This window comes from Molothrus ater, chromosome 1 (genome assembly GCF_012460135.2).
Source record: "Molothrus ater isolate BHLD 08-10-18 breed brown headed cowbird chromosome 1, BPBGC_Mater_1.1, whole genome shotgun sequence".
In the NCBI taxonomy this organism is placed as follows: Eukaryota; Metazoa; Chordata; class Aves; order Passeriformes; family Icteridae; genus Molothrus; species Molothrus ater.
The window spans coordinates 38518593-38800276 of NC_050478.2; the positions used below are offsets into that span (position 1 = coordinate 38518593).

The 281684-nt window shown below is 39.0% G+C and overlaps 1 protein-coding gene across 2 annotated transcripts; it reads left to right on the forward strand.

Annotated features, from left to right (window-relative positions):
- Window positions 1–26582: 26582 nt before the first annotated feature.
- On the forward strand, window positions 26583–228010 carry LOC118684176 (ubiquitin-conjugating enzyme E2 E2). 2 transcript variants are annotated; one of them, XM_036378918.2, is made up of 6 exons: window positions 26583–26840; window positions 31439–31622; window positions 39620–39670; window positions 191160–191292; window positions 205000–205147; window positions 227199–228010. In XM_036378918.2, exons 2-6 carry the CDS (start codon window positions 31447–31449, stop codon window positions 227294–227296), a joined length of 606 nt encoding a protein of 201 aa, XP_036234811.1. In that variant the 5' UTR covers window positions 26583–26840; window positions 31439–31446; the 3' UTR covers window positions 227297–228010. The 2 variants fall into 2 exon arrangements, with proteins under 2 accessions (XP_036234811.1, XP_036234810.1); XM_036378917.2 differs by having other exon boundaries at window positions 26584–26840; window positions 31434–31622.
- The last annotated feature ends 53674 nt before the right edge of the window (window positions 228011–281684 follow it).

Here is a 281684-nt window from a genome sequence, read left to right on the forward strand (position 1 = left end):
CTCCACTTAACAGTGACATCAGTCTTGATGTCCCACTTACCTACCTCTCCAGCAAGCTTTTCTGTCTCATGCTGCCTGGTTTGTGAGATGCAATGCTGATTCTGGTTCACTGAATTTGAACTTTTCATTCAAATCCCTCCTTTTGAGTTCATTTCAGTGGTGCCTACAATTAGTGGCTCACTGATCATAATTATTTTAAATAAACCATTTAGTTAAGCAATTGAGGTGTTTACAAGCACCAACAGCTTAACAGCTTGATCTTACTGCTGTAACGTGTGAGGTAGTTTCTCACTACATCTCCTCCTGCTGTTTATTACTCCTTTTTTAATCTAAAGTCAGATAGTAAATTCTTCAGGGAAGTGATTATATCATTCTTTTGTTCAGTGCAATGTCTGTCATGTTTTAGGGCACAATAAAGTGCAACACAGAAAATGCACAATCTGGTACCTGAAATCCAACATAGATTCAAACCCATTGATACAATTAAGAAAAAGTAAGTCTTAAAACCCAAATGTCACGGTGGGTTTTCAGTGACCAATAAAAACAGCAGAAATCCTTAACAGAATAACCATCTGAGGTGAAAGGCTTCATTTACAAGGCTCCTTAAAGAAGCAGTGCCACACTTCAGGAAAATGGGGAAAACATTAAAACAAATAGTTCTACAGAGGTGCTTAAAACTCAGTAGACTGAATGAATGAGAATGGCCTATTTCAGTCTATGTAAGCAGGCAAGAATGTCTGTCTAGAAACAGTTTTCCAGGACATAGCTGTCACATGCTTCAGATGAATGTTGTACTTGCTTCTAGTACAGCTGAAGTCTATGACTTAATCTTATCTGTTTAACATCCAAGATTCCAGTTTTAGATTTTGGCAGCAAGCATATGCTCCCCCTGTGGCAACAGCATAATAACATTATAGAGTTAAAAAAAACAGATCCTTTAAGGCTCAATTACCTCATGAAACTATTTTAAAATTCAGGGTGAGCAAAACTGCAGTATTTCAGTTTACAAGCATCATTTTAGTTTACAGCTGTTTTAAAGGACCCATTCTAATGTTTTATGTCTTTCACCACCTGCAGAACTGAATGAAAATACTTATTCTATTTTGCAGAGGGCTACCAGGACCAAAAGAGCAGAGCTAAGTGAGAAAGAATAAAGTATTTTAAATCAAAGATAAGATCCAGGATAGCTGACTTTTATTACCTCTCTGCAACCCTGAAGATAGGTTAAAAATCTTGCAAGGCCAGAATAAAAACAACCCACAGGCAAGCAAGAATCTTTAAATTGGTCTATTCCCTAAATTAGTATTTATATTAATACCTAAAATCCTGATACAACCAAATCAGGTTTTTAATAATTTTAATTACTGTTTTTTAACATCGTATGTTTATAAAAGGATGGGTCTCTTTAACCCGTGGAATTAATTCATCTGCATTCTAAATTCTTTGAGTAGGAACTCTCAGTGATTATTAATACCAGCTGGAGGCTCCATGGTAATATAAAATAAAGAAAAAATGGGATATATTATAAAGAATAAGCCAAATCTTGAAAGAGCACTAACTGGGGCCAGGAAAGACATTCCCCCCTCAAAATAGCAAAGATTAAAGAGAAAAGCTATGAATCACAAAATGAAAAAAGAAGTAAGTGAAGCAGGTAAAAGAACAAGGTAAGGGCTGCAAGGAGGGAATAGCGGAGAGTGAAGGGAGGAAAGGTGATGGAGTTAAAAGGAATCACTCTCTTTGGTTTGAGGTTAACCAAAGGGTTAACCAAAGAAATTATGTTACCACTGGAGGAAAGAGAGTTGAAGGTTTAAGTAAATGTCCTGGTCTAGGACTCCAAGCAGAAACCCCAAGCAGTGCTAGCTTTTCTGCAGAACAGCTGAAGGATTCAGTGAGCAATGCCCCAATGAGCTTTGCCCATATGCAGGAGAGAATTAGGATTGGAAAGAGCAGGTCTCCCTCCTCATCTTTCTCTTTGTGAGCAGTTAAGGGATGCTAAAAGGTACAGCATGCTAGCTTTGTTCTGACAGCACAGCAGGTACAGGTGTTGCCCTTCACACCAGAAAGTTCATGCTGCTATACTAATGTTTATTAACTGCAGCTCATACCAGAGGGGCCAATTCTATTACAAAGTGGGCAGGCAAGTGTCCATGTCCTTTTGTCCTCTGCAAAGATGGCCCCAAGGTAGCACGTGTGGTTTCACACCAGTGTACCTATTTACTAGGCACCAATATGAGGCCATATATACACTTCACTCAGAGCAGCTGTCTGGCTGCAAGGCTTTCAGCAGAGCTGGGAAAATGATGGGCAAGGGGGAGGGAAATTCTCTATGAATTACGGAGTTGGTCAAATGCCAGAAAAACTGGTCTGTCAAATAAATGATTTGAGAAAAACCAGCCACATTCACTGAACAGTGAAGAGTTTCTTCACGTTAGAGCATATCCATCTACATTTTCAAGCTGATTCTGAACCAGACATAATTTCCATTCCTTCATGTCTCTTCATGGCAGGCACTGATAATCTTTTCATAAATAGTTTTAGACCAAGAATTATTATGTGAAGAAATGTATGAATAACTTTGAATTACAAGTAAGTTAAAGAGTTTCACAGTCTGTCCATGAACTATGTACTAGTGAGGAAAAGCAGCTATCTTCACTGAATAAATAATTTGTTCAAAATTACTTGCTTAGTTCAGACTTACAGACTTACCAATTTGGCCTAGATTCAAGCCAGTCATTAAGTGAAAAATTGTTTCCTGAAACTCATCCAACAAGAAAGGTCAGTTTTCACAAACCTTACATGTATTTAGTCATTCTAGGTAAAACATGATTTTTTGTAACTAGCTCATCAGCATCACAGGTCTGAGCAGTGATGTCTGCCTGCATCTGCAGACAGTCCGGATCATTAACTTTGGGAAACGTGAAGTGCACCATGAATGTCAATAGTGTGGGAACAAAGTACTCTGGGATCCTGTCAACAGCCCCTTGGGATGAGCATGGATGTGACAAGCACAGCAGCAGGTCCCAGACAGTCACTCCAGAGAGTTTAAGGACTGAAAAGCTTATCTACAACCTCCCCTCTTTCCAGGTGCTTTTCTCCAGGGAAAAGCCTGCTGCCACAGCAGAGAGCTGTGCAAGTAGCTTCTTGCTACTCCTGCTCTACAAAAGTGATGAGGGTCCCCCTTGCCCTCGTCATGCCAATTTGGAGCAAGGCCGTGGTATAGCTGTCCATAGTAAGGATGCTATTTTGTTCCTGAAGTTCACTTCTTTTGGCAGCTTAGGTAATTCCTGCTTCTTGTTCCTTTAGCAATGTCTCAGTTGGGTATGCAAAGGTCTCTCTGGCTGTATGGTGAATTAGATCATGAACTGACCAGGAGCAAATATAACATGTAAATAAAAGTTATTTTTAACCAAGATGGGAGGAATGGGGAAAACCAGCTTTCAGTTACCAATAGCCCACTGCCTGGCTTCTGGAGTAAGCAAGAATTCAGTGCCTACAAACTTCCTCAGTGCCCAATGAAACATACTTGGCAAAGCTATCCTCAAAAGCCCAAAGACAGGGACAGAGGCCCTTCAGTCTCTCATTATCCACCTCCTCAACTCACTTTGGAACCTTGTATCTATGCTGGAGATATAGTTCTTTGGCTGGGTTTTGTAAAAGTATGTTTGACTGGGTTTTCTTTTTATTTATTTATTGTTCTCCATTTAGTGATGTGTCTGCTCCACAATTTAAGATGGTTACTTAAAGTATGTTTTTATTTACATATGATCTGTAAAATATTTGAGACAGCTATGCTGAAATAATTTGAGATAAAGTGATAAGAAAATCAAGTATGTGGTTGACAGCTGGGGAAAAGGAACAATGTTAGAGGCACATTTTAGCAAAAACAGTATTAATGTATTATACATTTATTGTACCCTGTAAACACTTAAACACTTGATTAAGCCTACTTCTATTTAAATCAAGGAAGCTACACCCACACAGAAAGCAAAAGGATAAATAGGAATGTGGTGAATTAGGTCTAAACTGATGTGTAGTAACACATAACACTTTAATAGATTTACCCAAACAGGTGCTATGAGTGGAAAAATAATATTAACATCAGAATAAACGTTGCACTAATTAACTCCAGTTTTAGATTATCCCTAGATATATCTCATAAAGAGACAGCAGGATTTCCCAAGTCTCAGAAACATAAAATGGCCTTTGCAGCATTTAAAAAGGAGATTACATTCTTCAGCTTTTTTGGTTTTTGTTTTTTTTTTTTTTAAGGTTGTACAGCTAGCAAAGAGACCTGCTAATAATTATGTAAATTATTTGAGTCAGTATGAACTTCTTTGTTTAATATGTACCATGCTGTTATGCATATGATAATGTTTAATATTAAGGTATTGAGGCCATAGGGGAAAATCTTATTCTTAATGAATTTGAATACTGCCATTCATTACATTTTTTAAAAAGAAAAACAATTAAGGACACCCTTCCCTAGACCAGGCTGCTCAAAGTCCCATCCAGCCTGGCCTTGAACACCTCCAGAGATGGTTCACCCATAACCAGGCAACCTGCTCCAGTGCCTCACCAGCCTCACAGTACAGAATTTCTTCCTAATATCCAATCTAAATCTATCTTATATGCCTTTTTCCCTAAATGACCGCCATCCAGATGTCATCAAAAGACATTTGGGAGAAGAGCTTGTTGCCCTGATCACCTGCACGAAGCCTACATGCAACTTCTCATCCCCTGCCCATACGCCAACCACAAATGTGGCTCTGGAGGCTGAGCGGTAGGACAGTAGAAGAAGGCACCCATGTATAAACCACTTACAGGATAAAAAACCCAAGAAATATCAGAGAATAGGAAGATTTGCCACTTTCAATTCTAATATAATTTCACTATGCACCAAGTGTTCCTGCTAGTGCCAGAGAGCACAATCAATTAACAGGATATTTTAAAGACTGCTCCACTGTTTCTACAAAACATCACTTGTAGGATGCTGGTACCTTTGCTCCAAGACTCATCTCCCCTACACATGTGAGTCATTTCTGCACAAGTTAGTTTCATTCCAGATGTAATAGTAGCATAGAACTATCCTCTGCCAGGCCTCTTTCCATAGTCTGTAACTATGTTACCAGCTATTGACTTATGTCATCTCTGAGCTATGTCATAAATTTATAGGCAGGAAATAAAAATCACTCAACTGAAAGCAGTCCTTTGTGTGACTCTACCTTTCTCATGTAAGAAATATGTGCATTTTTTAAATAATTGGAATAAAGATATCATGGTTCCTCAGGTATGTAGTTTTTGACAGCATGGAAGAAGCATTATTGCAAAGCTTCTGGGTCTTTCTGGAAGAACTAGTAGACATCTGAAGGTAGGGACAGTGAAAACCTCTGAACCAGCCAGTTGAAAACCTACAGTGATTCCTGAGAACTCAAAAGATACTCTGAACTCCTGGCTGGAATGAGTTCCAAATTTTTAGATTTTTTTTGGTGAACCACTGTGCTGGAATAGCAACCTCTTCAAATCAAAGTCATGGATATCAACTGAACTCCAGCAAAGGTAGGTTTTTCCAAACCCTAAGATAGGATTATGTCAATGAAACCCTGACCTCTTTCCAGCACTTCTCTCTGTCATGTAAAACAGCCTTTAGTGAGGATTCACCCTAAATCACCTCAGCAATAAGGGGTTTCCTTAAACAGATGAGAACCAGAGCTAAGTGAAAGACACCACAAAGGAAGAAACAGATTTTTGCCTACAAACTTTGATTTAACCTCAAACTTTGATTTAACCTTAAACCCAAATCCTCCTAAACAGGCCTAGGGCAGCAGCAGTAGTGACGCAACTTGCTACCCACAAGCATTCAAAAATAGTGAGGCAAAAATCACTACTTTGGCTTGAAAAGCCCAACATGGAGGGGTGAGAGCTTTTGCTGAGAATTTTGAAACCATAGGATTCATTTTTTCAAAAATTTTTACATGGTTTATACAAACCTGAGATTCTTCTCATGGTCTCAGAACATCTGAATATGATGATTTCAGGAGAGCATTCCACTTCACTAAAAATATTAATATGCAGATTGCCAGCTTGCCTCTGCAATATTACCAGCAGAAATCTTCTTTTGGGGCGGCAGGGAACTCAGTTCAGCAACAGAACAGCATGGTAGGAATTCCTGTAGGCAGGAGAGGAAAAGAAGAAGTGATGAGAGTTGGAGTTCCTGTTAGCACCTCCTAGAAAAGGACACACATAATTTTATCATTGCCTGTGGGACAAAGGATGGTTATGCTACTGCATGTCCTCACTTTGTGCATTTTCCATCAATTTGTGGTTCTGGCTTGAAAAGCTTCAATGTGTCAAATCTGGATTAACTGAGCGCCCTGTAAAATTCAGGCGGCAAAAATATTTATTTTCTGATTTGCAACTCAAACAGATATCACTAGACTAAGGTAACTTGAAGGCTGAGACAGCTGACATAAAGATGGGCTGGGTACAGGTTTATAGTGGTAACTGAAATGGATATTAAGAGGTTTACACATGCAAATACAGTGCTGATGTGCTGAATCACATTTGGTCACATTTTCTGTCCCAGTCCTCATGACTGATTCCTATTGTGAGTCAGCATCTGCAACAAGAGACTCCTGAAAAAGGTTTGGCAACAGCCACCGTCACATTTGTACCACTTTTAAAATAAAAGTTTCTGACAAAATCATTGCCTGTTCTTCGGTTTCTATTAGCATTTTAAAATTTACTTCCTCAATACAGATTTCTTGGCTATTGCAGGTTAAAAATGACATGGCACTTGTTCAGTGTAAAAAACTCCCTCAAATCTAGATATTTCAGTCCGTAAAACTCCAGTGGAGTTGGCTCAGACTCACTCATTCCTGTAGGAAATGCCATGCGCCTGAAGAGCAGCTTTCTCTGAAAGTAGAGAAAGATGGGAAGGGACAAAAGCAAGAAGTGGGTGCACACTGGTTTCCCACTGACCTCTTAGGATGTATTTCAACTTTCTGCTTTTTTCCATATGTTTCTCCTTCCCTCCAGCCCTAGAGAGCATGGGAAAGTAAGAGCCAAGGCACAGCTTTTGGGTGAGAGGATTCTGGTATGGATTAGGAAACCTAGACAAACTGCTGAGCACTGTGCCTTCCACAGGTCAGCTGAATGCCCTTACCATCTAAGAGAAGCCAACAGGAGAACAAATCTCTGTATTATGTCCTAAAATAACCCAGAGTGGTGCTTTCCAGGGGGGTTTAGGACAAGGCAATCAGTCCTATTATTATTTTACTGCCATGAGGGAGCTCTCTTCAAATGCATGGTGATAGAGCAATAATCTACAATGTACATCCTTATCATCACTTGTGAGTCATATAAAACTCCTCCATTATCCTACGCCATAAAAAGATTAAGCCACATGCACATTTTAAAAGGTAATTATTACATTTAAAGAAATGAAACAACATTATGAATTGTATCAGTACATTATTTAGCACAAGAGGCGGCACCAATTTTTTTTTTTCCTATTAAAGCAGTTTTTCATAATTCCTACTTTCTTAGAAAATAAAAGCCTAAAGTCAAGCACAGCTGCTGAAAAGCATTAAAGAAGCCTGTGTCTGCACTGCAGAACCAAAGCAGTAGGAGAGGTGTCAGCTAGCCACAGAAAAGGGCAGATGAGATAGGGAAAGCAGTAACAAGTGAGACATGAAATAGTAGGAGACAGCAAAGATTTACAAATTAGTTACTTGTTGCCATTCATTCCATCTATATCTACATAAGAGCAAAATGAAGTTTAGAAGAATCACAGTTTTGAAAATGTCGGAACGTTATGATAATATCAAAGCTGATCACCAAAATCTCCAGTTTGATTTACACACACATTACTTACAGGATCTGGTTACATCTAAATAAATGTGCATTTGGAAACAGTCATTCATGTGGTTGGGTGCTTCCTCAAAGGCATATGTACAGTCTGTTATTAATCTTTGGAAATCAACTTTGTTCCTTACAAACACAAATTCATGTAGTACTTTTTATATTTCCAAGTTCTTATATAATAAAATGCATCCTTTCAATCAAGGCAATGCAAGCTGACGTGCTTCTCCTTTGTGAAGCAGATGTTTTAATTGTTAGATAAGCTCCTAATGGTTTGCTTTCTTTTAAAGGAAAGCGAAAGTATATGAATGACCTCTCCCTCCCCACGGCTTTCAGAGCAGCTACTTTTCTTGAAGATTAGGAGTCTCTTGGACTCCAGCCCCAGCTTCTCTTGTATCTGCAAACTAGAGTCTGAATTAGTTTTCTCCTTTAACAAAAACTCCTGCTGTGTTGAGAATCTCTTAATTACTTTTCAAGCTTCTCCTGTTATTGTGAAACTCTGAAAATCTGATTACTGTGCTAATAAAGTGTGTGAATGCAATTTTTTTTCTATTTCATTTGAAGACTTCAAAATGCAAAGATACACAAAGTCACACAGCAAGATTGCATTAATATAAATATATGACTAGTGTCAAATGAGAACCTTATGTGAGTAAAATGTAACTGTGGGAACTATTCAGTCCACATCTGATAACGAGAAGTACTAAGGAATAAAAGTTGACAATTTAGGTGTTCAGAATTCTTTATCAAGATAGTTTATAAGACAGAATTTTTGTTCCCTCTGAGAGCTAAGAAGAAACTGCATTTAGAATCATAGAATCATTAAGGTTGGAATAGACCTGCAAGATCATCAAGTCCAACCTTTGACTGAACTCCACCCTGCCACCTAAACCTTATCACTAAGAGCCACATCCAGTCATTCCCTGAGCACTTTCAGGGATGGTGACTCCACCAACTCCCTGGACAGCTCATTCCAATGCTTAACAACCCTTTCAGTGAAAAAATTCTTCCTAATATCCAGATTGAACCTCCCCTGGCACAGTTTAAGGTCATTTCCTCTTGTTCTGTCCCTAGCTGCCTGGAAGAAGAGATCAATCTCCATCTCACTACACCTTCCTTTCAGACAGTTGGAGAGAGTGATAAGGTCACCCTGAGCCCCTTTTTCTCCAGGCTAAACATCTCCAGCTTCCTCAGCTGTTCCCCACAGGACTTGTGTTCCAGACCCTTCACCAGTCTCATTGCCCTCCTCTGGACACCCTCCAGCCCCTCAGGGTCTTTCTTGAAGTGAAAAGCCCAGAACTGAGCACAGGATTTGAGGTGTGCCCTCACCAGCACCAAGCGCAGGGGGAAAATCACTGCCCTGGTCCTGATGGCCACACTACTGCTGATACAGGCCAGGGTGCCATGGGCCTACTTGTCCACCAGGAACGTGTTGGATCTTGTTCAGTTGCTGTCCACCAGCACCCCCAGGTCCTTTTCCACCAGGCAGGTTTCCAGCCACTCTGCCCCAAGCCTATAGCACTGCAGGGTGTTGTTGTGACGCAAGTGCAGGACTCAGCACTTGGCCTTGTTGAGCCTCTCACAAAAGGCCTCAGCCCACCATCCCAGACTGTCCAGATTCCTCTGTAAAGCCTTCTTACCCTCCAGCAGATCAACACTCTGGCCAGCTTAGTGTCTTACTGAAGGTGCACTCAACCCCATCATTCAAATCATTGATAAAGATATTAAACAGTGCTGGTCTTAATCAATTTCCTACAACCTTTATCAAAAAAAAAAAACCCCAAATAACCCAAGCCAACAACAGGGTGGAAAACCTCAAGTCCAAGAACCCCAAAACAGTGTGAACTTTTGCAGGTGATAGTGGTGCTTCAAAGGCCACCAGACAAAAGATTCTGAACACACGGTCAGAGTGGTTTCAGTGGAAATTCCTATTTTTTTATTAGCAATAAAGATTTAAAAATCTGCACAGTCAAAATTATATAATACAAGGCCAAAAAGGAAAACAGAGCTCTACAACAGGGAATTGCAAATGTGTTATGGTTTAGCAGATGGTCATCTCTTCTGTATTAGATGTCTTTATCCTGGGCTAACTGTATCCCATACAAATGGCAAAGAAATTCACAAATCTCCAAACCACAGCTGAGCTAACCTGATTTGAACACAGTGGGCCAGGATAGAAGTGTTTTCTCTTTTTTAAGATACTGATGCATCTGGAGGAGAATTAAAGAAATCTCCTGCGGGAACGGCCCCAGATGATGAGACCCTTCATCACCTCATTGGTTTTGTTTGTGAAGAAGTTTCTTCTCCATTACTGTCTTTTTAAACTCTGTCTCCTCAAGTTGATTTGGGATGTACATTCCTTCAACAATTCTTTCTTCCTTGGTAATTTATCCTTTGAGATGAGTAGCTGGACATACAAGAAGACTTAAGCTAGCCAATATTGGAAATCATAGGGGAGACAACAGAGAGCCTCACCTTAAAAATACACGTGCTTAATCATCACAAAAAACATAACAGTGAAAGGGCAGTGTGCCAGACTTTGGAATTGGTGATGCTGACATAAAACTAGAGAAACATGGCTGAATTCTATGAGGTTTTTATTTTACTTTTAGAGAAAGTAAAGTGAAGGGGAGGTGCTTCAATAAGGACAACGGTGCTGGACCTTCATGGTATCTGTCAAAGCAGGCTGCTCCACGCTGCCTACAGAAATTTAGCAGGAACATAAGCCATTGCCCTGCTGAAAGCAGCTGATCAGCTGCATCCTGCCTCAGGCTGAGCTCCTGCAGGCAGTCTTTTAGAAACCAGACATCTGCCTTCAAAAATGGCACTCAGTGTTATTAAAAAAAAAGGAATGGAGGCAAGGCATATCACTCTCTTCAAGCACCAGGCATCTGCATATTTATGGTGCTCAAACTCTCACACCAGTCCCATGAGTTTTATGCCACTGTTCAGCCACTGATCCTCTGCTCCTGAGAGATATCTAGGTGCATGGGCTATTACATGCTAATTATTACTGCTTGGAAAAGCAGAGGCCTCCTGAGCCTCCCCATGGAGAGCTGGGGAGATTTTCACTGGCATTATACTGCCTTTGGCTCCTTGCATTTCTGCACTGTCCACACAGCCCTTCTTCCCTACCTGCAAGCCCTGGTACGAGGAACCATTGTCACACATGTAAAAACACATCAGTGTTTTGTTAACATTTTATCTGTCTGCTAAAGCTATTGTGCCAGAAGAGGAGGGAGGGGGGAAAGAACAAAGGCTGGTTGCTTGCTGGCTGTTTGTCCTCAAGAGGCTGATGTCCTGACGTCACCCAGCAGCGATTTCCTGACATCACCCACCAGCATGGGCAGAGCTGAGCATTCCTCTTTTGGTTCTTCTGCTGCTGTTCAGAGTGACAGTTCACTGCTGATTATGCTGCTGTAACAAATGGGAGGCAGAACACTTCTGTATTTTTTTCTCCTGTAAACTCAGAGTAAATTAGATTTGGTGCTCTGCCAAGAACAAAATACAGTCCACTATTGTAAGAATTGTTATGGGCCAGATCTTCAAATCTTTACTACTGGCAAAGTGTGTTTGTCCAAATGTTGAGTTAGTAAAGATATCTGATTTGACCCAGTATCTTTTACATCTCTGCCTTTAATTCTCTTCCTCCCAGAACACACAAGTGAATACAGCCTTTAGAATAGAAAAAAATTATCTGCTTAAATAAGCAGTTCTGGATTTCCAGCTGTAACTATACCTGATCTGGCTGATTGAAGATCTTTGTTTTAAAACAGTGCAATTAATGTTTATATTATACAAATGTGAGATCAAATATGATCCAACTCTATTTGCTTGGGTGGAATAAAATAAATCCAATGCACCAGGAGGAGAAGGAATGTCTAAATAATGTAATATATAGGAGCCACAATAATAACTGCCTTACACAAAGTTGGAAATTACTTCTGTTTTCCTTGCTGCTTTTTTCTAATACTTGTTATTTTTTTTCTCCAAAGCCTCTCAGAGTCTGAATAAAAGAATACTTGTGACATTTGCTAAAATTTTAAAGTGGATCTGTCCACAATTCATACATGTTGACTTTTCCTAAACTGCTAATTTCTAGCCAAAGTCTTCTCTTTTGCACTTCACAAGGGGGGCAGAGCAGACAGCTTAATCCAATCCCAAAAGGGCAAATGTCAGACTAATTTATTTTTTGATGAGTCCCACAAAAGATTTTAAATAATTCCAAAATAGCTTATACATGCATGTTATATGTCCAGACATTAAAATCCAACAAGAAGAATCCAGTAAACAAAAGTTTCATTATAATTGATTTGCCTATCTCTGTCTCACAAAATTTTCCCAGCATTGTCTGGATGCAGTGATGCCTGCTGTCGTGAATACAAATTACATGGTTTAGTATCTCTTCTTTGCTGTGAAAAAATGATTAAAATAGAATTTTAAATGGAATCATTTTATAAAAGGTTACAAGTTTTTAGAGAAAATGCATTTTCACTGTAAATTTATTTTTAAAGGACAGGATATGGGATGGCGAGGCATTCTAGAAGGACCAGAGAGTAGTAGAGGAATTCCAGTGTTTCCATGTGAAAAACGTGGTGCTTTAGTAATAATCTTTTTTGATAATGAAATTTGTTTTAATTAATAGTCTGTTTAACATGTGCATTCCATTATCAGGAATTATTGTGCTTCAGAGGCCTCTCAGTGGAAGTAAAGACACAGTGGAGGATGCTGTAAAGATGTTTGATGTAGAGGAAGCCACACTGGCTCCACAGCTGTGAGGAACAGATTCATACTATCATGGTGCTGTGAATGGTGACTTCTGCCAAGGAGTGCTTTAGCTTGGAGACTCAGTCTCTACACCAATGGGATCACCCATGCCAGGCAAACACTACCTCCATAAAAAGAGATTCTTTCTCCATAAAGAAATGGACAAATGCATTTTTCACCAGGGTAGAAAATCATGTGGAATCACACTGCACAGTAATACAGATTACTAAATCTATAATGGCCATGTTGAACAGGTAGAGTAAAAAGTTGTTTAATTTTTGTTTGCATATAAGGGATAGAAAATTAAAAATATTACCTTCTTCTTTTTCATATACTTTCTACTCTTTTTGCTTCCACAACTCACCTCACAAAATAGTGAGACTAGACACTCTAGTGTGCATCTATTTCTGCTGTCATAATACATTCTCAAGAGGTTTGCAGTAAGATAGGGATAAAAAAGCTAAGGCTTAACCTGCATGAAGGAATAAATATTGGTAACTGATACCCACTGAGAGCAAAGCTGAGTGCTTCACTCTGGCAGAGGAGATGTGAAAATCACTCTGCTATTTTCTTTACTGAGAGTACTATACCTATGATAACATGTACCTCAAAGATTTACACTGGTGTAATTGATAATTATACTTGCTAGCCTTCCAGATGTTGAGATGCATGTTATTTTCCTAGGCCCAGACCCCTCCCTTAACAATGTTTAGGAATATAGCTGCTTTGTACTACTGTTAATTACAGAGGTATGAACTGTCCCTGAAGTGATCACACTTATTCCCTTCAGTAAGTGGATGTAGAAGAGTGCTCAGCCTACTGAAGGTAATGTCAATCCCATCTGAGTTTACTGAGTTTATGTGTTAAACCACTTAGTGACTGCAGAGTATTGCATATAGAAAGATTGAGATTCTTCTGGGTGATCGCCATCTGGGATTGCCGATCTGAGGCAAGGGTGTGAAAGCATGCAGTCTGTGTGAATTGTCTGTATCCTCCCAGTTGCTGCTGCTCTGCGTCATTCTTTGAAGTATTCCCTAAGGAATGGCACACTACCCAGCTGAATCAAGCATGGTTAAGTCCTGCTATAATGTCACATTTCCAAAGCTGATCTATTTCAGCTTGAAATAAGTTGTGCTCTTTGTTTACGTATATAATTTTTAAACCTAAAAATACTTCTTTTACAGAACAGAGAGAATTCCCCCTTGAAAGTATGTTGGAGGAGTAATGATAAATCAATAGCAGTAAGATACTTGGGGCTAGCTTTTTCAAACTATTCTCTTGGTCTATGCTTACTCTGTGAATCTCACTGAAATTTAATTAAAGAATATTCCAAGACATTGATTCTGGAAATAGGGTTGGCATTTTGTGTTCAGTCAGATTGGTTTTGTTCTGCATGTGAAATGACTCCAAGAAATCATTTTTTTTTATGGCCTGAAAGTTAAGGGAAACTCTTTCTCACTATTTAAGTGACTCCCTCCATACGAAGACTGACTTATCAAAGCATTCCTTTTTATCACTTAAACAGCACCTTGGACCACAGCATTTGTGCTAAACTGTAAAATGATAGCCTGGTCAGAACACACAGGTATTGTTCAGAGAGCAGTAGAAGAAAGGCCCCAAAGAGACAAGTGTCCTTGTTAATGTCATTGTTTTAATACTGCTGACCTGACCAGTTTGCTGATCAGTACATTGAAGGAAGTAGAGTCTCCTAGGAGCTGAGGCCCTTCTTTTCTCGGCCAGAAAGCATTAAAAAGCTAAGGCAGTTACTTTAGTTTTGGCCCTTCAGATCCACATAGCTCAGATCTAATGTACAGTTTATGTCTGGCCCATTACCCATATAACCCTGTAATATCACAGCTAGTTAAAGAAGACTCTCTTCTGACAGTACTATTCCTATTTTAATCAAAATATCCCCCTTACAGTACTTCTACTATCTTTGGGAGTTGCTGCTAATCCGGAAATATTTTCTACTTCTGAAATATGTCATTAATGAGACAGCTACTACTGTGCATTTGAATTCCATTTAGAGTTCTCCAGGTATGCTAAAAATATGAAACAAAGCCACTATAAGGTGCTCAAACTAAAAAGGAAGATCATCTAGTAATAAATGCTATCTTGTAGGAGGTTAGGGGGCATTACCAGAATAATGTATGTCCCAGTATAGAGAAGGCTGCAATTTCAATGATTGCTTCAGATTTTTAGCAATTCTGACTTTTAGTGTAGATGGCATCTTTGTGGATTTCATGTAGGGAGCATAAATAGCTGCTTTTACTTACAACTGCAGAGACCTGTACCCTCATGATGTTATAACAACATCTACAGTTATGCAGGAAATAATACTAGATAGGTATCTGACTGGCTTTGTCTTTGAAGGTGGCTCAGATACTCAGTATCTGGAAGACAGCAGCTCTCTGATTAACAGCCTCCCAATTTGTCATCAACCAACAGTCTGTGGGTTACAGTTTGTGAAGTGAGGGACTAAGGCACAAGTTCACACATCTGAAAGGAAAAATATTCACAACAGATTGGATTGGGGGAGAGAAGATTATCCAGGGACAAAGTCAAGAAAAAGAATGTGTCTAAAGAGACAACAGGAAAAAATAGAGCTGTTGAAAAAGGAAAGGGAAGAAGGAAGACAAAATAGCAACCTGTTCAGGTATGAAAGGTTTATTTGAAGAAAAAAAGAGAAAAAGTAGAAGGTAAGTGACAAAAATGGCAAAAAGCAAATACAAAGGCAGAGAAAGGACAATGGGAGGCTTACTTAAACAGAATTAAATGTGAGATGCTCACCACAGTTTTTTCTCCCTAGTTCACCTCTTCTCCACTTGCTGTAGGGGCCTTGTTCTTACTTGGTTTTGTGTATTTTTAAAGCTTAAAATACTCAGCTCCATCTTCATTATCTCAAGGTAGTTAATGAAAGTGGACTTCATTCCAGATGCCAAAAACCTGTTTCCTACTAAATAAATTAATGAATAAGGCCATAAGCTGACAGACAAGTCAAATTTATAACACATTATCATCTGTTCCCTGAAGGGATAGGAGGGATAAAACAACTTATTCATGGGAAGACACATTTTGCCTTGGATCACAACCTTTTAGGGCAACATCCTGTGGAAAGCTGGCATTATACAGAGTTGTCCTAACAGCCACAGTGGCTGCCAAAGGTGAGCTATGAAAGTAATCCCTGGCCTCAGACAATGAAGGATGAAGCATCACAAGAAAGCATAGGGGAATGAGAGGGGCTGTGGTTTTTCACTTTCACATAGGGCATGTGTGTTAAGAATCCTCTGAAGAAGACAGAAGGCTACCTGGTAGTTTGTGTACATGGAAAATCTGAAAAAGCCTGTAAACAAAAGAAGAAGAAGGTTTTGCTGAGGCACATACCCTCCCACGGTGCTTTTGGTTCCATGATTCTTTGCAAGAATATGTGGCTTTAGAACATAAACTGTGACAGAAGTGTGGTTTGGAGAAAAAAGTTTCAAAACCTACTGTATTTATATGAAAAACTGTTAATAAAAAGAAATCAGAAATAGGCTTCATCTGAAAAACTGAGGTATCCACTACGGACAAAGACGACGAGTATTCATGCAGAAGGGAAACACATGGCAAATGAAATGTGTTGTTGACTGATTTATTTTGAATGTTTTAAAGTAAACATTTTCAGTGATATTTTTCTTTGCAATAAAGTTAGTTGGTTGATTTCTTCATGTCCCTGAGATACAAGGCTAGATGAGGATCTAAACTGAGATTCTTGGGATAGCACACTGAGGCATACAGCCTTAAATCTTTGCTACAAGTAGTGAGTTAAGTGGGTCCCAATCTTGATCTCACCTAAAAGAATGACAGGTAGAGGTCTACAGCAGTAAATAGTGACAAACTAAACAGAAGGTGTGGAAGTGTTGGCTGCTCTTCTCACAGGAATCCTTACAGAGGTTACCAGACTTCTCCCTGAGGTTGCTGCTAACAGTGGGGAGCTGAACAGCTCTCACAAATCAGCTCTAAACCACCACAGCCTATTGGCCTGTTAAGGTAAACCAACATTGATTTTGGTTTATGCTGAACTGCAAGGTTCAGAAGCCAATTTGCAAGCCATTCAGTCTCCCCTGCTGCAAGGTAGATGCCTATGGAAGCCAGCAGAGATGGGGATGCTTTTTTTTTGCTTCAGCCACTGCACTTTCACCTGCCACTAGCTATGCACCAATACCTTTATGGGAAGCTCACTGTGGAGAAGACCACAAAACAAACAACCTATAAGAATCTTCCAGCTTAGTCTGAAACTCTGATAATAATCACTTGTAGTTTGCTTAGGATCTCTGTCTTCCCATATCATTGGTAAAACTGTAAATTACTGTTGCTTCCAAGAATGCAGCTGCAACCTGAGATGTCAAAAGTATATTTTTTCTGTTCCCAGAGTGAAAAATGGTATTCAAACCACCTTTACAGCTATGCTGTGGAACATTAAAGCTCTTGTAGCATTCACTGATTCTTCCAAGAGTTTTATCAATATTTGGCATCTCAACTTGAAGGATTCATAAATCTATACAAATTTAAGGGGGGGGGGGGCGGGCTGCATTTTTATCATCCATGTGACTATTATGCACATTTTGTCAGAGGAACTGAGAAAAGTTACTCATTTGTGTAGTTACACAAGTTTGCTTAGCTCTTCTTACTTTATATTTTACGTTTTAACAGAAAAGACTGTTCTTACTCCATGACACTTATAACAAAATCTGATGCCACATAAAACTACACAAGTTTGGAGTTTCATTGTAAGTTTAAAACTCAGGTAATTTTTAGAAAAAGCCTTACTATGACATTCATTAACTTTTCATTTAATCTAGATACTGTTTTGAGCAAACTTGCCCATAGATATGTTTTGGTGATCAAACTACATGAAGTAAAAAAACCCACATCACCCAAGCTTTGATGCTTCTAAGTCAGTTTTGGTTTGCATTTTGAGTTCCAGACCAAAGCCACAGTTGAGGGAAAAACTGTTATGAATCAAGAAATAAACCAGAATAAAGAAAATGCGCATGTGAGGTTCTTCTTAAAAAAAAAAACCAAAAAAAAAAAAAAAACCCCAAAAAAACCCACAAACTTTTGCACAGTTTTCTGTTTTCCCTATAAAATTAAAGAGTACTTTAAGCCTTCCTTCAGAAATGAGTAAAGCTGAAGTCTCCTGTCGGAGAGCTTGCCCTTGTTAGAGTTTGAAACAGAGACAGATTTTAAGGAGCACATTCCCTGTGGTACATTCAGGACTGTTTTATTAAAACACATACATGACAAATAATGTATGGCAACATTAAAAAGGGTTTTATAGAGGCAATTAGGATTTTGTCCAAAGTCCATTAATGCCAATGGAAACATTTCCATTTATTTCCAAGGAGTTTGCAGTAGGTCCACATGAAAAAAGAAGTACACTGGTCTCTAAGTCTATCCTAGTCCACCCAGGTGAGAGGAAACCTGTGTCTGATTCAGATGCCTCCCTTACCTTCTGGGCTGCTACCAATGGATTTTTAATTACCAATAATGGACAGACCATTATATTTAAATTACCATCCAATTTCTGGCCCATTGTTTCAGATCTGTGGGCTCTGTGAGCAGATGCTGAGGCAGCTGTGCAACTCCCAGCTTCCATGGCATTTCACCTCAAGAGAGATGTAGCACAGCAAGCCATTTAGCTGGCATCCCCGCCACCGGGAACTTTGGTCCGGTAACACAGCGCAATCCAAGCTGCCGGCATGCAGGAGGGAAAAGCTATTGCTGAATCTCTTCCAAAACCAAATTATATCTCCCATTGTCTCAAAGGAATAATAAACCCTGGCTGGCTGATTGTGGAATATAATAATAATCTAGCTGAATTAGTGGGCATTCCTGGGAGTGACCGATTTCTGCTTTTTCCCGAGAGCGTTTTTTTTTTTTTTTAAAGATAATAATTCTTCTCTGGAAAATGGGATTTATGTATACATAACTATATGGAAACTAAATTTAAGAAATTTAGAAATGTTATACTCAGAATCATACTCCTTGTGTGTCCATAAAAAATAAAATCCTCTTAGCAAAAGTACATGGCTGTTGAAAGTGGTTTTAATGACATAGTGTCAGGGCCCTGAGGGCACCTGCCAGCCCAGTTCTCCTTGCCCAGCCTCCCCTGGGGATTCCACACCCTGCCCAGGGTGAGGAATCTCTCTCCGTGTGAGATCCCCAGGACTGTCAGCTTCATCCCAAGGGAGGTTCCCAAGGTCCAGGGCAGAGCATAGTGCACTGTATTGGAAGGAATTTCAAACAAAAATGTCCTCATTGAGACTGACCATTCACCCATCTGTTTGTCCCACTTTGTCTGAACTGGATGTTTGAAAACCTCACTAGTGCATCAGCACACAGTTGCAGGGTGTGTTTGAATGGTAACACACAATTAGTTATTTTAATGTATTTTTCCAGTTAGTGGTGGATTGTGGTGATTTCTTGGTTTAAATAAGTCATACCTTTGATCCCAAGAGTAGGAACCCAGCCTTGATGCCATCAAGCAATTTAACACCTATTTGTGACCCCGACAACCATGACTCACAAGCTTAAGATCCTGTAATCTTGCCTGCAGATGTTGTCCTAGCAAAGCAAGCATTCCCAATTGCACCAAAGCAGGGGCAGAAACATCTCTTCAAAATGTGAAGTGGTTAGAGCTTTGACTGAGGGTATCAGAGACACAGGCAAAAGCCACCAGTTTTCCCGGAGAGACTCTTAATCTCTCATTGCTACCTTGAAAACATGCAGTGGTGTTGCAAGGGGACAGGGGACTTCCTAATCTCTCTTGCTAATGCTGTTCCATTTTGAACGGGATCATTAAATATTAAAAGAGTGAAAGATCAAAAGATAGAGAATGACTTTTAGCCTGTTTGCTAGGCATTTCACGTTTTCAGTTCCAACCCAGTGAAGATGTAGGTACATTTTAGAAAGAATAGACACAATGAGAGAGAACAAATAAGCCAAACACCAAAATGCTGTAGTGTTTGGGACATAATTCTGAGAGTTATAAACTGTGGGGGTTTTGTCCTTTCAGGCAGCAGACAGAATTAAATTTCTACTTCCCACATTATCAGTGATGCCTCTGTCAGCAGATTGGACAGGCTAGAAACAGGAGATCATGAACTCATTGGTGACACTGGCACCATGATCCAACCAACTCAGCTAAGGTACCTGTAGTTAAAGCCCCAATGAGAGGTGTGTACCCACAGTTGTGGAACACTCTGAGCCACTGACATCTCTCCCTGCCACTTCCTGATGACTAGGTTAAGTGGATAACTACTCAGCCAAATATTTGTGGACCTCCACTGTCTAAATATCTAGCTCTGGTTATCTATCTCCCCTGAAATGTGTGGCCTCCCCTGAGAACTGTGTACTTCACTAGCTTTTACAGCATCAATAGCTAGAAATTGCAACAGATATCAAATTGCCTTTGTGGGCCTAGTCCTCAGCTATGCTCTGGGTTCCAGTTCCAAAAATTTGTCAAACACAGGAACCAGAGACAAAGAGAAACTGTGTGCTGGATTCTTTAATTGCTTTCTACTTTTCCAAATTAACTGTAAAATGCAAGAAGCATGGACTTTGCAGAGGTAGAAATGCCTATGTAAGAAGCAAAGTTGGTCTAAATAAGAGTTCACTTGGATTAAAATACAGGAATTAATACAGCTATGGAGGCTCTCAAATGAGTTATGGGGCTAAGCAAAATTCCTTCAAATACCTATTATGAAAAAGTAAAGATGTCCGAGAGTCCACTTTTGTGTGGCTCAGGGCTCTGAACTGTGGTTAGGATACAGGAAAAAAGTCTGCTTCCTTGGGAAGTAGATATGTGTTCCTGTCTTGGGCTTTCCAGCTTCCTCAAATAAATGTTTGCTTGATCTGTGTCCTCCCCACTGCCTCTCCATGACTTTGCAGTCATGGGAACAGTTCGAAGGTGATTAAGAGAATACCCTGAAGTTTCTGCACCCACTGCTTGCTTTGTTTGATGCAGTTGAGGAAAATGAGCACTTGCTGTTTTGATTCCTGCTCCCTGAAGTTCTACAGATGTAGCTTATGGAAGAGCAGAGAGAAGCTTGCCAGGTTTTGCCTAGACCTGTAGGCAAGAGATTCCATTTATTCCCTGCCATAGCTACCACCAAGGATGAGACAAAAGATGTTTGATTTTTTCTCCCTTTGTTTGTCCTTGGACCTAGCCACTGGCAGCTGCTGTATTGGCACCAGTTGTGTATAAGATTCCATAAAGCAGAAGGAGGAATTTAGGTTTATAAAACTACAGACATTCCCCTTCATCCCTTCCAATTGCAGCCCAAATCAGGCTCTTTGGCTGGGATGGTCAGGAAACAAGTGCAAAAATGTGACTAGACTGACTTATTACTGCAGGGAACTTCCACTTCCCTGGGGGAATCCCCGGTAGAGAATGCGGGTATTTTCCACCGTGCACGAGGCAGTCTGCTTTAGATTGATTGTGGTCCACTGGGTTCCTGAAATGCATTTGGTCACTCCTACTGAAGGGACTGAATGAGCCTGCTTATGGGGTTTGGTTTGCTGTGGAGGATGCAGAGCCTACACTCTAAGCATGCATTAATCATGCATTAAACATAGAGAACATTAGCCCACATTTTTCTGGAACCTTAACTTTATTAAAAGGGAACATGAGTGCCCACGGCTTCTTTTTCACTGTAAAGATGTAACTTTCCCAACAGAACCACAGAGATCCTCAGAATTTTACCCATCTTTTATCAGAAAACCAAGCTCTGATCCTGTGAATTAAGATGTTATGAAACCAACAGAAAATAATAGGAATGCGGAGGTGCTGAAGAGTGTGGAAGTAACACCTAAAACACCCCAATTTTCTTTTCTAACCTATCTTCACTTTTCAACATTTTCTCCCACATATGGTGATGAATTAAGACAGGCAATGCAGGGAATTCTTCCAGTTACAGGTCAACGCATTACAATAGCTCTGGAGATAAAGATTTTTCCCTTCAGTACATGCAATACGAGATTTTTTTAAAGCAGCGGCTTAGTCTAGGATTCAGTTGTCAACAATTTCTGTTGTTTCCGTGAAACTATCATGGAATTATCCTGTGCAATTATCTTGCAGTTAGGCTCTAAGTAAGGCTCTAAACCAGCACACAGAAACAAACCTCTGTTCCGGACACTATGCAGTTAATTTATTCCCTATCTTAAACAAAAATAGAGGCTTTCATTAAGGACACCGAAGCAAGTTACTACCTTCCTCCTACCCACTCCTAATATGTTTTATCTTTATTCTTTACAATCCTAGATAGCAAAGCAGCAGAGAGCCACCAGGATTTCTGATGCCACATGGTTATTGTCCCAGTTGTTTGTTCTGGTTCCAGCTGAGTGATAGTGGGAGCAGTTCTGCTTCTGAGCAAAGGGGAGGAGGAGCTGCAAATTCTTCGTTTTTTAGGCTAGAATTAAAGAGACCTTAAAAGCTGTTTGCCACACAACTTACAACTCCTTTTGTATTTAATGGCCTGAAAATATTAGAGTGAATAAATGCTAATGATTTGGGGGTTTGCAGCATTGTAGAGCAAATAAAGAAGTCAGGCTAGCAGTAACTTGCCTCTGTGTTCACACAATCATTTTACTTCAGAATGGCATGAAAATACCTTAAACAGACTTATGTCAAGGCATTATTTGAATAACAGGCTTACCTAGTGTTCAGGACTCAATCAATGTTTTTCTTGATATAGGATGTCATTTTTTAAGTGATGAGGACATAGACAATTAACTGAAAACTCAAATTTCTGCTGCAGATATCTGCTTTGCTATGCCACTTTATTCCACACGCTGAGAGAAGAGAAACAGAAAGAAGAATCCTGATCCCTGAATCACTCAGATACTGCATTTTCAAACACAGATGGCACTTCAGAGATCAGGGTACCTTTGAATTTCAGTTTACATTTGCCAACGTACAGAGCGGGATTCATCCACATGGCAACAAAAGCAAAGCAAGATTGTAGAAAAAAAAATAGATGCAGTGTGAGAAAAAACTATCTACAAACAGGAGAAAGAACTACCAAAGAGGGAAAAAAACAGACAACAGGCTAGATCCTCTGGATGGTCCTTACAGCTTTGTGCTGTCATAGTAGCATAAAGAAAACCAGCTATGGGAGAAGAATCCTGGAACAGCATAAAGCTACTACAGAAACTCCTCACTCTGTGCCCCCAGCACAGCTCAGGATGGAGGACCAGACTAGGGCCTGCTGCTGAGAGCTGCCTGCTGTCCACTATCCAAACAGCCCCACGGGGCCCAACTCCCAGCAGGGCAGAGATGGGGGGAACAACACAGGCTTTGACAGCTCCTGTGGAGCTGGAAAGTGGAATCAGGTAAAAAATGAATAAAGGCACCTTTGTCCCCATTCCTCCAAACTTTGCTGATAATAGTTCAGATGGATGAAACAAACTAGCTCATTAGGACTTGGCTGGAAAAGATTGATGTAATAATCAGGCACATCATGGACGAATGAATATTATCATCTCACTTTTCAATATAAAATAATAAAATTTTGAAAGAGACATATGCTATCACAAGATAGTTATGTCTTCACCTATACCACAGTTGAGATTTCTCATCTTTTCTCTACCTAAGAAAACCAAATCCCTTTTACCAGTTACAATTTGACAATGGTGCTCATTCAATGACTTTAACAGTGATACATAAATGACATGTTCTTTTAAATGGGAATGAACAGTAGTGCATAAACAGAAATGCAGAAAAAAAATAAAAGTTGAATTTTCCTATTTCTTTTCTGACATGGAACAATATTTCCCTGTTTTTTTAACTAAAAAGAAATGGATAAAATTCACTATAATTGATTACAGATCTCACTATAGCTAAAAATGTAAAAATACCTGAAAAATCTAAATAGATCTATTACTTCTTTAAATAAAACACTTCTAAATGGAAACTTTGCTCAGGTTTCTCCAACTTCATAGATTTTGACTGACATATCTGCCCTTATAACAGACACTCAAATCAAGAGCCCTTAACAAAAGTGTCCTTAACCATAATAGTTTTAAAGCATGACTGCCTGTGCCAGGTGAAATGAACTCCGGCATGTCTCCACAAAGAAGCTCAAGTCTCTGTGAGAGTAAAGAACTCACGTTGCTTGCTTTGGATGTGTCTGGTGGTGTAAATAGTGCCAGCTTTTAGAAACCACACTAAACTAAGCATGGGGGGGGGGGGAAGTGTAACTGTGTGCCTTAGCACTCCAGCATGGGTGAAATCTAACAGTGAAGCATTGCCACTCACTTCGAAAGGGTCAGGATTCAACCTATATAATCCAAATTTAGAAAAGTCTTCCAAAGGATTTTTGAGCAATATTATGCCACCTTTAACATCTGAGGGCCAAACACATTATTTTGAAAGGTCAAAAGGATAAAAATGGGAGCAGCTGACTACCCTGCCCTACTCTCTTTACACTGCACAGGCAGGGCTCATTCAAAACCTCTGCTTTTAAAACAGGGCACACCTCAGTGTGTATGTTCTATTCATAAGGCAGTACAAACCTTCTGCCTAGTTTAGTTGTCCTTAATTTAAGCCCTGCCATTTAGGGCTCTGGGCCAGAGGTTACACACCAAAAGAAAAAATCAGGGCCTGACTCGCGATGACTCAAACCTCTCACTTGGTGCTGAAACACTTCAGTGCTCCCTTGATTATTTTAGCACTGGGAAATTATGACCCAGATTCTGGGACACTGTATGGCCCCATCCTGCCCCTGTCTCAATTAGGCTATTCACTCAGCTTCTTTCTCTGTGCTTCCTGCAAATCCTAGCAGGAAAGATCTGTAATGAAGCACCATGAACTGCCACCAAAGAGACATCCTGAGATGGGCCGAGGAGTTAACACAGATCAATGTGTGCCTCCTTTTAAGGCACCCTTATGCTGTCAGAGCAACACTAAGGAAATATGGTTAGAAGAATCATTTAGAATTTAATTTTATCACTTCCTGGATGGTTTTCAGGAGGTCTGTTTTCAAATGACTGAAAGGAAAAAGCATGGTTTAAGTGATTTTAGAAAAGGCAGCCATGATGTCAAGAGTGTGCAGTGCACCTTTCAGCACAACGAGTAGCATTACTTGCAGGAGGTTTGCATTTTTTGAAGGACTTTCACACCTCATATTCTATTAATTACTTCATTATTAGTTCTTCCAAGAAAGTTAATGTACGCTTAGCAGATAGAAACCCACCTAGCTGACATTAGGAGCTTTTCTCCATCACAAGCAAGAAAATATCTTGTAAATGCACACAGAATAGGAAGAACTAGCTGACTGTGGTATTTTTAGGTTTAGGTGAAAATATTACTGGGATTATTAAGCAAAGAAATAGGAAGAGGAAATAAACCAAGTAATTTAAAAACAATTTCTCAACAAAGAAAATTACTAATTTTACATACACGTAAACTGCAAAAAACACTTATGCTATCTGGATATAATACAAGAGCAGGTATCAATGATGTTTCTAATCCATATATACCTCAGTAACGCTTCAAGTTCTCAACTTCTGTGTGTTTGGTGGCATAAGCTCCACCTACACCTCAACCATAAGTCAGAAAAAATACAATACTTCACAGCTCAAGCAGGGAGAAACTTTTCCTCCTACATGTGGAATGGTAAGAACACGTTTTATTTTTTAAACTCTTTATACTTGTTAAAAGAGGGAAAACATTTTGACTAGGCATTACCCCTTTAGCCCTTAGCTGGTATATTTCTCTGTTAGAGGAAGAAAGGTTTGAGGTGATAGTTTACATAACATAGCTAAGCACATTATGTAAAGATTAAAGCAGCAGGGTCGGCACAGGGACAGACGTGTCTCATCGCCCAGCGCAGCCGGGGTTACCTGACAGCCAGTTCTGCTGGAGGTTTGTTTTCTTCCCGGTTAATATTCCCACTAAACAACTAACATTTAAGTGCGGCTCTGCCTTGGCCTCTCCCACTCCTGACTGCGATGCTTTCCACAGAGGCAATGCCTGCCTGCGTGGGAGGTGAGGTTCATTTACCTGGCCACAATCAGGCGACTGCGCCTATCTCCAGCCGGGATGCTGCACGTCACCGGGGCCGCCAGCGGCCGGGGGCGGTTTGTGCCACCCAGCCGTGCTGATGCCACGCAGCGGTCGAAACTACCACGGTGACACAAAGTGTGGCCACCGAGTGCCAAGGGCCTGGGCCCTGGCTGCAGGCCGGCCGAGGCACCGCGTACCCTCGCACCGCCCCTCCCCAGGTACCGCGTCCCTGCCCGCCCGGGGCATCGGCCGCGTCCCCTCCGGCTGCTCCCGCGGAGACAAAGGCGCTGGGGAGCTGCGGGCCGCCGGGACTGGGGAGGGGGCGGAGGAGGGGGCGACTGCCGAGGGGAACAAAGGAGCCGAAAAAGACGGGAAGAGCCAAGAAAGTTGATACCGGCCTCCGCCACCCCCTGCCCTGTCCTGGCCCGCCCCTTGCACCTCCCGGACTTTCGTGTGGGGGCCCGCGGCAGCCCGGCGGCGGGGAGAAAGGCCAAGTACCCTCACCTCCATTTCCCCCCCCGCCCCGAATCCCCGGCCGAAGGTCCCACCTCGCCCCATCCCCTCCTCCTTCTTCTTCTGCCCCGCTGACCCCGCCCAGCCCCCGGTGCTTCCCTTTAACGCGCGCTCCCGCCGCCGCTTCTTGCCCCTCCCCCGTGCCCGGCGGCGCGCGGCCTCCGCCAGCCCCCGCGGACGCGCGCGCCCCCATCCCGTCACTTCCCCCCCCCCCCCCCCACCGTTCCCTTGCCGAAGCCGCGCGCGCGCCCCCGCCCTCCCGCCCCTCCCTCGGGCCCGCGAACGCCCGGGATAATTGGCTGGTGGGCGCGCGCGCGCGCGGCGCCGGGCGGACGGGTGGGGGCGCGCGCGCGCGGAGGCGGCGGCGGGGGTGCGCGCGCGCGCGCGGCAGCGGCTTCACTTCTCTCCGGGCAGCGGGGGCAGGAGCGGCGGCGGCGGGAGAAGCGGCGGCGGCTGTCGCTGCTGCTCGGGAGAGACGGGAAAGGGGAGAGGAAGCCGACAGCGAGGAGCGCGGGGCAGCGGGCTCATGACTCAGTGAGCGGCTGTAGCCCCTTTCCAGCCCCGCGCCCGGCCGGAGTCGGGGCGACCGCGACGGATTGTCCCGCAGTTTGTGCCCGGCGCCAGCGAGAGAGAGACCTGCGCTCGCCTGCAGGTAGCGGCGGCTTTCCCTCCGTCTCTGCCGGGGTACACCTACCTCTGCCCCGGCTGAGCTCCCCGTCTGCCTCCCCTCCCCCCGCCGGGCTCCTACCCCCGCCGTCGCTCGCCATCCCTCCCCCACGGCAGCACCCTCTCTCTTCCCCACGTTTATCTGCCACCCTCTGTCTCTATCTTTATCCTTCATCTTCCCTGCCCTCTCCGCATCCCCCTGGTGCTGCCTGGTACCCCCTTGCCCCCCTTGTCATCCTCGGCCGTGCCCTTTCATAGCAACCGTCCCGGCCGCCCCCCCCACCGCCCCCGGCCACCTCGGCATCTCTGGCGGCGCTCCCCGCTCCCCCAGGCTCCATCCAGCCTCCATTGCTCCTCAGCACCCCCACACCCTTTCAGCAACTCTTCCGTGTCCATTTGTCCTGCTCGCCCTGCTGCGGGCGGGAGCAGCGACCACCCCCGCTCCCCACCCCCGCTCCGCATGGTCCCCGCGGCACTCTCTGCGCCCCTGGGTCGCTGGGGCGCCGGGGTACCCCCTGCCCCCCACGACGACCGAGCCTCCTGGGATGCGCTATCCCCACAGCCCCTGCCGCAGCGGTGGGCACCCCGGGCTGGAACCCCTCGGGAAAGGCACTAAGCCCCCACCCCCGCGCCCCAAGGAGCCCCGCAGCCCAACCCTCTCCCTTCCCGCATGTGCCCCCGACGTCTTCCTCTCTCAGTCTCAGTCTCCTCCTCCTCCTCCTCTCCTCGGTTGTCTTCTACTTCTCACCCCGGCCCGGCGCCGCCCGCCCGGCCGTGGGAGTGCGGGGGGTGTGTGGTTCTGGGGATGCTCGTGGCCCCCAGCCCCTCCCGTGCGGCGGGGGCTTCCCGATGGGAGAGTGCCCACGCGGGGCCGTGGGAGCCCGGGGCTGCCGTCCTGTCCCGTCCGGTCCCGTCCCATCCTTCCGGGTGCCTCTCTCAGTGGCGGAGCCTCCTCTTGCACAGACTGGGCTCTTTCTGCCTCCCGTCCCGCGATGCTGTGGTCTTTTAGCCCTTTATGGTTCCTAATGAAGATGAAGTAAGGCGGCTGCTGCCATTGCTGCTCGTGGTGGACCCTGCAGAAATACTCAATTTATCTTGGCTTATAGGAAATTACGAGCACTTTAGAAAGACATCATCACTAGCTCTGCCGCCCTTGGGACCCATCTGCACATTGCCAGAATCTTGCTGTCCCCGACTGGTGGATTTTTTTTTTTTTTTTTTTTTTTGGTCGTGTGTGATATCTGATGATGACTGGTGGTTTGGGGTATTCTTGTCTTATTTGTTTTTATTGTTGGTTTGTTTGTTTTTGTTGTTGGTTTGTTTGTTTTTATTGTTGTTGTTTTGGCTTTGTTTTTAGTTTGAGGAGGAAAGGGAAGGTGCCGGTGGATATATTTGACAAAAGCAAAATATTTTGGACACCCTTCACTTCAAATTGATAGTTGTAGCTACACTTGTAATCTCTCTCGGTGCTGATTCATCTCACGTTAAGGCAGAGACTTTTAAGTCCCCCTTCATTCCTTCCTCTGCCCCCTCTGCTCATTTTTCTCTGCACAACAGCAGGGAGGTTAGCAACCCCCGTCTGAATGTAGAATAGCCTGGCAGCCGGGAACCTGGACATCGTGTGTCTTCCTCTCGCCCTGTCTGACAGTTTCAAACACACTTACAGCTCAAGGAGTATCTTGTGTTTCTGTCTGTGTTAGTGGCAGCAAAATGTTTTCTTCGCGGTGTCATCCTCTCAGTTGACTTTTTTCCCCCATTCTCTTACTTGTTCATATGTTTGTGTGTCTTCTAAGTTTGACCCCATTAGAAGTGTCTTAATTTCAGGCCCCTTAAAACACACTTTTACCGCAATATTGAGCATCCTAAAATTGCAGGTATTGTGAGGAGAGGGAATAGAAAGAGTTGCCTGGATGTTAGAAAGAGGAACAGGGACAGAAGGAGAAAAGAAAAAAACACCCAAAAGCCAGCAACACCCCCTTCCCCCAGAAAATAGCCAGACATCAAATGACAGATTTAAACATTTTCCTCTTGTACATGCTGGCATTACATATTACAGTAATTATATGCTCTGGGCTACTGTTACAGTGTTTGTCTGCTGGATAGTAACCTGAACTTATGAAGTGAATACAGTTGTTTTTTGGATAATAGTAATATTTATAGCCAAGATTATTCATAGCAGATGTCCTATGCATATAAGCATTATTAAATATGCTTTTAACTTTCTGGCCTGCAGTGTTAAAGCCTATGTACATTGTGAAGAGAGAACTTTTCTCTTTAAAATTAGATGTATTAAGCAAAGGTCAGAAGTAAAATCTAGGGCAAATAAAGGCCAACATTAAGTGTTATAAAAAGAGATGAGGTTGTATTTTAGCTTTATATGGAAGCAAGGAAAGTGGGTACTTACTACCAAAATTGCATTATAGTTGCATATTTTGACTTTTCAGAATGTGATACTTTTGTTGTTTATTACCTCTAAGTGTTCTGCTGCTTTACCTTGAAATCTCACAACCAGGATTTAAATATCTGAACATCAGCCTGTGTAAATTTATGAACTATGTTAAATGTATTGTTGTAGCTGTACTATAGGAGAAATTGTTCTCTAGGAGTGGACATTTTTTGTATTTTAATTTTAGGACAGAAACTCTGCATTATTTCAGTTACCTTAATGAGCAGGTTTGGTGTTGTGTATTTATATGTATTTTGATTCGAAAATACTGTTTTCTGTTATAAAATAAAAAATGCAGCTTAAGCTGATGAAGGGAAACTTTAGTCACATATCTATCGCTTGGTATTGATGGCTGTTTCTTTTAATGCCTAAACATTTTGAAGGGGTGCCATACTTCTAGAATTCTTTTTCAGTATAGCTTCACAAGATAGACAAAAGAGACCTAATTCCTCCTGAAGTTAGTTGGATGTGTCAATAATGCATAAAGAGATTATTTCTTCTACTCCATAGTGTGTATTATTTGATAGAATTAGATCTTGGCAAGGGTTTTTCAGTATAGGAGTACATTTATTTCTATTCTGTAACAAGAACACTTAGGCCTTTTTAAAAAGCGTCCTTTTCAACGTAACCCTGTTGGCATTGATATTAATTTACTTTTCCTTTGCTGTCTCTTTCCATAAATATGTACAGGGAGATGAACTTTGTTTAATCCATAGAACAAGCATGGTTGTATCTGAGCCTGAAATCTCATTATTCTCCCTTGAGCAAGCCTTAAAACATATAATAGTCTAGGTGAATAGTTTTGTTCTTAATTGTGATGATGTCTGTACATAGGTAAGAGGAAAAGACAGTTGAAGTTCACAGCAATTTGAAACTCTTTGTGTATGAAAGAGCAAATTCTTCATTCAGACAGATTTGATCAGAAAACCACCCAGATATATGGGGATTGTGTGGGTGTAAGCAAGTAACATTTGGGCCTGTGTGCTTTTTACTAAAAATCTGTAGAGAAGGATATGTAACATAGGTATCTAAAGTACAGATTTGGAGTTAAGGAAATACCTGGATACTTTGGTTTTAATTTGGTTTTGGTTTTGTTGGTTCGGGTTTTCTGTTTGGTTTTGGGTTTTTGTTTGTTTTTTTTTTTAATCAGTTAGTGCCACCAGATATGCAAATTCAGGAAGGGTTTTTCATGGACATATGCCCTTCATTAGAGCAGTTTGAGAGTTTGAGAAGTCATGGCAGCTGTAACAGTGGGCTTGTAATCCCTCATCTGTCAGCATATTGTTATACTATTTAAAATGAAGGAAGACATTGAAATAGCTAACTAGTATCAGAAGTGTGTGAATAAAGCATTAACTTGACTTCTGAAATATGCTGAGGTTTCTTGCTGCTCATGTTCTCTGACAAGTTTGTTGCTTCATGTTGCCTGAATGAAACGTCAGGAAAAAACTTGGTTATATCCTCTACCAACGTGCTCACCGCTTTAGTAAATACAAACAGTCCTGTGTTAGAGCATTTTAGTTCTGTGTTTCCATCAAGCATGCCAAGATGTGGATTTTGTAATGTGGAAACCCACATTGTACACTTGGAATGAGCCCACAGATTTATTTCATATGGGATAACAGAGAGTGCTAAGATAGTAGTAACTCTCAGTTTTTAACTGGCTGTGGTAGATTTGAACTGGTGGCATAGTTGATGGGACAGCTAACTGATAGTATTGCTGAGTGGTTGAAAAGCATAATTCACAGTGAATGGCTTTACACTTGCAGGATTATGTTTCCCACTTAACTTCAGTAACTTCTGGTTTTCATACATATATATATGTGTGCATGTGTGAAGAGTTTGGCAGGGGGATTGGTTTGTGTGTTTGTTTTGTATTTTTTGTTTGTGGGTTGGTTGGGGTTGTTTGGGGGTGGCAGTGGTATAGGGTTTAAAATTGCCAGCTCCTGAAATATTGTTAGGATGCTTGTGGCAAAACTCTTCAGTACAAGGATTACTGAACTACTGTGACACAAGCATTATTTTATTAGGACAAAGACATATATCCCATGTGTTCTTTCCTTAAGCATGTAAGAAATACAATTAGGCAGTTTCTTCTCAAAAAACTAACTTCAGTTTTTTGTCTTTGTTCAGTGCAGCATCTGCCATGTCTACAGAGGGGCAGAGAGTGGATGATAGTCCAAGCACCAGTGGAGGCAGCTCTGATGGAGATCAGCGTGAAGGTGTTCAGCAAGAACAAGAAAGGGAGCAAGTTCAGCCCAAGAAAAAAGAGGGAAAAATATCGAGCAAAACAGCTGCTAAATTGTCAACTAGTGCTAAAAGGTACAGTGTTCTTCCTGGTTGTTTCTTCCTTTCTCTTCTTTCAGCTGGCCATCAGATCCATGTATTGACTCAGTATATTAATTTTTCTGATTGTTTTATTACAACATTACTGTATCAGTGTAATAACCTTTTGAGACTGGTCACAATAATGAGACCTGTATACTTTTCCCTTTCTTTGTCAGTTTGCCTCTTTCACATGGTTTTAATAGTTGCTTGCATGATAAAAGCTGACATTTTTTTATTGCTAATAAAACTCAGACAGTTTTGTAGCCTTATAAAATATATCTCTGTATATGTATGTATGACTGATGTTGAAACTTGTCAGTATAACTTACAGTTAATTAGCCATAAACATTTCAGACAGTTCAGTAACTCAGCATGTTAGGACTACCTATTGCCATGAAGTACTGCCTTTTCTTTTCCCAGATGGTCAGGTCAGAAATACTTGAGTGAACAACAAATGTATGTTGGTTCTTACTTTGAACTGTGATCTGTTTTAATACCCATTTATTTTCCCTCCCTTTTCTGATTGAGATGAAAGGTTGGTTTGTAGAATAGCTATTTAAATTATTCTATGCTATCATGTCCATCTCCAGATACGATTGTCTTGCTGGGACCAGACAGAAGGAATTTACAGCTTAGTGTTGCTTCGTTAGTACACGTATGGTTGTAAGTCTGGGCAAGTGGGATTATAGCGATTGAAGTTAAAAAGCACTCATAAAATAGTCTGACAAGAGACCAATTCTGCAGACTGTCCTAATGCAGAATTCCCAGATCTCGTTTCTTTGCTAGTCCAAGGCAGTGTAAACTACCAGACAAAACACTGGAGTTGTACCACTGTGGTGCTGTGGTAAAGGAGGAGCATCGAGCCCCTGCTGCCATAATTTATAACATATGCATGCAGTCAGAGTCTGTAAATAATACTATATAAATATGCGTACATCTAGTCAGGATTCGAGTCTTTGTTTTGCCCTAATCTGTCCCTTACCAATTAAATCCATTTCTAAAGTATCTTTAGATACTTTAGTGAGGATACTAAAGTATCTTCTGTCTTTCCAGCGAGGTACTGTCATGTCATGCTTTTCTTCTGCTATAGATTCCTCTCTTACAGCTAGTTTTCTTAATTTTTAATTCTCTGGAGAAATACTTTCTGGACACACATTCCTGCTGTGACACTATTAGGAGATTACCTGGTCATATCTCTTACAGAATGGCCAGCAAAACTTGCCTGTGTTTCCTTCTATGACAAGAAGGGAAAAAAAAAACCCACCCAGCTTTCACTACAAATCATGATGTTATTAATGTAGTTAATCCTCACAGCCGTTATGGTTTCTGCTCTTCTCTTTCATCTGCTTCCTGCTATTATTATTTTTTTAATATTAGGAATATTGGATTAGTCATGACTTTTAAGGTCATAAAAACAGTTTCCAGCATCTTTAGAAAGCAGTCTGTGTATTCTGAACTTTGTACAATGCCTGGTGTAATGATGCTAGGATTCTGACAAGGGCCTGTGGACACTATCCTATTAAAAAATTAATAATGATATGTCAGAAATTGGTCTATTAATCTGAGCTTTGTATCTTCAAAGCTTAGAGCTTTTATCAACAAGCATTTTACAGTGATAAAATTACTTAAACCTTTTAAAGTTTAATCATATCTGCTTATGGTTCTGCTGAACCTAATTATGCCATCAGTTGCTGACTTCAGTACATTTGCCAGTTAGACTCTAAAGCTAGTTTCACATGTGTAATAATATTGATTATACATTTTAGAAATATACATTTGATTATATATTTTAAAAGCTGACATGACTTACAATAGTTCCGTAGATATGTGTACATTTTTGAAGAGAAATATAATTTAGGAGTGCGGATTCTTGGAACACTTTCTGGAAGGATTACAGAAACAGTTGTTGTACTAATGGTTTTTTTTTTTTTGTATAATTTTTTCCCCTTTTTTTGTTTTTGAATATTCAGTAGTTTGTCATTGTGTTAGAATTGGAATTGCACCTTCTCTAATCCGGACAGGTTTTCATATCACAGGTTTTGTTTCTGTGCTTTTTAATTAAAATCAGTTATGTCTCGAGAAAACCAAGTCAGAAATTAGAGGCTAAAAAGGAGGGGAGTTGCATAAAGGAAGGAAAAATGTCTTAAAGTCCTCAATATGTAATAAGTATTCCAAAAACAGTCTGTATGAAAAATCTTCATAGTAATATTGTTATTTTAGTTCATTATGAATGAGAAATAGTGCAGGTTTAATAAGGCCTTACTCTGGTACCTTTATTATGGTGAAAGGAGTAAACTGCTAAACAATCAGTAAAACACTCAAACAACAGAGTGTAGCACAATTGTGGCTTTTGTCAAGATTCCTTAATTTCTTTAAAAGCTTTGAAGCAGATTCAAAAAAACAGCACCAGCAAGTTCACTGTAGCTAAAGTCACAGACTACAGGCTTGATTCTAACCTGAGTTTGGAAATCAGATTTTCTCACTTGGAAAGCTTTTTTGTCCGTATGGAATTCTAGCCACAGCTTTTTTGGATTGCATTATGATACCCTCTGTATATGGAGGAAGGTTTGTGCATCTCTATTTGGAAGACTCCTGTTTTGCTTTTCATTTGTGTTTTATGGAGTCAGTAAAAGAATTTTCAGTAGCATGAGGTTTTATAATAATCAAGATTTATCAGTGTGCTGACTTTTGCTTATGTAGTTGTAAACTGCTCCCTGTCTTATGTATGAATATAAGCATGCAGCTTAACTGCTTTCCAAAGTGATCTGATTACAGAGGCTGTGTGAAACCACTCATATTTCTATTTCAGTAAGATTTTTGGTACTGAGATATGGAATTTCTTCTGTTAGCATTGCTGTGGATGGCATCAAGAAGGCAGAATGCCATCACATGCTGTCCTTCTCTGTTAATACTTCAGGACTAGCTGCTATACAGGTGTAATAGCTTACAGCATATGTCGTGCAGTGTACCGGTCCTTCAATTTTCCTCACCCAGAGGGCATCACCTTAAATAGCAACCTTTCTTACCCAACATGTCAAGATTGAGAAACTTGCTGCATATCACAATTACAGTTCAGACATGGAATTGAATTGCTGTCCTTGAAAACAGCAGGCATCTTGTTACCTCTTAAGTAGCAAATCTTGGCATGACCTTTGGATTGAGAGAAGTGTAACCATTCTTGGCTGACATGGTAGCTCAACAAATAAATGTATTGTTTTGCTTGGCTCCTGAAGTTGCCAGTTGAAAATCTGTAAACCTTTATGTCCAGTCCTGACATTTTTAAATAAATATCTGTGCCTACAACAAATTGTGAACTGTACAACTTTAGTTGTAATCTTTTAATTATTCAAAGAAGTTGCAGTCTTAAGGAGTAGCAAATAAGTGATAGATTAAATTGGTTCAAAATTCAACAAAACTGAGTATTTCCTGCCCCCCCTTATCTTTTTTTTCCTGAGGTTTATCATAGAATCTGGAAATGATATTTAGCATGTTGAATATGATGGCAAAATATGGAGTGCTTTTTGTTACAAGAAATATCCTTGTAATTTATCCATCTTTTAATAAGTAGGTGAGAATATTTCCTTTCCTCAGTATGAAACTAACCATCTTTAGATCAATTTCCTGCTCAGTCACAATTTGTTTAGTATTGAAATACATACCAGTGACTGCATTTTTAACTATGTTCTAAGTAGTATATTCTTTGATATAAGCTATTGATTCATCTGGCTTTTATGGGTAGATAGACATGTAGTTTAGAAAAGCAGATGTGGTAGAAAGAGTTTATTGTCATGTGGTCCTTTATTTCATTTCCTATTAATAAGGTTGGGAGATTCTCTAACATGTTCACATCTTTCTTAGCTTTAGGGAATTGTGTCATGAAGGAAACAACTCAGTCCCTCTTGGCTTGGTACAGTAGTAAATATGTGTCTGTGAGAATTAATAATATTTGAAATCCACAATGTACTTTCATGCTTCTGAATTTACGAGTAGATTAACCATTGCACCGTTACTGGAAGGCAACTGTGTTTGTTCTTTTCTGTTAGTTAAATGGAGGGATTTTTTTTTTTATATGTGTGTGTATATACATGAGAGGGAAGAGTCAGATGACTTCTCTAAGACCAAACAAAGTATCAGATCTGACATTGCAAATTAAATGTCTTATGTGTGCAGCCCAGGGCTTTGATTACCAGCAAGGGCCTCACCCCCTGCCCTCGTCTCCATTGTCCAATATGTAATAAACCATAGTGTCATTAGTTTAAATATAAACTGGATATATGTAATTATTTCAATATAGAAGGTTTTTCCTCTCTGACATTTTTAAACATAACTGTTATTGAGGCAGAATATCCAAATAAACAGATGCCAGAAAGGACCCTGAAAAAAAATTTTTTGTTGCCGGAGGCCGCATTTAATCGCGGTGAGTCCTCTGTGGTCAGCGAAGGAAATGAGGCACGTCCTCTCCCATGGCAGATTCTGAGGGCAGCTCAATGGGGATAGAGGCGAGTGCCAGGGCATGTGCAGACAAAGGGCAGCTTGCACACTGGAGGTCTCTATCAGTGCAAGGCTCTCTGGGATGCTGTCCGATGATTTAATTGTAACTTTGAGTGCTGTGACATGTGAACAAGCTACGTGTCAGCTGTTCTACAGAAACTGTTTATGAATGAGCTCTCAGCATGAATGCAAGGTAAATTAAGGTTGCAACAAAAGAAATGTAAGGTGTATAAATTAATTTTAGTTTGGGACACCACAGAGCAGGAGAATAAACATGGACAGCTTGCTGAGGAGCAATTGATGGACAGTATTGTACGAATATGTTTATCCTGTTTGTATAAAAATGATCATGAATTAAACATCTTTGTCTTAGGTATTTGCAAGAGCAATGATGTCTTTTGAACATTAATAGACAGTACGATCTGATCAATTTATACATCTTGAGGCAGAAAGGTGGTTTGTCTGTGTCTGCTCAATCACAGAATAGCTTGATAAAGGGCCATTTTAGTGCTCTTGGCATTAGAAGTTTTGGGTTGAACTAGAACAGGTGGAGAAAATGAGACTGTTTTGTTTTCAGAATGTAGGGAACGTGGGTTAGGATTTAGGAGGAAGAATGTAAAGATTTTGATCTAGGACTGAAGTTGTTGAAGTTGTCAATCCATTCTTGATGCGCCTCGTACTCACTCTAATGCCATGAAATATTAACAATTTTTACAACTATATGTAAAACAAAGGAATGATCTCTGACTCCAAAAACAAGTGCAATGCCATCATTCTGTAACTTTAAAAAAGGCTGAGAAAGCAAAACAACTCATAAACCACAAAATTTAAGTTTCCATGCAGCCTAGGTTTTCTATAGTTTGAATTTGTGGTAGTATAAATTTCAAAATCATGGCAGAATTTTGTAATATACAGAAGAAATATTTTAAGCATTCCCATAGTTATAAGATCTCCCTTCTAAAAGTTGTTATTTGTTAGGATTGTTTCAAATGGGCTAACTTTTAAAACAACATTTTTGTTGGCCTTAAAATTCACTAATTAAAAAATGGGATGACTTTCAGTGTTACTACAATGATTTTGTGTTTGATTAAGCAGACTGTGCCTGTGTTTTTATAAAAAAAATTATGATATTTATTGGAGGAATTCTATACGCTGGAGCTGCAAACATCTCAATGAGTAGAAAAAGCAAGTAAAGATCAAATTGCTTCCCCTCTACAGAAATAAGCTTGTGTGTTTGTGTGTATGTAGGGTATATACACTCAGCTATTCAAGGGCTTGACTTGGAAGCATCAGCTTGGGAATGTCCAGAAATCCTTAACAACAAAGTTGCCCTCCCTGGAGTTAAAACTCTGGCAGGATGCCTGTCATGTCTTTATGGGGTGACCTGGAGGATATGGCAGAATCCACACTAAAGTTTTCAGATGGCAGCAAGCTGGATGTGAGCATTTGGTACATGCAGGGGCATTTTATATTATATATGCCAATATACCTGAATGCTTATTTTGGTAAGCCATTTACTTTGCCTGTATTTATATGCATAGAAGTTAAAGAAAATCTAAGCATCTGGAAGAGTATTTTTATCTTTTCAATGCTGTCATCAGGTCTTAATAAATGATTATTACCTCTGCCTACAAATCTTACGTATGTCCTGATTATTTCAGAATGTGAATGATAAAGGCTTGAGTTCCTGGTTCAGGCAGTTCTTCTACTGCTGTTGGTCCATTTATTCATTAGAGCCATAAAATCAATTCTTAGTGGCATAAGGGGAATTTTGATAGTGGCTGTGAGACTCCTAAACATGCAAGATTGTGTTTGGATTGTAGCAATATATAAAGAATTAAACTGCTCTTTTTTGCTTTATATATGCCAATATACCTGAATGCTTATTTTGATAAGTCATTTTCTTTACCTATATTTATATGCAAAATGGATAGCAGTCGTTTTTAACAAGATATGTGTAGGTCAGGCCTGAACCTTTGGCTTGTGGCTTGAGCACCTATCTCATGAATTTGAGTGGTATTACTGTGTTATTATTTCTTTTTTAGTGTAGGGAGTAATAGAAATAGCAATCTGCTCTGTACATGAAATCTTGTGAAGGAAGGCAAGAAGAAACTACTAAAGATGTATTGAATTGTTTTTCTTTTCCTTCCTCCTTCTACATGTTTATGTTTTTGCACTGAAGTAGCCTATGAAAAAAGCCTTGGATACAGTTTATAGGGAAGGTGGCATTCGCAGTCCTGCTTATGGCATCATAGTCTGGCAAGTCTTTGGGAACTGTAAACTCCTACAAGTTCCTTTGGGAGCTCTGTATCATATTCTGCATACTTAAATTTCTTCAGAGGTCAAGATGCTGGCTCTGATGCAGATGCTGGTGTAAGGGAAAAGAGCCCCCATTGCCAGCTGTGGCAGAGATAAGCTATTCAAGGACTTGGCTGGGAAGCATCAGCCTGGGAATATCCAGAAATTCTTAACAACGAAGTTGCTCTCCCTGGAGGAAGAGCTCTGGCAGGATGCCTGTAATGTCTTTATTGGTGATCTGGAGGACATGGCAGAGTGCACTGAGAAGTTTTCAGATGACAAGCAGCTTGTACACACCAGGGCAAGGCTACGGCTCAGAGGGATCAGGCCGGGCTGCAGGAGAGGGTTGACAGAGAACTCATGAAATTCAACAAGGACAAATGAACACCATGGATGCGGGGAGGACTTAGCCCTTGCTCAGATACACACTGGGGATCATCTCTGCTCAGAAGGATATGGGAGCCTTGGCAAACAGCAGGCTCAGTGTGAGGCAGCGACAAAGGCTGGGCTGCCTCCTGGGAGGTATTAACAGAAGCATAGTCCACAGGCAAATGAAAGAGATTTATCTGCCTTTACACAGCTCTCATTAGACTGTATCTGGAATAGCATTTACCAGTTTTATCCCCTCAGTAAAAAGAAGGCAGGTATCAGAGCAAGCCCAGCAGCAGGTCCCCAGGCTGACCAGGGAGCTGGAGCACTTCCCTTTGGGGGAAGCTGATATCAGCCCCCAGTATATGTAGGAGGTTGTGAAGTCCTGGGTGGGCTTATTCTGGGCAATTTTCCTTTGAGCTGGGTTTTTTTTTCCCTGCCAATACAATATACATTATTAAGAAGCTAAATATTCTGGAGGGCAAGAACTGCAAGACATATAGTCGGAGGGGAAATAGAGAAAGAGGGTATATGCGATATTTAGTAATTGTGTAAGTGAGCCAAGGAGCTGAGATTCCTGACCTATGGAAAAAGTGTGATTTTCTAGGTGGCTGCTCATGGCATTTGTTCCATACTGGATGTTCATTTTTCAGAAAATATTTAGTTTTTATTCTACGTGTTCTTGCACATTTTCATGAAACAATATAGATCAACTTTCAGTCAGAAATTCTAAGAATTATATTTTGTTACTATTGATTGATGTAAAAATGTTCATAAAGTTGAAAAAAACAGATGGAAAAAAAGTCCTGATAGTATCTTTTTTTTCTTTCAAGAATTCAGAAAGAACTTGCAGAAATTACATTAGACCCTCCTCCGAACTGTAGGTAAGTTCACCTGGATTTTATTAATTTGGAATATGGAAATTAAATGTATGGATCTGTGGAAATGGCATAGGGGACTGAAGTAAATTTTAGTTATTTTTTTGTGCTGATCATTTAGTAATTTTGGAATAAGATCTGAGAGATAATATGTTGCCTACATATAAAGAATTGATATGACACACTTTCTGGTAACAAAAGTAGTGGCATAAATGGATGAACTCTGTGATGCATTAATAGATACAGGACAAATACCAAATCATCCTTCATTTCAGATATTAAATCAATAATGGTTTTTTTGGTTCTGTGAAATGTAATCTTGGTGGCAGTTGCTGGGTATATTTGGCTCCTTTCTTTGCAACTTGTTAATACACTGCGAATATAATGGAGAAAGGAGAGTGTTACAGGCACAAACTGTTAGTAATTTTCTGACTGTGGTTGTTGCAATCAATTGTGATATTCAATGGACACTTTCTGAGTTAGAGTATAGCATCATATAGACTTTCTGATAATGACTGTGTGCTTGCTTGGTTTCGGTGTTTCATTTTGTTGTGGTTTGATTTGGTTTGGTTTGAGAGGTGGGGGGGCAGCTTGTGTTTTTCTTGTCAAGTATATTTCCTTCTGGTATGTTTAAAATTGGCTTTGAAATGAATGATGAGGTAGACCTTGAAACCCTCACTGTCTGGTGGCTGGGGCTGTGTACAGTTGTTTTCAGATGGCTGTCTCGGGCTTCTTATCTGTCAGCTTGTGACATATGGTCAGTGTTGGAGCTGGGCCAGGGCTGTGCGTTGCTGTTTAAAGAAGTCCCTGCTACTGCACCTCTCATGGTGAGGGGTTTGGCTCAGTGCAGAAGAATAGCTTCCACCCAGTCCTGTCAACCCATCTCAACTGATGTGGTTAGTAGGTTTCATTCTGTTACTGAACTAAAAAGAAAGATTGATAGAAATGGCTGATTGCATGCAGCGTTTATAATGAATCCCAGTATGTTTCGGTATCGAATTAACTAAGCAACTGGTTGTAAAAATGACAGTCAGCTTTATTGTTTTGGTCTCTTGACAAAAGTGTGTGTAAGAAAATACTCTAACAAGATTTGATGTGGTTGTGCTGGATCTCAAGATATAAGTCAAGTGGCTATGTGCCAAGGCGCTGCTTAGTGAAGTAGCCTTGCAATAATAGCATTCAAAGAGTATTTCAGTCAATTAGGATGAACAGTTTTTTGCTGGATAAAACATTTTAATAGCTAAGCTGTTCTGTCATACTTACGACTATGTGTGAGTCTTCAATCACATCAAAGCTGTTTCATGTGGCAGATTTTACTTCGGTGTTGATGACTGATGCCTATTAGCGGATTGATTTGCTGAGATGAATATGAAACTTCAGTCTGTTGTAGAAGAATGGTTAAGTCTTTGAACTGAGAGTAAAAGGCTTACAGGTTTTTACAGCAGTGTCATTTTTTTCTGGTTTTCTGAAGCCTTCTCTTTATAACAAAGCACTTGTTTCAGTATACAAGATACTATTATATTTGATTTTTTTTTTGCTAGCAAGTGTAAAGTAAGCATTGACTGTCTGAGTGGAAAGCCCTTTAGTGACTTGCAATTTACAAAAAAAAAACAAGTAATCAGGAGGTTTCATGGGTTTGTTGAATTATTTACACTAATGATAAAACAGCAATAAAGTGCACTCCATGATGCTGTTTTGCAAAATCACATCTAACTTCATGTGTCTGCTGCTTTAACGCAGTTCTTAAGATGCAGAATTACTTCATGTTGTAATAGATTGATAGAGAACCATTAGTAACTTTAATATTAGCAAATATGTTTTTATAGTCAATGCAGAATCACTTCATTTAGTTTATGCTTTGTTGACATAGTCTAAACAGTGTTTTCATTTGAACTTCATCTATTTTCTGTTATAGTTAAATGTTACAAAATAAATACATCAGCCAGGCATGATTCTTTAGAATAATGAGGAAAGCTGAGCTATTGTACAGTATATCTTAAAGTACTGATAGATCCTTTCTTAGTTTTAGTGAAATTTAGGTCATTCTTAAAAGACGTGTTAGCTTTTTCTATTAAAAAGCCTAACCATATTTCATAAAGGTAAGTTCATTCCAGATGTAGGTTGCTTGAAATGGTTGTGATTCCATCTTACTTTCACTGTATGTACTCCTTCATACATAAAATAAATAATGACTGGGCAATAGGAATGTGATAATTCTGAAAACTAAATGTCATAGGAGGTGTGAAGAAAGTATTATTCAAGAATACAGCTATCTTAAATAGCTACTTAGGAAGATCTGATAGAAAAGCTGTTGAGCTGAATTGGAACTTAGGTGGAGTATTGCAAAATAATTTGCAAGACTTTTCACTAACTACAGCAGGCCAAAGCTTCAGGTTTCTTCCATTCATGAAAAAAGCCCCAAATGGAACAGTATCTGTAGCACAGTAGCATCCCTCAATTGCATGGCAGGCTACACAGTCGCTACAAGCTCCAAGGCAGCTGCAGCTTCCACTGCTGCAGCAGCTGTGATCTTAACATTTCCCCTGCCTCATCCTTGTGAAGAGAATAGACTGTATAATCTTTGTGTTTGTTTGGAAGACAAAAAAGTCTTGCTCACAAATGTGCCTTGGAATCGGCGTATTATCACTGCTGGGACTTGCAGCATCTTTCCAAAACTGTGGAAAGCTGTGGGTTTCAGAGTTCCTACAAAATCTGTCACTTTGGCTTTAAAAGATTTAATACTATAAGAAATTAGAGTCGCCTGCCTCCCTACTTCCTTTTCTGTAGTTTGGGTACTGGGCAATGGAGTGAGTCCTCTTGGCTCCACAAACTTTGGCTCCTTCCTCAGGACTGAGACTGTATAATGTTCTACATGTAAAAAAGCCAAGCTGGGGAGGGGGGTGTGGGTGTGGGTGTGGGAGGTGAGCAGTGTAATCATTGCTATTTTTGGAGGAAGGCATGTCATAAAAAAGCCTGTTATACTTCACATTTAACAGAAAGAACTGGATGGTTTTCAGTATGAGTTGTCCCATCCCTTCCCCTATTTTACTTTTGTAATAAGCTGAATTTACTGGCAAGGACAGTCCTGAATTCAAAGCAGTGCCATTTATGTTTTAAATCTGCAGCATTGTGAAATTTCAGTTTGTCAGGAGATGGTATACCTAAATTGTAGACATTTGCCACTCCTGTCTTTTTTTTTCCTCTCATTGAAATATCAAAGCTTGATTGCTAGAAATGGCACACACATTATGCTCCTGAGTAGTGCAGAGTATAGCTTTTCTCACAGGTGATAAGATCCTCATATTTAAGTGTCATTTTCCTATATTGCCTTACTGAAAGGGGGGAACAGTTGGAAATACTTGTAGCTAAAATAATGCCTTTTCAATCCTCCCCATATTTTCGGCTGCATTGTGCATGAGACAAATGATTTCATAGAATGCAACTTCTTGTGTAGTATTTCCCTTCTCACTGGCAAGAGGACAACTTCTCTGTGACAACTTACACCAATTGCTTACATGGGAAAATAATATTTGGAAAGTATTTCATGTATTTTTAGCTTCTTTCAATGTGAACTTAGCAGCTGGAAACAAGGAGAGCCAGCATGAAGTGAATAGCAGCTCTCTGTGGACGCCACTTGGAGCAACTGCTCAAAATTTTCTATTAAGTAACCGATCTTACCTATCTTCCCCTTCATGTTTTCTTTTGTTGTTCTCTGGTGTGCTTTTTATCATTCTTCTCTTTTCTGTGTATTTACTGCAATTCCTATTATGTTCTTTACATTTCATTTCTTTTACCCTCTAGCAATGTAGGTGATGCTTGGGGCTCAGAAATACACTGTTAAGGACTGTGCAGCTTAGTGGGCAGAATGACTCTCATTCTAAAACAATAAGTTTAAAATCCTGTGTGTAGTCTTATCTCTTCCATTTGTTTGGAATCATTACATTAATTCCTTGCTTTTTATACTGTCTGTAAAATTGATAAGCAACTAGCATATGTGATTCTAGTATTTTGCTTTTGAAAACAAATCACACTGATAATACTTAAAACAGTTCTCTTTGGGATGATGTTGAGAAGAGCCAAGTGGAAGGGCAACATTTTCAGTTTGACTTAGGGAGAGAGGTCAGTGTGCCTCGTGGATATCTCTTGTACTATTAGTGACTGTATGGAGTCCAACATTTCTGTTTAATACTGCTTTGACTCTGTTTTTGCTGAAATGTTGAGCCACGCATCTTCACAACTCCATGGGATTATGTGAATTCCAACAATTTGAGTTACTGTTCTTGGGGCCATGTTTATACTCCTACCTAGCGCTACTTTAAAGCTAAAGGGATGGCACAAGTGTCAGGAGCAGAAAACAAAAGGGAGCACAATATCAGGGAAGGACTGGGAGAGAGAAGGTGGTCAGCCTTGCTCTAAAATGCAGAGGGAGAGGAGTGGAGGGACCTGGAGCAGCAGGTACAGCAAGTATCTACCCTGCAATTGTGCTCAGTGATTTTGATTGTTTGACTTGGGGAGGCATCGGTCTGTTGCCACAGGCACACGGCTGTGACTCATGTGATGCTAATGTGTGAGCAGGATGAAAAAGTGGAGTAAGAAATGCTTTCTCTGAACGTTTTTCTTTGCAAACATTTCCAGCCTGAATTCAGGCTCCCTTCCCGTTGTGTTACTCATGGAGTTTACGGTCTGCCTGTATAGACTTATTTTCATCTGCTGCTAGTCACCTTTGTGAGAACATATGACACAGAACTTCGTATATACCTTAGTCTGGTCTCTTTAGAATTTACAGCAAATAGCAAAACTTAGTCAAAAAGATAAGCATGGAAGTGGTTTATACTAGAGTGCAGGATCCTGTTGGTTTTGAATCCATGATGTATCAACAACCGAGGCTAAGGATGGGTGGAAGATTTCAGTACTCATTGCAACAGCTTTATGTTTTACTTTTGAGTCCCTTTCTGCTTCAAAAGCAGCAAGAAACATGTCCCAAAGATATGAAAGTTAACAGTCACACTGAGATTATATTTTATAATAGAAATCATACTGTATTTTGTCACTTGAATTAGCTTGCTGGGTTTTTTAACTGGTGAGGTTTTTATATTGTATTACCTTGGTACCTTGAAGTAGCTTGGGTGAGGTTCCTTTTTAATATGTAATTATACTTTTCATTGCTTTACTTATTTTCTTTTAGACAGCGCAGAACCATAGCTCATGCTTTAAGCTCTGAAGTATGTAACTATATTAAAACATTTCTTTAAAAATATCTGTTTATTTTCACTGTAAAAATGACCTTTCGATGTCATATTGTTTACAAAGCATCTGTTTTTTAAAAATAACACAGATGTTTCTTTTCATGGGTCTTCCATGTGTCAAGATGCAGGGTATTTGGAAGGCCATCAAAAATATAGCTGGTTTTTTTAGTGATCTGATATCTTTGAAAATCTATGATATGAAAAATTATTAGAGGGCACTGAACTTTTTTTTCTTGTTGAATAAACTAAGTTTTCAATATCTGCTTGATTGCATTGTTGCTTGTGGTTGTGGGGTGATTTTTAGGATTGGTTACATGCAACACTCAAAAGCTTCAGGATGTGTTGTCGCCATTGGTGGCTTGAAATGTTAGCAACCTTCATGAAGGCAGGAGAGGAAATAAAAGAAAGAAAGGCAGTAAAGGGAACCTGCCTCTGGCTGCCTGCCAGGTCTGGCAACTTCACTCAGCGATGAGGATGTAAGGAACTGTCTGACAACACCCATTAATACCTCCCAGCTTAACAATACCTCCACATGATTTCTGCCAGTTCTCCCAGTTTTTGAATGATGACAACTTCTCTCCCAGGAGGAGAAGAAAAGAGAAACTAGTGTTAGAGAAGAATAAGAGTACTTCAGCCAGCACCGTGTGAGTGCAGATCTGGAAGGTCAGGGAGATGCCAGAGCACATCCCATGGCACAGCTGAAGCAGGAAAATGAGGCTGGGGCATAAGGAGGGGTCAGGAAGATCACTCAGTTCCTTGAAGCAGGAAAGGGCAGAAAAATGCTCAAAAAGCAGCCTGTGATGGATATGGGAGGGTTCCTTGATATTTGCAATGTGCTCTGTGTAGAAGATAACTAAATCTCTGGTTTCAATTGTAACTTGGGGAAGGTGGTGTGAAGAACTGTAACAAGTGTAAAACGAAACACTTTGATGCTTTTAGTGTGGGGAATTCTGAACAGAGGAATTCTTTTCCAGCAGTTTCATATTGAGTTACAGCTGGTCTTTGTAAGTCAGTCTCCTAGGGTGTACAAGAGCAGTCTCCAATGCTTTCAGCTCCAGAATTTTTCAGAACACCTTTCATAGACATTTCTTTTGCCTTCTCCTAAATAGCTAAACAAAGGTGTTGGTTTAGGGTGGGAGATTTTTTGGTTTGTTTTTTTGTTTTTCCTATGAGCCAGAATTTGATTTCATTATAAAACTGGTATTTTATATGCATGTTTTTGTAATCTCACTAAAGCCATCATAAAATGCACACACACACACACACAAAAACCCTTCCCCCCAACCCCTAAAAGAAGTGCATTAAATAAACAATCATTGCTTGCCAGCAAGGGAAGCAAAACCACCTTGACTGAGACATCATTGCTAGAAGACTTTGCAAAGAAATACCTGAATGTGTAGATTTTATATATAGTTAGTTATTTTTGTGGGGTTTTTCTTTTTTTCCCCTGCTACATGTAAACTAATTTCTAGTATGAAAACTATGTAAGGGTCAATTTCTTTACAGAAATTTGATAGAGAGAATTATTTGAAAGTCTGACTGTATTAGGTACTACTGCACTGAACAAGCAGGCACTGCCATTTCATGATAATCATGTAAAAAACATGCTTTTATCAGCAGCTCATTACCCTTTAGTAATTTACTCATTATTGAATAAATGAGGGAAATGGAAGATATTTTGTCTGTTGGTTGGGACTGACAGCATAATGAAGTATTTGTTTCCTTCAGCAAATGGCACAATCTCTTAACTGCCTAATACTGTTGTCTTCAGTAAACCACATTTGAGGAGAATTTGAATTCTTCCTTTCCTTGTAGTACTTAAATCTGCTCCCCTTGGAAATCTATTTAAAAAAAAAATCAGTTCCAATTCCACAATTGTACAGCTTTTTAGCAGCTATTAACTTTGGGGGGGGGGTATTGTTTGTTTGTTTGTTTTGGCTTTTTGTTGTTGCTGATTTTGTTTTGGGTTTTGCATAGTCATGACAATTTAAGGCAATGCTGTAATATTTCTTTTGCTCTTGATATATATGGAAAGTGTAGAGAATAACAATTAAGAGATTGAATTTAATGAAATTGTTTTCCAAAATCTCCTGGCAGAAAAGCTGCAGTTTAGGACTGAGAAGTCATGAGCTAGTAACAGAGCATGCTTTGCAATACTTTGGAAACAAACTATGAAATTGATCTGGATGCTGTTTTCTTGGTGAGCAATAAAACTTATTTATGCTGTACTTACACATTTGCAGCTTTGTTACAAGCTTTTTGGGGTATCTAATTGGCTGCAGCTTTGAATCATATAAACATGCCAAATGTTACTAATTACAATTAAGATATCTACTTGAAATAATCTTTGTTTTCATTTCTCTGACAATTTTTTTTCACTTATTTACATGCCTTTAATTTTTCATTTTAACAGTTCTTGCAACACTTTAATTTATTTTTGTTTCAAGGCTGTGGAATTGGATTAAACAGGGTTTTTAAATACTTCCATGTTGCTTGGAAAGAAGCCAGTTACTGTGTATTGGCTTAATAGAAACCATGCTTAGCAGTGCCTCACATATGGCAGCTCGTGTTTGTGTGGTAAGGCATTATGTATTTTAAATATTACCTTTTATGTGATAGTCAAATTTATGCCAGAATCTGAAGTTTCCTCTGATTAATGTTAACATTCTGGGGTTTTTTAGGGAGAAATGTGTAGTCAAATACCTAATTTACTGTCTGCTTGGCACAAAAGCCATATTTATGTGGCCTTTGTTAACTGGAGATGCATACTGTGCCTAGAGAAGGATATAGGTGAGTGATAATATGCTTTCATGACACGTGTAGCCTTTTAATGTTGTAAATATTGGGGAGGCCAAGATGGTGATTCTGTAAGTAAGACTGAAATACAAGGGTTTGTGTTCAGTTTAGTAGATTGAGTTACATTTGAAGAATAAGCTGTACACAGTTACAGCAATTACTCTTAGAGTAACAACATAGCTGACAACTTAAATCTTAAATTTATAAAGGTCTTTTCTGATTTGGGTGTTGTTGTATTGGGTTTTTAATTTATTTATGTCTTACTGTAACTTTTATAGAATTTGGAGTTTAGCATAGCCTCTAAGAATTTTAAAGCTTTTAAAGGTATTTGTTCTGGATTATCTTGCTGTAGGCAGTCTTTTTGTATAAAATTCAGCAGTGACTTCATAGTAAAATTTCTTTATCAGAAAACAGTGTTATTGTGCAAGGAAAAAATAGTGAATAATTCCATTCTTTCAAAATGATTGCCTCATTTTTAGTACACATTGGTTTTTGGGGTAGGAGGACTTTTTATTTCTGCTAGATTAGCTGATGTTTGATTTAACTTTCGTTTAGGAGGTACTGACAGTAAGCACCACTGAATACTCACATCATAAATCTAATAGAGATTTTTATCCTTTTTATTATAATTTTAAAATTGTCAAAGTAAATTCTATTCTTTCTATGACAGAAGTGCAGTATCTTCTGCATATATCATAATTCTATGGGTAATGTACAAAATCTATGGTAACAAACTGGATTTTACTCTTTAAGTTGTTTTAATTCTAAAGTGGCTTTTATTTTTAAGTGTGTTATTACACTAGTTTATGATTGGTCTGTTTATACATAAGAAAGCAGTATTTAGAATTTTATGCTTCTGAGCTAAATAGATACATATTTTTTAAAGATAATTAAAGTATGCTTGGGATAACTATATGGTGTCAACTGCATGGTCGTTTTACCATAGATGGAATCCAGAGAATTCTAAAATTCTGTACAGTCTCATTATTTGCTATCTTAGGTAGCCTAAATGGGATAAATATATGTATTGAGTACAAAATTAGGCGTGTTAGAACCCTTCCAGAGAAGATAGATGGAATGTAATGCATTTAATTTTCAGAGAAGTTTAAGACTGAAAAATTAGATGTCTGCCTAGTATGCAGTTTCAGATTTGTTGATATAAATAATTGATTACTAAGCTCATAGCTGTGGCGTTTAGGGTTGCAAACTGGGGATTTTAAAAAACATTCCAAATTTGGGGCTTGCAGCCAGGGTGGATTTGTAGGAATATTGGTTTAAGAGTCACTGCAGTAAGCTCAGTGCCAGGTTTTGCTGCAGCATGAAGTAACCATGGATGGGATTCATTAAGCATTCTAGGTTAAACTGTTGGCTGGAGTTAACTGGACTTGAGCGTTCCACAGGAATTTTGAGAAAGACTCTAGTGTGAAAATGGACCTTCCCATTATTTCAGATTTTATTGGATAGCTTAAAAGGCAGGGCATTCATGACTGAAACCTTTCTTGGAAGAGTGTCTGGCTTTTGATTACAGGAGAAAAGTTAGCCTTGCTCCATGTTACAGTGGAGCATGTTCCTTTTTCTGCAGCAGGGATCATGGGACACACTTGGGTTTGCTCATTCAAAATGCTTAATGGGAGTGCACTTCTTGGCACTGCGCCTCTCAGAGAACTCATACTGCTGGCTGGGTCAGAAACAGAGCCATGGCTTCTTGTATCTCCTGCATACAATCTGCCACATTGCCTGCCAAAAACAATCCCTGGAGTCACTTTGTGCCTCAGGTACAAAGAGCAGGTTCTTTGTCTCCTTTCCTGAGGTACTTGTATGAGATCTGCTGTAGTTTGGCTCAGAGAAATACTTGGCTGTAGTGGGGGTGAAAACCCAACATCCAAGGTGCCCTTCCTCATAATTGGCTGTTTGTTTATTTGTGTTCTCTTACACATAAAATAAGACCTGTCAGTCTATAAAACTTTCTAAAAGAGGGCTGCTTCACTGCCATGTCTTATTCACAGCAATGTCCTGTTGGTAGCAGCAAGAACAGTAAAACACTTTGACACACAGTGTGCACATTACAAAAATGAAGTGTCATATCAAAAATGGCTGTAAACATTTTCACAGTCGCTTGTCATTACATGTTTGAAGGTGGGAAATTTTTAGAGAAGACAACTCAATCTTCTTCCTTCCCTGCATGTCCAGGCTGCCTAGAAGGGAAGATGTATTTACTTAGTATGGGATTTCAATGGGCTGTTGTGGACGTGACTTCTACAATTCTAGCTGTCTGAGTACATTCCTCAACAATCTATCAACACAGTGATTAAGTATCAGTGCAAGAGGTCTATTCTGAATTTTGATCCAGCATTAAGAAAGTTAATTTTGGTGGTTTTTTGTTGGTTTTTCTTTTTTATTGTTGTTTGTAAGCTGCAGACTTTGAAGAATAAGGTCAGGTGATAACAAGTATCATTGCTATGTAATACTGTCTAGCTGATAGGCATCACATAATCAACTCAAAAATCTCATTTGTGTCTGGAATTACTGTGGTGTAAATCAGATTTAAATTCATGATTTAAGTGTAATGGCCTTCTGCATCACAAACCTTCCTAAGTGATATTTAATTGATAATGTATATTAACCATGACTCTTTTGGCATACATCTGGGGCTGGCATTTTCAGGTAGCTACAAATGCGGCCTCGAAAGCCCACAATGTGGTGGCTGTAGGATGATGCATTCTGAAGATGTTCTACAACAACCTACTTGCTCCTTACTGAATGCAAATAGCTGAGGGATGACAGCTATCTCAGTTTCAGTAGAATCTTTATGATTTATATGATAATGATAATTTTATTCTGCTGCCAGTACAGAGCACTTTGCAGACTGATATCAAGGTTAATTGTCACTTTGAGAAGAAGTGAAGCACAGTCTGCCAACCTGATGCTGTGCTCAGCTGAGAAAGATAATTATTATTCAAGTAGTATTTAAATGAGCCCAAATGCTGATAAATACACAACCAAAATACTTTATTTTTTTGCCTCTCATGTTTATTCACTGTGCTAAAGAATGAGGTCATCGCTATGTAGAAATACCACTAATGGACGTGGTAGTAAAGACATGCTGAGTATTTACAGGACTTACAAGGAGTGGGTTCCTCCTCCCCCTATGTGTGGGCTGAAGGGAAATACTTTTAACTTGAGTTCCTCTTGTCAACACATCCTAATTCTTCTATGTGGCTGGTTGCTTGTAGCAGTTGTACTGTTACCATATATATGACTGCCTATGCACTGTGACCTGGCCTGACTGGAGCACCTGAGGCGTTTACAGTCTGTACCAGGACTTGTGACTTCTAGGGGTTATTCTGTGCTCCACGTATCTCATGGTGGTTTTAAAGGTAACTTCAGTTTTTTTCCCTCTGGGCTTGGGGAATTGCAAGCAGCTCAGCACCCAAAGGAACAGTGCAGAAATATGCAAATATTGCTATAAATTAGAAAGTTGGATTTTTTGGTATTCCTGGTAGCTTCACAGCTTTTTTAAGGAGATGATCAGCTGTATGCAACAATGCAGTTCTATATCCCAGAAAGCAGTGGGGCTGTCCCAAAAACTGGGACTGACTTTATTCGATTTACATAACCCCTTTCATCCTAGGGTCTTCAAGATTAAGGTTTTACTGTGAATTTCAAAAGATTTCTGTTGAGTAGAATGCATGCACTTCACTCCACCTGCTACCCCTTGGGAGGATTTGTTTTTTCATCCTGTGCTGTTTGAAAATTATTGACTGTAGGAGTTTCTTAGCCTTGAGAACTCTTAGTTAATTTTGATACAGCTGTATATATCTTTATACTTGCATTGATGTTCTTTTCTGCACTGTCAAACTGACTTTTTCCGAATTCACATGAAAACTTGCAATTTATGGTTAGCAATTTTTTTGTTGCTAATATTCCAGTGAAGTAGGTGGGTTCTGCTTGCTTGGGTTTTTTTTAGTTATTTAGGATGTTAATTTGATGGAATTTCTGGACTAAATTAATAACTGATGTATCTCTACTAGACAGACTATATTATAAATATGCCAAGAATTTGCACAAAACACAGTAAAATTATAGAATTGTTACTTTCAAGGCTTTAAGAAGTAAAAAAAACTTGCCTTAGTGATTTATTTCAAAGGAATGATTTTTTTAATGACAATTCATAAATTCAAGGCTAAGATGGTTGCATATCACTACTTTGTAGGAGGACAGTTTATTACTTAACTGGCAAGAGACCACTTGTTTGTTAATTCTGTTATTTCATATGCGTTATAGTCCTGTGGCTAAGAAACATAAGTGCTTAAATGGCTTGTTTTCAGTCCTAAACACTTCCATACGTTCCTGTAGCATTTTTAGAGTCTGTATGGCTTAGTAGCTTTCCACATGACTAATGCAGATTTTAACAAGCAAAATGGAAAAGGGCCAACTCATAATTGTTAGTGCAGTGGCATAATCACCCATACATGGTTTGTTTATTATAGCTCAGCAACAGAAGAATGTTTCAAAGAGAAAACACGCGGGCATGATTAGTAAGCAGCACAGTGATGCGAGACTGTCCAACTACAGAAGCTGTCTAGCTGGGTTATTAATTTACTTCAGGATATGCTTTCATTTTTCTTATCATAAGGGGCACTGATAATGTCAGATTTTAGTAGCCATTTACTCTGAGTTATTAAGAAAAAAAATACATGAAAGGGTTTTTTTCCTGGGATAAATGGATGTGTTGAAGAAGTGTGGTGAATGCTGCATGTTGTACAAACTACCAAACTGATTAGAGCTTGCTTAATGCAAATATGAAAAGAGGAAAAAATATCTGGCAGAAAGACAATTGTTTTTGAACAATAAAATGTTTAATCAGATGATTATCAAAGATATAGGTAAGTAACTTCAGCATTTATATTGTAGCAATTACAAAGGCTACAAAATAGGCATTCTTTCTGGCTGTGTATCGATTGACACAAAATGGAATTGGAAATAGCAGTGCGGTGTGATAAGTAATGGGGTGAAGACTCAATTGCATAAGATTTGCTGTTACTGCTCTTCAGTCTTACTTTGCTGAATTTATTGGAGGCAAGCTTTAAAACAAAAAATAAAACCAAAAAGAAACAAAAAATGCTTGTCCATTAAATAGAAAAAGATACATTTTCTCCTTATATGTGGAGAGACAGTGGTTTAGTATCTGTTTTTCAAGAGTAAATACCATTCAGTCCTAAAATTTCCACTGAGTTTGCAGATTAATTTTGCCCACCATTTCACTCACCCTTTAGCAAAACAGTTGGCTTGCAAGCCTTACACTCTTCCAGCTTCTGCTGTGTGTTCTTTCATACCCCTGAGACAGTGATTTGAATCATCAACTTTTTCTAAATATGCAGGCTGCTAAAGTTGATTAATTGGTTGAATTAGTTTTAAACTGATTTTAATTAAAATGTGTCCAGATTTTAATTCTTTAGTTTCTGTCTTAGGGTTATATTAAGTCTATTGATGTTTAAACTGAATCAATGGAAACCTTGTTTCTAAATGTTCTTTCAACTTTTTGACCATTTCAGCCAAAAATAGTCTTAAATTATGTGTTTTTCTTGACCAGTGAAAGTTTATACATAGGCAAGCCTTCAGCTAGGTGTCCATTTTGCTTCTTTATTCCTTAGTTCTTCCTGAAGAAAAAAACCCCAGAAAGTCCAAAAATGAAGTAGTGTGTTGGGGAAATATCAAATAATTGTAGCTAACTTCTTCACCTCTTCAAATTTTATTGGTTTCAGTGATTTTGTTGGACAGGAAATCTACTTTAACCCAAAAGATATTTTTGGAGGCAGGATAAACATATGTTGTACAACATCATTTTTGATGGCATCTGCTGTACAGCTTCTATAAAATGAAATTCTCTAGAGAAGAGAATATTCAGGGAGATCTTAGGCAAGTGAAGTAGAAATAGCAAGACGGTGTAAAGAAGGTGAAGCCAGGCTCTTTTCAGATGTGCCCAGTGACAGGGCAAGAAGCGACAAGCACCAAGTGAAACACAGGAGGCTCTGTCTGAACATCAGACAACACTTTTTTTTACTGTGAGGTGGACCAAGCATTGCCATAGCTCATGCAGGGCGGTTGTGGAGTCTCCATCCTCGGAGATATTCAAAAAAAGTCTGGACACAGTGCTGGGCAACTGGCTGGAGGTGGCCCTACTTAAGGTGGGAGTTTGGGCCATAGGACCTTGTGAACCTCTGCTGTTTCTGGAATTCTATGATAATTAAATTGTAACTTGTTCGTTGTTTTTGGGGTTGGGTTGCTTGTTTCCTTTTTCTTGTTGAAAAGCGTAAATAGTCCAGCATTTTTTTGAGCTGATCATTAATAGAACCTAAGTTTCAGTTTTTATCCTTTTTTGTGGGCTGAAGCAATGAAGGTGAGATGCAGTTTAAAAACAGACAATGTGTGATGGTTGCTTCACATTCTGTGAGTTTACCTCTATATAACATATAAACATGTTCATTGTGAACTTTGCTTTTGTTGAAGCTTAATAAACCAGATGCAATGTTTCTTTTTGGATTAGAATATGGCTTGTGTTTGCAGATGACTGATTGAAACTAAAGGTTGAACTTAAGAGAAGCCATGAAAGGGATGTGCACAACTTTTGCCCTTTTTGAAATGAGTTAATTTTTGGCCTGACATTTAAATTCACTAATTAAATCTTTGATTAAAAATTTACAGAACCACTTCATTTGAGCAGCATGCAACTACTTTTATCAACTGGATTGAACTGTTTTATATTTAGACTTCTTATAAATAAAATTGGCTGACTGTTGTCTTTTAATAACAGCAAAGTTTAATACTGTTAAGTGCTTCCACTTGCTTGTTTTACTGAAGTGTATATACAGTCTTGAAGAACTCTTCTTTACACTGAACAATTCAGTTGGGGGTTTTTTTACACATTTGAAAGTTACTGGACTCCTTTGGATTTATTCCACGTCCTTTTGAATGAAAAACAAGAGCCAGCCAGCACCTTAAGACTTTCTAAATAGATGCAGCTGAAATCCCTCCTAAACTTATAACCCGTTTCACATACTCAGACACATCCAACCCCAAATACAGGAAGAGATCGATCAGCACTTAACCTCAGAGCCATCCTGCAGAGTTGCCAAGCCTCTGTTATTAGCAGTGGTGTGGCTCCTGCTCTGCATGAAGGAGGATCCCTGTCTGCACTAGCACTCTCTCCCTGGAATGCCAGGATGGGAGTAAATAGTTTAAATAACCCCTACACTTATTACTCAAAAATATTCTTTTATATCAGAGCAGTAAACATTTTGGTTCTTTCATTTTCTTCTAAAAGCAGGAACTAAATATATCAACCAAAAAAAGAAGCAAATTATACGCTTAAACTTTAATTGCCTTACAGTGGCATTCAGTCCTCAAAAAAAGGCCTTGCTGATGGCACACTGAGCACTGAGTAGGTTACATAAAGAACGAGCATTGAATACACTAATAAAAAGTCTGGACCTGTATTGGCTCGTTGCACTCATGTCACATGCACTAAGTTTCAAATTTACTAAGTTTCAGAAGATGACTCTTGAAAGGCAAAAGTGGCTTTCCTGAGATGGAAAATAGAAGCATCTTTCACAAAAGAAGAATTTATCTGAGGGATGTATAGCAAAAAGGTTGGGAGACATTATTTCAGCATATAGACCGCATTAAAAAAAATTTATATGATGATTTGTTGCTTGACAAATAATCTGGAACTCTGTCAAATAAGAGCATATGGGTCAATATCATATACATGTAATTTGGTGTTGAAATTTCAAGTTTATGAAGTTTAGGAATAAAATTTAAAAATTTATGAGCATGTGGGGTTTTTTTTTAGCAATGTTTCTTCTGTTTCAGAACTTTTTGTTTTAAAAAACCCCAAACCAAAACCTAACCTCAAATCTCAAAGAGACTCTTTGAAGATTTTTGCCTTAAGCCTAAGTATATTGATCAAACTGGAATACAGTTTTTGCACCATTTTGGTGGGTTTTGTTTTTCTTGCTTCAATTTGATCAAATATATATATGTAAAAAAAGCCCCTAGTTGTTCCTTGCAGTCCATTAACTTTATAAACCATTTTAATTTCATTTGTGGACAATTTGGTCCATTCCATACTGTGAAGCTTTGCTTCTCTTAAATTGAAGCCTTAGGAGTTAATGCTTCTGACTTTGAGTGGTTTGCTCCAATAATTTTATTATTACAGTTGGAATTTTATTATTTAATTACAGTTTAGAAATTAAAGAGCAGGCAGAGAAACTTTAACATTGTTTTAGGTAAGGGGAACAGTAGGAGAGGGATGTCCTGCTGCTGAAGATCCAAGTTGTGTTTAAAAGAGATGCTTTCCTTCCTAAACAGCCACATGATTCCTCATGTAAGAAATAAATATTGCTGAAAGCCCTTTTGAAAATAGTTTCTAAATTGTTATCCAATTTTAAGTAACCAATCCAGAGGATAAATTTAACAAGAGCACCTCTGCAGCCAGTTTGTTCTTCTATAAACACTCATGTTGTAAATAGTCATATGTTTAAGCAAAAAACTTTATTTACACCTTGTGGTTAGTGAACCTGTTCATCATTAAAAATGCCAGTAATAGAGCATGTGACATAGCAGTGGCCTTTTCATACCACAGAAACTAAAAGAGATTATGCTAACCATGTAATCTTGTTGACAATAAATGTTGAAAATTAGGGAGAAAGCTGAGTGTATTCATGGGGACTTAACTGGGTTATAAGTGGCAAGAATTTGGGAAAAATACTCCTTGTAATGGTAATTACCTAAAATAGCAATAGTATTAAGACAAACAAAAATATTTTGAGTACTTGAAGCTGAGAGCATCTTTCTTGCTATGATAGCTTCTGTTCTTTATTCCTAAGTACTAGGAAAACTAACTATTTCATATTTTTGGTAACAAGGTGTCCATCCCTTGTGGTGCTTCATGGTTTGTTCTAGACACTTTAGTTACCTCTCTTTGTTTATTTGTTCATGTTCTTCCCTTTCTTGTTACAAGGGGAAGATGGGCCCTCTGGATGTGTCACTTGGGTTTATATGGATAAAATGATCAACTCCTGAATGCATTTTTGGACTGTTGTTAATTAATACTACTAACTTATTGGAGCCATCTGGCAAGGGTTTGCACATCATCCACCAGTGTTCTCCTGAACAAATTCTGAGCATGCCTTGGGAGAAGGGAGACTGAAGGAGATTCCTGTCCAACAGTTGTATACTTTGAAGGATGAGGGAGTATGGACAGGCTGTTCTGAGCCAGCTGGCCTTAGTGCCAGCAGACAGTGCTGGCATGTTTAATTTACTGTTATAGGTGCAGTCTTTGTCTTATAAACCGTCCCAAACAGAAACTGCATGAATCTAGGCACCTTTCCATGCTGGGCATATGTATGAGGGGATATATATAATTTTTCTATTAGATTGCTTCCAGGTTTCCCCATTGCTGCTGGGTGCTATTGAAAGAGTGACTTTCATAGCTGTGTTTGGGCTGTATTTACTCAGAGCAAGGGCCACCAAGTTATGCTGGGAAATACCTCAGTGTGGGCCATGGTTTTGCATAATTGTCTAGACAGGATGTTTTGGGAATGTAACCCACTCTTCTGAATACAGTGTTGTGTTAGTATTTTGGAATTTCTGCTCAGCAGTATTCACATCTCTTAAAACATGAACTTAATAACACTGATGTTAAAAGGTGGTAGAGATGTCATTAAAATCATGTATAAATTGAAAGGGGCTTCATGTGCTGAAATGGAAAAAGGCAACTGCATGCCTTGCTTGTACCAAAGCAAGGCATGTGGTTTGGTGTATGAGTCAGAAGTTTGGTGTATGAGTCCTGCTGGTTGCCAAAGTATAGCACCTGTACCCCATTTATTTTTCTGGGGCTTTTGGCATTGATGATGGTCACTGTTGCTGGCCTTCCAATGTGGAAACACTATTCCAAGGCTGTTGCTTTAGGTATGCCTCTGTAAGCTTGTCAGATTCTCTCAAAAGGTGATATGGGGGAAGGGAGGAAAAAAAAGGAAAAGGAATTATTGGAGGATTTTGTTGGCCAGAAATACAAGACTTCACTTTGTACTGGCAGAAAGTGATGCTTTTTCAAATTTAACTTCCCAGGCATAAAACACATAAGAGCTTCCAACCCAGTCCCAAACCATAGTGGTTGTTAACCTGGTCAAAAGTTACCAAAATATACACTCTACTTCTTTAAATGGCTGCTTGGTCACTTTTTCTATGGGATCGTAATTGATGGTGTCAGTTTTAATAAATAATTAAGCAGTTCTCTCTCTTTGATTGTATAGCAGGATTTGTGGATAATAGAAGTCTGAGGACTAAGTGTGACTGATGAGAATGGATGGCACATTACTATCAATCTTGTCACTTTTTTTACCACAGGTTAAAATTGAATTTGAGCTATTGACCATCACTCAGCATATTTGTCCTCTCACTGTGTGTGGACCAAAAACTCACTCAGGCAATTATTAAACTTTGTGTGCCTGAAATAACCAGTGCTAGTTACATAGCCCCAGTGTCAGTGTTCCTGATTTTATTTCTTTAATTATTTACTCCATGTAGAGTGTGTGAATCTCTTGTTAATTTCTTAATTTCATTGAGCCTAATTTTCTTGTAGTTGAGCTTTGAAAGAAATTTACACTTGTATTTACTATTGCAAAATCAAACTCTTTATTCATTTCATGTGGTGAGAAAGGGCTTATTTGACTCTGATAATTATGATAAATGCTCTGTAGTTAAAAGCCATGGTCAATAAATTAAAGTATTCTAATAACATTTGTTCTTCTCTGTGTCTGTGCTTGACGTAAGGACAAGTGTCTTTGGCTGATTCTGCCTGCCTGTTTTGATTTTTTTTTTCTTTATTGCCTCAGTTATAGGCATGTCTCTTTTTTTTTGAGTTGTCTCGTTTTTACCTGAGTTGCAGTTCATGATTCATCATCTTGGAGTCTTTTCCACTCTTCAGTCACCTTCAGTCCTAAGTGGAATTCTGATTGATTGTACTTGATTCCTAACATACCTTTCTGTATCATGATGTCCAATAATCAAGATGTTGTTGGATGTTTCTTTATTTAAATGTGTCTAGGGAGAGAAATAGACCATTTCTATCCACTGTATTTCTTACTTGTTTTTCTTCGCAGATTTCTGGTTTTCTTTGTCACTTTTGTTTCAGGGTTCACCAAGCCCTTGAATATGGTTGGAAGACGGTAAATATTATGTCTGCCGTACCAGCCTTTCCCCTAACCTAAACCAGATCAGTCAGTGATAATATAATGTAGTATAAGAAGAAATATTTATAAAGAAATAAACCTTCTTTTCTTTGAGAGAGACTATATTATTACTACTTTCAGGAACTGATTTGATCACAGTCTATGGAAGAATCCTAACATTCTTTTAGGGTTATTTTCACATAAATTTAAAGAGAAGTGCTGCATGTACACATGGCAAGTTTGGCTTCTTCCATATCCCAAAAGGTTGCGTATGGATTGATTATTCCCCCTGAGTCCTTTGCCCCATGACTTCTGTACCAGTATCAACTCTATTCAGTCCAGAAATTATCCCTCTCAAAATAAATTTGAGCTCTTCTGTACACCAGTTTCTTCACACCAGTTTCTTCACTATGCTCTGATCAATACACTCCAGAGCATACAAATTGAGCCCAAAGCTTCAGCCTAACTCATAAAACTTGCTTCCTGATTTCTCCCAACCCTTCCTCCACTGTCAGCACTCTTAGGAACCGTGGGCACCTGTTTCCCTCAAAGCCTCTCTGGGATACCACACAGATAGCAAGTCAGGTCTGCTGCTTTGGTGCTTACAAGTCTGGACATGATATGGTCTTCCCTGGTATAATTAAACTACATGTGTGTTTGATGTTAAATCACTGTCCATTTTCCTTCCCACTGTATGACATTTTTTTCTCCTGAGCATCTCCCAACAATCAATAATAGGCAATGATATAATGAATGTCAATTGATCTGTGCTGTCCCTCATGTGGATGTATGCCTCTATTTATGTGTGTTTATTTTCAGGATAGTTTCATTTTCTTTGAGGTTTTTTTTTTTTTTTTCCCTTTGTTAGGTTTGTGGGGTTTTTTTTTCTTTGTTTTGTGGTTGGTGTTGTGGTTGGGTTTTTTTTTGTTTGGTTTTTTTTTTGGCCAAACTCTGTTCAAAGGAGAGTATTCTTTATGCCTGGCATCTATAAGCTGCCTACAACAAGTACATACATGCTGCACATCCTACATTAATCAAGGAATCTTCAGTTGCCAAGTTGGTCTTAAACAATTGTATAAGGCCATAGCATGCTCCAGAAATTATTCATGTTCATAGCTGTAAAGTTGTGCCTGTGTGTGTTCCAGTAGAGGCCAGAATGTCGGTGTCCAGCCAGTACACGCCTTTTGTACTCTGAATGAATTGATGGTTTGACTATCTCCCTTCACCATGGGGGATGCAGAGAACTAGGGAATATTGCAAGAACCCTGTTAAAGCCAAAACAAGCTTGATTCTAAGGTCTGTGGAGTTGAACTTCACCTTTTGATTGGGGTGGGAAGATATTTTGGTAGACAATTGAAGGTCCATTAAAATAATTCAGAGCACTAGTACAGATGAATAGATAACTTTGTTAAGCTGAGTGCTACATGAAACTTTTTCAATTGAAATGAACTGTCAAGCCTGTGCTGCTGGCATCAGTGGATGAGGAACTGTGCCATGTTTAATGCCCCCACCTCCACACCAGACTCTGCTCAATCCCTAAATTTGGATTGGTCTACAATCCCAATTTACAATTTATATCCTCTCCAGACTGAGTATCAATAAAACATGAACATATTGAGTAGATATAGTCATTATACATTTAAAATAAATTCATTTCTGGTATGACTGTCTGGAGGCTAGAAGCCTTTTATCAGGTATAGACCTCAATACTGTATTATTTCACTTGATATATTGTTTCATTCACAAAACACCATTTGTAATATTTGCAGACATCCTAACATAATATTTGGTTTCTAGAAATAGCTAAATAGCAAATAAGATTATGTTTTTGTATGACAGTCATATGTACTCTGTACCATTCTCTGGAAGGATAATGGAGTACTACTATGTATTTAAACTGGCTTAGCTTCTGAACTCTGTTTTAAACCTTCATAGCAGTAAGCTTGAATGCTGTAATATATACTCATTTCTGTAATGCTAAGCTCACATTTATCAAAGCTACAGCTTCCAATAAATGTCCTAGTTTGTGAAAGCACCTCCTATAGCTACTACTTCTTCTTTCCTTTATGATGAGCAGATATCTAGTTTTTATATTATTTTTATGTAATTTTTAATCTGGTTTTTCAATGGCAAAAAATTATACAATCGCCGTGTCGTTTCCAAAGTCTTCAGAGAGGAAGCTCAGTGGCTAATTTCAACCAGTTTGACAGGAAAGTAGGAGTCTAAGAAATGCTAAATTCCTACAATAAGCCTACACACCATATGGCCCAAAGCCCACTTGTAATCCTTGTAGCTATTCCTTTCGTGTGCCAGTGGCCAGGGGGCAACATGTTCCCTTTCATCACATATTCAACGGATCGTCTGGAAAACAGGAGAGCCAATTTCTTCCAACAGTTTCTCTTGTGAATAAGCTCACAAGCAGCACAAAGGGTCAAAACCCACTTTTTGACTTCCTTTGTATAGGCAGAAGTCCCTGTTTAGTAATAAGTTTAATATTAAGAAGGATCTGAGTTTCGGAAGTACCTCCGATATTAAGGGATCTGCTGTTTTGGCAAGAGCTAGAGCAGACAATTTTCATGATACTTTCTCTCCTGCTCTGTGCCTCAGACTGACAAATACCAGGTGCTGTGGGAGGACAGTGAGCTGACTGCCGTTCTTTAAGTGATATGGAGTTTGTCTTTGAACTTCAGCCTTCAGACATCTGATAGAGCTGTTGTTTTGCAGGCAGTAATTTTAATAAAAGGTGTGAGGGGCTGTAGTCTCAGGGCTGGTTCCTGGTAAAGTTGTTGACTGTCAGTGAAGTGCCTGACAAGATTCAGGCAAGATTCAAGATTTCTTTGGTCAAAGGATGGGAGGATATTAATTCCTGCAGAACTGTGATTACTCCCCAGGTTCTTCAGCTATCTTTTTGACAAGAAGACAGTGCAGTATCTTTCTGGATCAACAGTAAATGACATACCTTTTAGTATGCTGTAGCCAAGGAGATAAAAGTGCCCTCTGTCACAATTCTCATACTTTCCTAAAAGCTTGTCTGGGATTAAGAGCATGCTTCCACTGTGTCTGAGCATATGTGCAAACCTACAGTTGTTGATAGTTTAGCTGTCAGGTATATTGAATTAATATTCACCTTCCAAGTCATACAGTGATATGATGTTAGCATAGACCACATTTAAAGATAGAACAAGAATCAAAACAAAACTGTGTTATATTGTGGGGGCTGGTACATTCTGGAGAAGGAAGATGAGAGAGCAAGGTGTTTATTATTATTATTAAGGAAATTGGAATTTCAGTTTATGCTTGCTATTTAAGTCTCTTTATTGTGAGTGGGACAGTTTTACTGGTGTTAAACTTAGTAGTTTTCTCAATTCCAGATTTCTGTACCTACTTTTAGTCTGTGTAGAGGTGTGAATTTTTATTGTCTTCCTCAGATGACGTGCTTTTAGGTAAGTGTTCTTGTGACATGCAGTTTGCCTGTGTATGTGTATCAATCCCTTCTGCTACTTCTTCCTTCTCAGTACTGTCCCCTACCCTCAGTGGCCAGATTTCAGCCAATGCTGACAGAAGGAAAGAGGTTTCAGAGACACTGAATTCATATGAAGTTCCTGAAAATCAAATGACTAATAAAGAAGATTCTTTTGCCCTGTGGGAATATTAATATGCAAATACAACCCATATTAGACATTAGTGAATCCCCGTGGGAACTCAGCCCTGAAGCACAAACCCATAATAAGCTGTTGCTTACTGGCACTGTCTGTTTCCTGTTTTTACCAATTGATCTCCAGTTTGGAGCTTTTGCAGGTTGTGAGGGCAGGAGAGAAAGAGAAGAATAGGATTCTCTATAAAACTAAAAAACTGGTTCACTTCTGTTTCTTTTTAAATTGTAGCAAGTTTTGAAAATTTTGTTACTATTCTTCAAAGAAGTAACTTCGGCTAAATCTGCCTTTTCTTTTAAAAGACAGTGTGCAAAGGGTTAGATGTCCTTGACTGAACGTAAGTTGCAGTCTTTCAATAATCTCATGCTTTAGCCTTTATCTGACAGTTGTAACTGGAAATATCTGTTTCATCTCAGTTCTTGAACTAGAGTTAATCCATCAATTAAGCAGCAATTTGGTTTATTTCTCTTTAATTCTTAAATGGGAGGAAAATACTTTAATTAAAGTCCTGCTAAATATTAGGAAACAAACGTGGGGCACAAAAACCTTGTAAAAGAAAAAGTAGTGGAAAAAGAAATATTATGCTGTTCAATTCTATTTTTTTTTTATTTCCAGTTATGAGAAGTGCCTCATATTCATAAACATATGGGTATATTCCAGTGTGGTCTGTAGAGACTATGTCACCCTGGATCAAACTGAGCTCTTCTTCCTAGACAAGCTATGGATTTAAATTGCAGGGAACTTGGATCCACCAAATACACATACTACTGCACATACATTACACAACAGTTTAAAGAATTTCTTCTTTTAGAGGGGTAGAAAGATACTATGTAGAATTTTTACCAAACTGCATATTCAGGTCTTCAGGTTTGTGGTGTAGGAATTTGTGGTGTAGGAATTTGTGTCCGTCCATCCCCTGCCCCCCCCCCCAAAAAAAAAAACCAAAACCTAAAATCAAAAAACAACCAGAAAAAAAACTGACCATAACAAATAGCAACTTAGGCAGTCTGTTTCTTGGCTAGAAGATGTAGGTCTGGCTTACATTTATGATTCTCATGTGTAGGCTACTGATTTTTTCATTCTGGAATGAACATCAGCTTGATAGGGGTTGTCAATAAAAGAGATAGCAGCATGTAGTGGATAACTGATGTTACAGTGCTGCACCAAGTCAGGACCAGTAAAATGGATTTCGTAACACATAGTTATCTGGGACTCTAGCACTGGGTTCCTAGGAAATCATCTGTAGGTAGAATTTGGATCACCCTCCAACTTTTCTTGGATCCTAAGCCACTGTAGAAATTGCTTTTCCACCAGTCCTTGGAGAGGAGTTTGTCTCAGCCCGTCTTTTATGCTGACTATAGTTACTGATCCCTTAGAGTTGCGACTTGTGTTTCATTGGCCACATTTCTTTTGCCCCTATTTTCCTCCGTGTCCCCTGCACGTGTGCTGCGTGTTGTTCTGAAACAACACGAGGCGTCCTTCTGTCCTCTGCAGTGTTTGACGTGCTTTGCACAGACACTTTGCTGGGTCAGGTGTTACACCTTCATCTGTTGAGGAGCTGATTAGCATTAGAGCTAATGATAGATACTTCTGCTGATAGCGCTGAAATCCAGAGCCCTAATGCCGCTCAATGTAAATAGATACGGCTTTGCGTTTCAATGCAATGTAAACAGAAAAGAAGCAGCTCCCTTTGAAACGCAAATGATTTCAGCATTAGGGTGTAATGACAGTATTGAAGTAATGTCTGCTGACTTCTGAGTAGGTCAAGTAGCATGTAGTGTTTGGAAGACCTGTGTTTTTTGTGAATAAATATAGCTCAAACTGAGACAACAGCTTCTGTAAAATGAATTTATTCTAATACAAAAAGACTGACTTACACAGAAATGTGTTTGCATTGTTCAGAATGATGGAAAGTGTTCTTAAGCTGCACTTCATTGCTCTAAAATTTTCAGGTTTTTGGTTATTCCCCAAACCCAAACCCATAAAATAAATAAAGGTATCTTGTATTAAATAGCTGTATTTTACGAGGGATTAGCATACAAATGCTTGAGACTGAAAGTTTATAATGCCTTTTATCCTTTTTATCCTTATCTGTTTTAAATAGCTTCAGTGCTCTGTGAAGACAAAGGCACTGGTGTACATGCCACTGATAATAGACAGTGGGACCATATCATGTATGCTTCCTTAATAATGTCTGACATTATCAGATTGATTAACTCAGCAGGGGGCTTTAATCAGATTTAACTACTGTTGGCAGCTGTACACTGACAGAATAGTAATACATCAGGGAGTAATATTGAACTTCTTTTATAAGCAGTATTAATCTTGAAACTAAAAAATGTACCATAAAAATTATCATTATTTCTAGTACTAATGCAAAGAGAAGTGAAGCTTACACATTGCTCGCACGATCTCAGATCTCTTTTGGATTGTGCTTTACCAAATTTTCTGTTTTCACCAGTGCCAAATATTGATGGTCTTCAGATTCTCCTTTAGTAGTTAATGGGAGTGTATCTTAAGTGTAGATATTTATTTCAGGATTCAAAAGACCAATAAATCATTTATTGACTCAATGACTTAAGCAGAAAAAATAATGAAAATATTTCGTGGCTACAGTTTTAAGCATTTCTGTATGTGACAAAGTACTGATAGTTGGGTTTTCTGCTTTGTCCTTTTCAAGTCAAATGCCATATTATGACACATTGCTTTAGTTTTTTTTCATGCAGAATACTCTCAGTATTAATAAATAAAATGCCGCCTTCAAAGATGTTAATGTAACATTCATTCATAGATTAATAGGTCAGAAGGGACAACTGTGATCATCAAGTGTGACCTTCTGCCTATCGCATGACATTAAGATTTTCCGAGTTCATTCTCGTTTGAACTAAGGCATGCCTACTTGAAAAGAATGATTTTTGATTGAAACAAACTAATGAAGGGGACAAGCATAGTCCTTGACTATTTATCTCAGTTGTACTTTGGGTAAATTGAAGTCTGGGTTGGTTTTGGGGGGTTTTTTAAGTGTAGTTAAATGCTGATTCTGCTGTTGCTACATTGTGTTTTTCATTAACTTTCCTTGCTTTATATTCCTTTATAACTTCCTATTTGAAAGCAAAATAATTCCAGTTCTTGGACCATTCTTGTTCTACAGTAAGCTTTTTAGGTTTTGACTACTGTTGTGTGAGGTGCCCATGTTCATCTGGTGTTTTGTGGCACATTATTGAGTCTTCCTTCCCAAATCAAATTTTGTTATTCTGAATGTACTGTCTGCACTTTTGTGTCTTGCATATAAAAGTTGGTGTTTCTTGATATTCCAAAGCTGCTATTTGCTTGTATTGATCTTATCAAGAAGTTTGGGTTGTTTGACCTAGGCAGTTCAGGGTTTTTCCATTTCTCCCATCTCCGTTGAAGCTGTAACTGTTATCAGTGATTATTTAGTTTACTTCAGGTTGTGAATATAAATGTGAAGACACAGAGCACCAATACAGGTTACTGCTAGACTGTTTCAACTCCTCCTTTTTCAACTGAGCCTAAAGCCCTGCCATTTTATTTTCTGTCTTTCTTATGTTGCAAGTAGATTGGAAGAGTATGACCTTCTCTCTCCTCCTCTTCCAGATTATGAGTCTTAGATGACTGACATTCCATAGCTGGTACAGTAGACTGAGCTGTGCTTAAACAATCATTTCCTCATCAGAACAATTTTTTCAAATTTTGTGGAAAATTCTTTATAAATAGTCTTTCACATTGCCTAATTTGTAATTGGATGAGTAAGTTAGTATCTAATTTGTAGCATCTTTAATGCCCTCTCTGGTATTTTTTGTTTCCATCTCAGACTCTGGTAAGAGGTGTTACACAAGGGGGCTTTGCAGACAAGCATATGATGCAGCTGACTGCAGCTTGGAAAAAGTCCTTATTTATTTTTCAATGGTCTGACATATCTTCAGATTCATAGAGTTTCATGTCCATCTCTTCATGGTGAGGTTGGACGGGGCTCTGAGCAACCTGGTCCAGTGGGAGGTGCCTCTGCCCACAGCAGGGAGGTTGGAACTAGATGATCTTTGAGGTCCTTTCCAATCCAAGCCATTCTGTGATCATTGCTAAAACAGAATAAAATCATTGGCAGGAAGTTAGGTGAGGAAACTATTAAAAGTGATAGTAAATAATAAAATCACAATGAAATATGTGAATTATTTTATAGAAATCTAATTTGTTTTTTTTCCCAGAATACCAAATTTCTTGCTACAAATGGTAGTGGTGATTACTGAGCTGATATTATAACTGCTGTAATGTTCCTGCTCCTTTGTTGAGTTTATAATGGAAGCATCTCAGGCAGTGACAACTGTGTGCACTTCATTATGTGTATGACAGAGTTTCATTTATATAGTGTAAGCAAACAAAGAGATGTTATTTTGGATGTATTTGTAATTATACAGGAAAGTGCTGTTGGAGACCTGTAAAACAGATGAGCACTGATCACTATAGCAGAGGTGGAAGAGAGTCAATTATAACATACATTCAAACAAATCAAAGTAGCATTTGAGCAGTTCAAAAATACTATCATTTCAATAAGATGCAGTAAGAACCATCAAAAGTGTTGATAGTTCTCCAGTATTTCTGCATACTTGAGGGGGAGGGAGGTGAGAAAGAGAGTAAGTTGATGAATATGTCAGGTATGAAGAGGAAATGCTTCTGAGAACAAGCAAATGTTTAAGCAGAATGTTACTAACATTGCAGTAGACATTGGCATCTGGCAGTCATGTAATTTATGACAGTGTGTATTTAAGCAGCAATTGCCCAGAAAGGCAGCAGATTATAAAAATGTACATAAATTTTTTTTTATTCTCCTTTTGCTTTTGTTATTGAGATTTTTTTTTCATTTCACAGCCATCCTTTGTAAGTCTCGTACCTCTGGGGCTGCCTTGCAGATCATTAAGGTGTTTTGAAACTGCTTTTGAATGACATAGTTTTACAGATTACTTTCCTTCCATGTGACAGAAGGTGTTCTGTGCCACCTTGATAGATAAAATTGTTACCAGTCTGATGTTCTGGGAGCCCTGTGGGGTATGCTTGTATGTATTTATTTGAAAATGTGTTATTTACAATTCTCATTTTTTTGTTTTATGTCTTAAGGCCTAATTAAATTGGTTTGTGGATCAAAATGAGTCTCCAGATTTACAAAAACTGAAACAACACAAAAATATACCCCAGAAAATTAACAGTAGTGATTCAAACAAACCTTTTAGAGGCATATATGGCTCACATAGTCTTATGCAATGCTATACCTAAATATGCATTTCCATGTTTTTCCTTGTTCAGGATAGGCTTGAATAGCCCTGGCTGTTTACAGTCCCCTCAGCTAGTACCTGTGTTTGTCACTTACTCACTTTAGCATAGGAAGGTAGATTGAAGGGGTTCAGATAGTCCAACGTGTTTTTATGTGGATTCGGTTGTTATTGGTAAGGCAGAGGAAAGAATAAATTCACTGGAAGGACTTTACTTCAAAAAGTGATGTATGGGATGCAAAGATGGGTTAATCAGGTTCTTTACTTGCTGGAAGATGTTTTGCTCCATGTCCCCATGAGCATCACCTGCTCTGGAGATAAAATATAAGCTGTTTTACCAGCAAGAATAAATTAGAAAAACAACCAAGTCAGTGTTAGAACAGTGAATTCAGTTGTTGGAAGAAATAACTTAATGCTAATAAGTTATTAGCATTAGTATGCTAATAACTAGCCCACTTCTTAAAATTACTGAAAGATAATGCATTACCTATATAAAAAAAAATTTAGTGAACTGCGCAGTTAAAGATTTTCCTTCCTTACCGCTTAGATTTTTGCAAAAGGGTTTTTACCTTCTGTATCAGTCTTTGAATACCAAGTATCTCATGAATTTGAAGCTCCACTTGCCTCTAGCAGCTGGAAGGAACAGGCTGTCCAAAGTATTTTGGAGCTTGTGAGGCTGAATGCTAGGATTAGATCGCTTGCTTCTTTTGCAGCCTGCCTGCTGTTGCTTTAAAAACGGATTTTGAAAGTCTTTCACACAGTTCCCCAGGGTTATCTGGGTTATCCTGAGTTTTCTTTTTCCAATGAGTCATTGCTACTACTCATGATAAGCTTTTCTGTTTGGCTTTTTTTTCCACTGGTAGAGTGAGATTCACATACTTATTGCTACTTTGGTTTGGACATATGGCTGAAGAAAAGAATCACAAGTTTTAAAAAAAAGGTAATTTTCATTCTGCTCCTGTGTGCAGCCAGATAGAATTTTCTTTAGGCTTGGGAATACAGCCTTACTGGTCTACAGTTGGTTATTACGTTCATAATTGGAAAATTGCATTTTTACCCTAGAACGAGAGGAAGCTACTTTTGCTGCAAAACATAATTATTTTTCATAAAAACTATTATTGAGTTAGATGACAAAGTGGTTATAAACCATTTTCCACTTGTCACTGCTCAGAAGAGTGGGTTTTTACAGCCCTGTTGCCATGGACCATCAAATTTTGTTCTAGGCAATTGAGTTTGGACTCAAAGATAGGACAAATAAATCCTGGAACTGTAATACCAAATAAAAGATCATACACTTTCTAGTGGGATGGTGGGCTCAATTTATTTAGTGTCTTAGAAACAGCAGAACTTTATATCTGATGACAAAGCTTTTAATTGTCAGAGAAAACAGCATTAATCTCTTCTATAAGATCCAAGGGAAAAAAATAACTGAATATGAAAGGACAAAGGATGAGAGCAAACAGCTGTCATCAATAGATGTGTTATAGTGAACTCAGCATGCTGGAGATGTGTAGAATGGATCATCACTCCTCTAAAGAAAGTGGCATTTTCGCTCCAATATTGAAGCAAATACAATTAGAGATACACTGACAATCTGCTTCTTGTGGGAGTAGATCTTGCATCAAAAGAAAAGGTTTTTCTTTTGCTGTGAACTATAACTGTAAAATAACTAGAATGTAGTAATTTGGGTCAGATCATTGTAGCAGAATTTTTATTTTAAATATTCTTTTAAAAATACGATATAATCCACATTACAGTTGTGAAACAAAGATGCACTTGTTACTGTGTCAAGCATTGTTCTTCAACTTGGGGCACTGAACAAAAGTGAAAATAAGTTTCTGCTTTCAGAGTGGGAGGATATTACTTTTAGTTTAATAGTGTGGCAGTCTTGAAGCTAAAATGCTAGTTTTTATTTGGAATAGAAAAGCTGTTAATTGTTTTGTAGAATACTATTGAAAATCCATTAATGCACGGGAGAGCAAAATCGATTGTGCATCTGTTCACATTTTTACTGATCTTTGGGAAAAATATCACTGCAGATTAGAAGAGTTCTATCTGGGGATCTAAAAAATCTGTATTCTTCAAGCTTTATTAAAAAAATGACAGAGAAATGGCTTGCAGTGTCAGTGAAGGTGTGCTACCTATATTCATTAACTTTGCAAGAAGGAGATTGGAGTTATGTTGTATTATCATAAAAGGTGCTAAATTGTTCTCCTTCTGGGAAAATGTATCAAGAATTTGGTGCCATTTTAACTCAACTAAATAATTAATTCCTCCCTTCAATGGCCAGGACACTTACTGGGTAGCTGACTCTCAAAGGTCAAGAGCTAAGATCTGCTTTTAGTGCTGTACAGAGCTTTTTATCAGAAAGATTGCAACTGTGGCACTAAATAAACAGCTGATGGGAGAGGGGTGGGCGTGAGAAGATGGTTATAAATGCTTAGGGAGAGAGTGAGGGCTTCTCTTTGTGTGTTTTCCTTAAATAACTGGACTTTCTGAGAATTCTTACAAAACTAATAACTGTGTCCATCCAGCAAGCTGTCACCATTATGATGGAGCTAGGCAAGGATTCAGGGAGAGATAGGCACAGGTGACTGATTGTCTAATTGGTGTCGGTTGTTCCAAATCTGTCCCAGCAAAGTGTTTTAAGAGAATGAAAACTGTAGCAGGACTGAAAAGTGCAGTAGGACTTTAAACTACTAAGCAGGACTTAGAACTTAGCAGGACTAATACTGCAGTAGCATGTTTAAATATGCATCACTTCTGTTATTTTTGTGTATCCCTATTTAATTCCAGTCTCAGCTGGCTTACTTGCAGCTCTGTGAACTTCCAGGTCAGAGTTCTAGAATTCTTGAGTGGGATCCTATTTTAATCAACCATTTATGTTAAATGAGCATGTTTAGTCATGGACAATTTTAAGCAGCCTACTGAATGTAACATAGTTATTATGTCATTTCATATTGCAGCTATTTTACTTTCAAAACTACAGTGCTCAGTTTTTACATGCTGTTATTTTAAATTCTGCAGAAAATAAACAAAGATTTAAGTAATCATCTGAAAATGTTAATATTTTTATTTTTATATACACTGGAAGACACACTAATAAAACCAAAAAGTACACAGATGTTTAAACAGTGTTTCAAATAGGGCATCTACATGTTTTATCCAAATTCAAGTACTTGTTTCAATTAAACATTTTAAATGCCAGAATTGTATTGTTTGAGGCTTTGAATGTTAAGAGTTCCTTATCAATCACATCATTGCTATTTATGGTATTTTTGCTTAAACCATTGGCAATATTCAAGGTTGCGAAGATGCTTTCTAGCAAGAATTCATGTTTCTTTGATACCATTTTATTTACAAATCTAGTAAATAAACACATCAACAATGTAAAAAAAACATTTTCAGTAATTTAAAGTTTCCCTCTAATTCTTTTCCCACAATATTGTCCTGCTTTGACTTTCTAGGCTACAGTTGGGAACCCTAAGGATTGTTATTCTGCTCAGTACTGAGGGTTACCCGGCCTCTCTGGGTCAGCATGCAACTTCCACTAACAAATTCATATGAGAGCAGGATGCATTTTGCCTCTCTGTTCAGCTAAAAACTGCAGGACAGTGTCAGGATAAATTTTTGTGATGGATACTGTTATTAAGCTTCGGAGGAGGGTGGAGTTGCCTTAGTTTAGCTTAAAAATTTTGATCCCATTTCAGACAGATTATCAGTAGGCAAAAGGATGTCAGTTATCTTGTAGAAATCAACTTTTCAAGTTACATCCTTGATTGTTCAGTTAGGCCAGTCAGGGGATTCTTCTACAAAAATAGATCTTGGAAGAAACAGGAGGCACAAAAAGCATGGACAAAAGAAAGGAACAGATAGGAATGTTTTCTTTGCAGATGAGTGCTTGTAATTGCACGGCAAATCTCCACAAAAACTGACAGCAAGAAGAGAAGGAAAGTGAAAGAACAGTGTGTCATATAGAATAGGATCCTGTTTTCTGAACCTTAAAATGACTCAGTCTCAGTTAGTAAATGGGGTGAAACCAGCAGGGAAGTGGTGAACTGAGTGTTTCACTCTTATGTGTAGACCTGTGCATATCCTGTCCTGCTTAAAATAGGGCGCAGAGGGCTACATGTAGTGCCCAAACAATCAATTTGTCTAACTTTTTGTGTGCTTACCTCAAGAGATGAGCCATAAATGCAGCATCCACAAGGATGAAGCTCTGGAAAATGTGCTAAGGGATGCTGAAGCATCTGTGAAACATCACCTAAGGTTGTCTTTCCTTGAAGGATTATCAGATAGAGCTCATGTCAACAGGAGACATGCCAGAGATCAATGCCAAAGGCCAGAGCACACAGTCCCAGCTGCAAGCACTGAAGTTCCATCAGGACCATGTAGTACATTAGCTGTTCTTTTGTCAGAGTATCCTTAGCATCCTAACATTTTTCTCTGCCCATGACCACAACATCAGAGGAATGTCAGGCCATGCCAGGGTCCCTAAGGTAGCATTTAACCTCCATTAAAAGCCCATGCAGCTCCATCTCTAGGCAGGTTTGTGCAGGCTGTGGTTGAGCCAGTAGCTTATATTACTTTCACACTGCTCACTTCAAGAAGCTTCCCCATCTCTTACATTTCTTCCAGATAAAGACATCATGCCTTGCCCACCAGTCCATACAAGACTTTATCCAATTTGTATCATATCAGGATGCCTTGGGAGAATAATAATTAACATAGGCATTATAGTAGAAGGCAACAGACTGCTGCATCACTAGACAAATCTGCCTGCCGGTGATGCAGCAGTGCCTTCACGTGGAACCAGTTCCTCCTTATGACATCAGCTTCTTTTTTTACATATGCTAATCACACTAAAATCAGTTGTTTCAAAAGTGAAGTGTTAAATTTAATCTTTGTGCAAGTCACACTGCTGATGATTCAACTGGATTTCAAGATAACAGTAATAGCATCTTAGTTAATGTGTTAAATGTACAATTTTTTTGAGCTATGTTCTTGCAATCAATAATTGGAGTTATTATATTGAGCATACCATTCTTTTTCTTGCTTCTTGTTAAGCTTAGTCTCAGGTTTAAGCACCATTGTAAAGTAGAATTCATTTTATGACTGTCTTGAATTAAGTGTATCACAAAAATCAAACAAGGTAATAGGGAACAAATGTAGACATTAAAATTGCCCTGCCAGTTTTGCAAAGGATTGTTCAAACTCAACATGATGAGTATCTGAATAGTTATCTTGTGTCAAAGACCACATTTATGCACTTAGCTTCAAAATGTGATGCAGCAATTTCATGTTTTGTATAGCAGTTTTTATGCCTGAACTCAACCTATATGTATGTATATTCTCTAAATGAATGGATTGAAAACTGACTGCCTGAACAAATAGGGGTTGCAGAATTAGTGCTTTTGAGAGAAGTGATCTAACCAAAGGACTAAAGCCCCTGCTGCCACATTTAGGTAATTGGATTCTGTCATGCTTTCTGAGACAATATTAAAAACATAATTACGTATTTATAGTAGCACTTAGATTTCATTCAGTGAGAACTGATGCAGACAAGTGGGAATGTCATTTTGAATTACCCAGTATCACTGCATGTTACTGCAATGTAGCAAAAATGGAAAAATGTACATAGGATGTACTAGAGTACTGCACATGGGAAAGAGAAGGAGTGTGGAGTGTGTCCAGGGGGTTGAAGCATCTCTCCCATGTGGAACACTGGGAGACTTGGGGTTGTTTAGCCTGGAGAAGAGAAAGCGAAGATTTTATTGTGGCCTTTCAGTATGTACAGGGAGCTTAAAGGGGCAATAGTTTTGAACTAGAAGAGTGTAAATTCAGACTGCATATAAGGAAGAAATTGTTATGATGGGGTTGGTGAAACACTGGAGCAAGTTGCCCATAGAGGTGGTAGATGCCACATTCCTGGGTGGCTGGAAAGGGTGGAAGAGCAACCTGGTCTAGTGGAAGATGTTTCTGTCCATGGCAGGAGAGTTGGAACTGGATGATCTTTAAGGTCCCTTCTGACCCAAACCACTCTATGACTCAATGATATAATAGTTAGGGAAAGGAATTTTCATAACACTGGTATAGAGTAGTTCTCCTTTCTTACCTGAAAGAAGATTCCATGCACAGGAGCATTCTGAGTGCAGTGGCTTTTGTTGGCCCTTCTCACCAAGCCTACAGCTTTCAAAGCACCAGACCAAAACATGGAAGTTGTGGATGTAGACAAAGGGCAGCACACAGAGGAGTAACACAGACCAGGAGAGTCTTCAGTCATGGGCCTAGCCTGGAGGTGTAGTTTTCTGTGCTCTCTCCCATGTGAAACCCATGTGAAATTCCCATGTGAAACCATCCAGCTCTGTGGAAGGGCTATTTGCATAGTCATTTCTCTACTAAATTTGTTGCAATTTTTTGGATTATTGCACCTTTCAAGATTATTAAGCAGGTCTTTCTAACTTTGCCTGTTTTTTACAAGCGAAATTGGAGTTGGATTGGATTAGAAATAAAAAAAGAGATGGCTCACCTGATAAATCATGTGTTTCCTTAGCTTCAATATGATACCATTTGCTACTCTAGGCTGCTGGCTTTTTGCTTAACTAATCCATGAAGATTTTACTGTTTCTTATATCAATCACGTATGTCAGGTAACACACCAAATTTTAACTCTGTCTGGAAACACTCCTCAAGTAGTAAACAAAAATAACAAAAAAATATGACTTCACATGAAATGTAGTGTGTTTGCATAATTTCACTATACAGGCAAGTCCTGTATAGCTGTATCTGCTGTAGTGATATATATGCAATATATGCATCATTCTGCAGTGGTGTACTGCATAAATGTAAGTTTGTATCCATTTTTTAATCCCCAAAATAATTAATTCATTAAAAATAACTGGGCCTTCTTCTTTAAACCTCCAGTTATGCTTCACAAATTCTAACCAAAGTTTCTTGGTTCCATCATTTTCCAGATATTTATTTTTCTTTTTTCAACTTTTTTTTTCTTTATTTTTTAATTAAGCAAAACTGTTACCCCTGACACAAAAGATATGGCTTGTTTTGGCTGGCTGAAAATTCTGCCCACCTTTTTAGAGGAAAAAGGCTTAATACTGACTATAAAGCTGCTCTCCTACCCAGTGGTCCCTGTGGATAGTGCTTCTGACCTCTGATTTTAGCTGCTTGGTACAAAAAGAAGGTCAGGACAGGGGCTTGACACCTCTTGTAGGTCAGAGTAGATTCCAGACATGGTTTTTGGAATGGAGAGATGTAGAATAAAAAAGGAACTGTTCCTTTATGCTGCTACTCTGCTACCCTGAGCAGGTGTACTAGAAAGCCTGGACACTGGCAGTGCCATCACTTCTGGGTGGTATTGAAGTCATCCATTGGAGCAGGGAGCCAAGAATGGTATGCTTGCTTTCAGAGGTCCATTCTTAGGGCTGATAATTGTGTGCATGTCTGTATTTGTACACATGTGGATTTGTACTGTATCTCAGCAGCTCATTTCCTGTTGTGTTTATTGCACACAGATAATAAAGGCATTAGCTGTACTGGCTCTGCTAGTTAACTCTAGCTATTAGTTGTAGTTTGTTGCAAAACTGGCTTTGCTAATTCACTTCCATATTAGTCTGTGCCGTTGCAAGTTTCAGGCTTTTTCTTTTGGCTTTGTATTGCCAAATTGTAGTTGGCAGCTTTATTACATCAAACAACTGAACTTCTTATCATTTGTCAGGTATTTGTTCAGTTACTGTCTCTGCACAATCATCTCTGAAGATGCTATTTTAGCAGTAGATGCCCTTTGTCAAATAAAAATACAATGATGTGAAGTGGTGTAATTCAAAGATGATGTATTTTTGCCAGACCTGCCATCGGTCATTCAGTTGCTTCCAGTTGTTTTTCATGAAGGTATTAGGGTAGCAAAAGCAGGGAAGCTCTCTGTTTATGTGTCTCATAGTGCTAGTGAAACAGACTTTTAAGCATCTGATACTTTCCAAATCTGTAATGTGTAAATTCAACTGATTTAAGGGTATGGATTTACAGGGTAAATTGTTTTAAAAATAAGAGTGGAAATACTTTATGTTCTCTTCCTTATATCTTTGCTTACATGTGTCTAACTTCAGAATAGAGCTTCTGAATGCTCCCTATAATTCAAAGTGTGTTTTACAAAATTCATATTTAAAATACTGTCATTTTAATTTACTGTTCTATTTATCATAAGGAAGCAAATCTATCCTGCTTGCCCAGTAGCATGACAGTCATTCTAAATCTGGACATCCTCTGAATTCTCACAATAAATCTGCTATAATTCTTCTGCTTTTCTCAGGGAATTCTGAACAGGTATTGATTTTTTTTTTAAAAGGTGTATGCAACCAATAAAAAAATAGAACATTTATTAAGATTTTGACTTTAGTTCCTCTGAAATATTCACACTTTTATGTTCCATTTTCATCAATGTGCACGGGGACATTTAAGATGCTGTTTTAGACGGTTTGGTGGACTGCTGCAAGCTGATGGTAGAGGTTTTCTGGCTGGTTCTGTTGATGCTGCCTGCCCCACTGGCAGCTCTTGGACTCTGGCAGTGCTGCAGGGCTTGGTCCCTTCCCCAGCACAGGGCCAGGGATGGGGAGGAGGTGCCCTGCTGCTGGGCAGCAGTCTGCTCCCAGCTGGTTCCTTAGAACCAGCTCTGCTTCATGAGAATTAATTAAAAGAGCTCTAAGGGAAGAGATGAGTGACTTATTATGGACTGCATTCAATTTTCTTTTCTATCTTATGGGTGGAGGTAGGAATCTGGCTCTGAGAAACCCTTTTGCTAGGACTTAATCTTTAACTTTTGCTTTTAGTCACAACTGACGTTGAAAGGCAAGAGGTTGAAGGGGGAAAGCTTTGAAAAGGATGCTGCATCCCTCAGGCCCGTGGAATTGTGCGCATCTCGTCTGACCCGCATCTGGGGAGATGATGGCAGCTTCCTACTGCCTCTGGACTCTGACAAATGAGTTCTGGCAGCTTGCAGTGCAACAGCTTAAGGTGTTACCATCCCCAGATGCTTCTGATCTCTCTGCTGGCACTTGCTACCTAGGACAGAGCTCCCCTTTGATAAAAATTATTTGTTACTATGATGCTCTGCTGCAAAATGCACAAGTCAGTATATGCCCTGTTTTCCTCTGGAGTTGATAGGTGATCAGACAGCTGTGGATGAGTTTGTCTCAAGCTCTTTCTAATAAATATATCTAATCTTATTTGTTAAAGATAGGCAGCTATATCTTCACTAGAAATTCACCTCTGATACTCTGTGAGAGGTGGGTACTTACTTGACAACATGCATTTACACAAAATGACACATCTAATTTTCTGGCCTTTAGCCATTTTGTATCATTAGGCCCAAGTCCAAACCTCATATCTGCAGAAAAATGAATATAAGTTAGGAAATGTACGTGTCTTTGCTAGAATACAGACTTTTTCCAAGAGCAGAAATGGAAGGAGAATATCCATATCCCTCAGAGATGGCAAAGCCATTCTGGTTCACAACACACATGGCAGAAAGTTACTAATCAAAATAGGAGGAAAAGAAGTGGATAAATTGCATGATTACAGCAATTCCACTTGCTCTGAAAATGTTGCTGTCATGCTGTGGCCTTGATGTTCAGGCGTACATGTTCTCACCTTCACTGCTCCTGGTTGGCTGCATCGTTGCACTGTTCTTTTGTCTATAATAAATTAGCAAAGAGATTTTGTAAACTATGAACACAAGACTAAAATGGATCACACAGTCTACTACTGCTTTATGGACAACTTCCTTCCTCATTTTGCCCTGATGGGAAAGTGCATCATTTCTCTGCCATGTTCAGTTCTTGATCCCTTGCTACACTTGGCGCCCACAGCCAGGCCGTGTCATCAGACCATCTGCTGTCATAAAATACTATTACTTTGGGGTCTTTTTAAACTTAATTTAATACATAAGATATTCTTGCTGCTTCTTTCCTCATGCACATTCTCTTCTGCATATGTAAGTGCAGCTTTGTAGAAGAGAGGAGCTGCTGTGCAGAGTTGGCAGGAGTGTACCTGAACATTTCGAAGCCTAATCTGAAGAAAAGCATTTTAAAGTTAGAGCATTGTATTTAACTTCCTAGTGGTTTCCTTTCAACACAGAAGGGACAAAAGGATAAACTGAAGTTATTAATGTTTCATCTGTAGCCTGTTTTGTTTTTCTGTCAGATAATTGCCAAGAAGGTTCCTGTTGATCACCTTTGCAGCAATGGCGCATTAAGGTCTACTGAATTAACCAATTAAGCAATTTATATTTATGTAAAGAATGCAATGGGATATATAAAATATAATCAGCTGATGTTGTGTACTGCTTGTGTCCTTGTTTTCTTAATAATTAGGCAACATTCATGCTTTCAGTGCAGAGTGAATAAATAAATGAATAAGGTAAATAGTGAAGCCATTATGCAATTACTCATGCTTTGGCTGTATTCTCAGCTTTTTTGCAAAACTATTCACCCACTGGCTGCTGTCTACACCAAAGTATTAACCCTATATAGTCTTCATTTTGTGTCAGTCTCCAAATTTAAAACTTTGCTTCATGGTTTTCATATTCCTCAGGTGGAGAAATATAGTGTATTTTGAGAAGTTTTCAAGATTTCAATTTGTCTTAGATATAGCTCACATGAAAAAAAAATCATGAATGTGCTACTCATTTTTAACAGATCCACATCAGAGATCAGGACCCAAGAAAAGTGAAATTATTTGTTTATATTAATATATGGGGTTTTAGGGACATTTGAAGTGGGTTTCATAATCAGAACTGTGGTCAGATTTGAAGAAGCCTGTTGCCCTCTGTCTTCTGGAATTAAATTAATTCAAAGAGACAGGCTTGTGAAATTAGCAGCTGACTCATTTAAGGAGGGTTTCACAGAATACCTCTTTAAGCTGGGGAAGTCCTTCCTGACAGTTGCTGCAGATGCCAAAACTTCATATGGAATTGAGGAGAAACTGGAAAAGTGCCCAAAAGATAAATTCTTGCTACATCCATGATGGATGTAGAAGCCATGCTTTCCTTAGCTGCAGAAGATCCTTCAGTTACAGAATGGAAAGCACTCAAAAATGGACTTTATACAGTGACTCTGCTGGGATCTCTTCTGTGCATGTCCCTTTAGGCCACTGTCAGAAACAAGACTGTGACCCAGGCTGGCTCAGGCATACTTGTAGGCAGAAATGAGAGTGCATTCAACATTGCTCTGCTCACATTAACACCAGAGTGGAAGTTCTGCGGGCTAATTAGTAAAATAGAGTACTACTGACCCCCATCGTATTCTACAACTTGAGACCTATGTTTGAATTTTGAGTGTCATTGGTAGATTGTTTTTTCCTGAAATATTAAGTTTGGTGAATGAAATCAAGCCTATATTTCTGGGATTAATATTTTGGGGGCAAACTTTTATGAATTTATCCTATGAAGTTTCTGATTGGGCAAACCTTTATTGTGTTGCCTTGCACAGCAGCAAGCAATCGCCTTCAGTGTGAAACAAATTGTTAACTTTGGCCATATAGTTAAAGTAGAAGTTGTAGAAAGTATTTACTTCATTGAGGCCTAAGCCTTCACTTTTGTTGGTTTGAGTGGTAGAGCAAAATCCTGACAGTGCTCAAAAACTATACTTTTTAAATCCCAGTATACAACAAATGCTAAAATTGACCAGGAGGTATTTTGTGCATATGAATGCAGAGGCATGTCTAGGCTGTCTTGTACAGCACTTCATGTTTGAGGTTTCCTTCTCTCCATGATATTTCTGCAGACTGGCAAGCTCCTTTCTTAACCACCTGCAAACAGGCAGGGCAGCCAAGGCAGGTTTGCATCATCCCAGTGGAATGACCCAGTGCTGTGCAGGGCTTTTCATGACTGCCTATGTGGATGGGGCTTCTGAGGTTACCAATACTTCCAGAAGTTTGTAGAACGAGCAATATCTTTTTTGGGTTTGCTTTTCAATCTTTTTGGAGACACAAACTCAGTTCAGCTGCCAAAAAAAAAAAAAATCTCTAACAAAGTGTAGGGGAAAAAATGGCAAAAGAGAAAGTAAAACACAGAAAAGTGTCTCATACCTTAAGCTTACTTGGACCATTGAACTTCTTTTGTATTATAATTTATTGCTATAAAAACTGGAAACTTTTAATGTAACATCTTGGATTAGCTACGCAGAGCATAGTCCACAAAATCTCAAAGAGCCTCGTGGCAATGCTAATGTCAGGTTGATAGCAGTAATAAAATTTAACGTCAAGCACACTCACGAGGATTAGTTTAAAATCTACTGTCATGGAATATCAGAGTACAATGAGGTACTTGATAGCCTGCATGAGCTGCTGGTAGGTTATGCAAACATTTTCCCTTAACCACAACAGATAACCATTGAGGAAGTTCAATTCCACCACTTCAGTACCAGCAACCACTATTGTTCAGTGTGTTCTAGGAAGACTAACTTTATTTTGGTGATAAAACATCCTGAGTTACTCCACAGTTCACAAAGCATATCCCATGATTTTATATTAATTCATTGTTTAGCTTCACTTTTGTGCTATCTTGCCTGGTTTCCAGCATCTATTTTAGCTTGTTCTGTTTTTAACTAAGCACAGGATTTGGCTAGGTTTACAGAATCTGTTGCAAAAATGAAAAGTAGATGATTTTGCAATTTTTGGAAGTTAAATTCTTCTTTTACTGTGTTGCTTTTCTTTCTTTTTTTTTTTTTTTGCCTTCCTTTTTGTCCCTACCCCCCACCTTCTTAAAATAAAAGCTTTACTGAAGTTAGAGCAGTAAAGAATAATCGGAAGAGACAACATTTTTTTGAGAGTTTGGAATTTTCATCCTTTGTCCCATTTTCTGCTTCCCAGTTATATTACATTACATAAACACCAGAACAACACCTTCTGCAAATAAAGTAGGTTTTTATCTCCTCTGCTCTGTAAGACAGCATTTCTTTTTTTTTTTTGTTAGGTATCTTTCCACTTTCCACTTTACATTTACTCCAGGTGAAATATTTTATTTAACAAACACAAAGAATGTGTACTTCCAAAACCAGAAAAAGCCATGTTTTCTTTTCCTGCATTTATTCAGTATTCTGTCTGTGGCTCCCTTAATTACTCAATTTTCTCTTTTGCTGGCATTTACAAATAGCAGATATTTATTCCAAGGTATGTGTCACCTTGCTTGCAAGGAAGAACCTTTTCCAAGGAAGTTTCAAATATTTCCTATTTTTGTCTCTTTTTTCTCATCAGTTTACTCCCTGTGGAGTTCTTTACTGTGCGTGGTAACATATTTCCTACTTCTGTTGCCAAAATCTCTTTTTCGAAGTGGATCTTGCTCTCAACAGATGTTTTCTTGAGGATTTATATAGTCCCTGCTGAAGTAGGAACATTTATAAAGGAGGAAAGTGGTTGTTTGTCTGATAGCCTTGAGGGTTGTAGGTGCTCCACTAGAGAGCTCTGCTGGCAGGTGGCTCATCAGGTGGGCAAAGCGAAGAGTTGAAAAATCAAAGAATATGCACAGGGCTGTGGTGGGTTTTGTTGCTGTCATGGTCACTCTACTTTGTAGAAGAATTAATGCCAATCATTACTCTTAAGCAAAGAAACAGTTTTATTTAAAACATTAATATAATGGCAAGGTAGCTAGCCAAATGGTTTTGTTATGTTGCAAATCAGTAAAAGACGGAATCAAAATGTCAGTTTGAGTCTAAAAGACACATAATTATTTGGTGACACTTCAAATTAGTGACACGTGGAAACTGTAGTGAATAATGCACAGAAAATACTTAAACAATCTCTAATTCTTTGTAACTTCTTTACAATTAATATGTTCACAATGCAAAGGGAATATTGCATTAAATACAGATGAGTTTTCTGCAGCTCATTGGTATGAGAAAACTTTATAGGTCCTGCTATTGTTTCCCATTTTTCATGTATGAGAAGAGAGATTAAGTACCATTTTAAAAGGCACACATACGTGAAAAAGGCTATAATTACATATAATTTCATAAGAAAATATTTTTACAAATCCCGCATTTCATATTTTTTGTTCATGCTAATTAGTTCAATGCAGTAATATTAAATACTAATTTTTCCATGTCTGCCAAGATACCTGAAGGGTTATTTTAAAAGATATTATTAGTGGGACTGGATACAATGTGTGTGGTTCCTTAATGCTAATTAATTCAGTCAGGAGACAGTCCTAATTAGCAGATGTGAAACCAGAATTTTAGACAAAAGCATTCTGTTTGGTTGTGAAGTTCATCTGCTTTCTATTGCATGTACCCTTGGGAGATAATTTCAATCAAACTGTTTTGTGTACCTATCAAAAAGCATTGTGCTGGTATGCCTTGAACCATAAGTGAAAGTTTATAATGAAAAATTGCACATACACTTCATAAATATCCTCAAGATTAAAGCTAATTTTGTTAGGCCTGCTGGTATGATCACAGTTCATTTACTTTGATTACACTTATATATTCTTGCTTTGTACCCAACTATTTCACCATTATGTCAGCTAGGTAATATTGATCTCTCACTGCAACAGTACCTAAAAGCTTTTTGAAAATTAAATGAGGTTTTTTTATACAGCCGCCAATTTCATTTAGACTATTTTTAAGTGTCTGGGAGAGTATAGGAGGTAACTTTTATTTCACTGAAAATATTAATTTTGTTTTCTTAAAGTTTAGCAGTTCAACAAAAGAGAAGCCTGGAGAATATTGCATTAAATATTAATAGGTTTTTCTATCAGGGAACCGGTGGGTTTGTTTTGTTTTTAACAAATACCACATCCTTTTAGACTCCTAAATCATTCTTATGGAGGCTGTTATTTTGTCCACTGCTGAAGTGTAATCTCACCGTGTCTGTTCTCACTGGCTTTATGTTGGCTCTGTTATGTTTCATGATTTCAATAATGATTTCTTTTGTACATCTGATTTAACTCTAAAGAAAAATGTAGGTATACAAACCAAAAATAACTGTCTGAAAATAGGCCTATTAAATGACAATAGTGTTAGTTATCTATTTACTGAAAAATATATACAGTAAGTTTAAGGCTTTATAAAAGGCAAAAGAAAGCTCAGTCATACTCGCTGCAGTTGTTCTGCCCCCAGATTGTAATGCTGTGAAATCTGTGATTCACACTGCAGATAGCTTCCAGTTTCTGCAGCCTAAGACAAAGCAGGAAATTATCCATATTGTTTATTTTAGCAGTGTTAAATCAGCTGTATGGATCCAAGTCTTAGTCTGAAACAAGGCCATACATGAGTTGTCTCTTAGAGCATTGCTACTGTCACGTGCTCACTGTATTTGCCCAAATATGCTGTTAACTCTCCTGCCCTGACAGAAACAACAAAAGCATGGGAACAGAAATGATTAATCCACATAGTGTTCTTTGGCCGTGGGATTCAAATTTCTTGGTTAAAATTTTTGCCCTCGTTTTTTAATGCTTTAATTGACAACAATCCCAGAGTTCTGAGTCAGGCAAAATGTGCCCTGTTGAAGATGACAGAATCTTGCAGTGATAATTTCAGAACTGCCGACTCTGGAGCCCATACTGGCTTCTGTTCCACTATGATACTTGTTTGCCAGCAGGCAGCATCAAATCCCTTAAAGTACCTCCTGGCTGCTTCCATACTGCAGTTTAAGTAGTTTTGGAATGCCAGCAGGTTTTCTCATGGAGTACTGTTTTTCCAATTCTGAATGCTTTTTTGAGGTACATTTGTAAGTAAAAGTATTCTTTTGTATGAATTCTTTATAATGTTAGGAAAGATGTAGCCTGAGGAGCAATTATCAGCTATGTTTTAAAACTAACAAGGCATTTTTAATCTGACTTGATTTGCAAGTTTGTTCCAGATTCCCTCCCTTGTAAACATGTTTATTTTCTGTTGCATGTTTTGTGCTGTGTTTGCTGGACCAAACACATGTTTTTCTCTGGTAGAAGTAGATTTCTTTGAAGCCAGTGTCATGTCCACTGAGAACTTTAGAAGGAAGTACACTTGGCATAATACTTGACAAATGAAACCCAGTAGCATCTAATGGTAGATACAGAGTTCAGGATAATTATGTAGAAAGCTGATCTGTAAGAGTAGTATTAATGTTTGTGACTCTGAAGATCATCTACTCCAACTTTTCTGCTCTAAGAAGGATCAGCTAGAGCAGGTTAGTTGAATATCTCCAAAGAAGGAGATTCTACAATGCCTCTGTGCAAGCTGTTGCAGTGTTAGACCACCCTCATGGTAACAGAAAAGTGTTTTCTTGTGTCAGAGGTGAGGCTGACCTGCTTGTGGTTTCCTGGATTCTCCTTCTTGGCCTTTTTGACACTAGGAGATCTGAGTTCACCTTGCTTTCTTCCAGTCATCAGGAACCTCTTACAGTTGCTGTGACTTCGTAAAGACAGTTGGCTTGCAAGGACATCAGCCCTCGGCACTCTGTTGCATCCTGTTTGGTCCCATGTGCCCGTGTGTGTCCACCATAAGTGTTCCTTAACCCCATCATTGTCCACTGAGAAAGTCTTCATTGCTCCACACTTTCCCCCTGGTTGCAAGGGCTTCAGATTGCTGAAGGCAGATATTACCTGCCTTTCTGAGGCAAAACAAGACATTAAGTACCTCAGCCCTTCCCATATCCTTTGTGACCAGGGACTGTGTCCATTCAGCAGCAGGTGCACATTTTCCTTTGTCTTCCCTTTGCTGCTCATGTCGAATCCCTTCCCACCATCCACATACCTGCACCAAACTCACCTCTGGGTTGCTTTGGCTTTTCTGACTCCATTCCTGCAAGCCCCATATTTCTCCTGGGTCATCTCAACCCTGCTTCCATTTCTTGAATAATTCCTTTTTGTGCTTCAGTTTTGGCAGGAGTTGCGTGTTTATCCTCCTGCTGCCTTTGCTCATGTGAATTGAAATAGTCCAGGCTGGAGGTAACAAATGAAAAATCATTGAAACCATTTCCTTATGCAAAAGTGTAAGTCTGAGTGGGAATTGCTATGAAAAAAGTAAGTCAAGATTGAAAGAAGAAGGGATTTTGAGATACTGCTGCAGGCAGTACTGTAGAATATGTTTTGAAAAATATTTTAAAATATTTCAAAATAATAGACTACAGATACAGTAATAGTCTATTGTGAGCATAACCCTCTAGAATGTTGTAGAGTGTTATATGCAAGATTTAAAAGTCGTTTAAAAACATGCTCTCAGTTACAATGTGAGTTTCAAATTTTTAAGTGAAAATACCTTGTCTTTTCTTCAATTGAAAAGGCTTTATAATAAAAACAACTAGTGTTGATGTGGGTGAATGAGTAAGAGTTAATGAACTCATGTAAGCACAGGCTGTTGCCTAATCAATTACAACATACCTGCCTATGATGCAAAAGAAAATGGAAGATTTAAATGATCAGTGATGATTGCCAGCAGCAATTGGAATGCCAGATCTGAAAAAAAAAAGAGTAGGACAGTTTAGCCAGGAAATGGGCATGAACAGCCTTTTTTTTTTTCTTCTTTTTTTTTTTTTTTTAATTAGGGTGAGATCTGTTCTACTACATTTGCATGGCAATCCTCAATGGATGCCATAGAGTTAACATTCTTTACCACAGTGTCAGGTAAATGTGAGCATGGAGCAGCACCCTAGACAGTGGCAATTTGGAATTTTATAAGTGGATAATGGAGGGAAGTAATATTGGCCAGTTGAAGATAAGAGCTGATAAGGTGAAGTGGAAATAGGGCACGAAGCAAAGACAAATAGTTTGTATTTAAGTAAGATGGAGGAGCTGGTGTTAATGGGAGGAACTTATAAAGGGGGTTATATGCTAAGTTGAAGAGCTTAGGAAACTGATCCTTGCAGGTGCACTCTAAGGAGTTTTGAATGTGATAAACTTTATTTGCTAAAGAAATGATAAGGGAAAAGGTTAGAGAAACAGAAGGTGCAATGAAGAGATTTGATATGATCCTAAATAGGAATATACTTCATGAACGGTGGGAAAATGTAAGTCATGGGCCAGTGACAAACAATGCATTCGGATATGATTCAAATACAAAGAACTAGGATACCCAAATGAAAATACATTGCTTTAACTATCAGTTTGCATAATGATAAGGTGGGGATAGTACTTGGAGAGCAGAAGGAAGGAGGCAGGGCTGATTGCTAGACATGAGCTGGCAGGTGTTTAAAGAGATGGGGCTATATTTTGATCTGGTTTGGAGAATCCAGCATATCTAAAATAATGGCAGGTGTCTGAGTGGTCTTTGAGAAATGGTAGTTGTGTCTGTTTGGTGGCAACATTATCTGGCAAAAATTTGCAAAGAATGAAAGTAATTAATTAGAAAAAGAGTTGTAGAATGTGTCCTCCCTATCTGAAGCGGGACTTCTGTTCTTGAGTCCAGATGGAAGAGCTACATGCTTGAACGATTGATTAAAGAGGTAGGAAAACAGAAGATGTGACAGTTCGTGTCATGTGTCACCTACTGTATTGGACAGTGATCTCATTTTGCATCAGATCAAAATACCAAAATGGAAAAGGATATGAAAATATTAATATTTCAACAGCAAATCAATCATTTCTGACACTGGTGGAGTCTAGAGGTGATGAAAGACAGAACACAAATCTATACTCTCAAAGGGGCAGGAAAATTCCTTACAAGTGAGGCTCATCATTTGTCAGTTTATCATTGTGGAAGAGAGTATTCTGAGACAAGTAGATGTGTAAAGGTAAGTTTCTTTCCATACTACCTAATAAGAAATGCATGACATTTATTTTTTAAGAGAAACAAAAATTAGAAGAAGGAGAGGGAGATTGGGGTGGGCAAATGAAGGCGAGTGTGAAAAGGTAGATACACAATTCATACCTGTCTGTCAGTCTTCCTCATCCCTGTTATCTCAACAACCTTGCTTTTCATCATAAATTTGTCTGATAGGGAAACTGGTGAGGCACCAGGACAATGTAAGTGTGCAATTGTCCATGTGTGTAAAATAAATGAGAAGGCTGAAGAAGAAGGAGGTTGTTTTTGGGGAGTATATTTGACATAAAAAGAGCAGGACCGTGAAGTATTTCATTAGTAATTGTCAGGAAAATCAGCAGCTAAAAGAAATAGGCAATTTTTATTTTAAAAGGTTTTCTTTAGCTTCCTGCTCTTCCCTTCCCCAGCTACAATAAAAAGTGATGCATAGAGAGGATATCACATATATCAGTGAAGTGTATATTACAGTGATGCTCGTGGTTTGCAGCCTGAGAGTTGAACATACTTCTCTTACTGAAAGGTTAAGAGACCACAGCGGTAATTTTGACATATTTTCTCTGCCATGTTTAGTCTTACTTTTTGCTCAAGATATATAAGAAATGCAAGTTACACCAAGGACACGATTCACAGAGCTACTGTGTAAGGGCAGAGCCAGCACTGCTGAAACCCAGAGGCTGGCAGAACTCAGGGTGCTGTGGGAGGGCATCTCCATTTTTATCCATGGCTGTCTGATGACTTAAGGTAGAGTAACTTCTTCTTTGGCTTGCCTAGGAAAGAGGAGCAGGCAATGTGGTTTTTCTCCCAGATTCTGCACTGGCCTTCTGCTAAGCTGGCTGTGTGGCTGAAGTGAGTTCAGCTCCTTGCAGGGAGCACAAGCTGTAAGTGAGCCATGGTTTCCAACAAGGCAGCAGAGCAGCTGGGCTCCCTTGCCTCCCTCCAGTGCAGCCAGACAAACTTCTTGAGCAGCTGCAACTGGGACAGGACAGCAGTCACTCAGGCAGGTCAGACCCGCTGCTTTGGCTATGACATAAGATGTCTTTCATGCAAGTAATTCTACTTTAGGCAGTGAATTTATATTGCCACCAGCTGTAGGGTTGGTTTTCAGTGATGAGAAGTATTTCAGTGTGTTTGAAACTTGATGTTTCTTCCTAAATATTTGGGCATAGCAATTAATTTTTAATAATAAAGTTTGCGTTTTTTGGGCTTACTGTAGATAAACTACTCAGAGGTTGTGACATAGGGTAGTGAGCTTAACTGTGTCAGCAAACAAAATTGGCAGTGTTCAGAGTTGTCAGATTCTCTGCTGATGGTATCACTGACTCAAGCACTCAGAAGACATATCATTGTTTAGGAGTTTGTTGTTCTAACAAAACAAGACATAGTTACTGTTTTTGTACTGATTCAAAACCTTGTAATCTCTTGTAATCAACAAAAAAGCTTAAAACTGAAATGTCCCCCTGATTTTTTGCTTCACCTCTATTGCCTGTATAAGGATTTGTTGCATCTATGTTGTGCATGAGAGTTGGGCTGCTGATATTCTACTATTTTTGTAGAAAGTGGCTGATGTATTTTACATTAACAAAGAAGGAAAAATCCATCAATATGGTCTTCTTCAGATAGATACACTCTTAGGAAAGAAAGGACGAAAATGATGGCACATTTAGCTTATTTTTCTTCATTGTGACAAAACATAAATTGCCAGCATGTACAGCCCTTTAAATTAAGGACAATTTATATCAATTAATGAGTGGATAAGGATCTGGAAATTTTTAAAAATAATTAAAATTATCTAAATCATCTGAGGTTTCGTTTGAGCATACAGTGTTTTGGATGTGAGGGAGAGGAAGGTGCTACTAGGTGACAGAGCTCTGTAAATGATAGAATTTCCAAAAGCAGGAGATTTAATGAGGAAAATCTTCAGGTGAATCCCTGCTACCCAGCATTACCACATCATAAAAAAACTCACAAGAATATAACAGGTTTCTAGTATTTTCTCTAAATTACTCCATTTTCTTTGAAACATGAGGACTGTGCTTTGGACATTTTTTGTTAGGTGCAGGTTAAGCATCTGATGTTGTCAAATAACTCTGAAGTAAGTGTTTGAAGTTTTATGTAAAATCTGCTTCAGTGAATTGAAATGAAAATCTCTTACTCTGTTCAGAATCCAAGGTAAGAGAACATCAACTGCAGGATTTTCAGGTCCTTCTTTCTTTTTGTTATTTCCTGGCAATAACTTATACTGATGGTAGAGAAAAGCGAAAGAAAACATAATGGAAGGGAAGGACAGTGAGTGATTAAGTTTGCTGCTTAAACTGAATCCTCTCCAGCTTTTATGATCAGGCCTTTGGCCATCTCCATGGTTGCATGGATCCCTTGGGTTTATTTCCCTATGGAATCATTGTGTGCAGGTTAAATTCAAGGTATATGGTGAGTTATTCTGCTGCTATCTCTATCTTCTTCACAAAACAGTGAAGGCTGTCCAGCATCATCCTTTAGATAAAGGTTGTCCCTTCATATTCTGTAAGTATAATTAATACACAGCCAAATATTTATTTTCTTCAAAATTTTAATACTTTTAGCTAAGTAAAATAAAGAAACATTTTAAAAAGTACTCTACCAATAATTAAGTGGGAAAATATCGTTTCGTTTTTGGAGTATTAGATTTATCTAGTGATATTCCAAAGCAGGACATCTCACAGAGGTCAGCTTCCTTTGTTGTCTAAATTTAAAAGGACTTGGTGACCTTTGTGATCACCAGCTGTGTCACCATTAGTGTAACACAGAATTAAAAATATTTTTTAACCAAATCAAAGAACAGCATAAGGAAGGCTGTGTAGGATTTGTTGGTCTTCATTTTAGACCAAAAAAAAAAGATAAACAGATACATCCATCATCATGGTCTCTGTTGGGGCTCTCTGAAGTTCACAGAAAGGGTTGATTTTTTTTTTGTCACTCAGTCCTTTTCAGTAGTTACACTAATACACCTTGTGACACCTGTGCTGCTCATGGCCATTGTTTCTTTTTTTCCACCATTTTTTTTCCCTAAAACATCAGCAGCAGCAGCTTGTAGGATCTCATCTTGTGCTGATGTTTTTCTTTGTGTTTTCAGTGGTGTATGTGTTTGCAACTCTTCATTGACTGTAACATCCATTTTTCATTTAGAATTAATTGTTGGTTTCAGGTTTTGAGAATAAAATTGCAAGAGGTGATAATCTGTGCTTCATTACTGCCACTCCATAATTAACAGCATTGGGTTTGCACCAGAGCTGGCCTTTTTCAGTGAGCACTTTGTTCTTTTGACAATTCTTGCCATTTACTTTTTTAGGGAGACTAGTGAATTGCAGCGATGATTTGGAACCCGTATTTCTTGGCTGTTGGGCTAAAACCCATGCACACTAAAACTCTAGCTATTTCTTTTCCTTAGTCTTCAGTTGTGGATTTAGACAGATAAACAAATAAGGAACACAAACTGATATGTCTCTGTATGTGCTGTTAATCATTGGCAAAAGCAAGGCCTTTAAAGATCATGACAATAGGAGTAAACCGATTTGAATTATCTCACTTCTTCTAGAAGCACCTGATTGGAGAGAAAAAAAAAAATTGAGATTTTGTTAGAAGTGCATTTGTTTGTTTGTTTTCAAAATTAGTTGGTTTTCTTAAAGACTGTATATATAAACATTTAGATTATATTTTTACAAGACCATATGGTTCCTTATTAAAACATACCAACTTACATTAGTTTCAGCTTCTTAGTAAATGAATGTAATACTGCTGGTATAGGAATACAATCTCAGCAGATTAAAATAGTCATGCTTTCTGCTAAATAGATGGTGAAAATGCTGTGTGAATGATAAATACTTTACCTGAGACCATCTGGATTCTTGCCAGGAATGCAAGACTGTTATCATGAGCTTTCTCCCAATTATTTGGAATAAAAATTAATCTAGGATTAAACTGTCTCTCTTAGCAGCACCTAACTGTGATATCAGAAGTGGTTTGGCCATTCACACTATTAGATTCTGTAGAATTGCTGCTGTGACAGTAAGCCTCTTTGTATGGTTCTTACTCTTTAGCAGCTGTTAAACTAGGCGTATTCTGAGTTTCAAAGGTCGTCATTTTAATTTATGAGTTTTTTTCAGAGCTCAGTTACTGATAACTTACTTGTGATTTAATGAGCAAATCCATCTTCCTTTTGGTTGATAGAATATGCATGTAAGGAACCTTTGTGGTCTGCCCAGTCCCCAGTGAATGTGCTGAGACAGGTTTTTCTGACAATGATTCAGGCTCAGGTTCTGTTTCCACAATGTGCCACAAAAAAGAAAAAAAAAAATTCCCCTTAATCTTGTTAGCCTCGATATGCTGAGTTTTAAAATGTTATGTGTATTTTTATATTCTACTAAGCTCTGAGTATAGCTTACACTTAGGCCATTGTGGGGAAGGGGACACTGTTGGAGCAGTTATACCTGAGCCTTAAGTCTTTACCAAGAAGATAAAAAAGGATCTCTGGGACTGTAGGGGTGAAGTAGGGATTGGTGGTAGAATGCGAAATTCTCTGGATGTTACAAAAACCTGTTATATTTGTCCTGGTGACCACAAAGGTGCCATAAATTTAGTGCAGTGTATTTAATTTGGTTACTGGTTTTGTGTGTTCGCATATAATTAAGACTGCTAATGTCATTGTACCAGGAATAAACATTTTCTCTTATTTTTGGCAGAAGTTGCATGAAAGGGGTTTCAAATAGCTGTAAACAAATCTGAGCCTGACTGCTTGCTGTTGACAATAATTATTCCCAGTCTACAGGGCAACTTTATGCTAAGGTCCAGTCAAGGCTCCCATTTTACAAATTTTAAATGCCTTCCCAAGTATGAATAAATTAGTCTTCACAGTATCTGGAAAAGTAAAGAAATACTATCTCATTTAAACTGTGAGAAAAGCAATTTAGGCAGATGAAATTATTTGTCACATAAAGAAAAGCTGCATCAGAGCTAGAAATGGAAGCCAGATTTCCTTATGGCATGGCATGTTCTGCTTTATTAAACTTCTCTCCTATGGTTGACATATGTCCTCACATGCTATTGTCCATCAGAATTTCTACTTTGGATATTACAAGCACTGAAATAAGTTACTGGAGTACACTGTTTTTCTGAGGGTCACCCTTCAATCCACACACTGTGGCACTTGAAGCAGTGAAACCACAAAGTGCAGGAGTGAATTATCGACTATTAGATGAGCCACAGAAGTAGGACACAACACAGGCTTTGCCAGTGTCTTATTTACTTTTCAGAACAGTTGTTTTCATAAACAGTTTGTGACACTTGTGTACACAGAATAAAAGAGTTCTTTTCAAAGAGTGTATGTATTAAAAATTCATTTATTCAGAATTCATATTTGCCTACTTTAATGTATTTGTATAGCAAGGAACCCTTTGTACCTTTTTAATTGTTATTTTTTCTAGATGTTTAAGTCAATTACCGCTGAGCAGTTACACTCTGGTAGCTTTTCTTAAGTTTAGAAAGGAAGAATTACAGAACTCAAAGTAAAGCAAGCGGCTTGATCCCTCAAAATTAAACTCCCTTTTCTTATGATGACAGAAGAATGTTCTAATGTCAAGGCTGCTCACTTAAAAATAGCTGTTTAAAAATAAACCCTTAAATTATTTTTCTTCTTAAAGCTTTTTTTGGTTATTGTTTCTGAATAGATGAGCATTTATTTTTGGATGCTGATGCTTAACATTTAAAACCTTCTCCCTACTGCTCCATAAAACCCAGGAGCTGTAAAAGCAGAGCTCTTTGCTGGTGGGGTGTTGAATTCTGGTAAACACTGTCTCATCTCCTGTCATCAGAATTCAGAAAGAAAGGTTCTTTCAATGGGACAGGGTGTCAGATATTACAACATGGCTACAGTATTTCAAGCCAAATATATAAAAATAAAATTGGCGTATGAAAATAAGAACCATTTCTCTTACTTTATTCTTTGAGTCATGGTTTTCCACATGGCTATGTCTGTTGCTTAATTTCCTTTGAAATAATAGAAATGGTCAGACTTATTTAATTGAGATTTACAATCGTATAACCTTGACCATGGAAGTTGTAGAGTCAGGACTATCTACTAATAGTTCATTATCAGTGCACAGATTTTGTTTTTTTTTTTTTTCTTTTCTGATTTCAGAATAGGGTCAAGTCCAAGTTACATACTTTAAAAACTGAGTAAATAACACTGTCATGCTGTGTGTAAACATAGTCTTATCTTTTGTTTTCAGACATAAATTCAGTCCTTGCCATCACAAATTGCACCACCTGCAACTTGACTCCTTACTTATTTTGGATTGGAACTGTTTCACTTAGAATTGGTCTCTGACTGATTTTGTTACAGAAATTACGGCTCTTTTACAGCATGATGCTGATGGGCTTCCCCAACTCTAAAGTTTCCTGAGTGGTTTCCAAACCCACAAGGGCCACCAAGAGTAGTTACAGATGCCAGTGATTTTAAGTTATTCTCTGGTTCTCACATGCATCATACTACTAGTGTGCCTGTGCAAATTTTATTCCCAAAACAGTTATTATTTGTTAGTTATGAAGAAACAATAAGATGTTAAGTTAATTTCAAATTATCTATTTTACAAATACATTGATTAGTGGGGAAAAAGAAGACATAAAACATTTGGAACACAAACCCTAAAAAGGCACATTTCCTAAATACTAATCTGCAACCACCTACAATATTTACACATAGTGAATCTGTTTCTCTGATGAAATCTACATCTACTCAGTTATAACTTGTTCTTGCTTTTTATCATCAGTTTCCCTGTGGGTGTTTTTAAAACTAAACTAGGTATTTCCTGAGCAGATTATATTTTCACCTTCTGAAATGCTTCTGAATGCAATAATGTCTGAGTTATCATCTGCTTATCTTAACTTCTGATTTATCCAACTACACTGAATTTCTATAGCAGATTCTATCTCATATTTACATATTTATGTCTCAGTGCATACCACTGTACTGCAACATATATATGAATTAGGCACTTGGGCCTGCCTATTATGGGTTCCAGTTTGCATGTCTATAACCAGCTAAGCCAGGGCTATTTCTTCTAGACTAACCCTAGTGCAGAATGGGGCTCACTCCCACATGGGTCAGCATGGTCTAAAGGGGAGCTAAAATTTACAGGTGCAAACTGCCTGCTCGTCTTCCCCAACCTTATCACATTATGGCTGCAGCTTGTGAATATTGAAGAGGTTGTGGTTGAGGTTCAAATTATTAATTGAACTCTTAAGAGTATAAATGGAAATTACCTAGTCATTGTCACCAATGCTTTTGAAGTATACCTCTGTTATTATAATTCATTACCTGTGCTGATCAAGCAATACGTTCTGTAAGGTTTCACTCTTAATTATTGGTATCAGAGCATTGAATCAGTAATATAGTCTGGGATTTCATATGCTCTTATGACAGATTTTCACTCGTGGGATCTAGTTGGGCTTTCATATGAGAAAGTTAATATATCAATAATCCATTCTGGTACCTTTGCAAAAGAAACTTTAGCGTAGCCTCACTGTTATTAGACACAAGTGTTCATATTGGAGAAAATATACTATGCCCAGAGTTGTTGGAATATCTTTCATATTCAAGAATTTGAATAATACTTTAATTAATTTTGCACAAATATTTGTTAGTCCTTTTTATAAAATGCATTTCTTCATCTCTCCTTAATTATTGAGGAAAAATTGGATTCAGTGCTACCTTTATTTTAATATGCAAGACTAAGTGCAAGCTTAGCACATTAGAGCAGAGAATGGTATTGCAGATTTTTATAAACTATTTCATTGAACTATTCAATGAAATTTCCTAAATATAGCAGACAGTATTTCTACTGTAGTTTTAGACAATGAAATTTAAGTATCTGTTGAAAATAGTTAGCACGGAGTATTTTTAGAAGAATAACAGAAAACCTCCCTCTGGCATTTTTCTTTGCTAAATGCAATTAACCATGCTGTGTCTAACTTTAAAAGGCTGGTGTGAATTTGTAGAAAGAAGCTATTGGTAAGGTTTCTTTAATTAGATGTAGTTGTTGCACCCCTAAACACCATGCATATATTTTAGTAATTAATTTCTTTAAAATAGAGGAATAATCCGTTGCAACAACATAGTTAATGAGTATACATTTCAGTTATTTAAAGAGATTTGGTAGCACATTCTAGAATCATTTCAGGCATAATATACTCATCTAGGGATAATCCTAAATTTAGCAGCTCTAAGTAGATTTAGTATGTTGTATATAGGCAACAAAACAATAAACATGTTTTACTGTAATAATTAGGATAAACCAGGAAATGGATCTCTATAGAACTTACATTATTTTTCATATCACAACTAAGGTACACTCTGCTTTACAAAAAACACCCAAAACATTTTATTTGTAAAAAATTTAGGCAATGAATGCTAGTAATTGTGTTCATTTTCAAACTGCTGAAAAAATAAATCAAACCTATACTGCTCTGCTATACAATTAATTCTGATCTTTTAAATTTGCTTGTTTGCAAGTCAAATCTGTGCTGTTCAGGTTCTCAACAAGTATGTCTGCTGCATATCCCAGTGACTGGGGTCTCCCAGTGTGTGTTTAAAACTGGGGTAGGACTGATGGCTTTTATTGCTCTTTTGTTGGTTTTAATCAAATGATACTCAGTGTTTCATCTTAATCACAAAGTGTCAACCGGCATTTTATGTCTGGGTAATAAAAAACACTGTTGAAATTGAAATTTCACACCAATTTTTAATTGTAACACATCCTCAGGGCTTCAACAAATGTGGTATCTGAGGGTTAATAGAAGCGATTTTCTAGGAATGCTGTGCAGAAACTCGCCTCTATAAATAGCCTTTGTGAGTTACAGTACATACATTACCAGCTCTGGAAAGTGTTAAGAAGCTATGAACTTAATTCTCTTGTTTGTTTTTTGTTCAAGTATTTGTAAAATAGGCTATGGGCACATCGATCTTACAGTCTTGCTTGTGATGGTGCATTGTGTGGAATAATTGACTTTCTGTCCCATTTATAAAGTACTCAGTCTTTATTCCAGTGAATAATGTAATACCGATGTTTAAAGGGCTTTCACAGGAGGAAAAAGTGGTGTGGCTCAGTTTACTGCATTGCCTGTCAGCATTTTATTTGCCTACAGAAGCATATGCCACACCATTTCAGTTTTACTAAGGAAGCACTGTGTGTTCTTCAGCTATGAGAAAAGCTATAATAGGAAGTAGGTCAGTGTTTGAATGTGAGTCTCTCTCGTTGGTCCTGGATCTTTGCTCATATTTTGAGTCTGGGAACAGTTTTTCTCCTAAAGATGGGGCTTTGTTTAAAAGAAGAGAGAAACCAAACATGTCCTTCACCATGTCTGGTAAGTTTTTGGGGAGTAAAAGTGAAAAATTAAAGGCTTTTCACTTAAGGTCTGGTCAGCTAAGGAATGTAAATCAACTGTGAATCTTAGCATCTTTACTAAATTGCACCTATTCAACAGACCAAAAGCTCTATTAAGCTGGCTCTAAGGTGTGTGTGTAATATGAAAAGATATGTCCTCTACATTGTTCCATCCTCTAAAAATTCTGAGTAAATGGAGAACAGTGAAATTACCAAAAAAGATGGTATGTAAATTCTGTCTTGCAAAATACCTGTGTCAAATTGGTGCAGCCCATTATCATGTTTTTCTTTAAATTGCAAGCATTCTTGGCCAGAAAATGAGATGATCATCCAATAATTTGAGTCTCAAAGGGTGGTTCTGAAAAGACTTTCATAATAACTGAGAAGTTCTTAGGATGAAGTATGAAATGCTGTTTATTTTTGTTCCCTAACTTGATGCATTCATACTTGACTTCTCTAATTGCAAAACCTTGTGGAAACTAGATTTCAGACAGGGCCTGTTGCCCAACTCTTAAGAAAAACAGGCAAACTACAGTTTCCATGGTTTCAGACACTGCTGCTCATCCTCTCAAGGCTGTTCTGCTCTTGGTAGGAGAAATTGAGAATGTGTGAAAGGCTAAAAGTAAGATTATTTGTTTCAGAGTTGTTTTTTCATTTTATTTTGTGCTTACTGTAACAGCTAGATTTTTTATAGATTGTTAAAGTTGAAGATGTGTTTTATCCAGCAGAAGAAAGATTTCTCAATGATTTTATGAGCTGCCTTTCTTGAAAAAGGCAGTCTTAAGATTTTTTTTTCCCTCTGGAAAAATAGATATTTCAGTGTTCACATTAGGAGTGTTTCTCTTGGTTTCAGGGATAGGACATCAATAAACAGTTGTTCTTTACTCATCTGTAAATACAGTTATTCAAAAATGAAATAGCTTGGAATCATTAGCCATGGACTTCTGGTTTTGAAAGAACAGTGGTTGGTTTTAGTGGGCTATCTCAATTCTTTGAAGAAAATTGTATTTCCTGGAGAAGAGGAGAGGAGAGGACGAAGTAATCTCTTTTTTTGCCCATCTTTCTTTGCCTTACTCCAGCAGAAAAACAGTTAAATGGTTTTCAGAATGTTTAGTCACCTCAGGATGAATGTATTTCTCTGAGGAATAACATTGCTTGCAAACTAACCTCTCACTCTTCTCTTATTTTCTTTTTTTTTTTCTTTTTTTTTTCCCTTTAATTATCTTAATGGCTGCCTGTCAAGAGTCTGGGAGGGAGAGGATTTCTGATTTTCAAAACTTTCATTTTGAAAGTTAGTCTTGCAAGACCCACTAGTCCTTTCCTTCAGCTCCTACATGTACCATGAGATCAAAGGTGGTCAAATAGGACCAGCTGGCACCTTGGCCCCCCCAATGGTTGGAGAAGCAGTGAGCTCGAGATATTGGTAGCCCTGGTCCTTCCCAGACACTGCTGCAAATGGGGTTGAGCTGCAGGGCTCTGCAGGCAGCTGGAAGCGGTAGGTCAGCTTGAGAGCACCCAGTCTGATCCTCATCATCTTGGGGGAGCTTTGGTGGCTCAGCTAGCTGCATCAGATTTGGTTAATAGAATTTAAAACTTGTGTGGTGCTTTATGTTGTATCCTTGGTATTTTTGAGAAGATAATAGTAAAATCAACCAGAATACTTGGTTAGTTTTCCTTTTTCCCTCTTTTTCTCTCCCTAAATCCTTCTGTGGCTAGACAGGGATGAGAGACAGTGCTCAGAAGAGGCATTCCTAAACACTAGACTGGTAGACAAACAGAAAGCAGCAAGTTCTAGTAAATTATCTTACTCTCAAACCATTGGCTCTGATTCATTAATAGTGAAACTAATGTAATATTTGGTGCATCACTTAATTCCATGGTCTGGTGGGTTACTTGCCTTCCATAAGAATAGAAGCTGTTTAGTTTTTCAAGGCAGGATGGGACACCAGTGCTCCTCAAGAAAGGGATTCCTTCCCTGCAGACTCTAAGTGCTAATACACTAAATGTAGAAGTAATAAAGCTTAGAAATACATACTGGACTTTTTCCCAATTAGTTTCCATGTAATTTTACTACCTCAAATCTGATAACTTTGTGGGGGGGAGAGCCCCCAAACCAACATGTTTTTTTCCAAATTGCTCTCTCCTTTCTATTAAATATTAGATAGGGCTTTGTTTTGAGAAAACTGCACTACTGGCACATAAATTATGTAAAAATTAACTCTTGCATACAAGAAAAATCAGGAGTGGCCTGCAAGTTTGAAAAAAATTCCCTTTGCTCTAGCTGAACCTTAGTGTTATTGAAATACTCTAATCCCGTTCCCTACTATTTATGTGACGTCAAATGAATTCCTTTAAGTATCTTAGTGTACTATTTCCTTCTCCCCTTGTCACCAAATATCATCTCCCCAGAAGCTCTATTTAACTCCCATTTCTCAGCACCATCCCATGAGCTGTTAGAAGGAGGGAACAGCTGCTTTCCCCACTGCCAAGTGCCACTACTTGGATAGTTAGCAAAAGAAGCTGATTTATGGAGTGATCGGTTTCCTCTGTCCCAGAGGCTGGATGAGTCACTCTGGAAGGAGCCTTGTGCTCATTGTCTCTGCGTCTGAGCTCATACTTCCCCTGCCTTCATGTTTCCCACTGCTAGTACAATGAGCTGTTCTCCAGGGATCTCCTTTGCAGGGGGCAACCAAACCCTTTCCAGCACAACTTAAAAGCCTAAAACAAGTATTTTCTGCTCTGCTGTTGAATCCTCTGTTCCAATGGCTTCTCTGCTTTCAGCACCGCTCACCTCTGCAAGGTCCCCCAGCCATCATTCATTCCCCATCCGCTGCTGACCCTTGAAGGGTCTTTGTGGTTTACAGATGCAAATAAAGTCTTCTGGGGCATATCAGCTCTGTTCCAAGAAGAAAAGGAAAATAAACCCATTTTGGAGACTTTTGAGGATCACTTGGACTACAAGTGACGGAAAAGAAAACAAATAGAGGGAATACTGTGGTACAGGGGAGGGAGACCCAAACTAACAAGAATGAGGTGACAAGTCTGGTTATTTAATTTAATTTCAGGAAGCAGTTGCAACTCTGAATTGATGACTGAGCAGTTTTCTGTGTTTGCTTTTGACTTACTTATTGTTGTTTTGTGAATGAGTCTCTGTAGAAAGTGGCGGGGGAGCAAGCATGCCTGCATTGGAAAGTGTGTCAGTGCTCTGACTCAACTTGGAAAACGCTTCCATTCCCTTTGCTTAACAGTAATAGTCATCATCTTTGTTCTTCTCTCACCAGTCTCAGTTTGTCCTGACGCAGGGATATTCACAGGTTAGGGACTTTCCTCTCCTGAGTGCAGCTCAGTGTGGCAGTTGCTCCTGTGAAAAACAACGTGAAGCTGAGCAGCAAAAGTGACAGTGATGCAGCATGATAACATTTTCCTCTTGCTCTTTCTCCACCACAGCAACTTTCACTTGTTTTTTTAAGACACTAATGTCCTTCCGCTAAACATTCTGGTTCTCAAACAAACGATATTTTTTCTGTGTTAGAAGTATGTGTCACTGATCTGCTTATTTACCATGTGGAGTGAATAAAATCCGCAGATACTTTTGTTCCCAGCATCAGGATGTTATTCATTAACCTTCCCTGAATTCACCAAAAGATGCTGCTCAGTGCTTTCATCTGTAGCAGTGCAGTTCTTTGGTGGGTGAATGTCACAGAAAGCAGCAGTCCTGCTCTGGTATTTAACTGCTGAGAGACTGCTGCCTCATTTTCTGCACCATCACGTAAAAAGCAGTAAATGAGAATGGAAGGCTGGAAATTTGTATTATGGAATAACAAGGAGGTAATCAGGTCATCGCACTGATCTACAGCCATGGAATGAGACTAATACTTACACAGGACAGCTGGTGAAAGTGAACTCCCTGGATTATCACCAGATGTTGGACTGAGCAGAAGTTTAGTAATAATTTGATTTGAGAGCCCTCAGTTTGGGGAGGTATGAGAAGCACACTCCTTCCTCTGGGAATAGCCAAGCTACCAGCCTTGTCCTAGACCTGAACTTTCAGTGAATATTCATGATGCCTTGGGGACCTGCCCTTGAGTTTGAGCTTGAAGTGCTTGGGAAGTGTTATCTGTAGTGTCTTTATGTCTTTGGCCATTATATATCAGCACATAGTTTTAGGTATGTTAGATAAATTTTTAGGTATGTTAGATAAATGCCATATGTTCTGAAAACGTCCATTGCTTCTTCTTCTTCAGAAGTTTTGTTATTTTCTATAGGGCTTTCCAAAAAGAAACACTTAAAAACAGTAGAAATTTGGTATTTTACCAACTCTTTGTTAATAAGAAGCAGTGGTTTCATATTTAGTACTGTTTAAAATATGTTGAAAGCGGATTTAGTGGCCAATAAGAAACACAAGGAATTTATTACTGCTTTTTTTCTGCTAATTAGCTGATACATTGTGATCTGATTTGTTATGAGATTATAATTTTCCAGTATTTTGACTGTCTCATTAGTTTAATGTTTAAGTAATAACTTGCTTCAGATAATGTATTTAGTGTTTTGTCAGTGCAAATATATGAAGAAAATAGTTTTTCTTTGTGTTTGTTCGATGCTGTGATGATATATTGAAAATTACCACTATAAGCAGCAATGTATAAAGAGTGTGGTGGATTAAACCTGGCTGATGCCAGATCCCCACCAAGCTGCTCTATCACTTTGCTGGACAAGGAAAAGAAAATATAATGAAGAACAGGGAAAGATCGCTCACCAATTACCATCACCAGCAAAACAGACTCAACCTGGGGAAATTAATTTAATTTATTACCAATCAGAGCAGGGTAGGGCAATGAGAAACTAAACCACATATTAAAAATGCCTTCCACCTACCCCCTCTGTTCTTCCTGAGCTCAGCTTCACTCCTGACTTTCTCTGCCTTCTTCCCACAGGGGTACAGGGGAACAGGGAATGGGGGCTGCATTCATTTCACCACCCGTTGTCTGTGGCACTCCTGCCTCAGTGGCAGGACTCCTCACAGTGTTGCCCTGCTTCAGCATGGAGCCCTTCCTAAGGGGCTCTGCCACCACTGGGATGGGCTCAGCCTTGGCCAGCAGCAGATCTGTCCTGGAGCAAGCTGGCTGCCATCGGCACTATTGGATATGGGGAAGCTTCTAGCAGCTTCTTACAGAACCCTCCTGTAGCCCCCCCACTACCAAACCCATACCACTCAAAACCAAGTCAAATCAAGTCCTTTCAGTCCCATGAAAATGTGAATATATATTTTGAAGCACTTTCTAAGTTCTTCACAATTCTGTAGTTACTAAATTAGATGGATTTTACTCCATTCTTGTCCAGCAAGGCCCTCGATACCCATTCTGTTCTCTGAGAATGACATAGTTTAATGATTGTGAGTTTTTGTTGCACCACTAATAAGCAAAAGAGTTGAAAGTCACTTAGCCCAGTGTTTTAATTTTTTTTTTTCAGACAGAGAGTGTTTGGGGTTGGACAGGGCTAGATGCATCTATAATACAGATGAGGAAATTGCCTAGAGCACGTGGGCTGCATTGTACTCCCCTCAGCCTCCCCATCAAATCTGTCCTTGTTTGGAGGACAACTCTTGATGTTTAATTCTGAAGCGAAGCATTAATTTGTGAACAGATAGCCTTTGTCATCCTGCACAAACCAATGCTTTCTTAATAGAATTCCTTACTGCAAAATATTAAGTTATTGCTATTGATTAGTTATAAATTGAACAAATGAGACTATTGCTGTTATCAAACAGATACTTACAGTATTATTGCAAGAATATTGAATGATTGTCAGTTTTTCTGTCCACAAAGCAATCCACTTATAATGCAAATGGCTAATAGCCTGGGAATTTCTGTTTGGATTAGCTAATAATAATTAGCTGAAATAATTCTCACTTCTCTCTCGAAAAAAAAAAAAAAAAACCAAAAAAACCAAAACAAACAAACAAAAAAACCCCTAAATTAATGTTTTGCTGTGGTAAAGAGGAACATTACAGACATCTCATTATAGCGAATTTTGTCTGGAGAAAACCAAAGCTGAGCTTGTAGTAACCCTCTAGTCCTTAGAAATAAGCAAACCCCACCTGATGTAGTAATAAGGTTGCAATCCTACAAAAACTCAGGCACCTGCTTAACTTTGCTCGCTCTTCTTAGTCATCTTCACTTTTCACAGTGTGTACAAGTTTTCAAAACTGGAGCCTAATACCAACTTGTTATGCAAACAGTTTGTCTTACACCATTTTGTTAGGGCTTGCTATATGTGGAGGAAAAAGATGTTCACATCCAGGGTGGAAGGCAAGAGAGAAGATCAGGGAGAATTTATTTCTAAAGGAAATATTTCTTTCCCATTAGTCTGAAGTAGAGTTTTCAGATACATTTTGGTGAAACTATCATGGAAGGATAAGTTGGTTATTTTTTAGTCTGGTATTATTAATGACTTTTTTGCACTCCAAAGTCTTTAAAAATTGTTTAGTCATCATTCTTTTTGTTCAGTGAGGCATAAAATTTAGTATGGTTGTACTGCTTTGAAGACATTTTGGAGTATAACTGTAATAACCAGAAGATTCTTTTAATATTAATAGGTAGCTGAAAGCAGCACTTTGACCTGCTTTTTAAATTAAATAAACTGAAATGGTGGCTTATATTCATTCAGCCAGTCTTAAGTCTAGCCAAATACAACTTTACATCTAGTATATCCTCTTTTCTGTGATAAGACTCTGAATGAAAGACGACAATCTGCTCACATTTCTTATAATCTTATCCTTGTAAGTATTTGCTTTATCTTCTGTTTAATACAACTAGGCCTGATTATTTTTCCTGTGTAGAGGAGTTTGTAGCTATTGTGTGTTTAGCAATTTGAAGGGAATCTTAAGTTTCTTCAAGGTGCTACCTTATTATTCTACAGAGTTGTTCTAGAATATGCAGTTGGGTCTTCTCTTCCGTGGCCTGGGTGCAACCAAAACATAACTGGGAATTGTACCTATCAGTATGTGGAGAATTAAAATACATTGCAAATACAGTACTTGCCTTGGGTTGCTTTCTACATCAATCTTGATTTAGAAACCATGTTCAAAAAGGTGAGGAAATCAGATTCAGATCTGAGATGAACAAGGTTGAATAAAAGACTTTGTATTCACTTAAAATGAGTGAATGCACATATGACTTTCAGTCATTTGAAATTGCTGCACTTTAGCAAACTTTTAATGTTAATGCAATGGGAGTGCTCTGCAAGGTCACAGATGGTGAGGCCAGTCAGCCTACAGCCAAACTCATGAAGCCTGACCTTAGAGGTGTTTCTGCTTCCATGGGAAGAGAGGATTTAAATTAAGTTGTTGTCCTCACTCTTTCCCCTGCACTCCTCCCTTTATTCTTGCCTTCCTCCCTCTTCAGACAATTCCCATTTGCACTGTTTTGGCAAATGCAGCATCAGAAATTACTCTGATAACAACTGAAATCTTGACCTATTGTCCTTGTGTGAGGCGTGTTGTAAATTCTTGGAGAAACATGGAAACTAGGTCAGAATTAGAAGCCAACCTACGTTCTTACTCTTTTTTCCTCCCTCTTTAATTTAACTGGAATTCAGTGTCTTACTCTTGTCTGTAAGCAAAGTGAACAAAAATTATGGATGTGATTATAGCCTGTCCTTGACATCATTTCTGGGTGAAGTAATGTAGTGCAGGTCTCCATTGATACAGAAATAAAGGAGAGAGGTGTAACACCAATCAATATTTGTTTAACTGTGCATCCATCTTTATTAGATTAAAACTTTGGCTGATGAAAGCTAATATTGTTACTATGAGACACACAGAATTCTGTAAAGCTTGACATAGCACTGTCCAACATTTTTATATAAAAATAATGATACAAGATCAATCTGGCTTTCTAACTGAATTAGAAATTGGCAAACAAAGGGATGTCAATACACCTGTAAACCAGGCACATTTTCTGTTGGGCTCCTGTAGGAGTCAGTTCTTCACTCTGTACTGCATAACATTTTAATCAGTAAGCTGATAGGAATAAAATTACTTGGACTGTGCATGTTTCACAAGAGTGATTGGGGGAGTCCTAATGACCAGCGAGGGTTATTCCTACAGAACACAGATAACTGATAAACTGGATGTGAGCAAGTGTTACATCCTTGTAGAGGGAACAAGGAAAGGACATCTGAGCTTGAACTCCCAATTCAATCATCTAGAAAGGCTAACATCCTTGTTTAAGTAATATGGAAAGGCTAACATCTTCCTTCTGAGTTAGTGTGTGATCAGTTTGTACTTTTGATTCGTAGCTGAGGTCGTTTTGATTGGCTTTTTTTATAGGTTTGAGTACTTGTCTGGAGTGAGTTAATTTGATGGGGAAACATAGTTGCAGGATTGTTAAAGCTGTGTGAAATGTGATTTCTAGGGTTAAAGACTAATATACACCTTTGGGTAGGCTGCCTGCTATTTATCTCTAGTCAAGGAAGCAATAAGGTTTGTGTGATATGAGTGCTAGTGTGGGATTTGGAAGACAAAAGTTCACTTCCACATTCTTTTGTAATCTGGCCTGTTACTTAGTCTCTGTGTGTTTTAATTGCCTATGTGTAAAATAGGAATAGTATGTTTCCCTATCTTGCAGGGTGGTTGTAAAGATAAATTTCCTGAAATTTTTCATACGCAGTGATGCTAGAACAGTGGAAGCCATAGAGATTTTCTTCCAGTAATATTTCATGTGAAAAAACATTTTCAAAAACTTCCCTGTCTGGTTTTTAAAGCCAGATAACAATAAGATCCTCACAGATTGATGGTTGTGGCTTCTATTTTTTAATTTGTCATCTTTAAGAAGTGAGTTGGCAAGCAAGCAGAATAGCAACTGAAATATTCTACAAGAAAAATTCTACAAGAATATAGCAGATTTTAATGATCACTAATACATGCAAATATGTGAAAAAATTCCACTACAACTGAAATATGCACTCAATATAATCAAATTTCAATAATTTAGTAGATTGGTGTAAAGCATAATATACTAAAAAAGGGTTTGGAATCTTGAAGATATTTGGGCTGAAAAATCAAATGCAGTGGTAGGAATTTAAAATGACGAGAATGCCTTTTCCCCCTCATTTCCTCAATTTTTGTCTCATGCATCTCTTTTGCTGTGATCATGCATGTAACACACATCTTAAAAGGAGCATTTGTGGTACGGTACTGAATGACAAAAGTGGCTCACATATGTCAGAGCCTCATTAGTACCAGCAGCTCCTCACTGTAAAAAGCTGGGTTCCCTTGTACATAATAACCATATCTCAGCCTGTGAAGACTTTGTCAAGAGAGCAGCAGTGCAGTTGTACTTTGTGTTATGTGCTCACTGAACTGTCATCTTAAACCAAACTTGTTACCTGGACTGACTTTCTGTTGTGCTCTTAGCTCACAGAAAATCTTAGAAAATATCTAAGTTTATTGTGAAATGATTGTAAAGTCGTTGTAGCATTTTCATTAAAGGCTCTTTGGCTTGGCTGTTTAACCCCTTTGTAGCCCAGTGAGGAAACTGTAAAACATTTTAACTGGGTTTCTGACAGTTTGTTGGATTGACGCAATGTGGAATTGATGCAATATGGAAAAACTCTGAAGCACTGAAACCGCTTTTATTTCTGACTGCATTTTAAAAGTTACAGGAAAAGGTAAGAAATTAAACTACAATTAAGAGCTGCTAATTATCTGATGTTTGCTGAAGTAATATGTTTTAAATATGTGCCTCAAGAAGGATTGTGTGCTAGCTGATGCACAGTACGCTCATTACTAACACAGTGGTAAACACTGTAGATTTGTCTTTCTCAGTGCATGAGGCTTGACTCACAGAGGCCTGAAGCTACTCCAGGAAAGACAAGAAACCCAGTGCTCTTTTCCCTCAAGATTCATCAAAGGATGAGTCATCTGTTAAAAAACAGAGTAATCATCAGGCTATTCTGCTTTTCTGATGACTATTACTATTAGAACAAAGCCTTTGAGCCAATTTTTTTTTAATTTAAAAAAATAAAAAGAAAAAAGAGAAAAAAGAAGACATTACTTTGATCTCATTCATGGGACTCAGGCTGATTTATGGTTCAGATTCTGCCACTGTCATAGTTTAAGTCCTAAGGTGGAAAATATTGTGCCACCACCAGGCATAGCTCCAATGGCAAAACCTCTTGGTTGGGAAGCAGTCAAGACTGTATGGAAGCAGCTCCTTTGCTGATGAGGTGCTGTATCCCATTCAAGATACTGATGTAAGCTCCAAGGCAAGCAAGCACTTTCCTTTCTCTCCTTACAGCTTTCTCTCTTTAAACCTGTAACCTTGCAATTATGCATATACTTTATTTCAGATGGCAGCTTTAATAAAGTGATCAACAGTGAAATTATTCATTTTTACTCAGACAACATCCAAGAAAAAGCATGGGAGAAGTGGGGATGAAGATTCTCCACCAACACACTCTCCATGCAAAAAAGCCATCCCTGACTGACTGCATGAGGTTATGAGAGAAAATGTCTGCAAAAATGTCTTCAAAAAAGCTTCATCTCACAGAAAAGACAGCATTCACAACAGGGCTCCCCCACATCCCCTGATCCTTATCTTCAAGAAATCCTCCTGCCTGTCTAAGAGGCAAAGGAGGGAATTCACAAGGACACTCTTGGCACAGTATTTCTTTTACAGAAGGAGAGAAATGCCAGGTGATATTTTGCAAAGTCCACAGGGTTTTTTTAACACAAGGTACCTCATGAAGTAGATACTAAAACTAAATAATACCGTCAAGTTTTGAAATAAAAATTCCATTGTTATGAATGAAGGTGTTTCACACAACTGTCTCAAAGTACAGCTTAGAAAATCTTTTATGATTGCAGTTGACTTTTCAAATCCTATAAACACGCTAAATGCCAAGATTAGTATTTCTTTCCTATAACAGGTTCAGCATTGTGCTTAATCCATTTACATTTAAGTTCGAAGCATAGATTTCAAACATAGAAGCAGATGAATGTAACAAGGTGAATTTACTTCTGAAAATGGTATTTATTTAGGTCCTATGCTTTAACTGGTGTTTAATTCTTTATTCCTGCTATTGGTATCTGGTGTTTTAGACATTGAGATTATTCTCAGTTTAATAAAAAAAAAACCTTTTAGAAAATGATAATATACCAGAACATTTTCCAGTCTGGTTCCTGAGTGACAGCTGTGGGCTGCCTCCTTGTTAAGTTATAATTTCTCCCTTCCTCAACAAGCTTGTCTCTTTTTGCTTTTGCATTACAATCTTTTGGATGCAAGGAGAGAAATTTTACTTGTTGTATAGATCCTTTGCTCTACTCTTCTAGATAGGATGGCAAAATTACCATTGCCAAAGAGTGATAAATTCAAGTATCGCGTCCCTGAGAGCTCTCTTTAATCAAATGAGTCAATTCTCCCGTCCTTCATTTAAAAAAAATCTCTTTATTATGTTTTGCACAGTGGATTCTACTGCCTTTTTAGTACATTCTCTGCTATGGGAATGTAAAATTTCACATGTCATTCAGAGTAAAAACTGTCTGCCTTTGGGGGAAGATACAAGATTTTTTTAAAGTGGCAAACATAAAATAATTTTCCCTTAATGTCATCGCATAAAAATTTCTAACAGAAACTGCTGGTTACATCAGCAGCTAGCAAAGACTTAAATGATTTCTTTCTTTTATGTACAGTACAGGTTATAATCAGACCCTGTATCAACACTGCATGCTAAGAATTTAGTGATATAAAACTTTGCATAGAGGTAAGGCAGCATTGTAGTGGCCCAAAGCCTGGATTTCTCCCTGAAGAGTAACTTTCATTAAAGGTTAATTATGAACCTGAAATTAAATTCATGTCCAAAATACTTTCTTATTATTCAGGCTACACTGTTGTTATCTTGGCAGCACAGTTTGTTTCAGCCCTTAAAAGGCTATACATGGAAGGATTCCAAGTCTGCAAGTTCCAAAGCAGTCCTGGTTTTACCCTAATCTAGTAAGCATATGAAATATCTGATCAGGTTGTATCCTTTACCAGATTAGTCAGTCAATGGATGTTCTTTGAGGCTAGAAGGGGGGTAAAAAGTCCATAATAGCATTCTTATGTCTTTTTCCTTCTACTGAGTGCAATTGACAGTCATCACCACTCTCTAACATGGGCAGCATTATTCCATGAGCTGTCAGGGAGATTAAGGTCAGCACTTGAATTTGAACACTCTCTCCTGAGAAAATGTTTTGTTTTTTTTTGTTTGCACCTGCTTTATTTCTTACTTGCACTCTGCTTCACCAACAAGATGCTTGCAAGGTATTTGACTTGAGAAGAATTTTGCTAAACCATTGTAAATCTTCATTTGGCTTTTACCAAATGAAAATCTTCATGGAATTAGAGACTGTCCTGAACTGGCAGGGACCCATGAGGGTCACTGAAAACCTAATTCCTAGCCCTTCCCCAGACAGCCCCAAGAGTCACACCATGTGCCTGAGATTGTTGTCCATGTGCTTCTTGAACTCAGACAGGCTTGGCGCTGTGATCACTTCCCTGGGGAGCCTGTTCCAGCGCCAGCCACCCTCTGGTGAAGAATCATTTCCTAACATCCATCCTAAACCTCCCCTGACACAGCTTCAGGCCATTCCCTCAGGTCCTGTCAGTGGTCACCAGAGAGGAAAGATCGGTGCCTGCCCCTCCTCTTTCCCCCACAAGGAAGTTTTAAGTGCAGTCAGGTCTCCCCTCAAGTCTCCTCCAGGCTGAACAGACCAAGTGACTTCAGCTGCTCCTCATATGGCTTCCCCTCGAGATTCACCACCATCATCATATGCCTGTTCATTCCTCTATTCTGATCCTGGTAACAGAAAGGAAGAAAAGAGAAAGAGCAGATCCCTCTTCACTGGGCTGGCTTGCACACCAAGCTCTGAGAGATAAATGTTAAAGGTTTTGAAGCACTCTCCTGTTCTTATAAAAAATCCATCTCATTCAGAAAAACAAAATGTAACAATGCTTATACTCCAGGCAGGCTATTGTAAATGTACACTTCATAATTAATAGAACTGTACATCTGAGGTGAAAACAGAATTTTGCTGTTTACCTGATCCATAGATATAATTGCATTATTTTGCATCTACACCTTGTCAACCCTCCACTCCATTCCCTCAGCTGCAGGGACAGTTGAGGGAATGGAGTGGAGGGACTTTCTCCAAGTGTTTTCCTCTCTAAGACCCAGGCAAATACTAAATAGCTTTGAACTGTAAAGCTATAGCATTGTAAGTTTTAATGTAAGTTAGGACAACCAAAGAAATATGGGTTAATTGCTATATAAATTATTATAAAATATTGCAATTTTTCCTTTTTTTATTATTTATATGTCACAAAAGTGTAAGATGGAATCTATCATCACCAGTTTCCTCTTCATGTTTACAGGTGGCTCTTGGCAACATTATTTCCTATAATTCCATACAATTTCTGCTGAGTTATAAGTTTTCAGATACTCTGATAATGCCAAGCAGCCAAGTGGTGAAGTGGAGGAGAGGCTGTGGGAGATTGCTTTAAATATATATGCATTAAGGGTTTGAAAGCATATCTCAGATGTTTGCACTTCTCAGTCCCATCCTAGCCACAGAGGGACCTCTGTCCAAAGCACAAGGATAGGAAGAAGAGAATTTTGATTAAGATGACAAAGGAAACAGTTTTTTATTGCCCTTGTCAGTGGGGGTCATGATATAACCGTGCCCAGGACAGAAAGAGGGGTGTTAAACATGACCCTTCTGCAGGCAGTCATGCAAGCACACTGGTGTAGGCCACCAGTGCTGTGTGCAAACTGCTGGTGACTTACTCTAAAACTGCAGGCACTGTAGGATCTAAACTGTGAAGTCCCACAGACAGACACAACCATTAAACTCCTGATCAAAGCTGGGGTCTGTTTTACTTTGCAGACCCTGGCTAGATCAACCTGGTGTCTGAATGTCCTGTGCAAATGTTTTTCATTGGTTTAGTACTATCTTGTGGATCTCTTAACCACACCTCATTGTTTGAAGCAGACAGCTTATCTCTCAGTTGAACTCTGACAACATAAATCAGTGTTGGCATTTCATTTCCCCTACCACCCACTACAAAAAAAATTTAACACGTGCTTACACGGCTCCTCATACAAGAGGCATTAATTTAGCCCAGGGTGTAAGCAGTGGTGTTCCTGATATTTCCCACTCAACAATTTGAAAGCCTGTAAATGCAGCCACCAAGATGATGAAGAAAGGGAATAGCACCGAGCTGAGAAAAGCAAGTTGACAAGTTACAGAAATAACGCTGCCCGAGGTTGAGCCATTAATGAGCAGAAGAAAACAAACCTCATCTAGAAGGCCTCCTGTCACTTTGAGTGTTATGCTATGAATATTTAAATGAAAATATAGTAAAAGACACACCATTTATTTCTTCTCAAAATCAGGAACATTGTGCCGTAGATAAACTGTACAGAAAGATAGCATGGTTTGAGAGAAGGTGATGTGTTGCTAATTTGAAAGAGGAAAGGACCAAGCCCAGGTGGTACAGAACTTTGTGGACAGTGAGGACATACTATGTGGCAGCACAGGAACCCCAAGACAAGCAGAAGAATGGGTCTGACTCACTTAATTTTGCTTGTTTTCCATAAAGTAGAAGAAATAAGTGCTGCTGCTGGCTGCAATATGGAAGCTTTTCTTGCCCCAGTATATTCCCCCTTATATATGGCTGGCTAGAAATTAATTACCTTGACTAACATTAGGCAACTGTCTCTGCCTCTCACAAAATAAAAAAATAGAAACATAAAACAAAGACATCTCTGACACTGTACTGAACAATTTTGGCAGCTGAAACTGTGTTTAATCTATAAAAAGGTTAGTAATATTTAATACTTCAATTTGTATGCTGGGAGATTTTCTTTTGTTCCTAACAATTCTATATTTAAGATTACCAGGGCTTCAGGCAGAACTGTTTGGGTAGTAAAGTGATAAACTGACACCAGAATAAGGAGCAGAAAAAAACCCATTATGCTAACAGCAGCCAACAGCAGTTAATGGTTTTCAGCTGTTGCAGATCTAATTGATCTTGTTGCTATAACAGAAAGCAGTTCTCTGTGATTCATATGCTTTCTTACTGGAACATATTCTACTCCCTTGCTGTTTTTAAACCTCACTAACTCTGTTTTTTCCCTTTTCTTAAATGCCATTACTAACAACACATTCCATTTAAAGCTAATATTAGTCAAATAAAAAATCTGTTTAGTTTGCTGAGCCTTAAATTTTCTCTCTTCATTAAAAAGAAAGGCCAAACTACTTAATTTCAGTTGTGCATTTCTTATATGTATTAATCCCCTTCTTTGAAGTGTCATACCTAGTGCTCATTATTCTTGATTTATACCTACCTTGAAATCCATATCTGCCACAAATGTATCAGATGGGATTAAAATTATGTAAACGTTTGCCATCAGCTGCAGTGTGATTCCAAAATCTCTTCTCAGTTCTGCATGTGGAGCTTCCATTGATTCCAACAGCATCTAATGTTTTCTGCAGGACGTGGTGTGAGTAGTACAACTGATATAGCTGCCTGTACCATTTGGTTTCCACATACTAATGCTTTTCTTTTTTTTTTTTTTAATAGCATTTGGAAACTTGTGATATATTATTTAAATTTTACAGAAGCATTAATTTGAAGATCTGAAGCTTTTACTGGAATTTTAATAACACTTATTATATTAGGAGTGTTTTCTTGGTGGAATTTTATTTTTTGTCAAAAAGAAACTGGAAAAAACAGGAATTGTGTGAAAGTCAGTAGAAACATGGATTCATAGCTGTAATTCTAACTCATCAAAGGAGAGTTTGTTTTCTTATTATAAAGATGAGTGCGCATCAAGGGGGAATTTTCAGTAGAAGTCTTGGGAATCTCAGTGGAAATGCACATTCAGTGTTTTGATATTGTTCAGATTGCTTCTTCACTTTGAGAGCTGCCTGTCCCTAAGCAGGCAAACTGCTCTACAAAATGACTTTGCCTACTAGTTTTATGTAAAAAGAATCTTGGCTCTCAGCCTTCGCTGTAGTTGCATTGCTCCCTGTATTATTTAAGTTAAATACCGTGTATTAAGAAACTTGAATCATCTTTCTCCGGGGGAAAAAATAGTTTTGTAACTGTTTAAATGTTGGAAAGTCTTATTATACTTCCTTTTGTTCTTGTAAAGGCATCCATTGCTGCAATGGAAAATAAAGTAACATTTCCAGGCAGGAAAGAAATGGGGATTTTTTTTTTTTCTTTTCTTCCTTTTTTGTTTCTGTTGCTGCATTGTTCTGGTTTGTTTTTTTAAAGGTTGACACAGAGCCCCCTGAGAATTTTTAGCACATGAGAGTAGATAACCTTGTTCTTTTGTTCACTCATCCCTGCCCTGTTCTGATTGCCTGTGGCTGTTTTCTGAATATTCCATTTCATATCCGTTTAACACTTTCTCCATTCCTCTTTCTGCCTTCATTCATCAGTTCAGCATAATGTTACATCCAATGCATCAGCAGAAAGCTCAACATGACCTTCAGACAGAGTCTCATCAGAGCCTCATTGGAGGAACAGTCACTAAGAACAAACCAAGCTTGTATAAATGCAAAGAACCCCCCGGCAGGAAAATGCTCAGGTTCAAATTTAGCATTGCCTTTAATCCTTTTGCTTATCAGAGACTTGACACTTAAAAGATTCTGCTGTTTCCCCCTGTGATGAGACACTCTTCATATGCTGCCCTCCCTGGTGTCCAACGCATTTCTCACAGAAAGTTGTCCTTGGGGAAGTATGGTAACAGCTCAGAGTAAATCCTGGGCTATAAAAGACAAGAAACTCTAGTACACCTAACTCAGCATCAGAAAAAGGTTTTCCACATACTTATCAGCCATCTCCTTTTTGAAAAGCTAATAAAGGAGCATCTTGGCATACCTGAAGAATGAACATAGCCCCAGAAATGAATTGACATGAAACACAAATGATTTCTGAAGCCACTCCTAACTGTAGTTAAAGCTCAGGTTTAAGAAACACGTTTTTTCTGAATAGAATGTTTAATTTTTCCATTCAAATACTTTCTCAAAGGGATGTGAAATCAACCATTACAGTGTGAAGCGAGGCAGAGGGAAGAGTAGGTAGGAAAAGTGATGCAAATGTATGAATGAACATGTCCCATTTTCATGAACAAAGCACAAGCATCAGGAAAGGCTAATTTTACAGTAACCTTTTATATATGAGCTTGGAAAATTTTAACTTCAAGTATTAAAACTTTATTAGTAGTGTAAAAGTCTTCTGCTTCTGAGAGGGAAAACTGAAGTGCTTACAAAAATAAAAAGTAAAACAATAAAATAGACTCATTCATCTTCTTTAGGTTTTAGAAAGAGATTGAAAGACAATAACAAAATCAAGATTTCAGGAGACAAAATCTTTAACAAAAAAAAAAAATTAAAACCCTACAAATGACACAACAGCAAATAAAATGTACACTAGAAACCTAAGCCATCTGGCAAATTAAGTGAAAATTAATGATTAAAGAAAATCTCACTGTTTGTAGTGTATTTTCATCCATCTGTGCCCAATTATAAAAGAGTTCTCAAAGAAAGCAAGCCACTGGTAGTTAATGCCAAACTAATCTAGAAAGCCTGAAAACGTCCATCAATGTTTTTCTTACAGTTTCTAATCTCTACAGGTTTCTGATAAGAGCAGCATTAAACTATGGTGTCATGAATCTCGCTCTCACGTTTGAAACTAACAGAGATGTACTACCTCTGATCATTTTAGATTAAGGAAATACTATCTTTCAAAAGCACGCTGCAGATAGAATTATAAAAGGGAAAACCCTCTGTTGAGATCCATTGCTGTCATAGGCCGGAGCAGAGCAGTAGCAGTGAGCAGCACCTGGGCTCTGGGAGCCTGTGACCCGAGCAGATCCTGCTCCAGTGCCGCCTGGGCAGGCGCTGCAGGGCCGGTGACACGCCTCGCACGGTGCCCTGTCCTCTTGGCTTCACAGGGCTCTGGGCCCCAGGCACAGGAGCTGGGCTGTGAATTTGCAAATTTCCCGACACCTCGCATTGTACAGGCGCTGCAATTTCACACCCTCGGCTCACACAGCCACCTGCACGGACTTGCTCAGTGCCTGAGATCCACAGAGCAGCTGTACATTGTTCTCTCTGCAGAGAATGGACTGATCTGTATTTCAAGGAGAAGAGCCCATAATTCCTTTCCTTATTTTGGGCCCTAGGATTATTTTGGGGCTCTATGATGACTTTCAAGTTCTGGCTGTGACACGATTCTAACCTAGCCACATTTGCTCCACAACAAGGCACATGGTGATGGGTAGAACTAGTGTATAACCTTCCTTGGGTAGGTTGTGCTTTTGCCCTTCTCAGAACAAATGGAAAGAAAGATACATACAAAAGGCAATTTCACAAAGATTATTTGTTCTCTCTCTTGATGTCCTTAACCACTAATTGAAAAGGAAAACTAGTTTCTATACACTGAAGTTATTCTTTATGAAACTCCTCCATATTTAGACCTAACAGTATTTTAGACCCAACAGTACCAGAAGAAATCACAAGGAACAAGTAATTTGCTTTGTGCTATTTCTTTCTCAATGTTTTTTTGTCAGAGAACTAAATGAATGACAGAAAGACAGTAGGTAGTGATATTGACCAACTCTTTTTGTGTGGCTTCTTTGGTACCTGGTAGTTAAGGCATAAGCTTGCAGTTGGGTGGGCTTTTTGGTCTTGGGGATTTGGTTGGTTGGTTGGTTTTGATTTTGTTGGTAATTTTTTTTTATTTAGTTTAGTAAAAGGTTATTTTTCTTTCCTGGCTTCTTGCTTACCAAATATTAGGGAGAGCAGTTTGGAGCTGTGATCAGTGGGGAAAAAATGGCAAAATCTTTGGGAAAGGTGTCATCATTTTCTCCAAATAACTGAACTGTTCATCATCAGATTCCTAATATTGTCTCTTGAAGTATGGGCATTTTATTGATTCTCAAAGTCTTTGTACAAGTCCTCACTCCTGGAGTGCTTCTGGCATGGTCTCTATTAGAACTCAGACCTGAGAAGTTCATATATATATATATATATATATATATATATATATATAGCATTTACAGTTGTAAAACTAAAACTCAGTGACATCTGTTTTCTTGAGTGGACCCATTCGAAGTTGTTGTACCCAACCCCTTTAAATAAAGCACTTGAATTAAGCCATTACACTCTTCTCACAGCAGCCACCATAAATCAAAGTTATCAGCTAGCTGGTAATCATAACATTTACAGACCTCTCAACATCCCTTACATTTTGTACATTAAAATTGTCTGTTCAGATGTAGACCCTCGTTTGATGTGTCATTGGTTTTGGCTGCAGGTCAGGCTTAGACGGTCCTTGTAGCTCCTAGGTTGTGTTGGTATAGAAGTATTTGTGCAGCCATGCAGTGAACCAGATCAGGGACCTAAGCCAAGTTACAGGGTAAAAAAACATATTAGGTTATTTTTGAGCAAGATCAATTCCCTGTACTAGCAAACGAGGCAGGAACAAAAAAAGCAGGGAAAACATGAGAACTAGTGCCAGCATACCATTGAAATGGAGGCATGTCAGGCCATGTTTTCAGTGTAAACTTCCAGAGCATTGTAAAAGATTGCTCCATCTAAATGCCAACATTAACAGTAATTCAGGAAACCTCTTTATTATTGTCCAAGTAGAAATTACTATCTCGACAAATTGATCTAGAATGCAAAACTCATTTTTTAAGCTTGGATTGTGTAATTCTTTGATAAACATTATTATTGGGGTGGGAGAGGTGGTAAATTGATTGCTATGTTACCTAAATGACTGATAATGCTATTTTAATATTGCAAATTAGATCCTGCTTCAAATGAAAAACCCAAACATACCTGCAAGGGGCTTGATTATGCCTTAGTTTTTACCTGTGTATTCCCATTTATGTCAGCGATGCTGATTAAAAAGTAATTTAGGGCTAAATTTTGTCTCAAAAGTTTCTGCTTACTCCTTATGTGCACAGCATTCATTGTTGTATGTCTTTTAATATAGTTTGCACCGTTTGTAGCTTCATATATGTATTTTATTTTCAATTCTATAGGAGTTTATGTTGCACATCACCTCTATTATTTCCAGACGTGCAGCAGTAAAAGAGGAAATTCTGGTGTGGTAGTTTGGAAATTCAAATATATTATTTCCTTTCCACTTCTTCTCTTCTGTAGATACCCATTTTAAATGCTGTAGCTGTGTACACCATATGGACACAAAAAAATTACCTGGCATATGTCACATGTAACATCATCTACATGAATTGAATTTTGATTTCACATAACCACACCTCAAAAAAATTAGAAAGTACTAATATTAAACTTCATATTTTAGGAGGTATCTTACCTGTGTCCTGTCTGAAAGTTCAGCAAGCAGATGTGCCTTGGTGTTGGAATGAAGTATTCACTTCATTCCACTTGAGGTTTTAATAATCAACCTCAAGTAAGCTCTGCTCAGCCAAATGCTGCTCAGCTAAACACGGCTAAGAACTTGCAGCTCTAACATTACTTAAAGTTGAGGCCACTCTAGACTGGAGGCCCTGGAGTCAGGAGGTTGTCTTCTGGGAAGTATTTTTTTCTTTTTCCTACTGAGAATTAGTGTTAAAACTCTTAAGAAAACTCTGTGTTTGTAAAATAGGGAAAATATTTGTGTGATAACTTAAATATTCCTTGAAGATAAGTTTTTATACATGAATTATTAAATAAGGTTTGCCATGGTAGTTTCTCTTTAGCCCACTCTCAGTTTCCAGTTTGATGTTCCTAGCATCAGAAACAGCTGCCATGTTTCTGGGATAACTCTCCCCTAAATGATGTCACCAAGCGCACTGCCTGCAGGAATTCATCCCTTCTCAAAACTGTCCTCTTTCCAAAACTGTATGGTAGGAAAAACTACCAAATTAGAATTACTATTCTGTAATGAAATCACCAACCTTTTAAAACCCATTTTGAAAATTGAGAAATCTGCAAAAATTCTTGGCTTTCATTAAAATTATTAGAAATATTAAAAAGCTAATGTTCTATGAATACTGCAAACGTCAGCAGACACTTTACATGGATTCTATGCATCACCTCACTGGTTGATTCAGCTAGAAATATAAGTGTGTATATTTTAGACATATTTGTATACCTGAAAGGTTTTGCCTTGCATTTCTTTTTCTTTTAAGAAGGAGTGTAAAGTAAAACAGATTAGTGCTTCCTGAAAAATAAATAAGAAATCATTAAAGCAGTCACAGTAAAATCAAGCCATAGGCAAAGTTGTATCTTGTACAGTAACATGATATTCTCGGTGTGTGCCTGTTTAATATCTTTTAAGCCACCCTTGGGCAGGACCCCACTGTAAACAAGCTGTCGAGTTTGACTTGGAACATCCTTTTAAAAATAACACTAATAAATAAACATTCTGTCTTCACACATTTTGCTGCCAGGGATTCTCCACTTCCAAACTTAAAAGTGTAATGACTTTTAAAGGTTTGATGCAATAACTGCAGTCTTCTTTACTTTCATAAATATGAATACCTCATTTGCCATTGGCTTAATATTTTAAAATTAAAACTTCTGTTTTATTTTATAATTATATACTGTCATATTCTGATAAATACTTATATTGAAATCAGCTCTGTTAAATTCTCTGTCTGGCAGTGTCATATAAATCAATAATGGTTATATTAGGCAATAATAGAAGAGGAATTTGAGTTTCAGATTATTAGTAGCTGAATAACAAGCTACACAAAGGAAATGGTTTGCAGTGTACAGCGAGATTTGTGCATTAAACAAAAAGCAAGTGAGACACGTGACCTCAAGTCTCTTCTATGATGCTTCATCTGAAAACTGTTTATCTGAATATATCCTTCAGCTCTTCTTCCCTGTGCTGCTTTCATCTCCTTGTAGCTGCTCACTCTCCCCTCCAAGGTTCTGTTGGCTCCAGCATTTGCTGCCAGAGGGCTCTGGGGGAGGTTTGGGATCTCTCTGGATTCAGTGCAGTGTTGCAGGGATGATCCTATGAAGCTAAGCCTGCAGTACAGAAATCAAAACTAAAGGACTTTGGGAGCACTCCTGTCCCCTGAAAAGTGGAATGTGTTATCCCACATTCTATTTCCAGGAGTGGCCCAATGTTGCCTCTGCTCACAGGTACTTCCATGCAAACTGGGGTCTGCCTGGGTCTTTCCATTTCTGTGAGCTCCAGACACAGAAGCAGCAGGAATTGTGAGTGTGGCGTTTCACCACATCTGACTCTGAATTAAAAACATATTTTCTGAATAGCAAGCCCAAAGAATGCATTCAATTAGATGAACAACCTGAGACACTGTTGCCACAGCATTTAAAAGGAACCACATTTGCTGGACTTCAAAACTGACAACACTTCACATTATTTGACACTTGAATTGCTATTGATTTAATCCTGCTTGCTACAACTCCTGGCCTGGTTTTTTTAACTTTTTTTTTTTAAGTTATACTACTATTCAGCTTTATTACATGGTTTCCCTTTGGAGAAGATGTGTGCATGCATAGCCAGTGTTGACAAATCTTAAAATTTTATTGGGACTCTCATCTTTCTTGTGTTTTTGTGTGCATGTGCAGTGCTTTAGGAGATGTGTGTGCATGTTATAAAATTCTTCGCTTTCTTGAGAAGAATGAGAGGTCTTTTTCGTTTGGTTTCAGAGAAAACCAATAGTATGTGTCTAAAAGTTAGTAATGAAGTTAAATAAATGGATACATGTTATTACTTTAACATTTTTTTTAAGTTCTTTGAGTTAGCAATGCTAATTTAACATTTTTGTGTGTGTTTAAGACTTCTACACAGAATAAAAGTGCATTTTAAAGGCCATGGAGCAGCTAGATAGGTTTCTCTCTCGGTAGCATAGCTGACACTGCTGTCAAAATCAATGAAAACTGCAGAAGAATTCAGTGAGTTCTGTGTTGCTGTCACTTCACATAAGTATTACTGGCCCCATAATGCTGTTAATTCTTACTGGGTCACAAAGGACCACGGTGGTGTGTAAGGTACTCTGCGTATGAATGGCACAGTGACTGCAGAGTAGTTTCATTGAGTGACCTTTTCCATTGTACTGCTGGAAGTTCAAAGGAATTTCTTAAGCAGTAACTGAAGGTTCTTTAATGAACATTGTTTCTCAGCTTTTACGGGTTCATTTTGAAAGATATATAAATACTTTTTTTGGAATTAATTTTCTCTGCTCCATTTCTCTGCATGTGGGATGCAAATGCCGTCTCAGTGTTGAGTATTACCATGGTTTTGAAGGATGTTCAGTACAGGGGATATGCTTTGTGCATAAATTGTGTGTTTGACAGTGGAATTTTTGTGACAGACTGTGGAACCATCAGATAAATTTCATTTGCAATGCTTGTTTACCTGCCTCATTTTCATCCTTGTCTCTATTTATTTTGATTTAGACTCACTGTTACGTGGAAGTATCACCCTGCAAAACAGAAATTTATTTTCCCGTGCATCATATGCACTTAGGAAAAAAAAAATCTAAAATGCTTTTTTCTTATTTTGCCTTACTAGGTGATCTAAGAGCCAATATTTTGTGAGCCACTAAAAGCTTAATCAGTAAAGCTGAAAATTCTGGTTTTTGGTATTGCAAGACATTCCTTTCAATTCATGGTAGGTTGTGAATTACTAGATCTTAAAACTGTAGTACCATGACTTATAGGGAATAAATTTTAATAATTTTCACAGATTATTGAAATATATTCCTTCTCATTTTGTTCTTCCTTTAAGGCCTATAAAGTTGAACTCATGATAATAAAATCAAGTTGAACTCATGATAGTAAAATCAAGTGGCATTACATGCAGAAATATAAAAAATATTATCAATAAAAAATAAATCTCTAAAATAGATCTAAAATAGATTGTCTGCAAAACATCTCTTATAGGTATGATAAATGGTGGAACAAAAGTGAATATTATGAGCACTCTCTTGGGATGATGTACATTAAAATAAGGCAATATCACTGGGCTCATGCATGGTAAAATCTTAGCTCTAAAATTCATTGGGTGAGTGTAGCATTTCAGAGCCATGAGGATGTGTTACAATCACATGTGTGTATCTAACATTTTTTATACAGCTGACAAATTTAATTTCAATTGAAGGTCTGTTTAATCCTTAGCCTTCACCACAGCTTCCTCAAGCACTTAAGCATTTCTGTTACTTTGGCTTTGGTGAAAATCCCAGGTGTCACAACAATTTCATATTGTTTGGATATAAAAACTGACTTCCAGTATGAAATGACTTTGTGTCTTGGGGGTTTTTGGAAGGTTTTATTGGTTTAGGGGTTTAAGAAAAAACCAGAATGTTTCTTTGGTTCAGTTATCTGATCTTTTCACAGTCTTCATTGCTTGATGGCACTCCACTGGAATTTGACATTAACAACAGCAGAGTGGCAGTGATGTCATACGAAATTTCTGCGGGTCACGTTTGACTTGTAGGCAATTTCTCCAAGTCTTTGATTTTCATATTCTGAAGTGCCATTTCCACCTTCTTACCTCCAGCTTCTGCATTTTACAAGAAATCTGACTTCAGTAGTTAGGATATTAAAAATATGTATTAATAAACCATGCACCTTTGAAAAGAGTTATGGAATATATCCCCTGAGGGCTGGCGATAACCTTGTGGTTCATGGTCCACAGATAATTTCAATCCTTCAAGCTCAGTATGTGCTTTCATTCAAAGAGCCAGGTGCCCAGGCTTCTGAATAGCTTCATGCAGAGCTGCCTAAACAGGTGGTTACACCTCCATATTTCTTCTCCATGGCTTAATTTATGTATGTTCTCGGGTTCACTGGAAGGAATGGGTAACTTTGTATTAACTTTATGGCAGCTTCACTCTAAAGATTCATGGGCCATTTTTATGGGTTTGGTGAGGATGTGGAGTTTTTTTAATATGGAGGAACAGAATTCATATATGTCCATCCAGATGAAAGATGTTAGAAAAAGTAAAAAGGCAGGAAAAGAAAGCAACAGAGAAATGAATGGCTAGGTTTCGAGAAGGGTATTTCAGATGGAGGCTGAACATGGAAAATCTTCAAGAGCATGAAAGGTACAAGTGCTGATCAAAACTAAGCTCAAGCAGGAAGAGAGAAGTGGAATTGATAGACTTCACAAATGGGGAAGAGTCTCACAGAAAAACTGAGTTTCTCCCTAAAGCACTTTGATAGCTCTTACAGAGTGTGAGTAGAAAGAGGGGCAGCTGATTGCTGAGCTCAAGCCTAAGAGGCAGACATGGGAGTAGAAAAAGGAACCCTGGCACTCTGCTGTAAAGGGAAAGACAGGAAAGGCTGCAGAAATGGCAAGCAGCAGAAAGGGAAGCAGAATGAAAGTTTTAATTTGGAGACACAGAGTTTTGCAAGATTGAAGGGATAGTGCTGCGTTAGATAAGATAAATTGAATGGAGAAAAGAGCAGAGGTGGAGAAAGAGGCATACATGGTGGAGTCTGTAAAGAAGATGGGAAAAATCAGTCTGCCTCTTTCCTGAGGTGTAAAGGCATGGAAAAGAAAATTTTAAAACCAAAACAAAACTCCAGCATTTTCCTTTTTTGAATCGAAGTGATGCTGAGACGTTATCAAAGTTTGGTTTTGTTGCTTTGATGAAGTGCAGGGTTAATCTGTACATGGCATTGTTTCTTACAGTGGTAAGAACAGTGCACCCAGGTGGTTCTGCTTCACCAGGGGAGAATGGGAAATCTGGGTTATGGACCTTGCTGACTTAATGATGAATATTTTTACTAGAACTGTTTGATTCAAAACACTTTCCCATGGTACTCATACAGTCTATGTATGCTTTAATATTAAGGACTGTTAAATAGCTTATTCAAGTAAATATCTTATTTAGGAAATAAAGTACTCAAGTCATCACAATTAAATAATTAATTTGGTTTATTTATGTGTTTTGCTCATTTGCAATGGTGTAAATGGGCATCCTTAGTTTTAGCATGTATGCTAATACACAGGTAAAGAGAAAAAGAAATTAAAAAAGCTTCAGTAAGAAAACAAAATCTACATTATGATTTAACACTAATCAACCATTGCTAATGTCCTATAAAATAGTACTTAAGGTAGATACTGATTTCCATTATTAAACTTAATAGTCTTTGTTGCCTCATCTGCCTTTTTCCAATATATTAAGCATGCAGACCCCATAATTTAATTATCACCTGTTAATATTGGTTCTAAATTCATTTTTGTGCTTTTGGGCTGAAGCTGCAATGATGAGCCAATTAAAAACCATTATCTGGCTGCTCAAAGCATCACATTTGTAGTTATGCTCAGTACTACATGATTCTACAGGGACTTTCAAGATGGAACACGCTGCCCTAATGCCTTTAGGGATTAGCCAAACAAAAGGAAAAATGTAAAGGAAATTTTAAATATTTTCTCTCCTACAGGATTTTAATTTTCAGATCTCTTGCTTTGCTGTACATCACAGCTTTCCTTGCAGCTAATTTGCATAGCTGTAAAAGTGTAGTGTGTAGCTGAATTACAAGAGAGACTCCTGAGACCTTGGGTTTTCTTTAAATCCCAGAGGAAGAATTTGGTTCAAGAATGTACATAAGGTACTAATTGGAAGGATCATGTTAGATAGCTACTATTTGAATGAGACTGCTAAACTAATAAAATACAGCACATCATAACCTCAGAGATTTGATAATGAAAAAAGGAGCATTTAATTTATGTAGTTGTTCGCAAAGCAACTAGAAAGAACAATAGCCACACATTGTATCACCTCCATTACAATGTTTATTAATACAAATTACTCCTTTCCTCTTGTGTTATCAGCTTGTTGCTGACATGGAATTTCAAGTGGAGGTGTTTCAAGTTGATCAAAATTTGTGCTTTTATGCTGGCTGCCTGAGAAATGGCTGATATAGATGATGCACCACAGAATTTGTTAGAAGGGTAGATACATTTCACTTAGAAACATTTTTTGTGGGTGTATGTCAATCTGTAGCACTGTATTATAAACTTCCCAGTCCTTTTAGAAATATGGATATATAGTAGTCTAGTGGCAGAATATAGAAACTAAACTATTTGATCTGCTGTAGCTGTACTCATAGAATTGCAGAACACTGAGTGTAAAGGGACCTCAAGGATCACCCAGCCCAACCTTTCTTGGCAAAGGTACAGTCTAGACAAGTTGTCCCAGCACTTTGTCCACCTGAATCTTAAAATTCTCCAGTTTTGGGGAATTTACCCCTTCTTCCCTGGAGAGATTGTTGCAATGATTGTTCTCATTGTGAAAAATTTTCCTCTTGTGTGTAATTGGAATCTCCCCTTGTCTTTTCAGAGTTACTCCTTGTAAAAAGGAAGTCTCCATATTCTTTGTAGTCACTCTTTAAACACTGGCACATGGTAATAAGGTTTCCCCAAAGCCTTCTTTCCTCAAAAAGTACATTTCTCTGAGTCTTTCATCATATGGCAGCCTGCCCAGTCCTTTGCTCAGTTGTGGCCTTTCACTGGACCCTTTCCAGCCTGTCCACATTGCTATTTTATAGCAGGGACGAAAACTGAGCACAGAATTTCAGGTGACAAGTGCTGAGTGAAGTGGGATAGCAAATTCTTTGTTTCTGCCGGTGATGCCCTTGCAGTGCAGCCCAGCATGCTGTTGGCTCTCTGCTGCAGCAGCACACTGCTCACTCAGATTGAGCTTGTCCACCAGCACCCCCAGCCCCTTTTCCACAGAGCTGCTCCCTGGTCTGCTTGGTCCCAGCCTGTGCTGCACCCTGTGTTTTCTGGTTTGTTTGGGGCTTTTATATTGTGCTGCATATACACAACACCAGGGTTTAAAGTTTCTAGAGGAGGCAGAGAATCTTCCTGTACAGAGAAATCCTCTCTTCTGAAGCACAGCTGACCTAGGAGCTGTTTTAGGGGCCTTGTTTGCCTGTGGTATAATGATGGACTATCCTTTTGCCTCAATTTGTTTGGAGCACCACTGTCTTCAACTTGGCTTTTCTTGGACCAGTTCCTCAAGTGAATCTAACATCATTCCTTGGACCACTGCAGAGTTCCCTGGCATCTCTATGGAAACATCTTCTTATTAGCATGAAGTGGAATTACTAGTTTTAAATGAGCTTGATGCTTTTCAAGGGAACAGAAAATTGCCAAAGAAAAGGCTAGCCACAGATGAAGTCAATGAGAATTCCCCAGCTGATGGATATGTGCATGTTTGGGTGCTGGTTGTTTCGGTTTGGTTGCTTTCTGCTTATAATTTTTTCACTATTTTATTATGGATGTGTATTCTGTGTTTTGTCAGGGAGAGCTATTAGGAACAGGGCAGGAACCCTGCTGTGCCTTAAAATTAAAATGAGAAAAAAGGCTCAGGCGGGAGAAGAAAAAAAATAAGCACAGATAAGAAATAAATGTGAATTAAGTTAGCAGGGTTAAGTAGTTTTGACCACAAATGGCAAAATAAATACAGCTTATCATTCTTAGAAATTCTTCTGCTTTTTTGAGTTGGTCTGCATAATGGTAAGCTGTATATTATATTTTTCTCATTAAATGAGATGCTCACTCTTTTTCTGCCTCCCTGTGTATTGGCTAGTCTGTTTTTCAAGTTTTAAGAAAAGCAACAGTTCAGCTGAGCTGTTTATGAGCTTTTCTCACCACTTCTCCCCCCACCCTTCTGCCTAGGGAAGGTCTACAGGACAAACTTGAAAAAATCAAGTTAATTTGGCCCCATTCAATATTTTACCCAATCTGTGCACACATTTGGGCACTCCTGCCCAAAGTTATTTGGAGGAAAAGTGAGCAAGAGCTGGAAGGTGTGAGCTGGATGCGTTCAGGATTAGTGAGGAGATGCTGACAGAATTGGATTGAAGCAGAGGGCAGTTGTGGAGAACATCTATATCTGACAGGACATTAGATTATTGTCCCAACAATTTTGGAGAATGTAAGATATATCAGGAAGAGGCAAGTTTTCTTTTTATTCATTGTTCGCATAATATTTGAGATTTGGGTAGTTTTAAATGTAAAGGAATCCTTTAATGTGGATTGTAGCCTGTAAAACAACTTTGAGATTACTCAGTTTCATAAAAGAAACTCTGGCTTTCCTAAAGAGACACAGTAATTTTTCTTGTAAGTAAGCTGAATACTATTAGTATTATCAATCACTGTGTCAAGTGAATGTGTTTCATGTTTGTGTTAGTAAGTTGCCAAGACAGTTTGGCAAAAGTGTAATGATTCTAGGATATATCACTTGACCCTTGCAATTGCAAAGTAATTTGGAGTTTAGAGTGAACCCCCTACTACTGTGAGTTCACAGTTCAATTCTTTATAGGCAGGAATGTATTTAGCACAATCCTTTAGCTTACATAGTTAGGCAAATCTAGCAAAATTAATAATATTTTTTATAATGTAACAATTTGATCTCATCGTGTTTGAGTAAAACTAATGCTTGAGAATCACCAATTTTTAAGTATATAAAACAATTATGTTTGGCACCGGGTGGTACACACAAACTAGCTGTATTGATTTGCCTTCTTTTTTAAGAGACACATGCCTTTAGCTCAGATAGTCCTTGAAGGTTTCATCTATGAAGAACTTGCATATTATTTTGTTATATTTTTAATATTTGCTTGATAATTTTGTATTTTGCGATGATTTTCTGTGTTCTGATGAATGGGAACATTAGTCTCTCAGTAAGAGTGTCACAGGCTGTGTATATGCAGTTCTGTTCTGGGTAAAGCTCCAAATGTTCCTGCCTTCAAAGCATGTTCTGAAGCTCTGTGATTTGACTTTACATTCTGGAGGTACTGACTTTGCCGGAATAACTTCACATTTATAACAGGAATCAAAGTGGTTTGTGCTGAATGAAAAATGCTGTATCTTCCTCTAACAAAGAGGAATTACTCTTTGAGTAGAGATTAATTTTGCTGAAAATTTACATTTGAATTAATATTAAGAACTCTAGCTTTTGTGTCATTATTTACTTTATTCTGGCAGGCCTTAATAATGAGATAACAAGCTCTTTCCATAGAGTTAAAATCAGAGTGTTTCCAACATGCTGTTTTAGAAGGAATTATGTTGGTGTTACACTAAATTATTGAGTGCTTATCTTCTGTTGTCTTCATGTAAGTGTTCTACAGGCAGCACAACAGTTTGGACAACTCTTTTTGTACAGAAATGTGTCTTGAGAAATTGCTTAGAATGCCATGAATCTTTTTCCACATGAGGAGATGGTTCCCTAATGGCATCTGAATTTGAACATTGATTAACTGATGCCTTTTAACCATTGTGATTGTAACTCTTCACATCTTTATATAGTTAGAAGGTTCAGTCAATATTATAGAAATGCTCCTTTAGAAGTCTTACTGTTACAGGAGGTCATGAGGCTTCTTTCTCCCTCTCATATTGTAGCTCCTAACTCAACAGCTTCCTCCATTCAACAGTTGTGTGAAACTATTTCTGTCTTGAGATGTCATATTTTATCTGGAACAACTTTTATATAGCAAGAACATAGAAAACCACAAAAAACTATGTTAGTGACATAAAACCAAATAGTACTGGAAATTGGCATTCATCAAACTTTAATTATGTATGGATTGCTTAGCTTGGATTATGGGAGATGGTAAGTGCCTTTGCTGTAACTGCTTAAGCAAGAGCAAATGGATGATAATGATTTAATATGGAATCATTGTTTATCATATATCATGCTGAGAGACTTTCTTTTTTCTCTCACCTTTGGTTTATTTGGTGGCTTTATTTAGTAGGCAACTAATTAAATACAGAATAAATATCCAGAGGTCATGGTCCTAGCTATTGGTATCCTCTGTTGTAGGAGTTCAGATGACTTCTTTTTTATGGTCTTAATTTTTCCTGAGATGGGCTGGCTGCTTCCAACAAGATATCAGATTTAAAAGCCAAACATGCCCGCTGGATGCAGAGCACTTCCAACTTGTTCTCCTTAGACACAGATAGCTTGTGACACTGAATGTGATCTTGAGCTGCATCACCATAATTCTGCTGTGGGTACTGAAAATATGACTGGGCAATTGTGCCTCATTAAGGTTTTACAGTTGGCTGTTTTGAAGTATAAATATAGTTCAGAATGGAAAATGCTGTTTAAAATAAATTCAGTCTCTGCATGGGCTGTGCTACTTGTATCTGCAGTCAGCTTTTTAGAGACATGAGGTTCTTTCAGCTAAGCCCATAGAAACATTGGCTTTTAAGTCATTTTAGAGGTCATGGTGTGCAACACCATACAGTCTTTTTCATAGACTGCTTAGATTTCACCTTTCCACTCAGTTTTTCTACCCAAGTCTCTCTTTCCTGGATGTTGTTGTAGGGCCACATTCATGTATTGATGACTTCAAGCCTCCTTAATTTATTAATAACCAGTTTCTATCCATTTGTTCTAACACAAATATTCTCTCATAGATTTAGCAAATCTTTTGTCCCCAGTGCTTTTGCTGCAAGCAATCATCTTTTTTCCTGGGCTGCATTTTTCAGCATGAAAAAAACAAGCCCCTTCAGCATCCTCCTATAAGATAGGCTTATGTTTTATCTCTGTAACAGTCCTGTTCAGCACCTAATTAAAATTGGAAGTCGTTTTTTGAACATGGGTAACTGAAATGATACAAAATACTTCAGATGAGGTCTCAGTACAGGCTATACAATGGTATGAATATTCCCTGTTCTCTACTAAAATATCTTGCCTTGCCCTTTTCATGGTCAGATTAAATTAAATGGCTCATAGTCATCCTCTGACTGCCTAAAATAGGCTGCTGTTTCCAACTAATGAGTTCCCAGTATATACTAGGAATTCTTGCTACTAGTCCCGTGTGCCCTTTGGACTGTTACTTTCAACCCAGTTCTCTTTCTGGGGTCCTCAAGATCATGCATTTCTTCCCACAGGACATTCAAATCCTCCTTCTCTAGGAAGATTCTACCTACTGACTTTGTATCCTCAAGAAAATGTATTAGCGCATCTTTATTTTTATCCTAAGGTCATTACCTAGAACATTAAATTAAGCAAGTCCCAAACTACAAACCCAGTATTTTTGGATGAGATTAGTCACTTTCATGAAGTATGGCTCCTAAATGGTGATTTATTTTTTTTTTTATAGACACAGTGTGCATTGCTGTGAATTAGTTTTTCATGTTGCCTCAGAGCTCAGTGTTTTATACCCAGATACTGCTTGAAACTTAAAACCTGGTGCTTCAGAAGCTGCAAGGTCACATCTGATCCAAAGGCTGTCTTCTCTAAGGGCCTGGCAATCTGTCCAGATTTTCACCAAACACCAGGCAGGTTAGATAAATGGGCCTCTGTGGATGCAGCATTTGGCAGATTAGATGCCTGTTATCTGTTCTCTCCACCCGCTAACATATTGCTAATTAGGTTTGAGAGTGAGGTGAAATGATTCATCTTAGCAGAACAGTGAGTGTCTTTAGTAAATCTTTACTCTACTTCAATCCCAATCCTCTCGAGAGAAAAAAGAAAATAGAAAGTGAGAAATGGTTCTGGGGTTGTACATGTATTTTTTATGTTTGTTTCTTTGTGGCCCTTATCTCTAAAAGTCCTTAGATTATCGTTAAGTCGGTGAATATGAGACATTCATGTCAATTAGTGGTAAATGCAGAATAAATTCAGATAACCATACACTGAAAATGTGAACAAAGAAGTACTTGGGATAATTCTTTTGTATGTTTGTGTAAATACAGCAATGAGACGGGTAGTTCATCTTTATGCGGTACAGAAGACAACTACACAATGGGTAGAAAATACAAGTGCATGGAAAACAGTAAAACTGACATTCATGATCTTCCAAGCACTTGATTTTTAACTTGATTAGGATTCTTTGAATGCTGGTTGGTTACTTTTTTGTTTACTTTTGCCCATGTGGGATACTGAGTTCTATAGTAGCGTGTTCTGTGGCAGTTCCCTTATTTCTTCACAGCCACAGTGGTGATGAATATGTCGTATCTAATGATCTGCAGTACTCTAGGCTCTTCTCCCCCTGGAATAATCTGACAGGTGATCTTCTCATACAGATCCTTCAGTTTAAGTTAAGAATTGTTCCTCAAACCATGCTATATGTACATTTTTCAAGGGCAGTGTTAACAAATGCCCATAGCTTGCTGTTTGTTGTAAGGGATACCAACCTGCTATAAGATATTGCAGAGCAACAGTAAGTAATTACAGTATTTGTCTGAGATATGAATGGCTGGATTAAACAGATACTACATTTATATTCAACTAGGGGAACAGTGAGATTGATATATTGTTCCTCACTTGCATAATACAGTATGTACTATAACACTTAAAAAATGCTCTGTAATTGCTTTGGTCCTTTGTTGATGTATAAATGGCATATTTGTATGCATCTGTGTAACTGCCTTGTAGAATTTAACAAGTTGAAGAAACATGTGACTAAATAAGTAACATTAATCTTTTTGTGGAAAAAATCTGTCTGCTCTGTGGATGTACAACTGCTGATGTTTATTGATGTAAGAGGAGAACTTGTTAGATAAGTGTCCCTTAGTCCATAGGTTCATAAGTGTTGTCTGAATATTAATCTGCCAGGTTGTGCTTGTCTCATGTTGAGAAAAATGGCAATATTCTTTCTGTGGGCGCTGGGTTTGAGCTGCTTGGATCTAGCTGATGTTTTTTTCTCTGTTCAACTGTGGGCAAGGAGCAAAAAATGTTTCCTGCTCTCTTGTGCTTTCATAAAGACAAGGGGGAAGAGATCCGTGAGCTTTTTCCTATTTGAGCAACTACCGTGAAGACTGGGGAGATGAAAGATGGTTCTCTCCATCTTGGGCAGCTTTGTGTCCTTGTGACAGAAAGATGCTGCAGATGTTGAGAGTGGGTCCTCCTAAAACTGCATTTTGCTGTGGGAATTTCAGTCCTGGAGTAATGACACCATTGGCATCACAAGACCAAGCAATGAACATTTCCCCACAAAACTGCTTAGATTATTTTGAGAATAAGGACACTAGCAGCTGTCACCTTTTAAAGATACTTCTGAAGGTGTGCAAGGGGATTGGAAGTGCTTTCTCAGATCTGTGGATCATGAAGGTAAAGGATGAGGCAAGGGGAGTCAGGGTTAATTAAGGCAGTTCTGGAAACCAGCAATTGCTTATGGCTCTGTTAATCATGCAGGAGCTGCTGTGAGACTCCTGATGTCTGTGGCAGGGAGAGTGGCCAAGGATGTCTTTGCATCTGATAGAGCAGTAGTCTGTTCTTCTTGGAAAAAACAGGCCTCCTTAAGCAGTTAATCTGCAAAGAAAATCATGGAAAAGCCAATTTAGTAATTGAAATGTATCTCCAGCTATAGGTAATAGGGTTTTTTGAATTTAATCTCCTGGCTCATGGAAGGCCCCCTGTTTGTGGTCCAGTTGGATTCTCTAAACATTGACCTTTGGAATTAGCATCCAGAAAGCTGTAGTCTTGGACTTCTGTAGAATTGTGTAAATGTAAACACATCAAATGCAGCTTCCTTGTAAATGAGGGACAAAACCATATTTGGTCATTTGCACAAAAAATAGTCCTAAACTTGAACTTTAGGATGAAGCTTGTAGTGTTTATACTCTGACATTCAGGGAATGCAGCCACTCAAAAATGTTTGATGTAGAAGTTCATACAGTGAGAAATCTCATTGGGAATCTGTAATTTCCCACCCAAACAAAAAATGTTATTTGGAGAAGAGTTTGGGAGAAGCTTGAAATGCTAGTTTTCAGACTCTCTCATTTTCTTTTATTTCCTTTTATTTTTTTCTTTTAAAATTTCAAGCATTTTAAAAATTGCCCTCATGAATTTGTAAGAAAGGCAAAAAATGAAGGAGTATGTGTATAGAAGAGCAGAAAGCAGAACTGGTATTATTTTCATCCCTTAGGAGGGAGGAATGCATCCAGATGCAGAAAGGCCTCATGCAGTCTCCTTTATGGCCTGAGTAGGCTTGAATCTGCACTTTCCTTTTCCTGTGAAGATGTCTGGGGAAATCCTGTGCTGTGGCATATTCGATGGAGGTGCACTGCCTGTGTCCTTGGGGAACTGCTTGGATTTGTATAAATAATCACTCCTTGATTGGAGCAGGAAATGGAGCTTGGGCATTCCAGGTCTGTGCTTGCGTGAATTGGCTTGAGGGGCAGAACAGTTCTCTATCAGACATCAGGAACTATATTACCTAAAAAAAAATTCTGTTTCCACACAGGGAGCTCAAGAAGATTCTTTGATGTCAGATTATAAGTGAATACAGATATCATTTAATCTTTCAATGAAAATTTAAGACAATTCATAGAAACCTCTCTCCAAATCCTTGTCACAGCACTCTCTTGATAAAGAAAGTAGAAGTTCTCAAATAATAAATACAAAACATATAAAATATTTTATTAGCCTTTTAGCACATTATGTTAATCTCCTGATAGCTAATATTATGAGCAAGTCTATGTCTGGAGAGAGTAATAACAGAGATCTTAGGAATGGAAATAATGTCTTTTTAAGTTCCCAAAGAGGATTCAAAGAGTTAGTTGATTGTTATGAAAACTACTGCTCTTAGTGAGCATATTAAATCGGTAGAGCATTAATCTGATTATTTGTAAGATGTTGTCCCTTAAGAATGTATTTCACAATGTAGAAAGCTCAATTAAAATATACAAAATAAAGCCATGAAAATGAACAGCACTTTTTCAAGTTAAATATTCTAGTGCATCTGATAGTAATATTTAGTATTGATAGATACATCATGTTCCACACTGAATCAGTAAAGTGTTAGAATAGCATTTAAATTGTAAAATTCAGTGCTTTCTTTATGAGCTTTATTATAACAGATATAAGAAATTGTTCTCAATTATTTTTCAGACATTTCAAAAAATATGTTTTATCTTGTTGGGGTAAAATGGAAGAAGTACTGCAGAAGGAAGTCTTGGTTAAGAGGAAGTCTCCAAAGTCCTGTAAAGCTACAGATATTTAAAAGCTTCAGATCATTATTTGATCTGGTATCAGCTTCCTTTCTGTACAGTTATGTGTCACCTTTTCTATTTCTTCTTTCCTGAACTAATCCTAATTTTAATGCACTTTCTCCTGTCTGCCTCTTGGAGTCCACAAGCTGGTGGTTAATGGACTAGAAACGTTTTATTCCTTTAATAACAGAAAGATTTTCAAAGTCAGCAGTGGAAGAGGAGAAAATGGAAGTGCAAGTCCTAGGGGTTAATTGCAGCTTTGTTTCCCTTTCTACAAATTTTCTCCAAGACCAGGCTTACCTTTGTCTAATATTTTCATAGTGAGAGTACAAATTTTTTTCAAGACATCTGTGTTTCAATAGATAGAGATGCCTAAAACTTAAGTTGGGTATAAATGTAATCCTGGCGTAACAATACTGATTTCGCCTGACTTAATCAGAGACTTAGCTGGGCTTTGTGGTTTCACAGAAGGCTGTTTGTTAACCACACTGTGTGGGCTCCAGCACTGCAGCTTGTCAGCAGCTCCCTTCATCTGTTCCTGGAGCAGAGGGGCTTAAAGCAGCGCTTGAAGGACAACGTGCTAAAAAATTAGCATTCAGCAGTTTTGCAAAGACGCAGCGCGAGCGTAGCAAGGTCAGGTGCATAAGCAAAGAGGGATTTCCAGTTGCCATTTCATGAATTAAAACATCAGATTTACTCATGGTCGGTTTTGTTTTTGTGACTAAACCAAAAACATCAACAGCTTCACATGTGATTAGTATTTAATACTGTTCAGTACATGTTTCATCATGATAGATGCTCCCAAATTCAAAGTATAGCCTGAAACCATCTTTTAGTCCCCTGAAATTCAAATGGGTTTAAAGGATTCTCTAAAGTTCCAAGCCATAACCCTAATATCTTATTTCTGTTATATGAACCAAGCCCTTGTGAGTATTTTACAGTATTTTTCTGGTGTTTTGTGGTTGTTATTTAAGCTTTACTGAAATACTTTAACCATATTTTTTACTGCGTGTGTTTTAAGTAATGCATCAGTTGTGAGACGTACCTGTCACACAAAATGTGTTTCCAACTCATGGAGATTTGAGTCCTAATTTAGCAAAAATTGCCCATGTAACATTTCAGAGGTCAGAGATACTTCTGATTTTGACTGTAACCCAAAATCAATCAAATTACTACTCTCCAGCAGGGAATGAAATTAGAATTAATTAATCATGTTGGGCCCTGCTTCATGGGCATTTTCTTTAGTCTCCTACTGTGCCCTCTGAAAGAAAGCTCTAGGATCCTGTGGTAGGCAAATACGGAAAATAAATCAACATAGTAGGAGCTAGTAATGGGCTTATACTCAGAATGATCAGGTTTACAAGCCAGAACATTAGGTACCTTCATTTGAGGCTGTCTTGCCTCAAATACTTGTGTCCACTTGTGATTTATTTTTGTTGTCTGGTGCTGCACAACCCACTGTTGCACATGTTCTCCCCCTGTGACCATACACGCTCAGGGATTTCTTCAGCAGCACAGCATGGATAAGGACACAGCAGAAACTGGGGCTAAAGGGGTTGAGGACTGCTCCCTCTGAAGGTGTAACCAAGGCTTGATTTTTCACAAACCTGTGGAGGTGGAGGTTATCTGGTTCAGATAGGAACTTTCTTATTGAAATACTCTGTGTGGTCCACGTGGAGGGTGCAAAAGAGAGTGCAGAGTGTGTGTAGTTGCTGTAAAGAGCTTCGAACTATTGTAGGATTTTGTTTAGATTTGGAAATATTTTACTTGAAGTAGCTTTGTATTTAATACTTATTATGTGCTTCACTTCTTCATTTTATCTGCATTTTATTAATGGGAGTAGTTTCTTTACAAGCACATGCCAGGCTAAAAGAAGGATGTGAGAGACTTTGTCCATGTGCAGTACAAGTGACAGATCCTAAGTGTCAGAAGGGTTTGGCTGTGTTGGACCAAACTGTCTTCTCAGAAAGCACCAATGCCCCTCTCAGTGTTTGAAATAGGCTGGGTGTCATAAAACACTGCTAACGTCCTATATATCAATATAGCAAAGATTTTTACATGTGTAAAATAGAAGCACGCATACTTAATGTGGTCATTTTTTAAGAACTGAAAAATACCTACAATATAATGAAAAGTTGCATAATGGGAGAGGGGACTGAAAATCCCAAAAAGTACTTCAAAATCTGAAGTATTGCAACTTGTCTCTGCATTTATCAGGAATTACTGCTCTTTTCTTCAAGACTCCCCACAGTATAGCCCCCACAATTTATTTTGTGAAGTATCAGCTGATTTGAAGCAACCAGTAAGATACATTTTGAGATCATTATAGAACATAAAATCGAATTATTGCCACATTTGCCAAGAATCAACAGCTGTGCAGCTGCCTGTTGAAGGAGCTGGTAGGTACTCAGTGGGAAAGGCCAGAAGAGGTGGTGGCCTCCCCAAAGACAGACAAGGGTTATGTAAGGGTGTGCATCTTCTTGGCAGCTGGACAGTCCTCAATAAAGCAAAAGCGAAGCCAGCAATAAAGATGAAATTATATTTGTAGAACCTATAGTGGTTTGAGTTGGAAGGGACTTTAAAGATTGTCTGTTTTCCCCTGCCATGAACAGAGACACTTTCCACTAGACAAGGTGGAAAGCCCCATCCAGCCTGGCCTGGAACACTGCTGGAGATGAAGTATCCACAGTTTCTCTGGGCAGCCTATTCCAGTGCCTCACCACGCTCACAGCAAAGAATTTCCTCCTAATATGTAATCTAAATCTGCCTTCTTCCAGTTTAAAGCCATCACTCCTTGTCTTACCACCCCCTGCCCTTGTGAAAAGTACATCTCCATCTCTCTTGTAGCCCCTTCAGGTTCTGGAGAGCGCTCTAAGGTCTCTCCAGAGCCTTCAGTTCTCCAGTCTGACACAACCCCGACTCTCTGCAGTCTGTCCTCGTAGGAGAGGTGCTCCAGGCCCTCCTCTGGACTCACTCCTATGGAGGTCACAGTACTCTCTTGAAGCTTCTAGCAAATCTCAGTTTCTGTCTTTTGTGTGATGGTCAGTGTAAGCCATTGTGCAGATGAGGGAATATATTCAAAACTATAGCTGCAATTATAACTGGAGTTTATAAGTATAACTGGAGTGGCTCCTAAGGGCATCCTGCTCAGAGTCAGCGAAAAATAACAGAAGTGTAACAGTTTATCATAAAAGATCAATTACCAAGACATGTTTGCACAGGCAGGATACAGTGATGCAAACTTTTTCACATAACTAAAGTCATTTATTATGGAACTTTTACCAAAGCTATAGATAAAAATGTTCATATACTCCAAGGATATCCAACTACCTTTCTCTCTCCCTAGTAGTATTCATGCATGTAGAAAGAACAAAGTAAAGAGAGGACCATTCCCAGAGAGATATCACATTTTAAGAGAAATTCATGAAGAGATGCAGCATGCAATTCATGTTTTGATGCAGCATCTACCAGGAGGCTTACAGACTCTGTTGTATATTAGCTGAAGAAATTGCTCAGCTTTCTGAGGACTTGTATAACATTCATTTCAAAGGAGTTGTAATTATAGCAATGTCTTCTGAGAGAATATCTTTTCCTCAAAGACAAGCCCTTATTCAGGTGGTAAATGTAATAAAAATATGGTAAATGTAATAAAATCACAGCATTACCGCTCAGGTCGTACTCTTATGCATGTGTTAAGCAATTCTTTTCTGTTATAATTTTTCATATTTCATCTTGAAAGATTTTTTTTCTCTAATTTGTAGCTATACAAATGAGTCTCTGAGGATATGGAAGGCTGAGTTTTCATGCCATTCAGAGGCTGAGAAACTTGAATTCCAAATTTTCAGTTTCATCTTGTGACTGTTTATTCTTATTTGTGAGGCTTTCCATTTCTTATATTGAGGCTGTGCAAAAAAAAATGCAGAAGTAACTTGAAGGTTAGAATAAAAGACCTGAACAAATAAAACCAAGAGATCTTACTAATATATAGAAATTAGAAAGCCCTCTTATCACAGTTATCCCTTAAAAAAAACCTCTGTAAGAAAACATCTTTCTGAATGAGAACTTCACTTTCGTAAAAAATAGAAATAAAAACCTGAGAAAAACAGAGGGACCCCAAATCCAGAACAGTGTGCATAAAACCAAAATATTTCTTTCAGTAGCTATACCCTTCTCTACATTTTGTCACATATCTGATGAAATTATTATCCCTTTGGTCCCCACTTTGAAAATTTCCTTGCTGGCAGCCTGAGTAAGTCTGAGAAATGCAGAGCTAACTCCCAACAGTGCATTTGCTGTGCCATTTGAACACTGCAGATTTTAAAAGAATATAATTTTCTTCTCATTGCTGTGTTTCTCTGTCTTTGTTAAGTGTGGGAAATTAATGTAGACTTTGGAAGAGTTCCATCAGCTCTGAAACAGCCAATAAGGAAAGAGTCCAAGAAGGCTCAAAATTCCAGCAGCAGTACCTAATTTATCCCATTATTTAGGATTTATTTTGTTGTTTTCAGTTTTCTATATTACTTACGCCATCTTTAACTGCTTGAGTGTGTTTGAGGCTCTGAAGCTCACTTTCAGGAGTTCCTTACTCCAAAGACTTCACACTGGCTGCCCTGACAGGGGAGTTTAAGCAAACTGAAATGAGTTGAAAGGTGGGGTAGAGTGGCACACATCCTCAGAGCACAAGAGTAGGCAAGAAGAGATATGGGGCAGATTTTTCTTTTCTTAAGCTTTCTTTTCTTTAAGCTGGTTGGTTACGTGACCCTAGAGAGGTCAAAGGACCTTGTACTGCTTTGGCTGCCCTCTGCATAATGGTAAAGCATCTCTCCGAAAGCATGGGATCCTTGGATAAAAAATTTTTGACAGCCTTGCTTTATGAAGAATGTCAGAGACACAGATCTTTGTTGTCCTTGCTGTTCCAGCTGTGCTCTTAGTGATTAGTCTACCACTTGGATTTTTTTTTTATGCCAACTCTCTTCTGTTTTTAATTCTTATGTTAAAGATTTTTAAATACGTTATTTTCCCCATCCCATTTTATCCTTCATCCTCAGCACAGGACATTGTATTTCATACAGCTCTTGTCTATTTTGCTTGAAGGAAAATTAGATATTATTTTGTTTTAGGCAGTGACTATTTTGACACCTCTGTCTTGCAGTTATTTCTCAAATGACAGAGTAAGACTTTCTGTATCTGCACACAACATATTATAAAGGAAAACATGAAAGACTATGGTTATTTTATTACCATTAGATTTTTTCATTATAGGTGTTACTTGCTCCCCTACTGTTACATTGACCCACTGAAAAATTGATAAAAAGATGGTGTGAAATTGCCCTACTGTACATTCAGTTTGAGTTTGCTCTGTGCCATTTACGAACACTAAAAGCTACTTTAGTATGCAAAAGTAATACAGTTCTTGAATGTTCTTGAAGCAAAGAACACCTATAAAATTTACCTCAAATGCTTAAATAAAAAAATAACACACAACCTCAGAAAAGTTCATTCTAATTTTCAAATTGAGCATGGTTAAATATAGAAGAATTGAATGCCTTGAGAGTTCCAAGCTTATTAAAAATAGTCTCCTCTTTTATACATGGGAGTTTGTGCTTTTTTTTTCCCTTTAAATCTGGAACACTTTGTTTTAATCAAGAGATCGATTACTGTTCTGAAAATGCAGCTTGACATATTAGCCAGCTTGAAGAGAATGGAAACTTAAACTGTCTTCTCTCCCACTATCAGCCAAATGTTCAGACCTTCACCTTTTGATTCCCTGGGCCCGGGTTCAAGAATTCTGAGCTCTCTGCCAAAGCTACAATGCAGTGTGCTCTCTCTGTAGTAGTAATTTATATGTACTGTCAGTAGAGCTGGGGCTGTCTTTAGACCCTTCTGTTGATAACCTCACATTTATTTTTAAATTTTTTAATAGGAATTAATGTCTTCAGTATGCTACCTCTTATTTACATGGAAAGATACTTCTCCAACATTATATCAAAGCATAATAGTATGAAAAAATACGAGAAAGAAAATTGCCTCAAGTTTTATCTTTACTGTGTACTACTTCTCATCCCTTTGCATATTTCAATACACACTCACTGCTTCACAAATTTAAAGACAACAGAGCGAAGCATTCCTTGGGCTGTCCCTTCTTTTCTCCATCCCCAAAGTGGGAGAGAGCAGTTCAGGTCTGTACAGCTCTGTGGAGGTGCCTGAGATTTGGATCTCTCTGCCAGCCCCAGGCTGGGGGTGCCCTGAGGAGGATGCATAGATTAACTCTATAGATGTACAGCATATGTTGGAGGACTTGCTGATTTATACAAAGGCATATGCTGAGTGCCTTGCTGAAGGAATATCTACAAATAGAAAAAGGATCCAGGATCCCAGTGTCAGTGTGCTCTGTGCCCACTCTGCTCCTTCTGAGACACAGTTACATCGAAGAACAGAATTACTTCTATAAAACTGACAAAATTAGAATGGTGGAGGATTTAATTAAATGAGATAACTCTGAAAAGTGCTGCTTCATCTCTTCAGAGCAAAATGTAGTGTGTGAGTTATTTGACTCTGTGGTTCCAGGGTAGTCTGTGTAGATTTTTATGTTGACTCTGACTTATACTGGCAGTGTTCTTAGTATGTTTCTAGTTTTATAGGCAAGAAACTATAACTTCTTAATTATAATATGTTGCAAGATATGTGTAAAACAGGAGACAGAGAGAGTCATACTGGAGAAATATGATGCAACTCAGCCACACTACAGCGGTTAATGCCACTGCATCTTTTGATGTATCCTTAAACTCCCTCTTATCTGTGTCTACTGACATCTTTCATCCCATTGACATTGCACTTAGAAAAAGTTTGGGGTTTAAGGTGCGAGTTGTGTGTTCAGAATAAAGATCTTCTGCAGCCCTGCTGGCTCTGCCCAGAGTAGTTTTGTGGAATACCTGATCTCAGGTGTGCACCTAGTGCCAAGCTGGAGAGCAGTTTGCTTAGCAGCTGCATAAAATTGAGAGCTTGAGAGTAATTAAAAGGTGAAGAGGAAAGGATTGGTGTTACGAGTTACATTAACCTCTAACCATGTTTTTGCAAAAGGATTTGTGCATGGTTAAGAAGTACCATTTGCCAAGTGTCAGTGTTACTGCACTTTTCTTTGATACCTGCCAAAATTCTTTATTTTTACAGTTTTTGTCTATATTTTCCTTAGGAGACCAGATGTCTTTGAAAGTGTGAGAAACACTGTTAAGTGTGTCATGAAGGGGCTGAAGGGAGAACCTAAAGCAGTTATGTTTCATTGAAATGCTTTCACATGTTATTTCTATAAGCCTTTGAATCAGTGCTGTTTCAAGTAGTGAAATTGAATTCTAGAAATAAAACTCTCATGGGTTCAATATTTTTGTAAACATTAATATATAATAGGAGAAATAGGATTAAATTTGTTTCTCTAAGTAGAAAAATGCAGTGTTGAAGAGGCTGGTGAAGCCACTGAAACCAAATATATTTTATGGTATGTGATATAAAATTAAAATATTCCTGAAAGAAAATGCTTATCAGTTGTAAAACAACATTGTTTGTATTTATATATTTTTAATCATATTGCTCAAATGTTTTGCCTCCTAAGTTTAAATTATTTTAAATTTCTTTGCTAGAATTTCAAAACTGTAATAAAGTTTATTATTTTCAGAGTAAATATCTGCATAGCATATTAAAACCAAAACATTCAGTGTTCTCTTAGTTTATAAAACCTCCTTGGCTGATGCTTGAATTGAGAATCATATTCTTTATTACTACACAGCGGAACAATTTTAATTGCTCCCTTGAACATTACAATACTTCCAACCATGAAAAACAGCATAATAGCCATGAGAGTAAGCCTGTGTTATTTCAGTCACCTTTCTCATTTGACAGTGAAAATCATATGTTTAAAGAGAGAAGCTGCAGTCCTGTAAAAGTAATTTTTGAAAGCTACTGCTGACATGGTAGGGAATGGAAGTAAAGGAATTCCAATGAGGAATATGACCTACTTGTCCTGCAAAAAGAGAAAAATCCTAAGTGAAACTGAATGAGTAAATTTTCCAAAAAATTTTCATAAGCTATCCTTTAAATACCATAGAGTGCATTATTTGCCCCAAATACGAGAATATATTCAATACAAAATGCAGAGTGTGACTAAGAAAATAATCTAAATGACAATTAATCAGTGCTTTGTTTCTGGTTGAGAATGTTACAGGACAAAAGTACCCAACAAAATTGAGAAAAGCTGGATTCAAACTGCCTTGTACTGAACAGGAAAGAATCTGGTGAGCTTCAATGAGCCTTAGAGCAGCCTGCTAGGAAAACCATTTGAAAATATGGACAAACTATTTTGGCAGAAGTCAGTCCATTTTTTTCCTTTACTAAAGCACTTCAATGGAAGAATCTATTCAGTGTTATGCTAGTAAGAAAAAAAATCCACAGAAATTTCATAAAGATGTTGTGGGATTTTTTTTTTCTTTTTAAAAGTGAAATTTTGTTTCAATTCCAGAAATTAGTATGGAAATTCATTTTCTTTTCAGTAAAAAAGTCTCATCTAAATTTTTGTTAATCTGATGCCTTCAGTTCCAGATAAGGTATGTCTAGGAGAACATCAGCATTTCTGATACACAAATCAGCCTTCATACCTTTAGGGTAACGTACATGCTCATCTTACTGTGAATGTATATATATAAGGGTTGTTCAAGCAGCTTAATAAGGAGTTTTTTATGCCTTTCTGGGATGAAATGGAGCTATTGTTGGGGAATAGCTTTGAGTTCCACTTACTCCTCTGGCTGGCCCATGATGTCACAGACTGCCCCAGTGGCTGCCCCAGTGCCGTTCACTGGCTTTGTCAAAATGGCACTTTGCATCCGAAGTCTTGTGCAGTGCTCTCCCTCCTGCTAATGTGTGTGGAACAGCAGCAGTAAAATTGATGCATAAGATGATGAGTTTACAAGACTCATTAACCTGACTGAAATTCTAATGATCATGTTCTCAGCACAGGCATATGGAGCACTAATCTTTAGATGCAAATCAGAAGAATATTTTTCTAAAAGGACCTTTCTGTAGTGTGATATCCTCAACAACTTTATCTGAAATGACAAACAGACAGGCCTTTCAAATAGTGTGCCTAAATAGAACTCTTAATCATATTGCATTTCCTCCCTCACCTGCTGTGTGACATTGCTCACAGATTTTCTGTGTAATTACTGACTTTTGACTAGCAGTGGAAAAAATATCTCACTGCTGTATCTGGCCATTCTTCCTCTCTCTCATTTTGAGTACTTGTTTACGGGTTCTTAGGGCAGTATTCATGTTATTTACCATTGTCACAACTGAGCAATTTAGACCACTTAGAATCACCATTTAAGGTAATAGTAAAGTGCTTTTAATATGATGTTGTAGATGTGCAGCTTAGCAAGGTTGGATGACAAAGCTCACTCTCCTACGTGGATGAAACATAAAAAGGAAAAGCGAGTTAGAGCTGAGCTAGAATTATTTGCACAGAGACCAGAGATGCAAAAGGGTAAGGGAGACCTTCTCAAATCACAGGGTTCAGAATATGCCCCCTGAATTTCTAAACTCCCATTGGAGTTTGGGTGCACCTACTTCCAGTCTTAGTCCCAGATTTGGGTAACAGTTTATATCTAATGGAATTTTAACTACATGTGTTCCATTAGTATTAATTCAACATGCTATTAGTCACTTAACAAGGATCTCTTGGAATAAAATGTCTCACTGGCTTGGGTAAGGAAGGATCTGTTAGTCTCAGAAGAAAGGAATCCCACACCTTGAGAGGCGTCCCAGCTCAAGAGGAGAGTCACCTGGCATGCAGTCCACTTTAAATGTAGAGGAGAACTCCAGTTAGACTTATCCAGAGATCTGTGGTGCTTCCATGTGCTCCTTATTTGTTCCTTGACAAATGAATCTTGGAAAAGCCACACACTATTCATGTGTCGATCGCACAGTGGGTGCTCCAAGCTCGGATGGATGCTTGCTGTCTCATCTGTTTCTCTGTGGGTGTCCTAGAGGAGTTCCTGGCCTGGCTATGGCTCGAACATTTACCTCCTTTGGAGCCTGTACCAAAGTACTGCTGGTTTGGTTAAGGGGGTCACAACCACTCTGAAATAATTCCCTGGCTCAGTGACCAGTTTGAAGTTAGACACTTCTTGCTGATCTAGCAAGTAGAAATGCTGCATACAATAGTTTCATTGCATTAATAATAGGTCTTAGAATCCCGTGAGTTTGTTTCAAGTTACCTAAAAATATCAGGCCCTAAGTTTCGTATCTCTTCCTCTTGTATCAAACTTTACAATTGTTTGTAGAATACATTCTCAGTCAGAACACAGAATCCAGGTTGTTACTTTTAGAAGATTTAGTTACCAATTTTAGAGCCAAACTCCATTTTCTTTTTGTGAGTCTGTTCTATTGATCCATTTCTCTCCAGAGGAAAATGGGGTCAATACCTTAAATTGTAACTATGAAATGAAAGGATACAGGAGAATCTTATGCTGTTGCTCTCTGGTTTTCACTTTTTTAGATTCATACCTCCTGTTTATCACTGCCCCTCATTTCTACCATTTACCTTTACCACAGGATTGATCTCACACTTGCTCCTCCAGAAAGAGATCTTTTCATGACTGGAAGAAATCAGAAATATCTGCCCCTTCCTCTGGGAACTTATTCCAATGAATTACCAGTGTCACTACTAAAAATTCAGGGTTTATTTCTGATTTTAATTCATCTGGCTTTAGCTTTCACATACATATTGAACTTTGATTTGCTAAATAAGTTACCTTTAGAGTCCAGTATTCAGCAGTTTCTCTTTCACAACTTTCCAGTTGGCTCGATGTTTCTTTTCCTTATAGCTCTGCAGATTTCCTCTTCAGATTTTTCTGCAGTATCTCTTGTAAATGCACTGCAGTGTGCTGGGAATTCTTAGTGATTCCCTTTGTGTTTTCATGAGCTTTGGGTTCCTCTCTTACTATCACTACACATTACGGACAAGCCCTATTGACTGCAAATTCCTCTAAACATTTTGCTTTTCAACAGTCTTTGAGGCATTCTGTGTTTTTATCAGGAATCACCTTTCATCTTGATAATGAAAGTTATTGAATAGTATTTGTTTTAGAACTCATTTGTGGAAGAGAGTATTGGAACCACCTATTTGAATCATGAATATATATTCCTCAATCATGGCCATTATGTGAATGCAAAAACTTTGGGGGAAATTGTGGGATGTTGTTAAATTAACAACTGAACCAGAAGTTTGCCCATATGTAGGACCCATAAGTTTAGCCAATTCATTCAAATGCTCTATTTCAGTGCACTTTCACATAATTTCCATCCCAAGCTTGTCTACTGAAACTGTCTAGTACTTTTTGGGGCAATAAATCTTTTTTTCTCATAAAGGTTTAGGAATTCTTTATTTATTCTGGTTTTACATACTGCTGTCCTAAAAGTTCTTGACAGAATTTGCAGAAATTCTTTAAATGAAACTGTATTCAATAGTGATTTGAGTATATACATTTTAGAATGGTTTCTGCAGGTATTAACTAGTTAAACCAATAACAAGGCGGAGTACTTCAATAGGCTGTTATAGTTTGAAACAAATTTCTACTACATACAGAGCATTTTCATTATCATTTCTGTGGTGCAGCCCTTCAGCCATCTGAATTCTATATAATAAATCACAGAGGGAGAAATAAACTGTTGATGTGAAAATACTAATGGCATGTGGATGTGGCTGTTGCAAGGAGATGATATGAAAGATTCTAAAATTATCGTAATTGATAAGTATAAGAAGTATTATTCTTGTTTTACAGACTGCAAACAATTGTGTGGTGTATATTGCAACTTCCCTGATGGAAAAAGCAGTTTATAATGAAACATTAATTCTTGTGACATGCATTAATGCATTTTGCCATGCTGGGGAGAAGAGGGTGTCATTTGAAAGCAAGCCTGCATTATCACAAATACCATGTTTTTGGTTTTTTAAATATTGACTCTGGCATTCTTACAATAAATTAAGATTCAGTGCCAGGATTATGAGCTTCTTCCTTCTTATGGTTTCTGCTATATGATACCCATTTATCAAACTTAAGTGGCCTAATCAATAGAGTGTTTCCGTAGCAGATAGTAATTGCTTTAGACTTATTACCTATACTAACAGACTTTGAGTTCTTACCATCATTCTTCACTGAATATCCCAAGTTGCTTTTTACAGCAAAGGCTGGTATACCACTATTTTTCCCTTAATACATGTTAAGTGTGTAAGATTGCTGTGGAAGAACTGATAAATGGGTGGATTATTTAAACTGACTCTCCACAATGTACAGATGTACACAGTAGCCACATTCTCCAGTTGTTTAGGCTCAGTCAGTGCTGGGAGGTCCCTTGCAGTTCAATTTTATATTTTTGTTCATTAGAAGATACATTGTCTGAAATAATACTTTCATTGTGCTTACCTTTTACAAGCACTCTGCATTTTCAGATTAACTGAAAGGTTTATTGGTGCTGGTATTAGAAAAATTAAGCTTTTATGGCCAGTGAAATGTGTTTTTCTCTCCTGAGTTAATGACTTGTACACCTGGCACTTTTATGGCATTTAATGGATTTTATTTTTAAACAGCTTTAATTAAGCTTGTGGTATCACATGACACAAGCAAGCAATGGGTTTTTTTCCTTATCTCACAAATCAAGATATTAAAATGGATTAATTAATAGATAACTATGGCCTTGAGATCTTATTAGAAGACTAAATATTTCGTAGTTTAAGAACTGGATTATAGGATGCTATAAACTGTAGATATTATATCATCTTTAAATACACTGAGCTCACCCTGCTGCTTTTACAGGCATTTGGCTAATTTTTTTTTTTACAGCTATATACAGAAATTGCCCTTTTCATCTTCAGATGTATGCCTCATATACTTGGTTTAGATTGGTGCTACTGCAGAAAAGAGAAAGATCCATACTGCAGGGTAGGCAGATCATCTAAAATCCAGAAAGCTGGATGGCTGCTTTATTTATGTTTTTCTTATGCTTGTCATTACCTTATTGCTGTCACTTTGCAGAGGGAGAAATCCCAGGGTGACCTTGTCCAAACTGCACTCTACAGCAACAGGAGAAAAATACTGGGGGGAGATTTGTTTTGCTTTTTTTAAGGAAGTTGTACTCTACTCAAAAGAAGTAGTATTATTCATTTTCAGTTTACTATTCAGATTTATTTAAGATTATCCACCCCAAGGGATAGAGGGCAACAGAAGTGAAGGAAAGAAACTCACATATGGATATGTAATATTCATATGGACAGGTGGAACATAATGCTTTGAGCCCAAACTGTTGGGAGAAAATGTGTGTAGTTCTTAACCCTGAGAGAATCAGTAAAGCCTTAGAAGTCCAATCAAGTAATAAACAAAGGATTTAAATAATATAGCAATGACAGTAAGTATTATGGAGGAATGTTTTCATTTTCATAGCTCTTGAAACTTTAATGCCTATTTCATTTGAGCTTCGACTTTTTTCATAAGGACCAGAAAGACCAACCATTAACTTCAAAATGAACCATAAACCCTGGAAGATGAAGCAATTCATCTTACTTGTGTGCATAGCATCTGCCATGGTGGATTTCCAAGTCAATCTGTAGATGTTATCACACAGTAAAAAGCTGAGTGAAAATAATGCAGATTTGTAAACTTCGTGAGCCCTTCTCTACCACACTATTATTTCAAACATTTAAGGGCATGTATTCTGGATATCTAGTACTGCATATTTAGAAAGCAAATATACAGCTGTACTGGGGGGACAGTGCTTTGCATTGAAACATGATTGAAAAAAGCCACAAGAGGAGTATCAGATTAATCACATTTCCCTTCTTCTCCACGCATCTACTTTTCTAAGATTGTAAAACTAATATTAGACTTCCTTGATCTCTGAAAAACAGATCTGCAAGTTAATCCTTCTGTAAAAAAATTGTGGCATTTATCTGCCATTTTTGTGTTGTCATTTGGCCTTACATTGGATGTTCTTAAGTCATTTATAAAAATTTAGTTGTTATAACTTACAAAAGTTATTTATAGAACTCAAGCTTTAAAAGCTTACCCATGCAGCCAGAACATTTGCCAGGTTTACACTACCCCTCTGTTTCAATGGCCAAAAGTAAAAACAACTGAAGATAGCCTAGTAAAAGAAAGTCTGGAAAGGCAGGAAAGAGGCGAGACAGTGGTATTGTTTGTAAATGTATAAAAACCCGTATCCTAAAATTCAGAATGGCCAACTTTGACTTTTTTAGAAAATAGTGTAGTCAGTTTATAAACAATTCTTATATTTACTATGCCCTTCCTGTGGAGATCCTCATTCCATCTGAAGTGTTTCTGTGGGATGTAGCAGAGAAGATAACACTTTAAAGCAATATCTTATCTTCAAGTTTTTTAGTTCAATGACATATTGAGGGACGGTTGCCATCTACTTGTTAAAATGTGAGGTGATAATAGTTGTGCTCATGGTCTCTTACGCCTGTGCTGATGCTGCAGTGCCAATGAATAAGCTGGGGTAAAAAGATTGTAGTCTTGCTGCAAAACTAGATTGTGAACTCATTCCAAGAGTAAAACTTGTGAGAAAAACTATTGTTTTGACTTAGTAATTTTTCCAACCACAGTGGTGTCATACCAGCTATCTTCTGTTGCTTGTTAACAGTTGTTTCATTAAGCAGAGAAATACTTTCATGGTTTCATGGACTCATAAAAATGCAGTTTGAGGTAGCTACTTGTGCTGAATCAAATTCTACCACGTGCTCAAGGGAAACCACAAAAATTCCTGTTCTTCAAATTTTCAGAGAAAGGTCTGTGTCTATGATTTTGAATTTCAGTTATATATTGGGAAAGGGAAATCACAGTTATATCAGAAGTGATCATTTCAATTAAAGTAGCAGTGTAATGGTTCGTCTGTTTGCCAGGACCTGTCACCTCTTTACCAAAGGGAAGAAATTACCATAATGGATGCCTTGGAGGCACAGGAGTAACTAATGTTTCTGAGAAATACAGTATGGTCAGGAAAAACTAGTTCCTTTGATATGTGTATCATTGTATTTCCTCTATGGATGCTGTGTGTAGTGGGTAAGATCCTTCAAAGATTGTCAGAGCAATCCTGTAACTTCATCAGGTGTTGCCTTCATCAGTTTAATGCACATGTATAAAGCAGTGCTTAAATGCACTTGATACAGTTTCTGTAATCTTTCATCCTTGAAATTCCATTTGACTATAAGTGCACCGAATTCTTTGGATTCATTTACACTGAGATTTATTCAGATTAGTATGATTCACCACCTGTTTGTTTAGAAAAATACTGTGTTAACTTTCTGGACTGGGACCATGTTTTCATTACATGCTATGACTGTATTACCCAAAGGAACCTTGGCCTTTGATTTGGATCTCTTGTCATTGCTGTATGAAAAGTAATAAGCAGCTCTCATGGATTTGGTGAGATCAGTGTGTTTAGCTCTAGTTCCTGGACAGATGAGGTACTAAACCTGTGATAAGTTGATGTTAGCAAAGGGATATACGTCACACAAATATTTGGAGTTAGAATTATGAAGATGTCAGTCAACCCTACTTAGTTGGATGTGCTTGAGAAAAAATCATTCTCAGCAGCACAGATTTTGGAAGCTGAGGGGTTGTAGGACTCCCAAGGACTACAAAGACACTCACCTCTGTAGCTTTGTGTGCTTGCCTACAGTGAGAAGTAAAAATACATAAGCAGATAGCAATTATGACTTCCATAACAGCTATGTTCATTAAGAAGTATTGGAAAAAAAATAAAGCAATAAAAAAGAAATTATCAAGGAGATTGGGAGACATAGGCATTAAATCTAGGCATCTTAAACACAGTTATTTGCTCCCATGTCTATGCATGCACAGCATTTATTTTGTGGAGTTGTTTTTCTTGTTCCTTGTCATGGCTACACGATTACTTAAGCCATACAATGAACTTTGCTGTTCAGATTCTGTAATCCCTTCTCTGAAGTAAGATGTCATGTTTTAAAAAGCTGTAGTCCTGCTGTTTTTCACTCTTGCTAATTTTTTACACACTATTTTAGCAGCAAAGGTTTGTAGTGTTCAGTGAGGTTGGGCTTGGGTGATTTTTTACATCATTTTCACTTCTGCATGTGTCATTTTTGAAAACAGATTATGTTTAACAGAATATTAGTGAAATTTTAAGGGAATGTTACTAAAATTACCTTGGCCCCCAATGCTTGAATATCTTAAAAAATCCACACCAAAGAGCCCTATTGCTTCAGTAGCCTGAAAACTTTGCTCTGCAAGCTCTGCTTCAATTGCAACTACTACTAAAAGCTTCAGGAAGCCACTGGCTTCATCAGTAGGATGTGAAGTATCTAAATTTCACAAAACAGAGTTTTAAGTTTCTGGCACACTGGTATTTTGAAGCAATTTCATTTAATAAGGCTTCCTCTTTTTGCAGGAAAATCAGTAATACAACTGTTAAATTTTACAAGGATCACCATGAGAAGAAGTTTCTGAGTATCAGGAGAGTAAAGATGATCTGTTTACAGGAGCAACCAGGAAATATATAGAGAATGGCTGAAATAAACAACTTTTAAAGAGAATAAATTGATACTGAGCTCTGCATTTCTGACCCATTAAATTGAATGCATTTACCCAGAAGTGCTAAATGCAGTAAGAAACATGGAGCTAGAGCTCTGTGTTTTGATCTGTGAACAGTGACTGCTTTGGTTTCTCACACCAGAAGTATTTAAGTTGTTGCAGTTAGATATTGCAGAAAAAAATTAAATTTCTTAGATGCATTTTTTTAACTATCTTTGATTATATTCCCATCATTACAGGGAAAGATAAAGATCATTTCCCAAGATACTTAATAAAATTAAATCTTCAAAATTATTGCCCAATTAAGTGCAAACAAAATAAAAGTTAAATGGCTTCAGTTTTAGCCATCAGTCATTTTGACACCTTTCAATCTTTATGCTGATTTTGTATTTTCAAGAGTATAGCTGCCATTGAGGAAAAAGAGCCTCTTTTAGCCCAATGTCCCATGGGTTAAATGCTCAGCCTTGTGGTTATCTTGAGTTCTTTGGCCATGTCAGATGTAGATGCAGTCAGGGGCCTGCCCAAGGTACCCTACCCATGCACACTTTGGTGCTGAATGATGCACTCAGAAAGGCTTTTTGAGTGCTGGGTCATTTATGCCCCACTCTAGTGAAAAGCAAGCTTATCCTAATTTTTAAAAGCAAAGAAAAAATTGTATAGTATTATAATGACTGTGGTAATGTCTCCAATTGCCAGATTGGATCCTATTCAAATCAATAGCTGGTATTAATTTGCAAATGCTACTTCAATTGTTACGACACTTAGCAAGATTCACTGAGATTAAAGAGTTAGAACCTGTCTAGAGACAGATTTTCATTTTACAATATCTGTATTATTCAGGCCATGAGCTAATAAATTATATACTTGCAAAAACAGGCCTTCATGTAAGCTAATGTTTTGTTAGGAAAATTTACCTTCCATGGTATGTTTCATTTTTGAGATTGATTACAACACATTTTTAACACTTCTGATCACTACAGAAATTAAAGTAGTTCTCCTCATGCTCATGTGGGTGAATGTAAAACTTACTAGCATACCAATACACACATATGGAAGATACCATGATAATTACAATTGTTATCTTTTCATTTAAGGAAAAAGGAGAAAAATACAAACATTTAGTAACAAATTCCAGTACAGAGTCATCAGAAGGAAACAGTGTCACTAGTTCAGACTAACCACAACCAATTTGGCAACTTGGCATTACAAGAAATTAAGCACAATTACAGTAACACAGAAGTCAGCTGCATTTTATTTTTATAATACCACTGAAATAGCCAAATAGGAAATGTAAACACCTACCTCTAAAATAGGTGCATGTTTGTGCCGCAAATTAAAATAAGCAAAATAATTTTAAATTATTTCTATTTTAGGTGATCTTAAAGTATTTGGGAGAAAAAATGCAGGATATCATAGAAGGTACAAATAAATAATTTAATATTTTAAGGAGAGGTAATCATCAGGCAGCAGAATATTTCATTTGGTGCAATGTCCATGGTACTACATAAAAACATTATCTTCAGTACTACATAAAGACATTATCTTCATGCAGGAAAAAGGGGAGGGGGGGGGTGCAGTTTATGTTAGACTAGTTGGAGGAAGAAACTAAAGCTGATTAATTTAAGAAAATGACACTATATAACTTAAATAATGAGAACAATTTTGTTTAATTCAAAAATAATTTCACTCCTGAAAAGATTCTTTATTCAGGCCAGGAGTGATAAAAGAGATCTAGATCAAGTGGTTGATGGCAAAGAGGAGCCTTCAGTCAAACTTAAGCAATGGGCATCCTGCTGCAAATGTTTGTTGAGTTGAGTGCTTGAAATTTCCCAGATCTTAGCTGATGATGAGTCTAATTTTTTTTAAATGTGCCTCTTTTTTTTCCCATGTAGTTTTCTCTTGTTTGTTTGTTTAGTCCTAGATTATTTTAAAATATTTTGGGGACAAATAAAGGATATATGCTAGGAAAAAATCCTTAACAAATAGATTGAGAAAGGATCAAAATGAGGCACAAATGAGACACTTTTCAGGCAGTTTTTAATTACTTGGTTTCCAGTAATTATCATTTCATATTAATACAATAATGAGAAGCAGTACATCTGTACATAAAAGCTTTTATGAAAAACTTCCATAAAAGTTATATAAAACATATACAGTTTACTACAAATCAGTATTTTGGGCTTAGGAGTGTTAATTTTACATAGTTTTCAGTTGCAAGAGTCTAGAACCTTACTGTTGAAATTTCAATTTCACAGACAAACACACTTTTATCTTTTTTCTTTATCTCAGCCTTTTTGTTTGCTGCTCACAGTCCAGACACGTTTGAGCCTTGTGTGATCCAAGCTACACAAGTTCCTAGGCAGATTCTTTTAGGGGAATAGCTGTTCTCCCTGGTTTTCCCATACCTTCCTCCCCTTCGCCATACCTGTCTCCTGGCCCCGCTCAGTGACTGCACACTCAGTAACCTCACACAAGCTACAGCTCCACATTCTGCCCTCATCACTGGTTTCCAGTGTGATACAAACTTCTCAGCCACATTCTCTGTGCTTTCCTGGTGGTTATACTTCAGGACATAAATAATGCTGTTTCTGTTGTACTTGAAGTGACAGCGTTATCATTGTTCTCGGAGGATTTGTGTGAATACCAAGTTTGGGTTGATTACACTGAGTGTCATCTGTTCTCTAGGAAAAATGGAGATGATTCATAAAGATAATAATTTATTTTCGTTGGGATAAATACATAAAGAAATGTGTGATGGTGGAAATCTGGGGTCTGGTGTTTAGATTAACACAGGCTTAATCTGATTTCCACTATCTGGACTAATTTTTCTAAACTTGCATTGTCACAAGCAGAAGTTCCTTAGCCCAAGGCAGTGTTTCATTTAAAGCAACACAAGCAAAGTAAACTAACTAAAGCACTGTAGATTTTTCTAAACTGTAAAAAAAAAAAAACCAGAAACAAGTTATTGTGGTCCTTCACAGAGGAAAGACAACCTAACAACAGTCTCATGTAACTAGCTGGAAGGATTTGGGGAGATTTCTAAAGATAATCAGTTTAACTCTAAATATTATGATAAAATCCTTGTTGCCTTTGCAAATCCTAAGAAATGGGCTTTATTCAGGTGACCTACTTGAAACTGCTGGGAACAGACTTATACTGGATGAGTCTTCACACTGGTTTTGCTGTCACAGGAGGAATTAAATAGTATTTACCTGACTTCAGTGCAGTTAGGATGTTATATAAATTTGTTATCAAATTAGCAATTTGCATTATAATTACATTGAATATAGTACAATTTTTCTTGAATTCACAAATCATATTAAGTAGACTTACAGTGTATGTTATGTTACAGCCATATAATATGTGTGTATAAAATAATGAAATTAATACAGGTCATCAAAAACTAATAGATAAAGGTTCCAAACTTTGGTAGCTAAAAGGAAGGTCTTGGATAGTTGGTGGATTTGCAAGAGGTATAAAACAAACTTTTGATAATTTTTAGGAAGGAGAATACATAAAATACTGCCTTACTCTAACATATTTGTTATTATATGGGATAAAGACCCTTATATCCAAAACTGATCTACTCTGAGACTTATCCTTCTCCCACTTGATAGAAAACTGCAAGAGGCTTTTAAAAATACGCTATACTTATGTGCAAAAGGGCTCAGTTTTGTTTTGGTATTTTTTTCACTTAACATATGTTATCCATGGAGTTAATAGTTTAAGTGAATTGGGAATCTGTGATTTGTCTGGGGTAAATCTCACTGGAATAATCTCCTGTCTCTCAACACCAAGACAGGGAAACAAACCTGAATCCAGGATGTCATATTTGCTAGATCTAAGAAAAAAAAAGATAATGAGGGTTTTCCCCATGTTTTTGTAACAAAACAGATTTTTCATTATTTATTCCTTCATTCAGGTGGAATGGGTTTGTTATTTCAGTTTAATGCTTAATTTGATATTATTTTATTGTATCACCAGAGATTGCAAGAAACCTTACTTCCCTTTCTAAAGGGTTGAATAAAACATTTTAGTAGCATTTTGGGGTGTTTTTAACTGTAATGAAATATCACTTTTCTCCAGTTTCAGCTTAATATTATTTGTAAGTATATAACTCAGTTCACTAGCATATCTTGTCTAACTCTCATTTCATTACAGGAATATCATTTCACCCAGGAATATCATTACCACATGTGTGCAAAAAAATTTTTTTTCTACTTTTGAAGATAGTTAATAATAATTTATCAACAAATTAACTGGTAGACAGCATGTAAAGAGTTCTAAGTTCATTTGTTGGAATAGGGAGGGTAAAAATAGTTTATGAATAGCCTGAAAATTGGCAGTGTTAAATAAAAATGGGGAATTTTTTATAGGGACTTTCTAATTAGCTTTGCTACTTTGTGTTCATTTCTGTGTACCAGGGAAATTGTAATCCAGCTTTTAAGTATCTGTTTCAGATTAGCACACCTCTTTCAAATTTTGGTTAGCTTTATGTATGGTGTCAAAGATTTATTTGATTCCAAATCTGTAAAAAAACCCATAAAATGGTACTACTGGAAATACTTTAATTAGGATACTTTAGGCCGTCTTTTAGCATTGTCATTTTCAAGGATAATGCCCCACTTTAATCCAGAGCTAGGTAAAATAAGAATCTGGTTTTCTACCTGCAGTCATAGAGGAAAGAGAATTAATTAGAATTAAGAAATAAGATCTGTGTGTACTCTAAATTATCTGTATCCTTGAAGACATTTTAGCAAGACATTATGATTCACCATTTCAATTGCATGCCTTAAATAATTTGGATTTGTTCAAAAAAAAGTCCACAGCTGATTTAATAGCTAGCAGAGGCTTCACTGAATTCATTGCTGAATGTTATTAAAACCTTTATTATTTTTTCTTTTGGGTATTTTACTGGTGTTAACTAACAAAAATCTGAACCTGTCTGATGAATATTCACAGATCCCTTCAAGAAAATATTTTGAATGTGGAAAAAGAGCTACTTCTCATCACTTTCTCTTTTTAGACTTTATTTTCCATTATTTAGAAATGATCCTGCAATATCAGAAGTGGTTCTGATTGTCTATATATCTGAAGCTGCTTTTTTTTTTTCCTAAGCAGAAGTAGGATTGAAAGATAAGGTAATATACCAAGTGGTAAGTCAGTCCTACAGCCTAGAGGAAACTCAGCGGGATGGAAGGAAGGGACCTAATTATCATCTATAAATACTTTCAGAGTAACTGTGTAGATGAAGGAAGGAATTATTCCCAGTCTGGGAAGATATCAAGATAAAGAATAATGGCCCAAAGCTATTAGAAACAGTTTTTAACAATGGGCTACAGTTGCCATCTGATGCAGATGGTAAGTCTGCACTGAAGTCAGACTGAGGAGTTCTCCATCAGTGCAATCCTTGGAACCAGTCATTCCCAGTTTGCTGATTCTGTCATTTGCAGAGAGGTCTTAGCTCACATATTGGAGAGTGAGGTTTTGTCTGGTTTAAATAAAATCAGCTGTATGCATAGCTGATGTCGCTCTCTCACATTCCTTGTGGCCCACTGCCTTCCTCAAACTGCATTAGTCCTGATGGGGTTTTGTTTCCCTGAGTCTTCCCACATTCACTTGTACCTACCAAGCCTGGCCCAGCTGACTCCAAGTTGTACCTGGCAGCAGCAGAGCCTCCATCAGCAAGGTGGGAATGATCCTTGTCTCACTCAGGAAAATGAGAAAATCAGATCAGAGTAAAGCAGATTGAACTTCAACTCCGCCCTACAGGTCATTCACAGTTTTCTTACAGAGTATTGCCATTTTTAGGAATAAAAGGTCTGCTGGGGAGAACTCCAGAGGGAGCATTGTGCCCAGCCCACATGCCAGGACCAAACTTAAAAGCAGCAGCCACAGGTCTGTGCTGGACTACCTGTAAGGCTTGGCAGAGTTTGGATAAATGAATGATTGCACGTGATTAAGGCAAGTTGGAGCACATCACCAGCAGTGTTAACACAAAGCAGTGACACACACCTACTTCTCTCTTGACTCTCAGCAGCTCCTGTCTTACTGATATGAGTGCTGTGTGTGTCCTGGATGGCTGGGGCAGGAAGAGTGGGATACTGGTGAAAAGGAAAAACCATTGCATAAGAATGTGTAAGGTGCATGGAAAGCTGACCTGGTGCTCACCTGACTGGTCATTGTGGTGATAAAATCAAGCAAAATAGAAGAGACTCGTTCTCAAATGAAAATGCACTGCCTGGCACTACCAATTATTGCTGAGCGAAAAATTTGCCGCCTGTCCAATTACCAAAACCTTTTGAAGTGCACCAATCCTGATGTCTTCCCTCCTCTTCTAGTTTCAGCTGATTTTTCTCAGCCAGATGGGAAGATCACAGCTTTAACAGTTTGGGGTGATGCCTTGGAGTGGCTACCTAGAGCAGAGGCTAGACAGAGTTAAGAGAATAAAGTAGGTATTTATTAAAAGCCTATAATAAATACACTTTGGGCAGTGCAAAAGCCTCCAAGAGGCTACAGCCAAGATGGATGATGGTCATGAGTTTTTCAAACAGATCTAAGTTTGGTCCATTTGCATATCAGAGGTGAATTGTCCAATTACAGCTTCAGGTAATGAAGTCATATTCCCCCACTTTGCTGCACCTGCCCTGATCCACTTTTGTTTATATTTTTCAGGGCCTGAGGCAAAAAGGTCTCCTTGGTTCTCAGGCCTGGAAGGATTGTTATGTCTGACCAAAATGTGAGGACAGTTAACTAACACTCTAGATTGAGTTCAGAGTTATGCACTAATGCAGTACAAGATTTGAAAAAATAAAAAAGCTAAAAACTTAAGGCATCAGGGTGCGTGTTATTTTGTAGAGGTGCAGAAACATAAAGTAACTGTGTGCAGGGAGGAGGAAACCTGGACAAAAAAGGCATGAAGTTTGCAGATGGATTACCACAACAACAAAAAAAATGAGTGTGATGATGTGCACTAAAGATCCATAGTTATGTGTGTTGTTTCATAATATTTTTTTGCTACATAAATGCAGTTTAATCAGTCAAATGGCATATGGTGAATAAAGGTAAGAGACAGAGTTTCTCCTGCCATCTGCTGCTCCAGAGATCATTGCCAGCATATTACAGTTCTCTTTCTGCAGCTCTCCTACAGCTTCAAATCTCAGGCTTTCAATTCCTTAGAATTGCATTCTGATTTATAAGTTTGTAGATTGTTTTTTATTTAAAAAAATTGGTTTGAAGATATGTGGGATGATTGGGTGAAAAAGCTACAAATTCTTTTGTTTTATCTTCTTGCTTTATTGACTCCTTCAATGCACTCAGCTATTTCCTCTTATATTAATTTCACCTCTTAAACATCCATAGTCTTATATTCCAAAGTGTAGAAATACTAGAAGAATCAAAGCCACTGTCATCTGCTCAATTTCTCTTCTCAGAAGCAAAATGAGTAAACCAAAGTAGGAAGTTTGACCAAAATTTCCAAGATGTTGCTTTCATTTTAAAAGTCAGATACTCATTTTAGAATGTACTTTTTTGGTATAAGTAATTTAGCAGATGATTTGTAAATCTTCTTGACCTCTATGCAGTGTACTTTAATGCTATTGGATGAAGAAAAGAAAAAGTAAGGTTGTGGTTTTCAAAGGGTATTCATGTATTTGCATTCTGCTAGTCAGGACAGGTGATTTCAAACACCTTTAATTACTTGAATTTTAAAGAAAATATCTTAAAATTGTCATCCCAGATTCACTCCTGCAATGTCCTGAGCATCACTTGAGCTCTATTTGTTGTGTTGCTCTTCACCAGCCTGTGTGCTGTTTAGAGGAGAAACATTTAATTTTGGTAAGGCATTTGGAGAAGTGCATAGTATTTTTGTTCCTTTGGTAAAGCACCTGTGTTATGGAAGCATGTGTATTTGCATTAGGGCAAATAGATAATTTGGTGACAATCAAAGTTTTGAAGCTAATTGTTTCATTGACTCTAATTGGCTTGTTCTTCTACTTTCTCTTACTCTAAGGGGATGAGCTGCTTAAATGGCAGCTTTTTTAGGACTGACATAATTCTTCCTTATTTTTTTGAAGTCAAAAGAATAGTGCTTGCAGGGAAGAATTACCTGACTGACTATTTATGATGTTGAAATGAGGTAAAAGGTAACCCACAGTATTTTCCATATTTTTATCCCTCAAAGTGATGAATCATTTTCTGAGAAAGAAATAGGACCACTATAGTGAAGGGGGTATGAAAAAAGCATTTCTTCTAATATTTATTCCAAGGGAGACACATCCTAGATCTATACCAAAGTAAGCTTCCCAAAATGGAAGAAAATGTCTCAATAGCTTCCCTACAAAATGCATTGTCAAATGTTTTTCTGTTGTCGTTGAAAACTTGTTATGTGATCTTGTGACAGTAGGAGCCCAGAAGGGGGATGTGGCAGCAGGGCTTAGGCCTGTTCTGTGCCAGCACCCCGATGGTGTGACAGTGCACCCCTGCAGCTCAGCCCAAACCCAAACCCAAACCCAAACCCACAGCCACGTGTGAAGCAGAGCTTGCTGGGTGCCAGATCACCGCTGTCATCTAAGAATGTGTAAGTCTAAGACAGCTTTTTGGCATTTTAGTAATATTTTTTACTTTCTGCCGCATAACAGTACCTCAGGACAAAATATAATATTGCCCTTTAATATTGCTGCTAACAGAAAATGCTGTGAAAATACAGAATTTTTCCTGATTCAGGTAGGTAGATCACAGTAGAGCACAGAGTAAAATATGGGGGCTTTGTTTCATCTCTCTTTACTCTATTCTCTCTCCCTCCCCCACCAACCTCTTCTCCCCCTCCCCTCTACTGCCCAATATTTTTTTTTTCTTTTTTCTCCCCTTAATTTCAGGGGGGTTTGAATAGCCCTGTAAGGAGAAGAAATATGCTTCAAGGAAAGAGGCACGTGGGTCTCTAGAGCACAATAGGAACATAAAATCTGTCTCAGAGGCATAATTAGGTTTGCAATTAATTAATATTTGCAAACCACTTTGAGAATCTGGGTGCAAATTATTATTATTTTCATGATGTCACTGCTGAGACAGATGAACAGGAAGTAGAAACAAAAGGATAATCAGTAGATTTGTGAAGAGCTTATACTGCCGCATTAGGATCATTAACAATTGCTTCTTCTTGTGTATCATTATTATCCAATATTGGTTTTCCCACTCTGGTGAAGGAAAAGTACAAGAGCTCAAAAATTATGAAATCTTATTGGCCAATGAGACAGAAAATACAATAAAAAATGAGAGGTGGAGAAACAAATATTTTCCTTTCAGTGATTCTGAATACCAGGTGAGGAAAGGGAAGAGTCATCAGTACAAGTAGTGTATAATTTCATAATTTATTATTATTTTTTTATTATTGTGATTATTATTTTGTTTACACCTGGTAAAATCTAAAGTGCTGTCCCCACACAATTTTCTAATTTCATAAAGCAATTTTATTTTAATATATGCGGGCATAAAGGCTTTAGATAGTCCCCAACTGATTTTCACTGATAATAATATATTGGACAAAATAGCATTGCTATTTGTGTGGGAGTTAATGCTTTTGAAAACAGCTAATACACTTAACTACAGTGTATTAACAGTGGGCGTTCTGCTTATTTTTATTGCAAGCTTTAGCACTGTGCAATTTTCTTGCAACGTGTTAGCAATAATCCACTCCATGTTGGCACTTAAGTATTTATTGAGCATTACCGTTAAAAACTTATGGGAAAAAAATGGATATCAAGAAAACCCACATTGCATCTTGGTGTGGCATGGTGTCAATAAAAGAAAACAGTGATGAGGAAGTTTGGGCAGTTGTTTTTAAGGTTATCAAATGCTATTCCAAAAGAGATCTTACATATTTATAGCATGTTTTTTGCACTGCCTTTCATAGAATGATAGAAAATGCTGAGTAGGAATGGACCCACAAGCATCATTAAATCCAACTCCTGGCCCTGCACCAGACATCCCAAGAATCACACCATGTGTCTGAGAGTGTTGTCTGTGTGCTCTTTGAACTCTGTCAGGCTTGGTGCTATGACCACACGCCTGGGGAGCCTGTCCCAGTGCCCAACCACCCTGTGGGTGAAAAAACTCTTCCTAATATTCAATCCAAACTCCCCTGACACAGCTTCATGCCATTTCCTCGGGTCCTGTCACTGGTCACCACAGAGAAGAGATCAGTGCCTGCCCTTCCTCTTCCCTTTGTGAGGAAGTTGTAACTGCAGTGAGGTCTCCTCTCAGTCTCCTCTTCTCCAGGCTGAACAAACCAAGTGACCACATAAACTCACTTCCCTGTGCTATGCCTCCCTGGATTCCCATGGCCTGCTCGGCACTATGGAGGATGAAGGGTCATGGCACAGACATGCCTTCCCCATCCCTGGTCCCGTGAGGCTGATGGCAATACTTGGCACCATGGAAAGGGAGAGATCTTCATGGACTACTGATATTGTAGGTGCCTTTATGAAATTAGGTATTTCTGGCTGCACAGGCTAGTGGGACTGGTGGTGGGATGAAGCTGTTTGCCAGCATCTTCAAGCAAAGGTTTAATAATGGCCTAAAGCAATTATTAAAGTGTCAGCAATACCTAAAGTGTCTGCCTTAAGTATTTGTTTGGAAAAATGTGGTTTAGAGAAACAAATACTCTCACAATTTCAAGGAATGAGTGAATCCTTACAGCTGAAAAAAGTTTCTCACGTAGCTTCTGAATGCAGAATTACACATCTTGGCTGTGGTATCAGAAGTGTGCTCAGACAGTAGTGGGAAGCAGTGTCACAAGGGGTGTCCTCCATAAAAAGCCTTCCAGTTTGTGTAGCAGCCATTCATCCCAGCCTATGAAAAATGTTCTGCAGGAATGCCACACTGCAGATGGGCAGGTCTGCACAGAGCTACATGAGTATGGTAAGACAACAGGGAAGCAGTGCTCAGAGTCAAATGCTAAGCAGAAACACTAAATATGGGGAAGGTTAGGAAGGGTTTGTTTTGTTTTGAATAATACCACCCAGAGCCCAGATACATGGGCGTAGTGCTGTGGCCAATAAGACCCCATGTCACTCCCTGGAGGATGAAGGGTAATCCATCCAACTCCTAGGGTATATCCACCTAAATGAAGGGTGTAGAATAAGTAAGTTCATTTTAACTGCACATTTGGTAGCACAGGTCTGTAAAGGAGAGCATCCTACAGCCATCTGCCATAATCTCAGCTTTTGAAGTGACTGAATTCCCTAGGAAAGCCATGCTAATTTATCTTTAAACTTGACTGATAATTAGTGTGTTTGTTTATGCAGTTATCTGATCATCAGGCATTCCTTCTACTGTCCTGGCTGAGTCGTGAAGCAGGACTGTAGAGCACATATAATTCTTCTGCATGTTTCTTAGAGACTGATTTTTTTTCTCTTTTGGTATGTTGGAATTGACTATGCAGTGTCTTAAAGCATTGGGCAGGGCTTTGGTTTCATCTTAACACCGTTAATGTTTACAAGGGGTGGCAAAAGCGTGAACGTTCACCTAGGCTGCTTTATTTATTCCCTTGCGTGGTGTAAAGAAATTTGGAACCTTCATATAAAATGTCTTTTTGAGGGGGATTAGGTAACCATGCAACTTGCTTTTTCTTTCCCCCTTTTTGTTACTGGCTTACACCTCACTCATTTTTTATGTGATAGAAAAAACTCTTCTACTAATAACAGAGGGGTTTTTTGTCTCACAGATATTTACTTTATGCTTCACTTAGTTTCATTCAAATCAAGATGCCACCACAAATAAGAACCTGATAAATCTCAGTGCCCCCTACTTTACAGGATTCCTTGAAAGATGTGTAGCAGGTGTTTACAGTTAACCATCTGCATTGTCCTTCATTAAATTTTGTTTAATGATTTGTATGCATCAGTAGTCCCTTTGATACGTGACAAGATATAAACATCAGAGGACAAAAAAACTAAAAGCTTTTTTACTAATCTAGGCACTCCTAAAGAAAACCTCACAAAATATGATCCTTGTAGATGTATATATACAAAGATTGAGAGAAATCCTTATCAAACACAGTGTTGCATTTCTTTCTGGTGTATTCTGTGGGTTCTTTCAGTGGGTTAAATAACTTTTGGAAAAAACAGTATTTTCACTTGAAAACATAGCAAGGCCTATAGTCCCTGGTCCCCATATGTGCATATGTGGAGTGACCCAAAGCAGCTCAGTGTATTCCACACTGAAATGAGGGCCCAAGTCTACAGTGCCATGAGCCCATCCTTTAAGTCATCTCATTGTACAAGAGCTGTTTAAAGTACTCCTTGAGCATGTTTGACACATTCAAACATACGTTTCATCTCATCTGCCTTCAAAGAGCACTTAAGTAACACAATACATGTAATCAAACTTTTTTTTCTGGATGATTGATTATCACATGCTTCAAGTGCAAGTTTCTTTTAATCTCTTTTTTTCCTGGTCCAAATTAAGGCTTATATTTGAAATGTATGGAAATGTATAGTGTTTATATGGTAATCATACTTTGCTGTCACTGTTTCAAGTCATCTTCCAGACAAAAGAAATATTAGCTGCTGAATGATCTGCTGGCTCCATAATTAACACAGGATTGATCACTCTTCCCCCATCCCCTACATTAACAGGCTGCAGAGCCCATCCTGCTTATGTCTCTCACATACGTAGAGCCACAATTTCTGTCCTCCCACCAGATACTATCCAATTTTCTGTGCAACTGAGTATAACCCTGTAACACAGGGCAAAAGCAAGCCAGTTTCTCTTTCCACAACTACTGTGGCTTATCTAAAGAGCAAACAAATTGCTGGCAACCAGTTTGTGTGGCAGACCTGGCCCCCAGATTCGGACTAGGTTTCTGTCTTGAAAGCATAAGAAGGACTACCTTAAGAGGCTGCAAAAGAAAAACTTTTTCCAAACTCTACCTTCAGCAAAACTGAGGTGAAAACCTTTGCATGAGGGAAGATAGCTAGAATAATGACTCCTAAAGTACAGGAGTGCTGTTATCTACTATTGTTAGGGATGGAGAGATCATCTGTATCTTCTTGATAATTGTCACAGATCAAGCTCTGTGGTTTTTCTTTATGGCTCTTGGAAGAAATATAATTTCATATTTTACAAAAAATTTTTATTGGTGAAGTGAAAGTGGAAAATTATGCAGAAATGGTTAGTAATGATTCAATCACAATTCAGATTATTCACACTCATGCTGTAATTGATGCTGATAAGAAAGCAGAAGCCTTTTGTTCAGTCCCTCAATGCTTAGAACAATGCAATCATGCATTTCATTTTAAACTTTGTAAATTACCTATTTTCTGAAATTGCAAACAACCCATTTCTAAACACAAGCATTCCCTGTTATAATCCTTTCATTATTTCAATGTGAACAATGTCATTCACTGGCTCCAAGCATATAACTAAAGATTCTAAATTTTAACAATGAATATGTTCTATGTTTAATACTTGCAAAAATATTCAATTATATATGGTTATTTATTAAGTGGAGAACTAATTGAATGTCAGTGCTAAGCAGTGTGTCCCTGGAATTTAAATAGAAGTGTGAAGAATCCCAAGAGACTGTTATATAGCAAGGGAATAGGAGTATGAGAGTAATGGGTAATATAATATAAAAAGCAATAGACTTCAAACTTTAGGCTGAAAAGCAGGAGACTACTGTGTAATTTACCTTTTGCTGTAACTAAATAAATTGCTTTCATTTCAGCACTGGCACAATTTAGGCAGAAAGGGGCCAGTGACCCCTGCCTCTCTCCCACCCCTAGGTTTTCCCCAGCATAATAGGATTGGAGCATTCTGCTGGGAAGTGAGAAATGTAGGTTTAAACTATGTCAAGCTAGAGAAGGAATTAAAGCAGGAATTAATTCCATCTTGTCTGTATTCTGACCCTCCAGCAGTATTTTAGAAGTGAGCACCTATTGTGTTATGGTTGTAAAAGGAGGAATTGTGGTACCTGAACTAGTTAGGGTGGATTTGGGGCTCTGAAACCCTAGCTGACATAAGAACTGCCTTACAGGCCATTAATAAAAAGATACCTAAGCTTAAGAAGGAGAAGAATTTGAGGCACACCCTTCCCTTAGTGTTTTTCTTGGCTAGTTTGAACAGCTCCCAACTCAACCTTACTGTCTGCTCTGGATTCCTTTCTGAGGCATCCTATTCTCCCACAGACAGGGACCTCAGGCACCTAGCCCAGTCCTGAGAGGCTCAGTGTGGACTCCAGGCATTTGGGATGAGAAATAATGACCCTCAGCATTGCTGGACCCGCATCCCTTCTTACATATAATGCCAAACACATGCTCATCTCCTGCTGCTGCAGGAAACATCCTCAGTCGTGCAGTAGTAAACTGGCCTCAGGTTGTATGGGGCACTGTTCTGTTGAAGAAGAAAAGCAGGCAAGAGAGATATTATCCCATCCATTAAAAAGGGATATGATGTTTGGTTAGATAGCAGTGTAGACTTTGCAGATGTGTGGTGTGAAAAATTTAAAGAAGGTGGTTACAGTAGCAACCTTATACAGGGTGTGATGTATGGATTGCAAACCATGGGCTCTGATTGATAAGAAGCAACTCTAAAGAATCCTGTTTCACAGACACACTTCAGGGGAGAGGAAAAGAAAAATAACAATACATTGGTGTATGGTCTTGATTCTCCTGTGTAGACTTCAACACTGAGCACTGAAAATGCAGTATTTTATGAAGTACTTCAACATCAGGGAAACCAGAAGTGGTAGTAATTGGAATAGCACATGATTTTACTGCCTGGTTTTATTTTTTTGTTACAGCCTAAATTATGGCTGGTTATCTTTGATTGTTTTTGTGTTATTTACATTATAAAATGTTATCACTGTAATTAAATCCATACATGTATTTAAAACAGTTGTCATAATGTAGTTCATTTGTTCTGAAACAGAGGTTCCTTATGTTCATGGTTTTTTTTGCTTTAGCAAAGGAAATAGCTACACTGCTACAGTTATCATTAAAGCCTTATAAAGCATATTCAAAGTAGAAATGTTTTGGTACCAAAATAATGCACATGTGAGTAAATTCGTTGCATTTGTCAGGTTTTGACCAGGCCAGGCTCCCAGGCTTACAAATGGTTCCACAAAACTTTTTCAAAAATATTAAGCTCACATACCAATATTTTAATACCAGTAGTAGACCAATGGATGCTCTCTGAAGTACAGAAGATTTAGCCAGGTGTTCCAGCACTACTTATCTCCATACTGCACTTGGTCCCATTCTTCCCTCAAGGTCATGATCAGCTAGGCAGAGTGCACTGGAGCATAGGGGGGATCAGCCTTTGAGCTATTCCCCCTTTTTCCAGTAGCTGCACTGAAATAACCCTCAGTCATTCCCTTCGTGCGGGTGTTCCAGCTCAAAATGCTCTTTTGCATCTGGCTCTGTACCTGCAATGTTTGGGAAATGTAATTGTTCTGGCACTCAGTGTTCTAGTTTTTGCATATGCCTCTTTTTATATCCCTGATATTGCTGAGAAAACCAAACATATTTGTCTTTTGCACCTTAACCATGTTCTTGAGAACCAAATAAATACAAAGTCTGTGTCTCCTTAGATTCCTATCTTCAAGTTATTATCGTGCTCTCTGAGTTTGTGGTTTGATACACTGATAGTTAAATGGAAAGATTGCTGACATTACTGGTAATTTACAGCTTCTGTGTTTGATCTGTCAAATGTACTTACAAAGATTAAACATGGTCTGTTAGTGGTACAATTGCCTCAAACTTTTTAGGCTGCAAATTCAAGAAAGAGGAGCTGCTATTTTCCTTTAAACTCTTGTCTTTCCCTCACAGCCTCTGATGCTGTGAGGTGTTTACCTTCTGCCCTTGTTAAGGGGCTATTCTGAATTCAGGTAGCTGGAGGCATTTTAGAAGGTAATCTTACAGCTATGCTTTCTGCCTTTTATGAAAAGTAATAATTATCATATTTCTTGAGTCTCAGTCATCTCTCAGGCTGCATAATGCGAATGGGAACTCCACAGGCAAAATTAAGAAAAGATTTCATTAGCAGGCTATGATCTTAAGACATCTATTTTTGCAGAGAGCTAAATTGGTGGTGTGGTGTTTTGTTCATATGGACTATGGTTTCCTTTGAAAATATACTGCATGCATAATTCTTAGCTTTTGAACGAAAAGGTTTTCATAGCACTAAAAATTTAACTGCAAATGGTATTGTAAGTACTAAAAGGTCCACCAGAGTCTAACTCTGGTTTCTTTAATATTTACAGTGGTAACATTAAAAAAAAATTAAGACAAAATATTTGAAAACATTTTTATTTTAACCTTAGGAGACTGAAGTACAGCTCTCAGATATGTTTACAAACACTCATTACCTGCAACAAAACTGTTTTAAAAGCTCTGTTTTTCCATAGCTTAAATATCAATACTGTTCTTTGTGGCAGGGCTTGGTTAATTTTTTTACAACCAAAAATTTAACCAGGTAAATTAATTTAATAAAAGAGGGAAAAGTGTATGTAGTATGTTAATTCAGCCACGTTCACCTCAGCCCTAGCCTGAAGCAGAGCAGAGAGGTGGTGGGAGAGGAGCACAGATCTGGTGGAGGGAAGCAGCTCATTCCCTCCCAGTTAGTGAATGGCCCACGCGGCCGCTCAGCACAAAATGTTGTCTGTTCCATGCTCTGGAAGTGGTCATTCATTAAAGTGTTGTGCTGGCAGCATCTGTTAGGCCTTTCTGCAAAGACTTCGTGCCTCCATTTTTCACTTGAGCTAATGTTTTTTAAGAACTCTTAAAATAATAAAAATAAAATTAGTTTAGGGTCAGTACTTGAACGAAGAGCCTCGGCTCACTCGAGAGCACTGATTTATTATGGAATGGGGAAGGATAGGGATGGAAAACATTGTTCAGACTTATGTTTAATCAGACCGAGTGCTTTTAATTAGCTGGAGAAGAGGATTGTGAACATTTCTATTTAAGTGTTCCTGCTCAGAGAAATACTTTCATTAAGAAATGATCAGCTCACTTGGCATAAATGAAGAACTCCTTATTGGTGTCTTTTAACATAAGATGTCTTTTAAAATTGCATATTCAATGTAATAACAAGGAAGATGAAGCATCTGATAACTTCCAGCTTTTTTTTTCCTCTTACTTTATTTTTTTTAAAGCTTGGGTAGTAATTGAAGCATAATTAGAGAACTTTACTTAGATCTGGATCTATTTAATTGATTTAAGCATGACTACACAGAAGATTCATTTCAGTTGTTGGTGCTTTTAAATCACATAAAGACATTGTTCTTACTCTGTTGCTTTTAAGCTGTTCATAAAAGAGTATTAGAAATGTAATCAAGGCAAGGATGAAGTATCAATGTGGTATTTGCATCATTAAAAATTAAAGTTAAGGGTATTACTGAGTTATGTTTTGACATGCAGTGAAATGATACTTTACTTTCCACAACACTTCTGTTGCAAAATATTTTATAAGTGTGCGAGGATTATGCAGCTAATGTCACTAGGGACCCTTTTTTTAAAATACTCACCACAAGCAGAGAAGTAAATTTTTTTTACTAGGACTAAATATTTATTGTCAAAATTGAATTTTAGGAAAGTAAGCCTCTTCAGAATTAAGTGTGAGATTATCCAAATGATGTTTGTATTAAAATCAGTACTTAGTCAAAGGCACACAAAAGGAGAAAATGTTACAAATTTTGTAATTGTAATACTGAGGATTCCTTGTAGGAATATTTAGATTGTTTATTCTAGAATGTTTCCCTGGACAAATTCTTTTTTATGGCCCAAAACCGCTTTTTTTTTCCTCATTAAGTCAGATGTATGATCCCTTTTACTTGGTTAATTTGAGTCAAATAAATCTTTTCCTGACATCATATGGGGACTTACTATATTGAGTTATCGTATATTTTCTGCTAAATAAAAATGAGTATTAGAAAAGGGACATAAGCAAGCACATGCAATGCTTTGGTGATGACTGGCCTTGGCCAGAGTCTGTGCCATGGTAAATGTCATTTACCTTTGTTTTATTCCAGGACAAATTGTCTTGAATATCTTTGTATTTCCTGTGTGTGTGCAAGCAGTATCTATGGGAAGTAACTCCTCAGCCTTCTGTCTGTGTGAGGATGCTCTCCCCCACCAAAGATAGAAAAGGATCCTCTGGCCAGTGGGGATAAGGCTGAGGAAGTGGTTTCATGATGGATTTAAGCCTGTTTAAGTCCCCGGGGTCACTGAGTTTGTCCCTCACTCTCCTTTATCCGTCAGCCATTCATTGCTGCCTCTCTCTGTATCAGCACACGGCTTGTCGGTTCAGAGAGCTGCTTTAGCTAAAAAAAACCTTTTTTTCTGTAGTCAGATTAATTTTCAGTCCAGCTGCGCAGCTGCCCGAGCACTGATGCCAGCACAAACAAGAGAGCTGGAGCACACAATCATGGACAACAGGGAGGGCAGGACTGCTGCTCTCAGTAGCAGTAAAATAAGGTGAAGTTATTCAGGGAACTGCAGCCTGTGTGTGAAACAAAGTCTCAGTATAATTACAGATTTATTTCTTTCAAATCCTCGTACTTGTGAGTAATCCTAAGTGAGCAGAACTGGGTAAAATTTCCCATTCATTCCTTTTTTTTTTCATTTCAACTCATAATATTTTTTCCAATAAACCAGGTTATTTTGCTGGAAATATATATATATATACACACTGATACCTTTTTTGTCTTAATTAATTAAAGGTATTTTTGTCCATCTGTTTGTTTTTATTTGTTCACAGGAAAGGGTTTCAGTTACTCATTCTTAATATTTTGTAATTGATTGTTTTCCCTCTCCTCCCCCCCTCATAAAGGAGCTTTTTATCTTCATGTTACAACTGGAAATGAGACATAATGAAATTAATTGACTCTTCTGCCCTGTTTGATGACCCAGGAGCCTCTGACAGTTGGGAACTGAACCCAGATCTCTCAGATTTCAATACAGACTGGTATGAATACAACCAGAGACCCTAAAGCCACAACATGTCCTTTGAACAGATTACCCCCAGCTTTTGCCAGGAACTGTCATGGAAAGCTTTTGCAGCAAACTGGCCATGGGGTCCCCTTATTGCTTTAATTACAAAGGAAATAGGTGTTCCTTCATTCAGTGTTGACCCTTTAAATTTGTTAGGCAGTGGAGCTCCTGGGATCAGAACATGTTTCCCTTCAGTTTCCCTCACTTGGGAGAATTATGGTCTGTATTAGAAAAATTAATTAACAATTTGAGAGGAAATTTCAAATGTAGATGTTACCCACACTGAGGAGAAAAAAATTAACTCATTTAATGTCAGATTTTCCATTAATTATATAATTAGCCTCCTGGCACTTGAGAAGAATTTAATATGAATACACACTTTAAGTCCAGAAAATTGTGTGACCTTTTTTGGGTGAAGTGGGGCCTTCTGCCTTTGTGTTTCTTCCCCTTCTTCTGGGTTGCATGTGAGCTGCAAGGTGCAATTTACTAGAGACAAGGACTATCTGAGAATATTGCAATTATAAAAGATTAAGGGAAAAATGGAGCAACTGGAGAGATTAAGAGAGACTCCCAGGCAGAACTTGTGTCTGTTAAGCCTAGTACAAGAAAATAAATAATTCTGTTCTTTGCTGCAATATTTTCTCTGTTTCTTTCTTTCTCTCTCTTTTTTCTTCCTCTGTTCTCTGAGGATAGACTAGACTTACAAGCCTTTAGTTGGGTGGTGGTTGTGCAGTGTAGTCTGGGCAAAGAGCCTCTCCTATGGGGCAAAATTATTTCTAAATATGCTTGGATCATTTTGGCAGTCATCACATGTGTACATGGCCTGTACAAAGAACCACCTCTTGGGGTTGTCCTGAATATCATTAACAGAGATAAAGTGAACTATGTAGCACAGTAGTACACTTTGCTTCTTTAACTGATTGATGCCTATATTACACAAAATGTGTGTATGTAAAGCCCCCCACAGTTACATGAACAGAGCAGATGTGCATGGTTGCCTGTGTCATACTGGCTTTAACTGTTCAAACTGAGTGGTGACAACAGAGCTAATGCTGTCCTGAACTACACCCCTTTAAATCCATTGGAAGCCATGGACTCAATAAGACTCGATACTGGAATTTATTTCACTTCTAAAATATAGGAATAGTTTGTCTTGTAGCATCAGGGTATTTTTCTTTTTAAACATGAATTGCTCTGGTCTGTAACAAAGGCTTTTGACTTTCTAGGACATCATAAAAGGTTGTTCTCTTATTTTAAACTACTGCACAGCTGAAGTCTGAGAAAAGATGGGTATTTCTCTGAAGTGATACAAAGCTTCAGCAGAATTCATACCTGACCAGGATCCTTCTGGAAAGGCTCTGCAAGGCGTGCTTCACTTACTGGCCTGGAGCAAACTCAAAAAGCGTTTCCTGTGTTGGGTGCTGCCAGTTCCAGAGTCCAACTTTGAAGCTCAGAATAACACATATGCATTTGGGTTAGTAATTGAGCACTTATTGAAGAGGTTTCTTGAATCATGACCTGAGAGTCTAATTTGGGAAGTGCTGAGCAACCAACCACACCTTGGCCTCAAAGGTATTTGTGAGGTCTTCACATAAAAATGTCTAATATAGTTACTTAAAACCCCAGACCTCTAAATGGGACATTGGTTTGGTAGTTTGAGCCTGAACTTGCTTGTCAATGACAGCTCATGTATTTGTCAACTTTTTTCAGGCATATTTTTGGAAATCTGAAAAGTTTCCCTTTCGCTAGTTGCAGTTAGTTTGGTGGCAGCCAGGAATTCTGCAGCATAAAAACACATCTCCTGTCTGACCTTGAGATGTGTTCCCCTTTTTAGGAGGGAATTTTCCTCACCAGGACTTGCTGTTACCAATGGGGACATAGCAAAGTGTCATACAAGTGTTCCAGTTCAACTAGATTGGACTCACATAATGGTATTAAGTTTTTTGCCCGTGATTTCTCAAGGAGAATACCTCAACATCTTATTTTGCTGTAATGCTGAAAGTCATTGAATTACATGATGCTTGGGTCTGTTCCTGGAATTTTTTGACACACAGAATTTCCGCATTCAAAATAAGTAGGATATTTACATTGTTGAGCTAAAATACTTAGCAGAAGAGGTTTCAGTCTGAAATCAGTTGAAGGTACTCGTGATGTTTTCTGTCTTTTGGTTGGCTTATATTAAAATGCTAAAAGCTTGAAATTAATATTGGTTTTCCTACTGCTTTTGCCTGGTGCATTCCAGAAGTCCTTCTCCCCTTGCAGCTCCTCTTTCTAAAGGCATGTAAATTTGCACAACCTCTTGTTCTTCATATTGTCCTCTCCGTAGTGCTGTGACAGCCCCTTTCAGCACTTTCAGGAAAAATGGTTGAGCTATACCCCCTCTACTGGCAAGTGGTTTTATGCATTCGACTAAACAAAATACAAAACTAGATTTGGAAGGACCTTATTTTTTCTTAGAATCAGCACAAAGTACTTTGCAGACTTGTTATAGCAGGATTGGGATAAAAAGTAAATGTTTTTATTCTCTAAGAGGAGAATCTGAATCCCAGAATATGTTCCAAATCTCATACAGTTAACTGGGAGCTTCTACTGCCAACTTGCCTGTGTTCAGTAGGAGTAATATTCAGCTTACTGTTGGCATAATAGGCTTTGTAAGAAGAATTTGCCTGCTTTATTTTTTACCATCATGGCCATAATTTCACCTATATCCTGCAACACAAGGGGAAGAACTGAAGAACTTGTGCATATCTGTAGATTTTCCCCTTCTTCACACCTTTATCCCCTTTTTCACACAACCACGACAAAGTCCTGGGTAGAGCTAACTGCTGCAGGAACCTCTGGAACATAAGGTCTGAATAAGCCTTCCTCACCCTATGGATAGACTTTGAGTCCACACTTAGGCAGAATGAGGAAATAAGTTGTATTTAAGTCACAGAATGGTACATAACTAACACTGGTCCATATCCAGTGTTCCGGGATTTTGTGCTTCTTGTTGTGAGACACGCAGTAGAACATATCTGAGCCCACGAATCAGTTTGTTTCAGCTTGGGAAAAGAATTTTAAGGTCATTCTAGAACTTGTCAGGGGATGAGTTTCTAAATAATATGAAGGAATTCAGAGTTTGATGACTTGCGACATGACAATTATAAATAGCATGAAACTGGAAAGATTTAGAGTGTATTTCAGTGTCAAGCTCTCAGTTGTCTTCTTTGATGCACTTCATCAGTTTGAAGGTAAAATCCCAGATCTTAGCTAAACATAATTGGTATATATATGGCATAATTCCATAAGAGGTTTCAAAGTAGAGCATCTTTGTAAATCAAGAACTTTGCAGTGTTCTTTTCACAAAGTTAGAACTATCACAAATATATACAAAAATCATGAAACTGCAAAGTCACCATTAATCAGTTGTAACAATTGTATTTCCTGATTTGATATGGCTTTGTGGATATGTGACAATCTACATTTCAGATGCAGGATTTTTGTGCTTTAAAGGTCAAATGCTTCAAATATATTGCATTCCTAATCAACGTTGCATTTTATTTGCCAGCTGGAAATGTACTTTGACTTTGTATGTTAGAGAAGGGAAATAGCTGTGAGCTGTTTTTTGGCACAGTACCATAGTTAGGAACAAGTAAAGTAAGGAAGAAGAATGAACTGAGTTATTTCTTGCTCCATAAAATTACTAAGGACAAGAAGATTGTATTTGTCAACTCCTCTGTGTATGTGATAAATGATAAACACATTAAGTCAGCAAATACACACTTTCAGCAAATAGGTAATTCTAGCTGCTGATTCCTAGGTCATGCATTTGCTTGTCAGCAAGCAGAAACAATTGAAGAGGTAATTTGAAATCTTAAATAAAAACCAGGTGCATCTTCTCTGACAGCCTTTTATTTTTGCTTTAAAGGGTAGCTGTCACAGCATGTGCTCAGTGGCCAGTCCTGCTCACTCCAGAGGTTGCAGTAATGTAGTGGAGCCAATTGACCATGCTAATATTTATTTAAAAGAAAACATCAGGATGCAGAAAATCAAGTTAAAAGGAGTCTGAGGTTAGATGTGCTCTGAAGAGGTAATGCATATGGAAGATAAAAAGTAGTTGTACTGATTTTAGAAACAATACGTGGGAGAAGCTGTCTCCTTAGGCACATGTTTGCTTCAGGATCTGTGTGTGTGTTTGTGTGTATTTGTGTGTATTTGTGTGTGTGTGTGTGTGTGTGTGTGTGTGTGTGTGTGTGTGTGTGTGTGTGTGAGACCCAGTCCCATTATGGGAGAGAGACTCCACAGTTTTAAACTTTAAAATGAAAATTTTAGAAGAGGTTTATTTTAGATAAATACTTTTAAAGAAGCTGACATAATTTAGGAAATAGTAAATGCTGTCTGCAGTCTAGTCCAAGTATATAATCCATACATAGACCTTGCCAGCATTCATACTTAGCTGAGTAAATGAATGTGATGCTGTAAAATCTCATTTAGCCTAATGAATAAACTCTTTATTTCCTATTCATACAGTAAGTTATTCCCAGGGAAGGTAAATGTGAATATAGACTAACAGATCAAATTCAGTCCCTCCTGTATGTTCAGACATGCTCTCTTTAGATGTTTCTGTGCCAATACATCATATATTGCAGCTCTTTGGGGGTGACATCTGCACACCAAATGGTTGGGGGTGAAACTCCCAGGCAGTAGACAAGGCGTCATTTCCCCATAATTTTTTAGCGTGACATTGCTGACATTTTTTTAGGAGTCCTGCTTCACTCTACCCCAGCTCTGCTGTGTCCAGGGCTGAGACCCCCGTAATGTTCAGTGGAACTGTCTTTAGCTGTGTCAGGCAGTCAGACCAGGGTAAGCATGACACCTCTGTGACATACCAGTGGCTTAAAGGAGAACTTAAAATTTGTATTTTTCCTCTTGACTGTCAGAGACTCCAGAGCAATCACCCTTATGGTAGGTGTATTTGGTTCTGTGAGAGCCAGGATAAATGGTGCCAAGTATCTGCTGAGCTGAATAGATCAGTACACAAGCCATTTCTAGCCAATTTATGAGGTCAGAAAAATCTTTTGCTTTCTGCAGATTGACAAAATGCAGACCCAAGGTGTTTGCTGAGATATAAATAAGCGAGTTGACTGACTTTGATCAGATTTGTCTTTTTCCTTGTAATGAAACATTTTCATTTTCTAACCTTGAATAATGTTTGGAAATGCAGAGCTTTCACCTGCCTCTTTTCATTCCCTTCCATTCTGTTGCCTCCTCTGAAGAGAGGAAGCTTTTTATGCAGTTTTCTCTAAGGGGAAAACATCTTTTGCATTGAACCTGGGAGAATTTTTATCTTATTCTATTTTTCTCTGGTAGTGTGTGTTTCTTTACATTGGATCCCATTCTGACGGTGCTGATCTTGGGACAGAGTTTTGTGTAATTATCTTTATTCAGCTGCTTAATTTTTACTCCATTGTGAGCTTCTACAATCCACTTCCATGATTTAAAAAAAATATTTCTGTAGCCTTTTTGTTTTCCTAATGATCTTCCTCAGCCAAGTTTAATCCTCAGTAAGCCAGCACAGCTCTGAATTGTATCATGACAATGTTTGTCCCATTACTTTAATTTATGAGAGTTTTTTTTACGTATGCATGTGTTAGAAAAGGGGGGGCGTTTTTTCATTCTGCTACAAGCAGCTCTAGTTGGTACTGACAAACTCTTGAAAGATATATTTTCTGATTAGAACACACTGGGGAACATAAAGAAAAGCAGGATGTTTATTCTGGTGAAAATGAAATCATGGAAATGTGTGTGTCCTCAATAGTCCATGATGTATTGTGATTGTCCAGTGTATTTTTTTTAATGTGATACAACATGAGAGACTCATAAAACCACAGAATAGTTTGGGTTGAAAGGGATCTTTAAAGATCATCTAGACCAAATAGGTGCATGGGCAGGGCCATCTTTCATCAGATGAGGTTAAGTGCCCCATCCAGCCAGACCTTGAATACTTTAGAGATAGAGCATTGGCGACTTCTCTGGACTATACAAGGTAAAAAGCATTCTTCCTTATATCCAATCTATATCTACCCTCTTTAAAATCGTTGCCTGTCAAGGAGCCTGTCAAGGTCCCTCTGGATAGATTCCCTTCCCTCAGAACATACCAGCTGCACCCCTCACCTTGCTGCCATCCACAGACCTGCTGAGGGTGCTCTCAATTTCACTGTCTGTGTCATCAGTGAAGATATCAAATAGTATTGGTCCCAGTACAGACTCTCAAGGGAAAGGTACTGCCCAATTTAAAGAAGAAGAACAGAGCCTATAGAAGCCTTTTTAAACGAAAAAGAATGAAATCAAATATAATTTTGTATTGCCATCTGTTCTGAGGCAAATATGCTGATTCTTTTTTTTTTTTTGGTGGTATTTTACCTTTCTTTTTTTGCTCTGGTTGCATTCATCTGGTTACAGAAAACAAGTGTGATTCCCTGCGATAATGGGTGTATTATTCTAAGCTCTGTTATTAGGAGAATGCCTTTTGTGCATCGGTTTTCATATCTGTTAATACAGGGACAGAAAATCACAGAGCAGCAGAATCATCATATGAAAGATGTTATATTAGTCATCAAGGGAAAATTGCCAATTAAAGTATGTTACAAATGGCTCCACTCTAAATAGTGTTTATTCTGCCCATTGACAGAGATTTTGGTTGCCTATCTTAAAGTAAATAGATTCCTTATAAACAGTGAATTTGAATATGTGCTGAAGTATTCCACTCATTAGAGGTACCACAGTCAGTTTTCTCATTTTCCTCTCCCTGCAGGATGCATTGCAGTGAGGCTGAACCTACTTCTGTAGTTAAAGAGACTCAATTACAACAGAAGCCACCAGCACACTGAGGTGTTGTGTGAGGAGCTTGGGTCTCTTCACCTCAAGCTCTAAAACTTGTTTCCTGCTGTCGTGTGGTACAGCAGGTACAGATGTTCTACACAACACATCCTGGTTTTGAACTTCTGCTGAACAAATGAAATCCTGATTATAATGTTTCTCTGAGCTGATAACAAGTCTTGTATTCTGTGCCTGGTTTGGGTACTTATCGCATGCTCTATAATCACAAAAATCAAAAATATCCCCTGAAAATCCAAAACTAAACTCTTAAGGGTCTTCTGAATTACACCATCCTTGGGTAATTGAGAACTAAATAGGCCTTCCTTATTAATGCCTTCTGGTAGTGTACTGGCTGAAAAGTAATGCTATAAAAGAAATTTATTTCAATTCCTAGAATGTAAATCTTCACTTTGCTGTCAAAAACAGTAAGCTGTTCCTTGGAAGCGTGGGTAGTGAGCATCTTATGTCCTTAAGTAGCTTCATGTGCACAAAACACTGTTGTTTACCTCAATATGTATTTTTAGTACTAGGTCCTAACATTTGGTAATGACCTGCAGATAATTAATGACTCCTGTTTATAGTACTGTGAATATTTTCATTGGCATCACCCCGTAGAAACATTTTATTAAATTTTAGCTGTTGTAGAGCAGTGACTTGCAGCTGTGCTATGTTTGACTGCAGAGAATTAGCTTCATAAAACTATTCTTTCACCCCTCAAGTCCAGGTCTTCTTCTTTGTATGATCCACAGCAAAGGACTAGGCATAGCTCTTAACATTTCTCTTTTTTCTTCCGTGTGGTTGTGTAAGAAATGTTATTGAATGAATGAAGAATGTCTTTAGTGTGGGTTGTTAAAGGATTTGAGAATATATTTGGCACAGGAATGGCTGCCCACCCCCATGCCTCAGTCAGGAGTTTCTGGTTCTGGGCTGGTCTCTGGTGAGGAGGATTGGTGTGAAGTATTTTAATGAAGCAAACTACAGTCTTTAAAATGCCTGAAAAATAATTGTGGGTGTATATTTGAATAGGCATTTTTTAGATACTGATTTTTGGGCATCTGTGGTGGCTAGCATAACGTGACCTCCCCGGAAAAAATAATTTCCAATGGACATGTAAATACATTTTCTGAGATTTGGAAGTAAGTATAAACCACAGAGCAAGAATACTGTGGTTAGTTTCGCTGCAGGTCCTGAACAAGGAGCAAAAGGTACAGAGCCACTTCTGCTCATGATGTGATTACAGGGGTAATAAGTTAGTGTCAGCTGAAGCCCCAAACCACTTGGATTTTATTTGATTCATTAGTAGTGTATTAAACTGAGAAATTCTGGTATTGAAATGTACTCTAGGTAGCTATAACAAGTATGCCAAGGCCATATGTAATGAATAACTATAATGTTTATAGCTGACAGATGAAAAATACTTGAGGCTATTATAGGAAAACAGAGATGAAAAGGAATGAAAAAAAGAACTTTTTTTTTTGAGATAGGTCAATGCAAAACTTATAAGTATTGTTGGGGAATCCTAATTTCCCTAAGTTGAGAAACATACATTTAAATTGTATTTGAGGCCCTTGCCACATTAAATCTCTCCTGACATTTTTATAAAATATGTGAAAGTTCAGAGATAAAGTTGTTCATACAATAAGGTGTAGGGACATTTTAGATAAGCTCTCCAAAGCTTGAAAAGGGAAAAAAAATAGGTTGGTATTTGCAGATTTTCCTCCTTCTGTGAAGTAAAATGTATTATTTGGTTTATGAAGTCAAAGTAAGGAATGAAATAAGACAGCAGTCTCAACACAAGAGTAATGGCTGTTGCTAATACTGCTTCATTTGCAAAAACATAAAATTATTTTTAAGCCACTTTTACTACCCACTGTTTATGCTAGTTTGTTTACCACAAAAGCCTGTAGACAATGGCAGAGGGATTTTGAAGGACATGCTGTGTGTAATTTCTATTTGTAAATATTATGATTCTGTATTTAAACACAGTATTTACAGTCACATCCGGGGAGGCAGCTGACTGCTCACACTTGGGAGCGCTTCTTATTCACACAAGCATGTTTTTGGGGAAGATAAATAGACTTTACCTGTCAGTTTGCCAGGACCTCAGTTTCCTGAATTTCAACACAAAGGGTATTTCTTTGCTCTAAATTTTTTCAGAGGGAGTGACTGAGAGGCAGGGGGGAGTTTTGTAAGGTGGTGTGATTCTTAGAAGTTTTGTCTATTTGTGTAGTTTCTGCTGCAGTAGCACAGCAAGCTGGAACATGGAATTGGCATGCTCTTAGAAGTTAAAAAAAAGAAGGAAAAAAGAAACCCTCACTGCAATAAAGAACAGAAAGTTAACCTTGAAACCAGACTGATTATCTTTCCTTCAGTTTACTAATTTATTTTCTCCTGTCTAGTGCTACTCTGTTTGACCTTTTACCTCTGCAGAGAAAGTATTCATGTAAAAGTGCTTCATTTTTTTATATTGTAGTAGGATTGGAGTCCTGAACCCAACAATAATCCCTATCAATGATAAAATTACTTGAAAGTAAGTATAAAAATGCAAATGAAAATAGAAATATGCTTTAAATAGGGAGTATTAGTTTATGAAGAAATGTACATCAAAATGTAATACAGCTAGATTTGTCAAACAAGTTGATAGACTTCCCAAGGTGATGAGTTCTCGTATTTCACACAGGAACCGACATTTCAGTTCTGAATGTCAGAGAATTGTATTTAAATCATTCTGCACAAGCAGAGACTCCCTCTAAAGCGACGGGAATGGAAGTCAACCAACAAGTGGGGTTCATATTTTCATGTGATTCTGAAATACTGCTGCAAAGAAAAAAAAAGCCTTGATCAAAGCTTGGTGGTTTCAGGGACCAAACCACAATACCCTGGTTTTTTATTTTGAAGGTTTGGGGTCAGGTTTTTTTGATCATCTGAGGTTACAGTTTTAGAATATTTTTCCTAACATGATAAACTGAAAACAATTTAAAGTAGGTCAACTGGTTTAAATTTGAATCTACAATTATACACACAAGACTTTTTTTTTCCACAAGACTTGTTAAAAATAGGTGATTTTAAAATTGCAGGCACAGCATCATGCACATTTTATGTTCTTATAAGTGGTTCGTAAATGCTCTCTTTTGTGCACTGTACTGAAGTCAGTGAGAGTTTTATCCCTGGTATCACTGAAATCCAGATCTACACTTGAGCACACAGAACTGAGCCTTCATTTCCCAGTAAAGTTGTGTGTCACTCACAGCTTCTCTGTTTTGGGGTTGGAAGGGTGACAAAGTACTGGAATTGTCTGCCCAGAGAGGTGGTGGAGTCACCATCCCTGGATGTGTTTAAAAAAAGACTGGATGTGGCACTCTGTGCCATGGTTTAGTTGAGGTGTTGGGGCTGGGTTGGACTCAATGATCTTGAAGGTCTCTTACAACCCAGTGATTCTGTGACTCTGTGTGAAACCAATTCAGTATCATTAGAAAAGCCAAGTAATGTATTCCGTAAGAGGAAGAGTGCTCATGTATTGAATGCTGCTGAACTGACTTCTTCATTGTGTACATCATGTTCTGAGATTTTTCAAGACCAGTTGTGGACCCTGTGGTATCTTTTGCACAGGAGTGTGTCTTGATACGAGTTAAAATCTACAGGAAATTTCTGTATTCTGACATTTTCCCAGTCACATCTACCACATTTCACAGGGATGTATGTTTGTGTACCCGAGTGCCTTTGGGTGGGAGAGGGGGTTGCTTTCCAGAGCACTGCTCCAGTCCTCCATATGCTATACATTTAATTTTAAATACAGCATTTATGTATTTCGAGGGAGCTGCACTAACTTGCTAGTGTTGCCTCAGGGAGAAAGAAATTCTTTCATGCAAAGATTGTCACGGGCGGTGAAATGATAGCTGAAAGTAGCTGGCCTTATTAAGCAAAGTTCCTGGAGGTGTTTACATGTCTATGTAGCTGTAAAATAGCCTTTCTTCAGTCCTGAATTTTTTTCCCTTTCTCCCAGTGTTTCAAGTTAATATCTATATTCTTGTATGTGAGCTTCTGTTTAGAAAAAGATTGTGAATAAAGACTAAATCCCATTTGCATTACTTATGTGGGTAGCTCAGTTGCTTTCAGTGTGTCGACTTGAACAAGTAAAATAAAAACAGATTTAATTCCAAATCCTTTTACTAACCAGCAGGGAAGAAGACTCATTGACCATAATAATAACAACTTAGCAGAGTACTAGATGTCATCTATAAATGATACACATTTTTTAGTCATTAAGTCACATTAAGCAGTACTAAGTTTTGCCCTCAGCATAAGTAGTCTGTTGCAATTGCATCTGTCTCTTCAGTCTGCAGCAAACATGAAAGGAAGATTGTGTTTTGCCCTATTATCTAAGAAATTGCGAAGCTATGGAAAAAAGATTACTATTAATAAACAAAATTTTCTTCAAAGAGCCATGCATACAGTTGTGAGGAAACAGCTGCTCTCCCTTCCAGAATGTACAATTGGCAAGTACATTAATTTTAAAAAAGATTATTTTGAAGGCGTCAAAAAACAGTAAAAGTGCAGAAACTGTGACATGAATACATATGCACATTGTTGTGATTCAGTATGATCTGACAGAGGAACACATTTTCCTCTTAATACATAAACTGGTAATTCTAAGTCTTTCTCAGGCAGCTGGGTTTCTACTAAATTATCACAAGCAGTACAGGTGAACCATCGGTGAATTTGATCATATCCAAGTTATTTAAATAGTAATACGGCTCGAATTTTCTCCACCGCGCCTTCCCTTTGCATTAGAAATAGAGACCAGGGCATTTTTCTGTTAAAGCTCTTAAATTACATATGGTGTTTTTGAAGAGTATCTGAACAATGGTTACAGCCATTAGTAGAAATACACATCCCTAATTAATGGGTGAATAACCAGTAAAGGCAGGCAGCTGTCTGGCATGTGTCCCCATGGCATTCTCAGGGAGTCCACCAAGACCTGGCACATGCAGCCGGAGTATTCCCTCCTCCATCCATTGCCAGCAGGGCTGGAATCAGCAGTGATAATCTTAGGAGTTGGGGTGTTTTTCCACTGAGAGATGGATTTGTGTAAAATCCTATTCATTCAAAGCAGACCAAGAAAGAGTCTCCAAGTATAAACAACTTGGACAGGAGCCATCTAGGCTAGAACTGAACCAGACCACAGAATGAACACTTCTGTAGCTCATAGCCATTTACTTCAGCTGTTTTCTTTGAATACACAAGATTTAAGCAAGCTTGATTAGGATTATAAAGATAAGCAGTAGCACATGAGAAAAATAAGCAATACAGCTCTAGTGTTTATAGGTTATGCCACATGGGTTTTTTGCATTGTGAATTTCTGCATGACTAGTGCAATATTGTGGGATTCTCCTCGTGGTGGTAGCTCTGACTCAAAAACCAGCTGTTTGTCACTTAGTGCAGACAACCAGTAATAGTACAAGTAAATAAACAATGATGAGAGCAGGTATCACCAGCAGGTGAGCCAAGGAGATGAGCTGGAACTGAAAATGGGAAAGAAAACAACACAAATGTAATATTCATCATGCAAAAAACATCTGTGTGAGTAAAGATTCCAACTTGTTGTTGCCAAGGAAATTATAATGGCAATTTCAACTGTTGTTGGTATTTTATCTTGATGTAGGGAACATACACAGTGGTTATAAAAAAACCTGCCTTAAAAATGTGATCCTTAATTCTTCTATGACAGTCATTGTTTATGACTAACAGATTAGAAGGCTAGTTCCCTCTTACCAATTAGAAATGTCGATTCTTCATTAGAAAAAGTGTCATTTCTCATGTGGATCATGTGTGAGGCCCTGAAAGTAGTGAAAGTGTCACCTGAAATCTTGAGAGGAATTTTACAGAGCTCTGAGTTCCTCAACTCCATCTCTGAGGTGAAGACTGCTTTCACCAGCAGGTACCTGCACACTGGCTGTTTGCCTTCCCATCCTGAGAGTAGAGGCAGAGCACTTCTCCTCCCAGCCATACCCTTTCATTGAGACCTTTATGTGACAAACAAGCATCCTTTTCTTAAAGCAATTTTGCCATCATTCTTCCCAGAACAACTTTGTATGTTTCAATCCTGCTTTTAAATACAGGCAAGGATGAAACAAAGCCATTTATAGGAATGGTTTTCTAATCAGAAGTTCTGATCCATGGGGCACCGTGGAGGTGTGTGTACTGAGAAGAATGTAGCCTCATGTAGTTGTCCCAGGTGAGCTCCGCTTTCCTGAAAAACACATTGGAACAGTCCTGTTCTTATAGTGAGGTTTGTGGCATCACCATTTTTGGGACTATTGTAGTAGCAGTTGGTAAGTCCAGCAACAGTTGGTAACTCCAGGTCTGATTTTGAGAGGATTCCAGCCATTTCAGAACAGAAGACTTCCTTCATAAGCCCTTTCGTAACTTTAGCTATAAAGACTCTCCTAAAAGATCCGAGGAGAAAATGATGCTGATGAAAAAACAAGAAATCCCTTTATATTTAATTTTCAGTTTACCCTGCTATGTATCCAGATAAGTCCCCTCACCCCAGAGACATTAAAAAGTCTCAGCAATATTCTTGACTTAGAAGAAGCCACATTACTGGTCCCAGTCTGACTCTGGCACGTCACCATTCGTTTTGGCTGGCAAGTCAAGTGGTGTAAAGTTCAAACCTCGGACACTGCAGTGGGGGCAGTCAGTCTCAACCAAGAGTTGAGACATTTTAAGGTTTTTTTTACCTTGGACCTGTGGCTGGTCTCCATATTTGAAGTAAGAGGATAATTTCAAATTAAGGGAAAAAGGTTGTGAAAATGTGTCATTTCCAGTAATTTCCAAGTGTGTTTTCTTCTGTTCACCAGAGATCTGGAGAAATAAGACAGCCTCTCAACTAAATTGACTAAATAAAAGGAATCTGCTTTTGAAGTATATGGATTTCAGAATCAAATTTCCTTTTTCTGTGCCTGTTGGCTTTATAGGCTTGTTTACTCAGGAGGAAATGACTTGTTTTATAATGTGTTTAACATCATGTTGGTTAATCTGTGCCATAATAAAGAATTGTTTCCTTGTGTAAGCAAGCATTTCACATGTAAGCATGTGTGAATCTCCCACTGAAATGAGGGGGGGGTCTGTATCGAAGCCTGTTCCTCTGTTTGCAAAATGGACACAAGCAGACTTGTTGGTTACACAGCTGTATTATATGCTTGAGATAAATGTAAATAGTTATTTAAATTTGCTTCTCATTACTTCCCCTCATTATTAATTTTGAACTGTTTTACTAGAAACTTATGCATAAAAACTGAAAGTCTATATAAAGTGTCACAAAACAGAAATCTCAGAATCAGGCCACTCAGAGTAAAAAGTTGCAAAATTATCTTGTCTCATAAGGTTTCAAAATTTCTAGGCTGTTATTTAGACAACTGCCTAAGGACTCTTAAAGAAACAGTCTTGAACAAATCAAACTTCTTTAGAGGCCATTGGATAAAACATTTGTGAGCTGGGGAAAGATTCAATAACTAGTGACCAGCTAGAAGCCCAGCTTTCTGAGGAACAGCGAATGTGCAGGCATTGAACAATTCTACTGCCTTGCCTTGTAGCATTCGTAATAATCAGGAAGTGTGGGTGTACATATATTAGAAATAACCCTGTCTAAAACATTCTCAGTTACTGAACTGTCTGACTACTGCAGATTATTTTACACTAATATTTTTTTAAAGTAGTGTAAAGATCTTTTTTGGTTATGACTTGAAAAAATTTCTGACATGGAATCAGCAGTCCATTATCTCAAAGTGAAGGACATGTTAGTTGAAGTTCAGTTGATCCATTCATCACTAATACATCATGTGTGGCTTTTTTGTCATTTTTCATCATGTCTGATAAAAAGCAAGAATTTGCCATCATTTTTTTATTGGTGATCAAATCAACATATCAAATGCATTTCAAATCCAAAGCTTTCAGTGTGTTCCACACATTCATGAGAAGTCTTTCTAGTATGTTTGAGCTGGTCTGCTTTAGTCCTGTCTACCTCTCTCTCCTGCATTGCCTCTAAGGTTTCCACAGAAACTAAAAAGTCAGTGCTGTTTTAAAGAATGCTTTCTTCCCTACTACACCTCTTAAATCTTCCAGCTGCTCTGGGGTTTGTGTGTTATCTGTCTGCACTTAGTCACCTCATCCTTTTAAATTAGATTTAAAATTTAAAAATACAGTGCCTGGTGGTGCCACCCCACTGTTGCATGTCATGGATTCTGATTAACTTAGAGAAGAGATAATGGTGAATTACAACTGTTGTCAGCAAAGGGAAATGTTGTGAAATTAAAAAGCAGTTATATTTTGAAAAATAAATTACAATCCTGGGAAAGGAAAAAAAAAAAACCAAGGAAAAGCAAATTAGCAGGAACATGGAAAGAATATCACTCGGCAGCTTGCAAGGTTGGAGGTCATGTTAGAAGGTCCCAGTCTATTCATTCTTCTGTAGTGTTTTTCATTCCTGGGTACTTGTGGTTTTCTCTTTTACTAAAATAGGGCTACAAATCATGCTTGATATAATTTCCCATAGAGACAAATCAGGCTGAAAATTATTTTATCTTTTTTAAACTATACAGTCAATTTCTGGTAGTTTAAAAGAGCTGGAACTTCAGATGCTGGTATTACTTTTAAAGAAAAAGAAACAAAAGATGTGGCAAAAGGGAATTGAGCCCATGGGTGTGTAATAGGAGGCGAATGATTGTTTCCTACTCTGAGCAAGGCAAGCCTTCTGTGGATGGTTTTATGTAATTTTCTTCAGCTGAACAAAGCAGAGAATACTTAACAAAATTGCCATTTTTAAAATCTCATTGTGAATACTCAGCATGCTGTGATCATACACTGTGTAATGGTGTTTGCAGTGAATAAATTGCTGTAGATAGTATAATATAAATAACTATTTTGTGCATTAAGAAGCAGTTCTCTTCATGATGGTTTCTATCTCAGGAATGCTCTGAGGACAGGGCTTTGGAGAATAAAAGCATCAAAGTACTCTTTGAATAACACCAGTCTGCAAAAGCAATAGGATATTTTTAATAATTTTTGGCAGTATTATTTAGAAGCAAATAACAAAATCAACTAATTGATACTTACTTTGGTCTTAATCTATTTGATATTAATAATGTGGCCCAGACTTACTAATTTTAAAGACAGCACAGCTTCACAGCTTTGGCCAATAATTTTTAATGGCTCCCATGATAGGAGGGCAGATAAAATTTATCACAAGAAAAAAAGTCTTCATACAGACTTTGGGCACATTGACGAGGTGTGCTGCAGGTTTGTTGCAAGCAAGAAGGAGGCAGGAAGCCCTAAGTAAACTGCATTCTCACTTTGGAGGATAAATACACCTTTAGAAATACCTTGCTAAAACTACAGAAGACTGACAATTTAAAAATGCTGTACCATACTGAATTCCAGTGGCTTCAATAAGCATATGAAGCAATGTCAAGAAATACCCTGTAATGCATTATTGCTCCTTTGGCAGCTCACTGGGATCAGTTTGCCTACATGTTCTTCCAGTCAGGTATACCACAAACATATTGATTCCCAAGTGTACATGAAAACAGTAACTGGCTTCAATAAAAAGCACACAATAAGAGCAGGATATAACCACTTTGAAAGAATTGCAGCCTGACTTAGAAAAATGTCTTAATATCCTCCTTCCCTTGCTGCTTGCCTAAAAGTACTTTTAAAAAAATAAAGATGGTCCTTAATGAAAAATGGTCTCAGTCAGAAAACTGAAAGACCTGAAAGAAAGTCTGATTCAAGATTTTCAGCTGAATTCTCTCACTGCAATGGAAACTAAGTGGTGTAAATGATTTGTCTGATGTCTCTCTCTGCCAAAGCCTTTCTGAGTGACAAGTGGCCCAATCACTTCACCCTCTGTTTCCATTATGAATAATTAAGTCTAGTGAAAGATACCTACTCAAAAATCATACTTATCTCATCTAATAATATTGATATTCCAACGTTTGCAAGACATAAATTCCCATTTATATTGTAGGGTGACCAAAAATACTGGATCTAGCATTGACCCAAATTCAAGTGTTAGGTCATGGTAAGGCAAGATTTTTCACTAACTGTTGAGTCTATTTAAAGTAAATGAACAACTCTTTAAAAATGTGAATGTATATTGCAACTTACTTAGAGTAAAGAGTTATTTTACTTAGAGTACTTAGAGTAGATCTCTTGGGCCTCAAATTTAATGCTGAAAAATTTCTAGGTTTGGTCTAGATGATAACTAGTAAGAACAATTAGCATCTTCCAACACTTTAATAATGACATTTCTTTCCACCATCTAGATGAAGGAATTGAGGTGGTATGATAACTTTAATAACTTATTTAACTTATTATTTGAAAAGGAAGATTTTTGGGATTTTCAGCAGATTTTCAGGGGGAGAAAAAAGACATTAAAAATACTATGCATTCTAAAATTGGGGACTTTATTTCTTGAGGAAAAATTAAGTCATCAATATTATAGCCCAAGTAAGCACTTATCTCTAACTCTGAAAGGGTTTATTTCTTTAATTGTTCTTTGATTTTACTGCCTGGAGACCAGCCTGCTAATTTTATTCATTGCAGAGGTATTATTAACCACACAACAGCACCCATTGCCACAGGCAGTCTCAGTGCTTGCTGCTATCTCTTTGTTTTTGTTTTGTAGAAGTGTATTCTTTTGGCTGCTGTGGCAACTGTTTATTACATACATTTACCAAAGTACCTCCTGATATCACTGTAGCATCTGGGTGGGCAGCTGTGACTCCCTTTCCTTTCCCTACTCCACTGTTGCTGCAGCTCCCACTCTGCTTGCTCTTCATTTTCTAGGGAAGGAAGGAAACAAAATTACTCTACTGTAATAAACCAGCCCGTTAGCATTTTTCACCCCCTCCTCACTTCCAGAAAAAGGTGCAAAACTAGTAGATTTTTTTGATAGTCTTTGATGAGGGAAAAGGAAGTGGAGTGTTAGGAGAAGTGGGGAAGGATCCACCATGATGAAGGAGCAATGAATTGTCAGCACACAGAGAGAGGGTGGGAGAGAAACTACCCTCAGGCAGAAACTAGAAAATACATACGCTACAAAGAGTAATAGCCAGTAACAAGGGAGTAATAAGGCTCAAGAGGTGGTGGATCAGGTGGGCTTCCAGGTTGCAGAGAGAGTACTGGGACAAGAGCAGAAGAAATTCAGGAGATAACCTGTACTGCTGGCACCATCTGTATCCTAATACTGCCTTTATCCATTAAAAAACTGCAGAAACATGGCAGTGGCTTACAGGACTGTGATGCTTCTCAATTTTTGCACTTTGTTGAATAGTGGGTTGGGGAGGTGGGTGTGAAACACCTGGCGATGTATCAGTATAGCTGCTGCTGATTCGCTTCTTCCCAGACTGGGATTATCCAGCAATCAACTTCCCCAGCACAGCCCCATTGCTCATCTCATGGTTGTCCCCAAGCACAGAGTCAACCTTGAGCTGTGGTGCAGACAAAAGCAACACTTTTGCTCAGAAGTTAGTTTCATTATTAGCACCTTAGTTTCATTATTGGTATCGTGTTCAAAATAGAGAGCAGAGAGTATACTAAGTTTATTTTAATGAAGCTTCATATCTGCTTCTCAAGAGATGCATCTCATTGAAAGCTGAATCTGCAGTCTTCTGGTTTGCCACATCCATCTTCTCACCTCACCAGCTGCGCTCTTAAATTATTTTGCCAATCTTATTGTACTTTTGTATCCACTTTGCCCTCTAGGCAAATGGCTTCCCAGAAGCATTCAGAGAAAGCAGCTACAGGCAGGATCTGCTCCTGTATATCTATTAGATGTGCAAGAAATGGGATTGCAAGAAACTGTTGTAGAAATTAGAAATGAAGATCATTCTGTAATGAGCTTCTCTCCTCAGAGGGAAAACTCCTAAATATTGAAGCCAAGGCTCTGCACAATAAAAGACAAGAGAAACAGCCTTCCATGTGTCTTTTTTCCTACTGTTGTAAGTTACCAGAGATAGTTGAGAGAGACTGCATCCTCCACAGAGTGCAGCCTGGCTCTGATGTGTGTTTCTGTGTGCTAAGGCAATTCAGATTACATAATGCAATACTAGGAGTGAGTTGCCATAGACAATGCCGTGGAAAGTGAGTTCATGGGCGTTACTGTGATATCCTGGTTCTGCTTTATTCTTCACTGTTATAAAGACTCCCTCTCTCTACAAGAATCTCTCCATTTCTTTCTGAGTCCTGAGGAATAGGAAGGCCTCCAACCAACGTGCTTTCCTGTTTTATTTGGCCTGATCAGTTCCCTGCTATGCACTGTTCATGTATCAGATCTAGAAAACCATTGAAGTTAAAATCCTACATGTTTTGTGCTACAGGCTTGCCTTTCCCTTGTGTTAAAGAGTATCCCATTTTAATGGTGGATACCAGCAGGATTCAGAGACCAAGAACAGAAGGGAAGACACTGAAATAGTCGTCATTTTCCATTTTACCAGAAACATATTACAAGTTTATGTTACCTTCAGTCATAGATGCTGGTAAAGAATGTGACTCCCTGATTGAGAAATATAAGGTAGATTAAAAATGATAACATTATTTTGACCAATCTGTTTTGTATGACTACTTGATAATCAAGGTAAACGTACTTATTTTTTTGACCTTCTGTATTTTCACTTTTTAAAATTATTCTCTGGAAATTACATACAATTGTGTACAAACGACAGCTAAAAATCAACCGTACTTTAATAACTTCTCCATATAGGTTTTCATCTGGTATATCATGGGTGCTTTTTTTTTCATACAACTTTCCCAATACATTATTTTGCATTTAATATTTTAGGATATTTTAAATGCAGGGGAAGCTTGGTGTTTATAATACATTGCTCTATTGGACAAGCAGTTTTAGCAGCACTGCTTTCAAGTGGCTGCCTACCTAAAACATACTGAGGGAATAGAAAATACTCCATGTGGTAAGCATATTTAAAGCAAAGTTAATTCAGTTCTAGTAGCATTTAAAGTGTTGTGCTAAGAACTGTAACTGATGTCCATACATTTCACCTGCAAGTATCTATGAAAAGCCATGGCAGAACTGAAATATAGGAGAAGCAAAGGAGAGTGAAATAAAAAGAAGACCATTTTACATGTTTTCACTCCTTTGTCCTGAATTTCATACACTCATATGGGTGTTGTTCTGGAAGAAAACTTGCTCCATGTCCACCTATTCCAGCTCTTCCACTGAGCAAACCTCTGCAGAGGTGAAGTGTACAGTATTCTGTGGAGGGTCTCATCAGCTGCAGGGGAATAATAGCAGCAGACAGCTGGCTCTTGGCAAGTCATTAATAACTTCAAGTCTCCAGGAGCTCAGCTGCACCTCCTTGGTCTTATGTTACATATTCCACTTGGGAGGTAACACTGGAAAACTGGGGAACACCAGTTCAGAGCCACACTACAACCTCTCTGCTGGTTCCTTGATTGCCCCACCCTGCAGAGTCACTGGCTTGTCAGCATCTGGGCTCACACTGGGAGGCTGCACTGCTGGTCTCACAGCAGACCTGTCCTCCTAAGAGTCCATCCTACTACCTTAGAGTTCATCCACTTCCACCTGGAGCTGCCCAGCCACAGTTGTCTCTCCCTTGGAGCTGACTGTGTAGCAGTAGGTTCGTCACAGGCAGCCTGTGTGTGCTCTGGCTCTGGGTCAGCTGAGTTCAGGACGGATTTAGTCTGCCTTTTGCTGACAGGGTGCACATCTAAATATGTTCTTCCAAAGATTACAGAACTTCAGGCACTGAGCTGTTTGGTGCACTTTCTTTGAGATCTGTGGTTTGGTTGCCAGTAACTTTAACAGAGCTGAAATATAAATCATACTGAATGTAAAACATTTGGGCTTCACTGTGTTGGGCAGATATCTATGTAGAGAGAAGGGTAATTAAATCCTCTTGCATTTTAAACCTTACAGAATAAGGCTCTGGCTGACGTCTTGTGCATTGGGAATTTTCTCTGGTGAAGTCTGTTCGGGTTGCCAGTATTGTGGATAAATAAAAGACTTAACAATTAAGAAAGAAGGAAAACAAAGCTAATACACCTGTCAAACTTTTTGTATTATTAATGCACAAATGAAAAACTGTGATGCTTGTGCATGTTGTTGCCCTTAATACCAGCTGTTGCCTGTGCACATGGGCTGGTATTTCACATGGCTGAACAGCCCTGCTGCCAGCAAGCACTTAAACAGGCAGCGTCAATAACAGCAGTCTTCCCACACTCCATACAATTTAAGCTATTCTTCAAATTAATAATAATACTTAATAAAGCTTCATCTCTCATTTGCAAAGAAAACCGTCAATTAATGTTAATCAGCATCCTCAGAATGTGATCAGGCTGGGCTTGTAGCTGGACGTGCCGAAACAGTTCAACTGGCAGATGGAGCGTTTTCCAACTATTCTAATTAATGACTGCTCATTTCAAATGTTAATGCAATTAAATAAATAGGCAAAACAAATAAAAATAATATACAGTATGAAACTGCCACTGTCAGAGAGATTTCTGATCAAAAAAGTCAGCCTCAGTCAAATGCAGAAAGGGCCAAACCAACCCCTCCTGGCTAAATAAGTTCTGAAAGAGCTAGGGCTAGCTTTTGTTACTTATTTCCAACCATTTCTCTGGAAATGACATTTATATCACTTCCATTTTAACCTCCTGGCATCGACTGCGGAATTGCTTCTTTAAGTGTTAGAACATTTTCCTGCAGAAAATGAGAAGGGATTCCTTTCACATATTATGGGCTTTTTTTGGTGTAAGATTTAGACTTGCCTTGCTTCTTGTCTTTTCTATTTGAAATAATTGCCTGCATTTTTTTAGGAGTTTTATTTTCTGTGAACATTGTATACCATACCACTGATGTAGGACTGCATTTGTTTGGGCTTATAAAGAGTTCAATTAGCCCCTTAATGCCTAGTTCAGTCACAATTAAACCTTCCCTGTTGACTCAGGATTGGTCTTTCTAAAGGCAGTGGAGGTGGTTTTAATTATTCATTCTCTGGTTTGTTTCTTACAGCAGTCTCAGCTGTGCTTTATTATTCAAAGGTTAATGCAAACTGAGAACTGGGTAAATTAAATTTGTTTGGCAGCTAGCAACCTGATGTATTATCGACACTGTGAAATATGGATGGCAACACTTCTGCTATTGTGCCACTTAAAAAGCCAGATTTCATCTTTAAAACAATTGCTAGTTTTGTTACTATGGCTGATAGAAAATGAATGTTCCATAATGTTATAGTCTCTGTAACCCATTATTGTTGAGAAAGCAAGGTAGTTTAGAAAGCCAAGAAGCATTAACAGCTATAATAGAAAATGGATGTAGGTACCATGACTAATGAAGTGCTCTGCACAGGGCTGAGTCGTGCAGCTGTATTTAGGGAATCGTGCAGTCAGAAGTTTTAATGAAGGGAGCCCAAGGAATTGCAGGTGAAAGCAGGTTTTATTAACTTCCAGTGAACAAAACGAATAGTTGAGCAGTGAACATGACATGATGTCGTATAATAATTGTGTACCTTGGGCACATTGTGAGGCATGGAGCATAGCCAAGAGCTTTCAGCTGTTCTACACACTGAGCGATTCCACAAACCCCTGTTCGCTGCAGAAACCTTCACTGCTAACATAACAAGAACTGTTTCACAAGAAATCCCTTAAGACAATACCACATCACTTTTCTGAGATATCTACCAGCACTGCCTTCCTCTAAAAAATATTAATCAGATATCTGGAAGTCACTGTTCCAATTGATCATAATTAAAATTCAGGTCCTGTAATCAGCAGTCTGTGAATGGAAAAGTCTTCATATGCTTTAAGAGGCCATCCTGAGTAAAATACATATTTATATGGACAGGTATTATGTTGTATGAAAGGAGGCTGTGTTGGATTTTCGAAGAGTCATGCCCAGGAATTTTTATTAGTTAGTATTTTATTTAATCTTTTTCAGGAATTCACCATACAGGTGAGAGACTTTTCTTGTCTCATACAGGATTATGTTTTGTACATTTTGAATATTATTTCAGTACTGTGTTTTAAACCAAGGACTTTGAATTAACATAATCCAACACTTCCTGTTGTATTTAACATAATTAACATAACCCACTTCCTGTTTATATTATTTAAGATAGGGCAATGATTGCAGAGTGAAGCAGCCTTCTGTGGTAGTGACTGGAGACCTTAGGTTAGGAACACGTGCAGCTGCAAGGTTGCTTGTACCCTGCTCAGTCTTTAGTACAGTCTGTGCTGTGTAATGTGTGTAATTACACTGCTGCTGACTGAAGAGGTAGGTGGGTGAGGAGGTAGGTGAAAATAGGATGGCTTGTGAAGCAAGACAGTGACAAGACATCTCAGCAAAGTCTCTGTATCCTTGCACTGTAAATACTTCACATCTGCCCACTAAAATATTTGAGATAAGACAGTTGGGAATTTTTCTGTGCTTATTTGAATAATTTATGATGTGATTTTAATTCTTCTTCCTGGCTGAATATATCACTTCTCTGACAGAGCTTAGGACATCAGATGCGTGTTCTGTCTAACTTAATGAATGTGATACACAATTTTAGTTTCTGGTTTTACAGCAAAACCAGCAGGTACTACTGGTAGAGTATAACTGATGCAGTATATCCTTGATTGCATGTGGTTATTATATTTTTGTTTTCTATTTTAGTGCTGGACCCAAAGGAGACAACATTTATGAATGGAGGTCAACTATACTGGGGCCTCCAGGGTCTGTATATGAAGGTGGAGTTTTCTTCCTTGACATAACCTTTTCACCGGATTATCCTTTTAAACCACCCAAGGTTAGTAGAAGGATATTCAAAGTCTGATAGGAGTCTTCTCCTGCTGATACTTTTTAATGTGTATGTTGGTATATCATTTTAGGATGAAACATAAAACTTTCAAAGCAATAATGAATTTTTAAACTTGACTCTTTTGATAGAAAGAATTTAAATAACTGGCTAGAGTTTGCTTGCATGCTGCCAGTATAGCTGAATGCATATGGATTTATTTAGAAAAAGGTTGCATAATTTCCAGTAGCTATTTTTTTTAATTTGGATTTGTTTCTAATATGAAAGTGCTTGTATTTGAGTTGCACCCTTTATAAATAGCTGAAGATACTTAATCTTTCCTGTTGACCCATATAATTCACCAAGGTTGTATGGCTGTCTGGACAAAAGTATGCACCTATTTCACTACCCCATATAGTATCTGCAGGTGCAAGATATTATAAATGATTGCTTTACATCAGTTTTCTGGAACCAAATTCCAGAAACTGGAGTGACATATATTTACAAAAATCCTCAGTAATTCTTTTTATAATGCTGTCTACAATGATTCCAGACAGAAACAGAGAACTGTATCAATAACATAAAGGTGACAGATCATTACCATGATTAACTTGAAATGTCAAACATGAAAAATCTAGTGGTTAGGAAGACTGCAAAAGAAAAAAGGTGGAATGTGGCAATACAGAGCATCATCTCTAAGCAGAGGTAATAACTGCTGAGGAGGATCTCAGAATGGGACTTTATTGCTTGATCACAGGATTATTGCAAACCACCTGTGTAATGTATTTATAAAAAAGGCAAACATGCTCCTGAAATGCATCCTCTGGCCTACAGAGAGAAGGAATTACCATGTCAGATACATGATGCTTAGAAGTCCTTATCTGGAAGACTGAGTGCAAATCTTTACACATGTGTTCGATAATAAGAAACCAGGAAAATTTATCCCACAGTGCTGTTAATAGAATCAAATAAATTGATGGGACTGTCTTCCATGAAACAAAGTAAAAAGAGGTGTATTGTTCACCTTGCCACTCTGGAGTGTGTGTCTGGAAGACCCCCATGGAAGGAGCTATGAGATCAAAAATATTTACCTTGTTTCTGACACATTTATGAAGGGATGGGTGGGCCATGTTGGTCTATAATAGAAGGATATTGCATTAAAAGAGAGAGAAGTCAGTTCCTGTTTGATTACTTTGAGTAGATTATTGAAAGGTAAGTGCCTACATATAGAATTTTAATGCCACAGTAGTAATGTTTATAGTAGTAAATAACACTGATATTACCAGGAAAGGTTTTGTAAAATAAATGAGAAATGTGAATGTAAAGCACTTGTCATTTTGTAAATTGAACTTTCCAGCCAGTAACCTAAAGATGGGTGAGTATAGCAGTATTAGAGATGGTCTAACTTTGTTTCCCCCTTTTAGTGTTCCAGTTTAGAGAAGCCTTGATGCCACTGGGAGGTCTTAGAGGAGTTGTACACCTTCCTGACTGCACAGTCTCAGATTTAGACAGCTGTTGTCACATGGTGAAGAAAGAATTTGAAAATGTATGATGTCTCCTTCAGTTTGTTAAAGTTCTGGGCATGCTGAGCTGGGTCAGTTCTGTTCTGTTCTTCCCCCATCCTGTTTTTCCTGCCTCCCCCCAGTCCAGCCCACTGTCTGGACAAGGTGTTTTAACAAGCCCTATTTATTTACTTCTTTCTTGGGCTTGATCTGTTTGTGCTAGCTGCCATGCAAGGGTTACATTCAGTCCCCCCAAAAAGTTAAAATTATAATTTTTGGGGGATAAAATGGCTTTATGGCATATAAAATAGAGCTTGAAGTTCTCTCAGAGAGGTAATACATAAGAACTAGCTCTGAAAGACAAGTTACAGGGAGGTCTTTTATCATTCTCTCTGTTGAATCTGTTGAGTCTTGAGGCAGTGTATGCAACAGACACCCTTTTAAAATAGAAGTTGATGGTCCAGTTTGCTATTTCACCACAAGGTAAAGTCTTTTTCAATCTGCACTCAGTTGTGCTCAGCAACTGTGTTATTTTGAGATATGAGTAATGCAGCTGTGCATTGCTTATTAATGAAATGTCAAGCAAAGAGGTGGTTCTTGTCCTGCTTCCTAATAGATTTGATTGTCTGCCTTTATCTTGATGCCAGTTGTCACTGTAAGAAATGTGTGTGTCTAAATCATACGAAAATGCACTGCTTGATAAAGGAGAAGAGAATTGATGATGCCATATTGTCTTAGTAAACAGCCAGTTTTATGTTGAGGGGAATTGTCATCTGTAAGAAAGTAATTTGTGTGTGTGCACAGGGGACTAATGTCAGATATAACTGTGACATAAGCATGTGTTGAACACTTAGATTCTTACTCTATTCACTTCAGCCACAGTTCTAAATGACCCCCCTCTCTTCAGTCCTGCTGTATGACCTCGCAAACTGTTGCTATTTCATTACACCTATTTTCCAGACCTTATGAAACTCATTCATAGGTAAAATAGTTAGGGAAATCCCTTTAATTGAGCAGCATGAGAAGACCACTGCTTATCATAAGGTAGCTGCCTGTCAGCACTGCTGGGAAAGGGTAGTTAAATATGTTCTCCCTGAGCTGATCTCTAGCAAAAGAAAGGTACTGACTATATGGAAAGTAATGCACGGCCTCGTGGTACGGTGCTATCTGTGCGCTGGCATCTCTTCTACTTCTCCAGAAGATTTGTGATATTTTGTGCTGTTCTCAGAATCATGGATTATAGGGTTATGGGCATAGATTATTTTAGATTTCTTTGTAGTTATATTCTAATTTTTTTCAAACTCCTTATGGCTCTATCATCTTAAAAAACCTAGGGATAAAGTACAAGACTGTGAAATGTACTGAGAAAGACATAAAATGTATCCTGAGTGTTGGCAAGATTACTTCCCTGTAAGAACATAGCAGAAAGGGTCTAATTCACATTTTTCACCATGATTGAATTCATAAATTACTCCTGAGATTTCTGTGGGCCATTTTCGTCCCTCATTCACTATGAAGTAAGGAAATATTTAAACAAGTACTGTCAAAATTGATCTTCCAAAAATGTGACCACAAAAAACCTGGGAAGAAACAGAAACTGTGTTTCCCAGATGCAATTACTTGACCCAGCCTAGGGTTCCAAAGGCAAATTCCCATGTCACATAACATATTCACTGTTAAGGGGCCTAATCCACAGTGTGTTAAAATCTGCAGAAAGATCCCTTTTTCCTTGTCTCTTCTCAGATGTTGTGCACTCCATTATCACATCCATACATATGTATGTCACACATGGATCTTGAGGAGGGTAAAATAATTTTTTAGTAAGATAAATGCATTGAAAATTTATTTTGGATATGTGTCTTTTATTTTTATTACCATCATTAAAATATATTTGTGTAAACACTGTTCAGTTTGTCTTATACAAAGTTCTTGATATTTTTTGAGGGATCCAGATTGCTTCTATAAACACTGTTGATACCTGATCTGATCGCTGGGTACCCTGTTGCATGTTGGTAAACATTAATTAGAGACCACATTTGTACAAGTAAAGATGTTCTATATTTTGGCTTTTCTTTTTAACAAATGTACAAAGTAATTTTCATTTGCTCTTCCAGATAGTTAATCTGCTTCTCTACTTTCCCTTTATCACATAAAAGAATCACTCTTTCATTCAGGTTTTGTTTAACAAAGAAAAAGTATCTATACAAGTTTTCACTTTTAGGTATTTCTTCAGTTTTTGTGGCCTCCACCATTCTTAAGATTTTCAAGTTTTATCTCCATTTTCCACATTAATTTTCCTGTGTGATCCAGTTCACATTTCAGGTTTTGTATAGCAACATGTCACTGTCATCAGGTTTCCCTTCCAGTCTGCCCCAACAAGTCTTTCCCCTATGGATCCATAGTTTTCATTTTGTCTGTCCTTGCCTGTCAGTGTTTTTCCAAAGTTAAACCATAGTCATAGAATCATATTAAGTTACTCTTTACCATCACAGAAGAAACCATGTGGTAAGATGGAGTATAGTTTGCTCTCACACTGTTAATTTCTTCCCCTTTGAAGTCAGTCTGTTTCAGTATTTCAGCTTTGTCACATGCCTTGAAACTGGACTCCAAATTTTTTGAGCCAGAGGTCACTGACCTTTTCAGCTCTGCTTTCCTTATAAATCAGTGGCATTTGGCTTCACTCACAACTGCAGCACACTCATGCAGAGGAAGGAGTTGTTCTTTCCCAAAAAAGTTTACCTCTTTCTGACCAATGCAGCTGATAGGAGTGATGGAGGGCCAGCCCAGCCTAACTCTGATTTAGCTCTACAACCAGAAAACAAGATCCTTAGAACAGCTTATCTGAGAACTAGCAAATTAGCTTTGGCTTTCTGGGAGGCTCTAATCAATTAAAAATATTTCCTTGCCTCTGCTGTGAGGAAGCTGCTGTAGCACTGCAGAAATGAGCTGAGCACTCGTTGGCTGAGTCAGCAAGGAAGCGGGCGGGCTGCACGATCACCGCTCTCCTCTCGGCTGCATCCTCAGTGTCACATTGGTTTTATGAGATGCCAGAGTGAAGGGAGGTATGGAACACACAAAGTGAGGCATAGATGTGGTGATGAACTCACTTTCTGCCAAAGGCCAGATGCTGCCGAGGCTTCAATTTCGGTCACAAGGTGAGGTTTCACTTCAGCCCAAAAATACAGCATGTAGCAGAAGGGACTGAAAAATAGACAAAGCTGTGCCCTGTTCAGAGTAGAAATGAATAAAAATTCTTAGATGACCTGCCAGGGAAATAACCTTACATTTTTTCAGTGGCTTAATGACCCCCTCAACCTTTTTTAGAAATACCTTTGAGATTTCTTTTTCCTGCCAACTATCTTCCTTTCATCCTTAATGGATTCAGACAGTTCACCCCTTGGCTTTAACAGAGGAAAGGTCTCTCTCTCTGTATCCCATTCAATACCCCAAAGCTCCTTCTTTGGGGTATTGAATTATTGAATGGGATCTAGCCTTGCATAGATGTCTCTTGTGGGAGGACGTGTGTTTGTATCTGTGGGTGTACATGTATGATTATATGTCCATGTGTATTTGAGTAGGAGGTATCATATATTTTAGCCTGGTCTGACAGAAAGAATTTCACCACAATTTCTCCCCTCAGTCCACATAAGAAAACAGTGAATTCCCCAAGTATGCAAGGTTTTGATCTGAGATCCTTTGCAATTTAGCCACCAGTACAAACACTGCAGCTTTAGGTACACTACACAACTGAAGGAAAGGCAATAATTTCATTGTCCCGCATACTGTCCCTCTGGAGCAGGAAGCTTTGACAAATCAGGAAGCCATACCAGTCTTTTGTACAGGCGTTTGTAGAAAAATAAATGCTCTTCAAGAGAACTTTCCTCCCAGGAATTGTCACTGCAATGGAGTCTGCTCTTTCCTCAAGAATAATCTTTATTAATTACTTCTACTCTCCTATTTGACTACGTTCAGTCTATTACAGTGTCAATTCAATTTAGCTGTGGCTGATACAATATGGATGTATCTATCATTATCCTAGTATTCTGATAGCTGTATTTTTGGATTTGAGTGATTTATAGAATCTCTTAATCCCAATTCTACAATTAATCTTGCTAGGGACTTTAATCTCAGCTGACTGAAAAATGGCTCATAGGACTTGAAAGCTGCAATATGCTAAATGACCTCTAAATCAAAATTAAAATAACAGAAAACTCTGTTTTCTGTTAAGTCCTATGTAATTCTCCTATGTAAGTCTCATATGCCTAACTAACTGAAAAACTATTCTCAGCACTTGAAAGCCTAGATGGTTTAAATCAGCTGTTGGACTACAAGGGAGGCCCTTTTCCTTTTTAAATATAATGCACAGTGTCTATAGAGTGTGATCTTAATGGCAATATTAAACATCTCTTCAGGTTTTTTAATACATAATTGTAATATAGCACTAAATATCCTTTTGTGGAATTCTTCTTCTGTGGTAGACGCTTTCAACCTATTTTGTAAGTTCAGCTTCATGTCTGAGGGGGCAATACTTTTTGTTCCTGGCTTCTATTCTACATGTTCATACTTTTTTTATATGTGATTGGCTGTTAAGGACACTTTTATCTGCAGTGTAATAGAAAAACAGTGCTTACAAGGGTAGATGCAAAAAAATAAACGTTCCTTGGTATTTCTAACCTATGTTGTTAAAATGAACCTTACTAGGTAGACATGCACTCTAAATTGCATTTATCACTACTAACACAATTTACACTCGAAGCTCTAAAACTCCTTAAGTACAAGCCCATTTGACTGATCCCTTTCTACCATCTCTGGAACCCTGATGCAGGCAGGGTTTCATTGAGCCTCCTCTAGCCCCCCTTCCCAGATATTGCCATCATAAGGGCAGCCTTCAGACGCAATGCGCTCCTGTCAACCTTATCCTTTACATTCATTTGCCTCGTCATACTTCTCTCATAGCCTCTGTCACATCCTATTAGCTCTCAGTGCCGTGCTGTGCTGCTCACAGCTCTTTTCAGCTGCCTCCTGCCCTCCCCATCCTCTTCCTCGTGGTGACGGTGTGGCGTGTTCCCACAGCACTGCCTCCCGTGGCCCCTTGGCTGTGCCTCCGCGCTCCCTTGTTCTCCTTGCCCAGCCTTTCCATTTGCATCTTCTCGCTGAGAGCAGCCCGGGAATCCTTCATCCATGACAATAAATGGAGTTGGCAGGTTTTCCCAGCAAGTGAAGTCTTTGGGTGTTTGCAGGCAGAAATCAGATGCAGGGGAGTCTTTGAGAGGGAGAAATGGACAACCTACCAGCAGCAAGGCCATTGTCAGAGGCAGCAGGATCAGCCCCAATCCTGCCCTTCTCAGAACAGCTCTTTCCAGGAGTGTGAGCGGCAGAGTGCAGTTCCCATGCTCGCGCCACCTGCAGTGAAACAGTTTGTTCCACAGATCACATCCCTGGGATGCTCCAGCCCTGGAAGTGTTGAAGGCCACGTTGGATGGAACTTAGAGCAGCCTGGTCTAGGGGGAGGTGTCCCTGTCCATGGCAGAGGGGTTGACACGGGATGATCTTCAAGGTCCCTTCCAACCCAAACAATTGTGTGAGTCTGTGATGTCTTCAGGTGGTGCTGAACCAGCATGCAGTAGTACAGGGCTCTGGACAGCTCAAACCCAGGTGGCAGTTTAAGAAAGTGTAATGTCTCCCAAAATGACAGAATGAGAGTTTTAAAGTGGAGGACATAGATGTGAGCAGAAATATGTTAGACTGAGGAATCAATAATGATATTTCATTGTCATTAAATGCAAAATATGTATTTGATAAGGCAACACCATGGAAATCTCTGAGATTTCCTTTCAATTCATTTATCTGATAATTCTTCTAGTAATTGGTAAATTGAATTGCCAATGATTCTTCTAATGAATAGCCTCCTTATTCACTTTGTTTACAATACACTAATTTATATCAGTAGTTCCTATTGATTTATTTAATCTTGATGCAAACAGCTCTATCTAACTAAACTCCTCCTGTTTTCCTTACCAAGGCTTAGGTGGTTTATCATTTCTTCCAATTTCCTGTGAATACCCAGTACACAAAGCTCTTTAAGAGGGCCTGTAGAGACATTGTATGGGGAATATCTTCTGCCTCACAGCATTGGTTTTCATATTGCTTGTCAAATATATTTTCAGAAGACAATTTGTCTGTTGGAAATTTCAGAAGCTACATAATTCGGCTGTATCAAGCATGTTTACTACTGCATAAAATCCATGTGATCTAAAAACACATAATATGTCAATGTTGTTCCTTGTCCTCTTTTACACACACACGGATAAATATACACAGATGTGAGAGAAAGATTTTTACGCACATTACTATAAAATGAGAGCAGATTGATCAGGACAAAAAACAAAAAGTTTTGAAGTCAGTCTGCCTAGGACTTCTCATGTATGGAATACCTAAATACCCATAGGCTGTTGGAATTGGGTGAGGAAGAAGAGGCCCCTGTTTCTTAGAATAAAATCTAGGAATAAAGTCTCATGCCTGGAGCACCATGCAGGAGCACTGTGGTGAGCTGAGAGACGTGTTCACGTAAGACAGTACAGTCTGCATGCTTTGAACTTCAAAAGGGAGATTTTATTTTATAAGAGTTAAATGGTCAGTAAATCTTAAAAAAAGTCACTCTCTTATAAAAGAACTTTTTTGCTGACTTTCCATAAGGAACTGCTAATTGTAAGAAAGATTATGCTGATTATATGAAAATCATTTTATAAAAACTCACAGTGACTTTGTCAGAGAAAGCTTTTGATGCTTGGCAAATTACCATCTTGTTTCTATTCTGAACATCCCTAACCCAAACAGTAATCCATTTCCCTTGTCCTCTCCTTCTCTTCCTTTGTTTTCAGAAAACTTTGTACTGTTTAGGACTTTTTTTTCTCTCTCTTGGATACATCAAAGATTACCAAGGTCCCTTTTTACTTATCCTGCTGTTAAATCTGTGTGCATAATGAGTGCATTTATATGATATAGTTTATTGCTGTTGTGCTTATTCAATTTTTTTTCCCCTGAAACACTGTTCAATGAGACAGTGTGAGTAGTTACTCAGCTTCATAATTACAATGAATATAATGAATAATTACTCACATTGCATACTGATTCATTTTCAGTAATATTAAAGGTGAACTCATGTGGATGCTATTATATCCATTTAAATTATTACCACTTTTGGCTACTAATGTCTTTCATGGTGCATTTTGCCAAAGAAGCACAGCACAGTTTGCATATCAGACTTCTCTGTAGGTCAAGCAAACGTAGTTACAGTTCATTATTTCCTGCTAATGCAGATACCATGTATTTTCCTTCAATAAAATTATTTATATCTGTTTTTTACCAAGTAAAATTAGATGTAATCAAGTGTTTTGAGAACTAGATGAAGTTCATTTCTTGCTGTAAACTTAAAATGTACTCTTAAGTAGTGAACATCATATGGCCAGTCATTTTTTGTACACTCTTTGTGATGAATCATTAAGTATCTCAACAATTGTTCATGTGCATGCTATAGATATGTACTAACAAACTGGAAATAATCCACCCTGTCTTAAAAAGGCAGCTTCAGTGCTCATAGATAAATGAAGTGCACTCTGTAAGAAATTAAAGAGTGCTAATTAATATAAAGGTTATTGCATGAATGTTGTGTCATTCAGAGCTATATACACTTTTCATTTAGATTGTTTTATTTTTCTCATATGACTGAAGAGTGTAGACCTGATCTTGTTTTTATTTTCTCTGAGTGGACAAATGTATTGCTTATAAAGTCTGACAAACTGAGATGGCAACAACTTACTCTCTCCTGAGCTCTATGAACATCATCATAAATGGCATCATATTTTATATATATATATATATATATATAAAACCTTTTCTGTATGCAGTACAACTTCTTCCACTTCAGGTAGTGCCACTGCAGTTTTATTAAAGCAGAACTCCTGGGGAATATTTGAGGAAGACAGAAATTTCATCTCAAGCAGGCATGCAAGATTCCATCCTTGTAAGAAATGAAAGTTCTTGAAAGGAGCTTCCCAAAATCATAGGAATGAGAGCCCTGGGAATCTCAACTCTGCTTCCAGTGTTAGCTGAGCAAAAGGAGGTTGTTTTTGTTTATTTTCAGGCTGGCTCTGGGAATTTTTCTTGTCTCCCTACACAGTCACCAGGCTCCAGTGACTGAGAAGCAGGAGGTGAGGGTTTGAACCCAAACAGGCTGATGAAAGCAAATCCTGAGGGTACACTGTGAGCCCTTGCATGTAATTTGTAAAACTAGGGAATCATTTCTTCCTCCTGATATGTTTTTGAAGAAGATTGCAACTGAATTCAGTGAAGTCTGAAAGTGTGTGAGATGGTGTACCAGGCACCATAGTGACTGCTGTGTTTAGACCTCTGTGCAAAAGAAAGATATTAAGTTATTTTAAGACTAGATAATGCTGGGAAAATGGTCTTCAAAATCACTCTGAGATGCTGAAATTACTTATCTTGCCTTCAACTAGTTGCCTCCAATCACTCAACTGAAATCTATCTTAGTTTCCTCTTCCCAGGTTTTATTAACAGTCTTTTTTCAGTCCTAAAACCTACTCAGTGAACAGCCAGACATAGCTTTGCATGTTTGGCATTCAGCAGTAAATGACAGATGAGTTTATTATTGTTTACTTCAACACTGATTGAATAAAATTTGATTGAAAAATTCCTTATCATTACCTTTTGGAAGTTTGTTTGTAGTGCTCACAGTTTTCAGAAGGTAGTCCCATTTTTCCCTATTTCCCGTAATTTGCATTTTCCTGACCTATACTTTATTCAACAAAAATTAGATATGCTTTTTAAATTCCAGAATGAAAGAGAATAAATCATAGAGAACACTTATGGTTCAAGTAAATCCATAAATTTCTCCTCTACCATTTAATTGTCTGAAGGTGACTTTGCCTGCACACCCACACAGTCCTTAGAGCCACGCATGAGGTTGTTTAGGTGTTTTCATTAGGGGATAAATGGAGTTAGAGTCCAGCATTTAAAGGAAACATTTAAGTGACATCAAAGGTAGAAATATGACCATAATAAAGAAAATGCAGTTCCCCTGGAAAGGTATTAACACATGGTAGAATAGGAGGACCCTGCATAACCTTATAAAGTAGGCATGGTAAGCACAACATGCAGAAAGTTACATCTCAGCACTTCCCACATTATCAGCAATTTGAGGCAATACATGGATGAGGAAAGCAATGTGTCATCCCATTCGTACTCTGCTGCCTCGAGGTGAGAACTCTGTTACCTGCCACCTTCAGGCCACAGTTTCCAGCATATTAAGGCTGTCATTAATACAGCTTCTTCTGCAATTCTAAACACTGTGATTATTTTCATTACTTAATTGAATTGATTTTTCAGTATTAAAATTAATTAATAAAATATAACATATTGTCATTATAAAATAACTAATACGTTGATTATTTAAATATTTAAATGCCTGCCTGTCTTAGGTGACATTGGTGACATTGTCAGTGCTAAGCAGCAAGCCTTATCTTGCCTTTCTCAATCTCACAGGTTTAATATGTACTCATAGTGAAAAAATGCTCTATTTCGGGTCTAAGCATTTTCTAAAAACAGCCTTCCAACTGCAAACAGGTGAAGTCTCATGTACAAATATCCACCGGGTGATGGCAATGGAGTGTTGAACAGCTCATGAATGACATGAACTACCTCCATTCATCTCAGTGGCTCTGAATCCTGCCAAATTCCCAGTGTCCTTGTTTCAGTGCTTCAGAAGCAGCTGAGGCAGGGGAACAAACGTGTGGCAGTGTCTGTCCTCTCTGCCGGAGGCAAAACACACTTAAAATACACGCTCAAATCGATGACCTTCTCTGAAGCAGGTTGCAAGCTCAGACTGACCTGTCTATAAATATTTTAGAGGGTATAATTTAATCTATGCAGTAGATTCAGTGCTTCCCCCACATTCAGTGAGACCACACATATCTTATTACTCAGTATATTTAGATGCCACTGAATGAAGTCCTCAAATTTTTCATTGTGGAAGTATAGGGAAGCACCTTAGTTGAGGTAAAATACTTAAAACATAGGCTTTATTCCAATGGTGTACTGAAAAGTTAGCATACAATACTTAAAATTAAGCAGGTGTTTTTACTGAGTCCTGGGACATCCTGCTAGGGAGCAGTCACTGATTCACTTCTAAGTGGAGTATAAGAGTTCCTGGAGTTAATCTACCTAGGGAATAAATGAGTACCTGCAATTCCTAGGATGGTCCTCCACACTATCTCCCTTTCTGGGCACTTTGTGTAAAGTAGTTAATGGCTTTTGAGCATTAGTAACCTTCCTTGTTCAAAATAGCTTCCCTTTGTACACAGACATTTAATTTTATCACCAAATTATAATTATTTAAATAAATAACATTTTGATCTCACAGAAGACTTCCCTCCAAATGCTGAATGTGCTTAGGCTTCTAATGAGGGGGAGAAAATAGATCATCTGGCTAAAGCATTTGGATTAATTGAGATGATTGCACCAGAAATATTTTAAATTCTCAGAGAAGTCCCAGAAGTGAAGCACTTAGGCTGGAAAACAATAAGCAAAACTGCAAGTGAACAGGAAACATGAAAGAACCTATAAATATGTAGGGTATGGAGTAGCAAACTGTCGAATTATCCAATTAATTATCAATACCTTTAAATATAGAAGCATCTAAAAACTGATGAACTTGCTTAGTAGGGTTCTTTGGTGCAGAACTCACTGGTGCATGACAATGGGCTCCAAAGCATTTTTCCAGATCTATGTGGAAAAGTACTTATGAGAAAAAGTATTTATTGTTGAATGCAATGTTTTAATACCATAAATCTACTATCTTTTCTTTCCATTATTTTGTCCAAGCTTCTTGATTTAATACAAAGGGGCAGAATTTTTTAGTGTGCTAGAGAATGATTTCTGTAGTTTTTTTTTAATAGAAGTAAACGAGGTACTGTATTATTTCACTTGTATTCTCTCTTCTGCTTGCTGAGTGGCCTGATAATCCCTCTCAGATCACTGAGATCTCTGATATTGAAGAAAATCAGAAGAGCAGCCTGCCTGTCACCAGTTTGCATTAGTCTCCAGACAGGGATTTATCTGTGGAAGGGCAGGGATGGGTTTGTAGGCACTCCCACTTACATTAGCACTGTCCCAGAGGAGGGAAGAGCACAGCTTCCCTGAGTCAGGGAATGCTTTGCCTGCTGTTGTCTCCTGCCTGCCCAGCCCCTCTCCTGGCAGGGCTGTTGCTGGTGAGGTAGATGTCTGAAGTCCTACATCTTAATTTTAGATTTTTGGAACATGTCATTGAAACCACCTGGGTGTGACTTGTTATTTGCGTAGAACTGATGGAGAAATTAGTCCTTGATGACCTCCTGTGGTTTTTTTCACATTTTCCCTTCTTATCCAGTAGCCCCAGTATTCATTCTGAGCTATGAAGTCAACGTTTCTAGCTGAGCTTCTTTTAAAATAAAAAGCCTGTGTCTTCACCTTGAAAAAAGAGGACATTATTCTGGGCTAAAATAATTTCCTTGGTTTGTTACCTATGGGATCACCTGGAAGACCATATAAAATAGATACAGAAATCATCAAAATAAACTACTAAAAAAAACCCCAAATGTGTTTGTAAACAATTCTACTGATAAAAATGTAACCTAAAATTTGGAAATAAAAGCATTTTATTTGAGCAACAGCCTTTCTTCAAAATATTTCACTTCAATTTTTTCAGGAGTCACTGCTGTGATGCCTCTGCTCTTTTTACAGCTTAATCTATTGTGTCAAATGATGAACAGATGAAGACAGTAAAAGAATCTGTCTTGTTCTGACTTCCTTCAAAGTGTGAAAGAGCTGTGGACCTGAGTTATGAACATTGTCCAGATTAGGGGCTGGAATTGTTGGGGGGTTTTTTTGCCATATACAAAATAATGAGATTGATAAGACCAAGGCAGGAGGAAGCTCTGGAAATGCATCCTATCCTCAGCCTGCACAAACCAGTTTCACTGCTGGTCACAGCTGTAAGAGGCAGAGTTTATTTCCTTTATTTTGTCTTGCCCAGTCTCCAACCATCAGTAGCAGAGTAGCAGCCTGGAAAGCAGGATGTTTGTTCCTATGGTTTTTCAGTGTTTAATAATTGTGCAATTACTGGCTTGAACACTGTTGTACTGAGACGCACTGTCCTTTCCAGGTAACCTTCCGGACAAGGATCTACCACTGCAACATTAACAGCCAAGGCGTCATCTGCCTGGACATTTTAAAGGACAACTGGAGTCCAGCGTTAACCATTTCTAAAGTTCTCCTCTCCATCTGCTCCCTCCTCACAGACTGTAACCCCGGTAAGATGAATTAACTTTCATATCCTCATTCATTTGTCATTCACATTTGGTCAGCTCGGTAATATCTGGTTAGTGCTCTGGTTTACTGGTACCTACTGAAAAAAAACCACAAAAATGTAAATTTTAGATGCTATTCATATAAATAATATAAAAAGAAAGCAGAATTTCAGAAGCTCAAGTGCAGTTTTAGTACTGGAGGAAAAAAAAATTAATTCAGAAAGTCTGATCAGTAGAAAATACCTTAGTATGTATAATTTGGATATTACAACCAGGATATTACCACCAAGAAATATTAATGAGTTAATAAATATTGAAAAGGAAAGCTTTCATTTAAATATGCTGATAATGTGGTCTCTGAAAAGAGTATTAATAGCACAGACAATGATAGATGCCTAATGCAGACTCTACAAATAATGAAAATTAGTTTAAATGAGGTTTATTCAATATCTTGGACAGCCAGCATGAGTATTCAAAGCAAGCTGTCATTCTTATTAACTAGCATAGCACTTAACCTCTCCCCTCAGCTCTTTTAGATTTGTTTTATGCCATTGACCACTAGGTCTGTAATTTCCACTTTCTCTTACCCTATTTACAAACACATAATTCTGACTGTAGCCTTGGAAAACCATAATATATAGAAATTACTAAAGAATCATTGAAGAAAAATTATGTGATCTGTTTATATGTCATGAGGGTTGTTGCTGGTTTGTTTTTTATTATACACTTCAGTATTATTTTTAATTTGCCCTAAAGGGGCAAATTAAAAAAGGTCTAAAAATTGCTTTGAAAGGGGCAGAACGTGAGATTCTGGCATAATCAGGGGCTGAATAAAAAGCTGTAATAGAGTATTGAAATATTTCAAAACTCAAAATAAGGTGAGAACAAGCAAAGATGTGATTGACTGCTTTTATTTTCATGTGGGTTTGTTTCTGTATAGAACATTGAAACCTGTGGTGTTCCTTTCAGCTGGGAGGTGGAGTGATAGAGTGTTACCATTTTAGGCACATTTATTTCAGGTGGATTGAATGCTCTCTGCTAACGTCTCTGAAAGATTGATTTCTGTTAGTGTTTGGCCAAAAATATGCAGAAGTGTCTGTGGGTAGTCAGGCAGATAGATGACAGAAGTTACAACAACCAAATTAATATTTGCTCATGTGTCTTAGAGACCAGCTAAAGAGCTAGAGACACTGCAAAGCTGTGTAGAGATTGAGAAATGGGCAGTGGATGCGTGCTCTCCCGTAGGAGTACAGATACTCTCTTTGGAGGGATACAGTCATCTTTAAAGCTGGACAGTTTCCAGCAGTGATTTGAAATTTAGAAATTCACTACTTATTCCTTCTTAATCTTAAATCCTTACAGATGCTGTCAAACAACAGTTTTAGAATATCAAATGTGTAAGAGGAATACTGAAAACAGTTATCCATACTGTATTACCATGTAGAGCAAGTTAACACACAAAAAATGGGAAGTTCTTCCATTTAGCCTCTTTCAGTTAGCAGCCATAGGCATTGTCTTGACCACAGTAAATAAAGCAATTTTATGACATTTCATTTTCAAATCTTCTCTTTAATTATGAAGTAGTTTTGGATTTTTTCACTGCTTCATGGTAAAATTTTCCCCCTTTTTTGATGATTTAGCACAATTTCTTAATTTGAATCCCAGTCTCACAAGGCACTGGTGGCACATATTTTTGAAGTGCTGAGTCATTTTCGCCTTCCTTGGTAATTGCCTGTTTTGTGTTAGATATTCTTTTATTTAAAAGTAAACTTTGAATGTTAGTGATGGACAACAGAAGGCTTGCAGAAATTTACAAGTCCTTACTTTTCATCATATTGCCTAATATGATTTTTTCATATATCTTATCATTAAAAAAATATTGGTCACTTACCATCAGATGGATGGATGGATGGATGGATGGATGGATGGATGGATGGATGGATGGATGGATGGATGGATGGAAAGATATGTCACTGATACATATGCCATTGAAGTATATCACATATATACACATAAGTAGCTGCAGAAACATGCATATATATTTTTTACAGCTCGGAGTAATTTTCTAATCCCTCAGTCCTGTCTTCATCTAACTAGTCTGCCCTTTTCTAAAGGCAGAAACACAACAGGGGTCTCGATTTGATAAGCAACTTCGAACTCTTTTTTTCCACCATTCATCAGCCAGAAGCAGATCAGGTCAAATGGAAAGGCAACATTGAATCTCCCACAAACATAAACAAGCAGGATGGGCGAGTCTTCCACCCTGGCCTCGCAAACGAAGAATCAAGTATCAGTTACCCCCTACTCTTACATTTATGCAAATCTTCATTAGAACAACAAATAGGAGTAAGAATGGCAGCTAATTTAGCCTCAGTCATACACAGTGATTAAGCGGCGCTGAAGCACAGCTGCAGCTTCATTGGCAAGCGCTGCTATTCTTCTCCAGCAGGCTGAGCAAATGAAAAGAGGTATTTGCTCCTGCCGCTCCTGTCATTCACACAGTAATCTACAAAAGCCACGGAGAGAGTCTCTTCCCTCCCTGGTTATACATCACCGCCCTTTGTTCCCTATCACTGCAGGCAGGAGCAAGTTTGTCCTTTTTAAACACCTAATACAATCCTTTACTCATAAGCTGTCTCAAACCCTTCAGTCCTGATTATTATTAATTGTCTCTGTTTTGCTTGGCAGTATCAGCCACTAAACTGTGTTAATGAAAGGTCTGAATTTTGTAACAGCTGGCTGACTTTTCCATGGGGGGAAGGGGCGCTGTAGGGTTTGTGTATGACTGAACACATGTGCATTATCTGGGAGTGTGAGAGCCAAACGTATCAGAGGGATGGGAGAGATGGTGGGATGCACTAGCCCAGTCCAGGCATTAGTGTTTTCCTTTGAGGTGGTACTGGAGGAGCAACTGACCCATGCCTTTCTACAAATCAGGGCTCCAGTCCTGTAAATACTTTGGCATGTGCATGAGCAACCCCACAAAACCTGATAGATACCTTCACCTGCATGAAACAGAGTGAGTGAATAAGTGAGTAAATGTTTATAGGCCCTATGCTTGAATATTGAAAATGCCTGCTTCCAGTGTTAGCTGCTAGGGCTGGCCTGTGTGGGCATTTAGTTACTGCAGAGTAACTCCATGTGTGGACACTCCCCACTTTGAAAATGTGTTAAGTTACAAAAACCTGTCTTGCTTGGACTAAAAGTCAACTACACTTTACGTGTTCAAGCAGAGCCTGGGGAAATTTCCACACTGCCTTAATCTGAAGAGCTTTCAAGTGCAGTGGCCATTGAGGTTTTGTGTTTTACTGAGTTTGAAGTGCTAAGCAAATTAATTATTTTTTATAGTTACAGAGCTGGTGATGCTGATCTGGGTTAGAATGTTTATTTTTCTCAGTTGACCATTGCCATCCTGGCCCTGCCAAACATTCTTGAGCCCCAGGAAAAATATCATTTGCAAATGCTTCAGAGAAAGTAAATTGTAACACTGCAACACTTTTCTTTGCATGGCTTCCTTCTTCACATTCAAAATCTGAACTTGGCTGGCCTGATTATCCACGATGTCTGAACAGTTTTAACATCGAATCATGTCTGCTTAATAGCACCCAGCTAAGCCTTGATTAGAACATCAGAACAAAGCCTACCTCTCCCTTACACCAGCCTCTTCCTTTCTGGTGTCATCCTCTGGCTCTGGCTCCTTACCATTTTCCCCACATGCAAGTTCCACGGTCAGTGATGATTTTATCCCTCAGTTGGCATTCTGGGAGCAAATGCTTTCCTGCTGCTCCTGGCCCTCTTCCCTGCAAGCTCCTGCGATGGGGATGTGCCAGGGGGTGCACACAGAGGAGGAGTGGCAGACTGAGATGTGGCCAGCCACAATATTGCTTTCCCACAAATATTAGGCTGAACATTTGGACGGCAGCTGTAGCCAGAGTAACGGCTGAAGGGCTCTACAGAACCTCACTTGCTTTGCTCTTAGAAACTTCTGCCTGATTCCTAACCTGAACTGACTCACAGGAATTTTATACCCACTTGTTTTTAAGCAAGTCTTGTCCTATACCTTAAGTGACCATTTTTCAGTTTTTCATTCTTGGTGTACTAATTAAGAACCATCCTCTTCCCTTGTTGTCTTTATTTGATGGACACTATCAGACCTGTGTCTATGAGCCTCTTTCTGTAAGAGAGGCTTTCTGTTCCCCTGCTCATCCTCACTGCACTCAACCCTCCTAAATGCTCCTGACTCTTGGAGTTCACTGGGGCATGAGGCACAGCTAGGCAGACTAACCTGCTCATCATCACCATCATCCAGGTGGAAATATTTACTGCTCCCTGTTGGATGTGCCTATCTCACTTGGCAGCCCCACTGAAGGTTATTTCTGTCCTAGCCCTGTCATTTTCACTGTTTGTCTGCTTTTACGCAATTGAGTGAAATGGTGGAGAAAGGAAAAAAGAGGAAAAGGAAAGAGGAAAAAGGAAAAAAAAGAAAGGAAGAGCAGAAGAAAGAAAAGGCTTTTGCTAGAAGGGGCGAAACATCTGCATTAACCTCTGGCAAAATATATGCTCAAAAAACTGCCTGCAGTACCCGCTTCACTGGGGTCAGCACTAGTCAAGTTGGTTGCTCTGCTCTCAGATGCTTCAGTGACATATTATCAGTGTAAAGATGCTTGTCTGGTTACCTTTTAAACTCACCAGAAAGTGAGTTCAAAGTGAGGCAGTTTGTTTAGTGTTACCTGTAAAGTTTGCTGTGAACGTAGTTTGAAGTATGCATGTCCTCACAATAAATGTACTTGTGAGAGTAAATGAGTGGCTCTACATTACTTTAGACAAGTAGCACTACATTACTTCAGTGTGAGACCCATCAATTTTTATAGTAGTTGCAGTTTCACAGCATAGCTGAAAAGTAGAGTATTTATGTTAAAAAATTCTGCAACGTACATTGTGGCTTTCAAATAGATTGTACCCTGGTTACAAGTAGATGTGCTGTTTTTTACAAGTACTGCCATGAATCATGAATTTACTGGATGGTTTCATACTTTGTTAACCCACATGAAGTAATGTGGCTGTGCATTTTAATGACTTACATTTATCTAAGCATAGATAAGCAAAGTCAAAGATCCTAAGGTTATGGGGATCTTTATGTGTCTCACTAAGGGACACAAGACATGCTTTTAAGCTTTATTCATATGAGTCATCCTTACGTTTTGCCTTTATCTTCCCTAGAAACCTCTTGTTTTTATCACAGAGTAGGTATAACAGGCAATTTTGGATAACATGCTATTGTTCTTTTTCTGTTGCAATTACAAGTTATCCATGTGGTTTGGCATGATTTAGGTTTGCCAAAAGATATTAACACCCTTACATACACCTACATGAAGGTTCTGGTATTTAAGAAAATTTGGTGGTGGGATTCAGTTATTACATTATTCTTTTTCCCTTTTTTCTTTTTTCTTTTTTTTCCCCTTTATCATTTTCCTAAGGGTGTGCAAGGTTCTGTACTCTTGTTGCTGAGGGTATAAAATCCCAGTTCTGTCATCTTTTGCAGAATAGGATTCAATAGTGTAATTTAATGCATATCTTTGATCCTCAATGGGATCTAAAACAGCACTTTGGAGAGTGATTTTTCAACATAATCTTAAAAGCCCTAAAAGCCTGAATGGTATTTGCCCTGCTACAAAGCTGCTGGAATTGCTGCTGTTACCAGAACCTCTGCAAAACACGAGTAGGTGGGGAGATTTAAGTCAGACAATGTGCAAGGGAAGGAACTGAATTAGTGCTTTCTCAGCCCATTTCCCTTTCAGACAGCAGTATACATTCTTGGAGGGAAGTTGGTGTCCTGCTGCAATGCCACTGCCCTGTCCCACAGCAGGTTTGTCTTCAGTAGCCATCCCAAATCCAGGTGTTAGAATTGCTCCAGCCAGGGTTCATATCTCCAATAGCAACATGGATAGATTTGCTGTCTAGAAAGCTTTGAGCACCTCCACATTTTGAGATTGTTTTGCTGTTTGGGAAACTTAAGCTTCATCCGAATGTTTGTTCATAGCAATTCCTCAGTCTCTACAAATTTGCATAAGGTATTGACAGAAATACCTGGACTGCCCAATATACAATACAATACCCATGGAATTGTCTTCTGCACACCCCAGACAAAGGGGAGTAGGTTCACTTAAGCCCTCTCTGGAAAATGCATCTCCCACCAGGAGTTGAATTGAGGCTGCCAGTCTTTGATGCCCACTGACACACTCCATGCTCCTGACACTGCTTTGGGCTGATCATCTCTGGCACAGGGGCACCAAGAGCCAGAATTGCCACAGCCACTTAAAAACCAAGTGTATGTCAATGCATCAGGTTCCACAGGAATAGCTCTGCTTCTTCAGCCAGCAAAGCCCCAGCCATACCAGCAAGCATTTTAAAACACTAATAGATGTCCACTGTATCAATAAAAAAGATCTATTTTCAGAATTACTGTGATACTTGAAAATGCTTTCCCATCCAAAAAAAAAAGTTTAAAATAAATCCAAGGCAGCTTAATAAAGGAAAATGTAACATAGCTGTAATAATAAAATCTGTTCCATGCTGGAGCATTTGGCTCTGAGTGGGAATTTGGCTGACTTGTGGTCACAGCTCTGCTATTTGGCTTCCATGTTTCAACTTTAAAATAGCTACCCAGCCCTAGGTAATGAAGAACAGCTCTGTGCTCCTCACCACTCAGCAGCCTGGATGTATCTTCATTTCTCTCCATTATTCCATATATCTCAATCTAGCAGGAAGCATGTACCATGTTCCTCCTCATCTGGTGCTTCCCCATAGCAGAGGCTGCTTTCTGTCAGTGCTGCTTCACATCAGGTGTTCCTTCTGCAGTTTTATTAGACTTCCCAATTATCATTCCTTCTTTTCCCTTCACCCCCAGTTGTGAAGTGAATTTAGAAACTCTGGATGACAGCAAGTTCAAGGGATGAGCCATTTCTCATTCTCCTCATTCTTGTAACTTTTTTCTTAAAGACATAATCTGCATGTTTTGCTACTATCAGAAACTGCTTCAGAATCCAATCTGAATTTTTTTCTTTTTCATTTAACATCTTATCAGCTTTGTTCAGTTTATCAGAAAGGACTCTTGGGCTTTCCTCCGCCCAAGTACCTGCTGTTGTGGTTCTAGTGAAATTTTGTTTCCTTTTTGAACATTTTTGTCAAGACAAATGGAAGACAGGAAAACTATAAGTACTCCTTATAAACAATCATAAAAATTATAAATGCTCATTCTTAAATAATCCATATTTGAGGAGATTTGTCAAATGTGATGAATATTCTGGAAAATGACTGAAATACTTTTAAGTTGGTAAAACAATCTTAATTTGTCCCATTTTATGAGGCCGGCTAAGCCCTGCTACTTTGATTCTTTCCTGGCACCCACAGGCTACCAGGTGCAATGTCACAACACAGTACTATCAGACATACAACAAGACAATCTCATTTTCCCATATATCCTTTTTGTAAGCAGCAGAGGGTCATGTAAACAATGAAATTGCTCTGTTGTCTGAGATTATTTATATTCTTTAGCTTGGAGCTGTTTTTTTCCCTTTTCTTCAGAGTTTGTATACTGTACTCTGTCAGGAAGTGGGCAGGTTTCTGGGCTGTTTCAGCACAATGGAAAATGCTTTCTTTGTATCTGAAGCAGGAAAATATTCTATGCCATGTCACTCAAGCATGGCAACAAGTAACACAGAGTAAATGAAAGTTAAAGCAGCCAGGAGTCAGTTCTGGTTTGTTCTGCATTGCAACATAACCTTTCTGCTCCCTTTTACATTTCTGACATGGGTTGTCTCCAGATGAGATGAGCTTGCTCAGGAGGCTCTGGCTGAGCAAAGACAAAGTGCAGTGTGGGGTTGCTCTGGTGCCTCAGTGCTGCTGGATGGGGAGCAGAGCAAATGGGTGTTTGGCATAAAGGCCATCCTAAGAAGTTGTCCTAAGAAGTTGTCCTAAGGGAGCATGAAAGGAAAATGCAGCATGAAACTGATGGAGTTTGTTCTGCTCTCAGTGAGTGCAGAATGACTTTGTCAAAGTTGGGGTTGTCTTGAGAAAAACATGAGCAAAGAGATCCCATCAACTGTGACAAAGTTCTTTTTGCAAGAAAGTACATGTGTATCTATAAATACTGTATGTTCCCCTCCCTGTTCTGCAGAACCTGCTACATAGGTAAATTTACATATTTGGACTGATCATATCACAGAATCTAGAGCTGATTTTTACAAATTTGTGGTAGCTCATCAGTGCTTTCTCTTTCTATTCCATTTAAAAGATATTGTGCTACACCACTTATGTTGTAGTGTGCATACAATACTAACTTCTATTCTATAGTTTGAATCGCTTACAGCTTCTCATATTCTGAGCTGAGCACACAGTACCAATATGTTAAAGGCATTTAGGCACCTAAAGCTGCTGGCTGACAGCTGGCAGGGTTTTCAGTACTTCCCATGGGATTTACACATCTGAAGTCTCACTAGGAACCTCTCAGCACTGCCAGGAAGAGACTTGCTATACATCTGGTCTTTAAATATTTGCAGACACATACACCTATATATCTTCAACTCTGTGGACATGATCTATAAACATGGTATTAAACAGATGTAAATGCAAGAAATGCAGCAGCACGTTATGAAAATTGCATATAGATATGCATTGAAATAGAATTAATTTCCTTTGCCATGAAAAGCTGATGAAACTGTTACAAGATTTGTTCTTATCAGTTGACTAAGTCCCCTCAACATGAACTCATAACTGTGGGGATTATTATAACAGCAGGGAAAACATTTGTGAACTGTCATCCCTTTAGTAGTTCTCAGGAAAATATGTCTTGGAATATCTCCTAATTATGTGTGCAGGGGGAGGAGGCTTGGATCAGGATTACTATTGATGTTGGCCTAAATCATTGCTCTTTTCAGTTGCACTTTGACAACACCTTATGGGTAGAAGACCATTATTTGTGAGCATAGAGGCTTTTAGTGTGTTTAGATTTAGGCTATTCAAAGCTCACAAGACTTCATTAAAAAGATTAACACAACTATAGAAGTAAGATTGTTTAGAAATACTTTGTTTTAAACCCCCCATTATGGTTTCAGAAGTCTACAGTCTGTTTATATAATTTTTTTTTTTCTGAAAAGTGTCTGGAAATATTTACATGAGAAAATTGGTGGGTTTATGTAATTTAGAAAGCAAATGGTAGAGATTAGTTTTAAAAATAAAATCTGGATTTTGTGGTATCCAAGGCATGATGCAGTCATTAGCTATAGCTCCAGATGCCAGTCACAGACACACTTACCCTGTTCCTTTTTTTTTTTTTTTTTTTTTTTTTTTTTTTTTTTTTTTTTTTGATGTGTCTGGAACTCTGCAAAGAATGATGAGTAGAAGGAGTACAGTCACTCTCTAGCAGAAGACCAGTGCAACTCACTGGGTCAGGTACATTGCCTGCAACTGCTCATCCCTCAGTGACTCAGAGACAAGTGTAACAATCCCTCAAAGCACTTTACTCACACAGTAATACACAGGAGAGGAAATTCCCTCTTAGCCACAGCTAACACATTATGTGCTGAAGCATGACCTTCATGCTTTTACAATAGTAGCACAGGTGCTGCATGGCTACCAAGTTTTCTAATTATTTTTGAGTTTCCTAAATCACCTTCTAGTATTCCTGCATTATACTTTTTGTGTGTGCTTATTAACAATTTGATGTTTGAAGTATCTCTTTCTTTTAACTTTTGCTAAATATGTGTGGGGTTTTATTTGTGTTCCTTTCTTGCCATGGAAAATATAAACAAGACCATTTTTTTTTCTTTTTTAAATCTTCTTTACCAAATTACCTGTCACATCTTGTTTTGTGGATTTTTTCCATCTTGAAGAAATCACCTTAGATTTCAACCATTCCTTAAATGGAAAAGCTTTGACCATGCTGTCAATGATTTCTTGTCCTTTTCAATAATGTTTCTGCTCCTAATTTGGTTTTGCTTAAGGAGATGTGAGAAAAATTGAACTTCAGACATAATAATACCTAACCATCAGTTTATTAAATGCCATCTGATTAAATCAGAGATTGACTAAAATCCAAATCAGTAAAGAAGCTTTGTACATCTGTGACGAGAAATAAATGTAAAGGGATGTAACTGGCACTCATAAGAAAAAAGAGTCTTGTCAAAACACTTAACTGTTCCTAATTTTTATTATTCCTCAGAAAGGGTTTCTAGAACATCTAAAATACAGTCTTATCACAAAATGGAAGTAAAGCTGGAAAAATATACACCTGACTTTTGGGTTTGGTTTTATTTACATGAAACTTATAAAAGCTATATGATAAATAAACATACTGGACTTTAAAAGTTGGTTGATTTCTGCTCAAGAAGTTTCTGCACAGCATTTCTTTAAGCTTAGGCTCAACCATCATTAAATTAAAAGTCCTTGGGAAAATGCATAAGTGATGGATGCTACAAATACAAAAGGTTACAATCCATTTTCTTTCCAATAATCATGTGTAATTTAAAATACTACCAGTGGAGGTTTCGTATGCCCATTAGCTCAGAGAGAAGACAGGTACTCTAGAGCATACACATAATAAATCTTTGTGTGACCCAAGACCAAAATAAGTCACAAACATTAAATGTTTAACAATGTGAAGTATTTAAATAAAGCTCTTCGTTATTTCTCATATATAAAATACAGATTTCTAGCTTAATTTCAATGAGTTCCAAGGTAAAAAGTAAACTGCCTTTTAAATATACTCTTTTATTTTACAGTCATTAAATGTTTTTTCTATGTTTCATGCAGGTTTTGTCTGCCAATACAGACATGCCTTTAATCACATGGGAATATTTTTTTTTAATGAAGTAGATACATCACTTGCAGGCTTAACCCATTCTACTGAATATATTTTTCTCACTAATATAACTATATATTTAAAGGAAAAATACATAAAACTAGAAAATCAATAAATTCAGACATCACATTCTAATTTCACAATACTTTAATCTAATATTCATTATTCCCAGTCAGTAAAAATAGCTCAAATCTCAGATGGAGTAAACTGGCATCAGTCCTGCTGAGCTTTTATACTCCAGATTTTTCATTTAGACTTCTTTCCATTTTTCTAAGTGGGAGTTTGTTTTGTGTGTTTGTTGATTTTCTTTTTCCCTGTGTACCTTTTTTAACATGAAGGCAAGGACAGATTTTCAAATTTCTTACCATACGTTTCCAACTGCCTAAGAACCACCCTCAGGACCCTAATTAGCACAACTATTTTTAAGACTGATTTTTCCTGTTCCTAAAATACAATTATTTTTGTTTCACCATAGAAATCACACTGCTTCACATTCTTTAGGCTCCTGAAAGGAAGCCTGCTACATTTGGCTAACAGATTCGCAGTAGGAATGTAGAGTCAGTCCTGAAAAGCAAAATTTATAAGCCTGGATATGTTAGCTATTAAATCATTTAGTCTCTCACTTTCTTGCATAAGATTTCAGAAATTTGTATTCCTGAGTTATTCAGATTCTACCTTCAGAGATGATTTACACTGCTGCAAGACATGTCTCTCATATTTTGCATGGCTAATTTTCTACTTTATTCAGCAGGGGAGGAGGAAATGGTTGTTTGTTTTTTACAGTTTTGCAGATCTATCAAAGGCAACAAATAAAACAAATTATACGCAGTGTGGGTTTCAGAATCCCTATTTTCACAGCAAATTAAGTTCAGGTGCATTAGTTGGAGTTGTAGACAGCTACTTAAATAGCAAAATATATGATGCAATTGTCCCAAATTTAAGGGTGGGTTGTACTGTAAGATTTCATATTCATGTGGGATACAGAAATAGAGCTTTGATTAGTAAATTGTTTGTAGAATTTTCCATCTGTACAAGGCTTAGAAAAAGGCCCTTCTATGGAGTGGAGCATTTACAGCTCCGAGATGAATTTGATTTCAGAAAATTCTCAGGGGCTGGAATCCTCGTTGCTTGGGTTTTTATAATATTGATTAGATAAAGTGGCTGTATAAAGTGGCATGAAAGTAGAACTTACTGTAAGACATAATATTATACTAGCAGAAGGAATTCCTTAATGACCTTCTGTGTCTTTTTCATCTCTACCTTGCATAGCTTTTTTTCTATGGCTTAATCTCAGAACTCTTTATGCCAATGCCTGAAATCATTTTGCAAAGTGATTATTATTTAGTCAGGCATGCCACTGGAGTCAATGTGACCTCTCAGGTAGGAAAGATAAGATTTCCAAATAAAGTTATTTTAACTGTTACTGAATAAGAAATTATTGCTGTAAATATCACAAATTCAATCTTTTTTCAGTGTTGCCATGTAACTTCATTGCAACTAATCCAAGAGTAAAACTTGCCTACATGATGAATGCTACTTATTTTGTTTTACCTGTTTTTTTCCTTCTAGTCCTATTAGAACCTGTTCATAATTAGGCGTAATTATATTCATGTTCTGAAATTAATCTAGAAGTGGATAGTCCAGTTGGTTGCTAAAATGGGGTCATTTTCTCACTCACCTGCTGATTCCCCAGTCATTACCTGTATGGATAGGGAATGGAGAGGCCTGACTGCTTTTTGTGTTATTGGGTAACAGTAGGAGGTGTGCTCATGCAAGGCACACCTAAGTTCCTATTCCTGCTCCAATGGATGTTCAACCTGCCAAGGTATTTCAGGCCTTGGGCTATGAAAGAGTTTCATTTAGTAGGCCTTTAGAAGGGATAAAAATCTTCACTAACCCCACCTTTTGTAAATAAAGGCCTCTTGTATTCTTTTGACATTTTTATAGGATTCTTAATAGCAGTTTTGGAATTAAATTTGACAAATTAATAATGAGGTTTGGATTTAAATTTGACAAATTAATCGTGAGATTTAATCGGACAAGAAGGGGAAAATCAGATTAAACCAAAATATGCAGCATTCATAGCACATATAGGCTTTTCTGTTTTCTAAGGATGAATTGCAATAAAAGTATAAAGGGATAGATTCAAGAGCAGGATTCAGAGAACTCCTGGATCTGACCTAAAACGGGTATGTTTAAGTTGAAGATTTTTTTATATTGCTCACATTCAAACACTCTTCTAAGAGTGAAAATGGCTTTAGGACTCATTTTTCTCTCAGTGTCTAAATGCCTCTAAATGTTTAAAGACCAGACCATGCAGTAGCACCTGCTCCCTTCCTGTCCTCTGGGAGTCCACATGGCAAGTGGATCCTATAGGACCTCCTGGTTTTCTTGCAGAGCAATCTACCTTTGGTACATGTGATTATAGGATGTCTAACCCTTCACAAAGCATGGTCACAGAGAATAGCTTTACCCTCAGTTGCTTAGGGGCTAAACTGTTTGCTCAGGATGTGTAAGACCCATAGGTCAATCCTTTGCCTGGAGGAGGTGATTAGTGGGAAATAAGGAGAGACAAATCCAGAGGAACACTGGTTCCATTATTTTTAGACAGAAGAAATACCAAACACACGAGCATTCCTACAGAATGCTATATCCCTCCCTATCCCTAGCTATCCCTCACTTAGTGAGTCTTCAGACACATGAAAAAAAAACACATCCACAGTGCTTTTCTGAAAATACACTTATGACCCTATGGATAAAAGCCAGTTTAATTATGGGTCTTGGCATTTTGGTTGCTTGACAACATGTTGAGATCTGAGGGCTGTGATTTTCTTATTATCCACTCAGAGCCATCTTCCACAAGGTAAATGCATATTGCTGTAGCTTCTTCAAATTTTATCAAACCACATGCCATGTAATGTCTTTCAAATTAAGTTCTACAGTTACTAACACCATTTTATTAATTTTTTTTCTAATAGCAACGACTGCTTCCCAATTGAGTAAGTTATTATGAACAGACACATTGCTAATGTATCTGTGCTTTTAATATTGAGACGCATCCAAGCATCAAAGTGAAGTGTGTTATTTTAGAATTTTAATTGTTCCAGCACACTGGCACATCTAATAGGTGCATGTTCTTCCTTAATTAAAGACAACTCTTCAAGATCAGTACACTGTGCCTCGCTGATCCATGATTGCCTCAGCTAACTCCCAGTCAGCCAGTAAAGTTTATAGAAATCCTGCTAAAAACTGAAGACTGAAAAAAATCTTTCTCTTTAAACAAGAATGATTTCCCTTGGCAAGATACAGAGATGAATCACTGCCAACACTTTCCTTTAAGAGCTGCGTTAATAAAATTGGGCCAGATAATACTCCTTATTTCTGAAACATCTTTTTCTTAGGCAGCCTCATATTTCACACAGGTCTGTGGTAGGTAGCCTGACAGCAATCAAACACAAGTCTAGAGAGAGGAATTAATTTCTCCCTCCATGTTACAAAATGGGTATTTTAGTAAGTGGATGTTTCCTAGACTAGATTTGCAGAGCTCTTTTATTTTTGAAGATAGGTAACATTTTTTTCTCCAGACAACAGTTTGGACATTGTAATCAAGTCACGTATGCCTTAATATTTGTGTAACTGCAATCATTGTGCAAACTTAACAGAAAAGTCAAATGCATTTCTAGCAATTCTGCAGAGCTCAAAATTTAGAGTCAAGTCATGGGTGGCAGCCTTTTTTGTACATACATCTGTACAGCCATATTTATGAAGGTATCTAGATACCTTGCCTGGGTGATGGAAAAGCTTTAGTCCAGCTTCACAGTTGGGAAGCTAAGGCACCACTGTAAGAACACTTAACTTTCTTTCTATATATATTAGAATGTTTCTATTGAATGTTGAGAAGTGAGCAGACAAATCTGTAAAACTAGTTTCTGAAAATGAGAATAATATAATGAGACTTCATTATATGTCATATTATATGGTTTCTACTGTGAACTGTAATTTCTAAAATTGATATTAGCTTCACTGACTTTTTCCTAGTAGACATTTGATCTTTCTAGAATGTGCTCCTTTCTCCTCTAGTGATGACCATTTTTTATTTTTACTGAAAAAACTAATTTTATTTGTTCTCTTTTTGTAATACAGTGTTCATTGATCACTTTATCATTCTTCTGTATTGCCTTCAACAAGCCCCGCAGATGGTTAAATACATTCTACGTGGACAGTTGAAATTGTGATTTTGTGAAAGTCAGGAATAAATTGTAGTTCAGCTTGTAGGCTGTGTAAAGCAATTCAGAGCCCTGCTACCCCCCTTTGTTCTGCCTTGAATCACGCTGTTGTTCCAGTTTGTGCACGTGTGTTGATCAGGCTCCCAACCGCGAGCTCGTTTTATTGCTGCACAAACAGGGATTAGCGCTGCCGCGCTCCTTTTCACTCGTGCCCTGGGTTTCAGCACTCTTCTCAAAGGTGAAAGGTTAGTGGAGTAATTCAGTGGGCCACTTCACCTGTCTCTGCCCCCAAATAATTACTTAGTCTGTGCATTATTATTAATGACAGCAAAAGAGAGCAGCACTGCTGCTCTAAGATCACTGAAGGATGCTGTGATGCCTTTCAGATATTTCATTTTCTACATCAAGACTCACAGTATCCTTGACATGGTCTTCTAGGAGTTCACTGAGTTTGAAACAGGTGATATGTGGCTAACTATGAAAACTTCCCGAGGCAAAGTGACACAATAAATAAAATTACTCACAAACAATTCATCTTCTCTTAATCCCTTCCTCTTGGAGTGCTAAATTGTTCTGTGACATATTTGGTATAGCATGTCTCACACTGCCTTTGCAGTTTTCGCTGACTGGTCTTTTTATAACACTAACCTGGATACCACTGAAAACACCACAAGAAAGTATAATTACATATTAAATAATTTTAAATTCAGGGTGGTTTTGGTGTGAATCAAACTGTCACCATTCGCTGTTAAGAAAACTGGTGTTTCGGTGAAGTGTTAGTTTCTGTGCTTGTCCCAGTCCTAAATTTAATTTTTTTTTTTTTTTTTTAGTTTCCCTTTTGGGTCTTAAAGATTGGTACAATATTAAAACCAAGAAAATTGGACTCAGAAGTCTTGGCTTTCGCTGCAAACCAGTACAGGAATATATTCTGTCCTGCACTGCTATTTGCAATGAAAGCACCAAACAAAATGTAGCTACTGAAAATATGCACTTTTATTCTGGGGAAGTTTGGTTTTGGGGTAACCAATCCTGCCTGTACTGATGTACAAAGATAACTCCAATGCAGGTATCCTGTAATAACATAGAGAGCACATTGACTTTTCCTTAAAAAAAAGAGCTCAAGCACTCCACATTTTTTTCATTGAAAAATAAATACAGCATAATATCTGGTAAGAGAGGCTGTTTTAAAAGAAACAAACAAACAAAAAATAGTATTCCCTAAACCAAAAACTCTTCTAAATGTGTAACTGAAGTTAAAATAACTAGAAAATTACTTGTTTCATGTCATACATCCTGTCCAAAGAATAGGAAATGTTTAATTTTTGCTGACTGCTGTTTCAGTACAGGTAGATCTGTAGAGCCTCTCAACAGGGTGCTCTCACACCTATGAGCATGAGTCATTTAGTTCAGAGAAGGAATAAGACCTTTCAAATTACATATAACCTTTGGAAATTCTTCCACGTTAATTCTGTTCTTCAACTAGAGCCCAACTCTTTACAGCATGATACAGAGCTGAATCCAAACCTGGACCAAGAAAAAAAGTACATTCTAAATATTTGGCTGAAGAAACTGTGAGATTTTTATAGTGCTGTGGGTTTTTTTTAGGTTTTAAGGTACTCCAGAAATCTTCTGAGAACCCACTTGTGGTGATGTAATAACTGGCTCCATCAGCTGTTCTCTATTAAAACTGCAAAATACTGCAGTGGAAATAAAATTCTACTTTATAAAAGCTCATAAAAATATATAAAATGCATACAAACACCATAATGTACATTTTAAGTCTAAATGTGTGTCTCTTTAACCATGTTGGCATTACCGATTGGAATTGCATTGCATATTGTGTGGTTGATGGGGAAGGCACACTGAAGTCAAGCTGTTAAACACACCATCTCTGTTTTTTATTTCACTAGAGTATGTTTGCTGTATTTTTAAAAGAGCATTGCAAAGCCCAGGAGATGAATTCTGCTCTGAAATTGCTATTTGCTGACATAGAAATAGCTGTAAAAATACAAGCTGAGAAAAATACAGTGTAGCAATATATTTTCATTTATTTGGGGGGAAAGTAGTTTTTAAGGAAGAATTATAGTCTGCCTTCTGAATGATAAAGCAGTTTAACTAGCATTAAACACAGCTGAAATTTTGTAATGACCCAACCTCAGCTCATCCAAATCCCCAATAGCATTAACTCCCTAGAATTGAACTGTAAATTTGATTAGCCTTACAATAGACATGAGACACAAATGTTCTTCCTTATACAGTCATATTCAGTGGCTGCAAAAGAAGATGACAAGGTATTGTGGAGCAGTGCATCCAACCTTTTTAAGCTAGGGAGAAGCTCCAGCTCACCCAGCTTTCAAAATCACATAAATACAGGGCAATTTCATGAATTCTAATATAACATGAGGATTACATATGGTGAGGTGAGGAGGGATTTAGCAGCTGCAGTCTTCCTATAAATCATCCAGAAGATTTTTTTCATAGTCTAGTTATTTAGATTGACATTTTCCTTGTAAAATACATTGCTGAACCATAGCCTCTGCCCTTGCCTGTATAATATGGTGCCTTTTTTAAACATTTTCCTTACTCATTCACTGTCCTCTGATGTGAAATTTGATCCTGTAATTCCTGGTGTGTTAATATTTTGCATGGAGTTAATCACAGTACAGGATAAAAAATTTCCTTCACACAAGTTAAAGGTTATGGAGGCATCCTAGGGTGGGGTTTTAGAAGAAATAGTAAATTACAAGGCCTAAAGATTTCTGGGTCCAGAGTTGCAGCAGCTCCTCCAGGCTGGCACAGCCACCAGCACTCCAAAGGCTGGGAAGCCCATTCCTGCCCACAGGACAGGGAAGGAGCTGTGCACAGAGGGTGCCATCCCAGCTCTCAAGCCAGCCACCACACATCTGGTGATCTCCTGCCAGGCCATGAGTTGCATAGATATGCTTTTTTATTAATTTATTGTACTGTATTTTATTTAATTTCTTTCACAAGCTTGTTTCAGCAACACAATCCTGGCATGGCTTTATACTCCTATCCCCTGGTAATTGTTGTCATTTGGATAAGTCCTGTTTAGAGTAAAATTCTGAAATCAACCCTGATTCATTGATGAATCATGCTACTTCTTTAAGGAAAAAAAAAAAAAACCTTTAAAAACTAGAGCAGTTGACTAGTTAAAGAAACAAATTTCTTGCATCAAGATTAAAACCACAGATATATACAAATGGAAAATAAGAAAGCTTTCTGGTAGTGGGAAATGGAAACAAAAGAAAAATGTTGTTATGAATTTTGAGATCCAATTTTCCTTTTCATCTCTTAATTAGATAGTTTATGCAGTGGTTATTTTATAAATACATATTTGGCCCTACTAATGGATATTTCACAATAACCCTTAAGCAGTGCAGCCCAGCTGAGCGCCAGGTGGTGCTCAGCCATGTGCTTCATAGCACAGGGGGGTAAATGGGGACCATTGTTTCTTCCTCATACTTGGTATTTTGTAGGATTTCTTCCTCATACTTGATACTTTGTAAGACTTGGGCACTATAGCAAAGGCTTGTGCATGTTGGGAGTTAAATCTTTTAATTGTTTTAATTAAGATGCTTCAATTTATCTTGTAATCTCGGTGTTACGCCCGCCCGTCACGGCGAATTGCGCAGCAGTGGTGACTCGTGACTCATGAAGTGTTGAGAGATGTGTCTCCTTGGACCTGCTGGCTGGAGCTGCCCACACAGCTGCAGGGAGAGACCAATGGCATTTCTGGAGCTCACACACACTGTCTTTACATCCTGTGGCACAAATGCAGCTTCAAACTGGCCGCTGCGCCCCTGCTTGGGTGGCTCTGGTCTGAAGTTTACATTTCCCTCCTTGCCAGCTGTCCTGGCTTCCCAAACAAAGCAGTTGTGCCTCCTGATGGCTTTATGGCTTCACAGCAACTGCTAAAATAAGCCAGTTCTTCAAGCACCTATTAAAGTGCCCTTTTTTAAGTCCTCATACATATTTACGTGTGACAAACCTCCAGACCCTCTGACAGAGATGTGAACTAGCTGAGCCTTGCTGTCAATAACTATTTTTCTATTCCTTGAAATAATTTCCTTGCTCTCAAATGAGCAAGTGGCTGTTCCAAACTGTGGGTTTGGTCTTTTATTCAATATTGTTATAACCAACAAAACACACAGCCAAATTGAAAAAAATCAATGTTATTGCTGTAATTACTGAAAGTACCTTTTAGTAGTGTTCGCTTTGCAGCTGGCTGTGGGTGCAGCTGGTCCTGCTCATGCTACAGGAAGCAAGGACATCTCTTTGCTTCCACAGTCCTGCTTCATACAGGCAGACACCAGTGAAGGGAGGCACTGGCTTGGGGGAAGCACCTGAGATGATTGAGAGTTGATTCTCAGGTCACTCAGAAGGAATTTAGACACCCACAACCAAAGCTTTGTAGACCTCAGACATCTGACAGGCCGTCACCTCCACTCTTTCAGCTGCCAAACAAAACACTGCAGAGACAAAGGCTTGAACACATGGATAAATAAACAGTCCGGTTCTTTACATTCCTGGACTTGAACACATTTCCACACCTTACCAAGAGCACCTCTCACTGATTCTCTCACCCCAAAGGAAAGGAGACACCGTCCCATGCTGGAAGGAGATTGGGGGGAGAGCCTGTACCTTCCAAAGCCTTGTAAAGATGTATGGTTTTGAAATACCTTCTTGCTCCTAAAAGGAGATATAGAGGAAACCCCACACCAGGAAACCAAACATTCTAATTATCATCGAGGTTTGGGGATGATGATGTGATCCTCAGTAGCCTTGCAGTATATCGAGGAATCAATTTACAGCTCCCAGTGTGAAATTCACGCTTTCGCAGAAACATTCATCCTGCGCATGAATAAACTTCCAGATTTGAACTAGATAAACTTTACTACAGCACATCACTGTTCATTGACTCATACAAGGTTTTATAAAGATCTCAGAGGCATCACTTTAAATACACACTAAACCTCAATAAGCACTTGCCACATTCCAGATGGAAATGCTGTGATATTCCTGCAACCCTTCCCAGCCAGATGCCTCAGAGGCCAAACCCCACCTTCCTCTACAAGCATGAAAACCAGGATATGCCTCAAATTTTGCTTCAAAGATTCTTTCAAGCTCAACCTTCAGTCTCCATTTCTCCACAAGTCTGTGGAAGTGTTTCTTTGCACAGGGGCCTTGTGTCCAAGGAGGATGTGGGAATTTTCAGCAGTGCTCTCACACTCATCTCCAAGCTGCCATTACACTATGACAAGGTTTCACTGTTGCTACTTAGGGAAACCTTTTGTGAAGAGAAACGTTGCCCTTTCCTATTGCTCAGGTTCCCCATTTACCCTGCAGTGCTTCTCAAACTTCATTCCAGCCACAAATAACTTTTTGCTGCTTAAGAGCCTGTAGACTGTTAACCTCCTGTTTGCACAGGACAAAATCCCTCAGATAATCCCCTATACAGTTTCTCTTCCTGGCTGTGGAGTTAAAGGTGATATACTTTCCAGTTTACAACTTTTAAATTTTATCTTAGATCAGATACACTTCTTTTACACATATGCATGTAAAAATAATCCAGTCCAGGCCTCAGTGACCTCCTCTGGGTATATTAAGATATTAAAGGTAAGCACAGGCAATAAACTGTTTGCAGGACTGAGACTGCAGGGACTTAGTACACTGCAGTCACAGTGATAACTTGTCTTGCTAATTTAGAAGTACAAACTTAACATTCAAATCACAGGCTCTTCCTGAAAGTGCAGGTTATGCATGGAAAGGAAAGCGAAAGAATTTTTTTTAACAGATATTACTCACTAATATTCACCAATTACTCACTATTACTCACTAATATTTTGTGAGATTGGCAGTCAGCCAATGAAGCGATTTTTGGCTAAACCAACGTGTTTCCCCTATCACAAACTCTTACCATCAACAACCAAACAAAAAAGTCCAGATTTACTCTGCTTGACAGAAGGCCTGACATCTTGTCCCGGGAATTTCCATGGTTAACAGTTCAAGCACCATGCTCAGATTACAACTGTACCGAGAAAGCCAATGCCCAGATTGTTCAGTGGCACCATCTTCAGACAACAGCAAAGCTGATTAATACCTGGCTTTCACAAGAAGTCAGCTTCATGTGTCTTAAGTCAGGAAAAAGTGTGGTATCAGTGCCTCTGGACATGCATGGTACAATCTCAGAACATTTACTGTTGCAGCAGAAATATCAAGAGCATGTGTTCCCCTCAAAAAAGGGGGGAAAATATAAATTTTGTCTGCTTAAAATGAGAAAAAAATGTTGTCTGAAAAAGAAAAAAGTTGATGAAATACAGTCATTTGTGGGAATGTCTTGTCTTGGGTTGTTTTGTTTAGGGGACTGATTGGATTTGATTAATTATTTGTGAAGTAATTCATAGATCCAGACCATATCATGCAGCATTCTGGACATAGGAATGCTCAGAAAGATCCCATAAATTAAATTTTAAAATCCCATTATTTGGAATTAACTTCTGTTGCTTTGAAAATAGTACTTGCTGCGCTAATTCCTTACATTTCTTTATGCTTTGAGACTAAAAGTATTTTAAAGAAAAAAAAAAGCAACATTCAACCTGAAAATAGAATTAGAGCTCATCCTCTTCTTAGGTGAGAATATGAATAGTTGTGGAAGTTCTAATACCATAAATAAATTACATCACCTGAAGGTGAGTTTTAGCTCAAAATAAAATTATCAGAACTTTTTTTTGTGAGGTAGAACTATAGATAATTGTTGCAGTTATATGTTTATGAGACATGTCTAGCTAATTGCCATCCATCTCACCTTCATCTCCTTCCTTCCCTGCTTTGAAAACAAGGCTGGTGTGTGTGGGCACCTTGATAGACCTAAGAGAACTGAAGGAATGTGGATCTAAAAAAGGGCTGGCGTGCATTTCACGTTTTGTTTTTGTTTGTGTTTCCTTTTCAGCTGACCCCCTGGTTGGAAGCATTGCCACTCAGTACATGACTAACAGAGCAGAGCACGACAGAATGGCCAGACAGTGGACCAAGCGATACGCCACATAGGAACCTCCTCTAGGATTTGCTGGACCTGTGCAAGCACATTCACTAAGTGCATCAATAGCCCTTCCCTTCATTCTTATTTTTTATTAAATCTTGAACCATTTTGTGACAAAAGGTTGTCCTTACTTCTTTTTTTTTTTTTTTTGTTTCATTTTTGGTTTATTTTTTATTTTTATTTGTTCTGGGTTTTTTTGTTCTGTTAACTTGAAAGTTGTTTCCCTCAAATGTAGACAGGGAATTTTGGTTATCAGTGCAAAGAATGTTGGATCTGTAATAGTATAGAGCTTTATCAGAAAGCTTTGTATTAATGTGTGGGGTTGTTTTTTTTTTTTTTCTTTCATGTGGTTTTGGGGAAAACAAACAAATTCAGAATTATATCTCATTTCTACTTAAATGTAGTGTTTAGGGTTATTTTTTTGTACTGAAGTCTTTAATGGTGGGTGCATGCTACTGGGAACAAGTTTTGTATAAAAGCTTAAAATCAAGAATCACTGTGCATTACTAAGACTGTGTTTATCACTAGCCTTCTGTTTCCCACACAAAAGGCTATTGCATTGAACAAATTAATATGTATTTTGATTTACTTAAAAAACAAAAAAAAAAGTGCTTGTAAATTTCTTAGGGACCTGCCACTTTTGACTGTGGATCAGTTGATGTACACTTGTATTATTAAAGCACTCAATAAAACACTGTGGCTGATAAATGCACTTCTTGCAGGATGATGCTTTTGAGTTTGTGCAGCATAGGCTGCTTAGTCCTCACATAATACAACTGCAGGTTAAAAAACTATTTTTAGACCTGAACTATTCAGTTCTTCTCAACAATGCATTTCTTAACTTAGAATTCTTCATTGTGTCTTTCTTCATATACAAACATCTTCCAAGTTCCAAGGCCTTTCTTTCATATGTCTCTGCTCAGCCTTGCTATTCAGAAGCCTCTTGCTGCATCTTTTACACTGTGGCTTCACTGTATCCATCTTGTTACATTTAAAATAGTTGGCAATAAAAATAGCCTTGCAGTGAAAGCAGAATATTGATGTTGATTTTATACAGCAGGCCTCATTTTGCCTTTCTCCAAGCTCTTTGACTGTAAAAGCAACTGTTATTTAAAAAAAATAAATGAAGGTTTTCGATGGGAAAATTGAGCCCACTGCACCAATCATTCCCAGCACATTCAATGATAAGGGTATTTCTATTCAGATTTGACCTTCAGGCTAATTTTAGATATGCAGCCATGGAGGGAAAACTTCTATTTGGCTAAGGAAATGTGTGGGTGTTGTGATTTAGAAAATATATACTGTGATGCTGATAGCTGAATGTTCTTTGTGTTGCAAGGCCTATTGGAAAATCCCTGTCTCATATAATTAAATGTTACAGATGCTATATACAGTGCTTGCTTGCCCTCTCCCCTCTCTCCTTGCCTCTTATGTTTAAAGAAGATCTTATCTTAAAGAAGATACATTACAGCAGGGTCACTGTAAACAGGGAGACAGGGAGACCAAATCCCATCACACTGCAACCCAATTCAACCATCATGAAAACTAAAGCAGTCAAGGTGACACCACAGGGTGTCTCTACACCCACCACTGCATTGCTCAGCATTTCCAGGCTCTTTTGTTTTTCTCATGGTCATTTGCTAATAAACTGAGCAGACATTCAGCTTCAATCTGCTGGTGAGTTGCCCTCTGCATGAAGAAAAGCCTAACGTTGATGTAGCTGTAGATGGTTTATAACTACCACCCCAAGAACCATGGGGATCTCAAAGAAATAATAAGATCAGAGCAAATAGAAAGTCTTCTGCTGTCTGTAGAAGCCAAGTGTTTGCAAGCCCAGCCGTGCAACATTTCAAGGCCAATGGATCATAAAGGCAAACATGAAAGAACAATGACATTTCAAAAACAAAACGAAACACAAAACTCAGACTTCTCTGAACCAGAAGTTCTTACAGTTCAAAAGCTGTGCACTTTGAATTTGCAGGTAAGTTTACCTCTCTCTGAAGCTGCACAGTCACCTTGTCTTGGACAATATAAAATTACTGTCTTAAGAACCATGAGGATCTCAAAGAAATAATCAACAAGGACCAACCCACATTGATTAAAGCAGATGCAGAGTCTTCTGATATCTGCAAATTTTTGCAAGTCTGGCCATAAAACATTCTCCTCTGTTTGCAAATCAGCTCTATTTGCCTCCCAAGTAATTACTTTTCTTCATCTGCTAAACCTGGGAAATATGAAGCATTATTTAAACTTGCTGTTGTTGCTGAGGAGAAATGAGCCATTCCCAACACAATTCAGTCTGCCAACAGAGGCCCAGTAAAAATTATGCATTGGCATAATCTCTTTTTCTCCTTTTTTTTTTTTCCCTTGGTCTGGGAAATAATTGCACTTTATTTTGTCTCACCTTTGCTCTTCATATCATCTCTGAATTATTCTAAATTTAGCTGATTCTAATTCTAAATTTAGCTGATTCCGGCTTCTTCTTTTATGATAAATCATCTTTCTCATTTCTTCTAGTTGGTGAAGTCTGTGTGCGGTTTTCAGACAGCTTGGTATGAAGATCTTAAGTGACTTGCACATACTAAAACATTCAAGAGGTGACAGTTGGCCTAAAACCACATGCAAAGGCCATCAGTTCAGCAAATCTCAGTATTTTCTCAGGGACACACAAATGCTAAAGCTGGGACTTGTTCTTTAAAGACGTCCTACAGCTGTTCTGAATTCAATTGCAATATCAAGTAAACAATATTTAATTTCCAGTAACCCCAGCTAAATGTCACTGTTCCATACCCTTTGAGTTCAACTCGATGAAGCAGAAATCAGGGAACTCTCCAAACTGCGTTTCCCATTCACAGATTACTGAAGTGGTGTTCACATTCCCCAACTGACCAGCTGATTTCCCTCTGCAGAAAATTGCAGAACAACAATGCTTAAATCAAGGTTCCCAAAACTGCCCTGTATTTTCAGAGATAGCCTTTCCAGGCTGCTGCAGGAGTGAGCAGGGCCATAACCCTTTTGATTGCATGCATTGTGGGTGATTGCAGCCAAACAGTTAAAATTCATTACAACCAGCTGCTGTGCCATGAATAAGGCAGGGGTAATTCCTCTTGAAAGATCTTTGTTCAGGTTTTCATACTGTGGGCTGCTGATGGATGGTCAGGTCCCATGCCCAAGCAATGGATAGCAGCTCACAGCCCTTCTTCCCTGCTACCCTCTGCAATGATAGCAGAGGAGTATAAGACACCAGAGGGGTTGGTACCCATAAACCCCAGAATTGAGTTCCTCCTCCAAGCCTTCTCAACCTTTTAAATTCTGTCGTGGGGCCAGTGCATGCTCTAGACACTTTCAGCATGCTGGTATGGTGTACCTTAATCCCTCTGATTAACTCGCCTCAGTCACCCATTCCTTCTTTCTGGATCCTTTCTTCTCCTTGATGAATTTATCACTCACAGCTGAGAGACCACCCAAGACACTGATCCCAGTTGAGTGTCTTGCTGCTAAAGTTGCCTGAGCATTGTAGTTCAGCCCTTCGACCTCTGAAGCAGATGCCAGGAACCTGCCCTCAGGCCCCTCTCCTTTCTCCCTTGTCTGGGGCAATTTCTATTAGAACAGGAAAGCAGAGGTGGCTCCAGTGGAGTAAGAAGATGCCTTCAGGCAGTGCAGCAATTCCCAACTACTCCAACTCCAGTGGTATCCTGGGGTCCCTTTTCTCCTTTCCAGTTCTCAGAAATTTGTCTCTGAAGATGGACATCTTACTGCAGGCCTGCTTGTGAAAACTATAGCAAAGACCCAATGAAAATTCTGTCACCTCCAATGTCCAAACATCCAGCCTTGGCAGCCACAGCTCCTGCAGAGCCAATTCTCCCTGCTGTTTTTTTTTCATCTTCCATTGGTCTTTCTTCTCTTGTGCTTTTCATTCCCTTTCCTTTCTCCTCCTATCCTTTGCTCTATGACATCAATACTACATCTTGATGTTTCCTTCTCTTTCCCTCCCTTGCCTCAGTCACAGCTCTGTTCATGATCATGAAGACACCATGTCTGTAACACTGGAGCTGCTTGAAGTCCCCTGATTTTTAGGTCTTAGAAACAAGAAAGAGCTTTGTATGAATTAAGTACTTCCTCATTGTGGCATGCCTGGCACTGGCTATAAACTAAATCACTTCTCCCACACACATCATTAGCAGTAATGAAATCCAGGCTGGCCTCCTTAGCATGGCATCCATATGCAAATGAACTTCCTCAGCTCAAAGGATCTGCAGAGCCAGTGCATGGCTGCTTGGGATGCCTCCAGCAGCCTCTCTCAGGTCACAACTGGAATATATTTGGGGACTACTACTTACCAGGAAGAGTTTTATGATACCTTTAAATCCATCATTCTGCACCCTGATTCCATCGTGAACTTTAATAGGGAATTATGGCTCTCTGGAATAATGAAAAGAGCAAAGGAAAACATCCCTTTCATGTCTACTTTGATTGTGAAAGAAAGTAGTCATGGACTAATGGAAGGTTAAAACAAAGGCAGGGCTACTAAGACACTCTAATCCCTTGCCAGTGCTAAATAAGAAAAAACCCACTTCACGTAACAGCTGAGTAAAAGATGTATTAATTTCTATAGACTTTGCAGAGCAAAGTCCAAAAACCTCATTATCCAGGTGTCCTACTAGTACATGTGGATGATCAGATCATGCATTTCAGGAGAGGTTTTCAAGGGAAATGCATCCACTAGGAAGAGATTTCCAGCACCTTCATCTCCCCACCTCAGTCAGGCTGCCCTCCTTGACAGTCCCTTGGGAAACAAGGGCTGGAAACAAGAACCTCGGGTCATTCCTTTTTGTCACTTCTCCTCAAATACACTCACTCACAACAGGCATTTGTTGCTGCAGAATCAGTGCTGGGGTCCCCTTTTGTGTCACCGAGGACCTTGGGGTCAGGCAGAACAAAGGGTCACACTTCAGTTTCTGTGAAATGCCTCCTTTCTTTGCAGTCGACTCATAGCCTTTGTAAGGCCCTGAATGGAGCCTCTTCAGATGAACGGGGCTCCTACCACACATATTTCAATACTGCCCTGCTCCTTTCTTCACTTGTCATAAAAAGGAAGTGCTTTGCTCATCAGCTTTGGAAACACCTTGTTGATAGCACAGCTGAGCTGTGTGCTTGCCCACCTTCAAACTCTTCCTTTTACATTTCTTGGACACCTCTCAATTATATGAACATTTCTCTAGTAATCTCTGTGCACTGCCAGGGATCTGCAAAAATCCTGCTTCCTTTGTCCTCTGGACCTCATGCAACCTTCATCCCTACTCCTCTCTGCTGCTTCCCATTTCCCAAATCTGCTTTTTCTCTCAGGCTTCAGGCACCCAAATCCCTTCCTTAGCCCAGCAAACACCAGTCACCTCTGCTCCAGGCTGCTCGTAGCCTAGTGCTGTCTGTGGTGCTCCAACATCTCACTCAACATCTCACTGAAGAAGGGAAAAGTCCACTCCAGCACTAGAGATTGCTGCCATCTTTGCAAAAAGAGAGATAAAAACCTGCTTAATTATCCTTTATGTAGAAGAGAATGTAATCTTTCCGGTGCTCAGCACTTTCACTAAGGTACAAATCCTCTCTCTGCAGATCTCCTGATCTCAAAGTTCACAACAGCCCTCTCCTTTGGTCTTCCAGTATTGCAAGTAGTATCAAAACAGTTTATATTAAATGCCCTGAATGTTGAATATCTAATAAACCAAATGAAACTTCCCCCAAAAAATCTGTGTGGTGGTAACTTCATAATCTTTTACACAGGAAGCTAACTGAGTAAATTAAAAAGTCGTTCATGTTTCCTGTTCTGCTTCATTAAGTCTTGTCCACCCATTACATCTTGCTGCTGAATCAAAAGAAAATCTTCCTGAAATCTACTTAGAATTTAAATCCTTATTGCAAAGCATCAAAGAATAATTACAATGTGTTCTTTCATATCAAGGTAATCTAATCAGAAAGTCTCATAGAATTATTTATATACATACATTTTAATGATAATTTAATAATTTATAGTCTTAAAGAAATAATCTCATTCTATTCTATTTCATAATATACATCATGAAATACTATATTTCATTACCATGTACATTTTCCATTTTATCTACTTAAAAGAAATGTAGATTGGAATAAGTTTGATCAAGTATTTTCTAGTGGAAGAAGACAACTATTTCTTTTGCAGTGTAGCACACACAGACTTACTTGTCTTAAAAACATAATCCTATTTGTAACTTCTTCCTTTCAATTTGAATAAAAGATTGAGTGAGACGTGCAAACAAAAAATGCCAGCAGTCACTCACATTAGCAGCCCTGCTAATGTGCTGGTTGGAGCTGTTAGGTTAACCACTCTGCCTAATTTTCAAAGGAGGCACTGAAACTCTGGAGACAGAAGAACAAGAGATGCAAGATGAAGCAAAAGAAGATGCCAAGAAGAAACAAAAAGTAATTAGAGAAATAAGCATCATCCTCCAGCAATGTATATACATCCTTTCCTCTCCTCTCCCCTCTGCCTCTCCCCTGGCGAGCTCCCAGGAGCAGATAAGTGTGTGTTTTGTTGCATTTTTAATATACATATCCCTGCTCTGGACACCTGCTGGCACCTCCAAGACCAAAGAGGATTTGGTTAAACCTCCAAGTGCCCCCAGTGATGTGGTGTTGGCTGAAAGCACAACCACCTACAGTGCTGCCCACAAGGGTGGTTCCTTCAATGCAGAAGGTGAAATTAAAAAAATAATGCTAACAAGAACTAATGGTGAGACCCTTAGGAATTCAAAAAGGGGGAAATGTCAGTAGAAATCTTCTGTAGGTCTAGCAGAAGTAAACTTGTCTGAATAGGTGAATTAAGGATCAAATTGTCATCTTCCAGTTGTAAATGATTATTCCAAAGTACAGAGCATCTTTTCCCTGTCCACTGTTGCCCAACACCATGGCAAAATGGGAACAAGACACTTCCACTAGACACCTAGTACACAGCCCTGAAATTTATAGACTTGCCTTGTCCAGTGAGAGAGAAACATATTGAAATATTAGTTGCCTAATCCATACTGTTGCAGTTGAATAAGAATGATTAAAGTTATCAGAAATATTTAAATCTGCTAAAGTAAAATCAGTACTCAGGCTGAACTTCCTAACACTAAACACTTGTCTTTTAAAGACCTGTTCCTCCAAAGAAGCATTGCTGCTTCCAGACAGCAGCAAAGCCCACAGCTAGGAGAAATGAGAAATATCTCCATGTGTCTATTAAACCATTTGAGAAAAGTAAAATATATTAGTCCTCCAGGGAAGTGGTAGGGTGCTAAGTAGTGGCTGAAATTACTTCCCTTTTCCCTACAGCAGCTACCACAGTGCTCCACCCTTCCTGAGCAGGAGGGACAGACCACAAGACCCATGTACAGTCTCTACCAGTCTGCTCCATGGTTAAATTCGTGCACTGTGATTTACAGACAGCCTGTAGATCTGCACAGCCATCCTTGATCCACAAAGCTCAGCACATGTTTTTCACAAACGAGACCTTTTATATGGTAGGTAGATTTGCCCAGGGGGGAAGACTTCAACAGTATTTTGTAATAAAACTCATCAGGAAAAAAAGTTATTAACTATTTATCTGTGTCACCAGTCCTCCAAATATTTATACAGGTAACTGAATTTCTTGCATGTGTATGAGATCTTTCTAACCAATCTGCTTCATTTGGCCAAATAACTTTTATCCATTATATTGTTTTTCTTACATATTTATTTGGGCTTTTTTAAGTATTTTGCTTGTTAAAGTACCTACCTTCAGTATGGGTTTGCTTTAATTTCACAGAAGTACTTAAAAACACTTCTGCACGGATTTACCACGCAAATGTTGCAGCACTGAAAATCTGAATATAAAACACCATGTAAACCTAAATTAAATTGCCCTATAGGAATTGATTTTTATTGTCCCAGCTGATAGAAAAGCAAAATGTAAAAAGCACTGAAAAGTAAATTCAATTAAGTGCTAGTGATCTGGGGTGTCATTAGTAGCATAAGCAAAGAGAGATGTTGATTTACTACTTGTTGTGTTCAGCCTGGCTCTGGTGCTCTAAGCAGCTGTGCTCTGCCAGGAGGAAGCAATCTGGAAGTGGAGGAGTGAGCTCCAGAGATTTTCTGGCCTGTCCTCGGGGGTCTGATGGCCACCACAGGTGGCCCTGGAGGTGGAAGCTGGATGGGAAGGGGGTAAGTGGTGAAGACTTTCCGCGCTGACCAGGTCATGCATAGACTATGAAAAAAGGTGGTTGCTGAGCCAGGGTAAGTAGGACTTTTACTTGAGGTTAAAGAGAGCTGCCCAGTGGCATGATTCCATTTCTGTTTATTGAAATTTGGCTGCAATGGTTTTTTGTTTCCTTTTCGGTTTTTTTAGACTGGTTCTCTGAGCTTAAATGTGTTCCTGTTCTTCTGAGTCGAGTTCAACTAAAACCGTGTATTCTGGATGTGTATTTAGGAAACAGTGTCATCTGAGGTCGTGGACTGTAGGTACCTTCTGACCTTTAGTGTCACATGAGGGGGGAAAAAGAGAAAGGATTATGAGTATTTCTATGTATGATCCTTTTCACAAAATAAACCACTGTTTTGTTTCAGCAACTGAAGCCACAGGAGGTGCCTCAGTTCTTAGATAACAGGTGATAAAACCGTAGGATGTATTTTCTGTTTCAGGTGAAAGCTTACTGTAAAAGGGAGGGATTTACCTGCAACCTAAAGGACACCTATGGAAAGTAAGAGAGACCTGCAAAGCACCGTAGCTTTTAAATCTGAATTGAAAGAAAGATGCTCACTGGAGGTAATAGTGGCCTTGAATCAACTTCAGTTCTTGTGCAAATGAATAGTCTACACTTCTCACTCATTCATGGGTGAACTCAGATGGGCTACACTGTCCATCTTGTAACTTTCCTTTTCTCTTGTCTTTCACAGACTTCACAGGTCATTGTTTTGTCAGACTCCAGACATCGTGTGTACCATTACACCTGTGGAGGTATATACACTGTTAATATTAAACATTTTTTCCCTGTTTATTTTTCTTATTTTTAGTCCTTTTTTTTAAATTCTTTTTCTTTTTTTTTCTTCTTTTTCTTTTTTTTTTTTTTTTTTTGTTTGGTTTGGTTTTGGTTCCTTTTTTTTTTTTTTTTCTGGCAAGGGTAAAAATAAGGAACTCCTTAGATAAAACCAGAAAATGTGTAATTAATTTGTGGCATCCAGTGAGAGCTTTCAGACCAAGCAGTAAAAGCTGACAAAGTGAAGCAAGTGATAATATAGTATTTAAGTGCAAAGTGTTGTACAATTTCAATAGGGGAATCTGCCTACCTGGCCTTAAAATGCCTATATGTGATAATTCTGCCTTAGAGAAATTGATACATTCCCATTCTTTCTCTCTCCAAGATCTCCTTCCATCTCCATCCACGAATGAAATCAATTCCAATGAATCAATGAATCCAATTCCAATGAATTCCAATGAATCAAGCAATGCTCAGAACTATACTGTTTTCAAAGCCAGTGAAGTAACTGAAGCTAATTAAAAGAGCAAACTTGGAGGCTTTAACTTTACTTTTAGGAAAGTCAAGTTTTGCTATTTGTTTGAACCTTAACAGGGTGAGAGAGGGAACTGCTTTTTATAAATCTTGTGGTTTTCAGTGTAACCCTGGCTGGTTCAGATTTAGCTTGGCCTTTAAACAACTAAGTTCTGAGTTTTACTGTTAAATGAAGTTGTGGGGAGAACTAGGAAGTGGTGCTGCTGCTAACCAATGTGGAGCTTCCTTTGGGCTCTGCTCAGCCTTCCCTTGTGAAAATAGCCAGAAAGTTTCAGGGAGGCTGAAAACAGGGAGACTGCACTCTCCACATTTTCCAAAAGACAAGTCAAAACATGCCCTTGGTCTAAAGTAATGACCTCTGCTGGAAGTCTGCTAAAGCCAAGACTTAAACCTCAGTTCCCCATCCCTTAGATGTGGCACTGATTTTTCCTATCAAAAGGCTTACTTTTGTCTATTCAGTATGGGCTCCCGGCCCATAAACAACAATTTTCTTTCAGTTTAATTAAAACACTTTTGTCTGCCAGGATGCCATCAAATCTATCTTTAATTGTATTGCCAGTCATGGCTCGTTAGCCCTGTAGGCACCGTGGTCAAGCTGAAATACTAAACAAGTAAACACTGATGAGAACAAGTTGTGAAGATATTTCATCAGTTCATAAAATGCATGAGAGTGAAGATTTTTCTTCTTTTTTGAAGGGACAAAAACCGTCCAGCAATGCAGAGGTGACACATTCTGAAAAAGGAAAGCAATCAGCAGTTCAGGCCCCTGTCTTTCAGGCTGAGAGTTGGGGTTTGACTCTGGATTTGGCCTCAGCATTGCAGGGATCCTGTCTTGTTCCTCCCAGTGCTGCCCAGCAGACCTGCTCTGGCCTGTTCTCCCTACTTGTGTGCCACTTTGTGCAATACTCCAGTTTTAAGCATGCAAGGATTCTTTTTGGTCTTCTAGCCTCTCCACAAGATTACTTGGACTTTTGTTTGTTATGCAACAGCCCCATTGGTTTACTGTCATTTTTCTCATTCTTTTGCTTTTCCACATGTTTTTGTACTATTTCCAGCACTGGTTTGCTCATAGCTGACTAACCAAAGTTCTGTGGAGCTTGCATGATCTGGTGAAGCACACTACTTCCTTTGCTTATTTCCTTTCCTTTACCACATCATCAGAGGTTGTAATATATGATAATGCACATGAGAGATAATTTCTATTTATAGGTACAGACAGATGTATATGAAGTGTGGAAGAGACAGTGCTGCATAATGTATGAGAAAATTTCTTTACAGATGAGCACTTATTTTGTATTTAAGACTCTGTCTATGTCACAAAACACTGGTAAATCCAGACTGGAAGAAGGGTATCCTGTCAGAAATCTCAGCTGTCCTCTTGCTGTAGGGCTTTGCTTTTAGTTGCCTTGTTCTATTTTTTTTTCTTTTCTTTTCTTTTCTTTTCTTTTCTTTTCTTTTCTTTTCTTTTCTTTTCTTTTCTTTTCTTTTCTTTTCTTTTCTTTTCTTTTCTTTTCTTTTCTTTTCTTTTCTTTTCTTTTCTTTTCTCTTCTCTTCTCTTCTCGTCTCTTCTTTCTTTTTCTTTTTCCCCTTTGAATTTATTTTCATTACGTTCTGGCTACTTCAGTGTATTTGAATTTCCTGTAAATTAACTTACCTCTTCTCCAGAAAGATCTGACTTAGTCCCTGGTATCCTTATACTAAAACAGGGCTATTAGAACGACCAGGTAGAATGCCTGCTACAAGGCCGGGGTTGCAGGAGCCTCCCCTAGGAAGCATGGTTATTGCTCAGCTCCTCGCCTCTCTTCAGTTGAAAGCTTTGTCTCTAATGCTCCAGCCCGGATTTTAGGGTATCAGGGATTCAAATGCATGCAGAAGCCCGAGGATATGGCTTGACAGCAGCGCTTAGATGAGCTAATGGCTCCCTGGTGTTGAAAGGGAAAAGCCCTTCTCACCTCCAGCCATGCATTTCCATGCTGGTGAGGACTCTTGCTGAGCTGAGCGAATTTACTGACCTGGTAGGAACCGTGTGTGTGTGTGTGTGTGTGTGTCTGTCTGTCTGTGTCTGTCTAGGGAGGAGGGCCAGGTTAAGTTTTGGATGATTTAGCACGGGATGGGATTAAACGGCCTGGGCAGAGGTGGAGCGAGCAGGCCCACAGGGATGAGCTGTCATAGTTCTGAACCTCGTGGTCCCACCCAGCCTCAACTGAGCAATTCCACGCCTTTCTTTCCCCCGGCTCTAGTGTGCATCTGACCTGGTGTTGAGTCACCCCAGCGTGCTAAATCCGTAGGAAAAGGGTGGGTTTTAGGGTGTCGAGGGTGTGTGTCTGGCCTGCCTGCCCAAATGGCTTAGAGCAGGGTTGGACAAGCACGAGAGTTGGCGTAGGAAAGCAGATGGGGAATGTGCAACCAGGGCTGGGAAGTCGGGTGGGATTGCAGCAGACAGCAATTAAATTGGTTTAAGCTGTTGTTTTGTGGCAGCCTAAACCAATTTTAGAGGTGGCTTAAGCCCAAGTGTAAGGATACAGTAAGGTACCAAATTAAAATATTTTCTTCAGTAAATCTAAATATGAGCGTTGTATAATTGTTTTCCTTCATTTCACAAACACTCACATTAAGCATTTTTAAATGTTGAAAGTATTTTAGCAGCTCTTTAAGAACTGTGTCCCACTGACTGCTAGCCACTCCTGTGGCTGCGGGAGCAGTGCCCTTGCTAAGGGGTTTCTGCTAAAAGCCCTTTGATTGCCTCCCTGTTTGGAGCAGGGTTGTGCCAAAGAGGGCACCGTGTCTTCCGGAGAGCTGGGACTGGAAACCGACTTTTGCCTTACAAATGTGGATCGGTAATCATTTTTGGCACTAGCCTCTCTGTGTGTTTTGTTTTTTCTGCACCCAGTTGCTGTAGAAAGGAGGAATCCCTCCCTAGCTGCCTCTGAGGGGTGGTGTCCATCAGCTCTCTGCAGAGCCTGGAGCAGGCAGGTCGACTGTGGCAGCGTTCCTGGGGTGCCTGGCCAGGGGACGCTAGCGTTAGTGGTGCTCAAAAATACAGCACCCTTCTGCGGCTCTGAAATTGCCCTGGGGGACGCCTGGCTGCTGTAATCTCTCTTGCCCAGCCTCAGAGGTCCCTCTTATCTCTCTTGCCAGTGTGAATTGATCTCTGGGCAAATCTGCAAATGAATGGCTGCAGATGGGAAAAACAACCGGGGATAAATGCTTCCTTTGTGCCTGTAACTGCCACAAATGCCATTAAGGGACATGCCAAAACCTTAATGAAATAGTGCTGGGTACTTTCTCCCTGTCTCTGGGGCAAGCCAAAATGGATGGGAGCGTGATGCCTTGCCTTGTTTCACCCAGGGTCTCCATCCAAAAAACAGTCATTCTGTCCTTACACAGCACTCCAAAAACAGTGGAAATGGCTTCAGCATCCTGCCAGGTCATTTTGCCTTGGAATCTGTTGGCCCACAAAAGCTGCTAAACATAATTACCGAGTCCCCAAACCAAACATTAATAAAGGAAGCAGCAATATCTGAGGTGCTTCATTTAGGAGTTGGTTTAAAAAACAAAATCCAGAAATGTCAGTGGGAATGTTTTGCTGGGTTCAGTGTGCTGTGGGCCTGGATGTTGCCCCATGTTGTGGAAACTCTGTGCTCGTGGCTTCCGAGCTGCATGCAGCAGCAGTGCAGGAGGAAGCCTGGTGTGTCTGGGGCTCTTGTTACAGCAGGAGGAAAGCAGTGCTGCAGGAATGAAGCCAATCCTTTCTCTGACTACTCACAAATCTATGCCATACATTTCTCCTTTTGGTACCCTATAACTGAGCACATCCAGCTATAATGAGGAACTGCATGGACAGGCAGGTAAAGTAGTGCAGTCGCATGAGATCTCACCCTGTAGCTCATTATATCCAGCTTGTGCAGAATGTGATGTGTTGGCACCACGGGGATACTTGGATCTGGATTCACTCTTCACCCTGTCTTCCCCATGGCAGCTGCAGATAGGCTATTGATCTTTCTCCTCATTAATCAGAATAATTTTGAAGAAGAAATAAGGGACTCATTTCCTATCCATTCTTTCCCTCAGTTCTTTAATTTACAAACAGCTTTATTTTGAGCTTTTCCTGTTTCCTGCCTCCTTTATGAGGCACCATTCAATGACTGCAACTTATTTGGTAGTGATATGTGATTCACAAAGTGTCTGGAGTTTTGCTTTGTAAAGCATTAAGATGTGAGTAAAAAGGGGAAGAGGAGTGCCTTGTTTTTAAATAGGATTTTTTGTGCTGTAACTCGATCAAACACTAGGTAAACGGATTCAATTGTCCAGGGTGGAGGAGGGAAACATGTACAGTCACAGTCATCTTTTGGGTTTACATTTTTAAATGAAAATGAGTTCATCTATCTAGGCAACATATACATCTCCCTTTACTCCAACCTCAGAACCTTTACTTACCTTCACAGCCCTGCTGTGCAGCAATAAAATGCTATTATCCTCACTTATGTTCAGCAATTTGTTTATTTTAATTGAAATTCCTTTTGCAGACAGGAACTGAATACTTAATATGCATTTTGCAGACATGGTTTAGTGGTGGACTTGACAGTGATGGGTTTACAGCTGGACTTGATGGTCTTAGAGGTCTTTTCCAACCTAAGTGATTCGATGGTTTGTTTCTTACCCTCAGAAAAGGGAAGAAGGCAAGGGAAGTAAAGGACTTGCAGAATCCAAGCCAAGAGGTTTACAACCCTGGTAGAGCAGATGGAGACTTGGTGTCTAAGCAAACTGCAGCAAATCTGTGTGCTGAATGGAGAATTTTCTACTTTGCCAACAAAAAATGTGAAACAGAGAAGCCTGCCTTCTACTTAGGATTTCACTGCCTGAATCAAAGACACATGGAAGAACTCCTACCCTCTTTGGATCGAGTTTGCATTTTTTTTCTAAGGAGAGAAGTCATATCCAGTTATTTAACAAAATAATTTGAGCTCATGATAATTTTGCAAAGGACTCCCCACACAGGCAGAGGAATGACTGAAGCACAGGAAGGGGGTTTGGGAGTAAGGAAGACACTGAGCAAGCTGATGTAGTGAGCGCTTAGGGACTTTTAGGGGTCTGTGGAACTCAAATATCTAAATAACAGTTTAAACCAATTTAAATAGCGATTAAACCCAAAAAGCCTAAAGTCTCTTGATTTTAAACTCTCCTAAATCTGACAGCTGAACGCATGTGCTGTGGCTTAGGCAATGGTTCCCTGGTTCTAAATGTGGACTTGCATTTCGTGTCCACCACCCAAGGCTAGTGACTTCCCAACATGATTCATTATCTGTCTTGTTCTCATTTGTTCCTTAAGTTCTCTTTTTTATTTTTTTTTCACTCCCCATATTAGTGAACTTCTGTGAAATTAAAAAAAAAAAAAAAAAAGGGGTCTCATTTTGATGCAAATCACGCAAGAGGTTTGAATGGATTGTTGCTTTTATGGTATGTTAGGTTGTTGCAAGGACCAGTTGCTAAACTCCCTAATGTGATACAGCAGGGTTTATATATATATATAAATATATATATACACACACATATTAGAGAAAATGTCTTCACTGAAAGGGTGCTCAGGCATTGAAACAGGCTGCCCAGGAAAGTGGTGGAATCACAAAGCCTGGAAGTGTCCAAAAAGCATGTGAATATGACACCTGGGGACATGGTTTAGTGGTGAACACATTGGTGCTGGGATAACGGTTCAACTCAATGATCTTAAAGGTCTTTGCCAACCTAAATATTTCTCTTATGTATATATATATACATGCATACTACAGAGGGAAAAGCAATTGTACCCATTTCAGATTTGTTTGGACCCTTCTCCGAGTTGTTTCTTTATTAAGCAGTGCCTCAAAAGGTGGTAGGAGTCAGGGCCATGCACCTTGACTCTTAAAGACTACATGTACAGAATTCCTAAAATACCCAGTGAGGAATGAGCCATGGATCACAAAGCAGAGTGGGAGGGTGTTATTTAGGAGGAAGTTGTCGAGCTCTTCACTGCTCTCATATGGATGAGGCTTCTTGGGCAGGTTGCATTAGGATGGCATGATAGGAAATTAAAACTCTCTTACTTGATGCTTGGAGAACTAGATGTGAGATTCCCAAGAACCTATCCTGAGGAAACCAAATGGCTGCTGCCAGGAAGCAGGTGTTGCACCTAGTTCTCAAACAGTGTAGCAGATTTGTAAGGCATTGTTGAGGTCACAATTAGGAGGCATGATTAGGAGGTGATGGAGAGCTGTGTGCTTTTGATTCCCCTTATCAAAAGGGATTTGGGGTTATTGCAGAAGTTCTGACAGCTCAGCCATGTTTGCTGTCTTATTGTGCATACTGCGAAAGGTCAGTCCACTCTGGCTCAGGGAAAGGCTTTGTAGCCAGAGTCCTCCTGACAATAAACTATAAATGTTTTGTCTATCAGAAGGTGATGATAGCTTGGTATTGCACAGTTTTCCTGTGCTACTGTAGATGCCTCTGTTGCCAGAATTTATCAGCCTGGCAGCAATTATAAAGAAGACCCCATGGGCTTGGGACTTGCTCTGAATGTCTTCAGAGAAATATCAAAATGTCTTGGGTTTTCTCACTGAAGAGTCACAGCTTATTATTCTGAGCTCATGAGAAAAAAAAGTGGCATATGTTTAAAACGGAAATCTGCCTCTACCATTAAAAGTGAAGGATGTGATCCTTCACTCCAGGGGTGATCCCAGGGGATGGACACCCATCTCTGCAGAGCTCCTGCATGCAGCTCTCTAGCAGAAAGATGCACACATTCCCTGCCAGAGAGAAGCCTGGGGCACCGGAGAGGGGACCCCAGCACTTCTGCCTGGCTAACTTCTTCACTGATTTTTCCTTGGCAGCAATAGTGAGGGGGAAATCTTTGATTTCCACAGCCTTAGTCTATTTATATATGCAAGACTAAGAGCTGTAAATATGAGGTCTGTTAGTTGAGCTAGTACTGGAGCTTTGTTATGACGTTGTCATCAGCATATCCAGTAGCTCTGGCAGCTAATAAAAGGATATTTGCACTGTGGGGGAGTGAGAAAATCCAACTTAATATCTTGGAGCCTGTGCAGAATATTCTTACCAAACAGTTTAAAAGGTGTTCTCCAAGGGGCTCAAGGAGAGAGCAGGAAGCATGAGGAATTGCCAGCTGAGGTGGTGATGTTGTGGAACCAGAGTGCCATAATTGTGCAACAGGCTTAAAGCACTCCAACCAAAGCCATTACTCAGTAAAGTCCTGCCAGTGTTAAGTGCCTTGCTACACCAAACCACCAAAGGCATGAAATCTGTGATACTCTGAAGAGCTGAACAGGCCCAGGTGTGGACAGAGGTTGAGGAGAAGAGCTGAAGAGCAATTTATATTCACACTCATTGCCCTAATCAGTGACCTAGGAGAGGAGATTAATGCTCCTTTCTGCTTAGCTGCAACCAACTCTGTGAGTTTGTGTTCAGTGCTAGACTATCAAGAGGAGGATACCCTCTCCTCACTCCCACATATTCCTTCAGTTTCTAGGAGGCATGGGTCAAACTCCTTTTGAGTTAGAAGGGAGATGAGCCCAAGTGCCTACGCATCTCAAATCAATGTTTTAAGTGCAAGGTTACCATGTTAAAGGCTGAAGGAGGTTTCTACATCTTTCAGGAGTCAGTCTGGGATTTTGAAGCTCAAATAAGCAGAAGTGAACCTTCCTGCAGCAATCCTCCAATGCTAAAGTTTGGGGTTAGGAAAGGACTTTGGAGCCCAGTTTTGTGGTTTGTATTTTCTGTGGGATCATTCTGGCAGCTCCTTAGTGTACAGGCAGGGGCCTGGATGTCTTGAGGGGTGTTTTGAATCACATTTTAGACATAGGGCCTCATGTTACACCTCTGTGAGCTGTTGCTGGAAGGGATGATCCAGCTCTTCCTGTTCCTTAGCTCCAGTTTCCAGTTCATCACTTTTTGCCTCAAATCTCATCCCTGCACATCTGTAGACAAACCAGCACAACTTGCTAGCCTGATGTCAAGAGGTTTCTGGGGCGTGTCTGGAAAGAGCAGTTTTCTGACAAAGGGAACCTAGGCAAACTTGAAATGGAGTAGCACTGGTTGCCAGATCACAAAATCCAAAATAATGTGGTGAGAACACCTTCCCACAGGCAGCCAGTGTTAGAGAGGAATTCAGGACTGACCCTTCTGGCAGTGTCCCTACCATGGTGCTGGATGAGGGGGGTCAGCAATGGGGGGCCAGCCCCAGCAGTGTCCCTTACTCCCTAGTTCCAGGCAGTTCCAGAGATGGAGCACGCAACACACAACTGTAAGCAGTCTGATCACAGCCAAGCAGTTTCTGACCTCATAAAGTGAAAATTATCCCATGTGGGATGGAAAGTGCCTCCAACTCATCCTTCAGGAAGTATTTTCAGGATCTGGCCCTGATATAATGGAGGACTTTTGCTACATATAAGGGGTATGATTTCAATGAACTGGTGAGTGTACTTAAGTATTTCTAACAATTCCTTCCTTGTGGAGAGTAATTGTTCTTCTCTGTTTAAATTCCATTTTCTTTCCATCTGTTTCTGTTTCTAGTTTATATAAAATGACAACTTTTTTTCTTTAACACTTTTATCAAAAGGTAGGAAATAAAATGCTCCAGTCCTTCATAAATGATTTTTTTCTGCCCTCCTTCCCCCAGCCCATTCAGTTTTTAATGGAATGGCATGCGTTGTCAGATATGCAGCAAAAGGAGAAGTACATAACCCAGAACCTAATAAAACAACAAATCTAGTGTGCCCTCCTGGTCTGCAATCCTTCAACAGGCTCCCTTCATTAAACATAAAGCCATGTGTTTCTTAAAACAGATCACATCCCTGGTGCCACAGTGTGGTATGTGCTGTTCCCACTGTATTTCATAAGGATTTTCTAATTTATAGCAGCACAGTTTTTATTCTTACAATGTTGGTTTTTTTAAGTATACCCTCCCCCCCCAAAAAAGGCAATACTGATATCTGTGAAAGCTGTAAACTATTTAAAATTGATCGAAGCAGCAGTACTTAGTTGCAACTAACCTTGACAGCTCAACTTTATTCCTTGCAGTGTCTGCAGCAGCCCAGCTATGTCTTACTTCTTCAGGTATTGTGGTTGCCCAGATGAAAATCCCAGTTAAGTCCAATGGCTCTGGTGGTGTTGTTCTGCATTTACACCAGGCTCCCCATGAACAGAATTTAGCTGTGAGCTTCCGTGTGCTCCTGCTGCATTTCCATGGCACAGGCAGTGATGGAGCACCCAGGAGGACTGACAAGTCACAGAGATCTTCCATTTGTATTCTGCCAGCTTGCCCCAGCTCCTCTGTTTCTATTTCACTATTGTTTTAAAGCAAAGGCTAAGGAGGCTATGGCCATATGCCTTCAGCTGGTGCTCAGGCTTTGGGTGACTAAAAGCCCTGGTGAGGACACCAATGGAGCTCCTTTGTATTTGATTAAAGAATGAATTGTTGCAAGCAAGGGGAGAAAACCAAGCTCTCTTGCAGAACAGGTTTGTACCTTGCCATTTGGATATTTTTAACTATAAAAACAGCTCTTCAGCTCTTCAGAAGCAAGTGTGGTGGATAATATGTACTAAAATTGCCTCTTTTTAAAAATTATTTTAAGGTCAAAAACATCCTATAAAGCTCCCCACATGTAATCAGGGAGGGATGAGAGATAAAATACACTGCTCTTTGTTAGAAAAGTTGCTTTTCATTTACAAGCACATGAAAATAGCTTTTTATTAGCTGAACTCTTTCTGATTTTATACACACAGCTCTCCTACTAGTATTTCAGTGGGCCAAAGTTTCCACTGAATTAAGTGATCACAGTCAGATTGACTCAAATGGTGTCTTGGTCTTTTGCACAAACAGAACTTCTGCCCCGTTACAAAAATAACTGCAGTGTTTATTAATCTAATAAATTCTTGAATTAAAAAACCCACATTAATGACAAGGGTTGCTAATTAACCACAGAGCTGAAAATTTAAAGTAGTTACAGCAGAACAAGTCTCAGTTACGGTAACATGAATGTGAAGTCATTTTACCGAAGTCTGTGCTGCTACCTCAGACTTTCCCCTCTCTCTGCAAGCAGAATTTTGTTCAGTCTGCCTAATTATCTTTTATCTGGGCTTAGTTTCAACTCAGTAACACATCTCCACCTTGCAACCAATCCTTTGGCTTTTGTGAAAGTCTTTTTTGTTGAGAACAGTGCCATTTTGGTTTTCATTTAAAGAGAATTAAAGATCCAATTATGCAAATTAATTTTGAAAGCTTTTTTTTGCCAGTCTTCTGGGAGGAAGGTTGTTGCACAGACTTAAAACAAGGGTTCTTTTGCTTTGAAATGCATCCTGGCGTGACACCCGCCTCTGCCTCCTGGCACTCGGCTGGCAGCTGAGTGGGAGACTTTGGGCACTCTGGGGACCTGACCTGGAGGAGCTCTGTGGGGCTGCCAGCACCAGGCAGGGCACTGCTATTCTCCTGGAAAAAAAAAAAATCTGGGCTAGAGAAAGGCAGAGGGCTGTGTTCAGGTGTGATACAGGAGACCCTGGAGCCCCCAGACACGTGGGGGTGACCACTGGGCTTTGTGTCGTAGCTGTGAGACTTGGAAATTGAACCTCTGCCCTGTTCTTCTGAGGATTTAACAAGGGAAACTGAGATGAGGAAATTACTCAGGGACAGGGTGGAGTTTAGCACAGAAAAAGCATGTTCAATCACAAACCTATGCTATTTGGGCTTAAAAATTATCTACTGTAAATATTAGGGCAAGACAGGGAAAAGCAGAGACACGTTAAAATAATATTTGCAAGTACCCTGTGCTCGGTGTGATGTGCAGGGGTTAGTTACCCTTCCACTCATTTCTGTCTGACAGGGAAAAATATTCATGTGGAAGTGCAGAGCTCAGGAACTACCTGGAAGAATGCTCAGGGGCTGTGAAATAAGCTCCAACGTTCCTTGTGCCCCCTTCTCTGTATCCAAATTCTTAACAGTATGCAAAAGCTGCTCAAGTAGCAGTAGAGTTGCTTCTTACCCATTCTAGGGGAGTGTGGAAAATCATGTTACAGAGGACAAATGGACATTGGCATTCTGCATCCAGACCCTGGAAAATACAGAAATATTTCCATGTTGCTGCTGAAAGAAGGAAACCAAAGGTGGGCAGGCCCACACCGGGAATGTGCAGCCTTTTGCAGAGCCCCAGAGAAGCTGGGGGGGACCTCCCTGGGCTGATGTGATTACTCATTGAGAGCTGTGCTGCTAAGAGGCAATGCTGCTAAGAGGCAATGAAACTTCTGGGAGTTCAAGTGTCTGCTATACTTAGCCTGGGAGAGAAAGGATGAGGGGTGTGATGCCTCCATGGTGCCAGGAACAGGAGCAGCTCCAGCCAAAATACACTCCCTATATCTGTGGAAAACCTTCACTGCTCTGGGTCTTAGTGTGGTCTCAGAAGTCTGCAAAGGGCTCTGTTTCTCCCATGGCATTTGGTGTCCCCATTGCACACTTGTCAGGCTGGTGTGATGAGGACCATGCTGGCAGAGCCTTCACTGCTCTCCCCTCCTGTTCATTAACAAGCCAGCAGTCAGCAAGAGATAAAGACCAGCTTAGAGAGTGGACTAGAAAAAAATATTTGTGGGATTGTTTTCTGTTCACAGAAATTTCCTCTTGTAGCTATATAAACTAGGAGGTAGAAAAAAGCAGCAGGGTTTGACAAATTGGATCCTAATGAGAACACTGCAATGGAAATGCTTCTTAAAAATGGGATGGCTCTTACCATTCCTTCTCTGGATGTTGAGTGGGGTAAACCTCAACATCACAGATGTGAGTAAGAAGAAGTTGAGGTCATTAAAACACTACATGTGCTTGAAGTAAGGATTTTAGAATGGCAAGACCTTCCCCTTGGATTTTGCCTTTTTGATTCTGTCAATTTGTATAAAGGGACTGCAAAGAAAAGGAGAAGAATATGTTTTAGATGGACCTTTAACAGTCAAGCAGAAAACGTTGGGCAGCATTTTCAGAAAGACTGACTCTCAGTGTCCTTTCAGTATGTTCCTTTACACTCACTAGCAGGCTCTGCAGACCACTACAGTGATAGACAACTGCAACTGATGCAGTAATAGCCCTCAAGAGCCTACAGCATGTGACAGTGTCATAACATTTCAACAAAAAAGCATGTCAGGAGCAGCTACTACAGGGATCACTGAATGCACTACTCCAAGAGAAAACACATCCAGCTATGTGCTGCTGGAAGGTTTGGGGTAGAGGCAATATAAATATTTTTAATTTATTCCCCTCCTTTTGGAAAACAAAAAAGGAGTTGGCAGTGAAGCGAGGGATGTTACAGGGAGAACAGGAAGATTTACATGAAAAATTTTGACTTCATCAGTCTAGTACCAATGCCACAGAGGCTGCTGCCTCAATGAGCATCCTCACAGGATCCCTGATAAAGCTGTTTAATATACACAGGATTGTGCTTAGCTGACTGAGGATGTGATGGGAGGGTAGGGTCTCTGCTGAGTCTCTGATGGACCTGCAGCCCGGGTCTGCAGGCAGCAGTCATGCCCTCAGGGGAATGCAAGAGCAGTAGTGCTTGGGCTCCTCCATGACTTGTGTTATTTACACTCCTGAAGATGAAGTTAAATATCTGTCCAGTTGTTCATTCAGAGGACTTAAAAATTGCCCTGATAATAATTAAATATATTCCAGGAGGAAATAAGAATCAAGACTTAAGAATTTACAGTGTTATAAGGTGCACAGAAAAGTCTCTTACTTGCAAATCTCTGCTTCTCTTAGTCAAATTCATGCAAAATTTCCATTACAGCTGGTGGCAGGTAGCTCCCAGTGCAGTTCCAGTACCATCCAGAAGACATAAGTGAGACTCCAGTACATAGTAGCCACTCTCTTGGGACAGCTTGCTAAGTATTTCTTACCATGAAACAACAGAATTGCTTAAAGCAGGAATCAACACTCTGTAAATTTTGGGCTGTACAGAGCTGAAATTTAAGGCAGTGGAGAGAAGAGACTATCCAAGACAGCCTAGGAAGATCTGGGCTTTCTCAGAGTGGAGGGAGGCCAGAGACTGAAGCTGACAAATTAAGAAGCTGCTTGATTCACTTGAAAGGTCTTGTTCTTTTCCTTGTTCTGACTTCACTGAAGTTGCTGCTGAATTTTAATAACCAGAGTACGAGGCCCAGTCAGGATCCACTTTGTTCAATACAAAAGAAGTGAGCACAGAGAAGAAGGTTGGGGCAAACTGGAGCAAACTGAAGTGGGACACCAGAAGTCGAGAAAATGAAGAGCTGATCCAGCACAGAGGGAGTCAAATTTCTTCTGAACGTTGCTGGCACAAACCAGTAACAACTTCAAACAGATGAGAGCTTTTTTTCTCTTACTTTCCCTTCAGAATGTACTGTATATGAGTAAATCACTCATTCATCAGTGCTTCCACTCTTGGTGTTGATGGCTTTTGTTGATTTTTTTGGTGGAGCTGGGTTTTGGGTTTCTTTTTTTTTTTAAGTTTTGCATTTCTGCCCAAACAGCACAAGCACTAAAACAAACTCAAGCATAGCATGTTTGGAAGTGGTTTGAATATGCTAAAGATCAAAGGGAGATGCTACCCAGGGTCTGATGTACACTTGTTCTTAATTCAAGGTTAAAGGAACAGTGAAAACAAGGATGTACAAAATAACCCCCACTGAGAATGCATCTGGGAGGTGAAGGGAGAGGCATTCCTCCCTAGAACCCCATAAAACTATGCACATATGCTTCTCCCTATTGTTAATCCCTTTTGCTGATGGGATGTGGAGAAGATTTTATACAGTGGTGCAAAATGGAAATCTATTGCAGGAGGAAAGAGTGCTGCAATCCCAGAGGGACTCTTATGTTCAAAACAAAATACAACAATGGAGTTAATTAGCATTGCATGGTTCACAAAATCCCCTCGAGGGGATCTTTCTCTGTTCTAAATCATCACTTGTATGTGAGATAGAAAAGCTCCCACTGAGCAGGCCCCTTCCACAAACTTTTAATAGATATTACCACGGTTTTTCATCATTTGCCATTGGCTTTGAGAAAGGTAACAGCTGAGCCAGGGCTATTCAGCTGCATTAACCAGCTGCATGTTAATACAGAAATACTACCCTGCTTCTCCCTTCTGCCTGCAAACCGCCCCCCCAACAAGTTAACCCTTTCCTGACACATATTTCTGTGTCACTGTGACACAGATACACAGGCAGAGGGGTTAGTACAGGTTGACAGTTAAGCAAGGCAGGACCTCCCTGTGCATATTAAACTTCCTGGTGTGCAGATGAAGTTATCCAAACCAGATCTTCAAGCTGCTGTGTTTCGCACCCATTTGGAGGGACAGAACTTGCTCCAAAGGAGTCACTATGACCCAGTATCAGGGAGGAAGGCAAAAAGCCAAGAGAAGGACCTGGTCTCAGGGAAACCCACAGAAATTAACAGCATGCTTCCTGTCTCTCATGCTTGTTTTACTGTCAAAGTCTATTGGTACAAGACTCCCAGCAAGCCCAGCTCTATCCTCACTGAAATTCCCTGCACCCACACAGTGCAGTTTCCAGTGGGGATGAACACTGGATCTGTGCTCTGCTCACTGATACCGCTTTGTGAGTGAGGATTAACACTTCTCAGCTGGTTTGACTGGCCTCCAGCCGCCCTCCCGCTCTCTTTTGTGTCATGCCAAAATGCATCAGAACCTGCACATCCATTTGCAATCAACATTGGCCAGATGGCCAAGGCTGTGTTTCAGTGTGCAGGCTTGCACTCAAGTGCAGCTCTCTCGTGACTGCAGTCTGCTGGAGTCAGCAGCAGAGCTCCACTGAGGACAGGACTGCGCTGCCTGATGCACCGCCCCACCGCTGATCCTGCATCTCCTCCTCTCCTGGGGAGAGCCAGGAAGCCCTGAAGAAATGCTGCAATACAGTAATCGTTGTGGAAAGACAGCTAATGAACTGCTGGAGCAAGAACATGTCAGGGCACCTTGTAACTCTCAATCAGAGGCTTGGAGGTGAAGTGCTTTGTAAAGAAAGAAGTCAGATTCTGGCAGGGCTTGTGCTACCTGACAAATTCTGATAGGTGAGAGGGGGCTTTGTCATGGATCATTCCTACTAAAGTATATTATACTATGATTGCCTCAGGTTAGTCAAGACTGCTGAATACTTTGGGACTGGCAGGGTATCTGGTGAGACCTAGCCAGAGAATTGGAGCATCCTGAGGAAAGCTAGGAGGTAAGTCCCTTCTTCCATTGCAGCACTGGATGTGTTTACTGCTTATCTTAGCTGACTGTACTGTCCTTCTCCCCTCACCTGGCCAGGGTTTCAGGGAACAGCCTCAATTGCTGGGCCCCAAGGGCATCCCTGCTTGTAAGCAAGAATCTCCTGTAACAGAGGAGGGAGAGACATGTGGAGAGGGCAGATTGTGCATAAGCACGGGTGTGCAGACTGCCAGTCCAGAGTGAGGAACCTCAGTAGAAAGTCTGTCTTTCTTTACATTTTATTAGCATTTTAATTTAATGGTGGTGAGACTGATGTGAAGGTGAAGAGTGGTCATCAATTCAAACAAATCATAGGCTAACACAAGCCCTCTTCCTCCAGTCACAACCTAAATATCACACCCCAGATCCTTTCCTCCCCCCCTTCCTGACTCTCACCCAGCACACCACCATAGCACACCACCATGCCACACCACTGCCTTCCCTTTCACACACCAATAGCAAGTGACCAACCCAGGCAAGAAGAAATAGTCAAGCACATCACTGCCTTGGAAATCTTCTGTTGGCCTCCCCCTGTCCTGCCACTATGCCAGCACTGCTGTCACCTGCTTTTCACCCTGTCCCACCCTGGGTCCAAGCAGCTGAAATGTACAACCATCTAATTGTGACACAATCCTTGAATGCTCAATGCTGTCTAGATGTGTTCTCTCCCACTCTGGCTGAGAGCCTGCTCTGAGATCACAACCTTGTGGCGCTGGCAGGACCTGATGACGTAACGTTTCATGACTCTGCAGGCATACTCATAGCCCTTTATAGTATGTCCCCAAGCATTTTATCACACACATGAGGAGATGTTTCACAGTATTCTCTCTAGGCACTGCTCCTGGCCCAGAGCCTAGGCACTTGAACAGTAAACTGCTTTTAGGACTTGTGTGAATGTGAACAGAGATAGCAAGGCAAGAAACAGAGGATATAATTAACCACTAAAATTCCTCACAGTCATTACAAAATGCCAACAGACTCTATTAATCTCTACAGAGAGCACAAAGTGGAATTTAAGTACAGGCAGGTCTCTGTTCCTGTTATAACAGTCTTCTCTCAGATGCAAGGGGCAGAGGTGGTTTCCTCAATCTTTCTGTGTGCCCTTTCTTTCTTCTTTGGGAATCTATTGTGGAGTAGCTTATGATGAACAGCCTGCCTTGTGCAGACCAGCAAAGCCTTTTGAAGATGTGATCTGCCTTATTGAAACTCAGCCTAGCTTCTAGGAGCAATTTGTAGAAGTGGCTCAAATCTTAGGGACCTGCTGCACAGACTACATTATGGTAGACGGTAATTGCAACACATTGCAGCCATCTCACAGCAATGCTACATGTAGGCTTTCTTGTTCCATTATTTTAATACATTTCCTCAGTTCACTGTAACCCAGGTTGTTCACCCAGGGACCTTTCACAACACTGCTTCCTGTTGACTCAGTTTACCTGAGAGGAAATATGGAGAAACCTGCAGTGTAGGCAAGCCTGAAGTGACTACCTCCACTTCTGGGTTTGCTTCATTATAGAATAAACCTGGAATAAGCAGCAAAAAAAGAAATCTGAATCTAAAAGCCTGCAGGAAGAGCTGCTAGGAATCTCTATAGTGTTAGTCTCATGAAACACATGGAGATGATGAAAGGTTCAGCTAGGTCCCTAACCACCTTGAACTGCCTCCAAAGGAAAGTTAAAGCCCTATTGTTTGAAATTCTTAAAGTTTTCAATTGGGAAATTCCCAGTAGAAATCAGGCCTGCATTGACTAGTCCTCCAGTGGTCTTTCTCCATCCTCAGCTCCTATGATTTATGTGCTTATAAATTTCTTTGTGTTCCATGCTTACCTGGAAAACTCGCCAATGGCTGCCATCCAAGAACACCACAGTGGTGTTGTGTTAGACTATTCTTTCTGGTTTCCCATTTTCTTGTCCCTGCCTGAATCTGTATATAAGAGACCAGATGCAATGTGTCTTCTGCAGACTGGAAGGCCACCTTTTCCCACTGGGACATCCATCCGGTTTGATTCTGCCAAGTGATGGGTGAGACATGAAAGGTCCTTTCCTTGCCAGCTGCTACCAGAGTATCTTCCCTTGCTGCACCTTGCTCAGGCTCCTTGGCTTCAATCCTGCTCTATTTTGTTTAAAGAAGGCTGTATCAGGAGAAACAGAATTAGCCTGGGGAAAACTGGTCTGAACTCAGAACCATTTCCTTACCACCACAGGATTTTTGGAATATTTACTTTGCATCATTTTTAGGATCAAGTTTTATTTCAAAGTGGCCTAAAAGGGAATAGTTTGTTATTGCAACTCTGTTTCATGTAAATGCACCCAAAACTCTTCTTTGCCATGTATACAGCAGTGTATTTGCATATCAGAAGATTTCACAGAGCTTCTCAAGTTACTGTACATGCCTAACTGCTTACAATTGCCACAGCAACACTGGGGGGAAAGAGCTTTTACAAATGCTTCGCCAGACAAATTACATTTTTAAGCAGAAGAAGAACAATTCCTTTCTCTTAGAAAGATGTTTTCAATGAGGGCAGAATCAGTACACTTAGTTACAATACTGGAGTGTCAGATGTTTATTGAGTCAGCAAAGGAGATATAAAAAGAACTGGCAGGGCTCTGCAAATCACTTTGATTTTCAGCAGTGACTCTACTACGATAAACAGTAAATAATGTAAATAGCAAAGGTGTTCTCATTCACTGAGAAATGAAATGGGAAGTCAAAATCCTTTTTTTTTTCCTTGTGATAAGAAATCTTTTGAAACCCTCTGATGCCATTTCTTATTCCATCAGTATCACATTAACTTGATATGTTGCTGTTAAACAGCCGCACTTAAATACATCAAATGGATTAATGCTGGCACTTTATCAGGTATAGTTTCTGTTTCTGTAACATGTCTCTAGACATATAGAAACTACTTAAAATGAGAAAGGAAGTTTCTCCTCTTCGCTGATTCAGACAGCTGTGAGTAACTGGCTGATATTTCTTGAACATCCGGATTAGTGCCAGGCTGGTCACAGCTATGACAGGGCAGATAAGTTAAGGGGACTTTGAAAATTGCTCTAAGTGACATGAGTAAGCACAGATTCAAAGTGCTCTCAGCTGTGTGGGAAAGCAGGCAGAGGCATAGTGAGGAAGAGTCCACAGACACATTCAATCTAGCTGCAGTTTTGCCAGGCATAACTCAACCAAAGCTGAGGTATAAACTCAGTGAGCTGTCTTGCACTGTCTTTGCTTATCTGGTATTGCTCTATGTAAATCCTCAGGCTGAAGGAAAAGGAAGGGAAGTAGTTGCTCACGAGAGAGAGTAACTTCATCACTGATAAAGGAAAGCACTAAAAGAGTGAGTCACTGGGCCCCATTTACAGGGCAGTAAATAAATTCAGTGCAGTCACTTGTTACTTATTATATTAGTACTAAAAGTAAGAATGAAAGCTATTCTCTGTCCCAGTCTCATTGCTGGTTTCTCCCTTGAGCATGCAGCAGTTTATCTCTGTAGGATAAGCCACTCCACAGGCAGGCAGGCAAGCTCCCTTCCCTTTCTACCGCTCCAGGACTCATGTGATTCCTACCTTACCTCTGCTCAAATAACCTTGAGCTTGTGGGCCAGGGCCTCCCTCCCCCTGCTCTCTAGGAACATCACTAAATCACTGCCAGCCCTGGCACGAAGCCTGGCTCCAATTGTGTCATCCTGGTCTTGTGTCACAAGCTGCTGGGGCCGTGGCGAGGTCAGGGCCTTTGTGGTGGAACAGGAAAGGTTTCTCCAAAAGGAAAGCTGAACCCAAGGAAAGGAGATCCTTCCATCTCCAGACAGATTCTGAGCTCCCTGCCTCCTTGTGTGGGACAGTTAGCAATTTCCTCCCCTCTCAGCTGCTGCTGACACATGGCTGGATGGCTTCCAGCATCCTCTGTGCACATTGTTCTGCAAGTGTTTGTCTTAGCAAAGTGCAGAGCTAGCCGCACCTTGCAATTAATAAATATGTGTCAACACTTGGTGCAAGCCCAACTATTATCATTGCCCCAGAATTAGAGGGCTGGCACAGCCACTGAGCCACCCGAGGGCCTGATCCTGCCAGGTGCTCAGTGCTCTTCCTTTCCACTGGCAGCAAGCAGAGGTGGAGGCCAGGAGGGAATGACAGGATTCAGCTATCCAAGGAGTGATTTTTTATTTAGCCTCAAATTCTAGAAGAGATTATTCCTGTCAAGAGAGAGGAGAAAGGCAAAATGAATAGCCAGGGGCCATCCCCTCAACAACTATAAAATAATGCCACTCACTTAGCGGCAATGGATCATTGCTGATCTACATCAGCTCATAATCTGATGCTGGTACACATGAAATGGAGATTATAAAAGGAAATTAATTACAGTGAAAGCTAACCTAAAAGGTGAATATGCATGCAGGGATTCCCATACTGGTTAGAGTGCAGCTGTGCGGCGCTTGAGTTGAATTTCTAATCCATCTTGACCTTAGAGAACTCCCCATTTTAATGCTTGGAGCAGTGCCCCCCCTTGGAGCCAGGGTCACAGTGATGGACCTGGAGGGAGGATTTGAATCCTCAGGCCTGATTATGATTTGCACTAATGCCTCTTTTCACTGGAAGTGCTGTGACATTTACCTAACACCGTGAGCACTACTAGAATGATAAAGAAACCATGGAGGATGATCTTGAATGGAGAATATTTTCCTGAAAATGCAGATGGGACATGTTTTGAAGATATATGCACCCTAAAGGTGTCTCTTCAGGCTTAGTCTACAGCTCTTCTTGATTTCAAGAGTTCAGCATTGCTCCTGCACCAATACTTCACAGAATTTGTGGAAGTCCCAAACTGGTCTTCAGATACCTTTCTAACTTGAGAAATACTGTCACCCCAGCAAGCAGGGGATGAGGCTGTCCAGCAGGATTTGGCTGCATCTGAAGGGACAGGTGGTTCTCATCCAAGCTGCTGTGTCAGAGGGGTTGAGGGTTGGGCTAGAAGCCCCAAAATGAGTAGGGCTTCACAGAGAGGAGTAGCCTGGAGTACGGTCAGGTGTATTGACACTTCCACAAGTGCCCAGGAAAAGGTGCTTGCTGCCATTTACTCTTTTCCAGATCTGTTGGTCTGAGCATTCTCACATCACTTAAAGCAAGAGAAGGGCTGGAGTCAGTACTGGTGCTGACTTGAATGGGGAGCAATCTATGAAATGTGCAAGGATTTCTAAAACAGCTGCATTGAAGGAGGCCTGCTGCCAAAACCCAGCCCCGCCCTAGGCCTGGCAAGTGCCCTTGAATAAAGCAGAAGTGTCAGCTCCTCCAAGAGCTGCCATTACTCAAGCCGAGGTTACCCCAGCTCCCTCTGCCCCTTCTGATGCAGATCCTGCTACAGTATCAAGGCCCATTGCTCCCCAATAAACCAGAGCAGGTGAACTGCCCCATACTGGGTTAAAGTGAAGCATCTTCAGGTGCAGCAATGCTGCAGGGTCGTGCTGTGGTTAGATAGAAGGGCTCTCTGCTGCCTCATGAAATGCTGCAATCCCTATAAAACAGCTTCTACACCCCAGTCCTGCCTGAGGAACACAGAGAAGCACCAGAGATCTCTGCCAGATGTGGAGCTAATTCTTTGCTTCCGTTCATATCTCCAGCTCATTCCACATTTCTTTGAAAGAATAAATGCAGGAGTTTGACTCACCATGGGTAACTATTTCTATGAACTCTTACTATCACCTGGCTTGATTATTGTGGAAATCAGTTCCTGCATTAGATGTTGTTAAATTACCTCTTCTTTTTCCAAGGTCACACACATAACTTAGTACCAGTGTACCCTTCTATGTAATAATACCAAGAAATGGCTTTTCCTGGCTGATCTTACAGTGAAAATTGTTATCATGGTGCAGGAGTATTTTAAGTCATGAGCTCAGGGTTGCCCAGCCTGATATGACTGTTAGAAAAGGCTCCTGAGGCCCGTCAGCCAATCCAGAGGCAGTGAAGTGTTGAATAATATAAAATAATATAAAATTTTGATTTCTTGTATGATCAAAGCCAAGATCCTCTGTGAAAGGCATAGAGGACTGTCTCATTTTTTATAACACCTGTTTGCATTTCAACAAAGCAACCCAAGCATGAATCATGTGTCAGACCTCCAGAGCAAGGTGGCAGATAAGCGGCTTCCTGGAGAGGCTGGGCGCTGCTGTGCATGCCTGTGCCCTCGTGCTCAGCTGCCATCTGCTCAGGAGAGCAGAGTCCTCACTGAGCCTTGGGGTTGGCACTGCCACAGTTCATAGCACAGCACTACTTAGCCCTCATCATCTACATTTTCATACCCACAGGCTGCCTATAAACTGCTGAAAAAAGCAATCTTGTTTTCCTACTAAAATTTCTCCCAGTCTCTTCTCATGACACTTGACCAAAATCCACAGCGCAGACTTGTCTATGTTTGAGCTGCTGCAGCAGCAATACTGCCTCTTGTTGCTTATTGCACCGTCTATTCTTATTTTAAACTTCTCCAGCTAAAAAGGCACCTTCTTTCTTCTTTTTACTTTTGTTTTCTGTTCATAGAGTACCTGGCTGAGTTATATTTTGTAGTGGAGTGGGTTTAGTGTGCAAGCTCTGTGGCAATGAGAATAGCATTATGGTTTTTAAGAGGGAGCTTCTTTCCATTCTGTGGTAGGGCAGCAAGAGCAGCCCCAGCCCTGAGTTCCTTTGAGCCCCTATGCTAAGTTGCTTGTGGGTGATGTTGATTTGTTCCTTGTGTCCTTTAATAGGAAGAAGGATTTTCCCAAAAGTGTGCTGGCACAGCTGAAATTCTCCATGGTACCTTCCTGTTTCTGGATCACCTGCTCTTCAGCAGGAAATCAGGTTCCTTCTGAAGACAGAAGCAGGAGGGGCTGCCTTACAGGGAATGCTGAAAGCAGGTCTGCTGCAGATACTGCTCTTTTTGATCATTACTGCATCATGCAGTGCAGACACAGTGTTCCTGCTTTGGAATTGGAATACCTGCCTCCATCTCAGCACTACTTTTGAGACTTTCCCTGACCCTTTGCCTTGGTGTCTGGGTTTTGGAGAGCCTGTTCTGCACCGGGTCTCAGAGCCACTGGCTTTAAGATCTTGTTTGTGCATTTTGAGTACAGGAGCTCATTAAATGAGCTGATTAATGCCTAGATCCTCAAAGGTTTTGAGGCACCTAAATCAGGTTAAGCCTATTTGATCCCAGTGGGGTTAGGTATCCCTGTGTTTTTAAGGAGCTGGGTGTAGTGCTCTGGTTTTGGAGGAGGAGGAGGACGGGGCAAGGAGTAAGAACTATTTTTCTGCAAAATGTGCATAAAAGAACTGAATACTAGAAATGAAGGACCCTGAGTTACAGGCTATAGAACTTGTGAAGAATAAATAGTGAAAAAAAATTAGCATTTTCTTCCAGTTTCTCAAAATATACTGGGGCAAACCACACACTTTTCAACACTGACATGCCTTTTCCATCTTAATTGTTCTTTTTCCATACTGTTAGTCTGCCAATGACCATTATCCCCTTCAGGCAAGGACTGTGCTCTCCTTCTTGTCCACAAAGCATTTGGAAGATCCCGGGCAATAAGAATGTGCCTTTCAGAACCAGCCAGGTAGTGCAAGGACCTATGCTTCCCTGAAGCCCCACATAATAGGAAGAGCACAGTATCTTGACTCTTTGAATGTTTTTATTGGCCTTATGTGCTGGTGCACTGGTCTCATCTCCTTTTCCTGATGACTGCTGACCTCCAGCCTCAGCTGGGAAAGGCCCTGATGAATATCTGAATGTCAGGGTGGGTACTGTGGCTGTGCCTGGGCATGAATCCTATCACAGGGTTCATTTATTCATGTGGGAACCAGGCTACTTCCCAGGCACAAGCTCATGTTGGAAGAGCACTTCTCCTGTCAGGAAGGAGCTGAACCACTACTGATGGTGGTTTGTGCCAGGGACCCTGCCACTGCAGCTCAGAGGGCTGGGGGTGATGGCTGCTGAGGAGTTGCCCCCTCTTACCTGTGCAACCACTCAGTGATTAAGAGGGTATTATTTACCCCTGGCAGACATAAATATGTGCCAGTGCTTATCTTTTCTGAAAACAAATTAACAGAGATGTCTGTTGCTGGAGTCTCTGAGTGTGCATGGACACAAAGTCTGCAGGCAGAAAAAACAGCTCCCAACAACAGCTCCCAGCTTTATGCAAGCACACTTCTTCTTTTGCCAGGCCATGTCCAACCAGAAATGGCCTCTCCCCATTCAGGGGGAGAAGGAAAGGCAGTGCCCATGGAGCCCATTGAAGTGGAGCTGGAGGAAGGGATGATTAAGACATGAGAGAAGAAGCTCTGCTCACAAGGCATTCCCAGCAAGGGTTCCAGTGGGACATCTGCCCATGAACCCTGCAGCAGCAGCAGCAGCCGCCTTTCCTGGACCTCCAGAGACACCGGGAGAATTTCCTCTTCAGCTATTTTCAGGCAGCATCTGCGTCTCTCACCAGCCATGGATGCCACAAGGCATGGTGCCAAAAAATCAGCAGCTTGGCAGCATCTCTACATGGACTCAAGAAATATATTTTGGATTAGCTCTACCATCTGCCCCTGACAGGTGTTCTTCTGGGAGGATGGGGGAGGAGGAGGGCACCTGAGGGCACCAGGATCCAACAAAAAGTGTTTTATAGGGCAATACACATTGTAGCAGCTGGTGCTGATGGAGGAGGAATAAGGAGAAAGAACAGATTCTAATTCCTACCTTGGAAAAATTAGTAAACTTTGCAGCCCAGTGTCACTGAATCTGCACAAATCTGAGTCCTTACCCCTTGATCTGCTGCAGGGGGCCAGGGGAGGTTCAGGGTGAGAATCCCCAGTGTTATGTACTGAGGGAGGAAAGGAGTTTTCTGGATAAATTTGGAGAGTAACAATATGGCATGTGCCTTGATTTTGGGTAAGTGGAAGTTTGAACTAAGCATTCACAGGCCACAGGTCTGGGATTTTTGTCAGCTGTGACAAAATAACTGCTGTCTCAGCTGACACCACAAAGGTCTCATCCTTCTTTACTTATTTATGGTTAATCATTAATATTTTCCTGGAAGTGAAACTCTACTGGTTCTCACAGAACTACAAAGCCACATTTCTAAACAAATATCTTATTTGTGAGAAGACGAAACCCTGACAGCAGTGAATGGTTTGCTTTCCGCTGCACTACAGAAACACTGTTTCCTGTCCCTCCCATGAAAAGAATTTGTGGCAGCAGTCCCTGCACAGGCTGCACACCTACAGAAACCATGGGCTGCCCACGCCAGCAGCACCAGCACCTGCTGCCTGCCTTGCCTCTGGGGACAGATGCAGGAGCTGCAGCTCTCTCTCCTGCAAGGCTCCTGCTATCACCCATCAAAGCAGGGTGACTATCCTGCCTTAAAACTTTTTTTTTTAATCTGTTGCAAAGAATTGATTTCCACAGAGGGAGAGAAAGAGAGGTATGAGGGTATTTCTGATGTTTGGAGACAACCTGTATTAGGACCAACACTAGATTAATCTAGTCCACATCTTGTCTGGTAGATGTTCCTGCTGCTGTCCTTGCTGTGAGTGTTGGACAAGTCACAAAAAACTGGAGAAGGCCATCACCACTCATTTCTCTGCCCTCTGAACTGTTGGTCCAACATCTGCTATAAAACCTGCAGGAAGTGCAGGGATGGTTCTTCCCACAGGGGCATCTCCATTTCCGTTACCTTCAGAACAGTTCATGGGAACAGACCAACTTTGCAGGAGCCACTCTTCAAGACATAAGGCCGCACAAGTCATGAAAGAATTGCACAGAGGGGAATAAAAATAAACCCACTCTCGGCTCCTCATGTGGAAGCCATTTTTACAGAAGAAGGCAGCAAAGAGGGGATGTGAGGAGATTGCTGTTTCATGAGTTTCCAGATAAACACTGATAACATATGACTGCAGCTGACCTTGCAACACCATATTGCTGCTTCTATTTTCTTTAAAAGTACAAAAAGCTGTGTTGCCTAATGCAAACAAGACTGACAATGGAGAAACAAGCTCACAGCAACTCCAGCAGCAAGGCTGATGACTACAGTATTGTCTTTCAGTATTTCCTGTTCTGTCCACCTGGATGATACACTGTGTGATTCAACTCTAAAACATGGCTCTTCATCATCAGACACATGGTTTCCCAATCCCCTGGACTGAACCACTGGGCTTTCTTTTTCTTCATCCGTGGAGCTACATGTAGTATTTTGCAAGAGTCCTGCTATCACACATGTCCTCAGGAGGTGTTCCATGCACACCTTGTTGGAGTTCCTACCACTACATTTCAGGCCTAATTTCACGTTAGAGCTTCTCCCCCAGTGGCACTGCAAACAAATCAGAGTCCTGGTCCAGGCAATTCTAATTGGATTCTCATGTTGAATAAATGCAAGTAATAAGAAAAAAAAGTAAGCTTTGCTAAACCAGGAAAACCTTGACTGAGCTCAGGGAAACTCATGATGTACTCTTGGCACATCAGCTATCTACACTTGTAGGGTACCAACAAGTTCTGGTTTTATTCAGAATAATAAATAGCATTAGTGTGTGTTTCCTGGTGGGGATTTTCTATTTTTATCACTATTTTTTTGCTCTCAATCACAGAAAAAAAATACACCAGGTGCTAATGGCTGTACATATTGGGGAAATTGAGACTGAGAATTGCAATGACTTGTAGATAGGACAGGACAAAAGATCAGCAACCATCAGTTGCCTGTGAGTACTGCTTATATGTCTTATGATGTGGATACAGTTTAATAAAGGCATTAATGTCTTTGGGCACTTTGTCATTTTTAATGCTAATTTTTGGTGTCGTTTATTTTTGGGATGAATGCAAGAGAGAGAGAGCAAACATCACATTAGCCCTTGTGAGAAGTGCTAGCAAGTACTTAATACACATCTGTGTCAAGCAGTACAGAGGCAGAAAAACCCACCCAAACATGTGCTGAGAGGACCTCCAGAAAGCTTCTTCTCACTGGGAAGAGAGAGCTACCTGAATGCTCCCAAGGTCCTGCCTGCTTGGATGCTGGAAGGGGTCCTGGTGCGATGCAGGACAGTCTGTCCCAGTTTTGCAGCTTGGGCCTGTGCTGGCAACTCCAAGCATCTCAAGACCACACAAGCCACAGTCCTGGCTGGCCCCCCAGAAGTTTGTAACACTTTGTGTCCTCAGGTATTATATGGTGAGCCATGCCTGATCTTCAGGAGCACCTGTGAGTTCAATTGCTACAAAGCTGGCTTTCACAGAAGTTTTATGAATTTATTTTATAGATGAGATTTGCCCTGTATTAGGTTTACATATATATATATTAGACAATAAACTGCATGGCTGCTGTGTTGGTCATTAGCAGATGTCACCCCAAGGTTCCAGGGTCATCACATGATGTACAGACTGGTTGGGCTGGTTTCAATCACAACAGGGAAAAAAGAAAATTATGTTACTTGGCTCAATTAATAATGAATTAGAGGGCCAAAATATAATAATCACCAATCAGCAGATGTTGTGGAAAACAGGTCAAGCAAACAGAATGTGTTACTGTTATGCAGTTATTTTTACTAGATGATATGTTTGATATAGTGCTTTGTGCCATTTAGTTTAAATTTAACATTATACAATTTCCATAGAGCTAGCCTACACTGGACTGGGAAACACACTACTAAGAGATCAAAAAGCAATAAAAACTGTATGGCAGTTGTATTAAGGGGCTTCTATCAGGTTTTTGTAAGCATTTTGTATTATTATGGCAGTGGTATTAAGGGGCTTCTATCAGGTTTTTGTAAGCATCAACATTATAATCAAGGGCATTCAATGTCTCTAAATTAATGCCCTGGAAATGAATATAAAATCACTGCCAATAAAATTTGCAGATGACATAAAGACAATTATTAGTACAGACCACTCATACAAACTGACCAAGAGCTTAGCAATCTTGGATCATTCTGACAGAATGTGGGTTTATGCAGTGAAAAGTAAAGCAATTCATTTAGCAGTATGGAATCAAGCCAAAGTTCTAGACTTCATCCTGTAAAAGAATGGATCTGAAAATGATTATAGCAGAAAAGCAATTCAGTGTGGACTCCAAAGGCAATTGTGTGATAAAACATGACCAGTCTTACTCTGAGACATCTAAACTGATGATTACTGTGTAGGACTAAGGAAGTGATTTTCTGGGTAGAACACTGGGGCAAGTTATATTGGAGTACAACATCTGGTTTTGGTGTCCTCGGGTTTAAAGGGTATTTGAAACAAATCCGAAAGGAGAGAAATCTTTGCAGCAAGAGATGTGAGGGCTTAGTGCTTCACCTTGTAGTAAAGCATATTGAAGGCACTGAGTTATAGCATGAAATATCTTTGCTGTAGGCAGGAAATAGAAGTGCTCCCCAGCCCGGGAGAGAAGATTGTAGTAAGGACTAATGGCTGGAAACTAATGCCAGGCAAGTTCAAGTCAAATAAGTAAGGGTTTTGTTTGTTTGTTTGTTTCTTTGTTTGTTTTTGTAGTGAAGGTGATCAACCATTGGAGCACATGACCAAAGGAACAAGTCATTCTCAAATCATGGCATCTTCAAATCAGGCTGTGCCTTTGCCAAATGCAAATTATTAGCTTCATTACAGACATAACTGCAAGGAATTTAATGGTCTGTGATGCACAGGAGGCTATGCCAAATATCTAATGATCCCTTTTCACCTTAAGTTCTGTGCATCAGTAAATTATAGCAGTGGATTCTGGTACTACAGGATATTGCCAACTGGGAAAGGATGAACTGGTGCTTTTGGCATCTAGGGAGGAGTGGAGGATGCTTCTAACATCCAGAAGTTTGCTACTTTAGCTATAACTTTACCGCTAGCAATAATATTAGAGGTCAAGAAATAAATTTCACTTTGAGGGATGAGAATTTCCATTGCTAAGTTGTTTCCTGTCAACAGGCTTGGAAAACAGTTTTTCTTTATTTTCTTAACCCAAAATTTATGCTTTCAAATTTTGCTTAAACAAATGTCTTCATTTGCTTAGCAAATGAAACAAATAATCTGGGGATTCCCATTATTATCTGTGACAAATAGTTAATACTATGCCCAGTCCAAAGACCACTGAAATTAAAGGAAGTTTTTTGAATAGAAGTTTTATCAGATTCACTGACATTCAGTAAGTCATTATGCAGCTGTCTGGTATCCACATCTGTTCAATAGAATGGGCTTCAGCTACTTTGGCATAGATCTGGATGCACACCAGGGATACCTGTCTACATTGGTTCAAACTCTTCATTCTGTAGGATTTTTTTTTTAATAAACCCAGCAAGTTATATTGTGCCAAGATTTTAACTATTCTGTCATACAGTATCTTTTCCACAACTAGGAAACTGTTAACTTCCAGCAGTTTCACCATACCAATAACAAATAATTTTGGTTTTCAACTTTCCTATTTCCCTCAAAAGCAAGAGACAATATTTTAGAAGACCTGAACAGAATTCATCCAAATTCATTGCTTTTGCTTTGCTCCTATAACAAAAATGCCTTTTTCTAGAATTATTTTTAATTCTGTCTGTCTTTCCTGCCTCTGTTTCATCAAACCTCTTGAAAACCTTTAGTACTACCTGAAAAAAATGTTTTTAAGCAAAGATCTTGGATGTGCACCATTAGAGCCAACTGTACTTCTGCTGATTTCACTAGAACTGTAAGTCAAATTTTCTCACTATTAATATCAGTAAGAATGTTTTTTGTGTGTAAGTGGCATTAATACCAAATACTGTACACTGAATGAATTAGAAAACATAAAATAAGGCCCCTATTCATCTACTGGTGTTTTCTACCACCCATCTGTTTTTTATAATAATGTTCTTGCCCACAGCTGATGTGGAAAAAAAGATGTACATACTGTTCCATGTACATTACTCCAGTACATTGCCTCTGCTAGCCAGCACAGCATCATAAGTAATGATAATAATGATGATAGCAACAGTAATAATAATTTTATATATATATATACTCCACAGGCAGAAGAATATGTGTCAGTAGTAAGATGAAGAAGGAATTTACCTAATAGGAGGTTGACTGGGTGACAAGAGAATAAGATGGCTGGATCCAGCATACTTGCAGATTATATATTATAAGTGTCTATATAAAGATATTTTAATATTTTATTTATTTAGATGGTTTACAAAATTATACACACCATTATATGCATTTCAAACACATGGGAAACATGTTTGAAATGTATATAATGTGAATGGGAAACTTTTCCCATTCAGAAAGCCTGACACTACTTATTTTATTCTGTGATTGAGAACACCCAGTAATATTGCTGTGTTCAGATCTACTATTCGAAGTATTCTAAGTAGACCAACTATGCTACTATTCTCTCTAAAAAAAAAAATACACACACACACACACATACATATATATAGAGAGAGAAATGCTTTATTGATGTATTAACATATCATTGGAATATTTTCCCAGCTGGGAATGGTAAACTGTCAGTGGACAGTAGATACCTTGAGGGGAGGGGAGGATGCAGCAGAAAAGAAGGAGAATCCTCGAAGTGGGAAGCTCATTGTGAAACAGAAGAGCTGTGATGTGTGATGGGCTCCCTAGCCTGCCGCTGGTACCTCGAGGCCATGCAGATAATGTCTCTTTAGTGTCTCTGGTCCTTCTCCAGTAGTCCTTCACCACACAGCCGTGTTGGGAGTCTCTCAGATGTGATTGTAACGAGGAACCACATCGAGAGCGAGCTGAGTTAGATGCGAGAGACAGCAGGATAATATCTGCCTTTATTAGGGGACAGATACTGTCTTGAAAAGCCAGGACATGGATCCCTGCTGTTAGGATATGAACAGAAGGATTATTAAATGAATGGGTGTCATAACAGAAATAATAACACTGACCTCTAGTTTTCATCAGTCTTAATGTTGTTCCCTCATTATAACAAACTATTTACCCTTTGGCCTCATTTTATGCACATGGGAATCAGATTATTGCCTCATAAAACAAAGGAGCAGTGAGATTATCACTTAAGTAATGGTCCCAAGCATGCTGTTAGCACAGTGTCACGGACTGTTGCTATATGGCAGGGCAGCAAAACCCCTTTCATTAGGGCACAGTCCCAGTAACACGGGCAGTGGAGCAAGTAGGAATGTCACGGGGTGAGCGAGCACAGCTTCCCGTCCACCCTCCGAGCAGTCAGTCCCCAGAATTTTATCCCTGCAACTTGTTAAACCTCGGAAAGCCCATAGCCATTTAAAAATGATAACTGCTGTGTCTGTGCCAAATTGCTTTATCAGTTCTAGATAGCCGATTTTTCACACACACACACACCCCACCCCACCCCCTTGGTATTTGCTGATAAAATGTTTGCACACTGTTACATGGGGAAATACAGAGCTCCTGGGGGAAAAAAAAAAAGGAAAGAAAAAAGGCCTCGATAATTTAAGAGCTGGCATTTTAGAACGAGAATGTCAAGTAGTTTAGATCTTGTTGACGTTGAACCCTGGGGCTCTTCCTCCCTCCTTTTAATTCATGTTTAAAGCAGGCAGAGCGATCCTATGTTAAGGGGTGTAGTCAGATACCTCTGCTGGGGATTCTTCTGACCAGCTTCAAGCACACAGCAGTGACTGAAGTCCATGGAGACAAGGATCTGTGGATATAATCCTGGCATTGTCTACACTTTCATTTCTGCCATACACTGGCCTCTCTCCTCCTTTGCATTCATTGTCACTACTACATTTATCTGGGGAGGGAGGCCATTGTAGGCTGAATATTTATTAATCATTCTTACCTGCTTCTCTTTTTGTTCTTTGCTCCTGTTCTTTTCTGCACATGGAGACAGAAAGGCAGCAGCATTTCAGTGCAGAAGTACTTACACAGCGCTTTTTTTATCCACAGATCTCCAAGTGCTTACAAAGGTAAGTGCTAATACAACAATTATCATTCCTGGTTTTGTCGAACCAGAGGAGTGATGCTAAGAGAGAAGCCAAAGGACACACAGCAGGCCAGTGATACAGTGTGGGAAAGACCTTAGAGTTTCCTCAGTTTTATGCTATGTGTTTCTTAAGCCAAGAAGCTTGGTGGAAAGGCCTCTCTTGTCCATAATCAGAGAACTTTTGTCCAGCAGAAGATATCCTTGTTTTAATGGACAAGCCAGCACAACACAAATATTATCTTTACTGTAGCAATAAGGTTACTTTCTTCTCAGGACTCTGCAAAACTCCTTCCCAATCACTGCCTTCTGTAGAAATTACTAGGCTAATGGGGTAAGCAGGCTGCAAAGAGTGCATGGGGATTAGGAAATGAATATATGCATCAGGAGATTTACAAGAGGTCACTAAAGCCCTGACTATTAGCAACTACCTCTAAACAGCCCTGCCTTCCAAATCTCGGGGCCGACCACCCTGTGTAGGCAGAGCTTTCCCCAATTACACAGACACAACAGCAAAATTTTGATTTGCCTGAAAGTAGTAGTGTCTGTATAATATCATACTGCTCATTTCTTGATCTTCATTTCAGCTTTGTTTTTCTTCTGAGAACAGTTATAAAAATAAAGTCCAGATTTTTATTTTTTTTTAAGCGCTGATGAGGATGGGAGTCTGGATGTCTCAGGGATTAGGTAATGGGAGAGACAGTCTTTGGCTTGAAGTCACCCATTCAGCTTTGGTCAGGTCAGCCTTGTGTTAGCATTTATATTGTCTGCTATCCCAAGTACTGAGAAGTTGGTGGTCCTGTTCTGATGTGCAGCTCAAAAGGAACATTTCACTTTGAACACGAAGAGCATTTGTCAGCAACAAGGATGAGGACTATATGAGCATTGAAAATTAAGCAGACCTGAAACTTCTGGGCTGTGCCAGGATTTCATTTCACAGGAAGAATCTGTGGATAATACTGCACATCTCTTGCAGGTAATAGATCTAGGGAAAAGTCTTCAGTGCAATCAATCTAACACCTTCTTAAAGGTGGTATCATCACTTTAAAAGAGGCTGAACATGAGTATTCCTTTTCTTCAGTAAATTCAAGATTTAACCAATCCCTTTTTGGCTCATACCAGCATATGAACTTCATGTAATTTTGTATATTATTATCTCCACTGAAAATATTCTGTAGTTTCTTTTTCCCTCCTGGTATAAGTACAATATCTATAACACAGCACTTGCAGCCACTGCCAGTGCCTTGGACAGTTGTGAGGGGAAATGTGAATTAGAGTGGATTTGAAAAAAAAAATCCTTTCCTTAATGGTACCTTTGTAACTGATTAGATTTGGTAATGGACTTGCAAATGAAGTTTAAACATTAATCTAAGACTCAATTAGGTAGGGTATTATGGTGCAGCAGAGGTTTTCTCCATTCCCCAAGCAAGTGAAAAAAACCTTGGAAATTAAGACAAAATCAGCTTCTCTTTTTTCTTGTCTTTTGAGAGGTTTAACAGAGGTTGTTACTGAATTAATGAAATACTATTGATTCGTATATCCTTTCTACTAAGTGAAATGAAAAGGGATATCACTTACAGTTCCTGAGCAGCTTCATAGTGCAAATGGCAACACCACTGCAGCTCATCAGACCTGAAAACCCCGAAACAAAACTGACCTCTCCAGAGGTCACATCAGCGAGCTGTCTGACTTCTCTGAATAAACTCTTCAGATTTAACTTTTCTCTGGGAGTCATAAAGTACACTTTTCAGTATGACCAAGTTACTGGACCCCATAATGTTTGTTCACAAAGGTGCAAACTCAAAAGTTGAGATTCACTGCTTATTTAAATGGGAATTACGCATATCATTAAAGTTAAGTGTGTGCTTAAGTACTACTCTAAACAGGAATTCTTTCCTGAATCCAGAATAGCAGCAAAGAGTAATTCCTTCCACTGCAGGCTTTGTGGGGTGGAATGACATAACCTACATTATGTGGGAGGTCAGATAGGATGCTTGGCTGTAGTCATCAGTTTGGATCTCTAGCCTGTGAATAGGACACATCATTGAACAAATACCAACTTTCCAACTGGACTATGTCCAGCACAAGCGAACAGTGTTTAGAATTATACAAAGGAAATAAAGACAGGCTGGGGTAATTAAACACAGGGGAGATTTTTTCCATTCACAAGCCCTAGCCATCAGTGTTTTGAATAACTTGTTCTATTAAAAAGCTATCTTGCTACAATATATTTGAACAATCCTTTATTCTGTTCATTCTATTAAGGTTGCTCTAAAATTATTCCACTGAGTATTGCCAGCAGCTTTGAGAACTTTAGCACACAACATTAAGTAGAAAAGAATAAAGACTTGGCTAAAATAACACACGGCAACTTTCTTAAAAGGCACTGTCAAGGCATTTTATACACCTTTGCTTTTACTCTGCTTTGTTTATAATATTCCTCTGAGAAGCCTGAAAATTCTTGGCTCTTCCCACTGGCATTTGATGCATTACATTGTGAAAATAGATGTTGTCTCCAGTGGCAGTAAGCTCTTTCCTCTGAAGACTCTCAGCTTGCACAGTCTGCTGCTGGGCTGGATCAGCAGCAAAGGTGTCCCAATAGTAGCTCCTTTGCAGCTGTGTGATGAAAGGAGCATCTGAACTGGCAGTTCATATAAACCAATGACTATGAGACCTTAAAATATAAACTCCTGCAAAGTAACACCTACCATCTGCATGCAGGCCTAAAAATGTCTTTGTACACGAACCCAGGAGATGCTGAGTTTGTTAAAGAACAAGGCTGTCCACTGCAGTTTCCACCAAGATCCATCTCCAGTGGAAGACTTGCCCCTTATGTGCCTGGTGATGCCTGGCAACAAAAGACATTCCCCAGCTGCTGCAGGTGGGACAACCTGAGCGGGAGGACTGCTCTGCCAGCTGGGACCCTTCGGCAGTGGGTTGACAGCACTGATGGTGACACAGGTGCACAAGCCTCACAGCATCAGCTGGGCTCATGTAGTGGAGTGAACACTGAACAAGGCAGTGGAGCCATCCCAAACATCTCCATTAGATGTGGGCTGACAGCCTCAACTGCACTGCTGACTTAGAAGTCTTTGCCAGGTGGTGCTTTGAAGCAGGGAATTGCTTGCCTCTTCTCCCATCTTCTTGCACACTAGTGCTTTTTGCAACACATCCACCACAGCTCCTCCATCTCACTGTCATTTGGCTGCCTGAAGAAGAGCAGGAACATGGACCAAGAGACTAGGTACTGATTCAGCTCTCTCTGAGGTAGCACCAACAATCTGCCAGCTTCAATTACATGGAAAATATTAGTTTAGTAATGTGGGGGCTTTTTATAAGCCCTAAGGACTGGTTCTCTTCTCATCTATACTGGTGTCAATCAGGAGGATGTCAACAAGAGCTAGTGAGACCCTGTTCAAAGTGCAGTGTTAATTTCCTTTCCAAATCTCCTAATAGAGTGTAGATGTCACTACAGAACTGTTGCCTGACAGCAGTCAAACAAAAGCATGCTGAAGTAGTACCTAGGACTAGCTTTTAAAAAACCTGCTTTGATTAGTTGAATCACCATCATCTCCTCTCCCACCATCTTCTTTCCTGTTTCTCCACTGCCTCCTCACCCAGACCTGGAACCATGCAAAGTGACAGGTGCTGATGACAGAACCCTGAAAAAATACTAAAATCCAACCCAGGAATGCCCCAGGGAACAAAATGGAATTTCTTGAATTCAGAAAAAAAACAAGGCAATTAAGATTTCACAGCATTATGGAGTGGGGGTCAGAGGTATTTCCATCCCATTTCACAGATCTTCTGAATGCAAGGCTCTCTACCAGCATTACATCACCCATCTTTAAGAAGAACAGCAACAGCTGTTCAATAGCACTGTGTAACACTTCCTGACAGCTTATGACAAAATGGGAAGTGGAAATTGGACCTTTCTTTTTCAAAGATCATTGCTACTATTTTACTCACCAATTGTCTCTAATGAATTGTGTGATTCAGCCCCAAGAGAACTTGCTTGAAAAACTGTTCTCCCCAAGAGAGCTACTGTGAAAGCCCTTTTTGATAGTTTTTTTCCGGATTTGACAATTTCCTTGACATTAAATCCCCTCCCTCCCCCTCTCACGAACCTGTGCAAGAGTGTTGCTCACTCTCTGCTTTCCTTTCCTTCCATCTTTCCATGAGAAGGATTAAAAGCCTCTGTGCAAAGATATCAATGGAAGTTTTGTACCTTGAACACAGTCCTCCAAAGATGAATATTTGAGGGAAGACTGAAGTACTTTTTCAACCATTGCCTATCAGTTGCATTTTGAAGTGCTGATTGAATCTGACCTGTTACAGATAACAGATATTTAAAGAGAAACAATGCCCTGCTTCATTAAGGCTCTCGGTTTTCAAAGTACATCAGTCCTTGTCTTGAGGTGATGTAAATTTCCACTTTGATACATTTACAGTGTGTTGGCCCCAACAAGGTCTTGTCCCTTATGTTTTCTTTGAATTAGCCTCGTGTCATCTCTTTGCCTCAGAAACAGAGCTCAGACTTTTGCCTTCAATACAAGAAAATAGCCTCCCATGAGATGAGAGATTGTGACCATCCCCTCAGCCTGTTGTACAAGGGAGGGAGCATGACTGATGAGTCAGATGCTTCAAGTGAGGTATTACAGAGCAGCTGAAGCATGGTACCCTGCTAGCAGGGTCAAACATGTCTGAGCACCTTTCTATTTATGGGATGCTTTTGAGACAATGTGGTTGAGATTTATTTTAATATATTTCACTCAGGACATACGGACAGAGTTGAATTTTTGTCTCCATACCTGTACTGTTTCTCTGTGTGTGCATGTGTGCATTTTTATGCGTGTGTATGTATTTATTGTAGGTATATTGCTTTGGTTGGCTGCTCTTCAGATTCAGGATACAAAAATTCAACAGTTTCATAATTCACTACTCACATTCACAGACCTTTTCAGCCTCCTAAACCATAACCACTCTCTACGTTTTGTAAGATCAGACGACAAGGACCACTGACTCATAATGGTGCCTCATAACAGTGAGTATTGAAGTTGGACATCGTATTAGAGTGCAAAATTGCAGACAATAATCACGGCTCAAAGCATATCTCTGACATAAGCATAAATATTGCTCATTAAATATTATGGGAGAGGAATATAAAAATCTTACTTGGTCTCTCATTGAAGCAGTAAACAGCACAGCCAAAGCACCTGCTATGAACAGCTCTGTAAATCTTTATATGACATATGGCATCCAGGAATGAAGAATTAGTTTGTCTTCCTGTTCATCTACATTTTGAGGAAAGATACAAGATCCTGGGAAACCAAATCTAAACCTTTCCAGAGGTGCTCAGCCATGGGAACTTCAGCATCCTGTTTGAGACCTCAGTGATTCTCCCTGTGACTGGAAATCCCAGCTGCTTCCAGTAGCCAACACAGTGATATAAAACATGACACCTCCATCCTTTCTAAAGCAGATCCTCTGCTAAAGTCAAGGAGAATTCAGTGTCTGTGTCAGTAGTCAAAATAAGGTCTCCATATGCAGTTTTCAAGTCAGATGCCAGCAGGGATTTTCTTCCCTAGGATATGTCCCTGGATTTACAAAAAAATTAAAAATTTAAAAATCATGCTAGCACTTGTGTTAGTTACATCAGTACAAAACCTGTATATACACCAAGTCAAAGGCGTAGGATTAAGAACATTCATTTTGGATAGTGTTAGTTCGCTGGAAGCAAAAGAATACATTCAAAACCCTAGTCCAGGCAAGATAAACCAAGCCATAGCACTCACTGAGCTGATGAAACTGAAGCCTTGCAGGCAAAGCCAGGCTTCAGACCAGCATTCACCTCCATGAAAGCAGGCAGGCAGTCCTGTGCTGCTCTGCCTGCACTCCAAGCCAGCCAGATGTGAAGCAGCCAAGAAATCCTAGGGAAGCATGTGTGTTGGATCCAGTGTGTCATATGTGCTCTTGATTAGTTTTCCATTTCTAGTCTTGGAAGACATCCTTGTCCATATGTGGATTAATTATGTGTCACGTGCTCCTCTTGCAATCAAGAAGCAATATCAGCATTTTCCTGCAGCTACAGAAACACCTTTATATTGAAAGTCTTATAGGTCGGCATCATTCCCTAGAGCAGAAGGGGGAAAAGGAAAGGAGAAATAAGCTTACTAAAAAGGTTTCTTAGATTTAATTTTCTTACTGGGAGCTATGGTTTTACAGGTAAATAATTAAACCACAAGTATCACATAGGTAGCTGACATAGGGCTCCTAAATTTATACTGACCACATAAAAATTACCAGCTACTGAGGGATGCAAAATATTTACTATAGCTTCAGTAGTCAGCGCTTTTAAAAATCAGGCCACTTGATATAGGCAGCTAAACAGGCACATTGGAAATGGTTTGCCTTAATTAGCTCCCCAAAGTTACATAGATTATTAGAAAAATAACTAAAGAAGCATTTTTATTCAGGAGGCAAAATTTAATGCAGCGTTAAACTATTAAGCGTAATTTGCATGAATCGTGGTGTGCACACACAACTCCCTCTGTTTGAACTTTACAGCCTTTCCATATAATATACTAGTAATAATTTTCCTCGTGTAATACTCGTTACATTTCTCTTGCTTTGGGGGATATTAAGTGAAGTCTTTTGTAGGTAAAATGACAACGGCAAATGAATGGTAAGATTGTGTAGCTGAGTGGATAAAATACTTTAAAATGTGGCACAATGATAAAGACACCTCTGCAAAGGTTGCAAATCATTTTTCATTTTAAGGTCAGTGTTCATGATTCTACTAACATTTTTAGATGGGTTTAAGAATGAGGTTCATTCTGTTTAAATGTATCACAGGGCTGTATCTGTAGAATGCTTTCTGTGCCTGCAGAGAACCTGCTCCTTTTCCACAGCAAGGGAAGATGCAACCCTCTATTTGTGTGAGCTCATCAGGAAATTATTTAATTTGGCACTACATATTTTGATCTCTCTAGATTCTTTCTCCTCTAGGTCAAGAGGTAAGCTCTTTTTTACTAGTCATAGGCTCAGCTTGCACTAATAATGAGGGTCATGAGCTTATAGATAAGGAGGGGGATATTTTACCTTAAAAAGCTATCTCATGAGAGATTGCCAGGGAATTTCCATGGATTTTATACAGGAGAATTAGGCAGGCACTTGGAGTGGGGGGCATAAAAGAAATCTCTCTCCAATTTATCACTGCAATATTAGGAGATTAACTTTCTACAGGGCTGTCTGCACCAGGAAAACTACTGCCCACCTTAGGGATGAGCTCAGTTGCAGTACTGCACCTGAGGGCAGGCAGGGCTTGGTCCTACCACCATGAAAACCTTCTCCCACCACTGCTGTGAAACCAACACAGGTATTCCTTGTGGCTTAGATCCATAACAGCTGATGGATGTGGGTTTGTCTGGACAAATGCATTCTGAAAGTGGCAATTTCCTCTGCATTCTTGGGGAGAAATGTCTTCAGGAAGATGCTTTGACAGGTTAGGATTTTTTTTTTTTTTCAGATTCTGCCTTCAGTTGACTTCTCAGAGAAAAGAGTAAAAATTTTGCAAAAGAAAAAGAAGTAAACTGTGGTGCCCCCAAGTTTGAGAGGAATTTTTCAGAAAAGCATCCTAACTTTGAGAAGCTTGATGTTAACTTTGGGGTTAGGCCAAAAGGTGTGTTAGGAAGTTTGTGCATGAACCCAAATTCTGCCCCTATTACTCCATGTAACAACACAGACTTGAGCACCCTTTTCTTGAATTCATACTCCAGAGGAGAGCTTGATGAATCTTGTGATTTTATGTTGAGACTGGTAGCTCAAGCTTTTCTGTCTCACTTCTGGAAACAAAGACTTTTCCACTGGCATGGTTTTGCTCTCCTCACAGGTCTCCTAGCACATACACAACTAAGTTCAGTGCTAGTGTAAGTGGGCACAACCCTTGGTTTCTCAGCTGAATTGAGGAGCCCACACCAGCTGTGAACCCGTCCCAGTCTACCTGAGGAGAGGTGTTATTGACTGCTGGGAGTCAATCTCACTCATCACTGCTAGCACCATAAATATATATTAAGATCCACCCTCTCCATCCCTTCCCGGCAGCTGCACTGCCTCTCACCTCCTCTTTAATTTAGTTTAATTCTCCATCCTACCCTGAACCCCAAAATAAACCCCCATTATTCCCTTTTTTTTTTTTTCCTGTTTGTTTTCATGGGGGATGGGGGAGGAGGTGTGGAGAAAGGCCCTAGGAACATCTCAGCCGCAGTGGTGATTTTGCAGCGTTTCTAAATTAATTCTCCGGTTAAAGCCGGCGCGCTGCGAGCTCCCCCTCCTGTCGCCGAGACGGTGCCGTCCCGCCCGGCTCTGCTCGGGGCGGCTCCGGCTCGGCACCCGTGGTACCCACGGCAGGACAGAAGGATGCTGGAGAGGGGCTAATTTTGGAGGAAAACTCCTCGGAGCTGCCAAGCGAGGTCTGGCACTGAAAAAAAACCTGGCATGTTGGAAAGCAAAGCAGCTTTATGCTGTACACTAGAGCCATCATGGGCAAGGGCGATAAAATTGTCTGGCACAGCATAACACTAGCCTTTGCCAGGACATCACTTATTTTATACAACTGCATCTTTAAGAAGGAAATAAATGCTGAAATTACAAGAAAATCCCTTGTTTCTTTGCAATCTCTGTATCTTCCTTTGTCATGGTTTAACTCAAAGGGCTTGGGATATAAGAAGGAGAAAACAGAATTTTTCAGAGACTGTAAGCCTGCCCCTGAGTCACAGAGGAACTGTGAATGCAGACTAGTGTTGAGAGAGGGCACCACATGCATTGGAGTCAGAAAAATTTTGTGCAGGCTCTCCCCACCTCTGCATTCTAGATGCAGTGTGTCTCTGTACAGCAGGAAGAAGAGCAGAACCTTGCATGAGGCGTGAGGGATGGGAGAGCCAGATCCAGAAGTGCATCTGCTGTGAATGCTGCTGAAGGCTTATCTTCGCACAGAGGGTGGTGAGAGCATTTTAAGAAGGAATTAAGTTTTCCAAGTGAAAGCTGTGCTGAGAAATCATCACCAGCCAGTGTTGCCAGACAACAGGCAATCACTGTGGATCTACCCTTGGGTCTGATGTGGTTTAGGGCCCAACTACACAGTGAAGCTGAACAGAGCAAGTCCAAGAGCTTCCTCTCACTTTTCCAGAGGTAGGGTATATTCTGAAGAAACTGTGAACCAGATACTTGAGGTGTGTAGCTGTTCTCTTGTTTACAAACCAGAGCCAACAATTGTTGGGGGGTGGGGGGGAGTAAGGGAGAAATTGGATTCAGGCCCCTCTTGAGTATGAGCTGAGAGCTGCAGGCTAATAGGGAACAAGAAGAGCACCATTTAAGGTGAAAATGAACCACAGGACAATTTCACCTGTCCCTTTGCAACTTCCCACTCCTGGGAGGCCCTGGAAATGAATGGAAGATGGTCTAAGCCATTGGACTAGGGTGGGGAGGACACAGGAGTGTTGACACATAGGAGCAGGCTGGAGAGAGAGGCTCACCCCTGGAACTGAAGTGATTCATTAAAAATCTGCATAGAGTACAACAAGTCAAGCAGCTATTCATTTAACACTGCAGGTGGGAGTAAAGAATGCAGTACTTCATTTGTGGGCTTGCACAAAAGCCTAAGCAAAAGTCTGAGAGACAGCAATGTGTGTTTGCACAGTTTGCAGCCCAGCCAGGGAAATCTGGCACAGCTCAGGTACCACTGGATAGATGTTTTCCAAAAAATCCAACTTCTGGCTTCCCCACTCCCATCTCTAAAATCCATCAAGGCCATTCATAGGGCCCTATAAACTATAGAGCACAGTTAGACCTTGGGACAAAACACATCTGCATTTCTGGGCAGAGACTGCCTGTGTTGTGGGCTGCAGCTGTGAGCTGAGAGGTGCATCTATGAAGCAGGGTAGAGGAGACCACCATACAGGCAGAGAGGAACAGAGCTTTACACCTGGTATAAAGGCTTTAGCCCTTCCCAAACCAGGGGACCAGGTGGATTTAGAACAGCCATAACCTCCATTGGGCAATTGGGGTGGGTGAAGATGCTTGTGAGTACCCCATGAGCCTTTTCCCCTCCTCCTTCCCAATATTTTCACACATGCTGGAAGCACATCTCATATGCCAGGAGCCAGGAAGGATGGACAGATTAAATTCTCACCCCCATGAGCTGCTTCAAAACATCTTTAAACCACAAGGCTAATGAGAAGTATTCTTAGTGATAGCCAGACCCTTCCTCTTAGTCAGAACTTTACATGAGACAAGTTTGCTGGTTTCAGTTGGACACTAATGATACTTATTTTGGTTTCTAAAAGTAAATCAGAGTTTTAATCTTAGAAACAGGCAATGAGGAAACCTTTCAGCCATCAAAGTGACGCTTGACTCAAAAAGGAAGAAAGAAGGTTGTTCATAGGCAGCTTCAGAAATCAAAGAAGCCAGAGCCTCCACTTCCCCAGCCACCACCTTGCCAGCGCTGCCTTGGCACCAGGCTCCTCTTCTGAAAATGTGAGTGGGTGGAGTTGTATTTGCAGGCTGGAGGGAGTTCCTGAGCTGACACACTGCCAGATTTGGGCCTTGTTAACTGTTGCTTTGGCTGTCAGATGTTGAGATTATAACAGGAACATTTTTAATAACGGGGGGTCGGGGGGGACGGGGCAAAATTAAAAAGAGGCTATTAGATTAAGCAGCAACCCTGAAACAATCTGTAAGTCACAGTTAAGGGACAGAGATCTGGAAGATTTGCCAAGTTCAAAGGTCTTCATTATTCATGTTCCAATAGTTGACTTGATGGATTGTCTCTAGACTGTATCCCTTTATTCCTTCCATCTCTTCCAAAGACAAATGCTTAAGACAAATCTCTAGATGGAGGGATAGCCTCTGTAATAGATTATTTCTTATTACTTAGAAATTGGTTAATAATTTACTAATTCAATTTCACTGCTCCATCCCCCAGTTCAATTAATCTTTAGAATATAGAGTAAATGCTGTTCTTTGTTCTTCCAGTACTAATGAAGAAAGAAACTAATGAGCAGACCTGGCCTTGATACCTTCCTAAAGATGATTTAGCTGCATAGTAGTCACATTCTTTTTATCTGCTTTTATTTACTTCTACTTCTTAAACACAAAATCCATCCATAAACCTGAAAGATGTACAAGCTGGTTATGAGCCCAATTTCAAGCATGCTACACAAGCCTTAGTCTAGGAAAATTCCATTTCTTGTCAGAGTGTTACGAAAATCATGCACACCTAATACTCCTCCATCCTGTAGATAAATATTTTATACAGATACTTTACACATACTCAAATAAAACAAGATATAGCGACTTTCGTGCAGCAACTCAAACTCCTGTCTAGGACTCTGGGAAGGTGCTTTAAGATTTAGCAGATGTAGAGAGTACCTTGTTTCTAACACATTTTATCTGTGGCTCTGAGGCCATAATGCATTTCAAAGAGATTATTTTTAATCTCGTCTGTCAGGAATTACACCAGCATTGTCAATTCAGCCTCCTGATATCCTTCGCAGCCCCGTTTCCTATACATCTATTACCTTTGCTTTCTTACTTTTCTTCTACTGTTTTTTCTTACCCAATCTCTCCCATCAGCACTCAGAATGTTTCCAGCCCTGCCCATAACAGCATACCCAGGATATGCAGGAGTCTGTGATTGATGGCTGCTTGTCTGCCAATGCACAGGTGTGAATTAGGAAACCAGTTCAGACTCCAGCCAACAGACTTTTGTTCTTGCAGCATGTTGTGTCATCAGTGGCAGGGGTTTGGACATAAACATTTAGGGGACCAAATGACTCATTTCAGTGTCCAGATACTTTTTGCCAAGTGGCAATTCACACCTAGGGGGGGAAAAAAAAAAAGAATCTGTCAGAAAACCTCCAAACAGCAACATATATAAGCTTACTTCATGTAGCTGCCACTGATACAGGAAACAAACAGCTTTTTTGCCCACATCTCCAAGTTTGCTGAAGCTCAGTTACAGAACAAGGGTAGTATATTAAGCCATTTAATAGATGAATTAAAGTACTGTCCATCCAACGAAGGGGAGAAAAGCTGCTGTTGAACGTGGGAGAAATCCTATCAGTCAGGACAGGGCTCCTCACAGTAGGCTCTTGGCATCCTTTTCCCCATGAACAAGAGCACTCAAACCTGTGTCTGTGTTTGCTTCTGAGAGCTGTGTAAGCAAGCATTGGTTAAAAGGCTACATCCAGGTCTGTTACAGGCCAGCAGCACTCATTATTTTTTTGTCTTCCTACAGGGGTGGGAAATTCCCTGTGCATCTTATTTTCTACTTTGCCCTTGAGCATAAGACAGGGAAGGGCTTGCTGTATGAAATTTGCTTAACAGATTCCTAATTCTACTAAGCAAACACATCTACACACCACAAATATATTAGAATTGTGAATTGTCCCAGATCTTTGGCAGTAGGGGAGTAAGATTTTCCAAGTGACTGAGTAAATTGATGCCTCCAAAAGCGCTGTAAACTGATCTATTGGGCATCACTCTGAGCTTCCTTTATTCCAGTGTAAACCTGGAGTAAGCTTGCTGAACTCAAAAGAGTTATGCCAAAGCAAAGTCAGAATGCCTCTCTTGACTTTTTTTCCTTTACTGTGCTGCCTAATCCCATAGCTGTAATGAAACTGAAAAATCTCTATATACAAACTCCATTGGCCAGGCTATCTTATTGTGAAACCCACAGATATATCCCAACCTTATAAAAAATCATTCAAGTGTGACACTGTCCTCTCTCTTGCTTTTTTTGATAAGCACAGAGGAAGGGCTGCCAATAGCACTGAAACTGGAAGACAGGAAAATAATATTTCACAGCAGCGGAAAAAACATAACTGAATGGATATTAAGGCAGGTAAATTAAAGAAACCCACAATACCTGTGTAACACATCCAAAACACACAGCTACAGTACAGATGTTAAGGCAACTAAAGGATTCTCCAATGGCAATCTTCGAGTTGCAGAAAGCAGCAGCATTTCCACTAATGAGCTGCTTCTAAAAATCTGCTCCTTTCCAATGGCTTGATTTGAAACATATTAAAGTAATGAAAAGAATCTTGTTGGCTTCATCAGTCAGTACCTGAGGCTCAATGAACTTAAATAAAAGGCAAACTGGTGAAATACGGTAATTTTAAATAAACCCACTGTTTCTCAGGTTGCAGATGATTGTGCTGCATTGTTTGTCCTGCATGACTCTGTATATTTAATGGGGTGAATGTCTTTGTGTGGCATGGACAAAAAATAAATGGGCAACTTCTGAGATTAGCAGATGTTTAAAGCAAAAATATGGCAGAATTAGAAGTGGCATTGGAAAGGTGTTAGTCCTGCTTCAGCTATTTGAAAAATCTCCAGGTTCTTTGCCAACAAATTCCTAGAAAAAATGGTAATAAGCCATTTTCTTATTAGCTGTTTTTAAAAAATCATATTAATATGCCTTTCATATCAGCCTACGCTGTAAAGACTGCCTGTAGTTTCAATACATAAATTCTGAGATCTGAGATGCAAATTTCATTTTTGAGGACATGACAATTTATGTGTAAATCTTCAAAGAGCAACTCTCCTTCTGACTATACCTAGCAGAGGAAGTACTCTTGACATCTGTTGTTCATTGTCTTTTATATATTTTTTTTCAACCTCAGTT

What these genes read in the sequence shown, in the direction of transcription:
- LOC118684176 (XM_036378918.2), top strand. Translation starts at nt 31,447, where the DNA reads ATGTCTACAGAGGGGCAGAGAGTGGATGATAGTCCAAGCACCAGTGGA. An exon ending in GACCCTCCTCCGAACTGTAG is followed by an intron (nt 39,671 to 191,159) that starts GTAAGTTCACCT and finishes TTTCTATTTTAG; the next exon opens with TGCTGGACCCAAAGGAGACA. An exon ending in CCTCACAGACTGTAACCCCG is followed by an intron (nt 205,148 to 227,198) that starts GTAAGATGAATT and finishes TTTCCTTTTCAG; the next exon opens with CTGACCCCCTGGTTGGAAGC.